At 46.0% G+C, this 288,358-nt stretch overlaps 1 protein-coding gene across 2 annotated transcripts; it reads right to left on the bottom strand.

The window, feature by feature from the left end:
* Positions 1-55,773: 55,773 nt before the first annotated feature.
* On the bottom strand, positions 55,774-210,047 carry PLPP6 (phospholipid phosphatase 6). Of its 2 annotated transcripts, none has more exons than XM_078641545.1 (3): positions 209,920-210,047; positions 77,399-77,864; positions 55,774-61,071 (listed from the first exon to the last, which is right to left on the bottom strand). In XM_078641545.1, exons 2-3 carry the CDS (start codon positions 77,841-77,843, stop codon positions 60,701-60,703), a joined length of 816 nt encoding a protein of 271 aa, XP_078497671.1. In that variant the 5' UTR covers positions 77,844-77,864; positions 209,920-210,047; the 3' UTR covers positions 55,774-60,700. The 2 variants fall into 2 exon arrangements, with proteins under 2 accessions (XP_078497671.1, XP_078497663.1); XM_078641537.1 differs by having other exon boundaries at positions 209,933-210,046.
* Positions 210,048-288,358: the final 78,311 nt, after the last annotated feature.

Below are 288,358 nucleotides of genomic sequence, written 5' to 3'. Positions count from 1 at the left end.
TCTCCATGGGCTCAGTAACTGGGGTACTAATCAATTGATTAGATACACCCACTACTTGGATTGCTTCTCCCGAGAGGGGTAGGTTTGGAACGTCTGCTGTTCTTACAGTAGAACGGGTAGCCCCAGTGTCCAACAGAAAGGTGACATCATTGCCTTTAACCTTTCCTTCAATGTATGGCCCTGACTGGTCTACCGGCAAGGAGGCGCCAAGTACGCACTCCTCGTCCTCCCCCCTCAGGCCCCGTCAGTATTGATCATCACAGAGGAAAGTATCATTCAACAGAAATTGCGAAGTTGCTGCATTTCTATCCTCCTTTCCTCCCCAAATTTCTATGTCTTCACCCTGCGGTGGCTTTCCTTTAAAATTCGGTCTAGGTGCACGAGGCAACTGACTCGATTTTACCTGTTGCTGGGTCTTTCTTGGTTTTTCATTCTGCGTCTGTGGATTTAAATCATGAGTTTGGGGGTTATTATTCTGTGCGTATGGACACTCGTCTCTCCAGTGCCCTATCTGTCCGCATCCGTGACAGGGAAACTTCTTTTTGGCTTCCTCTCGGCTCATTTTCACTTTGGGCTTCCCTCCACCCCCAGAACCTTGATTTTGGGAATTATTATTCATTTTACCCAATTGCTTTTCTTGTTGTTCAGCTAGTTTGACTTGTGCCCACATAACCTTTTCCTTTAAAGCCTTTCGCTTATCAGCCATCTCGTCTTCGCAATACTTTGCGTATCGCAAGACTTCACCTATTTTCTTAGACTGCCAACAGATTTTATTGTCTTTGATCCACTGGCAAATTTCAGGTCTTAAACCATTTACAAACCTGTAAATGAAGTGGGTCATATCCTTCATCTCGATGTTATCTATACCGCTGTATGTTTTAAACACCTGTAACAGTCTTTCATAAAAGGAATGCACAGTCTCATCTCTTTCCTGTGTAGTTCTATCTATTCTGGTCCAATCAGTTTCCTTTGCAGGCACCTTTCCCTTCAGGTGTAACATTACCTGATCGTATTTTTTCATTACCTCATCGGAAGGAGCTCCTGTAGTAGGGTTCCTCGGGTATTCCTCACTAGGCCAACCACTGGCAATTTTACATTCTGTCCACAAATATACGGGAACTACTATATCGAAAAACCCATCCAGATCTTTCCACAGGCATTTTTGTACTTTCACAAACCTTTCTACCTGTCTGTACCACTCCACGGGTTTTTCTCATAATTTCGGAAAGTCATTAGTAAAGGACACAATATCCTGTCTGGACCATGGAACGTGCACATACTTTCCACCTGGCACTTCTCGCATAGGATATAACTGTTCTGGCTTGTCAGCTTCCTTTAAAACAAACTCAGAAGTCGTCTGTTTGGATCTAACCTCATCCTTTTTCTTTGCCCACCTGGCTTTCCACTTTTCCAAGTCTCCCCATTTTTGCAACACGTTCAACAATTCCTTGATCTGTACCTTCTTTCCTGACACATTCATATTCTCTAGATCTTTGTCTGAGAATTCTGCTCTATAGGGTTTCTGTAATGGCTTTGATTTCCCAATATCTATTCCCATACTGGCGGCAGTGTCTGTTAATTTCTCACAGAACACTCTGGTATTACGGGTAAGACTTTTACAGATAAATAGAAGCTCTTCCTCGGAATAGGTATTTAATCTGTCTAACCCCACATTTCCGGCCATCAGTTCTTCCATTTCTATTCTCAGTTTGTAAATATCTAAAGGTTTTGACTGAGGAGTTTGCCTCTCTAATTCTCGACTCCATCTCTCAATCTCTTCAGGAGTCACTACTGCGACACTTTTAGCACCTGAAGTTGATTCCATTTGAATTTCTCCTGTATTAAAAGAATGATGTCTCCTTTGCGAATTCCTTCCTGGGTCCCTTATCGGTAAATCCATCAAAGAAACCTCAGATTCACATTCACTCGTCTGATCATCTACAATTAAGGGCTCTTTTCTTGGCTGCACTACAGTTGGGGTAATGATCGGAGTCTTTGGACTCCCCTGTCTATCCCCATACAAAGGAACAACTGGTCCAATAGTCACTGGGATTGTCAAGGCTTCAGGGCTAGTATTTAACTGGGAGATTTTCTGAACTATTTCGGTTCTTTGTTTGGCTAGAGCCTCTCGCTCCTTTTCCTGCAATATCCTTTCCAAGGAATTCTCATGCAATACCTGTTGAGTCAAAGTTGGAGCAGAACTCGGGGCAGTGGGATGCGTCATACTTGGTCCTTCACCATAATTAGGTCTTGAGAACGGATTTCCTGTGCTTAAGGGTCTTGCCTCACCCTCGTAAGGAGGTCTTGGACAGAAGTTTCTCTCACCTGAGTATCTTGACTCTTCACTAAACGGTGGTCTTAGACAGGTATCTCTGGCACCTATGGGTCCTAGGCCCTCGATATAGGAAGGTATTTGACAGCCGTCTCCTACATTTACAGATCTAGTCCCTTCCTGATAAGGGGGTCTTCGGGAAGCATCCCCTACACTAGAGGATCTAGGTCCTTCGTTATAAGGAGGTGGATTCTTCATGAACAAGTCCTCCAAATAATCGTCATCCGATTCCCCACTAGTTACCCAGTGTTTGGTCTTTTCGGCCTTTTTCTCTCCCACAGGATCACCCATTGCCATCATTGGGTACAGTCCTTCTACTATCATATTCTGTCTCCATTGTTTCATCTTTTTATCTCGGGTTTCTTGTTTCAGTTTCGGATACCATTTTGTTAAACCTTTGTCCATTCGGGGCTTGTCTCTCTCAAAAGCCTCTATCTCCCATTCCTCTAACGCTTCGTACTGCGTCAATCTAGGTCTGGGATGCAAATCATTCATTCGGGTTCTCAAATTAAATAAAATCCTGCCATTAAATGTACCTTCTAACGGAAAAGCCAAAATTCCGTCTTCTTTCGTGTATTCCGCCCAATTTTCCAACCATACACACGAGTGGTACCCTTTATCAAACATCATAAAAGATGCGGGAGTGTTAAGTGGCGGAATGACAACACCTTCTCTAGTTTTAATAGGTTTGTCTTTCTTGAAATAATTCTTTACTTTGTTTACAAGGGTCAATTTTCTCTTGTTTCCGTACATAATGCTGGTGTTATGACCTTTCCACTGATCGTTTTCAAACCCTAAATATCTTGGATCAGGTCTAGTCTCTGGCGTATACGTATGCCACATATAACTTCCTACAAGCGACTTTGTTTACAAAATCACTCCCAATCCAAATGCGTCTTATATTTTCATGCAACCAATCAAGTGCACGGTTTCAAATAATCTCGACCAATGGGTGCGCGGCCTTTTCGCGAGACAGGTTCTCACGCTTCGGCACTCACCCCTCCTTTACAATTCCAGCTCTGCTACACACCCGCTTTTTCAACCAATACCAGCGCGACACAGAGTGACGTCAGAGCAGCTCCGCAACTCTCTCCCTCCTTTACAAGGTAACGGAAACTTGATTTCTCTTTTAAAGTGCATGTGCTTTAGTTATTTAACAACGTAAACACATTCGCCACTGTACTCGAGTGTCTAGAAAGGAAAGATACGTTTTACTGCAAGTATACTTCTTCTGTCTACTTTTCATGCGCTACGGATAGATCTCTTCTGCCTACCCTTCACTCAAGCATTAGAGAACCTGCTACTTCTTTGACTCATCCACTTCTTTTCGGGATATTACTAAGTCTAAAGTTTCACTAGCGAACCCCTTTGCTATCACTCAAGCTCCGACGAACCTGCTATTCCTTCCGTGTGACCCTTACTAGGTTATATCACAATAGAAGTTTTGCCAGCGAACTCATTGCTATCAATTATTCAAGCATAGAGAAACCCTAATTAGTGCTTCTAGTTCTGCCTAACCATGCACTCATTTTCCTCGAGCCACTGACCTCAGAGCAAAGTGGATTCTCCTCACCACTCGCTATTCAATTCCCCGGGGATTCCAGACAAACATATAACAATCACTAACGAGTGGATTAGTACATTTATCAATATAACAGTAGAAAAAACAATTTAAAACATTTCATAATTTTAAAGCAAAAACATTTCACGTGATTTATCAATTTAGCAGCAATAAAATGTTCACAGTTTAGCAGCAAAATCTTTATAGCAGCATCCGACCTACTTACCTATCTTAACTAGTCCTACCTAACTTTAACTAGTCCCTAACCATCACCTCTGCTACCAGAAAAATACTGATAGAGCGCGCAGGTCACCGACCAACAATTTTACCATACACGTATCGGGCCCATATAATTTCAATTTACCATATTTATTAATCAGGTGATCGTACGCTCTACTACCAGTATCCCTTGTTCCTTCCTATTTATTCCTACTGTACCCGACTTACCAATCCACCGTTACGGGTACCTATGATCACAATGGATTAGGGAGCTAGCTGTAAAAGAAAGGCAGACACCAAAATATTTCTTATATTTGCACTCATAAAATAATCACAGACTCGGGAAGTTTTAAAACCTTTATCTAGTTTTCTTCAATCTCAGAAAGCATGAGGTTTACAACAATTAAACTATCAATAACTAAAATTATAAAGAGCACGTATCCATATAGAAAGTAAATCAAGCCAACCATTTACGAATCTAAAGGAAGGTAAGAACAGTAAACATGCTAAAATAGGTTTCAGAGTTTAGACCCAGTATGTTGTCTAAAGGACGGGAAAAATAAGGAACATACTAGAATTTCACAGTGAAATATTTCCCCATGAAGAGGAACCATAGGTAAAGTAAGAATAGACCATACTAATAAAACAGTGCAATTACTTGAATTTACTAAAGGATGGGTAAAGAAAAGGAACATCTATATATCACGAACTAAAAGGGAAAGTACTTAAAAATGGGTAAGACAATGGAATATAATAAAATAACAACGATAACATATGATCTGCTCATATAGTGGTGCAAAAAGCATGGAAAATCAAATATGCAAGAGTATGACTTTATAAAAGCAAAGAAAGGAAAATAGGAGATGCAGAATAGATTTCTCAGCTCTATATTTACCTAGTATGGTGTGAAGACCAACCCTGGCCATGGGTCAGTTAAGGACGGGAGGGACCCCAAGGAAGGACAGTCGTCAGTGGGACAGCAAGTGCAGAATGGACACCTCAGGACAGGACAGGAAACCCAGAATAGGATCAGGACAGGACCACCAAGGTAAGACCAGCACCCGCAGTTTGGAAGAAACGCCTGCGCTCCACCCTCTCTGCAGCTATCAGCCAGAACCCCGATTGGGTTATCGATTTCCCCAGCAAAGTGCTCTGCCAGCACTTTTAAGGTTTTCAGCAAACCCTCTTGAGTCTATAAGAAATTTCGGACAGAGTGCTCCGCAGCCCTCTGTATCAGTCACCTATTGAGTGCGTTGGGTCAGTGACAGGTCAGCTATTCGGACAAGTCTGACAATTTCTCTAGCTAAACCTAGGCTAGTTATACTGTTTTCGGGTCAGTGTACCACCCCCCAAATGTTGCAAGTGTCAGAATCCCCAATTTCGATTGGTCCCCAAGTAGAATAGGTCAACAAACCAATCACATTTCAATTCTACAAGCCTATATTAACATATTCTGGGACCGCCTATTGATTTTGGGGTTCCCATGACATACTTCACGGAATACAATGAATAAAATACAATTGTTACATTTGCAGGACAGTTCAGCTTCTTCTGCTAGGTGAGGGTGCATCTTCCCAGGCACATCTTGGCTGGGACCTCTGGTTGGCAGGGATTCAATGCCACCGGCAGAAGACTGTCATGCGCAGAAAGGCTGTTCAAAATGGATTCACGAGTGTCTCTCAGACCCTCAAGAACGCAGTACATGAAAAATAAGCGAAAACAAATTAAAACACAGAAATAAATGAATACACTGTATACCATGAATAGCTACTCTATACCCCTTACTTTATATAAACTATGGCATTAGGGTTTAGTGCAAATAAACGACAACACGAAAACATCAGCGCAAGCTTCACCATGTGAGGACACAAAGCGGCCATCTTAATGCTAATGCGCAAGCGCAAAGATTCCCACCAGAACTGTAAGTACGTCACGTGAGTGTGACTAACGCATGCGCAGAAGAAACCCCGCCAAGCAGCGGCCATTTTTAGTGACAAGCGTTATTAAGTTTTAGTAAACACATAGGCAAGCGTCTCTTGGGCATTCCCAGAGTCAAAATAAAGGGAAATTAATAAGACAAAACATGTTGGGTTACTCTGTTACATGTTATTCGAGGTTCATGAATGCAAGCAAGTCGCATAACGTGCGAATCCTTGCTCCATCACCACCACCTCCACCACCACCACATCCACCACCACCACCACCACATCCACCACCACATCCACCACCATCACCACCACATCCACCATCACCACCACCACCACATCCACCACCACCATATCCCCCAGATCCACCACTACCACATCTATATGTGTGTGTGTGTGTGTGTGTGTGTGTGTGTGTGTGTGTGTGTGGCTCTGTGTGTGTGTAGGTGCAAATGCAATGTTCTTGGATTTTCGTCACAATAAAATACACTGAACATAATCTTCACAAAAGTTGTTTACAAACGTTTAAGCTATTGCCATTATAAATTACAATACATTTTATTTAAGTAATAATTATTTACAAAATTAAAAGCCATTGTTATTTGTAATATCAATACATCTAAGTCACGTAAATACAACACACATTGCATTACAAATGCTATAGGTGTCACATTTGCGAAAGTTAAAACTATTGACATTGTAATTGACAAAGCTATTAATTTTGCTATTTTCAAAACCAACACATAAATAAAAAAAGTGTCATTTACAATACCAATCGCTCAAACTTTCCTAATGCGAGACCTATTGCATTTCCAATGCTTGTTATGATTTGCGTTACCATTGCCATCAATATTATCATCCATAGCTCCTTTCCCATATCCATTTCTAGCCCCTTTGGCCTCTTGTGTCTTCATTCCTCTGGTTTCTGGTCTTCTCGCGGAGCTATTGTTTTTTGATTGACAGCTCATCGTTTGTTTCAAACAGCTTGCACAATCCCTTAATGCTATTTCTTCTTAGCTGCCCTTTCTTTGTCTCTCTCTCTCTCCAATGACTATTTCAATCACTATGTTATTTTTGCGTACTATGCTTGATTGCTTGTGATACAATTGTTCTGTATTCTTATAAATATCATCCCAACAATGTTAAGCGCTCTGATACCCTTGGGTGGAGCCAGCGCTATATAAAACTTCAAATAAATAAACATGGGTAAGCGAGAGAGCACAATATGGACTGCAGAGGGAGGGTACCTGACAGGGGTGCCCATTATCCTCCCTACTATTGACCCTCTCAGTGGAACACTTAGGGTGCAAGGCTCACTGCTGGTTGCCATGTACTGGCATTCAGCTCCAAGGGATTTCCCACTATATCATACTGTATGCGAATGATATGGTACTCTACCTGCATGACCTACGCACTCAACCTGTGAAGGCGGTGCGATTCCTTGTGGATATCGGAGAGGCTTCTAGCCTGCTCATATACTAGCTCAAAACCAGCCTGTTTCTGGTCCGCCTCGACAGGGTTGAGCCTCCCACTCTGGGGGAGATGAGATAGGAACAACTGATGGCGCAGTATCTGGATATCCAAGTTTATTGCATGCTCCCCAAACATTTTGGAGGGTTCAATTGGGATGGCAGTGAGTGTGTTCCGGTCGAGAATGGGTTTCTGGAAGACCCTGCCCCTCCCTGTGGAAGGCAGCATGGTAATGGCCAAAATTGTGGTGTTGCCTCGCCTCCACTACTATTTTGTGGTTCGTCCACTAATGATACCACGAGCTACATTTAGGGAACTGGACTCGATCCTAATTGATTTAATTTGGAACAAGGGCCTGGCGACGGATCGCATAGGTTAAAATGCAATGAGCACCCTCGGATGGTGGACTGAATGGTCCTGATTTCAATTCTTATTACCTAGAAGCGCAGCTGCAATGGCATATGGGCTAGTTTACGGGGTATGGGATATCCAGGATGTTGAGGCTACCAGACTCCCCCCTCCCCCCCGAAGTGGCACAGTTGTGGTCGCTTTTACTTCGGGCTCAGAGGGCCCCCTGTGCAGGGTGTCATGCCCTCTCAGTGCTCAAAATTTGCTGGCAGAGGATGGTCAGATGGGCATGAATATGGGCCCTGTATTTTCAGGATATCCCACATCGGGCCCTTGTTGTGCAGTTAGAGGGAGTGGAGGAAGGATGCCAACTGGACTAGACACAATAGGCGTGCTGTATATGGACGGTATGTTTCGGCTGTTTGAGGATCAGCGTATCGACTTTGACCTTCCAGCTGGGCAGTTTCTACTCTGTGGTACCATGACTTTGGCGATATATAGGATCAAGGGGAGAAGAAGAGCCACAGATACTACTCCGCAGTCAGTTCCTTTGCACTGCCACGAGCCAACTTGTCTCGGGGCTATATGGTGCTCTGCGTGGGGACCTATGCTTTTCTCCTTTTGGTATTGCGCGATCACTGGGAAACTGACCTGGGCTTCCCCCTGAGAGATGGGGTCTGGGCTAAGATGTGGGAGGAGTGGATGGGTGGATTGCCCAGACACACCGGCCAGTCTATAGGTGGTTGAGGGTCAGGTCTGTTCCCCAAAATCACAAGCTCTGTGTTTTCCCTGTTCAGTTTTAAGCATCAGTTAGCCATCCACTTAGATACCTTTTCCAAACAGGGAGATAGTTGATGAGCTTTGTGCCTTATCCAGGAGCAAGGGAGATAACCAATGGTGTGTCGTCAGCATATGAGACTATTGAGAGCTCGAACTCCAGAGCAATATCTGTCTATGGGCGCATTTAGCGTTTTAAAAGTATGGGGCTGAGGGCCAAGCCATGTGGGACCCCGTACCTCAAGCAAAGGACATCAGAGAAGCATGAATTTTCGCAGATTTGGAATCATCTGTCCTTCAAGAAGGAGGTGAGCCAATTAAGAGTGATGTTCTTAATTCAGGCATCACCCAGTCTGTGCGTATGTGTCTCATGGTTAGCCATGTCGAATGCTGCAATTAGGTCCAGGAGGATAATAGAAGCTGTACCTTTCTGGCCTAGCATCATTCTTCACTCCTTCGTTACTGCAAGGAGGGTGGTTTCTGTGGTGTGTTCAAGAAATGCAGACAATGTTTGGTTGACATGTTTCTCCAGGACCTTGCCTATGGCTGGGAGCAGGGACATTGGCCTAAAGTTCCCTGGACAAGTCAGGTCAAGATTGATTTTTTTTCCAGTAAGGGTTTGACCACCACATGTTTCCACTTAGAGCACACTATTCCAGTGGAGAGAGACAGGTGAAAGGAGTTCCAATATAATGGAAAAGGTGGTTGGTGCTCCATGAAACAATATGTGTGGGATGCGGAGTCAAGCAGTCAACCTAATTTGACCTTGTTGAGTAGTGCGGGGAGTCTTTCCTCAGTGATGGGGAGAAGGAAGGCAGGATGATATGGGATCTTTTGGGTGTACACTTCTCTGATATGAAAGCATGTATTCTTTTGTAGTGGCAGATCGCTATCAGCTATTTTGTTCTCAAAGAATGCTGCCAAATCATTGCAGCGTGCTATTGTGCGGTTAGGGAGAGTGTTTCTGATTTTTGGAGTGGTAAGGGATGTCACCTTTTTAAAGAGTTCCCTTGGGGTGTTCAATGCCTGGTTTAGTTTGGATTGCAGTAGGACACTTGGGACTTATAATTTCTATATTGTAGTTCCTAATTGCAGCCTGATGGGCTGTTTTAAGGTGATCTTCATAGTGTTTCCTTTCTATTTTTTTCTAATCTTTTTTCAAGGAAACAAGATAAGAAGTAAACCAGAGTGTGGATTTTCTCCTTTTGACCACTTCTGATTTTGGTTATTTGGGTATTTGTATCCAGAGACTGTGATCCGTTCTTTAAATTTAGCGTTTGCAGAATTAGGGTTTTCTCCTAATATTGGTTTGGTCGAGTATAGGGACAAGGACCATTCCTCTGTATTAAGCTTAGACTATCTACAGTTAATTCTTGGAGTGCGTTGAGTCTCAGTTGTGGGCTCATTCTTGCCAAGTGTGTAACAGATTAAAAATGGTCTGTCCAGGGTATAGGGCGGGGACTTTCTGCATTGATTTTATGGTCATTGCCAAAACCAGGGTCAAGGAGGTGTCCTTTGTTGTGTTTAGGGCCTTCAACTCTTTGCATGAGTTGAATAGCGTCCAGGTCATGTGTCATCCCTACTGCGAGTGGGTTATTAGTCTCATCAAAGTGGGCATTGAAGTCTCCCAGAAGAGGAATATTAGTTTTTTCGATTGCCAGGCTAGCCATTAGGTCTGGGAGGGCCTAAGCAAACTTGGAGCAGGGTCAGGGGGCTCGGGGTCTATATCTAAAAAAAACAGAAAAAGTGCAAGTGGGTGACAGATTTATGGTGAATGCAAGATTCTAGAATCCGAGGATGGGTAGGGGGTTGGACATGCCTCTGTAAGATTATTTTAGATTGATTTAACTTTATTTACACTATCTTTTCTGCACATATAATTCCCAGTGGGAAGTGTTTGGTTAATATCAGGTGCGGCGTTCTCATGAAGACAGGTTTCTGTGAGGAAAGTGGCATCCGGCTGCTCGTCTTCTATCAGCATTGATCATTCTATTTTATGGTGAGGAAGGGACCTGCAGTTAATCAGGAACATATTCCAGCACCTGTTCTTTCATGGGAATTTCTGGTCTGACTTCCTTAGATGTAGCCAAGGAAAAGCTGCACATTGAGCGATGCAGTTCTCCGACATCTAAGTTTAGAGGATCGCAAAGGTGTATAAAAAGTGGTGGTCTAATTGTGTGTAGCTGCTGCGAGGAGTATCCTATGTTAATTTTGGAACATTGGGCAGGGTTCTTTGCCCCTGGTTCAGTTCGGGTACAGACGGGCTTGCCTTTGGCACACCAGTAGTGCACCCACGCCCCAGCCGTCATTTAAGGCAAAGGGCAAATCAACCACTAGAGTGCCAACCTGACACATGGCATCTCTCTGATAGGAGTATGCTAGTGCAAAGTGCTCACGTGCTCTATGGCAGATTTCCCTGCTTCCCCTTCATTGTCAGGGCAATTCAGAAAGTTAAAAAAAATAGCTTCCTTTTTAAAAACACACTTATAAAACCAATCCAACACAGTCCTTTGTCAAGGTTTTTAAGAGAAATTCCCCCTTACCGGTGCAGCGCTAGTATCAACTCTCCATTATAAAGAACATTGCTGTACAGCTAAAGTTTGCAAACCAAGACTATAATACTCTCAGGAAAGATGAGACCAATACATATAATCCTTTAGTTTCTTACAAGACTGATTGTTGCCCAGTACACACCATCTTTAAGTATGCCATGGAAGGTACACGGTCACAGTCTGCAAGACTCCCTGGCTCAAGTTTTTAAGTTAGTCCAAAGCTTGCCAGAATTATTTCAGGTATTTATAAAACTGGGCCATATTTGACGGGGAAGTCTAAAAAAAAAGCATTAAAGAGAGGTGCATTAACTAATACCCTGAAACAGCACCAAGCTTATGTGGCTTTGTAAGGATGAGTAAGTCTGAATTCCTCTTAGGTGATGCAAGATACTAAAATGTATAGTGAATACATGGTGCGGTTACTTTCATAAAAGGATCCCCCAGAATTCTTTAATGTTACTCACAATACAAACAAACCCAAAACTATATTAGCTGAGAACAATGATTCACAACACTTATGTGCATTTCCATGGTTTCTATTCATACAGAAAGTTTGCACGTTCTTTAATGTGAGCAGACATTTCAATAGTTCTTTTGTTGAATTCTGGAGTCCGATTTATTAGTTCTTTTTCCATTGACAGCATGGCCAATGCATTTATTGACACTTGGGTCATTGTGTTTCTTAACCGCATGCGTGCAGGCGGAATTCCGCCCGTACGCTGGGTTTTAGGGATTCGCACTTTACATGACGAGCTGGGCTCGTCATGAGCGTGCGAGGAGGCTACCTCATGACGAGCCCAGCTCGTCATGAGCGTCGAAGGGGTTAAAAATGTTTTTATCCTCTTCAGTGTGGAAAAAAATCTTTTAGCTTCTGATGTTGTCACAGGTGTTGTAATGACAATTCTCAATAACTTAAGAGTCTCTGAAAAAGATTTTTCAAAGTTGTTTTGACATAAAAATATATATAACAATATGGTACCACCTGCCACCTGGTGGAAGCCCGGTCTTCAATACAGGATTGAAAGTTCAGTGCACACTCTTGCCTTAGCACTGGATATGCTTCCACTGCTTCACTGAGTGCTGCAGTAGGAAAATATTTATCCTGACTTTGAAACAGGTCACTGTGCAGTAGTGTTGCACTGACGAGATGCAAAGTTCTCCCTGGCATGTATTATAGTAATGTCAAATACTACTTTCCCCTCCTGTATCAAGGTACTTGTCAGCAGTTTGTGGTTTGTAAATTAAGAATCATCTGGCAATTTAGAGTCCAAATTATGAATTGGTTCCTGTACCTTGTTGATGCTTATCACAAAGTCTGAAGTGGATTTTGTACAAATACAGTATCAACGTCTCACTTTTGAAACTGATTCTACAAAATATTTGCATGGGTCATTATGCTGTTGAACAAAAGTGATACATAAAATCAACTCCAGAGTTCTGGTAAAGCCCTTTGCTTCACATACAGAAATGTACTGTTTTCTGCAATAGATTTCATGCATTCTACAGGGTCATCTCTGTGTTCATGAATGGTAATGATTGCTCAAATGTTGAGGTTCCAGCAAGTTGCAGACACTTACAGTATTCTTCTTACCACTATCTGTTCAAGAACATCAGTCTGTTTTGGAAAACAAGTAAAAATAGAAAGCAGAAATGCCACCCAACTCTTTAAAGAAAATTCTGACTCTGGATATTATCAATGCAGCCTGATTTAGTTGGTGGGCATACCAGTGTACATAGTATGCATGTGGGTAGATATCTTTGATTGTTATTAACCCCACCAGAGGCACCATGCTTGACACTGGCACTTCACATCTCTTTATTTACCTCACTTCTCTGGAACAATAAGGTTAAGTTAATTAATTATAGCTACTGCAATTGTTTCTGCAGATGAATAGATATGAAAAGCAGTGTAATCTTTCCACTACCTTGGAATTGCCATCAATGTAGCTGAAAACTAGTACTGACTCTGTCTTTGTAGAGAAATTAGTTGTATCATCAGCATAGATAGCCAGACAAATCAGTGTTTCTTAATTGCTGTCCAATATGTTCTCGTTACATCTAGCATACAGTCAAGCGACTCATTCTGGATTGTCTTAGAAGTGCTTTTAAACACAGCTGCACTTTTCAAGTTTGCTTCTATTGCGCTGCATCAACTGGACACAAAATCAACCTAGCCCTCTGAAGACACCTGGATTTAGTGAGTCTTCCGTTTTATCATGGCGTACAATGCCAATTCAAAGGCTCCACAAATATTCACACAGTCAATCAATTTTGATAATATGTATCGGTTCTTATCAACCTCCCTGACGGTAAGCTTAATTTAACTGCAGCGCAATATTTGATTTTCAAAACAAATATAGCTTTAATAATTAATAGTAATGTGGAATTCACTGGAATCATGTCTCTTTATATTTTTGGTCAGATGTTTTAGGTTAGTAACTCTTGTTGGAGTCCAGCTAACTTCACACCAAAAGAACAAGCAAGGGAAACAGAACCAGGCATTTTTAGAAGTGCTGGCAGTCACTCAATTTTTTTAAACCATGTTCATGTAAACCAGTATGTGTAACCCTTACCACGGTCTTTTGCAGGCTGTTCAATGTGTATTTTAGTTGTATCCGGTCCTAGCACGTTCACCCAAGGTTTATCTTTGTATGTCATTTCCAAAAATGGTTTTGTGAGTAAAATGTCAACAGTGTTCATTTTGGCAAAAAGTAGAATGGAAAGGACAAAGAAAACCTAAACTCGATTATAGATTTTTACCAAATAGAAAACTCTAGCGAATATTACTAAAATAACCATAGAGATACTAACAAGAAATGTCGTCAAGTAAACGCAGGCAGCAGTAATTAGTTGTTATTTGTCTATCACTTGTGATACGTCTTTACAACTGTACTTTAAGCTCCTTTTAGTGATGTGTTAGACCGGTCATCCTTAGGGTGATCTCCCCCCAACATTTTGTCTTTTGCCTCCCACTTTTTGCTACATCTTTTGCTGGCTTTAGGACTCTAAGCCCTTTACGACTGCTAACTAGTGCTAAAGTTCATGTGCTTCTCCTCTAAACAAGTTGACATTGGTATGTACCTTATTGGCATATTTAATTTCCCAGTAAGTCCCCTAGTAAAGCGGTATACCATTTACTCAGGGTCTGTAATCTAAATGCCACTAGTGGGCCTGCAACACTCATTGTACCACCCACACAAATAGCCTTTCAAATCTGTCTCAGACCTGCCATTGTAGGACCTTTGTGCATGGTTAACTGCCACTTCGACTTGGCTTTTAAAACCCTTGCCAATGCTCAAACCCCCCTTTTTATTACACATAAGTTGCCCCTAAGGTAGGCAGTAAGTGACACTAAGGGCACGTACTATGTAAATAAAGGACAGGACATGTACTTTTAAGTTTTACATGTCCTGGTAGTGACAGCTAAATTCAGTTGTCACTGCTGTGAGGCCTACTCCTTCCATAGGCTAGCATTGGGGATTCCTTAAAATACCTTTTAGGCTGTAATTCCTGATTGGAAAGGAGTAGTGTACGAGGCTGGCTTAGTATATGGTGCTCACTTATGTAAGTAAGTGTAGCACCCTGCTCTAATCCAGACAACTCTTACAGTCATTTTAGTGGTTTTAGACAACCTTAGAAAGCTTTCTAAGTGGTATCTGTGGAGAGTTGCCTTTAGGCTTAGTTCAGAAGGATTGTAAAGAAGCTTATTTTACCAGTACTGATCCTATAGTGTAGGTTAAGTGAAAAAGAACCACACAGTGTAGTTATAAAAATATGTATTTATTATAAACACCCACTAACATATTGCAATATCTCGCAATACACACAATACTTTGATAATAGAACAAATAAGTAGCACAAATACACAGTGGTCTCCAGGGGGAGAATAAATCATATACTAAGAAAGTGGAATGTGAACCACGACCTAAGTCGAGACTGGACCCAGAAGATGTAGAAGAGCTGAGGATCCAAGGAACCATGCAAGGTAAGTACCCAGGAGCCCCACTGAGGCCATGTGCAGAGTAGGAAAACGACCACACGCTCCATACAAATCAATGGGTAAGTCGCGGTTGCAGTTTGTAAGAAGAAGGACCCTTCCCAGAGAACCCTACAGAATCCCCATAAAAGATGGAAGGTTGGAGAGTCACCCCACCTGTGGATACCCCGGGAACCAGGATACCTACACCAGGGAAGCCGGGTGCATAGGTGCAAAGTCAGACACCTCCGTAGACCACAATGGAGGACTTCAGTGAAGATGCCGCAGGCGAAGAAGGTGAAAGAGTCTGGTGAAACTCAAAGGTGGATTGAAGATGAGCGGTACATGCAAGCAGAGGGGACAGAGTCTATGCCACTCAGGAGTGATCAGGAGGCCCTGGAGACGAAAGCCCATCGATGTCGGGATGCAGGAGAGTTGACGGTGCCCTTGGAGCTGCAGCTGTACGGACCAGGTAATGCTGTGGAAGACCAGGAGCCATTTACAAGCTGTCCCATGTCGGATGTCAAGAGCCGGTGGGTTGGTGTCCGTCGGGAGCACCAACAAACATAGCATGCGAAAAAGGTGCAGCGTTGGGGCCAGCAAGGTCCAAGTGACTTACCACGAGCAGGTAAGTCAGAGCCGGCATCAGGCAAGCAGGGGAGCTCACTGGAGCCAAAGAAAACCATCCAGAGGACCCATAAGCCGAAGGCACAAGAGTCGCAAGAGGACCTCAAGGAGCTCACCAAATGATGAAGGCCCATGGTGCAGAGGATGCGGTACGGATGAAGATCTTAACTGCAAGAGATGCTTGAGGCTGGAGCTTCTTGGAGCCCGAAGATCTCTGGTGAAGAGTCAACCGGCCTTGGCAACGGCAAGTCGATGCGGTGCACAAGGATACTGCTCCAGCGTTTCCGACGAGGGATACTGGCTTCAAACTTGCTGTGAAGACAGTGCAGGCCTCAAGAGAGTTGCAGAACCACCACCTGTGTTGCTGAACCTTTCGGGGTCTGTCGGAGCTCATGAACACCAGACCCGACAGCTGCGTTGCGGTGCCTGCAGATGCAGGAAAGTGACTCCTTCACCTCAAGGGAGATTCCTTCGGGTGTCTTGGATGTCCACAGGCCTGTAGAAGAACCTGTATGGAGCACAGGCACAGAGGACGCAGAAGACTGGCAGGCCAACAAGACCAGGAGCAGCTGGAGTCTTCCCAGTTGCAGTCTTGGATCCCAAAACGAAGTCCAAAGTGGCCAGACAGTTGAAGATGAAGTGGTTTTGGATCAGAATCTTGTCCCACATTCGAATCTAAGAAACCACCCACGGTAAGCCCTTATGTACCCTAAGGAAATGGTTGGGACGATTCAGGGGTCTCTCCCACAGGAGGGGATGGACAGTGGGAAGGACACTCCCATGTCCTTTGCCCAGTTTCGGGCCAGAGCGAGAGCCAATGGCTCCCTGAACTGGTTTCAACTTGAGTATGCAAAGAGAGCACCACATGTGCCCTTCTAAGCAGTCTAGTGGCGCTAGTAGGCACCCCCACCCTGCCCCAATCCTTACAAGTGAAACTTGAGTGCTTCCTACATTAAGGATTCAGTAGTTTACCGAATCGGTATTTAAGAATGCGGTAATTTACCAATTCTTTGAAATTACCGATTCGGTAAATTACTGAATCCTTAAATTAGGCCCCTACGTCTCAAATGCCTAATACCGGTCGGTAACTGTCAAAATTCGGTAATTTCGGCCGTTACCGACCGGTATTAGGCTTCCTACATCTGGCCCCAAGTCCTGTCTGGGAGGTGGCCACACTACCCTGTGATGGGAAACCTTTTGTCCTGCCTTCCCCTGCTTGAGCTTGGCTCAGCAACAGGAGGGCAGAATCGTGTCTCTGGTCGGCAGGAACCATAGTTTGCTGTCCGGGTCTGGAAGACAGGTACCGGGAGCACTGAGGGCTTCCTGAAGGGGCCCTACGGTGCATGGAATCATACCTCCAACACCGTTCACGGTGTTGGGGTATGATTTCAACATACTTGATACCCAACACGACAGAGTTCGTTACAGCCAGTTTAGAGTTGGCCATTGCGTAATGACGCATGGCCACTCTATGTATCGAAATGGCTGATGCACTTACAACCCGGGAGAATGGACTTCATGATTGTGAGGGTGTCCTGCTCATGCAGGGGTACCCTCACACTTATAACGCATCCTGCCTTCAGGTTTGAAAGGCCTGCTTTAGGGGTAACTTAAAGTTTTTAAGTGCAGTGACCTCAGATATGAGGAAACTTATATCTTTTGTACGTGGTGCTAACACCAGCTTACACAGGCTGCAATGGAAGGCCTGTAGTCACAATTTGAGTGGTCTTCCCTGGGTGGCATAATACATGCTTCAGCCCATGGGGGGGGCCTGGTGAGCCTATGCCCTGGGTACCTTAGTACCATATACTAAGGACTTACAAGGGTACACCAGTAGCCAATCTGAGGTGTACCAAAGTACTTGACAAATCCAATTTAGGAACGAAACACAGAGACTAGGGTCTTGATTAGCAGAATCCCGGCCAGACTTGTCAGAAAAACATAATGACACCAGCAAAAAGTGGCTACCTCATGTTTAATATATTTTGAATTGTGGTGATATAGTAGGTTTGACATTACCATGTTAGAAATGTCACTTTTAGACAGTGGACATTTCTCTGCTCTTCACATTGCCCTGTGTGCCTGCAGCCTGCCTCCAATACACGTCTGGCTTGGTGACAGCTACACTTTACGCTTAATCTCTAGACAGCCACAACAGAGGAAGAGCTGGGTGTGACAGGGGATACATCTACGTTCATCTGCATACTGATTGTCTTCCTGGGCAGGGAGAGGGAGAGTTATATCACATTTACATTTGAATACGTTGTGTCCTGCCCATACAAAAGGACGATTTACCCCTTACTGGTAGTCTAGAGCAAGGGCTGGGCTGAAAGGGATCTTTGTGCACTTCAGAGGGTTCCTTTGAAATCACCCCTACATCAAAGGCACTTTTGAGTATAAGTACTAGGGCTCTGGTCCTACCAAAGGTGTTCGTTACTGGACCTGGAAAGGAACGCTGCTGGAAAAAGGCTGCTATGCTGAAGGATTGCCACTTTGCTGTGCCTTACTGTTTTGAGTAACTGCTTCCCTGCTTTGTTAAGCTGCCCTACTGACCTCTGCCCTGCTCAAGAACCAAAGACTAACCCCCAGAGTGACTCCAAGGGCTTGCTGGCTTGCCCCCTGTTCAGAAATCTCAGGGCCATCCAAGATTTCACTGGAGTAGTAGTCGTTATTGTATAATTACTTAAAATCGTTAAAAAACAGGGGCGGCATAGCAGCATTAAAAACCAAATAAAGGAATTTACATATTGCATTGTAAAACTGAACTTTAAAACCAAAAGGGTGTCAGCCTGGCCACATTTTCTGTTGATCAGCATGCAGGGGCACGCTACGTGCATGATTGGGCCATGCTAATTCTGAAAAGCTAATATGCTACATTTTAAGCCAAGCTGTAAAACCCCAAAGATTATCGCCCTAATCGCACATATTTAACAGAGCATGCAGTGTGTGCTAGAAGTGGAGTGAACTGATATGTAAAATAGGGCCATACCTTATCATGCTCTTGTTTAATGGGCATGCAGAATATCATAAAGCTACACCCCCAAGTGTGGGCTTTGCCAGTACTTAGGTGTCTCATGCTAGATCATAAAGTGCGCAAAATCATAAGTGCCAATTAAGTGCATTGTGTCCTATGGCTAAAATTTACAAAGTAAAACTCAGGTGCATCAGGTCGTAACTGTCATGAGCCTTCACATTAAGTTGCTGAGGGTGTGCGAGATGTTTAGGCCCTCAGTTGATGAGCGACATACAGAAGCCTTTCAGCTTCAGCAAATAACTTGCCATTCTGTGCAAGTTCCATTGGGACGGCAGTTGTGTAGATATGTGTCAGGGCCTCTTTGCAAGTTCTTGTCCCATTTTGCAGAGGTCGGTCTGAGATACACTCGCCCGGGGGGAGCAAAGCAGGACAACAGCAGACAATATGCACAGCTGATTTAGAGTGATATTGACACGGGCTGCACTCCTCATTATCTGCGGAGATATGTTTCCAATGTCCTCTATATTCCCAAATAGGGAGGGCTAAAAGCCTGTTCCACATTATGTTCAGTAGGGCCTGACTCCCCAGTGTTGCTTATAGGTATGATTGGCACGAGGTGTGTTCATGCGATTGGGCAAGACCTTCTGCACCCCGGGAATTTCTAATTTGTTCAATATCCAGCTCCCTTGATGTGTACTTGCTTGCACATTTACCAACCTTTTTAAACTGTCCATTGTTAGGGATGGATCTGTTATGCTAAGGGCAGACTTAATGATTCTCTGGCACTTCTCAGGTATCTTGCCCAGGTGTTCTTTGTGTTTCGGATTATCACCTTCAGTGTCAAAGTCAAAAAGTTTATTGTATAATTAATTAAAATCATTACAATCTTCACATGATAAAAATAACTATATGGAAACAATAATGTCAAGCAACATTAAAAAATTACCCATTCATTTTACAGCTCGGCATCCAAAAATGTTATAAATACAATAGTTAAAATTTGGATCAAGGCAGGCTCCTGCCATCTCTATGGGGTCTTAATCGTCTTTAGGTTCAGTTTGTATTTTCCACGAGAGTCCCAAAATAGGCTGGCCTTGGTGGCCTTCCTCCTCAATGTTCCCCCTGCTCAACTTGCCCTAAGCATTTTCTTACCTCTGCCAGGAATTTTATTCCCTGGCAGGCCAGAATTATGGCAGAGCCTCCCAGCCAACTTATTACAGCCTGTCTGCATGTTCGAATTTTCAGTTCATTGAAGATAGACTTCAAATACCGTCACCTCTGGACCATTACTGCTGGACATGCACAAAGAAAGTGGGATAAGGATTCCGTTTTATATCCGCAAAGACGGCATTGCTCCGTTTGATGGTTATGTTTGAAGGAGGGTAATAGATCTTTTGAAACATGCTGTCCCATCCGGTAGTCTATATAGGATCTTTTTAAGTGCCCGCTGAAGTGAGATGATAAATATGCGTGTGGTTTGAGTGATTTATAGGAGGTGATGATGGTCCACCCATGCCGACTTTTGGAGATTGTAATTTTATCCTCCAAGAAGGATTTCCTTTTGGCTGCCTCATTGGCTGATCTACTTAAACCGGCTTTGTCTGCCCTGGTTTTCCATACTGTTTCTAAATCGAGCTCTGTCAAACAGGTTTTAGTGCCTTCCCCAGGCGCTCGGAGTTTCACTGTCCACCTGTTGTTTAATTTCTTCCCAGCACAGACAATCCATGATCTCCGGGTCAGCGGAGCGAAATTTGTGGCAGAGCTTCACGAAGCCGCTCATGCTCCGGAATTTCTGGTTTTGCAGTCCAAATTCAAGCCGTACTTGCGAAGGGGAGGCAGATTTTGGCCGATTGAAGACGGCCTTGTAGATCTTTGTCTGCAGGTCGTTTAATAGATCAGCCTTCTTGCCACACCATGTTACTAGGCCGTAAGACAAGGTGGGCAAAATTTGGGCAGCCATAACCTTTAAAAGGTGATTGTAATTTGGACAATCCAGTTTTGCTTTTAATAATCGATATGCAAAAATTCGTGATTGCGCTTTAGCTTTTATTACTGCTTTATGCTCCTTGTGTTTTAATCTTTGCGCAATTGTAATTCCAAGGTATTTGTATGATCGTTGCTCTTCCACTTTCACCCCGTTCGCCGTCCATTTATACTTGATCTTTTTTGGTTCCACTAGGCGAACAACTTTTGTTTTTGCTTTGTTTAATTCCAACATTTTCCGTTTCAGATAGGATGCTAATTTATTTATTGCTCTTTGTAGTCCAATTGGTGTTTTGCTTAGCACTACTATGTTGTCCGCGTATTGTAGAAAATAAATTGGATTATTGGCCAGTATCGGTGGATGACATTCAGCAGCTTCCAAGACTTTGCTGTTATCTGAGAGATAAAGGTTAAAAAGGCTAGCGGCTAACACGCAGCCTTGTTTGATGCCTTGATGCGTTGTAATACTGCAGGTTGTGCTGCCTCCATTACCTAATTTCAGTCTTTCCCATGTGTTGTTGTACAGGGCAATTATTGCCTTCAATAGTTGGTTCGGCAGGCCCCAGGTGTTTAATTTTTCCCACAGGCGCTCGCTGCTCACCCGATCAAACGCTGACTTTATATCAATGAAACAGGCGTACAACCGGGATCCCTTGATTACTGCTTTTTCCATTAAGAGCGACAGACTGGCTAAGTTTGTTACAATTCCCATCCCTTGCCTGAACCCTGTTTGGAACTTAGGAATTATGTTCGTGTCTACTATCCAGTCTTTTAGCTGTGATAGGATACAAGAGGCGTAAAGTTTAGCCTCAACATCTATTAAGGATATCAACCTGTAGTTTGCGGGGTTGCGATGGTCTCCCTGTTTAAATATCAGATGAATAATGTTCCCTTTCCAGGAGGTGGGGACGTCTGCTTGTGTGTATATGTAGTTGAATAGGGGCATTAAGATCTCTGACCAGAAGTCAGGGTCGTTCTTCAAAAGCGCGTTGGGCAGCCCGTTCGGACCTGCTGCTCCTTCTGTCTTTAATTTTATTATTATGCCCCTCAATTGTTTTTTGGTGGTTAGAGGAACTATTTCAGTGGCCCCATTCTCTCCTTCCCAATCTTCATTTTCTTTATAGAGTTTGGCAATTTTCCCGTACACAGTAGTTTGTTCCAGATAGTTTCCTTATGTGTAATCTTGGCAACCCTCAGCGACTTCCTGTAAGCACTCCTTGCTTCCTTTAGTTTGCGTTTGTTTGGATTAATCCCCATTCTTTTTGCCTGTGCCAATAATCTGGCCTCTCTTGCGACCCTTCTCTTTTGTGCTCTTAAGTCCATGTTGAACCATGGCTCCTTCCTAGTGTTTATACTACTTGGATTCCCTGGCACTGCTGGAAATTTATGCAGAAGGTCCAGGATCAGCTGCTCCCAGTTAGTTACACATTCTTCCTCTAACTGGGGACTTAAATTGGACATATAATCTTTTGCTGTATCCTGGATATTTATCAACCCCCCCCGCCCCATTTAAACTTATTTAGGTTGAACTTTTCGGCGTGTTGTTAGGAGAGAGGTCATTCTTTGTGCCAAGGTAAGCTCGATATTCATTCTCGTTATTTGGGGGAAGTGATCGCTTTCTATTCGTTGGTCAATTTGAAATATTTCAATACTGGGGAGTAATTCAAAATTGTCAAACCCAGGTCTCCTAATATAGTTGTTATCTTTTGTCCGCCACAGGTCGCTGTCGTCTTCTCTTCCACCTGGTTTTTAGCTATAAGGTCACAGTTGAAGTCCCCTGAGATAAACATTGGGCATTGCGCATAAGATCTTTGCATCACTTTTATCAAGGATATTAAGTTTGCATATTTTTCTTTCTGGGTCTTCCTCTCAGGGTTGATATAAACGTTAATCACTAAAAGTTGCCACTTTTGAGTCCCAGGTGGGGGCCTATCAGTAATTCTGATTACTTGGGCCCAATTTAACCCTAGGTCCAGTTCTTCTGATACCCAGTTGTATTTTTGGGCTACGTACGTTGATAATCCGCCTCGGGTATGCCCAAAAGGTGAGACTCTTTCAGTAAATATGTGGTGTTCTTTAAACCCTGCGATTGAGATGAGCGTCAATTTCCATGTCTCCTGGATCAGGTTTAAGTCTTGTTGCTGGAAGAAGGCTAGCGTTTCATGGTCATGGGCCATTTCTTGAAAACCATGGACATTCCATGAGCAAAACGAGACGCTTTGCGGCCTTTTTTCCTTCTTGATTTGGTTCCGCTTCTCTACTGCCTTGACGAAATTAAGCTCTTTGTTAGGTATGTTTTTTGCTCAGTGCCATTGGTACCCATGACCAATCCATCCTGTCCTGCACTTGATGTCCAGTATTTTGTGTGCTTTCTAGTGTAGTGACCCTGTTCCTGGTAATTGTGGATGCTGGCGAGGACACGCGAGCGCCTCGCACGCAATGCTTTGACTTTCCCCGGCTCCCTTTTCCTTTTTTGGGTTTCGTAAGCTGTCTAGTAGGGAATAGGGATACCTTGGACGGTTGTGTGGCAGTAGGGTAATACCCCATGCTCCAAACTGTGGTCTTGCGGAATATATCTTGTCCACCAGGTCCTTTGTGGCCCAAGTTGTTACAGATTCCGTGGTATCCGAATTATGTCTGTTTAGTTGGAATTTGATGGCTATCAAGTCCTGGGAGGTTATCTCTTTAAGTTCTGCTATTTCCTTACACAGTTTTAACAGGTTGCCTCGATTAAGGATGTCCTGCCTTCCATTTGTTGAATACCCGGGCACGAATGTCAATATTAATTCAAAAGCCTCTGTATGATATGGCTGGTCTTTAGGCAATTGTGTAGAATCTGGTTTGAAAGCTAAAAGATTATGAGTTATAAGAGAGTCGCGCATTGCAAGAGATTCTTGTTGCTCTCGCTCTTCGTTCAACTCCTCGAATTTTCCTTTTATTATTTCCGATGGTCCTGTTTTGTTTGTCCTTATTGATTCAGGGATTGAGTCCCTGTGGAGTAACATGCATCTGCGATCCTTGCCAGTTATTTGACTCTCAAGGGGTTTAGCTCAGTTTCGTTTTCTGGTATTATTTTTTCCCCGTGTATTTTGTTTATTTTGGTTTCCTGTATTGTGGATGTGTGCTGTGCGTTACTGGCCTTTGTTCCCTGTGTGTGCTCCTCATCAATTACGCTTTCTTTGCACGTATTATCCGCCGGTGCGAGTGTTGTTATCATTTGGGAGAATCCTACTTGACCTGCGACCTTCATAGGCTTCATTTTGTCTTGTCGCAATTTTTGTCTTTTTTTTTAATCAGGTGCTTTTGCACTTCGCTGATCGTTATCTGCGGGGGAGGATTGGCTCATTTTGTTTTTTTGTGTAGGGGAGGGGGTAGTTACTCCGGAAACCGGACATCCTTCCCTTGGTGAAGTTGCTAGAATATGCTTATGTGGTGGTACATTAAATCCATCCTCTCCACCTGGCAGCATGATCAGTGGTTTGCTTTTGCTTTCCTGGGGAGTATTCATTTTGAATATAGGAAAGATATTTCCTTGAACTGTACCTTGTTGTTTTTTATACTTTAGCCTGGCCTTCCTTTCCCTTTTCCTTTGCCTCTTTGTTGGCTTAGCCTCGGTGGGGGGACTTATTGGTGGACTGAGTTGCTTCCATTACGTTAACTGTTCTTTCTAATTTTTATTCAACTGATACTTGTTCTTGGTCGTCTATTGCTTTGCTTCTTGGTTTTCCTGGTACATGATTGCTTTTTAAAATTGGCAGCATGTCCTGATTAAGTTGCGTTTCCTTGTTCTGTTTGCTAATGCGGGTTAGTTTTACCTCCCCTAGGATGTCCTTTAAGATGCCCGGAAGACTTGCTGACTTCTCGAATATGCTCCCGCAACCGCAATTGGACTGTTGTTTACCGTTGAGAGTATGGGGCTCCGATTTCCCCCTGTTGGTTAGAAGAGATGAAAGTAAGTCCAACTTAGCGTTTATGCCTGAGATGTGACCAGATTTATGAGGTCTATCTGGACCTCCATTCTGTCAGATTGATAATTCAGCACCCTTATTGCTTGATCTAAGGTGCCTAGCAAGGATTGAGTCCATGGAGTTCCATTGTTCTTTTTGGAATTTTCACGAATCCTCAGACTCTGAGTCCATCGTGCTCACAGAGGAAATTGTGATCGGTGCTGTATGGTTAGAGCGGTTTTGATTTATTGGCATGATTTCGCTATCGTCCATTACTAGCCGTTGTTCGTCTTTATTTGCCATGGGGCTGCGAGGAGTGGAAACCACCATGCCCGGGCTGATTTGATGAGCATTATTACCCGTTGCTGCGGGTGAGGCTCTCCCTTGGGAATCTTTATTCTTGGTTATTGTTTCGATGATTTCTGCAAGTTTGGAGTCGTTAGATAGAAAAAGGGATTTTAGCCATGGATCCACTTCTTGTGCGGGCGACGTGGAAGAATTGCTGTGCTTTATAATTTCCTCCTTGGCTTCCTTTGTGGAGTCCTTTGCTTTAGCAATATGCTCTAGTGCTGTCTCTGCGGCTGTTGTGCTTCTGCTCAAATTCATAACATTTGCATTTGACAGGAGATCCTCTATACTATCCTTTCTTACTATACTTCTCGTTGATTCCCTTGCAGTTGTAGGAGTTTTGAGATGATGCACTTGAGCTGTAACTAATACAGACTTTGCCTGAGATATACGTGTCGTTCGGTTCTGAGGAAGTTGGGCCCCTATTGGGGCATTCTTTGTTTTGGTTACGCCTTTGGCCCGGGGAGACAATGAGTTAAGTGGAACGATGGGGCTTGGCAATTTGCAGGCCTCGACTGTTGATGCGTAAATCGCCGCCATTGGGTCCTTTAAATAGAAAAATTTATAAAGACCGGTTTTCCGTCTTGTATTCAACGTTGTTGTCGGCGCCGAGACCAACCTCTCTCTAGAACTTGGCGGGTTTTCTTTTTGGATCGGCAAAATGACTTCCTCAGGAGATTTTTTGTTTTTTTTGTTGGTTTTATTTGCTTATCACCACTTGACGGATTTTCCCTGATCTCATTTCCGGTTTGATTCCTTAATGCTCCTTCCGTCCCACCTGTAATTCTGGCCATGACGTTATGATAGTCTTTTTTTTTTTTCTTCTCACTGCGTTTTTGGCGAGGGGAAACTGAGAAGTCAGGTCAACAATGGGGGTGGTGCTCTTCTACCCCAGATTTCTCTCATTTAGTCACGCCAGTTACAATGTGGCAAGGGAAGTCCCAATAGGTGGATAATTGGGGGCACGCTTCTGGTCAAGTTGCCCACTGAAGGTGAAGAGGTGAAGAGGTTACTCTCTGGGTCTTGGCACTCCGACTTGGGATGCCCAGTGCTGCTTCTAAAACCCCACGCTTTTTTTTGTGACTCCTGCGGCTCCTAACTGCTTCTGCCCCCCCCCCGCCACGGCAGAGCCTTCTACCCACTGGACTTGGCAGGGCTGAGCTGGGCTGGGGTCAGGCTGGGGTCGGGTTTAGGCAGGCTTGGGCTGGTGTTCCCGGGGTCCTGGGCTCCTAGACTCCTCTCGCCACTAATGTCCTCTCGGGTCCTCTCTGCCCCTGCCCCACCTCAGCTCAGCTGCTTGTTACTACTGGGTGCTTCTGCAGACGCCCCCTGTCCACCGCCGGGCTGCACGGCTGGGCGGGGCTGGTCTTGGTAGATCTTGGCCGAGCTGGCGAGGGCTGGGGAGGCTGGCAAGTGCTGGCTGGTTAGATTGGGTGCAGCCGCGGCTCCTAGTGCCTCGCGGCTCCCGACTGCCGCTGTCCCCTGCCGCCAAGCTCCTCTCCCGCAGTTCGCGCCTCTCCCGCCCAAGCACAGGCTGTGAGCGTGCGGGCGGGCGGCAGACAAGCAGGGTTGGCAGCGGCACTTGAATCTTGTAACCCCAGCTCGTGACCTCAACGCCCCCGTCCCCCAGCTGACACAGCTCGGGTCGGCTTGGTTTCCCGTAAAAAATGCAGACTCTAGCAACACGCTGCTGCCGGTCGGCTTCCTCACTCGAGAACGTTAGGCTCTGTGCAAAACGTGGACTGGAGCTCCTTCGTTCTCACTTGTCACGGATAATAGCGCTCAGCACATGTTGGTTTGGGGAAAAATCACCTTCAGTGCATCTCTCATTGATTCTGGTTACGCTCTGGACAGATGGTGATAGTATTTGATCAGATCTTTTTTACATTCAATGTCCATGGTCACAAGATTGAATTCTAGCCAGATCAACGTGTGCCTGGTTGTTTTTGTAACATTAAATATTTTTCTTAAAGCAGCTTTGATAGCCAGCAACTCTTTCTCCGTTATGGTATAATTTATTTCTGCTGAGGTCAACTTTCTAGACCTGTATGCACCTGGATGCAATTGGCCGGTCTCCTTATGTCTCTGGGATAACACTTCTCCAACAGCCAAATCTGAGGCATCTGTTTCTACATAAAAAGGTTCGCTAGGATCCGCATGAAGAAGGATGGGCGCCATAGTGATGTTTTCTTTTAAAGATTTAAAGGTCTTTTGTGCCTCATCTGTCTCTGTCCACTCAAAGCGCAGCCCCTTTCTGAACAGTCGCGTGAGGGGGAGGATTTTTCCTGAGAACTCGCTAATGAACCTCCGATAGAAATTGGCATATCCTATAAATCCTTGAACCTCTTTGACACTGGTTGGAGATTTCCAATCGATGACGGCTTGAATCTTTTGTTTTTCCATGTTTATTCCAGTAGGTGAGATTACAAAACCCAAGAACTCCACCTGTGAAACATTGAACGCACATTTCTCCAGTTTCACAAACAGTTTGTTTTCTCTGAGTTTTTGTAACACATTTTTCACTTGTTCTTGATGTTGGCTCTCATCATCGGAATAGATCAAGATATCTATGTACACGATTGCACATTGATCAATGAATTCACTTTGAACGTCGTTTATAAAATGCATAGTCCGTACGGCATGACTTAGTATTCAAATAGCCCAAACCTTGTCCTGAAAGCCGTCTTCCACTCATCACCCTCTCGCATTCTGATCAGGTGATAGGCTTCCCTCAAATCTAGTTTCGTATAGATTTTCGCTCCCTTGACCTGATCCAGCAAGACTGATATCAGAGGAAGGGGGTATCGATTCTTCTTTGTGATTTTGTTTATGGCGCGATAATCGATGCACGTTCACAATTCCCCCTTTTCCTTTTTAGGTACAAAAAACAGAGGCAAAGACACCGGTGATTGAGAAGGCCGAATAAAACCGTTTGCCAGATATTTGTCTATATACTCTGTCAAGTATTGATGTTCCTTTTCTGTCAGAGCATAGACTCGACTACATGGCATATTTGAACCGGGTTCAAAATGTATTCTACAATCATAAACACGGTGCGGGAGCAATTGCTCTGCTTCTTGTTCGTTGAACACATCTTCGTAATCCTGATACTCCGGAGGTATTTCCTGAGAGTTAATTATGCACACCGAAACTTCTGCCATGCATAAAGAATGTGCTGGGTTATCTTAGTTTTTGCTTCTCTCTGTTCCAAAACAATTTGTTTCACAGTATTTCGAATTCATTTTGATGGTTCTGGTACTCCAGTTGATGGCCGGACTGTGCTGTGAGCCAAGGAAGTCCTAATATGAGCTGAAACTGAGGGGTGTCAATTAGATTAAACTGGATCTCTTGTCTATGCCCATCTTCAGTAATTATTTCCATTAATTCCATGTGACTCACAATGGGCCCAGATGAAAGATTAGTTCCGTTAACTACTCTGACCGGTTCACTCTTGATCTTGGGGATGGCCTTCAATCTAACCTTAGCTGCAAATTTTAAATCACAAATATTTCCGGTTGCTCCAGAATCAACCATAACTGCTACCTCATTCAGGGTAACTTGTCTAAATTTTACAGTCATGGATAATGTTAGGTGGGGTGAGGATGACAAAGGTATTTGCCACTTGATGTTTTCTCGTAGTTGATTCTTGATTAACATCTACCTGTCCAACTCCTCCTACAGGTGGTGCTGCGAGTTTTCCTTCAGCTTAAAACAATTCTTGGGTTTCTTCGGACAATTTCTGACAAAGTGTTCACTTGAACCGCAATACATATAGATTTCCGACCCTTCTCTTGTCTTTTCCTTCCTTAGTGAGTGGGCCTCTTATCGTTCCAATTTGCATTGGTTCTGGATTAAATGAACCTTCACCCTGTTTTCCAGCCTCTGATCTCGGTCTGTCAAATCGTGGAACTATTGGTTTGAATTCTCATCTTCTTTCGCCCTTTCTTTCTCCTGGACGAAAATCTAGTTCTAAAACCACTGAGATTTCTGTGGGTCGATTCGGTATTCGCGCCAACATGACCTTTATTCATCTTTAAGGCCACAATAGAAAATGGCTGCTCTTTTGCTTTCTGGCCAGTCCGTTTCCATCACTAGCTTGTTGAACTGGGCCAAATAAGCCACAAGATCTCAATTTCCCTGTCACAGTTCGAGCAATTAGCTATCTACCGCCTGGGATACTCTCCGTCTATCAAAGATTCAAAGGAACTCTTGTTTGAATTCTTTGTAATTCTGTAGAAGTGTGTCATCTCCTGAAACCAAAGGCATCGACCATAACGCAGCATCTCCACTCAAGTATGACAAGACAAAGGCCACCTTGGTTTGTGCGTCAGGGAATATGGAAGGCCACACAAAGTGTAGAGAACATTGAGTGATGAAAACCTGTGCTTTCTGCGGGTCCCCACTAAACCTTTTGGGAGGGTCTAGTGGTATGACAGGGGACAGGGAATGTATTACTTGCGTAGTTAATTTATTTGACTCTCCAGTGGGTGAACTTGTACCTTCTCTTCCTACGCTAAATGGTTGTCTCACTCTTTGGGCCAGTTCTGCCGTTTCTTTTCTTGAATTTATTACTTCTTGTCTTAAATTTTGATTATCCTCCCTAACCGCTATCAACTCTTTTTGTATGGCATCTATAACCGCTCCTAAGGTTTGCGGATTCATTCCTTCAGCCATTCTGCTCTGGTGCAAGTTTTAAAATGTGGGCACTTCACTCTGTCAAGGTCCACTATTAATTGTCAAGAACTCTTACCAAATACTTGCACAGGAGCAGAAGATGAAAGTTCCCAACTCCCTCTCCAGGATTTCTCGGAGACCGATATTAATCATGTCTCCAATTAACCCCAAAGGGGGAAGGGGGAGTGGATAAAATAATAAACAACAGAAGAGACTGGTTCTGGACCTTCGGATTTCCAGTAGTTTCTTCTTTCACTCCAAGTAGTAGATGCTTTCTGAAGAAACCTGGAAGCTAACACACAAACAATTATTTAGCAACCTAATCTACTCTAGACTATCTATCTTGTGGTTTATTCTATATGTATATTCATTAGTAACATACCCCTAATCCTCTTGAACTAGCCTCTCTTCCTTATTTGGGTGTTATGACTGTTTAGGTTCTCTTGTGATGTATTCTTCTCTTCCTGTCTTTGTCTGCAAATACACACTGACAACAATTAATTCACCTTCCTAAGGTGACTTTGAGGGATTCTTTTTATCTACCAATTATTTTATATGATGTCTTCTTATAAACTCCTCTGAAATTTTTGTTTATTTACTATTTCAGAAAGCTACATTAGCTGAACAGACATTCTCAGTTAATTATTCTTCTCAAAAAGTTGTTTTAACTATCTTTCTTTTCCTTTAGTCTAGGTACTTCTGATGCCTTACTATCCATTCCGGTAATTGCTGCTGCTATTAGCAAGGTAAGTAACAATATTCATTATCGTCTCTATTCACAACTGTTTGTGTTATTTCTTAAAGAACGAGTGTTTTTTCACTTAGATGAATAATGTTTTCTTTCTCCTTGTTTCTTCTTTTCTTGTACTTCTAGGGTTAATGTCGTCGGAGCTCTGAGACAGGAGGAGTCACGAACTGGAGGCATTCCCACGACGACTCCGGCTCACCAGGAGGAATCAGGCGCCAGGACGAGACTACGCGCCGTGCAGAAATGACGCAGTGAGTGTTTAAGTAATTACGACAATAAACTTTTATTTATCCAAGATATTCACGGAGCTATGAGGAACTGAACTGAACACGAGAATCACCTCAGTGAAGTGCGCACTCGTTAGGGAGAGCGCGCTTCACCAAGATTCCAACCAGGTGTGTGTGAGGAACGACTAGACCACTACTCAGCGGCGGCCATCTTGGAAATCCTTTTCCGCCAACAGTAACTCCAAGTGTGGCCTTTCCTGGAGTTTTTTCTTGATTTCATCCAACAGTAGTTGAACAAAGCGCAGACTGAGCCTGCCAAGCTGGTAGAAGGATCAAGGGTTCGGACACCGTGCAGCACAGAAGTTTGCATACAGTATGTCTATAAATGTCACAGTGAAGGCTCTTAATTGACTTGGTTACCTCACTGTCACATTTTTTTTATAATGTTTACAAAAGTACCCTTTTTTGAATAAGATAAAATTGAATATTTTTCTACATACACCCACTCTTTGTTTTTATTTGTATTTGCTCTGTATATTTCTACATTGATGATTTGGATCATATTTAAAAAAAGTTTTTGACCTTGTGATTTGCTAACACTACTTAATTTAAGTATCAAACAGCTGGAATTAACCACCACCTAAGGTATTCATTCACTTGACCTTATAAACTTAGTGTTTATATTGTGGCAAGATGGTACATTGTGTGCAGGAGTGTCCCACCAAACCCAGGGGAAAAAAAGCACAGGAACGTTACCCGTATAGACCGTAAGTACCATGGTGGCCCTTACGGACTACTAGAGTGCTCAAAAGACATAGAAGGTGATCTTTTGAGGACTTGGAAATCCTTCTCTTGAGTCCTTGGGTTTGTGATCATGTTTCACACTTAACTTTAAAAATGGATTTACATCCTAAACCGGAGCTCTGCCACAACATTATAGTTTTGCTTGCCTCTGGAGCCACAGCAATTTTGTTTATTTCACTCTAACAAAGACCTTGAAATTACCTTGCAGAGGTAAGAAAAAAACGGGAGTGGTAAAAACTGTACATGGGGTCCCATAACCCTGCAAACCACTGAATTGACTTTGGAAATTCAAGTGGCCAATCAGCTCCATTCCAAAGCATTCTATTTCAACCTCATCACTGCTCCGCAATATGGTTTGATCGTGGGACTGCCTTGGCTCACTATCCATAACCCTAGCATAGACTGGTTAACACACTCTATTACTGAGTTATCACCATATTGTAAAGAATACTGCGTACAGTTAAAAGACACAGAAGAGAAACATACAGTCCTAACAGCCGCTGAGAAATGTGTAAACTCACCAGCTCAGTACTTACCATTCCAAAATATTTTTGATGAAAGACAAGCAGAGGAGCTACCATCTCACCGCTCTTGCCAAATCGACCTTGTTCCAGGAGTGGTCAACCCTAACTGCTGCATTTATGCATTGCCTTCAAGAGTATGTGGACAAGTATCTGGCAAATGGGTTTATCAGACCCTTCAAATGCCTGCAGCATCTACTCAGTTTTTTGTGCCCAAGGCTAATGGTGAACTCTGCCCTTGTATAGACTATGGAGCTCTGAATAAGGTGACAATTTATTTATTTATTGGATTTATAGAGCTCATGGCTGCCCAATGACTTCCCAGTGCTAAAAATAATTCCAACAGTGACAAGCTGAGCCAACGCCTAATTATTGTGGGAAAAGCCAGGTTTTCACATTTTTCCTGAAAGCTAATTTGTTTGGGACAGCTCCAATATCTAGTGGGAGGGCATTCCACAGCTTAGGTATCAGATGGGTGAAAGATCTGCCTCCCCATTTTAACCGTGGTAGTCTTAAGGAACTGTTGTTGGGTGGATCTGAGATGTCTGGAAGGGATATACCTGGATATCAGGTTCCTCAGTTTTTCGGGCCCAGAGTTGTTAATAGCTTACAAGCTATGCAAAGAGTTTTAAACTTAACTCTAGCCTCAATAGGTAGCCGGTGGAGCTGTTTAAGTGCTTCCCTAGCAGAGGTGCGGTTGGGGATCTTTAACAAAAGTCTAGCAGCCACATTCTGTACCACTTGCAGCCTCCCAGTGACATACTTAGGTGAACCCAGATAGAGGGAATTTCCATAGTCCAAACGTGAGATGAGAAGGAATTGTTTCACCATTTTCCTCAGGTGCTCAGGGATTACATCAATAATTTTCCTTAACATTTGAACAGGGAAAAACATATTCCTGAGAGTTTCCTGGATCTACAATCAAGTGTTAGGGAGTCCTCCAGCCAAATACCAAGGTTTTTTATAGCAGATTTGGCGATGGGAGGATCTCCCATACATTTGGGTCAGTGTATCAAAGGTGCCCGGATCTCTGAGCAACATGAGCTCCGTTTCCCCCCCGTTCAGTTTTGAACAGCTGTTGGACATCCAACTCACCAATCTCTCCAGACAGATAGGTAGTTGGTTATTGATAGATTCAAAGCCATTAGAAAAGGACACCATTAACTGGGTGTCATCTGCATATGACACCACTGATATTCCAAATTCCAGTACCACCTCAGCCAACTGACACACAAACATTAAACAAAGTCGGAATGAGAGACGAGCCCTGCGGGACGCCACATGTGGTAGGGGAGTGCTCTGAGACGCAGTCCCCTTCTATCACCTGGAAAGATCTATTATCCAGGAAGGAGGCGAGCCACTCCAAGGCTTTTCCCTGAATTCCCACTTCTCCCCAATCTCGCTTTTAGAATAGCATGATCTAGTGTCAAAGCGGCACTGAGATCTAGCAGGAGGATGGCAGCAGAGCGACCCTCATCAAGTGTAGATTTTAGCTCTTCAGTGACTGTCAGTAAGGCTTACTCAGTACTGTATGTGGCTCGAAAGCCCATCTGGGTAGGATGGAAAATATCATTGAACTCCAGGAAGTTAGACAGAGAGTGATTAAAATGTTTCTCCAGGAGTTTACCCAGGTATGGTAGAAGGGAAATAGGATGGAGATTATTCAGAATTGTAGGATCGAGGTTTGCGTTCTTTTGGAGTGGCTTGATGATAGCATGTTTCCAGGTTTTTGGAACTAGCGCCGAATCTAGGGAGAGATTGAGATATTCAGTCACCGAGGGCGCAATAATATCTAGCGCGTCCGATGGGAGACTAAAGAATCAAGAATAAATACCCCCTATCCCTCACCCCAGTGGTTCTAGATCAGCATACCACTTGGAGAAGATGCGCCAAGGGGATCAGTGGAGAGCCACCTTCAAAACCCGATGTGGACTCTGAGTATACAGTGATGCAGTTCAAACTTTGAAATGCGCTAGCACCCCCCCTATTTTTTCTTAACGATGTACTCAGAGAGTATCTAGACTGTTTTGTCATCGTTTACATCTATGACATTCTGATTAACTCTGCCACAGAACTAGTGCATGTGAGCCATGACACCATCATTCTATCTGTCTTGCAAAAACATAAACTGTACTGCAAACTGAGCAAATGTGACTTCCATGAGAAGGAAATAGAGTTCTTGGGAGTGATCTTGTCTCCAAGAGGGTTATAGATGGCTGAAAGAAAAATACAAGCAGACCTCCAGTGGCCAACACCGAAGAATGTTCGAGATTCTTAATGTTTCCTCAGATTAACCAACTTTTACAGACTGTTTATAGTTCACTTCTCCCTTGTGGTTGTACCAATAACCTGTTTTGCGAAAGAATACAGCTTTTGACTGGTATGATAAGGTCCAAGCTGCCTTTTAAGCAATTGAAAACTGCCTTTACCTCAGCACCTATCCTAGTACATCCAAACCCACTTCCCCTTTATTGTGGAAGCGGATGCTTCAGAAGTGGTGATTGGAGCTATCTTATCACAAAGGGATGTTTACACAGGGCAATTGCACCTAGTAGCATACATGTCCAAAAGATTGACCTCAGCAGACAATAACTATATCCTAGCCAAAAAAGAACTCCTGGCTATCCGTGAAGCATTTGAGGAGTGGAGACACTACGTACTGGGTGCAAGACATATGGTTACAGTGTTCATGGACCACCGTAATTTACAGTTTATGAAAAACGCAATAATACTTACTCCTTGTCAATTAAGGTGGATGCTCTTATCGGAATTTGCCTTTGTGGTTACGTACCGACCAGGTGCAGAAAATCGTAAAGCAGATGCAATGACTAGACAGGATACCGCCTTGCTGCCCTTACCCGACCCGCCACAGTATATTCTAGATCCAACCAAGGTTTCTAATCTAATTTCCACTGAAGACTTTCTAGCACAGTGAAAAAATATTTTAAGACACAAGACTGGCAAACATGCCTGCAGCAAGCAACAAAAAGACAAATTATCCAGGGATTACCACTCCAAGATCCCAAACTGTTCATACCCACCAAACACTTGCAAAAAGATGTTTTTCTGTGGAATCATGAGCACCCATGTGCAGGTCACCCAGGGGTACAGCGAACAAAAAAGGCCATCAGGTGGAACCTCTGGAGGACTACTATGAAGCAAGTTGTTACTAAATGGACTACAGAATGCAAAGTTTGTGCACAAGTTAAAAGCGGTCATGAGAAAACAAGGCAGTTGTTACTTCCCTTACCCACACCAGCAGTTCTGTAGGAACATTACTCTCTAAACTTCTTCACTGACCTGCCCTCTGATTAAGGGTATACCACCATTCTTGTGGTTTTTAGGTCTCGCCTCTCAATGCGCATGCGCATTGAGCGGAGCGAGACTATAGGGGCTTAACCAGCGTTTAACCAAGCACACGATTCCACTGGCGATTTGATGCAGTGCATGTGCGCTTTTAGCTCAATGCGCAAGCGCAATGAGTTAAAATGCGCGTGCACATCATCAAATCGCCAGTCTTCGCCATCTGTTCCCCAGCCCCCAGCCGCCAGCACCTCCCCTCTCTCTCCCCGCACACAGCCAGGCTCGCATTTCTCCTCCTCCTCCCCAGCCGCCAGCACCTTCCCTCTCTCGCCCTGCACACAGCCAGGCTCGCATTTCTCCTCCCCCTCCCCAGCCGCCAGCACCTCCCCTCTCTCTCCCTGCAGTTTCACGGACGTGTTGTTTCCCTTTCATTTCTTGTTTTTGCAGAAGTGCTTTTTTTTAAAACAAAATATAGTCCTCAGTTTTTTGATAACATGCAAAATATACGATGGCAAGAAAGGCTGTATGACGAGAGTTTGCGCGCCCCTCGTCTGTATTCCATCTCATGGAAATCAAAGCAGCATTGAAGCAAGCCTGTATCTGCATCTAAATAAATCAAAGTCAACTGTGTCCCAACTAAATTTCCTTCTCTTTGATGTCCAAGACAGCCGCTGGCTAATCCCTATGGATATGTGGCAAGCTCTGTCACCAAAGCCAACCTCGCAGCGAACGAAGAAGGCCGCCATTTGCATGACACTCGGAGGATTACCATGTTGGCTACACGGTCATCCAGTCACAGTGCAGCCACTTTCCTGGCTCAACAAGCGGGCGCTAGGGAAATCTGCGTGTTTACAAGGTGATTAGCCTATGTAACAGATTAGCATTTAAAAGGTATTGCGCTTCTATCATCAGACTGGCAAAGAGGGCAATCTAAGCAAAGATGCCCCCTCCCCCGAAGAAGTAAGGTGTTTATCTGATCTGCACGTTTAGCTTAAAGGCACACTTCCCTCATTTCAATTTCAGGTAACTCGAGACGTGTCGGGCTGTTGATCTGTTTACCTAACTTCATGCCACTTGGTGTTTGCTTATTGAGCCGTTTGCTCGGATATTTGTTTTCGGGCCACGGTGATTTAAAACAGCTTTTTTTTACTTTGAATCGCGAATGTAATGTAGCTTTCTGCCCGTCAGTCATCACATCATCAGCCTCCCTACCACAGGCAGCTATCTGTTTGTCCCCCCCCACCGCCGCTCCGTCCCCTGCTTCAGGCGTGGTTTTCTCACTCTTGATTGCACGGAGGTTAACTTTATTTTACTGACATTCCAATGCTCTACATCACGTGAAACTTTTCTACATTTTTGTTTCTCTCTTGCTATGAAATATGTTTCTACTTTATAATTTGTCCTAAGTGCTTTTTTGGCTACTTTTGTACATTTTTTCTGTATCCGAATATGTAAGTGCTTTGGGAAGCAGGATCACGTTTTTTGCTGTCAAATAGGCACAAGAGCATCCTCATAGCCTCTCCATGTGTATTTAGGGATAACTCCTAAGCCCTCGTTGGAAGAGCTTAGAGTTCTGCTACGAGGCACTGTTTCTCTCTCCTTCGTAGATAGAGAGAGCTGAAAATATGCCAGGCCCTCTCAGCGATGGTCACGGTTTTCAACATTATCCTCGGTTTAATGGGAGCCAATGTAAAGGCTTCAAGTTTTACATAGTATTGTCTTTTGGGGCATGCCAAAATAAGATAGGCCGCTGCATTTTGGACTAGTTGGAGTTTATTAAAAATTCCTCTTGGTAGTCCAACTCACACCCTCACCCACCCTCACCCTCACACCCTCACTCAAAATCAAATCAAATCAAAAAGACTTTATTCGGTTATATTCATAAATAACCATAAAAGTACATCAAATCACATCAAAATATTACATTAAGATATTTAAGAAACAGTATGCACAATATAAACATAGGCCAAAAGTTGAAATAGTAGAATTCATATAATCATTGTCTTACGTAGGTAAAAAATGCTTTTAAGAAAAGCCGCAACAGAAGCAACAGAGAAAATATCCTCCAGGAGTTGTATAGCTAAAAATGCTGGACGACACTGTCTCAAATTCAAATATTTTAAAATGGGCACACCCTCACTCATCCTCACCCCCTCATCTTCACACACCCTCACACACCCTCACTCACCCTCACAACCCTCTCACCCTCAGTCAGCCTCACACCCTCACCCTCACACACCCTCACCCCCCCTCACCCTTGCACCATCACCCCCCTCACCCTCACACACCCTTACCCTCATCCCCTCACCCTCACACACCCTCAGTCACCCTCACCCTCACACCCCCTAACCCTCACCCTCACCCCCTCACACACCCTCACTCACCCTCACCCTCACACACCGTCACACACCCTCACCCTCACACCCCCTCACTCACCCTCACACCCCCTCACCCTCACACCCTCACACCCCTCACCCTCACACCACTCAGTGCTACAACACATATTGTGTTACAATAGGTGTCACAATTGCGAAAGATAAAAATATTGGCATTGTAAATACCAAAGCTATTAATTTCGCTATTTTCAAAACAAGCACATAAATAAAAAATGTGTCCTTTACAATACCAATAGCTCAAACTTTCCTAATGCGAGACCTATTGCATTGCTGTGCTTCTCTCCCCTGCTGCTCTCTCCTGCTCTCTAGAGATGTGGCCTAAGGACCAGAGCTGCCATCTAAGTCACGTAAATACAAAATATGTTGCATTCCAAATGCTATAGGTGTCACATTCGCGAAAGTTATAACTATTGGCGTTGTAAATGACAAAGCTATCAATTTAGCCATTTTAAAAACCAACAAATAAATAAAATCTTTGTCATTTACAAGACCAATAGCTCCAACCATTCTAATGCGAGACCTATTGCATTTCCAATGCTTGTTGATTGTTTCACCAAGATAGGTAATTTATACCTTGCAAGCAAATACCTACATCAAGTTAGCCTGTGCAACTGATATTGCTCAATGTCGTAAAATTACATGGAGTCCCAAAAAAGATAATACCAGACCGGGGAACACAATTCACTGCTAAACTTTGGAAAAATTAGTGCAAATTAGCCCCAGCATTTTCAACAAGTCAGCAATCACAATCTGACGTGCAAAATAGAAAGACTAAATCAGACTTTAAAACAGTACCTGAAGTGCTACGTCACCACAGATGGCGATTCCTGGGTGGACATTTTCTGGTTAGCAGAAATAGCATAGCATTCAGCTCATCATACATCTATTCAATCTTCATCATTGTATTGCACGTACGATTTTCACCCTAGCTACTTGCCAGTGCAATGCCCAAGGGTATCAATACGGTCCCAGCTGTGATAGACAAAGTAGGCCGCATACTGAAAATCAATGCTCAAGTGGCCAAACACTTGGAGAAAGGTAAAACAGAATACAAGATCAGTGCAGACTAAGAGATGTTCTCGGCGACTGTATGCAATTGGGGATAAACTATGGCGGTCCACAAAAAATTTTGTTTTCCGCAGGAAAAAGGCCTTTCACTCCAAGTTCATTGGCCCACATACAATTGTCAGACTAGTGAACCCGGTCACGTTTAACTGAAACTGCCCCAGTAGTTTAAAATACACCCAGTGTTTCATATCTCTCTTTTAAAGCCTGCAACTCAGAATTGTAAACCAAAGCTTCCTCTGCTCTTGGTCCAGGCTCATGAGGTATTTAAGGTCCGTTGGATTCTGGATGCCAGGTGCATGGTACAAAGTTGTGATACCTCATCTCATAGAAAGGTTATGGCCATGAGAATGACTCCTAGGAGCCGGCTGAGAATGTTCATGCACCATGCCTGGTGGCTCCGTTCCAGGTCTTGTATCCCCATAAACCAGCCCCGTTAGAGGGGTGAGTACGGTCATGACCACAACAGGAGGCTGAAGGGATCTAGAGGACCCAGACCTCTTTCATTTGAACCTGTGCGGCAAATTCCATGGACAACGCAAGGGCTAAACCTTGGCTGCTTTGTAACCGCAGTCTGTATCTTCTCCGGAGCCAAGGTACACACTAGAAAACCAAGGCAACGCTTTACTGTAGCCAAGGGCTTCGGAACTGTAGCATAAGCACTCATTGCTTTTATTCTCCTTCTCTGGCACACTTAGTTTTAATTTTGCTTTTAATCTCAGGTTTTGGGCACCTTTGAGCCCTGGAAAACACACCTGTCTTGACGGGTCTATAGGGCCGATGATTCCGTGAACAGCGGCCATCTTGTTAGGGGACCTAGACCACGCACTTAGGGTGACCAATTGACATGGGTGCAAATTCAGGACGCTGAGTGTAAAAATTCAGGACAAAGGGTCAAAATTCAGGACAACAATTCAGGGCAGGAGGTCAAAATTCAGGACAAAGGGGGAGGAGCCAAGCTGGCGACCAAGATGGCCGCTTAGGCTCCCGGCTTCACAGACCTCCTCATCCTGTTACAAGATCCTGCCGGTTATCCTGTGCCTATGCAACTCTCCCCTGTAGATGAAACGAAATAACGCTACACCGAGTGACCCCGAAGGTTCCACCTGTTTCGATAACGGAGAAACGTCGCCTTGAAGTTTGCGGCCTATATCAGCATTGAAGCCGGGGCCTTGGGTGGGAGTGCAGCCGGCAACTAGTTGAACAACATTGGCCATAAGAGTTCGGGAGGAGCCGGTCCACCGGAATGGAAGCATATTTTGTCCGATTTTGACATCAAAGATCCGTATGGATTAGCGCCGAAATGGGGCAACTCAATGACACTGCGGATGCGAGCTGAATAATTGGTTGTCGAAGCCCGCAACATAAGCGGCTTGGTGCCGTCTGCATTGCAACCCGATGATTCCGGGCATATCCTGACGACAGCTCCGCAATATCCTTACATGCAGAGGGGTTGAAACGTGTGTCTTTGCCTCTAATTCCACTGGTCTATCCCGAGGGCCCAGGGGTGGACTGTGAATGAAACGCGGGAAATGGCGCTCAATATCGACCTTCGTGCGAATCGGAGCCGATCCTCCGAGAAGTCTGGGAAACTTCGAACGGATGACCTGGGACGATATATCCTATCTAAGGGATCTCCGAGACAGGACCAGAATTTCCCTATCGAGGGGGACCAACTAGCGCTGACCAGGGTTGAACCTTCGCTTGGGGCTATAATGATGGCGATCGAGGGTCTTCATCTCTCTCTGAACTGGAAAGCCCAAGCTTTGGAGCACACATTGGATGCCGTGGCTGGGACAGAGTGACATAGCTTTTGTTCAATTCAATGCCACTGCGGAAGTAACGACATCCTCACTACCCAGACTAATGGCGTCCACCATTCCCATAAAACGAGCGATGCGGGAGACCCTGATTACAAATTAGCTAAGGCCCGTGTATTGGAGGTCCCGGTTATGTCAGTACCCACGATATTGTTATCGACTGAGAGCAAATCGCACCAGGCAATGTATCGGATGACTCATGCGGCGATTCAGGAGTGGCTCGACAAGGTGGCCCTTTCTCTCTTTCCGAACTCTGTGCACCTGGACTTTAAACAACATCTGTGGTTCTTATCGACACTGATGGGACCCAGTGACAATGAGACTGAGAAGGCCCAGCTGTTATCGGCTTGCTACTGTTCTTTTGAACTTTTCAAGATGGCGGCTGTCCGGTTTAATAACATTTGTGTAACTGATCGAACGGGTCAGGGCTAAGAACAGACTATCGTTTCAAGACTTTTATTTAAAAGGTGGTAGTGCGGGACTCACTTTCTAATGTTGATACCGGGAGGCAGTGTAGGTGAGTAATGTATCCCCCGATTCTCGCCTGATAGTGAAATGATAATATATCTGTTATAGGGGAGGCTTAGAACTGGCGGGGGGGAGAGGCCGGGAGCCTGTACGAAGGCCCTCCTCCACATACCTCTTTTAGTATTTGTAGATTAGATGGGGCGACAGGCACACTGCTAGTTGGGGATTGGCGTAAGCTACATGCAGGGGTGCAGGGTGGGGAGTGGGGTGTTGCGCACGTTGCGTTTTTTATTTTATTTTCTTTCTTCATTTCTTGTATATCCTGACTTTGTTCTTAGTATTAAGGTGCCGATGCGAGCTCTATCATTTTGATTTGCCTGTTTTTGCATACAAATGTCCGTACTTTATCTTGTTTACGATCTTAGTATTGAGGGGCGCAATGATCTTTGATATCCTGATTTTGTGGGTGGAAGGGCCTGTGGGTTGCATGCATTGATATAGGGTAACTTCGCTAGTTATATAATCCTGAATCGTCAAACGGGTGTTAGAATCTCAGTGTCCTGCTTCAACGACTGCCGATATTGCGATCTTTCAATTGTTCGATTTCTTGTATGTGTTAGGCTGCATTGCACTTAATACGCTCTATTTGTTTTTTGTTTTTATAACAATAAAAAGATTTATAAAAAAAAATTCTGGACAAAAGGTAAGTTTTACAGAAATGTCAGACGAGGTCGTGCAATAGTAAAAAAGTAAGTAAATAGAAAAACTACTTAAGTACAAGTCAACATAGGTTTATATTAGGTTGAGACAATCGTGCACTTACACGTTTTTTCAGTATGCCCGCAGCTTGCTACCTCAGACGATTCAAAACTCGCATCTCGCTCAAGCAGGTATTAGTCACCAGACAATGGTGAACCACACCTGAATACAAGTGGGGCCACTATTATTGTGGATTGACAACTACTGGATATACAAGGAACTTTGCAGTGCCAGCCCCCAGTCACAAAACCGCCCCCCCCCAACCTTTCCAGCCTCGCAGGGAAACACCCGATGTCCAGTCCAGCCTTGCTACCTCTCCAATGGTGCCCCTCATCTTCACATAGACCGTCTCTCAAGTGTATTTAATTTCTTTTATAGTGCTACTCATCCCAAGTATGTAGGGCAGGGTGACGGAGTGTGTTACATCACACACATCATATAGAGACAATGACTCCTATAAACGTGAAAGCCAATGTATAGGAAATGTTACTTAAGATAATGGGTGTAATCATTCTTTTATCTATCATTCAGTCTTTCACCATTCATTCGGTCCTTCCATCTGTGTGCCAATCTATATCGAAACATATTCAACCATTTGAAAACCTATCCACCATGTATCCTTCCATCCATCATTTCACCCATCCATCCCTCCATCCACCCTTTCACTCATCCATCCACCTTTTCATCCCATCAATCCACTCTTCCAACCATCCATCTATTCACTCATCCTTCCACCCATTCACCCTTTCAGTCATTCATCCTCCCTTTGTCTCTCTCTCTCTCAATCCCCCTTTCACGTATCCATCCATCCTTCAACCCGCCCATCTACTCATCCATTCATGAATCCATCCATTGACCCTATTACTCATCCATCCTTTCCCTCATCCATCCGTTCTCATCCATCCACCCTTTCACTTCTTTACTCATCTATCCATTCTTGTGTCCATCTACCCCTTCACTCACTCATCAATACTTACATCTACCCTTTCATCCATCCATTCAATCGCCCTTTCACTTATCAATTCATCATCCCATCCATCCTTTCACTCATCCATCCAATTCACTCACCCATCATCTAGCCTTTCACTCATCGATCGAACCATCTGTTCACTCGCCCATCCACCCTTTTACCCATCCATCTACCCTTCCACCCATACATCCATCTATTTACCTTTTCTCTCATCCATCCTTCCACTTACTCACCCATCCTTTCTATCATTATCTATCCATTCACCCTTTCATTCATCCATTCGTCCTTTCACTAATCCATCCAGCCATTTACACATTCCTTCACTTATTTACTCACCCACCTTTTCACATTATGAGCTGAGCCTTTGTCTGCAGACGGAATAGGCCCATCAATAACTTCACCTCGCTGTAGTTCCTAAAGCAAGGGGTGGGGTGGGGGAGGGTTCACTATGCCCCTGCACATAGGCAATCTGAAAACTTAGAAGTCATGCATGATGCACAGTGCCAGGACGTGAGGTGACTGTGACATGGTGTTGTTTCCAGGGCCTTAAGTGGGGTAAAAAAAACTGGGGGGTTGCATCAAAGGGGGTGTCAATGTAATTAAGGGTGTGGCTTAAAACACCTGGACAAAAAATCTGTGCTTAGCATAGTGTTCCGTCCGACTGGTATAACGTTGTTTCTGTCCTTGCATCCAGATATATAATACAGCAAGTATCATTACACCAACAACAAACCAGGACTCTTGGCTTTGTCAATGGTTGTCAGTTGCTTCAAATAAAAAAGCAGCAACCATGGCTTTGTTGAATATAATATTGAAAAGGTGTCAGTTCTAAAATGATGAGACAGTGAAAGAACTATAACCCGCTCTTTTTTACTTGTTTCACAGGCTTCTTTATATAAACTGTATTCTCATGTTGCAGCATGGGCATTTTACCTTTTATCCATCTCACAGAATGCCCTGCTGTACACTGAGGTAGGAGGAGGCCACCACATGCTTGAACAGCCCAGACTGGCCCACTGTCATTCTGTATGTGGCAATGAGCCGCATACAGAATGACAATGGGGGGTGGGGCTGCTCTTGTGCTCCAAGGAAGAGTACGAGGCGGCCCCATCAAGGGTCCAAGGCTTCTAGCAGGGGAGCAGTGCTGATCCCTGTAATGGCCAGAATTATGGACAAAAGGCATCAGTAAAATGGATCCTCATGGACAATGGATGTGAGGTCACAATTACGGACAATCTGTGAAATGTATGGACGGTTGGTCACCCAACACGCACTTGCTGGTCCACTTTGCCATTCCAGCTGTAGCCGCAGTGGTTTCCTGTTGATCGGGCAGTCCCGATCGAGAATACTGCTGCTCCCCAGTTACTCTCCAGAGACTTCACAATTCACTGGGAGTTTTTGGACACAGGAACATGCGGAGTGAACTGTTATAGCCACATCCTTGGAACAGTGAGATCATGCGTATCAATGAAGTATTGTGCATGCTAATTTTTGGAAACCTGATTACTGAATCTGGGACTGACAAGTGCATTAGAGCGCTAGTGAACTGAATTGTGACAAGCGTTGAGCAAGGCTGGTCCAGCAGAGAAAATAGACACTCACCTGAGTTTTGGGCGGAATACTTAACACCTCTTTTCAATCAGATTTATAGTCAAAATAAAATGCCTAAATCCTGGAAAGGGAACATTATGCATCCGATTTTCAAGCAGGGCGATCATAACGAACCCGGAAATTATAGGCTGATATCGCTGATCGACGTGGAGGCGAACCTATATGGATCTTGTTTACTCATGCACCTCCAAGATTGGATGGAGGAAACAAACATAATTCCTATATTCCAAACAGGTTTCAGGCCAGGGACAGGTACATTAACAAACTTGACAACCTTGGCGCTCCTAAAGGAAAAAGCAGAAAAAAAGAAGACCAACCTGTTTGCATGCTTTATAGATCTGAAAGCAGCTTTCGACAGGAAGAATCGAAATCGATTATGGGAAAAATTAAGATCATGGGGGCTGCCGAGGAAAATACTGGAAGCAATAACAGGCTTGTACAGTGACACCTGGGCAAGGGTAAAACTGGGAGATGGTCGCAGTATCACTGCCGAAATCAGCACGCAACAGGGTTTAAAACAAGGCTGCGTCTTGGCCCCTAGCTTATTTAACCTATACATGGCAGATATTGTTAAACACATGCTGGTAGGGGAAGGTCATCCTCCGAACCTGGCAAATACTCCAATTCCGTTATTACAATATGCTGATGATATTGTGGTGCTGAGACAAACACCAATAGGGCTTCAAAGAATGATTAACAACCTCGTTATTTACCTAGCGCGCGAAGGCCTGGAATTGAACAAGGAGAAAACTAAGGTGGTACGCTTAGTAGACCACAAAAAATCTAACTTTAAATGGTATGCAAAAGGATCACCAATAAAAGAGGAAGTGTCTTATAAATATTTGGGTCTAAAGTTGGGGCGAGGACTGAGCCACAAAGAACATAAATTGGACCTAATGGCGAAAACACACTCCTTGATCTTTGCATTCAGGTTACTATACAAAAAATGTAATTGTCCAAACTACATGCATCTTTTAAAGGTGATGGCATCACAGACGTTACCCACTCTGTCATACGCTCCGGTCACCTGGTGTGGCAAAGAGGCGGGGTTGTTAAACAATCTCCAAACAAAGGTATACAAAGCAGTTTTTATCCTCCCAAAGTCAGCTTCGCCGGCTCAGGTTCGACTGGAATTTGAGTTGCGGAACCAGAAGTTTCGGGGTATGAGTAGTTTTGTGAAACTGTGCCACAAAATGCGCCTGTCAGCACAAGGTACACTAGACAGCCTGTGCTGGAAAGAAATTGAAAACCAGTCATTTCAACCCACTTCAAGTGGATGGGGAGATTATCTGATCAAATCCTTGAGGGACTTAGAAATTCAATCAACATGGGATACCATTCGAGACAGAGACAGCTTTGATAAAATAACAAATAATGCTGCCAAATGGAAATCCTTTTTGGAAGACAAATCGGCAATTTCAAAGCGTAGACATGGGTGGACAGTGATCAATTCATATTCCGTGACAAAACCACAGGCATACTTAGAAAGTCACTTTAATATGATACTAAAGAAAAGATATATAGAATATCTGTTGGGCCTACACCTTTCAAAAGATCTACAACCATCTTGGAAAGGCGTTTATACTGATCTTCATTGTCGCCTATGTACCAAAAAGAATCATTACCCCACCTGTTATGTGTATGCCCGGCTCTCATGGATCTAAGGAGATTGCTTTTAAAGGAAATTTTTAATAAATTGAACATTCGCACATGCAGGCAAGCTGTAATTCGATGGCTGGAGGGATCGTCACCCATTTTGGCTTGTAGGGGGGTTAAATATATGAGAAAAGTACAATCTCTCCTACGACAAGCTGAACTTGGGGAAACAAGTAAAGTAGGAAACAGTAACCTCATGCCTGACAGAAACCTTTATCAAGGATGGGAAACAGGTTAATAACGGGCTAGAACGAAGGACTTAATTAAGATGGCTATCTAACAACTTTTATGGACCATTGGCCTCTTAGCTAGCGTTATACAAAATAAGCCCACCAAACGAAATTAATGATTTTAAACACACAGTAATGGGCAATGTAATCTAGATGATAATTTTATGTAATATGAATTACAAATTGTTTGAAAATTTCAAGGATTATTTTTCTATTGTGTTTTTGTAATGATTTTAAATAATCAAAAACAATAAAGTTTTTTGACTTGACTTTACTAGTCATTTACTGTCCTTACTGTAAATAGACATTGCCTATCCAGGGGGGACGTGCACAAACTTATAGAGTGGTTACGTGAATGCAATCAAAAGTAACAGGTCTTACTCCCTTTATTACAGAACCACTTGCAGATAACAAGTACAGCATCGACAGAGTAGTGCATGGTAGGTGTAACAGCAGAAGCTGGCATCGTAATGTGTGTAGGGGCTAACCGTGATGTGTGTTCTTTCTTTAAGGCACTCATCATTCAAAACTCAGGGAACGACAGACCACTAACACAAATGATTCTAGAGTTTAGGCAAGAGAACTACTGGGAGAGGTGAGGGTAGTCCTAGCTCAGTAATTAATCTTTGTGTTGTTTTTACAGGTCCCCCTCCTAAGTGTCCCTTCCCCACACACCCTTCCCCTCACCTGGCCACACCAATAGTCTGTGTCACTAAGGCATTCTGACCTGGTGCTGCCTGGAGGTGTACTTCTGAAATTATCGAGCTAGGCCTGAGGAATTGCGAAGACGTCATTGCCATTTTTTAAACATGTTACCATTGTGATTAGTACATTACTAAACATACTCAATTGTGAACAGTATTCGGTTACAAAACAGCATGAAACAGACTGGTTGTATTATGCCCGGTGGTGGGGGAGAGAGCAGCACTGAGATGATCTGCACTCTGCTGGCTCTAAGTACCCTAAACAGCATAGGACAAAACTCTGCTACTGCATTCAGAGCGAGCCTGGTGACTCAGCCCAGGAAGTCCGGCTATTGCATTCACATGGCTGGTGAGCAGTGACACCCAAGCCTACACCCAGAAAAAATAAAAGCTCTTCCTTGTCGTTGGCTCTCTCCCTCCTTGACGCCAGTCAACAAATAAAGCTGAGCAACAGACAGAAATCAATCAGGTTTCTTGTAAAGCACAACTACTCACCCGTTAGGGTCTCAAGGTGCTGAAGGGGGTGGGTGGAGGGGAATCTGTGGTTCAGGTGAAGAGTCAGGTCTTGAGGTCCTTCCTGAATTGAGGCAGCGTCGGTGACTGCCTGAGATGTAGAGGCAAGGAGTTCCAGGTCTTCACAGCAAGGTAGAAGAAGGATCTTCCACCAGCCGTGGTCTTGCGGATCCGTGAGATGGTGACCAGAGTCAGTTGGGCAGAGTGGAGATGCCTGGTGGGTGTGTAGAAGGAGAGGCGGTGTTTGAGGTATGCAGGTCCGGCATTGTGAAGGGCTTTGTAGGCATGCGTGAGGAGCTTGAAGGGAATTCTTTTGTTGATGGGAGCTAGTGGAGGACTCGCAGGTGACCGGTGATGTGGCTGCAGCTGGGGATGTTCAGGATGAGTCTGGCAAAGGCGTTCTGGATGTTCTGCAGTTTCTTAAGGAGTTTTTGGATGGTGTCGGCTTAGAGTGTGTTGCTGTAGTCGAGGCTACTGCTGGCGAGCACATGGGTGACCATTTACCTGGACTCGATGGGGATCCACTTGAAAATCTTCTGAAGCAGGCGGAGTGTGTGGAAGCAGGAGGATGAAACGGCGTTTAAGTGGCGGTGTAGTGACAGCGAGGAGTCCAGGATGATGCCAAGGCTTTGTGCTTGGTCCGTGGGTGTAGGGGGCTTCGAGCTCTGTGGACCACCAGGAGTCGTCCCAGGCAGAGGGGGTGGAGCCCAGGAAGAGGATTTTGGTCTTACTCAAGTTGACAGCTGTCTCTCATCCAGGTGGCGACTGCCTTCGTCCCATTGTGGAAGTTGAACTTGCCGGCTGTGGGTTAATCTGTGAAATAGAGAATCAGCTGGGCGTCGGTGGCATAGGAGACGATTGTGAGTCCGTGGCTTCTGATGATGGCTGTGAGCCGGGCCATGTAGATGTTGAAGAGGGTGGGGCTCAAGGAGGATCCCTGAAGCACTCCACAGCTGATCTCTGTGGGGTCTGAGTAGAGCGCTGTAAGTCTGACTCTCTTTGTTCAGCGGGTGAGGAAGGAGTGGATCTATTCTAGGGCTTTGTTGCGGATGCCGGCATCATGGAGTCTTGCGCAGAGGTTGTGGTGGGAGACGGTGTCGAAGGTGGTCGAGATGTCAGGGAGAATGAAGGCTGCAGTTTCGCATCGGTCGAGGAGGGTGCGGATGTCGTCTGTGGCGGCAAAGAGAGTTGTCTAGGTGCTGTGGTTTCTTCTGAAGCCCGATAGGGAAAGGTCCAAGATGTGGGTTCAATGAACTCTGAGAGTTGGACGTTGACTTTGGCTGGGAAAGGGGAGCAGAAGAGTCTGTAGTTCTTGAGGTCCGTTGGGTCGGCAGAGGGTTTCTTCAGCAGGGGGTTGATCTCTGCGTGTTTACAGTCTTCAGTGAAGGTGGCGAACTCGATGGTGCAGTTAATTGTGCGGCAGAGTTTGGGGCGATGGAGGTGCTGGCTCTGTTGAAGATGTGTTGAGGGCACAGATTCGAGGGGGCTCAGGAGTGGATGCTCTTCATGACCCTGAGGGTGTCGTCAAAGGTGAGGGTGGTCCAGTTGGGCAGGGACTGCTGAGTGCTGGAGTCACTGGGTGCGGTGGTTGCAGGTGGGGTGGATGAGTCTTGGGGTGCAAAGCTGTCATAGATTTCCTTTATCTTGCGGTGGAAGGTAGCGAGGTTGTCGCAGAGGTCCTGAGAGGGGGGAAATGTCTGCTGTCTCTGTGCTGGGTTTGGTGAATTCTTTGGCCATGGTGAAGAGTTTGTTGCTGTTGTGTGCATTGGCATTGATGCGTTTCTGTATCTCTGATTTCTTTATTGTTCTGATGAGGTAGTGGTGTACGGTGATGGCGGTGTTGAAGGCAGCATAGTATGCCAAGATTCTGAACACCAAGACACTCTACTCACTGAGGACTACAGAATACAGACTCTAGCACCTAGGCGTGACTTACACAAACACAACGTCACCCTGGTGTAATAAAGTCTTCAGGTACCCCCAACAAATGCCACGTGCTACATGTCAGAGAGACCTGGGGAGACCTCAGGCAGTGTGACATGAAATAAAGCTTCAGGTGGGCACAATTGACAGCGTAAGAAATTGACCGAATATGTAACAAATCGACACTGCAGTGCAGACTCTCTACAAAATCCCCAAGTGTATGTCAGCAGCACCAGCATTGGCAGCCCTGCACTGGCTGTCAATCCAGAAGAGAATACAGTTTAAATCTATCTGAGAGGTCCATCAGGACATGAACAAAAAAGACCCCCCAGCTGATTAAACACCTGGTCACTCCTTATAAACCAAGAAGAACATTACGCTCTGAGGGTCGTAATCTACTTCTGGTCCAAGGGTTAAGAAACCAAGATGCGGAGGATGCTCCTTTGCTTATCTGGTGCCCAACTCTGGAATGCGCCCCCTACACACATCAGACTGGACAAATCAGAAATCAGCTTCAGAAATCAGCTTCAGAAAACAGCTGGAAACATACCTATTCTAATCTCTAGGCAGGCATGCAGTAACGTCAACAAAAGTGTATTACCAGTGCTGAGAGGCCCATTGGGTAGCCATGCGCTATATCAATTCTGATGAATAGAACAGAATAGAATGTTACCTTTGTTGGTGCAGTTTCTTTCCATGGTCCCTTTTAATGTTCTTTGCCATAGAAAATTGCTTTAAATTCCAAATGTATATTAAGAGAATAATGTTTAAATGTGTGACAATTTTTCTCCCATTGTTTTGGCTTTCCAACCAGCCGCATTTTTATTATATATTTATATAAACCTTGCCTAGCCCTTTTTAGTTCGAGCCTAGGCAGCGCATACACTGTCTCTCAATATGATGTATTCAATCAGGGAACTTACAGCCCGCCTCCAGCTTCTGATTGACTTTTGTCAGTGTCCTTTAAAAAACATTGCTTCTAATTGGATAATGGTGCCTGCTTGTCCCACCTTTTTTCCTTTTTAGGTTTCCCCTGTCGAAAGCTGCGCAAGCAGCGTTTCGCGCAGGCGAAATCTAATGAGAACAGTATGTGGCTTGGTCACCGCCTCTCTGTTCCATTGGCTAGCTCCATAAATGGAGGCTAGCCATTGGAACAGAGATCTGTCCGTCATAGCCGGAGCAGATTCGTGGGCGTTCCCGAGAATTTTAGGCTTTTGCCCACGTCATGTGGCTGGGGCGTTTTTTTTAAAAACTTTGTTTTCGCCATTCCGGAAGTGTCCTTTGTAGGGGTGGGTTGCGCGATGTCCCGCTGTCCGTTCCCGCCCCCCTCCCGCTGTCCGTCAGCCCGTTCCTGCCCCCCCTCCCGCTCTCCGTGTGCCCGTCCCCCCTCCCGCTGTCCGTGTGCCCGTCCCCCCTCCCGCTGTCCGTGTGCCCGTCCAAGTGCACGCATCCCAGGGTCCATCTCATCAGTCTAAGACCGTTTTCTTGTTTATTGTAGATTCCCGTGCGATTTTCTGGGGTGTTCCTTTGGAAAGGGGGTGGTGGCAGGGTTTATTCCATCCTTAGGTGAATGTCTTTCTGAAAAGAGAGCTGTCGTGCTCTCGCTCTATGTAATGTGGGGGTGCCTGAAGTACTGCCCACCGTGGCTGCCAAGTAGAGCTGCAGCTAATTCTTTGTGTGATTGGTGAATCTTAGAAGGGTGGGTTAAAAGTTAGATGTGGGGTACTAATAGCGGGGTCGGGGTGTTGAGAGAGTGTTTCAGGGGTGAAGAGGCATCTGTTTAAGGAGGCAGCATAGAATGTTGGAATCATTGAGCGCTCTGACACCTTCGGGTAAAGTCCGCCGCGCTATAAAAAAAAACACATACATAAATAAATAATTGTAGGGTGCTGATTGTAGGGTCATTCGCCAGCCAGAAGCAGACGGCTGTGGTAGGCAGCGGTCATCCCATGCGGGGCTGTGGTAACTGCTCTCGTACTGTGGTAACAAGTGCGATGTCATAGTACCGGTGCATTGGCAGCTCTAGGCGGGTCCCGCCAGTGCCAAAGGCCAGATCTGTAGTGATCAACAGCAAGTTCAGCAACGAACCCTCCACCTCATGCTTGAGTTCTGGGCTGACAACCCACTACCCCGCCTGCTCTAATACTGGGAGTAACGATCCTGCATTCCCAGCGATGCCTCGTGTCATCCCACCCCTTCGAATCCCAGTGCTTCGATGTTGCAACCCTAAAGCGCAGGACTGTAACAATCACAACTACGCCGAGGCCTGGAGTGCAAATGTAACAGCCCCCCGACTGTGAAGTGCGGGCTGGTTGTAATAAACCTCCGCCCTTGCGTATGGAATGCTCTGAGCCGCCCCCAACAAAACGGTTCCACCCCGGACTCTTCCCATCATGAAAAGCTGACACGAGTACCCCTCCCCCGCAGTCAAACTTGAAATACTTGCTACCCAGCCTTGACTCGACTCACCACAACAACAAACATTCGTAGAAGACCCTGTAGTATAGAGCGATGCGTGACGCTGCCGAGGGGCGCGTCACTACGCCCAGGACTCTAGCGGTGGCTGTGGGCTACTGACCTGGCAACTGTCCAGCCAAGCACCAGCGCCGGCGGGAGGGGAGGGACAGCTGGGCCTGTGGCGGAATCCACGAGAAGGAATGCCCACCTCGCGCTCCATTTTGTGTCTGTCCCTGCTTCTGACGTGTTCTTCCAGCACCCACAGACCGCCGGCGTTCACGCCATGGAGGAGGTTGGTCCCTGGAAACCTAGATCTCGGCGGAGGGCACTCGGTTGCATCCTGCCACGGACGGCTCTGACCTCCGTACGTGGCGACCTGCTCTTTAACGAGTTACTCTTTCCACACAACGAATGTCAGCATTACCCTTCAAATTGCGTTCTTGATTTCTAAATGTAAGACCGACTCATAGAGGACAGGTACTCTGGCTTCCAACGTGACCTGTTCTTCCTTGTATCATCCTCACAAAGATTAAATACGGAGTAAACCCCTCCGGATTTTAAATGTTTTGGGGTTGACTGTACACAGACATCTTCAGCGAATGCATTTGCTCACTTAGTTACTGGCGTACTCTCAAGAACTTGTCAATCACTACAAAAGCTTCGTTATTGTACCAGATGTACCGCTGCACGATACACAGAAGATGTTTTTCACTATTCCCTTGGCAGAAGAGGAGGGTATGCTGGGATGAGGCTTGCCGGGAGTGACGGCCTTGGGTGGCAGTAGGCTTTCTTGAGGCGCAGTTAGTCACCGGTGAGATTACACTGGTATGGCGAGATAGGGATGAAATCTGGAAACCTATTTCAATCAATACTGGAATATCAGATAAACACCACTTTTCCTGTCGCCTCCAGGACACGTGGTTCCAAACGGTTCCTCTAATTTCGGGGTCGGTAGCTGAGGTGGGGGGAGGGGGTGTGTGTGGCTCTGGGTGTGTGTGTGTGTGTGTGGCTCTGGGTGTGTGGGTGTGTGTGTGGCTCTGGGTGTGTGGGTGGCTCTGGGTGTGTGGGTGTGTGTGTTTGGCTCTGGGTGTGTGTGGCTCTGTGTGTGTGGCTCTGTGTGTGTGTGTGTGTGTGTGGCTCTGTGTGTGTGTGTGTGTGGCTCTGGGTGTGTGTGTGTGTGGCTCTGGGTGTGTGTGTGTGGTAGTAATCGCTGTCTGCTGAGCTCGTCCGTAGGGTACAATAGGTCTCACATTTGCAAGAGATTAAGCTAATGGGAATGTAAATGACAATACCATTTATTTATCTGTTTTCAAAACCAACACATAAATACAAAATTTGTCATTTACAATGCCAATAGCTCTAACTTTACCAAAGGCGAAACCATTGCATTGTAAATGCGTGTGTGTGGGTGTGTGTGTGTGGCTCTGGGTGTGTGGGTGTGTGTGTGTGGCTCTGGGTGTGTGTGGCTCTGGGTGTGGGTGTGTGGCTCTGAGTGTGTGTGTGGCTCTGAGTGTGTGTGTGGCTCTGGGTGTGTGGCTCTGGGTGTGCGGGTGTGTGTGGCTCTGGGTGTGGGTGGGTGTGGCTTTACGTGTGTGGGTTTGTGTGTGGCTCTGGGGGTGTGTGTGTGTGTGTGTGGCTCTGGGTGTGTGGGTGGCTCTGGGTGTGTGGGTGTGTGTGTTTGGCTCTGGGTGTGTGTGGCTGTGTGTGTGTGTGTGGCTCTGTCTGTGTGTGTGTGGCTCTGGGTGTGTGTGTGTGGTAGTAATCGCTGTCTGCTGAGCTCGTCCGTAGGGTACAATAGGTCTCACATTTGCGAGAGATTAAGCTAATGGCAATGTAAATGACAATGCCATTTATTTATCTGTTTTCAAAACCAACACATAAATACAAAATTTGTCATTTACAATGCCAATAGCTCTAACTTTACCAAAGGCGAAACCATTGCATTGTAAATGCTTGTTTGTTTTAATAGTGCGTCACTCAATTCACGGTCGCTGCGCTTCAGTGTATGCCAGATTGGCCGCATGTTTTTGCTTTTAAGTAAGCCGTTCTGTGCTCCAGATTGAAACTACACTCTACACTCTAATTGCGGCTGCAAAATCCCTACCGTCTGTTCCCAAGTGCCACCGCCCTCCCCTACCTGCTTCAGGAGCCAGGAGACCGCTACAGATCTCAGCGATGCCATCACGCCGGCCGCTGGGACGAGGGCTTCACCACTGCCTCCCACAAGGCTGAATAAAACATCATGACTGGTGATTGTGTGTCCCTGAAAAGAGTTTACAGCGAGGTGAACTATGAATTGTGCAAATACCAGAGTTTCAGCTGCCCTTTCCCTAGCTTTCGGATTTTTTTTAGGGAAGGGTTGGTGGTGGTGGGTGTTTAAAAACTCCAGTGCTCGTGCATGTGTTCAGCTTTTCCATTCTGGGGAGATTATAAATCCCGGCATAATAAGGAAGGTGCCATGGCAAAATCTCCTTGCCATTAAGAGAAGTATTTTATGTTTCATATATTTCACTCCATTTTCCATTTAACTCTCACCTTTTCTACACTCCACCTACTTTACTCCATATATATTAGCTCTTCAGGCTTTATTCCACTTTTCTTCAGTCTTATATTCTGCGTGATTACTTCAAAGACAAGAGAGACGACAAGGCTGCCGTTAAGCTTCTGCTGTACTCTCGCCAACGGAATGGTCATTTTAAATTGGTAACACATCAAGGCAGGTACATTGAATGTCAGCTTAAAAAGAAAAGATAAATGTGGGAATTTACTTAGTGTACTTTCTCGTTCATAGTTATTGGCATCGAAAAAATTGCATTGGGCAAATAATATACAACTAAGTGTGTCGGTCATATGTTTTGTTTCGGCACACTACTGTAAGTACCCCAGGGGTATTATTAAGAGTATAACAGACTGACGGTGAGCTCAGTCCCCAAATGTGCTCTTCACAGCCTTCATTCTGTTCAGTAGGGCTGAGAGAAGCAATGAAGCAATGGGAGGGGTAGGTGGGCAGCCGTAATTCCTAGCCCTAGAGGCACCAATGCAACTACGCCTTACATGCACATTCCAGGCCTCAACAGGTATCAGGTCTGCACTGGGAAAACACGCTCCTTGTTCACATTTTGCATCCTGCGTCCATCCACTTTCAATGCAAACATCTCCGCCCCCCCCCACCATGCTTTCCCTTCTCAGATCCAGTTGCCCCTCGTTGCTATCTTTAACAGCCTATACAACTTTCACTGCAGGCCTGTCATTATGGGGTAGACCCCCATATTTTCTACTGGCTACAAAACGTGTCCCAGGCTAATGTGTTTAGTAAATTACAATACCCTGGCTCACCCTTTGTCTGCAAGTGCCATTGACAACTCTGACCTTAGGTGAGGCACATTACCTTGGAATTAGCAATAGATGCTGTAGTGTCCATCACTACAATTGCAGCACCCGGCCTTGCTTTACCTGCTCATGCCCTTAAATTGCACTGTGTTCCATACAATGGCAAGATAACTATATCATTTCGATTCATCTTTTGAATAAAGGTTTTTGGATCTTTCTCCAAAAAGTGCGTGTGTCCGTGTTTAATCTAGGAGGTGTCATATCTCTGGTTAGCTTCAGTTATAGGTAACTGCATTTCTGTGTGAGTTACTATTCGTGTCAAAGCTTCTTAGTTGAAAATATACACTTTTTTTTAATTTTGAAGAAACTTTTAGCATATTTACATTAAAAAAAAGCACGGAAGCACATAATTGGGTTTGTGGCCGTTACCAATGGCAGTGAAGTAACAGTAGATGTTGTGACACGCAGGATAATATGCTGCATGGCTAAATACTTATAAAAGTCCCAAAGGCGAGAACATTACTTTCACAATGTTGATTTAGAGGCAGAGTCAGATGATGGTCATTGTTCATTTACTAATAAGTTGCATATTTACATCCACTGGGAATTAACAATGCAGGTCTAATAGAGATGGCATTGTGCCGTAATATAGATTTTCGCTTCTATCATCGCAACATAGATTTTCCCTTTTATCTCTGAAAAGTTGCCTTGAAACAGCGTTGATACATTAGAATTTCCTAGTTACAATCAATTGTCCAACAGACCAAATAAGCATGTTTTTGCTCTTCGTACAATATGGAAATCTGGCTTTTATTTTCAGTTTATCATAGCCTGGAATGGCTTGCCTTATGAAGAGTTTCGGAATGGAGTTCATCGCCTTCACAGGCTGGATTGGTCCTATTGCAAAGCACTGACATGGTCTTTGTAGAAAACTGCATCTGACTCATCGGAACACAGAACACAGTGGTGCTGGCATCTTCAGTATTGGCAAATTACTTATTGACAGACACAAATACAAAGGAACGAGGTGACACCGACATTCACATGAAGGAAAGAGAAGGGTTTTCACAGTAGTTCGAAGGTGCATACCTCAAACCGCAATCGGCTAAAGGTGTTTAGAGCAGTACTACCAGTAGTAGAGTGATCACCTGCTCTTGAGTAAACGTATAACAGCGGATTCTGATAAGGGTAGAATTCAGCAGTATGAGGGGAGCGGGGGGAGAGGGGGGGGGGTTATAGACCTCCTGAGGTTTAGATCTTAGAACCTTTAATTATGACGTTGGATATAGGAAACAACATATAATATTAACACAGGTGCCTTCATCAAAGTTCACTTGGAAGCAGGGAATCTGAATACTCAATATCATACTCAGTTTTTGGAGTGTAAAATGTGTGTCCGATACCAATGAGGTGGAACTACATAGGTCTGACCACACATGTTGAAACTGCTCATTGACGCAATATCCAGAGACAAAAAGAGCAATATCGCAGTTCTATGTACACTTATTTTCCAATAACAAGCAGTCTGCCATCATGGAGTAATCCCCCCCCCCCACCCCGCCCCAAATTCAGAACCATAAATGACTTCCCAAAAGTCCGATTGGGTTAGAGGTCAAAGATAACAGAAAGAACACAAATGATTGATGGAAATTATTGCATCAATTTAAACCAATCGGTAAGTTACTTTGAAGCATTTTATCTTTTTTAGATGGTCTGTCCCATTGCAGGGATAAATCGTATGTAAATTAGTCATGACTCCACCCCAAAAGGGAAAATCCAGACCAAACTAGAAGACAGAGTCAACTGTGACTAGCAACACAAGCAACCCCAGATACGTTTGGGCCTTTTTGGGTCTCGTCAGTGGGATCAACTTGAGTTTCTATGGCACAGAAAAATCGGGATCCACAGCTGGTGGGAGGATAACTCTAGTAGAACCAATTGCACCCACTGGGAGGTCCTGAAGACACATTCCATTCCTTTGTTTTTACTCACCTCTGCCATTACTGACACCAAACAACCATGTGTAAATCTGTAAGGGGATCAAAAAGTATTCTAAGCCTACGAATCTGAGGTCGATCATTTTCTGGAAAAACAATATTCGTGGTAGTAAATATTTTGTGACATATAGTTTTATCTTTAGTAGCAAATCATCTGTTCAGGAGCTGGGTAACTCAGATTAAATTATTGGTAGCAATGGCTCATGCTGTACACTTTTAAGTGATGCAGGCCCAAATGTGCTAATTTTCACATAATATTAAAGTTAAAACAAGATAAGCCCTACTTTGCATTTGATGATAGATCAGTGTTTCCCCAATGCAATAAACTGCTCGCCCTTATTGCAATATGCTCTTAATAGAGCTGTTAAAAAAAATACTGCCATTTGTCAGGCAAACCCATTACAACCCAAACATCCTACAAGATTTCTAAACATTTTGATCTCACATTTAAGGAAGAAATTCTATTTGCCCAACTAACCTGCCCACTAAAACACGTGAATGTGTATGATTTTCACAGTTACGAGGTGTTCAAAATACAAAACTAGGTTGAAAAAATATCACTAAAACTTTCTCTGCTGTCACAATGACACATTACTACATCAAAATCAAACACAGAGCACTTCGTGGCTCTCAAAGAGTGGGCCTCCCAGTCCTCCTTCTGCACACATCATATTTGACATTAGCTTTCAAAAATATTTGTAAAAACAGGGTTATTTTTCCCCTATGTAATGGTTTCCCAGTTCAGCTGCTTTAGAAAATGGACTTCCATTCAATGTGCAGTAGCCCTTCGGTGCCAAACTCAGGTCCAAGAGCTGTTGCTTCTGTAAAGACATTGGCACAGACCAGAAGATTCCCTGTTTTCCTAAGCCCACAGGCCGGGATTTGATCCTCCTTTCCGTGACTGACAGGTCTCTCAGTAAAATAACATGAAGAGAAAGAAGTCAGTTATTTTGCCTAATTGATGCGAGGACTGGCATTGACCCTGAGCAACATTTAGAGTACCTCTCATAGCAGCAGCAAAGATTCCCCTTGAAGTGTTGAGGACAAGGGTTTTGTGGGACATTTAACTTGTTGTGGGCTCTCCCCTTGCCACCTCTCTCATCATGAGGTTACAGTAAGAATGCACTTCACACAAGGGAACCTCCTAGTTGCAGCCCATCTTAAACACAATTGTGGCTACCCTTTTATCTTCAATTAAATTGTGTTACCTTGGGGCCTTATTTAAAGTACTTCTGAGCAAGGACCTTGTATTTCATTGCACAGATGTAACCACTTTTGCTCTGTCTGGGTTTACAATGTAATGACTACTGAGCACCACAGCATGTGGGTATCAACGTGCAGTGGGATTTCACTCTCAAATCAGGCCCTCCTTACCTTAAAAAAACATCAATTCCATTTAGAAAGGAGCTGGATAAGACCACCATAATACACGCTATGAAGAATTTCAACAAAATCACAAGCAAAAGCCCCCCCGAAAGAGTGAATGTTTCTGCAATGGTTCAACCCCATTTGAGAGACTGTTGCTGGCTTCAGGTTGTGGCTTTATAGTGGGATTTGACTTAAACCCATTCATGTTAATAAGTGGGTGTACTCCTGTAAAAGAATACATACTTGCATCTTCTGCCTAGAACAGGGTGAACGTGGGACTGGGACACAACCCTATATAAATTCTCTTCATTCTTCCTTCATTCTTGGAGCCCAGTGAGAGATCATTCAACAAAGATCTGCAGGGCTATGGTTGGTGTGTAAATGATTCGGTTGCGCTACACAACATTTTGGAAAACTGGTCATTTTCAAAGCTAGTGAAATCTTAGTTGGGGAGAGGTAGGGGATTGTCGGCCAGTGTAGCTAATAAATCTGCTGCCGCAAGTGAGCAGGTTTTCACTAGTGGATTTACCAGCTCACTAGTTACGCATTTTATATTTACAGTATCCAACACCAGGCACATTTGTTTAAATCCACTGAACTAGATCCAGTGGAAGCCATTAGCAGACGGAATTTCCACTATGATTACAGATTGCTTCATCAATGATTACGTTTTTTTTCTAATTTGAAATTGTTTTGGTACATTAAATACACAGGAATTACTCCCACGCCCATTAACTGCGACAGAAAGTCCTGCTTGATATCTCCCTTGCTGGAGAGCTTACGAGTTAATACCTAGCTCCCCAACAAAGGTGTTCGCCTACAAGCTGCATGAGAATCAGATGCAAACTAAAATCAATTGCTGCATCTGCATTTGTGACTTATTCAGGACACAATACTACAGCTCAGGCAGGGGGCATTGGAAGGTGGCTTTAACCTAGATCATTTGGTCACCTAGTAATATCAACCACATAAATTAACGGCAAATGTTTCTTCCTTTCTCACAAAATGTGTTTAGGTGCAAACTGCACTTAATCTCTTTCCTTGTGGATTCTAAGCGGCATTTAAAAAAGCACTATGTCTAATTTTGAGTTGTGTTTTCAAATAAAAAACACCTCTTTCTTTAAAACAGCCCTGAAGCCTACACCTACCTCCCCGGCTTCAGTTCATTTAGGCATCCTGGTATGATCTTGGCCCACTTGAGCCTTTTCCATAACATTTTCAAAGCATGAACTGTTCGTAAAAAACATTTTAGAAAAGTGCCATGGCAAGATTTTTTTTTAAATATATGCTTTTAACTACTAGTGCTAAGAGCGTTCAGAGTCGCGTCTGAAACAACGGAATTCTTCTTTCCACATCACTTAAGACTTTGCAAGGAATCCCAGCCTCAGCCACAGCCTGTTACAGTTTTGCACAGAAAAATCTTGCGGAGGTCTGATTCTACTAATTCTATTAGGAAATACAGGGCAGTGACTAAAGTATCGGTACAAGTTTGGTTTTAAATAAAGTATTATTATTTGTAAACAGTCCCCCCAAAAATTAAACATTAAACAATATTCTTTCTGCTAAATCTTACCCATCATTTAAAAATAAAAAACTCTATGGAAAGATAAGTAATTCAATTCAACCTAATAGTGGCTGCGGCACGCCGGTGTCTTACTAACGCTGGTGACACAAGAGTACCTAGAAATTCTGTTGTACAATAACTAGACCCTAGCGTGGAAAATTGGTGCAGGGAAGCCAGATCTGAACCAGAACACTGTGCCCAGAAGTCCTGCTCTCTGTCATCTCTGCACTCCAAAACACAGGCAATAGGTAAACAATGTGTGAAGGCAGAGATCCAGCAGGGCCTGCTTCATGGCAGTAGATACTGGAATTCACAGCCTACATGTGGATACAGTGTCTAACTGCCCTATCATGCTCTTTACCTATATGTAACCGGGTTCAACACTGGAAACCCAGGGGCATGAAAATGGTTGATTCTGCAAAATAGCTGCCACCTGAAAGGAGGAACAACCTTAAAAAAAAAAAAAAGCCCAACCCCACGCCAAAAAAGACATTCACAACAAAAACACAGAGACATAGACAGACATTGTAGAGTCCCCGTTATGGCAATCAAATCAATTGCTCCACAGTCTGAAAAGAGTGGGCGCTGAGCTAGGGGACAGCCAGAAGTACTCCACCAAGCTGTACTGCATGTGCCCCATGAAGTAGCCAAAAGCCACGTCTGTGACATTGTGGCGACCCAGCATGACCCGGGACAGGCTGACTATGGCTGCCCACAGCACAATCAGCACTCGCACAGGGATGGCCAGCACCAGATGGTTCAAGATAAAGCGTGACACCATGGCAGCTCGCGTGGCATGTCCTGATGGGAATGAGTACTTGTCCACAGAGAAAGTTGCGAACATGTCCATTCGGTTGTGGGTGGGCCGGCGGCGCCGGACTAGCCCTTTCACTGCTCCCACCAGGATGAGATCTAGAATCAGTGCTGAGGGTAGAAGAATGAGAGAGGACGAGAAAGAGAGAGACACCATTAATCATGATTATATAAAGGTGACCACAATTTCAATTTTTACACTTAAGATAGAAAGTGGTGAAGGAAGTCCTACCAAGGAGAATACAAAAAATGATTCTATTTTAATGGACCATGAAAGCATTTCTATGAACTGCTTATTCTAGTAACCAAACACTCACTCAAGATCAAGGCAACTGTAAGATGAACAAATATTAATTAATCAAACAGACAGTTGCTCATCTTATTTCAGGGGGCTACGAGCATTGTCTTGAAAAAACCCATAAAGGCGTGAACCTATTGTGAAAATTGGATAGCTAAAAACCACAAGTTTATTGAATTCACCAAAACATTCATAACACCGTGGTACAGTGCATAAACTTTCAAAGTCCTAAATACTCTTGGGTCAAGTGGCATCAGCGGGTTTCGCAGCCTACTGGGAAAGTATTGTTTTCGACAATGAAAGTGCCTCATGAAATCTAAATAGAACAAGCATGTGCAATGCAATAGGTCTCACATTTTTCATGTGTATATTGATTGGCATGTTATTGGCTGGTCGTGTACATAGTAATAAACAATGATTTATTTTTCCATGTATTTGTACGGCAGGTGTTTTCTGTAAATTCAACATCTGTCTGCGTGTGTTTTAAAAAAAATGGTAATAAGGTATCCAGAAAAGTAATTTATTACATATTAAACAAATGTTTTAGAACATTATTAAAACCTGGAAATGCAGTGTAATGCTTACATGAAAGCTTTACATAGATTCGATTTCTTAGTGCGATGATACACAAGTGTGATATAGTGGAAGAAGCCACATGTGAACGCACAGAATTAAAAGTTGAATTATGTAGCATTAAAACATTGAAACTATGCTGAGTGAAATTCATAGTATGCTTAAGCAAAGAAAGGAAGGATACAGGGCTTGCCGTTATGAGGAAGATACCGAGAAGGGAGGAAGGAATGAACAGGAGTGAGTGAGGAGGCAGGGAAAGGGCGAAATAAAAGGGCGAGATAAGGGAAAACAAGTGTGAATCCCAAAGATAAAGGCACAATTAAAATCACAAGCAGCGGCGTAGGAAGGATGGCAGCAATGACAGGAGGGAAAGGGGGTGCGAGCAAGGAGGCAACAGATGGCCAACCAAATAAAACAATTGGTGATGTCCGCCAGGAGGGAACCAAGCACACAAAGGCGGGACAGATGGGCAGAACTGACCAACCACAGTAAAGGAATTTAGAAAGGCAGGCCAACTAACCTACCAGAAGCGCTGGGCATTTTTAATGCCCATATCCGGAATGAAGCACGTCTCGAAGAGACAGCACAAGCAATGCATAGGCTAGACGTAAAAACAGCTGGACAAATAGACAGACAGAAGGACATGCGAACGCAGGCACACACACACACACGCGCTCTTTCTCAGCCAATATGGGGAAATTCCAGGGGCAACATTTTGAATGGAAGCTTAGCACACTATTTTCCATTCATACAACACAAGTTTACTGCACACACATCGCAGTTCATGAAAATTAAACTTTATTTTCTCATATATCCACCTACTGCCCGTTGGGGTAGGTATTAATCAATGACACACACATCCACAGTCAACTTGCGCAGTCAAAGACCTATTTAAATAATACATTTGTGAAAAAATGCAACGGAACAGGTATGCATTGTTTGAATACAAATATATCAATATTCACTTAGTAATGACTAAAAACAAGTTGGAGTAGTACAAACAAAAGCATTGAATACTCAGATACTCGAGGGCTCCCAATACCCAAACAATACAGGGGTAAATCACTTTCAACAACGCTTAACCTGCTTCTCTCAACCTACGCTGGACTCATACCTGGCCCTATCAGGAGCAATGAAGTGTTCATGAGCCAAAATTGATAAGTCTTGAAAATCCTCAGAGAAAGCTGCTCGACTAATAAACCACAATGTCTACAGGTTTGGCTCCATGATAGATTCAAAGAGCCTTTCTCACAAGCTACATAGATTCACAATGTTTTACAGCGGCAGGAAGCAATACCATGCGCAAAATTATAGACAGTAGTACAGGTCATAGTTTCCTATATAGTTATGTTATAATGTTAATGTTATGTTGATTTGTATAGAAAATTCGGAGCTGGAGGGCACACATTTTGTCGCTAAAGATGCAGGCACAGTATTCCTAAAAAATTTCCCCAAAACCTCTTTATTATTTCATCTCTGTTTTGAAGAGACGAACAAAGATTGAAATATTTGAGGACTATTGTGTCTGTATCTTTGGGAATGAACTGGAGGCCCTCCAGCTCAGACTCTTCCCTATCTTCTGCAATTGCACCAGAAGTATCCTTAATAGGTTGCTGTTTGGGGGAAGCAATACTGCAACAATGAAAGACTGACTGTGGTGTGCGGTCGTCATTAGCCACAGTTATTTTTGTAAATTATTTAGTGTTTTCGTAATAGCACCTCAATTTGCTTTAAAAATATGGCTTCTTCTCCTGGCTTAAAATCACAGCAATGGAGCTATTTATCAGTTATCTCTGTAGTTTTGTTTACATTCAGCAGAAACCAAATAGCACTCATGTTTGATGACTATAACTGCAAACTTTCGTTGTCAACACTGCTCGCCCACCTAACTGTTTATTCTATTTATAACCTCATTCAGGAGGAACATGGATTAGCAGATTGGGCAGGAGTGACCCTTTCATAGCAGACCTGTACTGATTTTCATATGGGTTTATTTATTTGTATTTATTTGCCGAGTTCTGTATAGCGCAATCTGAGCCCGAGGGTATCCGAGCGCTTTACAGAGTTAGCACAATAGCAAATTACATGAGGTGCATGTGGCGTACATAGAAATACAAAATACGTAGTAATAATATATAAAAAGTAGAATACAGGGGAAATGGCAAATACGATGACAGCAAAACAACGCATTGCCTTTGCAACACGGGCGTAATAACAAATGCGTCCAAACCACGAATTACGTTTAGAACGCAAGTCGTTACAACAACATGTGTTAGGTGAAGCGGCGTTGGACTTTTAAGTCCAAAGCTTTCCCTACTGTTACGGTGACTGGAGTTGGAATAGTAAATTATACTATTCCAAAGTCCAGCATCCCCCTAAGGCAAGTCTTTGTAACAACTTACGTTGTAAATAGAATGCGTGGTCCTGACGCATTTGTTGTTCCACCCGCCTTGTAAGGAATGCATGGAAAATGAATGAGTGGTGCTGCTGTCATACAACCAGAATACAGTACATAGTAGGATATGTGGACAACATAGTCCGGGGGTAGATATGGTAGCAAAGCAGCAATTGCATGAGGTGCATAAGGGGTAGGTAAAGAGAGATGCAAACATACGGAATGATATGGAGTGTGCACAGAGAAATTAGTCCGGTATATTTAAGCATCATCCGGCAACTTTAGGTGAGGATTAAGTAAAGAGATGGGTCATATACTTGTAGAGCCAGTCAAGCCCAAAACATTAGTTGGGTGGCCTGTGTTACTGTTCAGCGGGGACATGCCCTATTCATTCTGGCTAGCCTTTTTTTTTATTTTTTATTGAATTACACACAGCATTGAGCCGGACATCATACAGTGATATATGGACATATAAATGCATTACATAGTTCACAGATTGACAAGCAATGTAGGATACCACGTCACACCAGTATCGTACATCCATGATATTTCCTTCGTGGAATCATTTCATGGTCTAATGTCGTTAATGCGTCCCAAACTGCAAGGAAATTACGAAGAATTATCGACAGTTACCTCTACGCTAGGGATCTGGTCAAACGTGTCATGATCAAACAATTCTATCAATTTCTAATACGATTATAACATTCTAACAAAAACTCTCACCCACCCTCCCCCTCCCTCCCCGCATGCCCGGCCTTAAACACCCACCAGTAGTATCTGCACATTTCTCACATCCGCAGTTGTATGCGATTCTGCTCCGAAGGCTGATTCAGGTAGTCCGCGTAGTCCTGCCAATCCACACATTATATCCCACAAGGGTCGAGAAAAGCTCACGGGCCCCATTTTTGTGGAGTAAACCCCCATACAATAATCTGAGTCTGCCTCAACAGGACAAGAAGTCTATTGCAGCATATTCTTCTATCATTGGGTACCATCCCATCGAAATCGGTGTTTTCCTTAGGCCTCTATATTCCTCACGTTTCAGCTCAGCCCCTTCCGCCCAACCCCACCTCAGCATTTCCATTTGCCAGTCCTGCAGGGACGGGGATCTAGTAGCTTTCCATTTAGCAGTTATGGCTCTCTTGGCCAGCAGGACCTCAAGATTGGCAAAACGGCAGGCAGAGCCACCCTTCTTGTCACGGGCCCCAGTCCCAGTATGCAGTAGTCCAACGTGTCGTTCTGGCACACCGGGGCTATATTCTTCAGTATTTTACAGATCGTCGCCTAGTAGTGTCCCAGTCTAGGGCAATCCCACAGCATATGCACTAACTCCGCATCAGGGACGCAGCACCGCGGACAGGCTTCCGGAAACAAAGCGCTCAGTCTGTGTGGGGTTAGGTAAGCTCTAAGCAGCAACATCAATTGGATACATTTAAACTTAGGATTCCGAGAGACATTCTTGGGGTATCCCAGTATAGTGTCCCATTCCTTATCTGTAAAAGCACGGCCTACGTCTCCTTCCCACTTATCACGCAGCGGCTGTAAGGAGACCGTTTTCTCAGTGCAAATGCCATGGGATAGCCACCTCGTCAGCCGTGCCCCATTTCCCATTAGGAATTGCATGGTAAGTAATTTATTTGTGTCTGGTTCAATACCCTCGGGGTACCATGTGGTGCGTATGTATCTGGAGATATGTGTATGTAGGAGGAACTGCGTGTCAGGGGAGCCAGGTACATACACAAAAGTTTCATGTGGCATTAATACACCTCAGAAAAGAACTCTCCCACCGCGGTGATTCCCCTTTCAGCCCATGCTCGCAGCGTGCGGACAGTGGTCAGTCTCGAGTGTGGAGGGATACCCAGTAGTGGGATAGTAGAATAGATGTGAACTTGTAACTTGTAACGCGCGAATTGCTGCCCGGAGGCGTCCAAGCGCTTGGGTAACCAGAACCTACAAGAGAGCTGAGCTGAGGAGAAGAAAGCTGTGGTTAAAGAGGGGAATTAAAAAGAAAGGTCTTTAGTTGTTTGCGAAACACAGAAAGGTTGGGATTGGCTCCGAGATGCAGTGGGAGGCTGTTCCAAGTTCTGGACGCATTATAGGCGAACGTCCTGCCGCCTGATCTGGATCTTTTTATTCTCGGAGCCACTGCCAGAAAGGTCTGGCTGTGATAGTGGGGCCATATGGTGTCTTCTGACCAGTGTACCTCACTGCACTCCGACAGTAAGTGATAGCTGGTTTCAACAAGTGGGGCGTTGACGGCAATAGGGGGGTCTGCGGTAATAAGAGCCTGTGGATGACCCCCTTGTCCCATTCCCGTGACGTCCTATCCAACTCCTGCAAATTACGTCCTGACAACCAATATGCCAGCCATTGCAGCTGGCTAGCATAGCAATATGCAAGCAAATCCGGCACTCCCACCCCCTCTCGTGCCGTGGTGTGCTGGAGTTTCACTAGGCTAACACGCCTCCGCCCTGTGCCCCATATTAGGTCTGATACCAGAGAATTCAATATTTTAAAAATCCTCGCGGGGACAAGTATCAGTAAGTTGGTAAAATAGTAAAGGAGCCGCGGTAGCAGCACCATTTTTGTAATGGTCACCCTGCCCGCTACCGAGAGGGGCAATGAGACCCAGAACTGAATTTGAGAGAGGCGATCGCTCGCATAAGGTTGCCGTCCAGGAGGTCCTCGGCATTACGATAGATTTGTATGCCAAGATTATTAAATGTATCAGGTGCTATATGGAAGATCCAGGAGACAAACTTGAGAGGCCTGCTCCTTACAGCGCTATCAAAGAAATATGCATACGACTTGGTAGCATTAATAGCCAGGCCAGATAGACCCTGAAAAGACGCAAAAATAGAGGGCATTGGGTGAGAATCCGCATCCATGTCCTTGATATAAAGGATAAGATCATTTGCGTACGTCGAGACGGTGTGGGTCGTACTACCACATGTTATTCCCTTACAGGCGGCGAGAGCACGAAGGCTATGTAAAAGCGGCTCCAATGCCAGAATAAACAGTAGTGGTGACAAGGGGCAGCCCTGTCTGGTTCCCTGTGCCACCACGTATTGCCCTGAGATATGCTGACCCATGCACGCCCGCGCAGTGGGGTTCTTGTATAGTAAGCGCACCCACGCTATATATTCCTCAGGTATACCAAAGCGGCGAGCGCACCGAACATATAATCCCAGCGTAAGGAGTCGAACGCCTGCCTCAAGTCAAGGGATATACAACCTTCCCTAGTTCCCGTGTCTAGTGTGCCCAGCATGACCCGGTGCAGGTGCCTGATGTTGAGTGCAGTGTTCCTACCAGGTACAAACCCACATTGATCAGTGTGTATTAGTGTGGGAATAAACTGACCAAGGCGAGTGGCCAGCAACTTACTGAGAATTTTATAATCCGTGTTGAAGAGCCACAATGGTCTATAGCTTGATATGAGCAGCGCGTCTCTCCCAGATTTTAATAAAGAGACTACTAATGCTTGCAATGTAGTAGTAGGGAGGCCACCCTCTTCCAGCTAATCTCGGTATATGCATTGCAGATGTGGAGTTAATAATTCGGCATACACCGCATAAAATTCAATCGGCAATCCATCAGTCCCTGGGGTTTTATTGCAAGGTAAAGCCTTAATCGCCTGCCAGGTTTCCGTCCCATTTATTGATCTCATTAAGTCATCACGTTGCTGTTGTGAGAGTTGCGGGAGGGTTAAACCGTCACAAAAGTGGTCAAATTCAGTGTCAGGAAGTCCAGGCAGCTGACCGTATAGGTGCTCATATTAGTCCCTAAATGCGGAATTGATGTCCAGTTGCGTGGTCACCACAGTATCCTCGTTATTCCGAATTTCGAGTATGGGTGTGTGTAATGGGGCATTCCGAACCAACCGCGCCAGTGGCGGCCCGACCTATCAGCCTGTGTGTGCAATTTCTGTGTGTACAGCCGGTAATCGACAACCCGTAGTTCCTCAAGCAGTTCTGCGTATTGAATATTAGCCTCCTGCAACTGTGTCAATTGTTAATTCGTCCCCGCTGCCTCTCCCTCCAACGCTGCCAAGCTACCCTCTAGTCTAGAAAGTCGCTCTATGACAGCAAGTCGTACCCCTGCCTTGGTCCTAATAGCCACTCCCATAATGACCGTTTTAAAGGCATCCCATTCCATCTGGCGAGTGCTAGCAGACCCTGCGTTCTCTGAAAAAGAATGGGCAATCGCCTCTGAGAGAGCAGTGCAGAAGATCTGGTCCTCCAGCATCACAGGTTGTAATTTCCAAGATGGTATGGGGGTTGGAACCTTGCCCCACTGCATAGTCAATTCCACTGGATTATGGTCTGACAAGGTTTTACCCATGTGGAGCACTGAATTTATGGATCCCAACAGGGCACCGGAGCAGAGGAACCGATCTATTCTAGTGTGCAGTTTGTGTGAAGGTGAGTAAAAGGAGTACTCCCTATGCCCAGGGTGTTTTGCCCGCCATGCATCATGGAGTGCCCACCCCTCCGCCCATCTCGCAAGCGCCTCTGCTTGTTTCCTACTTTCAGTGGCATGTAATGGGGGTGTGATGTATCTAGTTTCAAAAAAGAGAGGGTACCCCACTTTCACCAGGGAACAGGGTAGGAAGACAGTTAGTCAAAGGGGAAATCCCTGGAGTCGAATAGTCTACTTATCACAAAAGGCCTTTCTTGTTGTACAAAGAGAGGTCACAGTATGCCATAGGTATTCGGACAAACATAGGAATGGGTTTCCACAAAGAAATAGTCTTGTTTACAATCTAGATTTATTCAAGTTGCATATAAAAAAACAATAAAGACAAGATAAAATCATACAATTCTTCCAAAACAATTAAAATCCAAGATTAAGTATCTTGGAGGGATAAAAATACTTATTCAACAGTGTTACATAAACATAATATTACGGTATACAATAAATGGAAAAGCAATCAAAATATATTCACAATAAACAACAGACTAAACATAGTCACAACAAACCCCTCACGTGTAAGTGGCCCACTTGATATCTCTGCCACTATATTTCACTAGATCCAATGGCCATAGACAATTTGGTTACTCTAAAGCTTTAGTGGAAAGATTTGATACCCATCTAAAGCTTTATCTGGCCCTAATTGGATTCTTTTGGACCAAACAGTGCGTCGACGCGTTTCGGTGCTTAACACTTGATATCGTGGCACCTTCCTCAGGACTTCTTGTTTCTGGGGTTTCAGGGAACGGATGGATGTACCGTATCCTCGGGACCGTGTAGGGAACGTTCCAGGCTGGGATCTACTTGAAGTTTCACTTATTGGTACTTCTGTTGATTAAAAGAAAACTCTCTCCTGTAAAAGGAGCTCCTTCTGATGGGGTTCCTTGGTTTTTTGTTTGTCAGGCAATTGCCCACTTGTCGTGTATCTCAAATATTTTTAAAACGTACTCAGAACGGGCATATATAGTCGTTGGTCTACTCCTGAACTGGATATGTTCGGTTTAGAGCTGTTTGTTGGCTTCTGCCTCGTTCCTGCACTCGATCGAAAAATATTTGAGATACACGACAAGTGGGCAATTGCCTGACAAACAAAAAACCAAGGAACCCCATCAGAAGGAGCTCCTTTTACAGGAGAGAGTTTTCTTTTAATCAACAGAAGTACCAATAAGTGAAACTTCAAGTAGATCCCAGCCTGGAACGTTCCCTACACGGTCCCGAGGATACGGTACATCCATCCGTTCCCTGAAACCCCAGAAACAAGAAGTCCTGAGGAAGGTGCCACGATATCAAGTGTTAAGCACCGAAACGCGTCGACGCACTGTTTGGTCCAAAAGAATCCAATTAGGGCCAGATAAAGCTTTAGATGGGTATCAAATCTTTCCACTAAAGCTTTAGAGTAACCAAATTGTCTATGGCCATTGGATCTAGTGAAATATAGTGGCAGAGATATCAAGTGGGCCACTTACACGTGAGGGGTTTGTTGTGACTATGTTTAGTCTGTTGTTTATTGTGAATATATTTTGATTGCTTTTCCATTTATTGTATACCGTAATATTATGTTTATGTAACACTGTTGAATAAGTATTTTTATCCCTCCAAGATACTTAATCTTGGATTTTAATTGTTTTGGAAGAATTGTATGATTTTATCTTGTCTTTATTGTTTTTTTATATGCAACTTGAATAAATCTAGATTGTAAACAAGACTATTTCTTTGTGGAAACCCATTCCTATGTTTGTCCGAATACCTATGGCATACTGTGACCTCTCTTTGTACAACAAGAAAGGCCTTTTGTGATAAGTAGACTATTCGACTCCAGGGATTTCCCCTTTGACTAACTGTGATGTATCTAGGACAATATCCAACACAGCATTGAAGTTGCTCCCTATCATCCAACGATATTCAGTCCAGTCTGTCAAGGCCGTGCCCAGTGTAGTTATGTATTTATCCTGATCAATGTTGGGTGCGTATACAGAGCCCAGAACCACATGAGCCCCATCCAACAAACCACGAAGTAGCACATATCTTCTGTTTGCGTCTATTCTCTGCTCTAGGATTTTAAAAGGGACATTATTCTGTATCCACACTGCTGCCCCCCTAGAGAAAGCGGAATATGTAGTAGCAAACAGTTGTCCCCTCCATTTTCTATGCAGTTTAACTGCCTCATTCGTAAGGTGAGCTTCTTGCAAATAGGCTATAGCGGCCCTTCTCCTGTTAAGTTGTGCCAGGACCCGGTGCCTTTTATGTACGGAACCCAAGCCCCTCACATTCCACGTGCAGTAGGTGTATGTATTATGTAATGCCATCGGGACATAATGAGCGTAGTTGCCATGTGTTCTGTGCGAGCCAAAATCCTGCAAACATAGACTGTCTATAGGCCGAGCATGCATCAACAGAAAAAATCCCCAATACTAGATTCCCCCATGTAACAGCAGAGGACCAAACTTTAAACAAAAGTCCAACATGGATTACAAACAATAAAGGCCTCATCGCAATCGCCTGGGGGGTAAAGGCCAAGACTGCGATAGTACGTAAGGACAACATATTACTCATTCAGATTACATTAGCACACATTTCCCTATAAAGCTTAGTTACTCTCTGGACCCACAAAGCAGCCACCTTCTGTAGTACATATTGCAAAGTCACTGGATACTTTACCACTCCCAGCCGTCTCGGAGCACAGCCCTAGAAGTCCCTGGCAACCTGAGGCGTAATTGAGGGGAACAGTGTTATGCTATTTTCAGAGTCAGAATGCACTGTTTCGCCGTCCGATGAGTGCTCCGAGGTCGCAGTTAGAGCTGCCGCTGTAAGGAGTGCATCTTGCTGACTAGTCGTGATCTGTTCCGACGTTGGTCCAGTGTCCACAGTGATCTTACGCCATTTCCCGAGCGGGGCAGTCCGGTCGACCGCATCGGGGAGGCACAACGTAGTTGTCCCGATGGGAGTGAAGTCTGGGAAGTCTCCGGTGTGAAAGTTATTTTGAGCCAGTCCAAAGCCTCCTCTGGATTGTCGAAAAAAAAATATTTTTGTCTGTGGACGACCTTCAGCCTAGCAGTGAACAATAGTGCATATTTCAGGCTGCGTTCACGTAGGTTTTTCTTGACTCCAAAAAAGTAGCTCTAGCTTTCTGGACAACTGGTGTAAAATGCGGATAGAGAGAGATTGTCTTGTTCTCAAAACGCACCGTGGCGTTCTCTCTGGCAGCCCGCAGGATAGTGTTGCGGTCTTTGTAGTGTAGGATGCGCGCTATCAGCGGGCAAGGCGGTGCACCTGGTTGAGGAGGTCTGGAAGGCACCCGGTGCGCCCTCTCCACGCTGTACAAGGATGTCAGGCCCTCTATCGCCACATGGACTCTCAGCCAGTCCTCAACAAACTGTGTAGGGTTGGATCCCTCGCTGCAGTCCGGCATTCCAAGGATGCGAACGTTGTTGCGGCGGGACCTCCCTTCCACATCATCCACCCTGTCCTATAATCCTTTCAATTGAATGTTCGAGTTGAGTGGAGGGCTGGGTCTGCTGGGGAATAAGATGGTCCAAAGCCAGTTTGTTCGATTTGACCTTGTCCGCAAGTTTTTTGTGATCCGCTTGTAGTAGGTTGAGATTAGTAGACATCGCTCCCATGCCCGTCTCCAGCGCCATTCGTGAGTCCCGTATTTCTTTCAATATCAGAATTAGTTTAGCATCGTGAGGATCCACACCAGTAGGGGTATCACATCACTGTCTGAAGCATTGGAGGGGTCACTGCCAAATGTATGTTGCGTTTCACTGCCCATGGCACCATCCGCTTGTTTCTTTTGATTGCGCCCCATCGCACCGCGGCGTTCGCCCGTCCGTCGTTGCTCCAGGGTGGGGACTGGGGGGGCCGCTGGGGAACTACATCACACAGTTTAGACTCACAGTTCAGCACAAGTCACTGGTGCACTCAAACCACCTCGGCGCAATCAGGAGGGGGGACGCATCAGTGGTCCCGGCTCCCCACTGCCCCCGGTTTTTCTGCAAGTGCGCCCACTCACGCTCTGGCTCCTCTTACCCAGGGCTTCAGTCGCGCTGGTCTCAGGCTCGGTCAGCCGCGTCCACCATTTTGCGCTCGACGGTCGTTGGTGAGACGCAGCAGTTCACCACAATTCTCATTTCAATCGCACCACAAAGCGACGCCGATCAGGGGTAACGTCCCCGGTGTCCATGCCAATTTTGCTCCGGAGCGCTGTTAATACAGTGGGGATCTTGATTTTCGTCCTGGCCGCCGCTCAGTTCATTCAGCTCCGCCCCTCACCTCGGCGTGGCTAAGGCCTTCCGGATTCAGCTGAAAATTAGGTCAATCCGTCCAAAATCAGGCGCTCAGGTTACAGCTGCCGTGTCCAGGGAAGGTCCGCAGCTTCAGGATGGGTGTCCCAGCCTCGTGGGTCCAGCGGAACACAGGATATCTAGCCGAGTGTCAGGGCTGGGGACGGAGCTCTTGCAGCTCACGCCCGCCATGCTCAGCAGTTGGCTACGCCCCCATTCATTCTGGCAAGTCAATCTGTTTTTGGGAAGATCTAAAATTGATTTGCATGTGGCTGGCCCTTTTCAGTCCTTTATTGCCACTGATTTGGGTTGAAACAATGGAATTGGATGCATTCGTTAATTAACAGTGCTTTAGACTGAATCAGGTATTTTTAACCATCCCTATCTTTCATTCTGAAGACCCTTTTCTAGTGAAATGTTGGGGAAACAAAGCCATGCTCGATCCAACCATCATACACAGCTGTAGAAAAATAGCTGGCCTCCCAGTGACAGTTCATATCCTGTGGAAATGTACCTTTTTAGCGGTACACTGGTGCAGGTTCACCCTTTTGTCCACGGGTTCAAAGAGCAACAAAATGGAGATCAACACTGGAGTTGGAAATAAATTACAAGTTTATTAATCACTCATGAGTGGGACCACATCCACACACCACTCTCAAGTGCTGCCTGAGGTAGTACACTGGCTTCACAAACCAGTGCCCTTTTTACACAGGTTTTGTGCAGTATAAGCACGTGAACAGAAATAGGAAGAACACGAATTAGGAATATTTATCAGCAAACAAGGGCAGATGAAAACTACTACATGGTAAGCAAAGTGGGAGGGGGAGCAGAATGCTTATGGCAGCAGTAAATGATTGACAGTTAACAGGTGTACTGGCAGCTACAAACTCTCAGCATGTACATTGCTCTTAGCCGAGTCAGGAAGTCAACTAAAATAGATAGCACAAGCAGAGAGAAAAGACGAAAAAATTACAAAGGAAACTTAAATGGACACCACAGCCCAAATGGCTGTCGCTTTTGCCAAGTAAAATATAACACGTTTTCCACAATCCTAGAAATAACATGGTGTCCCAACTCCAGCCTTGCTTTACTGAACTGCAGCTTATGCTGTCCGTAACCCTGTTTTGGATAACTGTGTTCCCTCATCACTAAGCACGTTATGCCAAGATTCTAAAGGGAAAAGAGGCAACTGGGCACACATTATCAACATTTCAAATATGACATAAATTTGTAAAACTACCTACAAGGGGCATGTATGTACGTTCTATTGCCCATTGGCCTGATGTTTTTCAACCAGTGGCAGCTGCCACGGAATAGGACAGGTGAGGCGGGGAGGTTGGAAAAAAATGGAACTTACCTGGCTGCCAGACACCGCCTCTCCTCCATCCTCTTCTGTTCCTCCCGGAAGCAGGAAGCACACAGGCTCAAGCCAATTACAACTCTGCTGTTATTTGCATGAGAGCAGCGTCGTGATGGGTCTGAGCACTCTGGTTTGGTGTTCAGACAGGAAGTGGGAGCCTGTGCATGTTCTCCACCCAGGTTGTGCAATACAGCCAGGTGGAGAATATGCCAAGTGCACATGACTGTTTGCCCAGCTGAAGAAGGCTGGCTAAACCGTCATACGCAATTACGTGCACCAACCACCCCTCCTTCCGCTGGCCGTGTCTAAAACTCAGCCCGCCCTCCCCTTAAAACTACCTGAGTACAGAAAAATAAAATGATAACACTGCATTATCATTTTACTTTTACTATTTCCACTGCTCAAAGAGCAGTGGGGTGGCGCTCCTCCGCCTTAGCGGGGGATCGGCTGCTGTTTTTAACTTTACATTTTGTATCATTCTTACCTCTCTCATGCTAGATACTCCTAGCTTACCTAAACATATTATTTTGGTTCACATATTTGCTTTTGAATGCCTCTGGATTGCTTATTAGTGGTTACTGTTTTGTGTATATTCAACACCTGTGTTCAGTGATGTTCATATGGAGTGTGAAGCAAAATCAACACTACATTTTGTGGAAACATGAGTGCGAAGTAAAATCAATGTCTGATGTTTAACAGAAGTGTGACATTTTGTAGAGTATAGAGAGGCAATGCACAATAGCAGTGTGGCATTTGTAGCAAACAAAAACTGAGGAACTGATGCATTCTAGGAATTTTAATCTATGTTCGAGTGCATTGAACCCACTGGAAGTATGCATCTGACAATAATGATTTGTAAAATAAAGTCCATGACTGGAAACGTGGTCCTTCTGTCAAGGACCAACATGGCATCTGTAATATTGCATTAGATTTTGAGGGGATCCTGTTCACTGTCTACTACATTGCCCAGTTTTCACGAGTTAAAGAACTAACAGGACAATTTAGACCAGGTAAGAACAATGTTAAATAGGATCATGTCCATTTGAACGTCAGCGATAATGATTACATTTATTATTGAAACTAAACAAGTGGTAAGCATGAGGAAAGAGTAGAAAGGGTAAATCTTAAGATCAAAGTTGTTAAAGATCTGTTTATGAAACTTCTGGAAAAGCAAGGCACTCATCAATCTCAAAATACCAGATGAGGTTAAATCAAACAAAGAACTATTTTTCCCTGCCAACGGATGGAGAGTCTTTTAAGAGTCAGAGAGGGAACAACTGCCCCTCCAAACCCAATCTTTTTCAAGGTGGCCAGACGTTTTGAGAACTGGAAGAGGATATATGGGGTGACCGAGAAAGAATGCTTCAGATATTATGAATTTAGACACTGGCTGATGAGTTACTCAGTTAGCAGAATGGCGGTGACACAGAAGATACCCTATGAAACATTGATCACTACTTTTACAGGAACGGAATAAATTGTCTTGGGGTTATGTAAATTGTTCACCATGCCTTTAATGAAAGTCATATTGAAATATATATTAAGGAGGGGGCTACACTGGGTAGAAAGATTCTGAGGCCCTGCCAGGAAAGAATATGGAGCAAAAACATTAAAATATGATAAAGGCACTCTGTACAGACAATCATCCTTTGAGATTTTGACAAGTTGGTATTGAACCAGCAGTAAAAAAGCAAAGCAGTACATAATGGAGGAGGGTGCACTCATTTGTATTTGGTGGTCTTGCCCTACGCTGAAGACGTCTTGGAAAGAGACATTAGCGGGTATTAGGGAAGTAGTGGGCAATAGGCCCTCACATTCCTGAAGCTCCCTCACACTTGTTCAAGGTTTCAGACTTGCGACTTGGGAGGAAAAGGATATCAAGGAGTGAAGGATGATATCATAGCTGTTAGTAGTGGCAAGATTGATAACTAAGGGCCAGATGTAGGTAACTTCCATTTAGCGAGTCCTTAATATCGATTTTTACCGAATCGCTATTAAGGACTCACTAAATGGAATGTAGGTAGGACTCGCTAAAATATTAGCAATTCCTTAACATTCCTTAATAACGAATCGGTAATTGAGATTCGTTATTAAGGAATACCTAGCCATTCATTCCTATGGGCTTAAAGGCCCTTAGGAATGAAAGGGAAGATGTTCACTATTAGCGATTCGGTATTACTGAATCGCTAATAGCGGGAGTTATTTCAAGGGTGCCAAGGTGTCCAAAGGACACCCTGTTGCACCCCTGAAATATGCATGTGTGCACAAGTGGCACACATACATGCCCTAAGGGCATGCTTGTGTACCACATGGCATATTTAGAAAAGAAAAAAAGTGTTTTTTTAATGGAAACTGCTACTTACCACCAACTTGAAGTTGGTGGTAATTAGCGATTCCTTAAGGCTGAAGTGCACTATTTTTAGTGCTACCTACATTGCATTTAAGGAATCAGTATTTACGATTCCTTAAATGCAAGAGCAAAATAAGGAATCGCTATTTAGCGATTCCTTATTTTGCAAGTAGGTTTCAACTAACCCACATTGCAAATGGCTAAATACTGGTCAGTAACGCAGTAATTTAACGAATTTCGGCGTTACCGACCGGTATTTAGCCACCCACATCTGGCCCTAAATGACAATGGAAACAAACAACTAGTCAAACCATTACCATTTAGTACTGGAAAGTCTGGAAGATGATAGTCAAGACGAACTAACTAGGCACTCAGTGAAAAGACTTCCTGTCAGTATGACTTGCTGTCCTACTGTATTGCTTAGGTGGGGAATTGTTTAAAAATAACACGCCCTCCTAGAATTTAGGCCCTACATCTCACTACACGAGGACATTAATGATGCATCTATGTCTGAAAAGAGAACTGCAATGTACTTTCGACGTATATTGCAGTGTGAACGATGGGATAGAGGGTTTCTTGTAAATACTTAAGTTGGTTTATTGCAGAATAATGTGGTGGCAGGGATCAAAACTCGTGCATAAATTTGTTAGCTGCAGACATGACCTCCTAATACCGCATAAAAAGCGGTGTCAAAAAGAAAAGAACTCACCAAAGAAGAGATTAAGGGTGACCTCCTGTCCTGCTGAGCTATTGCTCTTGTATAGGCAGTAGAGGGTTCCGGCGATCCATGGAATGCCATGTCCAGTGATCTCAATGAGTTTCATGAGGGGCCGGGCACTGCCCCAGGACGAGCCGTCACCAGCACAGACCCCAAGACGCTTGGACAACCACAGGTCGATGGCAAGGAGTGAGCGGAGGGCAATACCCAGGAAGGATGGATGTAGCTTCATGCAGTCCTCCTCAGGGAAGTCCTTCTGGGAGGAGGAGGAATCCTTGCGCCGCACAGGGCTTTCCGAGGAACGCAGGCGGGTAGTGGTGGGATCTGCCATTTGAGTCCGATTGTTCACCAAGGAGATAAACTCCAACCTTCCATTAGTGGGCCCGGCGCTGCTATTAGCTGTTCTGCTCTCACGTGTAATCCTCGGGCTGGGCATCTCGGTGTACTTTAGGAGAACCTAAAGAGATTATTAAAAAAATAATTTAAAATAATGAATTGTATGCTGCTAAAACTCACCCTTCAGGGCATGCAAGATTACTCTGACAGTGAATGGTCAATGCACTTTTAAGGTGTCTGTCTATAATATTTATGTGTTTCTGTGTACCTATAAGGCAGTATAATGTACCAACAAATTATAACAGTACAGCACATGCACTCATTAACACCAAAATATATCTGTTATGTCCATAAAGTCAGTGATCATAGCTTTAGGAAAGAACATTGACCCTTCCGTATTTGGAGTATAATAGGTTGTTCTTGGTGATGTCACAGGGCAACTAAATAGCTGAGAGGCACATTCATGTGGCAATGTTTTTAAACCAGCAGCTTTGTGTGTGTGCTACCTACAGCCATTGACTACTTTATGCTACGATCCTGGCCAACTCCAGGATTTCATACTGGCAACGATGAGGGCCTGATCGTTGTCTTACACCCCCGCATCCAGGATCTCTAGGGGAGAAGTAGCTCACACAGTGGAAGATGGTGCCATTTTCAAGCGTCCTCCTAGCACCGCTGAGTCCTCATAGTGTGTCTGTGTGTCTGCCAGTGGGCACGTGGCCATGTCTTGTTTGTCCTGCCTAGCCTGAACATCACTGAAAACAGAGCAAGAAATCGAGGGTTGTCAAGTCAACCCCAGCAGCATCCTGCAAAAAAGCATGGCACCCTGAAAGAAGGAGGAAAGACAAGTAATTAGGGGCACAAAGTGAAAAGTGTACGCCTATAATCCTAATACATGTAGGGACATCTGATGGGCAGCACACTCGCTGAAATCATCGCCAGATCCACTGGCTATGCATATGTGACCCAACTGCTCAAGTTAGCATTGCTCCTGCACACATGTGGTAAGTCAAGCCACCAAAATCAACGTTCATCATTGTTAGTACTCCAACAAGTGAGCATTGCATGAAGTCTACTATTCACCATGATTTTCCATAGGCCACATTCAGATACAAAGGAAAAAATAAGGCCAGTCCGCATAGAGATTAAAGTACTCAAACAACATAAAGAATAGACTGTCCTTCGATGTCATTCAATTGTTCACCAAGATGTAGCTGCAAAGCACCGCTGCAATTTTTCAATTTGATTTAAGCTCCCTGATAATCAGTAAGTCTGGGCAGTGAACTCCACGCGCGGAGTTACCAGAGTTTTACGCAATCCGCATCACATGGAGCTTGCGGATTTCAGGAAACCACTTCACATTGCGGAGCTGAGTTTTTTCCTCGCTCGCGTTTGTCAATGTCAAGTTGGCGAATGAGGGAAGGGCGGCATTATTCAAAATGATGGCACTGCCACGATTCCTGTACGCCCTGCAAAATACACCCAATGATATTCCAGATTAGTTTTTCAAAGCAATAGACGGGGAGATTTGAAGCCTATTGTGGGACGGGAAACCACACGCATTGCCACCCATAAATTAGTTTGGGGGTGGTACTATGGAGGTATTGCGCCTCCCAATATCCAGGTGTACTATTGGGCGGTGCAGTTGGTGGTCATTAATAGATGGGCACACTGTGGACAGACAGATCGAGCGTGCTATATGGACAAATGGCTCATGGGACTTTTGGGGTTTAGTGATGCACTATTCAACAACCTAAAGATGCAGCAGCTCATGGGGCCGACAGCACAGACGGTCAACGTCAAGTTGGGAATGAGGGAAGGGCGGCATTATTCAAAATGATGGCACTGCCACGATTCCTGTACGCCCTGCAAAATACACCCAATGAGATTCCAGATTTGTTTTTCAAAGCAATAGACGGGGAGATTTGAAGCCTATTGTGGGACGGGAAACCACACGCATTGCCACCCATAAATTAGTTTGGGGGTGGTACTATGGAGGTATTGCGCCTCCCAATATCCAGGTGTACTATTGGGCGGGGCAGTTGGTGGTCATTAATAGATGGGCACACTGTAGACAGACAGATCGAGCGTGCTATATGGACGAATGGCTCATGGGACTTTTGGGGTTTAGTGATGCACTATTCAACAACCCAAAGAAGCAGCAGCTCATGGGGCTGACAGCACAGACGGTCGCAATCTGGCACAGAGTTACGAAACAGTTGGGGTAGAGCGGCAGGGTGATGCTCGATACACCACTGTGGTGGGCAGAGAACCTGGGGAAACCTGGTAGGTGCCGAGGATTTTCTGAGTGGGATATCATCACTCTTTTAAAGGTTAAAGATCTGTGGGTAAGGGGGGCAGTCATCCCATTCATGGAACTCTAAAGAGAGTATGAGTTATGGTGAGGACTTGCCGGAGGCATCTCTTCCGGCAGACAGGCTCATCTCTGAATATATGCCGAGCAAGGCCATCTCATTGACTTACAAAAAAATCATTAATAACCTACCAGACCCGTTGCTTGGTCTCCAGGAAAAGTGGCAGGCAGATGTGGGGTAGCTGGAAGAAGATGGAGGGAAGCCCTTGCGTTGCCCGAGAGGTCGCAATATCATCGAGATTGCGACTTGTCCAATTAAAAATACTCCATAGGTCATATATCACATGTACTGCACTTGTTAAAATGGGCACACTTGAAGATGCAGAATGTAGAATAGCATGTGGAAGTACTGGCACCTTTTTCCACATCATCTGGAAGTGTTGACCCATCCAAAGATTCTGGAATACCATAATTACATGTATAAAATAAGCGTATGGGATACAGTTGCACTGACTCCTACGGTGTGCCTCTTGAATGTGTGGGAACCTACTGATCTTGACCGTGCTAGGCTATTGTGGACTACCATGGGATTAATGATTGCGAAACGCAATATTGCTCGGAGGTGGGGGGTGGCGGAGATACCAACCCTGGCTGAATGGAAGCGAGATATGGATTGGTGCATGACTGCCGAAGCGCAGGTTTACAAAAATAGAGTTTGCCCCCAGAAGTGGGACCGGGTCTGGGGAAAGTGGAATGCATTCAGGGGAAATATATGTAGCCCTCCACATGCCCATGGGCCCTCTGCTGGGAGAACGATGGATTGAAAGGAAGCTCTAACTCCTGTTTAAAGATGAGATGTAATGGGTAATTGCTGACTTGCCTATGGGGTGTAATGTAAACCTGTGCCAGAGAAGGCTAAACTGAGGTACTGCTGTGCAATTGTATTAATTAAATGTTTAATACCAAGAATAAAAAATAAAAAAAGTTGGCAAGCGAGGAAAATCCACCTCCCGGCGAGATTTTTCCGCGTTTGCGATCGTCAACATAAAGTTGGCAAGCGCGAACGTGGAAAATCAACCTCCGAGCGAGATTTCTCAACGTGGGCAGTCAGATTTCTCTTTTCGAGTGGTCGGTCGCGTATGCTTGCGACCGTTTGCGTATGCTTGCGACCACTCGTGTATGCTCACGACCACTCGTATTGAGAAACCGTTCATTCGCGATGAGAAAGCAGCCGCTCCAGTAAAAATGTACTTGAGCGGCAGAAAGGAAGCAGATCCCGCTTGCGCTGTGCATGGTGCCGTTTGTGATAATTGAACACCTGGCACTGAAAATCACTGCCATGGCATTTATCCAACGCACTCCGCTGCTCGTGGAGCTCCGTGTACTTCTCCACGAACTCCGCCCAGGCTTAATAATCTGTGGTTTCAACATAGTATGGGTCACAAATGCTGATAACTACAAAGCAGTGAATAAAGACACCAACTCTCCTAAAAAACTCTCCATACTGCAGCAGTCCTCCCTGAAACCAAGCTGTACCTGGCTGATGAGCCCATAACTAGGGGGAAAATGGTGCTGGGTTGCTTGTGTTCCGGTTCAGGGAGGGACCAAGCTGGACAGTTCAGGCTGGACTTTTCCGATTGAAGCAGGGTCAATCAAGACTGATTTGCACATAGCTGGGTCCAAACTGAGGTGACATGGTGGGCAAAATAATGATAGATTGGGATGCGGTCCTGAGTAATTACCAGTGGCTGAGATTTAGTCAAGCATTCATTCATCCCTTTTTTGTACACGTTAGGGTATTGATTCTATCAAGGCTCTGATTCTGCTACTTCTCCGCAAATCTACATTAACTGGAAGTAGGCGGGAAGCGGTAATTCTAGGTTGGAATCCCCTCAAAGTCCGGACACCCCCACAAACTAAAATGTTTAAGAGTATTCAATAACTTTCTGACAATCTCTTCCCACTCTGGAAAAGGTTTGAAATGTACTACTGACAAGGACAGGAGTCAAATATTTTCCAGAGTGGGAAAAAGGGAGGGTGTAGAGAATGTTAATTTGCAATTGATCAGCTGATTTTCACACAAGCAAACATACACGTATGTGTTTTCCCAAGCAAAAATGAAATTCCCAGAAAATTGATAGGAATGCAGTTTCAAGGACCATTTCTGCAAGCTCTTGTGACTTCTGGAAGTCTTAAATCTGCATCAATGAAAGGACATATACTTGGGTGCAATTTTATGGCGTTGTTTACGAATCAGACCCTAACCTATTTTGAAGTTGCCCAAAATTATTTTAGACTCATTCTCCTTTGGTAATCTTTTTTTTAAATATTGGCGTTTATCAAACATGTTGTATTAAATGAGGCCTCAGGGAACAGAAATTAAAATTGTGCAATACTTTAGTAAAATCTTTTTTTCAAGTTGCAAATTATTTTGTTTACATTTAATTTTGAAGTGTGCAATCACCGATCAACATAGTATGGGTCACACATGCTGATAACTACAAAGCAGTGAATAAAGACACCAACTCTCCTAAAAAGCTCTCCATACTGCAGCAGTCCTCCCTGAAACCAAGCTTTACCTGGCTGATGAGCCCATAACTAGGGGGAAAATGGTGCTGGGTTGCTTGTGTTCCGGTTCAGAGAGGACCTAGCTGGACAGTTCAGGCTGGACTTTTCCGATTGAAGCAGGGTCAATCAAGACTGATTTGACCATAGCTGGGTCCAAACTGAGGTGAAATGGTGGGCAAAATAATGATAGATTGGGATGCGGTCCTGAGTAATTACCAGTGGCTGAGATTTAGTCAAGCATTCATTCATCACTTTTTTGTACACGTTAGGGTATGGATTCTAGCAAGGCTCTGATTCTGCTACTTCTCCGCAAATCTACATTAGCTGGAAGTAGGCGGGAAGCGGTAATTCTAGGTTGGAATCCCCTCAAAGTCCGGACACCCCCACAAACTAAAATGTTTAAGAGTATTCAATAACTTTCTGACAATCTCTTCCCACTCCGGAAAAGGTTTGAAATGTACTACTGACAAGGACGGGAGTCAAATATTTTCCAGAGTGGGAAAAAGGGAGGGTGTAGAGAATGTTAATTTGCAATTGATCAGCTGATTTTCACACAAGCAAACATACACGTATGTGTTTTCCCAAGCAAAAAAGAAATTCCCAGAAAATTGATAGGAATGCAGTTTCAAGGCCCATTTCTGCAAGCTCTTGTGACTTCTGGAAGTCTTAAATCTGCATCAATGAAAGGACATATACTTGGGTGCAATTTTATGGCGTTGTTTACGAATCAGACCCTAACCTATTTTGAAGTTGCCCAAAATTATTTTAGACTCATTCTCCTTTGGTAATCTTTTTTTTAAATATTGGCGTTTATCAAACATGTTGTATTAAATGAGGCCTCAGGGAACAGAAATTAAAATTGTGCAATACTTTAGTAAAATCTTTTTTTCAAGTTGCAAATTATTTTGTTTACATTTAATTTTGAAGTGTGCAATCACCGATCAACATAGTATGGGTCACACATGCTGATAACTACAAAGCAGTGAATAAAGACACCAACTCTCCTAAAAAGCTCTCCATACTGCAGCAGTCCTCCCTGAAACCAAGCTTTACCTGGCTGATGAGCCCATAACTAGGGGGAAAATGGTGCTGGGTTGCTTGTGTTCCGGTTCAGAGAGGACCTAGCTGGACAGTTCAGGCTGGACTTTTCCGATTGAAGCAGGGTCAATCAAGACTGATTTGACCATAGCTGGGTCCAAACTGAGGTGAAATGGTGGGCAAAATAATGATAGATTGGGATGCGGTCCTGAGTAATTACCAGTGGCTGAGATTTAGTCAAGCATTCATTCATCACTTTTTTGTACATGTTAGGGTATGGATTCTAGCAAGGCTCTGATTCTGCTACTTCTCCGCAAATCTACATTAGCTGGAAGTAGGCGGGAAGCGGTAATTCTAGGTTGGAATCCCCTCAAAGTCCGGACACCCCCACAAACTAAAATGTTTAAGAGTATTCAATAACTTTCTGACAATCTCTTCCCACTCCGGAAAAGGTTTGAAATGTACTACTGACAAGGACGGGAGTCAAATATTTTCCAGAGTGGGAAAAAGGGAGGGTGTAGAGAATGTTAATTTGCAATTGATCAGCTGATTTTCACACAAGCAAACATACACGTATGTGTTTTCCCAAGCAAAAAAGAAATTCCCAGAAAATTGATAGGAATGCAGTTTCAAGGCCTATTTCTGCAAGCTCTTGTGACTTCTGGAAGTCATAAATCTGCATCAATGAAAGGACAAATACATGGGTGCAATTTTATGGCGTTGTTTACGAATCAGACCCTAACTTATTTTCAAGTTGCGTTTATCAAACATGTTTTATTAAATGAGGCCTCAGGGAACAGAAATTAAAATTGTGCAATACTGCATGTATCTGCATATCATCATTATTAACCACTTCAAGTGTTACATTTTGCAAACATTGTACATGCTTTTACAGTGGAACCACTTATGGTAATGTAAGCTAAGTTCACAACTCACATAATTTCCTTAGAGATCTCTATCTAATTGTAAAGGTTTGGTATTATTGAATTATATACACAAGTTGAATATAGATTCAAACACTGTCTTATTGGAAGACAATCCTCTTTCATGGATCCATACTGTGGTACAGCAATCTGGCAGCCAAATGGTGTGTGATGCATGGGTTTGGGCCACTTCGTCCAGTGGACACAAACACGAAAATGTGTTGTCCTTGGCCGTAAGCAAGAGGTCCTGGGTATTGGGCACCCCACACTTCTGACACACCATTGAGATATATAACCTCATGTGTGCCTTCAATGATGTAAAAGTCTGAATTTGGCATATGAAGTGCAGCTGACGTGTTTCAAAATTGCATTAAAGAAGTACTCTGGACTAATAAGGAACATCAACATAAGTGAAGACATTAAAGTACATGCCGCTGCTACCATCATCGAGCAACACCATACCTGACTTAAAGCAAAGCTCAAGAGAATCTCGGAGAGTGGCCAAACACCACTTCTCAGTAGCTCTAGAAATTACCTTTTTCAGCTATAGAGAAGGGCTTCCACATCAAAACAGTTTCACCTCCATGAGGCATCTCTTTGAGATGGTGACCTACAGTAACCGTGTTAGCCACAACAGTTCATCAATCCCATCCCTTTAAAACTCCTTGCCAGTAAAAGCTCATCTTACAATGGGACAGTGTAGACTGCTGGAACAATGAGCTGTGTCCTTCACATATGGTTCTGCATCATACACGGGCACAAGTATCAAAGCTGCTGAGAGTTGGGTTAGGTGGAGAAATTACTACGAAGGTTGTTGCAAGCTCATGCTTTCTTATGCTTTGGCTTCTGAGAAAAATGATACATTTTAACCTTAAGACCAACCAAGCTGTAGGTATGCTCCGTGGCAATCTTCTGAAACAGATTATTGCGATGGCCTATATCTTGGCTTCCAAGCTCATCTAATGGTCATTCTTCTACGGGTTTAGAACTTTACATTCACGACTGCCTACAACTTTTGGAAATTCAACGATGTCTCATAGGAACTACCTGACGATTGAACAAAGATTTTATTTTAAAGGTCTCTACTTCAGCCGTAAGGTGTTTAATGGACATGAAACTTCGGAAATTGTCAGCATCCCACAACCTTAAAGATCAGGGAGGACACTTTGCCCTGAAAATCAGGGTTTACTGTGTTTTCCATGCATTAAGGATGCTCCTTTCCATACCCTTTGGAACTACGTACCCTCCCAACACAACAATATTGAATGTCAATGGGCTTTTAGGAAGGCACTGTACACTTGCCTGTTTTGGTAGGGGTTTAATGGTGAGTTATGTTTCAAGTAGCAGGTAGTTCTCTTCCTGGTCTTCTAGGTGCCAGGAAGCATCTAGTTGTCAGTGTGCTTTACAAATAAAATAAGCACAGAAATAACATACAAGGGATATAGCCTTTAGCACGACGCCGGAATCACGTTGTGCATTTACAGCGCCAGCAACTGAACGAAAGTGTCATTACAACGAATTAGTTTAGCAAGCAAGTCATTACAATGACTTGCTTTAGGGGGGCGCATTGGTGCAGAGGTGTTTTTTTTAAATCTAACACCTTCCCTACTGTTGCGCAGACTAGAGTTGGATTAGTAAATACTAATCCAAAGTCCTGCGCCCCCCGTAGGGCAAGTTATTGTCACTACTTTTGTGTGCAGAAGAAACGCGTTGTTACGACGCGTTTGTACTAAAGACCGCGTTAAAAAGGCATGCATTCTGAGCGCATGCGTAATTCCGACATACAATCAATATACAGCTCTCCTAACCTTTGGTGACTGCCCCTCCACAGCTTTGTGGAAATGGCCTGGAAAGCTTGGCCAGCACGGATTGGTTAGGTTTTGTTTTTGAACAGGTCACAGCTTTACCTTGTCTCCAGCTTCCTACCAATGTCCTTAATCCTGTTCCCAGAACGAACTCCTTGGATTCAACTGAATCTCCTGCAAACCTCAGTAGACTCAGTTGGGAGAGCTTTCTATCCTCGAACAAGCATATGGATGTTGACATGTTCTCCACAAGACTGGCAAAAAGCTCTAGCTACTGGAAAAAGCTTTGCTGCAGTACGTCAAAAAATGTGCAGCTGTTCAGGTCCAGATATCTAGATTCAACGATGACTTGAGGAACTATGAATGTCCTAAAGCTATGACTCAATAGTCAGTTGGCCATAGCCAAATAATAGAAATCTGCTTCACCAGAGGGTTGAGAATGTGCTTGGACCATTGAAGGAGTGCTCCCATTGAAGGTGTGCTTCTGGTGTTGTGGAGTACGGTGCCTTCACCACAAGTAACTTTACAAGAGCCCTATCCTTTGATTTCCAACCCACAACAGTGCTTTTCCCAATGTACTGTGATGGTGTTCATTTGGCTATGCCTTATTTCTTACTTCCAGAACCATTTGAACCATTGTTCTCCGACATACAGTACTGGAGATGGCCGAGAGTGGCAGCACTCACACATTTCATTCCAGTGTTTCTAGTATGAGCAAGAAGAACGGGTGGTGCCATAGGCCAATTGAGTGTCCCCCACTCTAATTGGAATTATCTTACTGATCAGTTGTTTATGAAACACATCCATTCAGTTTGATTCTCCCATGGCCCTACCATTAAACGCTGGTACCACTAATAACAGTAACTTGTTCCCCTTCAACTGTGTTAAGCACCACCCGTTCAAATACTACCAGATACCCCGTGGCCATTAAAAAATGGCCAGTGGGTATGTTATTTTGATACCGCTTTCTATTGCGAAACAGGAATCTCTTTTTTGGTCTCCGAATCCCATCTCTTTGAGGTGGCAAGTTTTCAATTTTTTAAAGATTTTGGGCAGATTCTCAGCATCCATGGCTCAATCCTTCTGAGCTGTCCTTTCTTAATACATGGTGACCAAGAACAGAAACTACAAAAAACAAAGGCAGACATATTGTAGCACACCTTATTCATCTGCACCATTCTCTTTAGCACCTTCAGTTGCAAAGGCAAGGAGCTATAAACAAATCATATGGTAACCGATTTACACCGAGACTACTGGAAATGTCAAGCTAGTAAGCTTGTAGCCAGTGCTAAGTCAGGCCTTTTAAGGTCCCTTCAAAGCTTGACAGGTTATCTTTGCGCCGAGATATGACTGTTTTATTGGTGCACAGGTTAATTGTCAGGTTTCCAAAGAGTACAGAGTTGAGGCTCACATTCAGACCTGCCAACTCACATGGAACCACAGGGTGCCAAATGGTTTTGGTTCCCTTCACAGTCACACGGTGAGTAGCCAAAATCACAAGGTGCTAGAGAAAACTAGCTGAAACCCACTGTAAACAGTAGATCACTAGATCGCTTTCGGAGGCAGTAACCAGCAGATGTCTATTTAGAGGTGTGAAAACACTGCAGGACTTTGGCAACAGCCTCAATGACCCTTTGTTGTGTTTTGGGAGGGGGCGGGAGTTTGGTGAGGGGCAGGGGACCTCTTAGGTAGCTCTCGGCAAAAAGACCCTGCCCCCGCCTCTCCTCACATAGTCTCACATGACTGTCTTAGATTGCCTAACTCTTGGTGATAGGAAGAACTTTTTGCAGCGCCCCTGGTACGTCTCCGGGTTCTTTGTTAGAGTAGGCCATTCTGGTGTCTGCTTTCAGGCCGGTGCATGCATCTGCAATGTGGGATGCCATACACAGTTCCACTGTGGCGTTCGTTAACATTTTCCTTGCATTTCTGGAGATAATAGCTAGTAGGAAAATGTCGAACAAATTCTCTGCCACTGCACACTGAAGCTGGGGTACTGGATTAAGATTCTGCTTCTGGATTGCCTCCTTATAAAAAGCTAAGATTTATTTGACTAAACAATCTTTCTCTTAACCACTTGAGAAAACCAAACTAATTAAGTGATCAGAAATCTCCATTCCAACTAATAGGATGCGGAAAAGGTCCATGCAAGAATTATTTGCTACATCTATGCTGACGATACCCAAAACTGGAAAAGACTTCAAACCTGTTCATGCCAGGGCTCAGCCAATTCTTACAAACAGGAAACATTTGGGTGGTAAAGAACCACATCAAAGCCAACTCTTAAAAAACAAGCATTTACAATGCAATGGTTTCGCCTTTGTTAAAGTTTGAGTTTTTGGTATTGCTTTTGACAAATGGTCTTTTCTAACTTCTTTGAATTATGTGTAAAACGTTGATGTGTTTTACTTTACACAGAAATATGGAGTGCCTCTCTGGAAAACAACCTCTCTGCACACGCCCTCTTTACACATGCCTTATCTTCACTTGCCCTCTCTACACATGGCCCTGTGCAGAGAGATTATATGGAGAGCGGCATGTGCAGAGAGGCCATGTGTTGAGAGGCTGTGTGCAGTGATAGCGCATGTTGAGAAGGTATATGCAAAGAAGAGTGGGGAGGATACAGAGGTAGGGTAGGAAGGCGAAAATGCAAGGAGGAGTGGGAGGTCAGAAAATAGTGGGAGAGCAAGAGAGAGGACAGAAGGGAAAGGGAGGGCATGTAGGAGGGCAGGAGTAAGAAGGAAGAAGGAAGAGAGGTGAAAAGGAAGAGAGGGCAGGAGAGAGAGGGAAGGCAAGAAGGAAAAGAGGCAGAAGGGAGAGGGAGGGCAAGAAGGAGTGGGAGGACAGGAGGGAAGGTAGGAGTGTGTGAGAGAGGGCAGAAAGGAGAGGGTGGCAGTAGGAGAGGGAGGGCGGGAAGGAGAAGGAGGGCTAGAGGAGGAGAGGACAGGAAAGAGAGAGAACAAGAGAGAGATGGAGGACAAGAAGGTGAAAGAGAGCAGAAGAGAGAGGTGGAAGGGAGGGCAGGAGGGAGTAAGAAGGCGACTTTGACAGGGAGCAAAGGCCTGCCTGCTGTCAAGCCATGGCCCTATTGAAAGCAGTGAGCACCAATAAATGCCTTACCGTGCATAACTGAAGTCAAAAGTGCTTCGGCACTGCACACTGCCGACACCACGCTACCAGTGCTGGAGGCCTGACAGGGAGCAAGGGGTCCTTGTATCATAATAAAAGCCCAAATGAAGGACTTACCGTGCGTAGCAGGAATCAATGGTGCTTTGGCACTACACACCAAAGAAAGAGAGAGAATGCAAGAGTGCCTGTGTGTGTGCGTGAGAGAGGGGGGGGACAGAGAGATAGGGCGTGGGCGTGTGTATGTGTGAGAGAGGAAGAGCGTGGATGTGTGCGTGCATGTGTGTGAGAGCAAGAGCGCACATGTCTGTGCGTGGGTGTGTGAGAGAGAAAGAGAGTGAATCTGTCTGTGTGTGTGTGTGTGTGAGTGAGAGAATGTGTGTGTGAGAGAGAGAGAGAGCGTGCATGTGTGTGAGAGAGGGGGAGAGAGAAAGAGAGCAGAGAGCCTGCATGTGTGAGTATGCGTGTGCTTATAAAGGACATCAAAGTGCCGAAAGGGGAGAAAGAAGGGGTGAGTGCATGCCGAGGTGACAAGAAGGACTGGGCGAAAAGGGAGGGGGGAATGCCAGAAGGGAAAGTGATCACGGGGGGGAAGCACGCGAGTGTTGCACGCGCACCCGCTCACATGCACTGCAACTGTAGCCAGCACAGTGCATGCTGGACACTGAACAGTAAAGGAAGTAATATGCCAACGGAATGCTGATGTAAGGCATTAAAACGCAATATGTGCGATGTTGTCATGATCGGTTTTCTGGAAAAAATAGTTTTATAAAAGAAAGAAAAAAGTACAACATATTAAAACAAACCGGCTCCTTCCAGCCAAAGCAAACATCCGGTCTCCTAGAAGAAGCATTCGAGTTTTCACAAACCATGTACAGCAGGCCAATATTTGCAGAGTTTACTAGCACAGCCAGCAGAAACGCCATGTAATAAGCTGTTAAGTTTTTAGAACATTTGCACTCACACACTGTAAACACTGCTGTTTTTAGTAGGTGCTCGGTGGAGCAAGACGACACTGCAAACACACACACTTTCTATCAGAAGCGTTTTTCTGCTGTCTCCGGCTGCAGCCATTGTGGGGTTTGTATTGTGCTGCATGTAGGGAGGCACACACGGAGATTGTATGCTCTGTAATCTTAAAGTAGTGTGCTCAGTGTAGTCACTAAGACTGGCTTCGCGTAAACACTGAATTATTGTAAGCTTGTGCTTAGTGCAGCTACACACAGGGGCAGTGTAAATCCTCCACATTTGTGCCGTGCTACATGCGGCCAGGGTTAGGCTCTCATTTTGTTTGTTTCATATAGGCAGCCATGGGTTTTATATTGTTACATTAAACTAGTGTGCCCATTGTGTCGGATACTCAGCAGTGTTTGCAATATGTGCCTCCTGTAGCCAGACGGAGTCTGTAAACAGAGCGCTATCTGTAGCGCGCATAATGTAGGCAGGTGTGCAGATGGACTGTCAACATTTCACTTTTATTAGTATGTGTATAATGAGTAGGAAACAGCCGCAAATACGTAATTGCTATTGTATAATGCAGACTCACATTGTCAGTATTGCGCTCTTCGAATTATATACCTCAAGTAGGGAGACATCCATCTACATACATCACTGGTTCATCACCGCCCTCTCTTTCGGTCATTCTTTCCGCTCTCCCTTTTCCCTCCCTCATGACCGAGCCCTTTAAAAAGATGCATCGGAGGTCTCCCACACCATGGACCCTTCAGGACTACAGAAGGCCCTCGGCACACAGCGATGTGGCAGGGCTCCAGCCAATGGGTGCGTCTCAGCCGATGCCCACCCCCTCCCCGGACTCATCTCTCCCCGGACATCTCTTATGCCGAGTTCATTTCTTCCAGGAGGCGGGGCTGTCAGGCCATCGACCCGAGGCCCTCCTGGCGGTGTGGACAGAAGGGCAGCCGGGCTCCCATGGGGGGTATTTACCAACTGTTGGCAAGAGTCGATGAGCCCAGCAGGCCTCGCCCTCTCCTCTGCAGGCGGCCAGCCCGAGACCCCATCTCCACTAGAGTATCATTTCTGCCCCCTCCCCCCCGTCATCTGCTGAGACGCAGCAACACGGGAGCCCTCTGGGACGCAGCCCGCCCACCCCCGCCCCCACCACCATTAAGGCAAGTGATGCCTCCCGAGTGGGGGAGCAGGGCCATCCGGATTTACCTACCCTCCATTCGCAGCGTGGGTTATACCCCAGGGGCATTCCTCACTGCCGCTGGGCGCCTTGTAATCCTGCTTCCCTTTGGGCCTGCAGTAGTTTTCGAGCCACGTTGTTGCTTTCTCACCCTACTTGCTGCCCCAACTCCAAGAAGTGGGTGCATAGGTGTGGACCAGCCAGGATTAAGTGGGGACTGTGAGCAGCTCATCTGACATTCCAGCGCTGGTGCACAGAGCTATCCGCCGACGCAGCACGAGGCATGAACCCTCTTTCATTCCAGGTGTTGCTCTCGGCCCCACTGCTGGCACGCTCTCCTGCTGGACACGACCCTCTTGGGCCCTGATGAAAAAAAAAAGCACACAGACAGTGACGCCTCTAGGCAAACCCCAGTACAGAGTGACTGACACTCGCCGTCAGCTGAAATCGTGCATCTACCCCTGCAGAAACAATGAGAGGTGCCCACGAGAAAGGCACGGGCAGCAACTGAATGAAAGAGTTTGCAGCCCATGTTTAAACAAGGAAAGGGACGGACAGCGGGAGGAGGGGGGGCGGGAAAGACACGGCAGCGGGAGGGGCGGCGGGAACGGCAAGGCACTCACCTGGACTTCCTGGGGGGGGGGACATGGGGGGGGGGGGAACACGGACAGCGGGAGGGGGGGGAAGGAACGCACTCACCTGGACTTCTTCCGGCGGCCGCGGTCGGCATGAAATGAGGAAAACAAACAGCAAAAAAAAACAAGTCAGGTCCCGGGCCGCGCTGTGATTGGCTGACGTCACGGGGGTGTCCCGGGCCGGCAGCCAATCACAGCGCGGCCCGGGAATGACGTCACGGGGGTGTCCCGGGCCGGCAGCCAATCGCAGCGCGGCCCGGGACAAAGGGGCGGGGCTTAAAAAAACACAGCGAAACGCCCCCGAATCGCGTTTTCAAGAGAAAGCGCGATTGACAGCCTCTGTCTCCCAATGGCTAGCCTCCATTTATGGAGCTAGCCAATGATAGACAGAGGCGGGTCATCACCCGACATAGAACTCAAGAGGTTTTGCTAGCGCATGCGTACTTCGTACGCATTGCTAAGGCAAAACCTAAAAAAAAGATCCTCATCTTCGATGCATGGCAAGAATATGACTCCGCCAACATTAACCCTTAGGAAACTGGACCTGTGAAAAAACCACTGCAGTGGTAAACGATCTAGGTGTAATCATGGACTCTAACCTTTCATTCATCAAACCTTAGGTTAATCAAGTGACTAAAGTTGCTTTCTTCACCATGAAGAATCGCACTCTGGATTGTTCCTCATCTGGGTCTCCCCCTAGTATAGTTCTGACATGTCTTGACTGTGTCTAAGGACTCTATACTAGGTTCTCAAAGACTCCTATTCAACAAAGTACTACAAATATTGAATATCACAGCTAGACAAGTGCTAAACTGGAGTTGGTGGGACCACATCACCCCTGCCCTTAAGAAGGTCCTACTCTGGTTTCCTGTTGCTAGAATTATATTCAAAGTTCTCTGCATCACCGACCGGGTGATTCAGAAGACCGATCCCATTTTTCTATGAAGCAGGTTTAGGCTCTGTTGCCAAAGGAGGAGCCTCAGATCTGGAACGTCTCACTTGCTGTTCATCTTCCATTTTAACACTATCCATGCTCATGACGAGCTGAGCTTGTCATGAGGCACGGTTAAACTGTGCGGGCTGTTGGAACGTTCACACGCGGGGATAATTTCCCCACTGTGCTGAACGTTCCAAAACGGGTGTGGCCGTGACGAGCTCCGCTCGTCATGAGCACAGTTCCACTGTGCCTCATGACGAGCCGAGTTCGTCACAAGCACGGCGGCGCCGCGTGCGACCCCCTTGCCCCCCGCACAGCAGGTGAAAAAGCAGCGAAGGGGTTAAAAGAGCATGACCGTGGTAGCAGTCCATCCCAGTAGAGATATGCCATATTTAGAACATGCTCCGAAAGAAAATAAGCATGATAAGGAATCACCAACAACAACTGACAAGCAAGAAAGCCTTACAGTTTCCTAAAACTTAATTCCAACTGGTCACAACTTACCAGAACTACTGGGCTGTATATGTACACTGCAATCCTACCTCTCCCTCTTTCGTTCCATGCCTAATACAATATTTATCGCTTTACGACATAGCCAGTGCAACACGACTAGACCACACTTGGGATCCTCAATAACAATGTTAATACATGTCTCCTATAGGTAAAACCTCAGTCAACACTCTTTTACCCATGCACAACATATGCATAATACTTAACTCACCATCTTGAAACCTGCTTGGGGCTCTCCAGGGGTAGGGAAGTGCTAAATAAAAGCAAACACACTGTAATTTGTCGGAAAATCTCTACTTGAGTGGCATTTTTTGCCTAACTGTTGATTATAATCTGATCTGAGATCTAATCTTGTTTCAATCAATTGACACAATGTGTTAATTGATTGAAACAAAATAATTTTACCTTTTGGCATTGCATTTCTGTTACCCACTACCAGAGAAGAGGGGTAAAAATTAGTTAAATACTGGCATTAAGCAATATTTAACTAAATACACATTGTACATTGACTTCTGTAGTTGAGCATTAGTCTTCCAAATACTGAGGTGCTTTTTATATATCCTAAACATATGACTAGTTGATATAGAGAGTACAGCACATGAAGGGATGGTATCAAATGTAAGTGAAACTTTTAAAAACAAACCACAGAACATTTTAAAGGTTTCACAAAACGTATACATCTGGAGATCCAGTCCTGCATTTATCATTAACTAAATAAGGTAAGTGATAGCAACAGTGCTCGGGAGGGAGGAGGGATTTGGGGGGGTGTCAGTGAGGGAACTTCGAGGGTCCACCCAGTCTACAATCCACAGATTTAAATTATACCTACCAATTCGGAACAGCTGTCGTCTTCTGGTGGAACCCTTCCAGAGTCTACCTTCCAACTGCACACCTTATTCACTAAATGCAATCTAATTATGAGATACTTATGGCCGATCATTTTGAAACCTGCAGAATAGTCTAATAACACCTCCAGCTGTACCCTGTCAACTCTAAGACATCAACACTCAGCCTGATCACAGCTGTCTCTGTCTTATGATTAAGCCAAAAAACAGACTTTAATGTGCAGAGTTGGAGACATGCCTAGATATTTCTACACTAGCTAACACAGTCATATCTCAATAATTTTGCAGCTCACTGGTAGTTGCGATAAAGGCCTAATATTACCCGATACCACTAGGTCCAGATTGATTTTATCTAGAAGGGGAGTTACTGTGGTAATTTTTAGACTGCCAAGCATTACTGCATAGGCCAACACATATTGTTAATTCAGGTGATAAACCTTGCCATTTTTTCTGCAAAATTAAAAGCATTCATTCAATACTGATGCTGCACTTAGCCGGTGCTAAAATGTTTCTCTGTGAAAGCGTACACTGTGAAGAAGTGGTGTTTTTAACTAGCCTATGTTTCTCTCTGGTGTATCATAGAGTCTTCTGAGATTTCTTATCTTGTTTTGCACTTCTAGAAATGTTCGCTGAAGAGAATACAGTTAGGCAGGTAGACTGTAAATTTTCTAGTGAGACGTGAGATTGAGACGATCACTCAGGGGCACAATAAATTAATCTAAGTTTGGTTAAAAGAACTAAAAGAGGACTTAATCTTCTTGGATCAATGCTTTTGGCAACATCATTGGACCCTGAACTCCCCATCCATCTAGACACTACTTACTTATGTACTGCCTGTTATGCAGACAGGAATGTAGGAGAGCAATGAAGACCTCCACTTTTGTCTGTCTTGGCATCTTTCAGTATAGTGCCCCAGCTGTGGTTCAGGGTCTTCATTTCGGTTTCCACAATTCACCTCTAGGTTTCTTTTGGCCTTCATCTCTTTCAACTGCCTTCTGGGGTCCAGTGAGAATTGATCTTGTTCTCTTTTGATGGTGTGCCATCCAAAACATTAAGATAGCTGTAATCTCAACAAGACATTTTCGTTCAAGCACTAAACTAGTCAAACACTTTAATTTGCCAAAATACTTTTGTTCTACTTCCTAAGCATTAATCAGCATCTCTTAATCCCCAATAGCTGCTTAAAATGCACTACACCATATAGCCGAAACAATCAATAAAAAAAACAAATAACTGTTTTAATCACGGTCGCTTTGCTCAATAACCCTAATGACTACCTCTTGATTCAGGAATTAAATTAAAATTGATTTGCGTTAATTGTCTCCATCTGAACACACTTTTATAGCCTATTGATCATCTTGAGAGGCTCTTGGGAGCTTGAGGCAAACCCTCTGTGCACATTTAAACACCTAATAGCCATATTTTGGGTCTACAAGCTGACAAACAGACTCTGAAGCATCCACAGGAGTAGCAGCCGACTCTTTGTACTTTCCTAATCAGGATCTGAACATAACAGTTCATCTTGTTCATGTACCAGAAACAACAAGCATTTGCAATGCAATAGGGCTCGCATTAGGAAAGTTTGTGCTATTGGTATTGTAAATGACAAATTTTTTATGTATGTGTTGGTTTTGAAAATAGCGAAATTAATAGCTTTGCCATTTACAATGCCAATAGTTTTAACTTTCGCAAACGTGAAACCTATAGCATTTGTAATGCAATATGTGTTGTATTTACATGACTTAGATGTATTAATATTACAAATAACAATGGCTTTTATTTTTTTTAATAATTAATACTTAAATAAAAGTTATTGTAATTTAGAATGGCAATAGCTTAAACTTTTGTAAATAACTTTTGGGAAGATTATGTTCAGTATTTTATTATGATGAAAATCCAAGAACAGAAGTGAAATATTAACATCTTTTTGTGACATTTGTAATAAAGCTTGAAACATTGAGAGAACATATTAGAACCAGTTGTTGTTGAATGGTTGCACAGAGTGATGCTGTGGCGTTTAGTGGTGCTGAGTGATGCTGTGGCGTTTAGTGGTGCTGAGTGATGCTGTGGCGTTTAGTGGTGCTGAGTGATGCTGTGGCCTTCAGTGGTGCTGAGTGAAGCTGTGGCATTCAGTGGTGCCGAGTGATGCTGTGGCATTCAGTGGTGCCGAGTGATGCTGTGGCATTCAGTGGTGCCGAGTGATGCTGTGGCATTCAGTGGTGCTGAGTGATGCTGTGCCGTTGAGTGGTGCTGTGGTGCTGAGTGACACTGTGGCGTTGAGTGACGCTGTGGCGTTGAGTGACGCGGTGGCGTTGACTGACGCGGTGGCGTTGACTGACGCGGTGGCGTTGACTGACGCGGTGGCGTTGACTGACGCGGTGGCGTTGACTGACGCGGTGGCGTTGACTGACGCAGTGGCGTTGACTGACGCAGTGGCGTTGAGGGATGCTGTGCGCTGAGTGGTGATGTGGCGCTGAGGGGTGCTGATGGATGCTGTGGTGCTGACTGTGGCGCTGAGTGGTGCTGTGGCGCTGAGTGGTGCTGTGGCACTGAGTGGTGCTGTGGTGCTGTGGCGTTGAGTGGTGCTGTGGCATTGAGTAATGCTGTGGCGTTGAGTAATGCTGTGGCGTTGAGTAATGCTGTGGCATTGAGTAATGCTGTGGCGTTGAGTAATGCTGTGGCGTTGAGTAATGCTGTGGCGTTGAGTAATGCTGTGGCGTTGAGTAATGCTGTGGCGCTGAGTGGTGCTGTGGCGCTGAGTGGTGCTGTGGCGCTGAGTGGTGCTGTGGTGCTGAGTGGTGCTGTGGCGGTGAGTGGTGCTGTGGCGTTGAGTAATGCTGTGGCGTTGAGTAATGCTGTGGCCTTCAGTGGTGCTGAGTGATGCTGTGGCGTTGAGTGACGCCGTGGCGTTGAGTGACGCCGTGGCGTTGAGTGACGCCGTGGCGTTGAGTGACGCTGTGGCGTTGAGTGACGCCGTGGCATTGAGTGACGCCGTGGCATTGAGTGACGCCGTGGCGTTGAGTGACGCTGTGGCGTGGTGGCGTTGAGTGGTGCTGTGGCGTTAACTGATGCAGTTGTGTTGAGTGGTGCTGTGGCGTTGAGCGGTGATGTGGCGCTGAGTGATGCTGTGGCGCTGAGTGATGCTGTGGCACTGAGTGATGCTGTGGCGTTGAGTGGTGCGGAGTGATGCTGTGGCATTCAGTGGGGCTGAGTGATCTTGGGGCCCTCAGTGGTGCTGAGTGATGCTGTGGCATTCAGTGGTGCTGAGTGATGCTGTGGCATTCAGTGGTGCTGAGTGATGCTGTGGCATTCAGTGGTGCTGAGTGATGCTGTGGCATTCAGTGGTGCTGAGTGATGCTGTGGCGTTGAGTGGTGCTGAGTGACGCTGTTGCGTTGAGTGATGCTGTGGCGTTGAGTGACGCTGTGGCGTTGAGTGACGCTGTGGCGTTGAGTGACGCTGTGGCGTTGAGTGACGCTGTGGCGTTGAGTGAGGCGGTGGCGTTGAATGAGGCGGTGGCGTTGAGTGAGGCGGTGGCGTTGAGTGACGCGGTGGCGTTGAGTGACGCGGTGGCGTTGAGTGACGCGGTGGCGTTGAGTGACGCGGTGGCGTTGAGTGACGCGGTGGCGTTGACTGACGCGGTGGCGTTGAATGACGCGGTGGCGTTGAGTGATGCGGTGGCGTTGACTGACGCGGTGGCGTTGACTGACGCGGTGGCGTTGACTGACGCGGTGGCGTTGAATGACGCGGTGGCGTTGAGTGATGCGGTGGCGTTGAGGGATGCTGTGCGCTGAGTGATGCTGTGGCGTTGAGGGGTGCTGAGTGATGCTGTGGCGCTGAGTGGTGCTGTGGCGCCGAGTGGTGCTGTGGCGCCGAGTGGTGCTGTGGCGCCGAGTGGTGCTGTGGCGCCGAGTGGTGCTGTGGCGTCGAGTGGTGCTGTGGCGCCGAGTGGTGCTGTGGCGCCGAGTGGTGCTGTGGCGCCGAGTGGTGCTGTGGCGTTGAGTAATGCTGCGGCGTTGAGTAATGTTGTGGCGTTGAGTAATGCTGTGGCCTTCAGTGGTGCTGAGTGATGCTGTGGCCTTCAGTGGTGCTGAGTGATGCTGTGGCCTTCAGTGGTGCTGAGTAATGCTGTGGCATTCAGTGGTGCTGAGTGATGCTGTGGCATTCAGTGGTGCTGTGGCGTTGAGTGGTGCTGTGGCGTTGAGTGATGCTGTGGCGTTGAGTGATGCTGTGGCCTTCAGTGGTGCTGAGTGATGCTGTGGCATTCAGTGGTGCTGAGTGATGCTGTGGCGTTCAGTGGTGCTGTGGCGTTCAGTGGTGCTGTGGCGTTGAGTGGTGCTGTGGCGTTGAGTGATGCTGTGGCGTTGAGTGACGCTGTGGCGTTGAGTGACGCTGTGGCGTTGAGTGACGCCGTGGCGTTGAGTGACGCCGTGGCGTTGAGTGACGCCGTGGCGTTGAGTGACGCAGTGGCGTTGAGTGACGCAGTGGCGTTGAGCGACGCAGTGGCGTTGAGCGACGCAGTGGCGTTGAGCGACGCAGTGGCGTTGAGCGACGCAGTGGCGTTGAGCGACGCGGTGGCGTTGAGCGACGCGGTGGCGTTGAGCGACGCGGTGGCGTTGAGCGACGCGGTGGCGTTGAGCGACGCGGTGGCGTTGAGCGACGCGGTGGCGTTGAGCGACGCGGTGGCGTTGACTGACGCGGTGGCGTTGACTGACGCGTTGGCGTTGACTGACGCTGTGGCGTTGACTGACGCGGTGGCGTTGAGTGGTGCTGTGGCGTTGAGTAGTGCTGTGGCGTTGAGGGGTGCTGTGGCGTTGAGGGGTGCTGTGGCGTTGAGGGGTGCTGAGTGATGCTGTGGCGCTGAGTGATGCTGTGGCGCTGAGTGATGCTGTGGCGCTGAGTGATGCTGTGGCGCTGAGTGATGCTGTGGCGCTGAGTGATGCTGTGGCGCTGAGTGGTGCTGTGGCGCTGAGTGGTGCTGTGGCGCTGAGTGGTGCTGTGGCGTTGAGTGACGCGGTGGCGTTGAGTGACGCGGTGGCGTTGAGTGACGCGGTGGCGTTGAGTGACGCGGTGGCGTTAACTGATGCAGTTGTGTTGAGTGGTGCTGTGGCGTTGAGCGGTGCTGTGGCACTGAGTGATGCTGTGGCGCTGAGTGATGCTGTGGCGCTGAGTGATGCTGTGGCGTTGAGTGGTGCTGAGTGGTGCTGAGTGATGCTGTGGCATTCAGTGGGGCTGAGTGTTCTTGGGGCCCTCAGTGGTGCTGAGTGATGCTGTGGCATTCAGTGGTGCTGAGTGATGCTGTGGCATTCAGTGGTGCTGAGTGATGCTGTGGCATTCAGTGGTGCTGAGTGATGCTGTGGCATTCAGTGGTGCTGAGTGATGCTGTGGCGTTGAGTGGTGCTGAGTGATGCTGTTGCGTTGAGTGATGCTGTGGCGTTGAGTGACGCTGTGACGTTGAGTGACGCGGTGGCGTTGAGTGAGGCGGTGGCGTTGAGTGAGGCGGTGGCGTTGAGTGAGGCGGTGGCGTTGAGTGAGGCGGTGGCATTGAGTGAGGCGGTGGCGTTGAGTGAGGCGGTGGCGTTGAGTGACGCGGTGGCGTTGAGTGACGCGGTGGCGTTGAGTGACGCGGTAGCGTTGACTGACGCGGTGGCGTTGAATGACGCGGTGGCGTTGAATGACGCGGTGGCGTTGAGTGATGCGGTGGCGTTGACTGACGCGGTGGCGTTGACTGACGCGGTGGCGTTGACTGACGCGGTGGCGTTGAATGACGCGGTGGCGTTGAGTGATGCGGTGGCGTTGAGGGATGCTGTGCGCGGAGTGATGCTGTGGCGTTGAGGGGTGCTGAGTGATGCTGTGGCGCCGAGTGGTGCTGTGGCGCCGAGTGGTGCTGTGGCGCCGAGTGGTGCTGTGGCGCCGAGTGGTGCTGTGGCGCCGAGTGGTGCTGTGGCGCCGAGTGGTGCTGTGGCGCCGAGTGGTGTTGTGGCGTTGAGTAATGCTGTGGCCTTCAGTGGTGCTGAGTGATGCTGTGGCCTTCAGTGGTGCTGAGTGATGCTGTGGCCTTCAGTGGTGCTGAGTGATGCTGTGGCCTTCAGTGGTGCTGAGTGATGCTGTGGCATTCAGTGGTGCTGAGTGATGCTGTGGCATTCAGTGGTGCTGTGGCGTTGAGTGATGCTGTGGCGTTGAGTGATGCTGTGGCCTTCAGTGGTGCTGAGTTATGCTGTGGCATTCAGTGGTGCTGAGTGATGCTGTGGCATTCAGTGGTGCTGAGTGATGCTGTGGCATTCAGTGGTGCTGTGGCATTCAGTGGTGCTGTGGCATTCAGTGGTACTGTGGCGTTGAGTGATGCTGTGGCGTTGAGTGACGCTGTGGCGTTGAGTGACGCTGTGGCGTTGAGTGACGCTGTGGCGTTGAGTGACGCCGTGGCGTTGAGTGACGCCGTGGCGTTGAGTGACGCAGTGGCGTTGAGTGACGCAGTGGCGTTGAGTGACGCAGTGGCGTTGAGTGACGCAGTGGCGTTGAGTGACGCAGTGGCGTTGAGTGACGCAGTGGCGTTGAGCGACGCAGTGGCGTTGAGCGACGCAGTGGCGTTGAGCGACGCTGTGGCGTTGACTGACGCGTTGGCGTTGACTGACGCTGTGGCGTTGACTGACGCGGTGGCATTGAGTGGTGCTGTGGCGTTGAGGGGTGCTGTGGCGTTGAGGGGTGCTGTGGCGTTGAGGGGTGCTGTGGCGTTGAGGGGTGCTGTGGCGTTGAGGGGTGCTGTGGCGTTGAGGGGTGCTGAGTGATGCTGTGGCGCTGAGTGATGCTGTGGCGTTGAGTGGTGCTGTGGCATGGAGTGGTGCTGTGGCATTGAGTGGTGCTGTGGCATTGAGTGGTGCTGTGGCATTGAGTGGTGCTGTGGCATTGAGTGGTGCTGTGGCATTGAGTGGTGTTGTGGCATTGAGTGGTGCTGTGGCATTGAGGGTTGCTGTGGCATTCAGTTGTGCTGAGTGATGCGGTGGCGTTGAGTGATGCGGTGGCGTTGAGTGATGCGGTGGCGTTGAGTGATGCGGTGGCGTTGAGTAATGTTGTGGCGTTGAGTAATGTTGTGGCGTTGAGTAATGCTGTGGCCTTCAGTGGTGCTGAGTGATGCTGTGGCCTTCAGTGGTGCTGAGTGATGCTGTGGCCTTCAGTGGTGCTGAGTGATGCTGTGGCCTTCAGTGGTGCTGAGTGATGCTGTGGCATTCAGTGGTGCTGAGTGATGCTGTGGCATTCAGTGGTGCTGTGGCGTTGAGTGATGCTGTGGCGTTGAGTGATGCTGTGGCCTTCAGTGGTGCTGAGTGATGCTGTGGCATTCAGTGGTGCTGAGTGATGCTGTGGCATTCAGTGGTGCTGAGTGATGCTGTGGCATTCAGTGGTGCTGTGGCGTTGAGTGATGCTGTGGCGTTGAGTGATGCTGTGGCGTTGAGTGATGCTGTGGCGTTGAGTGATGCTGTGGCGTTGAGTGACGCTGTGGCGTTGAGTGACGCCGTGGCGTTGAGTGACGCCGTGGCGTTGAGTGACGCCGTGGCGTTGAGTGACGCCGTGGCGTTGAGTGACGCCGTGGCGTTGAGTGACGCAGTGGCGTTGAGTGACGCAGTGGCGTTGAGTGACGCAGTGGCGTTGAGTGACGCAGTGGCGTTGAGTGACGCAGTGGTGTTGGGCGACGCAGTGGCGTTGAGCGACGCAGTGGCGTTGAGCGACGCAGTGGCGTTGAGCGACGCTGTGGCGTTGAGCGACGCGGTGGCGTTGACTGACGCGGTGGCGTTGACTGACGCGGTGGCGTTGACTGACGCGGTGGCGTTGACTGACGCGGTGGCGTTGACTGACGCGGTGGCGTTGACTGACGCGGTGGCGTTGAATGACGCGGTGGCGTTGAGTGATGCGGTGGCGTTGAGGGATGCTGTGCGCTGAGTGATGCTGTGGCGTTGAGGGGTGCTGAGTGATGCTGTGGCGCTGAGTGGTGCTGTGGCGCCGAGTGGTGCTGTGGCGCCGAGTGGTGCTGTGGCGCCGAGTGGTGCTGTGGCGCCGAGTGGTGTTGTGGCGTTGAGTAATGCTGTGGCCTTCAGTGGTGCTGAGTGATGCTGTGGCCTTCAGTGGTGCTGAGTGATGCTGTGGCCTTCAGTGGTGCTGAGTGATGCTGTGGCATTCAGTGGTGCTGAGTGATGCTGTGGCATTCAGTGGTGCTGTGGCGTTGAGTGATGCTGTGGCGTTGAGTGATGCTGTGGCCTTCAGTGGTGCTGAGTGATGCTGTGGCATTCAGTGGTGCTGAGTGATGCTGTGGCATTTAGTGGTGCTGTGGCATTCAGTGGTGCTGTGGCATTCAGTGGTACTGTGGCGTTGAGTGACGCTGTGGCGTTGAGTGACGCTGTGGCGTTGAGTGACGCTGTGGCGTTGAGTGACGCTGTGGCGTTGAGTGACGCCGTGGCGTTGAGTGACGCCGTGGCGTTGAGTGACGCCGTGGCGTTGAGTGACGCCGTGGCGTTGAGTGACGCCGTGGCGTTGAGTGACGCAGTGGCGTTGAGTGACGCAGTGGCGTTGAGCGACGCAGTGGCGTTGAGCGACGCAGTGGCGTTGAGCGACGCTGTGGCGTTGAGCGACGCTGTGGCGTTGAGCGACGCTGTGGCGTTGAGCGACGCTGTGGCGTTGAGCGACGCTGTGGCGTTGAGTGACGCAGTGGCGTTGACTGACGCGGTGGCGTTGAGTGGTGCTGTGGCGTTGAGTAGTGCTGTGGCGTTGAGGGGTGCTGTGGCGTTGAGGGGTGCTGTGGCGTTGAGGGGTGCTGAGTGATGCTGTGGCATTCAGTGGTGCTGAGTGATGCTGTGGCATTCAGTGGTGCTGTGGCGTTGAGTGGTGCTGTGGCGTTGAGTGATGCTGTGGCGTTGAGTGATGCTGTGGCGTTGAGTGATGCTGTGGCGTTGAGTGACGCTGTGGCGTTGAGTGACGCCGTGGCGTTGAGTGACGCCGTGGCGTTGAGTGACGCCGTGGCGTTGAGTGACGCCGTGGCGTTGAGTGACGCAGTGGCGTTGAGTGACGCAGTGGCGTTGAGTGACGCAGTGGCGTTGGGCGACGCAGTGGCGTTGAGCGACGCAGTGGCGTTGAGCGACGCAGTGGCGTTGAGCGACGCTGTGGCGTTGAGCGACGCGGTGGCGTTGAGCGACGCGGTGGCGTTGACTGACGCGGTGGCGTTGACTGACGCGGTGGCGTTGACTGACGCGGTGGCGTTGACTGACGCGGTGGCGTTGAATGACGCGGTGGCGTTGAGTGATGCGGTGGCGTTGAGGGATGCTGTGCGCTGAGTGATGCTGTGGCGTTGAGGGGTGCTGAGTGATGCTGTGGCGCTGAGTGGTGCTGTGGCGCCGAGTGGTGCTGTGGCGCCGAGTGGTGCTGTGGCGCCGAGTGGTGCTGTGGCGCCGAGTGGTGCTGTGGCGCCGAGTGGTGCTGTGGCGCCGAGTGGTGTTGTGGCGTTGAGTAATGCTGTGGCCTTCAGTGGTGCTGAGTGATGCTGTGGCCTTCAGTGGTGCTGAGTGATGCTGTGGCCTTCAGTGGTGCTGAGTGATGCTGTGGCATTCAGTGGTGCTGAGTGATGCTGTGGCATTCAGTGGTGCTGTGGCGTTGAGTGATGCTGTGGCGTTGAGTGATGCTGTGGCCTTCAGTGGTGCTGAGTGATGCTGTGGCATTCAGTGGTGCTGAGTGATGCTGTGGCATTTAGTGGTGCTGTGGCATTCAGTGGTGCTGTGGCATTCAGTGGTACTGTGGCGTTGAGTGATGCTGTGGCGTTGAGTGACGCTGTGGCGTTGAGTGACGCTGTGGCGTTGAGTGACGCCGTGGCGTTGAGTGACGCAGTGGCGTTGAGTGACGCAGTGGCGTTGAGTGACGCAGTGGCGTTGAGTGACGCAGTGGCGTTGAGTGACGCAGTGGCGTTGAGTGACGCAGTGGCGTTGAGCGACGCAGTGGCGTTGAGCGACGCAGTGGCGTTGAGCGACGCAGTGGCGTTGAGCGACGCTGTGGCGTTGAGCGACGCTGTGGCGTTGAGCGACGCTGTGGCGTTGAGCGACGCTGTGGCGTTGAGCGACGCGGTGGCGTTGAGTGGTGCTGTGGCGTTGAGTGGTGCTGTGGCGTTGAGTAGTGCTGTGGCGTTGAGGGGTGCTGTGGCGTTGAGGGGTGCTGTGGCGTTGAGGGGTGCTGTGGCGTTGAGGGGTGCTGAGTGATGCTGTGGCGCTGAGTGATGCTGTGGCGCTGAGTGATGCTGTGGCGCTGAGTGATGCTGTGGCGCTGAGTGATGCTGTGGCGCTGAGTGATGCTGTGGCTCTGAGTGATGCTGTGGCTCTGAGTGATGCTGTGGCTCTGAGTGGTGCTGTGGCGCTGAGTGGTGCTGTGGCGCTGAGTGGTGCTGTGGCGCTGAGTGATGCTATGGCGTTGAGTGATGCTGTGGCGTTGAGTAATGCTGTGGCGTTGAGTAATGCTGTGGCGTTGAGTAATGCTGTGGCGTTGAGTAATGCTGTTGCGCTGAGTGATGCTGTGGCATTGAGGGATGTTGTGGCATTGAGGGATGCCGAGTGATTCTGTGGCGCTGAGTGATGCTGTGGCGCTGAGTGGTGTGTGGCGTTGAGTAATGCTGTGGCGTTGAGTAATGCTGTGGCGTTGAGTAATGCTGTGGCGTTGAGTAATGCTGTGGCATTGAGTAATGCTGTTGCGTTGAGTGATGTGGCGTTGAGTGGTGCTGTGGCGTTGAGTGGTGCTGTGGCGTTGAGTGGTGCTGTGGCGTTGAGTGGTGCTGTGGCGTTGAGTGGTGCTGTGGTGTTGAGTGGTGCTGTGGCATGGAGTGGTGCTGTGGCATTGAGTGGTGCTGTGGCATTGAGTGGTGCTGTGGCATTGAGTGGTGCTGTGGCATTGAGTGGTGTTGTGGCATTGAGTGGTGCTGTGGCATTGAGGGTTGCTGTGGCATTCAGTTGTGCTGAGTGATGCGGTGGCGTTGAGTGATGCGGTGGCGTTGAGTGGTGCTGTGGCATTGAGTGGTGCTGTGGCGTTGAGTGGTGCTGTGGCGTTGAGTGATGCTGTGGCGTTGAGTGATGCGGTGGCGTTGAGTAATGTTGTGGCGTTGAGTAATGTTGTGGCGTTGAGTAATGCTGTGGCCTTCAGTGGTGCTGAGTGATGCTGTGGCCTTCAGTGGTGCTGAGTGATGCTGTGGCCTTCAGTGGTGCTGAGTGATGCTGTGGCATTCAGTGGTGCTGAGTGATGCTGTGGCATTCAGTGGTGCTGTGGCGTTGAGTGATGCTGTGGCGTTGAGTGATGCTGTGGCCTTCAGTGGTGTTGAGTGATGCTGTGGCATTCAGTGGTGCTGAGTGATGCTGTGGCATTCAGTGGTGCTGTGGCGTTGAGTGGTGCTGTGGCGTTGAGTGGTGCTGTGGCGTTGAGTGATGCTGTGGCGTTGAGTGATGCTGTGGCGTTGAGTGATGCTGTGGCGTTGAGTGATGCTGTGGCGTTGAGTGACGCCGTGGCGTTGAGTGACGCCGTGGAGTTGAGTGACGCAGTGGCGTTGAGTGACGCAGTGGCGTTGAGTGACGCAGTGGCGTTGAGTGACGCAGTGGCGTTGAGTGACGCAGTGGCGTTGAGCGACGCAGTGGCGTTGAGCGACGCAGTGGCGTTGAGCGACGCTGTGGCGTTGAGCGACGCTGTGGCGTTGAGCGACGCTGTGGCGTTGAGCGACGCGGTGGCGTTGAGCGACGCGGTGGCGTTGACTGACGCGGTGGCGTTGACTGACGCGGTGGCGTTGACTGACGCGGTGGCGTTGACTGACGCGGTGGCGTTGAGTGGTGCTGTCGCGTTAAGTGGTGCTGTGGCGTTGAGGGGTGCTGTGGCGTTGAGGGGTGCTGTGGCGTTGAGGGGTGTTGAGTGATGCTGTGGCGCTGAGTGATGCTGTGGCGCTGAGTGATGCTGTGGCGCTGAGTGATGCTGTGGCGCTGAGTGATGCTGTGGCGCTGAGTGATGCTGTGGCGCTGAGTGATGCTGTGGCGCTGAGTGATGCTGTGGCGCAGAGTGGTGCTGTGGCGCTGAGTGGTGCTGTGGCGTTGAGTGATGCTATGGCGTTGAGTGATGCTGTGGCATTGAGGGATGTTGTGGCATTGAGGGATGCCGAGTGATTCTGTGGCGCTGAGTGGTGCTGTGGCGTTGAGTAATGCTGTGGCGTTGAGTAATGCTGTGGCGTTGAGTAATGCTGTGGCGTTGAGTAATGCTGTGGCGTTGAGTAATGCTGTGGCGTTGAGTAATGCTGTGGCGTTGAGTGATGTGGCGTTGAGTGGTGCTGTGGCATTGAGTGGTGCTGTGGCATTGAGTGGTGCTGTGGCATTGAGTGGTGCTGTGGCATTGAGTGGTGCTGTGGCATTGAGTGGTGCTGTGGCATTGAGTGGTGCTGTGGCATTGAGTGGTGTTGTGGCATTGAGTGGTGCTGTGGCATTGAGGGTTGCTGTGGCATTCAGTTGTGCTGAGTGATGCGGTGGCGTTGAGTGATGCGGTGGCGTTGAGTGATACTGTGGCGTTGAGTGATACTGTGGCGTTGAGTGATGCTGTGGCGTTGAGTGATGCTGTGGCGTTGAGTGATGCTGTGGCGTTGAGTGATGCTGTGGCGTTGAGTGATGCTGTGGTGTTGAGTGATGCTGTGGCGTTGAGTGGTGCTGTGATGTTGAGTGGTGCTGTGATGTTGAGTGGTGCTGAGGATGCTGTGGCGTTGAGTGATGCTGTGGCGTTGAGTGTTGCTGTGGCATTCAGTTGTGCTGAGTGATTCTGTGGCGCTGAGTGATGCTGTGGCGTTGAGTGATGCTGTGGCGTTGAGTGATGCTGTGGCGTTGAGTGATGCTGTGGCGTTGAGTGATGCTGTGGCGTTGAGTGGTGCTGTGACGTTGAGTGGTGCTGTGACGTTGAGTGGTGCTGTGACGTTGAGTGGTGCTGTGACGTTGAGTGGTGCTGTGACGTTGAGTGGTGCTGAGGATGCGGTGGTGTTGAGTGATGCTGTGGCGTTGAGTGATGCTGTGGCTTTGAGTGATGCTGTGGCTTTGAGTGATGCTGTGGCTTTGAGTGATGCTGTGGCTTTGAGTGATGCTGTGGCTTTGAGTGATGCTGTGGCTTTGAGTGATGCTGTGGCTTTGAGTGCTGCTGTGGCGCTGAGTGATGCTGTGGCGCTGAGGGATGCGGTGGCGCTGAGGGATGCGGTGGCGCTGAGGGATGCGGTGGCGTTGAGTGATGCGGTGGCGTTGAGTGATGCGGTGGCGTTGAGTGATGCGGTGGCGTTGAGTGATGCGGTGGCGTTGAGTGATGCGGTGGCGTTGAGTGATGCGGTGGCGTTGAGTGATGCAGTGGCATGGAGTGATGCGGTGGCATTGAGTGGTGCTGTGGCGTTGAGTGGTGCTGTGGCGTTGAGTGGTGCTGTGGCATTGAGTGGTGCTGTGGCGTTGAGGGGTGCTGTGGTGTTGAGGGGTGCTGTCGCGTTGAGGGGTGCTGTCGCGTTGAGGGGTGCTGAGTGATTCTGTGGCGCTGAGTGATTCTGTGGCGCTGAGTGGTGCTGTGGCGTTGAGGGATGCTGTGGCGTTGAGGGATGCTGTGGCGTTGAGGGATGCTGTGGCGTTGAGTGGTGCTGTGGCGTTGAGTAGTGTTGTGGCATTGAGTGGTGCTGTGGCGTTGAGGGTTGCTGTGGCATTCAGTTGTGCTGAGTGATTCTGTTGCGCTGAGTGATGCTGTGGTGTTGAGTGATGCTGTGGCGTTGAGTGATGCTGTGGCGTTGAGTGATGCTGTGGCGTTGAGTGATGCTGTGGCGTTGAGTGATGCTGTGGCGTTGAGTGATGCTGAGACGTTGAGCGGTGCTGCGACGTTGAGTGGTGCTCAGGATGCTGTGGCGTTGAGTGATGCTGTGGCGTTGAGTGGTGCTGTGGCGTTGAGTGGTGCTGTGGCGTTGAGCGGTGCTGCGACGTTGAGCGGTGCTGCGACGTTGAGCGGTGCTGCGACGTTGAGCGGTGCTGCGACGTTGAGCGGTGCTGCGACGTTGAGTGGTGCTGCGGCGTTGAGTGGTGCAGTGGCGTTGAGTGGTGCTGTGGCATTGAGTGGTGCTGTGGCGTTGAGTGGTGCTGTGGCGTTGAGTGGTGCTGTGGCGTTGAGTGGTGCTGTGGCATTGAGTGGTGCTGTGGCATTGAGTGGTGCTGTGGCGTTGAGTGGTGCTGTGGCGTTGAGTGGTGCTGTGGCATTGAGTGGTGCTGTGGCATTGAGTGGTGCTGTGGCATTGAGTGGTGCTGTGGCATTGAGTGGTGCTGTGGCATTGAGTGGTGCTGTGGCGTTGAGTGGTGCTGTGGCGTTGAGTAGTGTTGTGGCATTGAGTGGTGCTGTGGCGTTGAGGGTTGCTGTGGCATTCAGTTGTGCTGAGTGATTCTGTTGCGCTGAGTGATGCTGTGGCGTTGAGTGATGCTGTGGCGTTGAGTGATGCTGTGGCGTTGAGTGATGCTGTGGTGTTGAGTGATGCTGTGGTGTTGAGTGATGCTGTGGCGTTGAGTGATGCTGAGGTGTTGAGTGATGCTGTGGCTCTGAGTGATGCTGTGGCGCTGAGTGGTGCTGTGGCGCTGAGTGGTGCTGTGGCGCTGAGTGGTGCTGTGGCGTTGAGTGATGCTATGGCGTTGAGTGATGCTGTGGCGTTGAGTAATGCTGTGGCGTTGAGTAATGCTGTGGCGTTGAGTAATGCTGTGGCGTTGAGTAATGCTGTGGCGTTGAGTAATGCTGTTGCGCTGAGTGATGCTGTGGCATTGAGGGATGTTGTGGCATTGAGGGATGCCGAGTGATTCTGTGGCGCTGAGTGATGCTGTGGCGCTGAGTGGTGCTGTGGCGCTGAGTGGTGTGTGGCGTTGAGTAATGCTGTGGCGTTGAGTAATGCTGTGGCGTTGAGTAATGCTGTGGCGTTGAGTGATGTGGCGTTGAGTGGTGCTGTGGCGTTGAGTGGTGCTGTGGCATTGAGTGGTGCTGTGGCATGGAGTGGTGCTGTGGCATGGAGTGGTGCTGTGGCATTGAGTGGTGCTGTGGCATTGAGTGGTGCTGTGGCATTGAGTGGTGCTGTGGCATTGAGTGGTGCTGTGGCATTGAGTGGTGTTGTGGCATTGAGTGGTGCTGTGGCATTGAGGGTTGCTGTGGCATTCAGTTGTGCTGAGTGATGCGGTGGCGTTGAGTGATGCGGTGGCGTTGAGTGATGCGGTGGCGTTGAGTGATGCGGTGGCGTTGAGTGATGCGGTGGCGTTGAGTGATGCGGTGGCGTTGAGTAATGTTGTGGCGTTGAGTAATGCTGTGGCCTTCAGTGGTGCTGAGTGATGCTGTGGCCTTCAGTGGTGCTGAGTGATGCTGTGGCCTTCAGTGGTGCTGAGTGATGCTGTGGCATTCAGTGGTGCTGAGTGATGCTGTGGCATTCAGTGGTGCTGTGGCGTTGAGTGATGCTGTGGCGTTGAGTGATGCTGTGGCCTTCAGTGGTGCTGAGTGATGCTGTGGCATTCAGTGGTGCTGAGTGATGCTGTGGCATTCAGTGGTGCTGTGGCGTTGAGTGGTGCTGTGGCGTTGAGTGGTGCTGTGGCGTTGAGTGATGCTGTGGCGTTGAGTGATGCTGTGGCATTGAGTGATGCTGTGGCGTTGAGTGATGCTGTGGCGTTGAGTGACGCTGTGGCGTTGAGTGACGCCGTGGCGTTGAGTGACGCCGTGGCGTTGAGTGACGCCGTGGCATTGAGTGACGCCGTGGCGTTGAGTGACGCCGTGGCGTTGAGTGACGCAGTGGCGTTGAGTGACGCAGTGGCGTTGAGTGACGCAGTGGCGTTGAGTGACGCAGTGGCGTTGAGTGATGCAGTGGTGTTGGGCGACGCAGTGGCGTTGAGCGACGCTGTGGCGTTGAGCGACGCTGTGGCGTTGAGCGACGCTGTGGCGTTGAGCGACGCGGTGGCGTTGAGCGACGCGGTGGCGTTGAGCGACGCGGTGGCGTTGACTGACGCGGTGGCGTTGACTGACGCGGTGGCGTTGACTGACGCGGTGGCGTTGAGTGGTGCTGTGGCGTTGAGGGGTGCTGTGGCGTTGAGGGGTGCTGTGGCGTTGAGGGGTGCTGTGGCGTTGAGGGGTGCTGTGGCGTTGAGGGGTGCTGAGTGATGCTGTGGCGCTGAGTGATGCTGTGGCGCTGAGTGATGCTGTGGCGCTGAGTGATGCTGTGGCGCTGAGTGATGCTGTGGCGCTGAGTGATGCTGTGGCTCTGAGTGATGCTGTGGCGCTGAGTGATGCTGTGGCGCAGAGTGGTGCTGTGGGGCTGAGTGGTGCTGTGGCGTTGAGTGATGCTATGGCGTTGAGTGATGCTGTGGCGTTGAGTGATGCTGTGGCGTTGAGTGATGCTGTGGCGTTGAGTAATGCTGTGGCGTTGAGTAATGCTGTGGCGTTGAGTGATGCTGTGGCGCTGAGTGATGCTGTGGCATTGAGGGATGTTGTGGCATTGAGGGATGCCGAGTGATTCTGTGGCGCTGAGTGGTGCTGTGGCGTTGAGTAATGCTGTGGCGTTGAGTAATGCTGTGGCGTTGAGTAATGCTGTGGCGTTGAGTAATGCTGTGGCGTTGAGTAATGCTGTGGCGTTGAGTAATGCTGTGGCATTGAGTGGTGCTGTGGCATTGAGTGGTGCTGTGGCATTGAGTGGTGCTGTGGCATTGAGTGGTGCTGTGGCATTGAGTGGTGCTGTGGCATTGAGTGGTGCTGTGGCATTGAGTGGTGCTGTGGCATTGAGTGGTGCTGTGGCATTGAGTGGTGCTGTGGCATTGAGGGTTGCTGTGGCATTCAGTTGTGCTGAGTGATGCGGTGGCGTTGAGTGATGCGGTGGCGTTGAGTGATGCGGTGGCGTTGAGTGATGCGGTGGCGTTGAGTGATGCGGTGGCGTTGAGTGATGCGGTGGCGTTGAGTGATGCGGTGGCGCTGAGTGATGCGGTGGCGCTGAGTGATGCGGTGGCGTTGAGTGATGCGGTGGCGTTGAGTGATGCGGTGGCGTTGAGTGATGCGGTGGCGTTGAGTGATGCGGTGGCGTTGAGTGATGCGGTGGCGTTGAGTGATGCGGTGGCGTTGAGTGATGCGGTGGCGTTGAGTGATGCGGTGGCGTTGAGTGATGCGGTGGCGTTGAGTGATGCGGTGGCGTTGAGTGATGCGGTGGCGTTGAGTGATGCGGTGGCGTTGAGTGATGCGGTGGCGTTGAGTGATGCGGTGGCGTTGAGTGATGCGGTGGCGCTGAGTGGTGCTGTAGCGTTGAGTGGTGCTGTAGCGTTGAGTGGTGCTGTGGCGTTGAGTGGTGCTGTGGCATTGAGTGATGCTGTGGCATTGAGTGATACTGTGGCGTTGAGTGATGCTGTGGCGTTGAGTGATGCTGTGGCGTTGAGTGATGCTGTGGCGTTGAGTGATGCTGTGGCGTTGAGTGGTGCTGTGGCGTTGAGTGGTGCTGTGATGTTGAGTGGTGCTGTGATGTTGAGTGGTGCTGAGGATGCTGTGGCGTTGAGTGATGCTGTGGCGTTGAGTGTTGCTGTGGCATTCAGTTGTGCTGAGTGATTCTGTGGCGCTGAGTGATGCTGTGGCGTTGAGTGATGCTGTGGCGTTGAGTGATGCTGTGGCGTTGAGTGATGCTGTGGCGTTGAGTGATGCTGTGGCGTTGAGTGATGCTGTGGCGTTGAGTGGTGCTGTGACGTTGAGTGGTGCTGTGACGTTGAGTGGTGCTGTGACGTTGAGTGGTGCTGTGACGTTGAGTGGTGCTGAGGATGCGGTGGTGTTGAGTGATGCTGTGGCGTTGAGTGATGCTGTGGCGTTGAGTGATGCTGTGGCTTTGAGTGATGCTGTGGCTTTGAGTGATGCTGTGGCTTTGAGTGATGCTGTGGCTTTGAGTGATGCTGTGGCTTTGAGTGATGCTGTGGCTTTGAGTGCTGCTGTGGCGCTGAGTGCTGCTGTGGCGCTGAGTGCTGCTGTGGCGCTGAGTGCTGCTGTGGCGCTGAGTGATGCTGTGGCGCTGAGTGATGCTGTGGCGCTGAGGGATGCGGTGGCGCTGAGGGATGCGGTGGCGCTGAGGGATGCGGTGGCGTTGAGTGATGCGGTGGCGTTGAGTGATGCTGTGGCGTTGAGTGATGCGGTGGCGTTGAGTGATGCGGTGGCGTTGAGTGATGCAGTGGCATGGAGTGATGCGGTGGCATTGAGTGGTGCGGTGGCATTGAGTGGTGCTGTGGCGTTGAGTGGTGCTGTGGCGTTGAGTGGTGCTGTGGCGTTGAGTGGTGCTGTGGCGTTGAGGGGTGCTGTGGTGTTGAGGGGTGCTGTCGCGTTGAGGGGTGCTGTCGCGTTGAGGGGTGCTGAGTGATTCTGTGGCGCTGAGTGATTCTGTGGCGCTGAGTGATGCTGTTGCGCTGAGTGATGCTGTGGCGCTGAGTGGTGCTGTGGTGCTGAGCGGTACTGTGGCATTGAGGGATGCTGTGCGCTGAGTGGTGCTGTGGCGTTGAGTGGTGCAGTGGCATTGAGTGGTGCTGTGGCATTGAGTGGTGCTGTGGCATTGAGTGGTGCTGTGGCATTGAGTGGTGCTGTGGCATTGAGTGGTGCTGTGGCATTGAGTGATGCTGTGGCGTTGAGGGATGCTGTGGCGTTGAGTGGTGCTGTGGCGTTGAGTAGTGTTGTGGCATTGAGTGGTGCTGTGGCGTTGAGGGTTGCTGTGGCATTCAGTTGTGCTGAGTGATTCTGTTGCGCTGAGTGATGCTGTGGTGTTGAGTGATGCTGTGGCGTTGAGTGATGCTGTGGCGTTGAGTGATGCTGTGGCGTTGAGTGATGCTGTGGCGTTGAGTGATGCTGTGGCGTTGAGTGATGCTGTGGCGTTGAGTGATGCTGAGACGTTGAGCGGTGCTGCGACGTTGAGTGGTGCTCAGGATGCTGTGGCGTTGAGTGATGCTGTGGCGTTGAGTGGTGCTGTGGCGTTGAGTGGTGCTGTGGCGTTGAGCGGTGCTGCGACGTTGAGCGGTGCTGCGACGTTGAGCGGTGCTGCGACGTTGAGCGGTGCTGCGACGTTGAGCGGTGCTGCGACGTTGAGCGGTGCTGCGACGTTGAGCGGTGCTGCGACGTTGAGCGGTGCTGTGGCGTTGAGTGGTGCAGTGGCGTTGAGTGGTGCTGTGGCGTTGAGTGGTGCTGTGGCGTTGAGTGGTGCTGTGGCGTTGAGTGGTGCTGTGGCGTTGAGTGGTGCTGTGGCGTTGAGTGGTGCTGTGGCATTGAGTGGTGCTGTGGCATTGAGTGGTGCTGTGGCATTGAGTGGTGCTGTGGCATTGAGTGGTGCTGTGGCATTGAGTGGTGCTGTGGCATTGAGTGGTGCTGTGGCGTTGAGGGATGCTGTGGCGTTGAGGGTTGCTGTGGCATTCAGTTGTGCTGAGTGATTCTGTTGCGCTGAGTGATGCTGTGGCGTTGAGTGATGCTGTGGCGTTGAGTGATGCTGTGGCGTTGAGTGATGCTGTGGTGTTGAGTGATGCTGTGGCGTTGAGTGATGCTGAGGTGTTGAGTGGTGCTGTGGCATTGAGTGGTGCTGTGGCGTTGAGTGGTGCTGTGGCGTTGAGTGGTGCTGTGGCGTTGAGTGGTGCTGTGGCGTTGAGTGGTGCTGTGGCGTTGAGTGGTGCTGTGGCATTGAGTGGTGCTGTGGCGTTGAGTGGTGCTGAGTGATTCTGTGGCGCTGAGTAATGCTGTGGCGTTGAGTGATGCTGTGGCGCTGAGTGATGCTGTGGCGCTGAGTGATGCTGTGGCGCTGAGTGATGCTGTGGCGCTGAGTGATGCTGTGGCGCAGAGTGGTGCTGTGGGGCTGAGTGGTGCTGTGGCGTTGAGTGATGCTGTGGCGTTGAGTGATGCTGTGGCGTTGAGTGATGCTGTGGCGTTGAGTGATGCTGTGGCGTTGAGTGATGCTGTGGCGTTGAGTAATGCTGTGGCGTTGAGTAATGCTGTGGCGTTGAGTGATGCTGTGGCGCTGAGTGATGCTGTGGCATTGAGGGATGTTGTGGCATTGAGGGATGCCGAGTGATTCTGTGGCGCTGAGTGGTGCTGTGGCGTTGAGTAATGCTGTGGCGTTGAGTAATGCTGTGGCATTGAGTAATGCTGTGGCGTTGAGTAATGCTGTGGCGTTGAGTAATGCTGTGGCATTGAGTGGTGCTGTGGCATTGAGTGGTGCTGTGGCATTGAGTGGTGCTGTGGCATTGAGTGGTGCTGTGGCATTGAGTGGTGCTGTGGCATTGAGTGGTGCTGTGGCATTGAGTGGTGCTGTGGCATTGAGTGGTGCTGTGGCATTGAGTGGTGCTGTGGCATTGAGTGGTGTTGTGGCATTGAGTGGTGCTGTGGCATTGAGGGTTGCTGTGGCATTCAGTTGTGCTGAGTGATGCGGTGGCGTTGAGTGATGCGGTGGCGTTGAGTGATGCGGTGGCGTTGAGTGATGCGGTGGCGTTGAGTGATGCGGTGGCGTTGAGTGATGCGGTGGCGTTGAGTGATGCGGTGGCGTTGAGTGATGCGGTGGCGTTGAGTGATGCGGTGGCGTTGAGTGATGCGGTGGCGTTGAGTGATGCGGTGGCGTTGAGTGATGCGGTGGCGTTGAGTGATGCGGTGGCGTTGAGTGATGCGGTGGCGTTGAGTGATGCGGTGGCGTTGAGTGATGCGGTGGCGCTGAGTGGTGCTGTAGCGTTGAGTGGTGCTGTAGCGTTGAGTGGTGCTGTAGCGTTGAGTGGTGCTGTGGCGTTGAGTGATGCTGTGGCATTGAGTGATACTGTGGCGTTGAGTGATGCTGTGGCGTTGAGTGATGCTGTGGCGTTGAGTGATGCTGTGGCGTTGAGTGATGCTGTGGTGTTGAGTGATGCTGTGGCGTTGAGTGGTGCTGTGATGTTGAGTGGTGCTGTGATGTTGAGTGGTGCTGAGGATGCTGTGGCGTTGAGTGATGCTGTGGCGTTGAGTGTTGCTGTGGCATTCAGTTGTGCTGAGTGATTCTGTGGCGCTGAGTGATGCTGTGGCGTTGAGTGATGCTGTGGCGTTGAGTGATGCTGTGGCGTTGAGTGATGCTGTGGCGTTGAGTGATGCTGTGGCGTTGAGTGATGCTGTGGCGTTGAGTGATGCTGTGGCGTTGAGTGGTGCTGTGACGTTGAGTGGTGCTGTGACGTTGAGTGGTGCTGTGACGTTGAGTGGTGCTGTGACGTTGAGTGGTGCTGAGGATGCGGTGGTGTTGAGTGATGCTGTGGCGTTGAGTGATGCTGTGTCTTTGAGTGATGCTGTGGCTTTGAGTGATGCTGTGGCTTTGAGTGATGCTGTGGCTTTGAGTGATGCTGTGGCTTTGAGTGATACTGTGGCTTTGAGTGATGCTGTGGCTTTGAGTGCTGCTGTGGCGCTGAGTGATGCTGTGGCTTTGAGTGCTGCTGTGGCGCTGAGTGATGCTGTGGCGCTGAGTGATGCTGTGGCGCTGAGGGATGCGGTGGCGCTGAGGGATGCGGTGGCGTTGAGTGATGCGGTGGCGTTGAGTGATGCGGTGGCGTTGAGTGATGCTGTGGCGTTGAGTGATGCGGTGGCGTTGAGTGATGCGGTGGCGTTGAGTGATGCAGTGGCGTGGAGTGATGCGGTGGCGTTGAGTGGTGCGGTGGCATTGAGTGGTGCTGTGGCGTTGAGTGGTGCTGTGGCGTTGAGTGGTGCTGTGGCGTTGAGTGGTGCTGTGGCGTTGAGGGGTGCTGTGGTGTTGAGGGGTGCTGTCGCGTTGAGGGGTGCTGTCGCGTTGAGGGGTGCTGAGTGATTCTGTGGCGCTGAGTGATTCTGTGGCGCTGAGTGATGCTGTTGCGCTGAGTGATGCTGTGGCGCTGAGTGGTGCTGTGGTGCTGAGCGGTACTGTGGCATTGAGGGATGCTGTGCGCTGAGTGGTGCTGTGGCGTTGAGTGGTGCAGTGGCATTGAGTGGTGCTGTGGCATTGAGTGGTGCTGTGGCATTGAGTGGTGCTGTGGCATTGAGTGGTGCTGTGGCATTGAGTGATGCTGTGGCGTTGAGGGATGCTGTGGCGTTGAGTGGTGCTGTGGCGTTGAGTAGTGTTGTGGCATTGAGTGGTGCTGTGGCGTTGAGGGTTGCTGTGGCATTCAGTTGTGCTGAGTGATTCTGTTGCGCTGAGTGATGCTGTGGTGTTGAGTGATGCTGTGGCGTTGAGTGATGCTGTGGCGTTGAGTGATGCTGTGGCGTTGAGTGATGCTGTGGCGTTGAGTGATGCTGTGGCGTTGAGTGATGCTGTGGCGTTGAGTGATGCTGAGACGTTGAGCGGTGCTGCGACGTTGAGTGGTGCTCAGGATGCTGTGGCGTTGAGTGATGCTGTGGCGTTGAGTGGTGCTGTGGCGTTGAGCGGTGCTGTGGCGTTGAGCGGTGCTGCGACGTTGAGCGGTGCTGCGACGTTGAGCGGTGCTGCGACGTTGAGCGGTGCTGCGACGTTGAGCGGTGCTGCGACGTTGAGCGGTGCTGTGGCGTTGAGTGGTGCAGTGGCGTTGAGTGGTGCTGTGGCGTTGAGTGGTGCTGTGGCGTTGAGTGGTGCTGTGGCGTTGAGTGGTGCTGTGGCATTGAGTGGTGCTGTGGCATTGAGTGGTGCTGTGGCATTGAGTGGTGCTGTGGCATTGAGTGGTGCTGTGGCATTGAGTGGTGCTGTGGCGTTGAGGGATGCTGTGGCGTTGAGGGATGCTGTGGCGTTGAGTGGTGCTGTGGCGTTGAGTAGTGTTGTGGCATTGAGTGGTGCTGTGGCGTTGAGGGTTGCTGTGGCATTCAGTTGTGCTGAGTGATTCTGTTGCGCTGAGTGATGCTGTGGCGTTGAGTGATGCTGTGGCGTTGAGTGATGCTGTGGTGTTGAGTGATGCTGTGGCGTTGAGTGATGCTGAGGTGTTGAGTGGTGCTGTGGCGTTGAGTGGTGCTGTGGCGTTGAGTGGTGCTGTGGCGTTGAGTGGTGCTGTGGCGTTGAGTGGTGCTGTGGCGTTGAGTGGTGCTGTGGCGTTGAGTGGTGCTGTGGCGTTGAGTGGTGCTGTGGCATTGAGTGGTGCTGTGGCGTTGAGTGGTGCTGAGTGATTCTGTGGCGCTGAGTAATGCTGTGGCGTTGAGTGATGCTGTGGTTGAGTGATGCTGTGGTTGAGTGATGCTGTGGTTGAGTGGTGCGGTGGCGTTGAGTGGTGCTGTTGCGTTGAGTGGTGCTGTGGTGTTGAGTGGTGCTGTGGCGTTGAGTGGTGCTGTGGCGTTGAGTGGTGCTGTGGCGTTGAGTGGTGCTGTAGCGTTGAGTGGTGCTACGACATTGAGTAATGCTGTGGCATTGAGTAATGCTGTGGCATTGAGTAACGCTGTGGCGTTGAGTATTGCTGTGCATTGAGTAATGCTGTGGCGTTGAGTAATGCTGAGGTGCTGTGGCGTTGAGGGGTGCTGTTGCGTTGAGGGGTGCTGTTGCGTTGAGGGGTGCTGTTGCGTTGAGGGGTGCTGTGGCATTGAGTAATGCTGTGGCGTTGAGTAGTGCCGTGGCATTCAGTGGTGCTGAGTGATTCTGTGGCGCTGAGTGATGCTGTGGCATAGTAATCTATAAGAGTAAGAGTTGTCCGAACAAATGGACTAAAATATAGGGGAAATGGAACGCGTATCGGGGAGAGTTATGTGCACCTATGGCTGATACTGACAGTGATGCTCAGGGCCAAAGACATCTGGACTTTGTTACTAATTTGTGAATGGTTGGGGAGGGGGATGGGTGAGGGTGGCTTCAGGGGTCAGATGGAAATTTGCCAATGTATGCTTGTGTTTTAACATTGCACAGCAAGCTGCTGTCTCAACGTTTTTCTTTGTTTTCTGCGCAATAAAAAGATCTTTTAACAAATAAAACGGAGTACATTAGTATTTAAATCATTAAATAAATGTTGCCCAACAAAACGAGTAACAGACTGCAGTCTGTTTCCATCCACGTTACCTGCTGCATTGCATGCCTATTCACAAGAAGTTGCTATATACGCCATGCAATCTTAACTGAAGTGCAAGTAAAAACATAGATTTTTATTTAGGTCAATTACCAGCTACAAGTACTAGCTTCTGCCAAGGGGTCTTATTTTGTGTGAGACACAATAATCCAGCCTCAAATTTACAGTCAACAAAACACAGAATGTTGGCATTTGAAGTTCTATTTTCACGTTATAAACTGTGGACCTACATATGCTAGCATGCAAAATGCCACTGTAAAACAAGCCGGCAGAGGAAAGGCAGCGCTGGGAGGGGGGCTGGGCAACTATGCCAGCATCCCGATTCACAAGCAGATGGTCCTGTTTATGACCTGCGGAGCGCGTGAAGTGGATGGTGGCAAATGGACTCAAAGCGGCCGGTCGCTTTGATGTTCTTGGCTTGCTTTGTGGGATGGCGGGGGGCGGGGGAGCAGCTTGGGCGGCTCATCACGTCTGGCTGGATGGGTTTGAAGTCACTCACACAGACAGGAGGAATGCAGTCACTAACCTAAATGCATTTTTAGGTCTGGCTGGAGAGTGCACCTGTCACCTGAACTTTAACCCTACGCCAATATTATTCCATAGTTCCTTGGCACCGCACAAATACCTATCCATTCTCACACTATTTCCTTGTAATACTTCACATTACCATAAAACTTTCTTGAAAGTTAGAGCCATTGACAAAGTTAATGCCTCTGTTTTCTTTTCACTGCAAGCAGGCAGTCCAGTATTTAACAGTTTTCAAAAGACATCATCCCGTTTGAAAAAAAAACTTTCCAAAACAAACTCCATATGAATAAGTTACCTGTGTTGTTTGAGTGAATAAACTCATCCTAAGGCTCAAGCAAAAATCCAACCCACTCGGCGTAGCTATCATGGTTTATTTTTTACATCAGAGCCACTTCATGGCATGGTCAAGAATGCAGTGCAGATTATGAGATAGGGAACAGCGTTCTGAGTTTGCACACGCTCAATCGTGAGCGGGCTGCTGTTTCTGGGCCCATACTCATTTTAGATGACCCCAAATAGGGTTGTCATTTCTTGACCGATCTGCACGGAACCTGAAAAGAAGATTCTAGGGGCTTTGGACTTCTGAAAAATATGCCAATTTTTTAGTGTCAATATTTGACTTGATGCCAGATATATTATCACATCTAAAAAGTAATGTTCCTTGGAGGTCTCAACAGTCACTGCAGCTGACATTGTAGCTTGTCTTGTATTTGTTAACATTCATCTGGATGGGGTGGCTCCGAGGAGAGGGAATGCCTGGAGAGAGCCTGCTACGGCGTCTCAGCAGGGTTAACGCAGGCCTGAAGTGACAGAGAGTGGTGTGTGGGCGGGCGCGAGACACAGACGTGAGATACACACACATCTAATGTGCGGGAACAAGCCTGCTGGTGTGGGTGATGAAAATGACAATAAAGGAAACTGCGAGGAGAATGAAATGCTGTCTGTGGGATAGGAAAGGAGAGAATGAGTTATAATTTCTGTTCTGGTATGGGAGGAAAAGGATGGGGTTGAAGTAAGACATGGGCTTTGTGAGAGTGAGGCAGGGGAGGACACGTGTGCACTGGAGAAAGGTGATGTGTCTGCAACAGCACAGGAACGAAAGACACGGAGGGAAAGGCAGAGCTGATGTCTATGTGAAAATACACAATAGGTGGAGATTGGAGTGAAACCCAATGTTTTTGTATGTACATGGTTCCGAGCACACAACAACCATTGTGTGAAGCTTTTCTTGTTCTGTTCATTTTACAGCGAAAAAAACAAGTCGGATGGGGGCGGGCGCTTAGATAAGGGGCTTGACTGCAATGAATGGGGCCTGATGCGATGATGCGAGGCACAGACTGGGGGAGCGGGAGGCGGGGGTGCGGGAGAGCAAACGAGTGGGAGGGAAGGAGCATTGTGGTGCGCGAGGCAGATGGGGGTGGCGGGGCAGGGGAGCGAGCGAGTGGGAGGGAACGAGCATATGGGGAGTGAGTGAGGCCAAGCACGCGCTGGCGAAGCGTCACGCTTCAATACTTCACATGCATTGGGATGAATCCGCGCTTGTTCAAGAGTTTGTTTCACCTACTATATCATCGAGCTATTAATCCCTGCGGGATATAATAGCTTGACCTAATAATCCCTGCGGGATATAATAGCTCGACCTAAAAAATTATCTTTTTCCAAGTTAAGTGTTGGATAAACTGTTTTTCGAGTCCTTTCTGTAATGATCACCACTACCCACTCGGTTGCATTCGCCAATCATATTTTTGCCCTCTTCTAGACCCTACTTCAACCCCTCTCTACATATATACATCTTACCTACTTTCCCTTCTGTGGAGTATGTTTTGTCTGAGGATGAATGCTTTGCACCCCTTAATATTCTCCCTGTGGCACAGTTCTATACAAACATAAATCCTGAATTACTACCCTCTCCCACCCAGCCCTCACCCCGACCCTTTGTTACCCACTTCATCCCCAGAAGTGATATCACTGGTGTGAGCAACTCTCGAACATTGCTGAATTAATTTTCAGATGTCAGGTAAAAATCGGAACTGGTTCCAGTTAGGGACGATCTGAAGCAGGGTTGGACTGGCCTATAGATGAATTAGGCATGCCCGGAAGATTGCTTTGACAGAACAGTATAGGGCCCATTTATTTTTTGGGGCGGTTGGTGGGCCTGTTTTATGTACTGGTGAGCTGCTTTTAGGTCTCGCCTAGACGGTGCATGCACTGTCTCTTCGAGACCTGTTGTTTTCTATCAGTGGGATTGGAGTCCTCACACTACTTACCATTAGTTGGCTTCATTGCCACTCTCATTTATTTTCTACTTATAGGTCAGCTGGCATAACCTCCCATCCTCTTCTTGTGTTTGTGCCTTTCTTGGAGAATGGCTACTTTACATGTGACCTTCCACTGCTCATTTCTTTAGGCACTACTTTTTTCTTTGGGCTTAAACACCCAATCAAAGTGAACGTTTTCAGCAGACCACCTCGTGTACTTCTCTCCCCTCTGTACCCCTCCCTCGTGTTATTTGCTCTCACCCAATCACCCTCCATTGATTTACTCGCTGTATTTATGCCACCTTCAGTTGTGCGAGTTGCCCACATCCTTTCTTCCCTCCCTCCGTGTTGCCTACTGGGACTCCCTCCCTCTGTAATACATTTTTAAAAAGCAGTATAACTTGCATTCCCTTTTATTCTACTTGGGTTAGCAGTCCAATGACTTTGCAGGAGCACTTCATTATTCGTATATAGCTGGCCTTGATGCTTTTACAGCACTCTCTGGAGCTCATGAAGTCACAGGAGCTGTAAATCCAAGTTCAAACGGAGAGAGCAGAAGCAGGACTGCTGCTAACACAAACAGCCACCCCCAGCTCTGCACAGCAGCTCTAAAACTGCCTAATTTCTATCTATTTGCTGGTAAATTATGGTGCAAAATGAAATCTGGACTCAAGCACTGTACCAGAGTGTGACTTTTAAACAGAACCCTTCTTGTTCCTCTCTCTCCTATGTTGTTTTCCCCCGTCCGTCCGCCCTCCGCTGATGTGCTTGTTGCTGCTTACACCAGGCCCTCTCCACCACACTTTGCTGTCTATGCTGCCCCTAGGCCCTATTGCCCCCCCCCATCTTCTGTTGTCAGTTTTACTCCTTCTCTCACCCTTTCTCTCTCTGTGTTGCCGAATGATCAGCACTCCTTCCATTATAAAATTAAGTGCTATGACACAGCCACCGTGTCATAGCGCTTTTTTAGGTCGATCCTGGGCAGCGCATGTGCTGCTCTGCCAGGCATGCTGTATTCAGGTAGGGACTTGAAGCTCTGCCCACTCTCCACCCATATTTGTCATTGGCTTGTGACATTGTCCACTGTAAATTGTGGCACTGAAAATAGCGTTACTGCCTTGTCTCATTTTGTAACCTCTCATGTCGACAACCCCGATTACGAGTGTTGTTACTCGGTAGGCTTTAATTACAGCACTATTTTCTCAAATAGCTTTGTCCTGTCCTGCCTGCTACTGCAGGCAGGACAAGCTCTCGCCTAAAGCTTTTTTTTAAAAAACTTTTATAGCACGGGCGCTGGCATTTGCAATGCAATAGGTCTCGCATTTGCGGGAGTTTAAGCAATTGGCATTGTAAATGACAATGCCTTTTATTTATCTGTTTTAAAAACAACACATAAATAAAAGGCATTGTCGTTTACACTGCCAATAGCTCAAACTCTTTTAATGCAAGACCTATTGCATTGCAAATGCTTGTCCTAACTTCTATCTACTTGACTCCAATATCTCAGCACGTGAAGTGCTATTTGCTACTAAGCAAGAACTACCTGCGAGTTTAACACTGGACATGGTCGATTTAGTAGATATGAGTCGAACCGCTCCCCAGACCAACCAACTGTTTAAAGGATGAGAGTCATAAATGTGATGAAGTTTAAATTATTTTACTTTCAAGACAAATAAAACAACGATTACTGCAATTACGTACAATGTAAAACCTGACTTGGCATTTCCAGGCTTTGAGTTGAACCAAGAAGCGATTTGATTTCTCCGAAGCACATAAAAAACACACACACACGCACAAAAATGTCATAGCCAGATACATGACCAACGGTTGTCAAATGCTCCAGGCCAGAGCAATTTCTACAAGATCAAAGGGACGCAGTGATTGGCAAACTTATTTACTAGCCACTTGATTTGAATAAAGAGATCAAAGTACCAGGCCCATAAAAATATTTTGGACAATTAAAGCTTACACTCAACCGACTCGTTTGCCTTCAAGGATTAATAATGTTCATAGATTGCATGCAAACATATCCAGAGGCCAGCAAGAAAATATTTTCCATTCCTGCTAATCTTCAGTTTGCAATTCCAGCAGCTCTGTTGTCCTGCTGCCGCCCAAACACATTCCCTGCCTCCGTGTTGCATAGCCAGTAATAAAAAACAAGCATTTACAATGCAATGGTCTCGGCATCATTAAAGGTAGAGCTATTGGCATTGCTCATGACATTTCTTTTTTTTTCTTTAAATCATAAATAAATGGCATTGTCATTTACATTGTCAATACACACCACTCTGCACTCAACTGCACTCACCTGCACTGCACTGCACTCACCTGCACTGCACCCACCTGCACTGCACTGCACTCACCTGCACTGCACTCACCTGCACTGCACTCACCTGCACTGCACTGCACTCACCTGCACTGCACTCACCTGCACTGCACTCACCTGCACTGCACTGCACTCACCTGCACTGCACTGCACTCACCTGCACTGCACTGCACTCACCTGCACTCACCTGCACTGCACTCACCTGCACTGCACTCACCTGCACTGCACTGCACTCACCTGCACTGCACTCACCTGCACTCACCTGCACTGCACTCACCTGCACTGCACTGCACTGCACTCACCTGCACTGCACTGCACTCACCTGCACTCACCTGCACTCACCTGCACTGCACTAACCTGCACTGCACTGCACTCACCTGCACGCCACTGCACTCACCTGCACTGCACTCACCTGCATGCCACTGCACTGCACTCACCTGCACTGCACTCACCTGCACTGCACTGCACTGCACTCACCTGCACTGCACTCACCTGCACTGCACTGCATTCACCTGCACTGCACTGCACTCACCTGCACTGCACTGCACTCACCTGCAATGCACTCATCTGCACTGCACTCACCTGCACTGCACTCACCTGCACTGCACTGCACTCACCTGCACTGCACTCACATGCACTGCACTCACCTGCACTGCACTCACCTGCACTGCACTCACCTGCACTGCACTCACCTGCACTGCACTCACCTGCACTGCACTCACCTGCACTGCACTCACCTGCACTGCACGCACTGCACTCACCTGCACTGCACTCACCTGCACTGCACTGCACTCACCTGCACTGCACTGCACTCACCTGCACTGCACTGCACTCACCTGCACTGCACTCACCTGCACTGCACTGCACTCACCTGCACTGCACTCACCTGCACTGCACTGCACTCACCTGCACTGCACTCACCTGCCACTCACCTGCACTGCACTCACCTGCACTGCACTGCACTCACCTGCACTGCACGCACTGCACTCACCTGCACTGCACTCACCTGCACTGCACTGCACTCACCTGCACTGCACTGCACTCACCAGCACTGCACTGCACTCACCAGCACTGCACTCACCTGCACTCACCTGCACTGCACTGCACTCCACTGCACTCACCTGCACTGCACTGCACTCACCTGCACTGCACTCACCTGCACTGCACTCACCTGCACTGCACTCACCTGCACTGCACTGCACTCACGTGCACTGCACTCACCTGCACTGCACTGCACTCACCTGCACTGCACTCACCTGCACTGCACTCACCTGCACTGCACTCACCTGCACTGTACTGCACTCACCTGCACTGCACTCACCTGCACTGCACTCACCTGCACTGCACTGCACTCACCTGCACTGCACTCCACTCCACTGCACTCCACTGCACTCCACTGCACTGCACTCACCTGCACTGCACTCACCTGCACTGCACTGCACTCACCTGAACTGCACTGCACTCCACTGCACTGCACTCCACTGCACTGCACTGCACTCCACTGCACTGCACTGCACTCACCTGCACTGCACTGCACTCACCTGAACTGCACTGCACTCATCTGCACTGCACTGCACTCACCTGCACTGCACTGCACTCACCTGCACTGCACTGCACTGCACTGCACTCACCTGCACTGCACTCACCTGCACTGCACTCACCTGCACTGCACTGCACTCACCAGCACTGCACTCACCTGCACTCACCTGCACTCCACTGCACTCACCTACACTGCACTGCACTCACCTGCACTGCACTGCACTCACCTGCACTGCACTCCACTGCACTGCACTCACCTGCACTGCACTGCACTCACCTGCACTGCACTCACCTGCACTGCACTGCACTCACCTGCACTGCACTCACCTGCACTGCACTCACGTGCACTGCACTCACCTGCACTGCACTGCACTGCACTCACCTGCACTGCACTCACGTGCACTGCACTCACCTGCACTGCACTCACCTGCACTGCACTCACCTGCACTGCACTCACCTGCACTGCACTCACCTGCACTCCACTGCACTGCACTCACATGCACTGCACTCACCTGCACTGCACTGCACTCACCTGCACTGCACTGCACTCACCTGCACTGCACTGCACTGCACTCCACTGCACTCCACTGCACTCACCTGCACTGCACTCACCTGCACTGCACTCACCTGCACTGCACTCACCTGCACTGCACTCACCTGCACTGCACTCACCTGCACTGCACTGCACTCACCTGTACTGCACTCACCTGCACTGCACTCACCTGCACTGCACTCACCTGCACTGCACTGCACTCTGCACTCACTACTCTGCACTCACTACTCTGCACTCTGCACTCACTACTCTGCACTCACTACTCTGCACTCACTACTCTGCACTCTGCACTCACTACTCTGCACTCACTACTCACTACTCACTACTCTGCACTCACTACTCTGCACTCTGCACTCACTACTCTGCACTCACTACTCACTACTCTGCACTCACTACTCACTACTCTGCACTCACTACTCACTACTCTGCACTCACTACTCACTACTCTGCACTCACTACTCTGCACTCACTACTCACTACTCTGCACTCACTACTCTGCACTCACTACTCTGCACTCACTACTCTGCACTCACTACTCACTACTCTGCACTCTGCACTCACTACTCTGCACTCACTACTCTGCACTCTGCACTCACTACTCTGCACTCACTACTCTGCACTCACTACTCTGCACTCTGCACTCACTACTCTGCACTCTGCACTCACTACTCTGCACTCACTACTCACTACTCACTACTCTGCACTCACTACTCTGCACTCACTACTCACTACTCTGCACTCACTACTCTGCACTCACTACTCTGCACTCACTACTCTGCACTCACTACTCTGCACTCACTACTCACTACTCTGCACTCACTACTCACTACTCTGCACTCTGCACTCACTACTCTGCACTCACTACTCTGCACTCTGCACTCACTACTCTGCACTCACTACTCTGCACTCACTACTCTGCACTCTGCACTCACTACTCTGCACTCTGCACTCACTACTCTGCACTCACTACTCACTACTCACTACTCTGCACTCACTACTCTGCACTCTGCACTCACTACTCTGCACTCTGCACTCACTACTCTGCACTCACTACTCACTACTCTGCACTCACTACTCTGCACTCACTACTCTGCACTCACTACTCTGCACTCACTACTCTGCACTCACTACTCTGCACTCACTACTCACTACTCTGCACTCACTACTCACTACTCTGTACTCACTACTCACTACTCTGCACTCACTACTTACTACTCTGCACTCACTACTCTGCACTCACTACTCTGCACTCACTACTCTGCACTCACTACCTCACTACTCTGCACTCACTACTCTGCACTCACTACTCACTACTCTGCACTCACTCCTCTGCACTCACTCCTCTGCACACTCACTCTGCACTCACTACTCTGCACTCACTACTCTGCACTCACTACTCTGCACTCACTACTCTGCACTCACTCCTCTGCGCACTCACTCCTCTGCGCACTCACTCCTCTGCGCACTCACTCCTCTGCGCACTCACTCCTCTGCGCACTCACTACTCTGCACTCACTACTCTGCACTCACTACTCTGCACTCACTACTCTGCACTCACTCTCTCTGCACACTCACTCTCTCTGCACACTCACTCTCTCTGCACACTCACTCTCTCTGCACACTCACTCTGCACACTCACTCTGCACACTCACTCTGCACTCACTACTCTGCACTCACTACTCTGCACTCACTACTCTGCACACTCACTCTGCACTGTGCACGCTGCTGATATCATGGAATCTTCCACCACACTTTCTAAAACTCTATAGTCCGAAGCATAATAGGCACAGAACCAAAAGAAGGGTAGACATTGCTTAAAATAATCTTATTGTATTTATGAGAAGCAAAAGCGAGACTGTGAAATGTGCTGAATATCAGTTTGTTACGAATCAACAGAGTGGAGTTAGAGAACCAAGAAATAGTAATTTAGAATCCGGGTTAGAAGGAGTAGTAATCACAAGCTGAGGATCAACGGGCGCGAAACAGCGTGGTGGGCGCGCAGGAGACGCAGCGTGAGCGTGCACATCAGCTGAAGATCGCTGGAGAAGACACCGAGCCTGCTTGCTGCCGTGACTGACCCGCTGCAGAGGGAAAGAGCCCGGTGAGTGGGGGTAGAGGGGGGGGGGGCGGCAGAGAGGGAGTGGGCAGAGAGGGAGGGAGGGTGTGTGTGTGTGTGTGTGTGTGTGTGTGCGTGTGTGTGTGTGCGTGTGTCTGTCTGCGTGTGTCTGTCTGTGTCAGTCTGGTGTGTGCTTGCCTGCCTGCCTTTGTGTGTGCGCGTCCACAGACCCTGGTCGGCTCGTGCACTGCTCTGTACTCCCTTGGGAGCTTACATGGCGACAATAGTTCTCGTTGCCGAGACCTAAAAAGGGCAATTTATTAATGCTAGCAAGATGCTGCTGGCTAAAATACATGCTACCCAAGGGGTGGTCTACACCGTACACTCCCAATCTGCTGTTGGAGGTCCTTCCTGGAACCTACACCTACTATGGGCACCCAGAAATCGAAGCCTAGAGGGCAGCGGGACCGGACATATGGGGAGACCTGTTTGCAGATTTGCAATTACAGGACTTCACGGTTTGGTGGACGTTTATGGGATACCACCGGAGATATTCCTGCTCTACACCACCCTGTCAAAGCACTTCTTATACTTATGGGGTAACACTTGTAACAAACCTACCTCTTCCCAGCCTCTGCAAACCGTATTAACACATGGACAGGGTAGGTGTGCAATCACAGCGATTTACAACTCTTTTAGGCCTGATCCGACACCCCTGTTGGTCCCATTGTACGAGTATTGGGACACAGCACTGTCCACTAATATTACCGATAAACAATGGACACAATGCATAAATCATCCCAGAGTTGTATCACCAAATGCTAGGCTGAAGTATACACAGTTCAATTATCGCCACCATACATAATTAACACCATACAGGCTTGCACGCATTTATCCCACCTCGACATATGTCTGGCTCCAGAGGCACCATTTCCCCACATAGTGTGGACGTGTCCATGTCGCAGACCATTTTGGGATGAGGTGGCTGGGACACTAACAAAGGCAGCAGGCACCCCGATAACAACCCAGGGACCACATTTTCTGCTGGGAATAACGAACGCCAACGCACCGCGCAAGACTCTCAATAAATTCTTGGACCTAGCACTGGTGCAGGCAAAGCGCAGAATAGCTATGTCTTGGAAGTCGGAGCAGGCCCCAGCACCCAATTATGGCTCCAGGACCTCCGTAGAGTACTTGTCGCAGAACATGAGTCACACTCACTAGATGCATCTAGGCTACCCTCACAAATCAATCCCCGACAAGGGCAAGAATATTTGACTGCCATCGAAACTAAGCTGCACACAATTGTCTCAACTAACATAGAATGCTCCCTCGCCCTGTGCACCACCACAAGTAGAAGTGAAATCACCACACATACCGCATATCCTCACACTCTACAAACCCTTGTCTGGACATGGATGTGTAGGCGCTGTGTGGGCACACACACAGCCTATGGGGTTCTCTCTCCCCTCCACCGACACTCCCTGACCTCACACTTGCTCGCCCACACCTGACGGCACGTAAACAGTTCTTATTCCCGAATATAAGGCAGTCGATGAAGGAAAATATTCAGTTATCTGCAATTCTACCGATAGAAACAGTAAGCTTTGCGTCCAAGTTATAAATTGTCAATACTGGTTAAAAAATATTATTTTGAGTTACTGTGAGACACTTCACCACAGCCGCTTCTGTAACCTGTGCTGTAGTAACCTACAAATGTCAGTTAAAGCTCAATTGTATAACCTGCTGAAAATGAATAAACATCTATTTAAAAAAACAAACCTATATGATTATTCAAAATGTTTAATCTTTTTTCCCGCGTGTTAACCCAAGTGCCGACTTTTGTGCCAAATTTGGGAGCACGTCCCGGACGACGGTACCAAATGCACAGGTAGTGCATGTGGAAGACCCCCGCCATCAGTGCATGTTTAGTTTTGCCCTTGGTGACATCAGGGAATAATAAAAGGAAGTTGCGCAGCGGGAGTCAGAGTCAGTCCACGTCGCATCTAAAATAGCGTGTGCACTTAATTTCTTTCTAGGCCTGTCAGTACGCCTCATGTGACAGAGAGAGTTGTGGACGGGATGTCCCTGCACTCCATATTTATTTTTCTGTGGTCCACCTCCCCCTACAAACTACATCTCCTCATTCCCCGCACTCTGCGTAGCTCCCTTCCTGCTAAATCCCCTGTCCAGGCTTCGGTTTGCCTTAATGCACACTCGCCGTTTCTTTTTTGGTATTGAGACGTTCCAATGACTTTCATATTCCCTCGACAGTTCACACTTCTATTTTTTCAATAGAATTAATATTTACAAACATCTGCTTTAACACCTTCCATGCTAATGACGGAATGGTTCACTCATGAGCACAAGTGCAAGTGTGCTCATGACGGAACCATTCCGTCATGAGAACACTTAAAAACAAGCAACCAGTAAACGTGTCCGTCCTAGATAAACAAACGCATTTTAAAACAAGAGGTGCTAATGCTACCTGCTGTGCGTCTGAGATGCCACGGAGTGCTAGCGGAAGAAACGATCGCTATTGTAAACAAGCTGAGGATCAACGGGCGCGATACAGCGTGGTGGGCGCGCACGACGCAGCGTGGGCGTGCACATCAGCTGAAGATCGCCGGAGAAGACACGAGTCTGCCTTCTGCCGTGACTGACCCGATGCGGAGGGAAAGAGCCCGGTGAGTGGGGGGGGGGGCGGCAGAGAGAGAGAGAGAGTGTGAGAGTGTGTGTGTGTGTGTGTGTGTGTGTGTGAATGCATGCATGCGTGCGTGCGTGTGTCTGTCTGTCTGTGTGTGTGTGTGTCTGGCGCATGCCTGCCTGCCTGCCTGCCTTTGTGCGCGTCCACAGACCCTGGTCGGCTCGTCCACCTCTCTGTAGTCCCTTGCTAGCTTACTAGGCGACAATAGTTCTCGTTGCCGAGACCTAACGAGCATTGGCAAAGTTAATAGTCCTTACCTGTTCAAGAACTATTGGCTTTGTCAAGGTCTTTAACCATGTTGCGCAGCAGTACTGCTGCTGTGCAGCATGGCTGACAGAAAAAAAGCAGTATAACGCGGCCAGTGGTGTTGCATCATAGCGTTTTTTTCATACTGATATAATGCAGGACAGCGCTATTTGTTCATAACTTGCAGCCGTTATACAAAATGGCTAAAAGACGTTGACAAAGCCAAAAGCTCTTGCATAGGCGAGACTATTGGCTTTGACAATGCTAGTTTACTGTTGATTGCTCTGATATTACCATACGCATTGCTTGCAACAAGCACACATGAGTGCAATCTCCCACATCTTGAAAAACACCCACACTTTGTGGTCATTACAAGTTCAAAACTGCCCTGATTTGCAAATAAGATCAATTTTTTTAGCTTTCTGATCTAATCATGGGGGCCATATTTATTTTGGGTCCAAGGCCCATTTTTTGTCCCAGTCCGACGTAAACACGCATTCTTTTTGTCAAGAGCCCTAGGGCCAGATGTAGGTAGGGTTTTACCGGTCGGTAACGGCCGAATTCGGCTGTTACCGACCGGTAAAAGGATTTTGACATGTAGGGGGCAGAATCGGTAAATTTACCGTTCGGTAAATTTACCGAGCGGTAATTTTACAGAATCGGTAAAATTGATATGTAGGTGGGACTCTTATGAGTCCCACAAGGCCTAAGAAATCGGTATTTTACCATCAAATTCAATTTGATGGTGAAATACCGATTCAGGTGTGCATGCACATGTGTGCATGCACACCTGTGCCATATGACAGGCAGACCTGCCCTTAGGGCAGGTATGCCTGCCATATGGCCCCCAACCCTTTTTCGGGGGTGCTAGAGGGTGTCAAAGTGACACCCCCTGCACCCTTGTCAAAATCGGTATTTACCGATTCGGTAAATACCGACCGGTAATGCCCCATTCATTCCTATGGGCTTCAAAGCCCATAGGAATGAATGGAGCATTACCGGGAATGGAGCATTACCGGTCGGTATTTACCGATTCGGTAAATACCGATTTTTACCGAATCTGTAAAATACACATCTGGATGGACCTACATGTCCACTCTTCATATTTACCGATTCTTAATTACCGAATCGGTAAAATTCCGTAATTAAGAATCGGTAAATATTTTGTACCTACATCTGGGCCTTAATCTGGTGCCAGTGGAGGGTATGGTCGTGCGTGGATTTGAAGGCAGTTGCATTGCACCCCACACCCTTTACATGTATCACGTCTTTAGGCGCTGAGGTCTAGGACCTAGAAGAAGGACTAGCGCCAATACATTATTTTCCCCTGACGCACAGAGAGCATGGGGTTGCGCCACCAAACCAGTGATCCGAAATCACCCCAAGGCCCAAAGAAGTTACAGTTGCGAAGCTTACCCAAAGCGGCGAGGGGGCAGTCCGGCACGAGAATCTGTCCGATCAGGGAAAATTGTGTTAGTGCTGCAAAAAATAAACGAATGCAAGTATTGATGCGATGCCTAGAGAGACTTGTCATGCAGCTCTCGGCACAAACAGGACTTGGAGTGCAGCCCCGCCAGGATATTTATTTCCAGCCCGAACTGCAGCCTTTGATCGGACGATCGAAATCAGGCAGGTTTCTAGCCATACTTTTTAATGTGCTCTCGCTCTTAAAGGTACGGAGTCCACACCAGGTTTGAGAAATACTACTCATTCTGAGTTCCCGCTCTGGAAATGATGGCTAACAGGTGGATTCAATGTTTATCGCACCACAGTACACGTTTTGAATATTCACCTGCCATTTCTCCCCGATTTCACCAGATTTTGCCTGACAATGACAATATCTCAGTGGCCGCATGCCATTCACTCATTACAGCTAATCTGAGAATTCAGTTGACTGCGCAAACTCCAGAATTTACCCATGAACTCCGATTCCTGCCCCACAATTTAACTTAATGCAAAACAGATTTTAGGGTGATAGAATGCAAACAAATGTATTGTTTAACACCATACATTTATTTCTCTGCTATAAGCAAATGGAACTTTAACGCAAAGGCGATTGAGCATGTACCCAATGAAAGGCGGGGGATCACAGGTCATGCAGAGGCAAACTGACCTCAACCATGGTCGTGGAGGTCGTTTGCCACTGGTGTATCAAGGCCCATCCGACGATGGATCTATAAACGAGGCCAAGTACCACCCACCTCTGCACTTTGCTCTCAGAGTAGTGAGGGTGAACAGTCACAGGCTTCTCAGAAAGGTAGTGTACAGGTGTTCGAGATAAAATCAACCAATAGACACGATAAATTTAATGTCCAGGCCAATGCTGATCTTTGCCTAAAAGAGAGTACTTTAATCACACAGCTGGAGTGTTTAATTTCAGCCAGTGGTTTCCGGTGCTGCACACCAGCACTTAATTGTCAACACTGGCCCTTGTTTCAGTCCACCACATGGTGGCGCGGTTTGTATAGTTTCGAAATGAGCACAACAGTTTAATACTTGAATGTACATTAAAAAGGGGTAATACCTGCTACCCAAGCCATTCTTATAGTTTTGGGTGGCCTGGAATAGTCTGAATTGCCACACTTGCAGGAGTGTGATGGGTAGTAGTTGTGTTGGTACTGTCATTGGCAGCCCGGGCAGGGGCAATGGCTGGTGGAAGCTGTAATGGCCACCTGACGAGGGTCCTGGCACCTATTATTTTACAAATAAAGCACTGCACAGCTGTACTAAATACTACACACTTCCACATACATACACAAGTCTGTGACATCGGGGAGATATCTTATGTTGGCACTAAACAACCCCGCTCCACACTGTTCCCTTCCAGTTGATATACCCGCCTCCTGGGTTCCACCTCTAAGGGCAATCAGGAGTAGCATGAATCAGGCTCAGGGCCCATTTTGAATACCCACAGTCAAAAATGTGCTCAGTCTTTAGCTTACCCCCTTCTCAGTTAGCTGAGTTTTCACGAGTCCTTTCTACTGGTGCCACACTTAGAGTAGCTCTCCAGTGCAATGGAAAGGCCTGCAGAGAGCCATTGAGCCCTTGTCAGAGTTCGTTGGAGTCAGGCGGGGGCTGCGTTCGGCAGTGCGTCCTCCTAGCCTTTCCTTCAGGCGCCGGGTCCTGCGGGGATGATGTAGAGGATCCAGCCACAACAGTTTTGATGGTGCAGTTCTGCTGGAGCAGGTGCAGCACGTCTGTCTGGCTAACAGCAGTTCTGAAGGGTTGTGGTCCTGTTCAGACCAAAGGTATGTGAGGTCCCAGGAGATCTTTTATTAAATTGCGATTACAGCCCCTGACCAGGCCTACTGTGCTTGGCAGATGCAGCCCGACCGGGCCTTCGACAATCATGCAATCACAATGTTGCGGTTGCCGCCAGGACCTGGAGAAAGAGTCTGAGGTGATATGCCTACAAATCACTCTTGTGCAGTCTGCCTCTTCCTAGATTCCACACAGCCACTGAGGATGTGCTGGTCCTCGCTCTTTCCTGGACAGTTTCTCGTCCTGCAAGGCCAAGCTGGCTTCTTCCCTCTCTTAAAAGCAGGCAAGGTTCTAGGTGCTTGATGGCAGGTGCACAGCTCTTCCAGCAGGAAATAAAGACTTTAGATGATGTCCCTCTGCCTCTGGGAGACAGGCTGTCAGGGAAACTCCAGCCTTGGTTGCACATCAGTCCTCTGAGTGCTCTACAGGGCACCTTCTTAATTGGTCAGAAAGGACATGAAAGTGGAACAATGTGGGGTCATTTTGGTCCCACATTTACACTCTACTTCTAGACTCAGGAGTTGTGGATTCTCTGTCTCAAACATTGGAACCGATTTGGAGTGGTCATTCTTTAACATGTCCTTTCCAGGCTGTTCTTCAGACACAGCCTTTACATAGAGTGAAACTTTTCACAGCAGGCTGCCCTATGGCTATCTCCATCCTAGGGTACCCACAACACAGGGACAACAGAAGATTGAGGTTTAAGCACCTGGCTAACACCAGCCCAACTGAAGGAGTAATCAGGGAAAGAAAGACGTGCAAGCCTCACCTAGAGACTTCCTAACGTATCACATGCAACATCCTGGCACTGTGCAAACTGGTAATGGAGAGTGAGTGTGTGCCACACCCATCCCCAAGCCATGGTGGAGGCCCGCAGTTGTGGGGGAGTCTCCACACTCGGGGCAGAATCTCCACAATGAGAAATCTCATTGTGGAGATTCGGCCCAGTGTGGAGACTCTCCCATGACTGCCGGGCCTCCGCCACGAATGCATAGGCTCTTTGTGAATCAGATCCTTAATTTTAGCAATAGGAGTTGATTAGTAACAAATGCTTACGCAAGATGGAATTTACACCTCCAAAAATAGGAGAGCGCTTCCGAACCCTTAGGAAGCAACATTAGGATTCCAGCTTCTAAAAAACGAATTCAAGTGCTGTCGATTGGGGTACTGGGAAGCTGACAAATTAGTTTCAATCTAGACAATCTAGACTGAAGCAAGAAGATCATCCTCACTGAAAACAATTAACTACTGTCTATAATTGACAAACTATAGCCTGCAGTACTCCATATTTTCACTTTTCTGCAATGATTGACACTATAAAACAAAGTAGTCTCATCACAAGAGTGTTGGGCTTCACCCTTTCTGCAGGTTCATCCCCATACATTTTGCCTTCACTGATATCTTTTTTTTCCAAAACATATTTTATTGTGTCAACAACCATACATGGTCCGGTTCAGTAATACATATATGTTGTCGACATCCATTTTATCAATACGAAACAGGAAAGAAAAGAAATGAACTAAAACAGCATTAAAAAATACAACTTGTTGTGCTATGTCAACGTTACAGTCCCTTGTTCTGGTCCCCCCGCCACTGCGTCCTATATGTTATTGGATCACATTATTATACAATCCCCCATCACCCTATTGTTTCAGTACTCCTATATCTGTTGTTGTTGGAGTGAGGGGCTCTAAATATAGACATCGGTATTCTGCCCACCTTTTCCAAATTTTGGGGTTCTTCTGTAGGCATCCCCTGGCTTTAAATATGGGTAGCCCCATACCCATGCAGAAATCCAACCCCTTTTTCCAGACTCCCAATGAGGGAGGGGACGGGGCCTGCCAAACTCTGGCTATGTCCTGTTTCGCCTATGTGAGACCAAGGAATAGTAAATGGCGCTTGTAGCAATTGCCCCAATCCCCTCCGTGGTGTGTAGTAGGGCCAGTTTTGGTGACATAGGAATATCCCATCCCAGTACCTCGGAAACAAGGTTTTTTGGTAAAAGCGCACCCTGCTGTACTTTCAGTTTAATGGCGGCAGCGCCCCTTTGTTTAGACGAGGCTCACTGTAACTTGAATACAATGGAAGGGGCGTGGCTACTATTAAAGTGAATGGTACATTGATAGGTGGTCCCAGTGTGAAACCATCAGGAAAGAAGAAAGAAAACAAACAAATTGCAATAGAAAAAGCAATATTTCGCAAATTTAAAGATTCAATGTTAATTAATCACATAGAATCTTTAAACAATCCATAGATCATAATTTAATATATATATTCAAAAGTACCACAATTTTAGAGAAGACCAAAAAACAGTGCCCCGGGAAGGGGAGGGGTGGTGCTGGGAATAGTGTGGGTTTAGGGGAGCATAAGTGAAAAAACACTGGTCTGTTGGACCCAATTTACACACAAATTTCAATGCGTGTTGGCTTGAAAATTCAGCCACATTCAACACAGAAATGTTGACGAGACCGACTTCTATGCGGCCTTGATCTAGCGTCTGTTTTTGAACGCGTGCCCTGACCTTTTGCGGCGGCTATACTCTCGGAAAGATGCAACTTTCACGCTGACCTACTCTGGCGTATGCCAAGACCTCCTCAGGCGGCAACCCCTTCTTTCCAACTATCGTACTTCGGATACGAGTCATTGATTTACTGCTAACGTGTATTCCGACCCTCTGTGGCGACGTCTTTCTTTTTTCTTCTGTGCCAGAGTTAAGCTGATCTAATCTGACTTGTGCCACAACCTTCTTAGGCGGCAACCCCTTCCAACGATTGCACTTTTGGATGAGATCTATTTATTTATTTCTGTTGTTCTGGTTTTTACTCAACGCCGACCGTTTCCTGGCGGCCCTTCTTTGATGACTTTTGGGAGTGATGAACCCTATATCCAAAGCTGTGTTTTTCTTTCGCTTGGAGCCTGTGGCCCATAAGTGACCATGAAGTTTTAGAACCGTGTTGACAATTTCTGTCACGATTTTCTGCCCCTTTTTGCGTTTGTCCTGATGAAGACCCCAGCCAAAGGCGTTCATCGTTACCTAGATTTAGAGGGGTCGAAACGTCGACGATCTTCCACCTTGCCCACCAATAAACCATACTGTTATATTGTTTTAGATGGTTTCTCATTTGGAAGTTTTTTTCCTAATGGATGTAAAATAACATTTATGTGTTGAATGTGGCTGAATTTTCAAGCCAACACGCATTGAAATTTGTGTGTAAATTGGGTGGAACAGACCAGTGTTATTTCACTTATGCTCCCCTAAACCCACACTATTCCCAGCACCACCCCTCCCCGGGGCACTGTTTTTTTGTCCTCTATAAAACTGTGGAACTTTTGAACATCTATATTAAATTATGAACTATGGATTGTTTTCAGATTCTATGTGATTAATTAACATTGAATCTTTAAATTTGCGAAATATTGCTTTTTCTATTGCAATTTGTTTATGTTTTCTTTTTTCTTTCTTCTTTCCTCTGATGGTTTCACACTGGGACCACCTATCAATGTACCATTTACAACCCAGGTCCCAGTGACTATTTTGGGTATACCCCCCTTTCCCTGTACCTACTAATAAAGTGAAAGCATGGTATGGGTCCTTTCGCTCAAAATAATAAAAAGGCCTAGTTGCACGGCCACTAAAGTTAAAGCGGCCCACGCTGACAACTACAAAAAATAAAGAAGTGCAGCCGCTATCATTACAGCGGACCGCACTGCCAAAGTAAATAAAGAAGAGCAACAGCTATACTCAAAGCAGACCGCCATAACTAATTAAACTATAAAAGCTGGAGGCGTGCTGCGTTGTAGGAAAGCACGTCATGGGTGGAATAGGGGAAATCATTAAAGAAAATAGTACTCACAGACTAGATAAAGCAGACCATGTAACAACACAAGTAAAAAGTCCAGTTGTCATGGGAGGTTACAAATACAAACAAGGCGGTATCAAGGAGGGACGACTAAGCTTATTCATGAATCAAAAGCAACAATTTAGAATGGACAGTAACCGGAGCCAATTGAAAAGATGGGCAAGAAATGGGCGGAGCTTCAAGTCCCTACCTACCGCATACCTCGCAGAGCAGCGCATGCATTGCCTAGGCTTGACCTAAAAAGATAGGGAGAGAGGTCGCTGTGCTCAAAGCGAAACAAGTAAAATGGTGTGCACATGTGGAAGAACTGCTACAAGAATGGGTGATGAACACAACCATATTTTTTTCTGGCTTTTTAACAACAGAGTCAAAAACAACCGGTATGATCCCACCACCTGGCGTGAAACTAGGGATAAAATAGGATGCATTCTACGAACAAATAAGCAAGGCCACAAATTAAATAGGAGGCTGCACCCGCAGAGGTTGACCGGCGCTCTTCTCAATGCAGACAGGACACCACGAACCTGGTGTCTAAGAGCCTCAACTAACTGGATGGATCAAGTTTTATCCCTGTATTAGGGTACCACAAGGAATGGCAGGACTTCGTGCTCGCTCCCAAGGAGTGTGGTAGGTAGGAGCCTCAATGCCCACCACCACCATGTGTAGATAGCAATTGAACACTAGGTCCTGATAAAATGCAATGGATCTTTGGCCACGAAGCATGAAACATGTTGACCGCATGAAATGAGATGAGCTAAGCTCCACTGGACCATAGAGCCAGAGAGCAGCCACTCAGCTAGTTTTTAATGAGGTGGATTACCATTCGATTAAATCGTTTATGTGGACTATCCAACCTTTTTTAACGCCACTCACCTGCACCACATCTACACTGTTCTTTAGGGCCCTCACACCCATGCACCTAACGGCAGGAACAAAAGATCTCTGCTAAAGTGCTCCTTTTTGGGTGCCCGTCGGGTATTGCAGCGCCAACCCGACGAGGAGCAAGTCCATATGATGAAGCATGACACCTAGCTTGCTGTGTGTGTGAGGTCTCTAGTTCTGAAAAGGAGGACTCTCCTCCTCCTATCCCCTTATCTCATTATCTTACTGGAGAAGCAGCATATCTCTATTTGTTGGGCCTTAGCATGTGTGCCAGGACCCTCCCTGGTCTCTCCCCCTCTCCATAGCATGGAGCTGTGTGATATTTTCCTAGATACAATATCTCCCGGTCCGTGTTGTCTCTGTACTCAGACAGCAGAGTTAGTCTTGTTGCTGGGTCAGTTGAATTTGGGTTCACAGCGGATTCGGAGTCCAATGCAGCTATTTCGTGCTCAATGCGGGACATCGTGTTGCGGAGGTCTCTAAGCACTCCAGCATGTTTAGAGATGCAAACCCCTCTAATGACAACCTCAAAGCTCCTAGTCCTAATCAGACGCTGTGGGGGTAGGTGTTGACGGCTGAGACCGCGCGCCGTTTCGGGTGAGTTTGCAGCAATACCTCGAGCAGGCACCGAGATCGGGATCATCCAGGTAACGCTCCCGGTATCCTGCGCCCGTTCTTGTGGGTATCTCTTGCCTGCTTTCACATGGATTGATGTGGGGCTCGGTTTGTGGCTCACAGTCCCCGGTCGACGCTTATACCTCATCTGGTGTTTTCAACAATTGCGGGCACGGATCCGCTGCTCTGCCTCCCTTCACGGGGTTCTCCACCAGTTACTGGCGGGACGGTAGCGGACCCGGTTGCTTTAAGTGGAAGCTGGGTTTCCACACACGGGGGGGGGGTTTGCAGCCAGATCCGCTTCTGTGTGGCCCTTGACCATCATGCATACCATGATTAGCAGACACGGGGCTACACACGAGAGCGATCGCTCTGCCCCGAATATATACTTGGTGGGCCCTATGAACATTTGTACAGAGGCCTTCCTGTCTCCTCTAAGGGTTCTCCTTTACTTTGCGCCCTCTCTCCCTTAGGTACCTTACTCAAAGGTGCTGGTTCCACGGGAGCGGACTGCGGTGGCACCTTAGGGAAATCCTTAGGGTAAGCATCATACTGTATCACCCTCTCCGCATTGCTTGAAGAGCTTTATGTCTTCGTCCTCTATATAATTAGAGATTTTAAACTACCATTGTGGGTGTTCCTCTGAACGTCAACCCACAATTTTAATTCACAGTATTAGTGTGTTTTTTTAGCATAGAGGACAGAGTACCTAGACAGGAATGGAGCGTATCGTTGATTGCTCTTTTCTGTTGTTTACTTTCCTTTCTAGGTTGCATCATTAAGGGCAGGACCAATCGGCCTGCACAATTATTGACCTCAAGACATAAGGTTGTATTTCTTTATTCACTGTGTGTAGTACATTGCACCTAGGTCCTGACGAATTGCTTAGAATGCAAGAAACATGTTGACCTGATCAGAGGGTAGTAGATTTTCTACTGTGAACCTTACACCAGTACATATCTCCCCTCCCTCCTTTTAACCAAGGGAGTCAACCATACCAATAAAGTTCCCATTGGATTGACTAACCTTTTTTAACTCACATTCACTTCACGACTACACATTCACCCGCGATTACCCTTCCCCTTTTACACGCATGCAAAATATGGCAGGAACAAAAGATCTCCGGTAAAGAGCCCCTTCGCGGGTGCCCGTCAGACATTGCAGCGCCAGTCTGACGAGGAGCAGAACCCATATGATGAAGCATGACACCTAGCTTGCTGGGTGTGTGAGGGATTTAGTTGCAAAAATGGAATTTCCCCGCCCTTTTACCTGTTTCTCTTTCTACGCTAGACTCACACTCCTACTCACATTGGGGAACTTTGTACCCTTCTTGTGCTACTAGCCTCAAATCTCTCTCATAGTACTGCCCAAGAGTCCACCGAGCCGGTATTAATCTAAAAATATTCTTCGATAGCTTCTCGCACTTTGAAAAGGTAGTCCTGCAGTGCCCTACCCGGAAAGCGCCATTGCATTTGTACCCCTCTGGTATTGGAAGTTTCAGAAATAGCACTATAGGGGAGTGGTCAGAATATGTCCTAGAGAGCGTCGTGAGGGAATCAAACCAGTCCCTGAGTTCAGGGGAAAGCAACCAGTAGTCAATTCTGGTCCAAGTATTGTGCTGACCAGAGTAGTGAGTGTACTCTGTGTGTGTGGGATTGCGGCTACGCCAGATGTCTATTAGTGTATATTGGTCACAGAGGTCCTTCAGGGCCCGCCGCACCCGTGGTTTAGTGTCAGGGGCTCGGGAAGTGCTATCCACCCTAGGGTCTAATAACAAATTAAAGTCTCCTCCCAAAAACATCTTATGGGGCTCCAGCTTTGCAAGTTGGGCGGTTAGAGCTTGGAAAAACTCGGGATCATCCACGTTGGGGGCGTAGACATTAATCAGGGCGATCTAGTGGCCGCAGTGGGCACCTGCGACTATGACGTATCTGCCCTCCAAGTCATAAACAAAGTTGCTAAGACTGAAAGGGACTCTTTTGTGTATCAAAATGACGACACCCTGTAGCAGGGATTCTGCTCATACACAGAACTGTGCATAGAGTCTTGGAATAGCCACGTGGATAAGCCACGTTGCCGATTTGGTCTCAGCCACAGAAAATGGTAACGGTTCTAACTTTTCAATGTGTAACATAGAAAAAGTTGCATCTTTCATTGACATAAAACGTTGCTTATCAGTCAAATTAAACGGGGCAAATAATGATGACGTATTCATGTAGTGCGAAGGCACTTTTCCAGCTTTTGAGGTTTGCAAGGTCCATGCAAACTGCATAATAGAACACAATTGATTTTGACCATGGTACAAAACAGATCCCTCATCCTGCACAATATCAACAACAGATGTAAATGTAAATGTAAACAGGTATTTATAGAGCGCAAACTGTCGCTCCGGAAGGAGCATCCTGTCGCTAAAAAGAAAGTAGCTTCCATGGGATATCCGGAAAAGTGCTAAATGGCAGCAAACACATATGAGTCTGGCAGATTATATATCCAGGTTTTAAGTTTATTTCTGAAGGCCGCTTCGGTGGGTTGCAATCTGAGGTCATTTGGCATAGCATTCCAGGCTTTAGGGGCACGGACACCAAGTGATTTACCTCCTTTCATTTTAAGATGAAATTTAGGAACTTTAGCAAGATTGAGCCCCGCTGATCTCAAGACTCTAGTTGGATTATAGCGAGATAGTCTTTTCGACAGGTACTTAGGTCCAGTGTCGTTTAAGGCTCTGTAAGCAGATGCCATACTATTATCTAACGTATAAATGTGGGAAGAAAGCGTGTTAATGCTGTTGTCAAAACTGCTAGCACTTTTTCTAAATTTGCTTGATCTATAGCTCTAATGAGGGAAGCCGCCTCTATTTGGGACAGTTTCCAAACTTTGTTGTAAATAGCATATATCCATCTTCTAGATCTGCCAGAAGCTGGGTCTTTCACAAAATCATTCAGATCAACATCGTCAGTCAATTTGGATCAATGCATCTTAACTGACGCCAAAGTGGAATGTTTTAGCCAACTCTGACATAATTTGCCTACAGAATAGGTAGTCACAGAATGGCCACTTTCAAAACGGGGATCCACCCTGACCTGTGTGTAGCCTGGAGCTAAACCCAGAAAACGATGCTGGCAAGAATCAGCACTTCTGTGCCACAGCAACCAATCCTTAGGATCTAAACTGGATATGTTAAAGGAAGAATTAATTAACAGAGTCTGTAATTCTCTGATGGTAAACTTGGAATTAACATTCCAACCGGAATATTCCTCTAATTCAGGAAAAGAAGGTGCATTTAATTTTATTGTAGTAGCCAATCCAAGGCAAGTTGTTTATGAGATTGTAGAATTCAAAAACAACATCTGGTTCGGGATGAGGCATGCACGGTGCAAAGCCTCAGTGCCTTGCACTTGCCAACTTTTAGAACCCCAAACAGATTTAAGATCAATAGTATCTTTCCACAGCTCGTAGTCCCCAACAGCCAATTGGTCTAAAAAGGACTTTGAATACAATAATTTTGTGTGGTTAAGTCTAACTTTGGAAGTGGACTTTTCAGTCATTTTAAAATAAAATGCATTGGGATTTGACTGATTGAAATCAGTAAAAGAAGTGAATTGCTTTAAAAAAGAAGTGGAACTGCCTTGTACAGGAGCGGAACAATGTTCCCACTGTGTATAATTAACAGTATTCCTCCTGGTATTTGCTTTATGCAGGTAGTGATTGCCAAAATGTTGATAACAAAACAAATCACCATAATTTGTGGAATCTAAATACAAATCTTCAGCATCAAAGGCAGCATAATATTTCGAATCAGGAAACAAATCCTCTACGGCCTGAACATCCCAATCATCAGAACGTATATTTTGTTTAATTACATCCCCCATAGAAACTCTTATAACATTTGGGACATTTATAACCTCAGTGGGCCCATGGATTTGAAATCTAATAGCATCCCACACTATCCCATCTAAGACGGGCCAAGCAGTTATATTAACAAAAGCCAGGTCCCTGTTCAATCTGTGTGACGAGGAATGGGGAGCCAATGTTCTATTAATATTCGAATGCATGTTCTTTCTTCAACATAGTGTCCGTTGACAAGGCGGAAAAAATACGCCACCAACCAAATGTAGGTCCAAGGAGGAATCCAAAAATGTTTTTTAAACAGCGTTGCAAGAACCAAAATCTTGGAAGGGGCCTTCAATGTATGAGAGTCAGTGTCAAATGAAAATCTGGATTCCGTAGCCAAACAAGTTTGCAAATCAGGCATCGATAAGTCAGTGGGGTAAGTATATTCAGTCTCATAAAGGTGAGCACCAGGTAGTGAACTCAATAACGGACTTGAAACTGCAGGCATCTCGAGGGCAACATCAGGCTTGGATGTGGAGGGCAAGTGTTCCTTTGCAAGACTGTCTCTCGTCTTTTGTAGATCCTGTAAAACATTGCAATGTTCATCTACGTCAAAGGAGGCAGCAACTGCCGCCTTGTCTAGACCGTCACGGTCGGGGACAAACATCTTGATACCAAAGAGCATTTCGTATGGGGTCCGCCCACCCAGAGACCTTCTAGGGAGATTATTAAGGGCACGCTGCACGTTATTGAGGTGGGCCATCCAGTTCCTGCCAGTGCCTATAACCCTAGCTGTCAAAGACTGCTTTAAATCTCGGTTCATTCGTTCCACAACACTATTACCCTTAGGTCTGTATGGAGACGAAAACTTGACTTGGACCCCCAACACTGCTGTCAAAACTTTTTCCACAGTGGAAAAACGCATTTCAGCCGAAGTGTACAAGTGTGACTTGTAAGAGATAGGTACTGTGTCACCTTCGTTAAAAGTAAGGTAAGTGAAACTCACAGCCCCAGGGATGATTGTTATCACCAGGTTGGTGTGGTTATCACGTGTCAGTAAGAATTTAGATTCTAGAAGATCAGCCTGCAAAGATTGCAAAGTGGCTGAATGTTCGGGCAGCCAGCATGACTTGGTAAAAGTAGGTTGTATCAAAGCATACAAAGGCTTGATACGCTGGGCATATTCGGGAATATAGGTACGCCCGAAATTCAAAAATCCCAGCAAGGACTGTAATATTTTCAGTGTTGTAGGAACGCGCAGTTGTGTGCATTTCTCCAAGAAGTGAGGAGCCAAACCTCGACCCTCATTGTTGAGCTCGTGGCCCAGGAACAACACTGTGTACTCTGCAATGTGAGACTTTGCAAAGTTAAACTTGTAACTCAAGTCCTCAGAGTTACAAATTATGCGGTCAACTCGACACAGATGCGCCCAAATTTCGCCGTCTGTGAGATAGATGTCATCCACATGCGAACACGGATCGGGGTCAACTCTCTCCAAGAGAGAGACGATGCGAGCAGCAAACACACCAGGACTATTCTTATAGCCCATAGCCAGGCGTTTAAATTGGCATTGTTTGCCGCCACAGGTAAAACTGGTCCATTGGGAACTTAGACCATCCAAATTATGGGAAAAAAAACGTTGGATATGTCAATTGTGGTTTTAAACTGTTTTCGCACTAGACCATCCACTAGAGCAGAGCCGTGGGTATTCTGTACTGCACAAGTACGGCAATGTGAATTTAAATGCCGGTAATCCAATACCAAACAGTACAAACCGTCAGGCTTGGTCACAGTAAAAAGTGGGTTATTCATCTGAGACACACAAGTTTCAATTACTCCTTGATATTCCAATTGGTCAAGGATTTCCGCAACGGAAGCCTTAGCTTCACGTCGGATGGGATATTGAGGTTGAGGCTGTGGAATAGACCGTAAGGGCATCTCGTGGTGCGGGGAAAATGTATCCCAACCACAGTGAGTACGGTACAGAGCCGGAGCTAGGGCCTTATTTCACTCTTCTGCGAAATTCAGCGCATGCTCCTTGGACACTGTGTGTGCGAAACTCTCGGAGCCGTGAGCACAAAAGGTGGGGGCCAGTCAGCCTCCGCTAACAAAATGTCATAGGCAGTTGTAAGATTTTCCCAAAATACCCCTTTCATGGTACGTTGTATGCCACGTTCAATTAAAAGGACTATTTCATAAAGTCCATCAGGGGGAGCTACTCTGGTATCAGCTGTCTCAACAACAACATATCGGTCATTCGCTGTCACCTTCAGTAGTGGACGCAGGGCCTCTCGCACTATGGTAATCTCCGCTGCGCTGTCCAACAACGTCAGCGCCCATGTCTGATTCCGAAGCTGCGTTCTCACTATCTGTGGCATATCTCGCTGTTAAAGCGGCAACTTTCTTCTTTTGAAACTGGGGTCTTTTCTGTGAAGAATCGTCCTGCTTGCCTTTTACGTCTTTCGGGCGGGGCTGGTCGCGACCCTGCTGGCCACCCCGACCTCTGCCGCCGCCTCCACCACCGGACGATGAGGCCGATGTGTCCTGTAAAGAACGAGGAGAGCGTTGATCAGGAACCTGAAATTTATCAGGCGACTTAATTGTAGTGTGGTCGCGCAAATCATAAACGCGTTCAGTAGACGCAGGCACTGGTGAAGGGGGACGGGACTCCTCTTTCTGTTGTTGTTTCCCCTGTTTTTTATTTCTGTTCCAATTTTTCTTTAGAGCTGTGGGTTGAACGTCTGTTTCATACTTCGCACTCTGGGTTTGCCATTTATTTTTAGCAGTAAGGGCTTGACACCTAAACTATTGCAGCCAAAGGTTTTGTATGCAGCCGTAATAATTCTCGGTAACTCTCCGGGTTTGTCGGCATCGGGGACATCGTGTAAGGCATTAGCCACTTGAAAGTTCACCAGATCTCCCTTTACATTAGAAAGGACGAGATTGGCTACTACTTCAAATGTGCCAACGAGTCTCATTCCCAATTCAACCACAGCCTCAGGTCCGTCCTGAACACGCTTAATGACCGTCGGAAGGACAGCCATTGACGGAGTGCCGAAGCACCTCGTGTACACTGCCGCAAAAATCCTACCCCATGACTCACAGTCACCGGCTTCTGGTACCAAGTCCTTGGGTAAACTAATTGTAAGAATCCTGTGTTTTTTTACGGGACTCGAATTAGGAAAAACTGCCTCCAGCTGGTCAAATTTCTCGGCAAGCCAAAAAGGCATATCATCCTTATCTTGGGGACGCTTGCCCATTACTGCATTGACCATCACAGGACTAAGCTTCATTCCCCTCATTCCAGCTGGAAGGGCTGCAACACCAGGGGCCCCGCCCTGGAAATTGCAGGGAATATATTTAACTAGGGCCCGAATAACACTAATAGCAGAGTTATACAGGATCCGTAATTCAGCAACGGCAACTTGCCCCGAACGAGCATGCAGGGTGAATCCAGCCAAAACCGGCCAAGTAGCACCTGGAATGGACAAAGGACCCAATCTAGCCGCCGTTACAGTGTGGGGAAGGGCGCCATCAAACCAAACACGGTGCTGCCATGCAGAAATCGGAATCTCCTGTGTCCTATAAGGCACATATTCCGCCGGCACGGCTGAGTGAGTGTAAGTGTGAAAAACCTGCGTAGCCGCCTCCACTGCAGGAAACGTTACCCAAGAGTAGAATATCTCAAACGGGTAAGCAACCTCAGCACTTAAGACCAAAATCACTGCCATGCCCTCAAACCAACATTATATGCTTGCAAATGATTGCGAATCGCAATGCAACTATGTTGCGGTATAACAATGTCAGCCATAGTGACACAGAGAAGAACAAGCTACAATGTAAAACTTAGTAGCACAACTGGGTAGTAATCCAAAAGGAAACCGTTTGAAAAGATTCAAGCTTGAAAAGACCTATGTAACTATAGGTAGGTTTGTCCGACGCTACTATCATTCGGTAACAATAGCGAAGGGGTTAAGGACTGAATGAAGTACTACTCAAGCGTCATGAAATAAGACCACGAGCTTTGGGCGCCATGTAGCAGGGATTCTGCTCATACACAGAACTGTGCATAGAGACTTGGAACCTCAGTGAATTAGGGTGTACCAAAACTCACCTTAGTAGCTAAAATCCCCTACCAGACTAGCAATCAGTGTCTCATTGGTTCTTCCATACCCCTAATGACTAGACAACCCAGAACATGAACACTCTTTCGTTAAACTCTCATACTAGTCCAAAACTGGGAGTAAATTAAGACACATGCAAGTTTGAAATATGCATTTCTAATGCCGTGTTCTCAGGAGCAGTATCTTAGCTAATACATGCAGACATATTATAAGCAACAAGATTATCAGCATAGTTACTATTCCATAAAATACAAAAGGAGAAAGCATGTTAAAATGCTAAATGGAAATAAGCTAGATTACACCTAGATTTCACCCTCCCTTGCTACAAGGTTATTTTATATCTACAGAAGGTCTCTTGGGTTTACAAGGGCAGCCCCCATACCTCTGGTCCTAATAGAAATGGATCACATCATTTTCTACACCAGCTTTCTGCATGCGAATGTTCTCCAAGTGTGTTTGCATGCCTGTGCAGTGCATTATTAAACGCGCCAAAATCAGAGGTGGCCACAGCTGCATCTATGTTATGTCTAGAACTTGCGCTGATCAGAAAAAACAACAACCACTGTGTTGAAATAACCTTGAAGGCCTCGGCACTCACTGTTCAGACAAAGCTTACCAAGCAAAGCTGCTACTATAGGAAAACATATTATCCTCGTGTGAAGCAAAACAGTCTGCTAGACTCTAAACATTTATAATAATATGTGCTGTGTGCAAAGGCAGCAGAAAGGAAAAATGGCGTTTAAACTTCTAATAAGCTCATGCTAACTTAACACAGAGTAAATGCAAAGCTCATCCCCATGACAACCCCTAGCGTAATCGCTGTAATTTGCGAAATATCTATGTGTGCCCCAGCTGGCACTGAAACACGCTTCATCAGTGGGGGGAGGGGGGTGTCCCCTGCAAATATGCTATGTCTACCTTGTGTCGAATTACAGATTCGGTAATTTTACCGATTCGGTAAAATTACCGAATCTGTATTTTTTCATGCCCTACATCTCAGTTTCCAAATACCGGTCGGTAACGGCCGAAAATCGATATTTTTGGCGGTTACCGACCGGGATTTGGATACCTACATCTGGCCCCTGATGAAGTACACAAAAGATGATGATGTTTTAGCATTTCCAGAAAATTGTACTTTTAATGGTAGAGTTTTGTACAATTTAAGGACACGCATGAATGAATTAGATCCTAGACCTAGATTAACCCAGTACGAAGCATTGGAAGAATGGGAAACTGAGGCTTTTGAGCGAGATAGACCCAGAAGCGACAGAAACTGGAGTAAATTCTATCCTGGATTTCCTAAAGAGACAAGAGATAAGCAAATGAAACAATGGAGACAATCAATGTTAGTGGAAGGGCTATATCCTGTCCGAGCCTTAGAAGAACAAACAGGAAGTAAAAGTATTGAGAAAACTAAAAATCTAATGATTAGTGTTGAACCAGAAGATAATTACCTGGAGGATTTGTTAATGAAAAATCCGCCACCTTATAATGAGGAGCCAAGTACAGTTAATCCTAGTGCTCCGTTCTTAAAGCCACCTTTGGTTCCGCAAGTAATACATGAGACTTCATTAGAAAAGGTGTTACGGGAACGAGAAGCAATAAATAAAAAGAGAAATTAGTTAATTCAGAAGATTACACAGTTAAATACAAGTCCCGAAGCCCTAACGATTTCAGTGACCATAGGTCCTGTTGTTCCCTTATACGGAGATAAACAGACTAGTCCTAGACCTCTCGTTATGACTACACCTGTAGTGCAGCTAAGAAAAGAGACATTAATAGTGGATGATAAAGCAAGTGAATGTGAGTCAGAAATGTCTCTGATGTATTTACCTATAAGAGAACCGGTAAGTAGCTCAGTCAGGAAAACTACTCCTGCAAATTCTAGAGAGGTGCGAATGGAAACATCCTCAGGTACAAGAAGTACTACTGTAGTTACCCCGGAAGAAATTGAGAGATGGTCCCGAGAGAGAGAAAAGCCAAAATCACAGCCAAAAGCATTGGATATTTTTTTATTAAGAGTCGAATTGGAAGAATTACTTGCTGGAAATGTGGGGTTAGACAGATTAAATACATTGAATGAAGCTGAATTGTTGTTTATATGTCGAAGTATCACTCAAAATACAAAAACATTTCATGAATAATTAACGAGTTTGGCCTCTGAAATGGGAATTGATATTGGTAAATCTAAAGTGTTACAGAAACCTTGTTGAGCTGAATTTTCTGACAAAGATTTAGAAAACATGAATGTGTCAGGTCGTAAATTGCAAATTAAGGAGCTATTATCGCTATTGCAAAAGTGGGGTGATTTAAAAAGGTGGAAAGCTAGATGGATAAAGAAAAAGGAAGAAGCCCAACCGAAGAACACTGTATCAGAATATGTATTAAAAGAACCAGAAAGAATAGAAAAGTTGTGCCCGATGAGAGAAGTGTCAGGAGAAGGGTTTGTGCATGTCCCATGGTCCCGACAGGATATATTATCATTCACGAATGATTTCCCAAAACTTAGAGAGAAACCTGTAGAATGGTACCGACAGGTCGACAGATTTGTAAAAGTCTCAAAAGTGATGCTAAAAGATTTGGATGGGTTATTTGACATTGTTGTTCCTGTAGATTTATGGACAGAATGTAAAATTGCAGTCGATTGGCCTAATGATTAGTACCCTAGAGACCTGAAGACAGGAGCCCCATCAGATGAGGTTATGAAAACATATAATCAAGTAATACTGTACTTAAAAGGAAAGGTACCCCCAAAAGAAACAGACTGGACAAGAATAGACAGAACTACCCAGAATAAGGATGAATCAGTACATGCATATTACAAGCGCCTTTTACAGGTATTCAAGAAGAACAGTGGCTTGGAAAGTATGGATACAAAAGACATGACACATTTTATTGACCGGTTTGTGTCAGGATTAAAACCAGAAATTTCGCAAATGATTAAAGATCATGAAATCTGGTAGCAGGCCAAGCCGATAGATGAAATTTTGGAATATACGAAATACTGTGGAGATGAGATAGACAATAAACAAAAGAATTTGTAAGAAAAGGTAATGTGGGTACAAGTAAAATTAGCAGAGCATCAAGAACTTCAATTAAGCCAAATGAAAAATAGTCAGACCCAAGGAGATGGAATTGTGGGTAAACCAAGAGGAAAATTCAACAGAGATGAGGCTAAGAGAAAGTTTCCCTGTCACGGGTGCGGAAAATTGGGGCATTGGAAGAACGAGTGTAAGGCTGTACTGAATAATAATATTATGCAAACTAACAATTTGAATTCACAGACGCAGAATGAGGTGTCGAGAAAACAGAAACAACAGGTAATACAGAACCAGTTACCAATAACGCCTATGCCAAATTCTGGGAGTCAAGCCACATATAGTGTGGATAATACAAATTGGGGAGGAAGTGGTAAAAGGGATACAGTGACACCACAATTTCTTTTGAGTGACTCATACTTTGATGAGGACAGTTTCTGACGGTGCCTGAGAGGGGAGGACGAGGAGTGCATACTTGGCACATACTTGCCGGTAGATCAGTGAGGTCCATACATTGAAGGGAAAGTTGAAGGAAATGATGTTACCTTTTTATTGGACACTGGCGCTACCCGTTCTACTGTGAGACCAGCAGACGTTCCAAACCTACCCCTCTCGGGAGAGGCGATCTAAGTAGTGGGCGTTTCTAATAAACAAATTAGTACCCCAGTTACAGAACCAATGGAAGTCAGAATAGGCAATTTTAAAGAGATGCACAAATTTGTTGTGTGCGATTCCAGTCCAGTAAACCTGTTAGGTAAATACTTGCTGTGTGAAATGAATTGTACTCTCTTCTGCACACCAAGTGGTGTTGAAATTCAAACCCCAGATGAAGATGGAATTTATAAATTAACGTTAGCAAAACAGGAAACTGAAAATAAAAAGTTGACTCTAGAAGACTTGCCAAGAGGATTATAGCATACGGTAAATCCTACTGTGTGGGATTTCACAGGAAAGGATGTAGGATTAATGGCAAATGTCGATCCAATAAAAGTAACATTAAAAGAAGGTGCAGTTTATCCAAATATTTGACAGTATAAAATGAGCCCAGAAATAAAAGCAGGAGTTGCAATAGAAATAAAGCGTCTGGTTGAAGCAGGCATTTTGCAAGAAATAATGAGCAGTCCATGTAATTCACCCATAATTGGCATAAAGAAACCGAGCGGGAAGTACAGGGTCGAACAAGACCTCCGCAAAATTAATAAGATTGTTGTCCCATGTTGTCCAGTTGTGCCAAATTCTGCTGTAACTTTATATCAAATACCGTGGGCAACAACTTGGTTCACTGTAATTGATTTATGTCACGCATTTTTCTCCATTCCATTACATCCAGACAGCAAATATATTTTCTCGTTCAAATTCGACGACCATGTGTACGTTTGGAACCGTGTCCCTCAGGGGTACACAGAAAGCCCATCGTTTTTTAATCAGATCTTGCAAAGGTGCCTTGAATCTTTGGTACTGCCCGGACAGTCTGTCCTGGTGCAGTATATAGTCGACCTACTGGTGGCGTCTAAATCCTGAAATGACTGTGTTGTTGATACCATTGCTTTACTGAATCCTTTAGGTGAAGGAGGACACAAAGTATCACCTGAGAAACTGCAATTTTGCACCACATCAGTGAAATATCTGGGGCACCAGACAGAGAGGTGTTAGAAGGGTTACCTCAGAAAGAATCAGAATAATCAGAAACATGGATCTACCTCAAAAAACAGAAAGAAATCAGAATGTTTATTTGAGTTGTAGGTTACTGCAGGCAATGGATTGTGAGATTTACAGTCCTAGCAAAACCATTGATACAAATGACAAAGAAAAGAACAAAAGACCCAGTAGAATGGGATGATGAAAGCATGTCATCTTTTTTAAAACTACGAGATTGTCCGTATTCTGCTCCAGCATTAGGGATGCCTGACTACTCAAAAGATTTTGCATTGTTTTGTGATACACAAGACAATTGTGCATTATCAGTCCTGACTCAGACCCATGGTCTACCATTCTGTCTTTTGACTGCCCTCATCTCTAACAGTCTCTCGCATTTATCTCATGGCCTCTCTGGCCCCGTCACCTCCCGTGCCCCTCAGCACTTCTCATTAACCTCAAGTCTCTCCATTCAAATTTTTGTCTATTTGTATCTTACACCTATTCGGTCCCCCCATTCATCTTCGACACCTTTGTTCTTCCACACCTTCTTGAACCAATGTCCCTCTTCCCGGTTACCTCAGCACCAGGGCCTAATTTGAGAAGGTGGTTTCCGGTGCTCGGCACTGGCATCTAATTGTGCACACTGGCACTATGAGAGTCTGCCACATGGTGGCTCTGTCTAATCTGTGTAATTTAGAGATGAGCAGAAGAGCTATTTATTAATTCAATATACATTAAAAATGATAAACTCCTGACACCCATGCCATTCTTATAGCTTTGGAGGCTTGAAATAGTCTGAATAGTCATACTTGTACAAGTGTTATGGTTCGTAGTTGCATAGGTATTGTCATTGGTCGGGCAAGCAAGGCAATGGGTGGGTGGTTAATGTTGCAGTGGTCTACTGGTGAGGGCCCTGATGCATGTTTTATTACAAATTAATCACTGCTCAGCACCCACCCAGTACTCCCTCTCTTCCCCTATCACTGCTGTCCCGCACCCAGTACTATGATTAGGGTTGCCAGCTCATTATTTTAATGTCCCAGATGGTACAAAAATAAGCAGACACCTAGAGCTGTATTTTCTGCACTTATATGTGCATACTTAGAACAGCAAATATAAATAGAAAGCACTTTTAATTGTGTTCTAGTGCTGCCTCAATGATCCATGACTGATAAAGGGAAACAAAGACAGAAAAGTCACATAACAAATGAATACATATTTTTTTATTTATAACTCTATTTAGTGTCAAGAGGACGTCTTTGCAGGCTCTTTTAACAACACATGGCTGGCATTTTCTTTAGGCAACCCTACTTTATATGCCTTTTCATGAAATGCATTCTCTCACTACCCCAGTACATGTAAAATGCAAATGTAAGGAATTGGCAGAGTGGGGCCCAGGGTGTACTGGAACTAGAAAAAATACAAAGCCTCTGTAACCAGTTTACAAAAGGTATGTAAATATGCTAATGGTCTTTAATGACCTGTGAAAAACGTGGGTGTCCCGGAGATAAGACTTCAGACACTGCCCAGCCGAGCCACCAGCAGCCCGAGCTGCACTGCAACAGCTCGGGCTGAGACACACGAGGGGAAGGAGGGGGGGCTGAAGCTATGGGCCTGGGCAGAAGTGTGACTGGGAAGGCGCGATCCTCTATCACCCCACTGCCCCCCTGGGGGTCGCGCCCCACAGTTTGAATACCCCTGATCTACACTGACAGCCAATACGGCTATGGGGTTGTGCTTTGGTTGACTTTGGCCAACTTTGGCTGCAAAGGGAGATTCTGACTTCATCAGGTACTCCTATTAGAAATGGAAATTATGTGAAAGACATGCTAAAAGCAATCCAATTACCAGAAACAGTGGCTGTGGTCAAGTGTGCTGCTCACCAATCTGGCAACGTCAAAGTGGCAGCAGGTAACCGATATGCTGACCAATTAGCCCAACATTGTGCCACACATAAAATGGCAATAAACAAGAAAATTGATGCATGTGGAAACAGCTGCCAACTTATGTTGCTTGGAAGAGTGAAAACGTGGGAGGAAGTGAGAGACTTGCAAAATGATGCAGAACAAAAGGAAAAGAAAGAGTGGGAGAAGATAGATTGTCAGAGAAGGGCTGAAGATGATGTCAGTTTACCTTGATGGTAGGCCTGTGTTATCAGACAGTATGCTTGCTCCTATGGCTAGGATGTGCCTTGGAGATTCCCATCTAGGGTGGGATGCCATGATTGGGTTGTTCAGGCAAACTTGGTTCAATGCGAGGTTCAGGAACATAGCAGAGAGTCTTTGCCATAGGTGCTTAATATGCCAACAAATGAATTCTGGAAAGAAAACTGTAGTGTTACCAGGAAAGATTGGAAAGGCAGAAGGTCCATTCATTCGAATACAGATTGATTTTATTCAGTTACCCCCTTGCCGAGGACTGAAGTACGTCCTTGTCATTGTCTGCCTGTTTTCAAAATGGGTGGAAGCTTACCCTACTCGCAGAAAAAATAGCATCACTGTAGCTAAATTACTACTGAGGGAACTCATACCACGTTTCGGTTTTCCAGTAACAATTGAATCAGACCGAGGAAGACATTTTAATAATGAAATAATTTGTCTAATCTGTGAAGCATTTAAAATCGAGCAGAGGCTTCTGGAGTGGTAGAACTGAATGGCACAATCAAGTCAAGATTGGGAAAGATATATGAATCTACTCGATTAGAATGGCCTGATGCTTTACCTCTTGTTCTGATGGGACTCAGAAGCATCCCAGACAGAAACACAGGCTTGAGTCCCCATGAGATACTCATGGGAAGAGCAATGAGGCAGGCATGGGTGCCGCAATACAAGCTGATAAATATATCTGATGACTTAGTACTGGAGTACTGCAAAGAACTGGCTGACCAAGTGAGTTCTATCTCTCACCAGGTTGGAGAAGACGCTTTCGCCAGACAATCAACTCCAGCACATGATCTGATTCCAGGTGACTAGGTTGTGATAAAGGAACACACTCAAGAATCTTGCCTAGCTCCGAGGTGGGGAATGCCACATCAAGTGATATTGGTCACCACCACAGCTGTGAAGTGCAAGGGAATTCCGAATTGGATCCATGTGAGTCACACCAAAAGAGTGACTGAACCTGATGAAACAGAAGCTGAATGTTGTGCAGCTGAGGGGTCCCAAGAAGTTGATCCCGAAGTGGTTGATGATGAACAACCGAGCACCAGTCAGGATGAATGTATTCCAGTGATTGACATCCCTGCAGATTTTGTGACAACCAGAAGTCAAACCTATCCAGATAGGCAGAGTGATAGTGAGGATGAGTCAAGAATAGAAGAACGTACTCAGATTACCGAAATCAAAGCCAATAGTAATTCTGAGGAGGAACAGATAAGAAGAGATCAATATACTCAGACATTCCAGATACCTGTCACAGCTCCAGAGTCTGAGGAGGGACAGATAGGTACTAGGGCGAAGGCTCAGGAAAAATAAAAACAAGAGATCGAGATACCTGAGCTTGACCAGATAGGTGTAGAAAAACGTGTTCAGGAAGAAGAAGACGAACAAAGTCAAAGTCAAATTCAGTACACTCCTGAACAAGGTCAGATTAGTATCCAGGCAGAAGAAACAGAAACAAGACCTGGACAAAGTCAGATAGAGAGGGATACAGAAGAAGAAAATATACAAGCTGTGCCACAACTAAATGAAAATAAAAGAGCATTTGAAGAAAATCAAAGCACAGTGCCAGCTAAAAGACTCAGAAAGGGAGATAAGTGGCCTGGTTTTGTAAAAAGACTGAAATTTCGCCTTAAATCAATAAATGAAGAACCAGAGCAATTAAAGGAAATATCAAGTCAAGCTGGGCCTTCCACAGAGCAACCAAGAAGGAGGAGTCCATGACTGAAAAGACTGAATAACAAATTCAGAGGCCCTGAATGGACCTATATCATCGTTGAAGATTTCGAAAATTTAGAACTAAGTGATAAAAGTGATGACGAACTGATTGATGACCCAACTGATGAAGAAGTGAGACCAACTTGAGAAAAAGATTTGCAGGTTAAAATTCTGTGAAAAAGTCTCAAAGAGGGGTTAAGGCTCCTTAATCAGAAATGGCTGTTCATATCCTTAATGGAAGACCGAAAAGAAATTGCCTAAAGACATGCTGTAAAATATGCACATGTAGTATAGTGATAGTACTCATAGTATGGTTAGGACTAACGGTAGCTATTCCTTATCTAATGAGTAAAACGTGAAGAATAACACTAACATACATGAGAAGGTAGATAAACCTGAAAAGTTAAATACACAGGAAAGAATAGATAGTCTCAGACAGCAAAAGATAGATTTAGAAGCTTCAGATGAGGAAGGATTACACTATAAGATTTAGAAATAGAACACACTTGAACGTATTTGCTAACCTGTTAGTACATTATGTAGAAGCAATGGAAATAAGTGATTGCTATGTTTGTATGAAGTTACCTACGTCTGTAGCCGAGGGTGTTACGTACCATCATTTACCTCCGACATCTGGTATTTCATGTAGTATTTTAGATAGTTTATTTTATAAGAAAGGACCTTTATACTATTACTATTCTAACTCAGATGTGATTTTTTCTTAACTCCCTATACGTAGTAACCTGGATCCTGTACATACTAAAAGTGACGCGACTCATTATATGGGTGAATATTTTCTAACAATAGTTACAATAGATATAGCTGAAGCACACAAGAACAATTTAACATGCATTTTACATGAAAAGAAGAAAATATTTTAAAACTTAGTTGAGAAAAGGAGAGAGGATTTTCAGAGAAAAGCTACAGAACAGAAACGAAAGATTCCTAAATAGGCTGAAAGTAAAGAATACACTTTGAATGGCAAGACTCACGCTGCTATGTTACTGGATTTCGAAAAGATAGGAAACTCTGTCTCCACAGGGAGAGGACGAGTTATTATAATAATATATTCATTGGTTCCAGTGAATGTGAACACAATTATAAGGTAATTGAGGGTTGGGGTTTCTAAGATGGAACTGAACCAGTATTCCCTGGAATTTATTACATATGTGGGAACAAAGCATATTATAAACTGCCTGATCATTGGTATGGGAGTTGCTGTTTTGGAATAGTATTCCCAAAGGTATATCATGTAAATAAAATCACTGGAAGCAATGAAGAAACTAATGGACTAATACGTAGTAAAAGAGCTAGTTTTTCTGAAATTGTAGGTGATATATTTAGTGCATTGATACCTTCGGTGGGAGTGGTTCTGAATACTCAAAGAATCTGTAAATTGTCAACAGTGGTGGATCGTTTATCAACCGACACTGCTGGAGGATTTCTAATGATCAATACTGAATTGGTTGCAATAAGATGAATGGTTTTACAAAATCGACATTGTTGCACTTACATACCACACTAAAGTGTTGAAATTAAGGGGTAGGTAAAGAATATTACACATTTGGAAAAAGAACTCAAACCACTGAAGGTTGATAGTGCATGGAAGAGACTTACAGATAGTCTCTCCTCTAAGGGTAGTTGGTTCTCTAACGTAGGAAAAAGTTTTATAGGTAAAATACTGATGCCAATGGTGGGAGTAGCCCTACTGATTTTAGGGATCATAATTTGTTGCAAATTTTGTAAGCACAAAAAGACATATACAGTAAATAAGAAAGGAAAGAAGAGAAATATTGATGAAATTGAACTAGAAGAGTTGAATGGAAATTAGTACAAGAAAGTGAAAAACTTTCACATGAATAATGAATAGAAACAAAACAGAAAGTTTGAAGAAATTGAGTTGGGAGAAATGTGAAAGTTGGCATCTATTTCATTAATTGGTGATGATATAAAATATCATCAAAGAAGGGATTGATGTAACAAGGTTGCGCACGTAAAGCGACTTGCTTGGATTCAGCCCTCTCAGAATAACACTTTATATGCTAACCAATATGTTTTGTTTACTAATAATTGCACCACACGACATTTCTAGTATCTAGGGGAAGCTTGACAAGGTGCTTTTACTAACCGTAATCCAAATGCACTAAAATGGCCACCGCAACGCGTGAACTTTACTGCGCATGCGTCTGTCATACTCATGTGACATGACGCAGTCTCCCTGCTTGGTGGTAAACCTTTGCTTCTGCGCATTAGAACTAAGATGGCTTCTCTATGTTTTCACATGCTAAAGCTTGCATGGCCTCTTTTGCTAAATTGTTTGTTCTGCCTAAACCTTAACGCTGTAGTTAAAATAAAATAATGGGAATAGAGTTGAGATAATTGGCATACAGTGCATTCATTTATTTCTTGTTCTAAAACTGTTTCTCTTCTACTTTGCATGTATCGTACTTTGGGCCTGACATCTATTTCTGAACTCCATCTTTGGAGGAACTGCGCCTGTGCAGAGAATCTCAAACCACTGAATCATTGACATTGAAATACAGCTAAGTCTTGACTTGCTAGAAGATGCGCCTGGGAAACTCACCCTGTGACCCCGCAAGAGGAAGCTGAAATGAACTGATATATTACATTGTATTCGTTATTGATACATTCACTGCCGGGTGGAATAAAAGTGCATGGGAAAATAAAGTTATGGGAGGGAACATCAATTTGAATAATTTGGGCGAGGTAACCTCAAACTGGTATGGTGTGATGACCTCTCCTCGTCTTTTGACCAAATCAAATTATGGGAATACACAACTTGCAACATTGGGAGGTGGTACATTGCCCTGGAAAATGGTATATCTAAGATAGGCTTAGCTAGTTAGATTGTCCGACTTGTCTGAATAGCTGACCTGTCACTGACCCAACGCACTCAATAGGCGATCGAGAGCAGAGGTGTTGGCGGAGCACTCGATCAGAAGCTTTGATAACCCAATCGGGGTTCTGGAAAGGAGTTCAATAGCCCAATCAGGGTCCGACTGTTAGCTGAAGAGGGTTTGCGATGCAGGTGTTGCACTTTAGCTGTGGGTGCCGGTCCTGACCTGCAGTGATTCTGTCCTGATCCAATTTGGTCCGTACTTGTCCTGATTTCTGGTCTGCACCTGTTCTATCCTGTTGGCACCTGCACTATCGGGGGTCTCCTGTTTCTTTATCCCAGCCTGTGGCCAGGGTTGGTCTTCACACCATTCTAGGTAAATATGAAATAGGGTGAACAAAGCCATTGAACTGTTTTTTTCCTTTTCTTTCCCTTCCCACATTTCAATGCTTAAAGAGAGTCTTGTTAACTATTTTTCACATCAGTTTTGCTTTAAAGCCCTAACAAACTTTGATTGATTTAGTATGGACATTTGACACTTAAACTTACATAGATAAAATGTTTAAACCTTTTCCCGAGTTTGTGGTTATTTTATGAGTGCAAACGTTTATTTACTCCCTATTATGCTAACACCCTTGATCCCTTAGGACTCTAGGTACCAGTGACTAGGATTGGTAAGTCAAATGGTATAGGTCCTGAATGGTTAAACAACCTGACTAAGCGTAGGTTTACCTGTTCAAAGTGTGAAATGTTATTATGGGCCCAGGTGAGTATGGTAAAACGAGCAGGTGAGCCCGCGCTACATCATTGGTATTGCAGCACTGCACAGATAACAATTAAGAGGCCCGTGTACATGGGAACTATAGGGCTCTGTATAAGTCGTGTGTAGGGTGTATGCAGCCGCCTGCGGCGTTCGTGTCCATTAATAGTCCACTTCACTAATCTGCAGCGAGCCCAGTGGCAGACTTCCCCCACTGCCACGCTGTGCCCAGCCTCCGCATCGCGCCCCCACTGTCTGCCGCGTAAAGGCCCAGTCAGTCACACGCTGGATGGGCTCACGGGTGAGCTTCGCGGGGGCCGGGCCAGCATTCAAAACGGCCGCGGGTCTCAGATGTACGGGGGGCAGGATGTACCCTCGCCCCAGCGCAACTCACCGCTTCGCAGCTCAGCACTCTGCCACGATGGTGTTCGACGTCTGGGCCTCACTCGCCTCGCAGCCCGCCTCGGGCTCCGGGACGCCAGATTGTCTGCGCCACCCGGGTTTTGCATGGCGGACGATTTCTCTGTTGTTTGGGACAATCCTCGAGCGGCAAACGGGCTGTCAGATGCAGCGTCCCTTCTACGTTCTCGTGGTGCGGTTATCCAGCGGCATGGGGCGTGATGTGTTGGGGAAAACACTGATGGGCCGGTGAAGCAGCCGGAGCGTCTCTAGCTAGCCGCCATATTAGCCACTGGCTTGGCCACGTCCCCCTAGGCCCCTATATTTTTCACTGAAAACTAACTGCTAAAAAACAAGCTAAAACTACGAGATTAGTGCACAAGAAAAGATCGCTAAATAACTTTCTGTTCAATGAAGTTGTGCTCAAAACAGACACATATTCCCAACAAAAAAAAGAAGTTATCCGTTGTGGCATCTATAAACTGAAGACAAACTCATGTTTCTACATAAATGAAAACTACGAATCTGTCTATTCAATCAGATGTAACTCGCTGCCTCATCAACTCCTTGCATATTGCTAAGATCGTAGTGACTGGATGCCCATTCGGGATTTAGCTTTCTCTGCAAGCAAAATGCATGAACTGATTGTAATGAAGCTGGAAAAAGATTGCTCTGGGGCCCGAGTACCAGCAACATTATCAACTAGAGCTCAAAGGTGCAGCTCTGCCAATGGGGAGGATGGCAAGGAAACGCAGGTTACAAGGCAGTCTGTAGATAGGTTTTAAATGTTTCACTAATAGTCTACATGATAAGCACTATCCCTCCCCCTATTTGAAATGTCAGGATTGCAATATTGGCCTTGGACCATGAATTAATCTGTGATTCAACATAAGAGATTCCTAATAAAAATATTGTGTAAATAAAACATATAATTATTACCCTAAGGCACTCTAGATCTTACTCACAGAGGGCAGGAAAAGGTGAAGACACATGTGAAGACTTATTTTTGGAGCAACCATGTGTCTTTGAGGGGGGGGGGGGGGAGCTAACCGCGCTGGGAAATGGCCGCGCCGTATGCGGGCTCTCCAGATTAAGCCATTATCCTACAAAAATCCTGGGTTACTAAGTGCAGAAAGCCAATATACTCTGACCGCCCTGAGAGCCGACAACCTGCGCTAGCTGCCGATACCCTTCCCGTGAAAATTGGCTGGAATCGAGGGAAGTGCTCCGGCATACACCGGGAGTAGCGCGGAGCCCTCCCTGCTGTGGGTGGCCGCGTTCTCGCTAAGCAAGCCCGGGGCAGTATCGGCGGGGAGAAGGCCGCAGTGAGACCGGGGAGAACATCGCGGGCCCAGAACTGAAATCTGCTGGCAGCCAACCGGAGACCGAGCCCTCTTCCTCGGACTGCTCTCGCTGCACTGCGGGAGCGACTGGAGACCATTGAAGTAGGGGCGGAGGAGCGATACAGGGCTTGAAAAGATCGTCTACCCCCTGTGGTGCGGGTGGCGCGAGTGGCGTGGCCGCGCCGGGTGCCTACTTCCCGGTGCCCCCCTCTACCAATGAGACGCCTAGGGAGTCAGTGACAGCCAGGGATAGCCACATCTATTTACCTAAGCTGCAACCCAGCCTGAACACTGTACACTGATCGCGCCATCTTCACTTTCTGCTCGGCTTGCTGACTACCCCCATATCTAGTCAGGAAAGTACAGCTGCTCCCTTGACTACCAAACTCTCCTGATGGCTGCTGGGACGTGAGGTGGCTCTGCGAGGTTTGAGGTGACACTGCGATCTTAGACCCAGGTGCGCCCGATCTACTACTGAAGAGCCACTCGCCTGCTGAGACTCTGCCACGTGCTACCCTCAGGGGTTTCTCTCGCTGCTGCTTTGAGGCCTGGATATTGCAGTGCGCACTACGGAAGGCGGACACATTTTAAATTTGCCGTTTGCCTTGCTAGATATGAGCATGGGTAAGCCGGATAAAACGCAAACGAAAATCAATTTTTAAAACCAGCGGAAGACGCCTACTCCGCCCGGTGATCGCCCAGCACCACCTCGAGACACTGCGCCCTCCCCTACTGCGCAGGCACCGGTGGATGTCCAGGCGATGTTCACTACCATCCAATCCTCCCTAACCAACATTGATGGGAAGATTGATTCTCTAGCATATCGTGTGGACCGGATGTCTGAACGATTGGATAAGCAAACCGAACGCATAGATATGGCGGAACGCCGCATATCAGACGCGGAAGACGCTGCGCAGCAACTTGAATTAAAGCATAAAAAAGTGGATAAACTCATGCAGAGCCTGGCTGCCAAGACAGAGGTTTTAGAGGCAAGATCTAGGTGCTGCAACCTGCGCATTTTGGGAGTTGCGGAGACAACCCGCACAGGCAACATGGAAGCATATGTAGAAACTCTCCTGACCATCATCCTCGGCAAGGAAATTTTCTCCACGGTCTTCGTGGTGGAGCGAGCGCATCGAACACTGGCGCCGCAACCGGCAGTTGGAGCAAAACAGCGCCCTATTATCGCCAAACTTTTGAATTATAGGGACAGGGATGCTGCGCTCCGAAAAGCCCGAGAAATTGGGACCCTCACACATGAAGGCATGAACATCTCCATATACCCGGATTTTACTTCACAGGTACAAGAGGCGAGGAAGAAATTCTTGGACATTAAACGGAAACTGAGAGATAATGATATTCCCTATGCTATGCTATATCCATCTCGCTTAAAGTTAACTTTGGATGGGAAAAGCGTGATCTGTAACACTCCTCAGGAAGCAGTTAAGTACCTGCATGGCGAATCACCCCCACGTGTTGAGACGCAGATCGCCACGTGGTCAGCAGTTTGAACAAGAACCTCCTTCAGATGCGGAATAAGTGACTACCCCACTTGGTCTATAACCCTGTGTTAAAATTAATACTCTGCAGAGACTGCGAACAATCAGATGAATGTGTTCATGTATCCTTTCCAGAATATCATTATTCATTAAGATATCTGACCTTATTAGTGAGGATATGGTTTTGTATAACTTGTTCACATGATGTTTAGTGCGGCACGGAATCCTGGACTGAACACTCAGGCACATGCACTATAACACCCGATTACTACTTGCTCGCGCTGATGCGGGAGCGGCTTAATCCCCTGGCACCTATGTGCTGGGGTTAATGGCGGGCTACTACCAGCCCCCCCTTGTGTGTTCCACACTAATTGCCCTGTTTGAGGACCCATGTATAGACGGACTGTGTTGATGTGGGTACTCACCTATGTTCTTCTTCGTTTTGGGCAGAAGATTTGGGGAATAGGCTTTATCATGTTTGGGATGGTGAAGTGGGTGGTGGGCGGGGTACAGGTTTTTGTTGAGGTTAGAACAGTCATTACAAGTTATTGTCACATCACTACCTATAGATCCGGAAGCTTATGTACAAGACTGAAATACACAAAATGCCTACATGCCCCGTGGAGGTTCTTAGCGGATGTATGACGCTACAACGCATGCTTTTACCACGCATGCTGTTACAACGCGGTTTTTACAACGCATACCATTACAACGCATAGCACTTTGGGGTGCTGGATAGTGAATAGTTTAATTTACTATTCCAACTCCAGTCACCGTGGACACTAGGGAAGGTGTTGGATAGTAATTTAAATCTATTCCCTATCCTAGAGCGCCCCCCAGCGCAATGCGTTCTAATGGTTTTCGTTGTAAAACCTGCGTTGTAAAGGCACTGCGTGGTAAAAGTTGCGTTGTAAAGGATGTTTCCCGTTCTTAGCTGGTAATGGGTAAGCACTTGAGGTTAATGACGTGGAATGTCAGGGGCCTTAACAGTTCCAAGAAAATCCGTCAGGTCTTTGCATATTTAGATAGGCACGCCATAGACCTAGCACTTCTACAGGAAACACACCTACTCCCTAGTAAGGCTAAGACACTTGGGTATAGATGGGCTGAACATTCCATATCGGCCACATACTCCTCCTATGCCCGAGGGGTGTCGATCCTCATATGTAAAGGGATTCAGTTTCGGTTGGATCACACAGACATAGATCCGCAAGGCAGGTTTGTTATCATTATCGGCGCACTCCAAGGCACTAGAGTAGGTATTGTCAATATATAAGGGCCTAATGTGGATGACCCGGATTTTTACATGTCTTTGCTCACTAAACTACGGGACCAACCACCAGTAGACTGGATTTGGGGTGGGGACTTGAATATTGCCCTGAACTCCACACTAGACCGCTCCCATGACACTATTGAACACCACAAACGTGCGGCGGACACTCTTCTTAATGGCATTGACGAATTCCATCTGCATGATATCTGGAGAGACCGACATCCTACTCTGCAGGACAGCACACACTCTTCCATGGCGCATAATAGCTGGTCGAGGCTTGACTATTGGCTACTGTCCAACCGAGCTTCCACTTGGGCCACAGATGTAACACACCTCCCCAAAACGCACTCAGACCATAAACCAGTTGTGTTAACGTTAGCTATCCCCACATACGTACCGCCTCCCTTTACATGGCGCTTCAATGCCACGGCGCTCCTGGATCCACTATACAAAGAAACACTACATACAGCCATAGAAGATTTTTTTGCTGCTAACAGTAATTCTGTAGATAGCGCTGGCACGCTTTGGCAGGCCTTCAAGGCAACACTGCGGGGGTTTGTATCTGCACTACAGTAGGGATACTGAAAGACATAAGAACGCAATTATAGAACTGTGAAAATGACATTCGATTATTGGAGGCGGAATATGAATCCACACATGATGCAGTTAAATTGGGGGTCATACGGGAAGCAGTTACAAGATATAACGAACTAGCAGAGGACGAAATGCGATACACTTCCAAGCGACATAGAGCACGCAGGCTGGGTGAAGGAGGCCGTCCAGGTCGCATATTAGCACAGAAATTACGTACACACCATATGACACACATAGTTACACAGATAGAGGATGATGAAGGAAAAATGCATTTTGATACTCCCGGGATACTAGCTGCATTTGTTAAAACATATTGTTATTTTTACACCACGCAACACACGGCTACGGAACCTGAAATTTTGCAATATATTGAGGATATCGCGCTGGTGTGGCTCTCGGATGCCCATCGCGAATACCTTGCAATGCCAATAACGGAGGAGGAAACGCTCGCAGCTATTAAAACCCTACCAAACGGGAAAGCGACGGGGCCCGATGGATTCACAGGTGAATTCTACAAGGCCTATGCAGAAGACATTATACCCTACCTCCTTGAAATGTACGAAGAAGCCCACAATAGTGGCACTCTCCCACAAACGTTACGAGAGGCCCTCATAGTGGCCATTCTAAAACCTGATAAGGATGCAACTAGGGCAGAATCCTACCGGCCCTTGTCATAAATCAATACAGATGTTAAAATATTAGCAAAAATCATTGCCACAAGGCTGCAGCCACTTATGCCCACGAATATTTTGCCCGACCAGTCGGGCTTCATTCCCGACAGGTCCACAGCACATAACCTACGTACGATTTTTGCTCTAATGCACAAATTGAACCGGGATCTCAGTGCTGTGGCAGTACTGTTAGATGCGGCTAAGGCCTTCGATTCGGTGGAATGGCCGTACATGTTTACAATCTTAAAACAAATCGGTCTACCCCTACGGATGCTGACATGGATCAACCTCCTATACACCAACCCCACAGCCAGCGTTAAGTAAACGGCTACATATCGGACTCGATGCCCATTCAACGGGGCACCCGACAGGGAGGCCCACTATTCCCCCTACTCTTTTCAATAGCACTAGAACCCCTAGCCTGTAAAATACGCCAAAAATACGCTCACACCGCGCTTGGATTCCAACTGCGGCCCATCAGTATTTCGCTTTATGCTGATGATATGGTCCTATACATCCGAGACCCGTTAAATAATATATCCCCTGTACTCCGAGAATACACGAAATTTAGTAGGCAGTCAGGTCTTCATATAAACTTGAGTAAGTCTGCTGTGATCCCATTGACTGACGGCACCAGAGCTCCACAACTGGAGTTTCCTCTTGTGTGGCAAGACGGCCCATTTAAATACCTGGGGATATGGGTACATAGGGATTCAGAAGTGGTTATTAGACAAAATTATGGGACAGCAATTGATTGCATAGAAACACAGATACAGAAATGGATAGCACTCCCTCTGTCCCTGGCTGATCGAATTTCCTTGCTTAAAATGGTGATCCTTCCGAAACTGTTATACTTATTCCTCAACATACCGATTACCCCCCCCCCCCCGCAGTGTTCTTCGCCAGACTTCGTACAGAGTTTGTAAAGCTCATTTGGGCAGGGAAACAAGCAAAGATCAGTCTTCGTATGCTCACCCTCCCCTATAGCGCAGAAGGATTCACGGTCCCGGATGCCTATCTCTACTATTTATGCGTGCAATCACATTCCGCATATTACTGGCACCACCCGGTGTTATATCTGCCGCATCTAGCAGTTGAAGATGGAGACGCTAATCCGATACCACTCACTAGCATCCTGTCACACAATAGGCCGCACCTTGCACTGCATGAGAAACACTATACGCACCACGACTCACGCATGGGAGCGGCTCAGTAAGCTAGCGCACAAACACCCTATCTATGCGCCAAACCTCCCGCTGGCCTGGCACTCTAGACTGTCGGTCACGATGGAAAGGAACAATATGGCACTTCTGGAACAGTCAGGTATTACTAAGATGGGGGACCTGTATCCGAATGGCACATTTATTACCCATGATGACCTATCGTACAGAAGTAACCAAACATTACTCTTTCGGTTCCTATACCATCGATTACGAGCTGCTGCTCGAGAGCTATACCCCTCCTTTCCCGACAAACCCCCTACACTACACTCTCTACAATTACTGATCACTGCGCCTACCCACGCTCACATGGTATCTACGTTATACAGGCAGATACAAGAAGAGATAGGTGCTGACACAGTTCTGATGCGAGATAAGTGGTCCGCAATGTTGGATGCCCCCCTCACAGAGGAAGATTGGACAGCTAGCTGCACCCTGACTACACTTCTTAACCCGAATGGGAACCCGCGTCTCATTCATTATAAATATATACACCAAGTATATCACACCCCCCCTCAAACTGCATAAAATTAAACTATGAGAAGATGCAAGATGTACGAGATGCGGTGCAGATGGGGCGGACTTTGCACACCGGTCTTGGAGCTGCGAGAAAGTGCAGCAGTACTGGGTAAAAGTCATTGCCCATCTGGCAAAAATGTTGTCTTGTAGCATCCCATGTACCCCCAGAGTGTGTTTGCTTGGCCTTGATATACCACTGAGAGCAAAAGGGAAAAGACTCATGTCCATTTTACTACTGCTAGCGAAACCTAGACTTTCCATGCACTAGGATAGCAGACGCGCCCCAACGATCAGGGATTGGTTGGTTGACGCTACCTACTGTAGAGATAACTTTCTGATATATGTCGAGGAGCTGACGGCTGTTTCTAGACCCTCAGACATCTGGGAGCCGCTGTCTGAGTATTTACGTGAAAATCCGGATCTGACTAGCCAGGTCTCTGACGCCATGCTCTAAACCTAGATGTTCACATCTGCCATTATTGCCTGTTGAGATTTGATGTCTTTATACTGTATGTGCGATGCATATGTGGTACTGTACTATGTCCGTTATTTATATCTTGGATCTCACAATGTAACTTTACTAATAGTATGTTTTAGTGCTTCTGACTGATGTATGGCTTGTTCTTCTTGATTTTATGAGATATAATTGATAAATAAATTTTTTTTTTAAAAAACATGTGTCTTTGAGAGAAGGTAGAATGTGGAAGTGGAAGCATATATCAAACTGTGTGAATCTTTTTTTAGGTCTCGGCTAGACAGTGCACGTGCTGTGTCTTTGAGACATGTTTTCAATCAGTGGGCTTACAGCCTGCCCATAGCTTACCATTGGTAAGCTTCAACATCGCTCTCATTTGCTTCTATTCGTCATGGCATGCAGGCGTCATGTCCTTTTCTTGTGTTTGGCCCTCCCCTAGAGACCGGACCAAGTACTTGTTTCCTTCCACTCCTCCCGTTTTTGGAGCTTATTTTTATTTGTCTTCAAACACTCCACCATACGAGTTCCTGTGTTTTCAGGCTTTCTCCCCTATCCGTGTTGCTTACTTTCCCTTTCAACCATCTGCCCCGTCTTTTTCTTCTCTACCCTCCCTCCCCCCACCCCAACCTTCCATTGTGTTCGGCTTTTCTCCGTTCATCTGCTTTTTTGTTACACTTCTCACTGTGTGATTTTAAATAGATCAACCGAGGAGAACCAGCACTTCACTGTTAGGAATCTTGGGTATGCAAAACCATCTCACGGCTAGTACTTCGAAACTCTCCCAGTCTGATTCAGCAGAGTACTCTGTAAAGCAGGTGAAGCTGCCTTTATGGTACAGAAGGCAAATGAGGTCAAAATTCGCCTGTCTCAGTCAACACGCTTTCAGTAAAACTTAATTTCTGGTAAAGAGAAGACTGCACCGCCATCTGGTGGCAGCAGATAAATATGAACATTACAAATACATGAGTTCAGACGCACTCAACATAGGCACAGAGCACACATTTATAATACAGTAAAGCTGTCTGTACATCAGACAAACACTAGCACACACCCACTACAGTTTTCAGTTCATTAGTCTTTATTTCGAATATTTCATCATAAAAGACAACATTTAAGATAAATAATCACCATTCTCTAAAACACTTCATATTAGTTTAAAAAACATTTGAACGGTGCATTTTATACATACAATACAAGTTGCTTAGGCAAAAAGATCCAAAGATACTAAAATACAAAAGTGCAAAGAAGGTGCAGCTATCAGCTTAATACGCAGATTAGTTAAATATGGGTAAAAGCTTTCCTCGGATTCAGTTTTCTTTGGACAAGTCCGGTAAATACCAAATTCAACCCTTATCATCGCGGTTTGGCTCTAATAATCCACATCCAGCCCAGAAATGTTGCTACTGCAATTACCACGGGTTCCCTTGTATCTGTCCTCATAATCCTTAAGGCCTTTAGCCCCACCCGCGTACCCAGGTTTTTACACATAGGTTTGAGCCATTTAATTCGAGGGGCTAGATAGGCGGGACATACAAAGAAAATGTGGCCAATTGTCTCCCTCTGTTCAGCACACCAAGGACAGAACTCGTCCACTTGCCCATTCCATTTTTTTGTAAACGATCTTATTGGAAGGGAGCCAATCCTCAACTGGTGATATAGCTTCCTATCACTGCTCTTGGTGATGGTATCCCAGTATTCTTCTAGGGATGGATCTAGTTTATGTTACAAAAACTTGCCGGACAGAGAAGAGGTATTAACCTGGCATATATATTGCTGGCGGACTGTGAACCAATATATTTCCTTATAAGCTTTTTTAGATGGGAACGGAGTATTTGCCGGATCGGTCCAAAAATTGCTCAGACCCATGTTTTCTAATAATAATCTTACTCTTTTAAACCATGGAATGTTACCTGAGCCCACCACAGATCTAACATCCAGGATTTCTTTGGCAAAAAGTGCCAGTTCAGGGGTTGTCCAAATTCTCCTCCATAAAGCCACCGGCTTGAAGCGTGCCACGTCATCAATTGCGTGACACCCTAAATCCAATAAAAGGGGCTTTATGGGACTCGAGCTAGGGAGGCCTACTAGAGTCCTCAGAAATTTATTTTGAAGTCTAACTAACTTGGAAAGGTCTGCAAAACCCCATAAGTCCGCTCCATACAGAATCGCTGAACTTATTTTGGCGTTATAAATTTTTAAGGCAGGGCCTATCCTTTTAGTTAATGAGGACCTCTGTTCCACACCCACTACAGACAAGCAAACTAAAAGCAGTACAGACGTCCATGCAACACATTACACAGGGTGTCACACTGCAGACACATTAACATGTATTATAAAGAAAATTCACAACACACACAAGGGCAGCACAATGACACACAGTGAACACAAATTAGAAGTACACAGAAGGAACTTGAGAGCATACAGACATAGGCACATGAGCCCTCTATAGATACATACACAACAAAGGTGCACCTACACAAACCCATAAAGTGGATACAAAGAAAGGCAGTACACACAAAACAGAGGTACACAGACATTTTTTATGAGCTTACACAACAGATGTGCACACACACATATACACTATTAGATGCAAACTCTACAAACACAGCACTGGTGCACAAACAAGGACACATAAACAATGTCCAACATTATACACAGCGACTGGCATAAATCCGATGGTCGCCTGTCAGCTAGTGTCATCCTTTGCAGTCTGTAGTAATGAAGACGAAGATCCTGGTTACGAGTAACTTAAGATGGTATTTATTAAGGTAGATAGTTCCAGGTTACAGGTGATCCAGCGGGCTATAGAAAATATATCATAAACTACGCTACCCAATTTCATAACCTATAAACAAAATTCTAAACTATACATGGACCCATTTATGAACCTGATATATTTTTGGGCCTACTGAATCAGGTGGTCAAATAAATCTATATACACATTATTTACAAACTATAAACATTTTATACATTTGCAGAAAGAATATTGTCATTAGAATAAAACCCAATCATTTAAATGACCACTATAGGCGACGTGATCTAGCTAAAGGTAACCTATACTTCTAAATAACCAAGACCAGCTTGTTTGTCAAAAGTAAGATTTTATTTTCTAAATTATGGTATATAAGTTGTAAGTTTTATAAATGAATTTTATTAACAATAAAGCAAGCATGATGGTAAGAAATATGAGAAAAATACAATTTAAGCAATGGAATCAATTTTAAAGAAATTATATAAAGTTTAGCATTTCTAAAACCTATTTCCCTAACTGAGCTAAATAGACAGAAATTAAAGTAAAGTTCTTTGAGGATTCTTACGTGCTCCACGCAAAGTCCAGCAGCACATCACCCTCATCGGAAAGTCAGAAAGCAGCAGCCAGCCCAACCCTAAGGGCATGACTTTTTATACCTTTCTACGCTAACTAAACTAGCGAAGGAAAATTTTCAGAAATACTCGACGTCCCATTGGCTGAGAGTGACAAGTGACATGTCACCCGATTCTTAAAAAGTTCCACAAATTCATGTCTTACAAAGACCATTGTCTCTTCCACGTGAAGCCAGAGGCTTCCTGCGATTTGCAACTTTGTTTTAAGTCATCCTCGCAGCTTCCATAGTCTTACAGTGCAACTTCCGCGGATGCCAAGTTAAGGACTGACAAAAAGTTCACTTTCGACCTTGGCCATGTCCGACAGAATGATGTCAGCTCATCAGTTTTTGCTTTGTGAATGCAGCTTCAATAAACGTTTTAATTCAGAATGGGCGTCTCGTGACTTTCTGCAGAATTATAGATCAGCTTTTATTTTGCGGCTCAAATAGCTAGGCCTCAAAAGCAGGCAACTTATGATTTCTAGTATAAAACAAACACAAGAAAAGTATTAATGTAAGAAATAAAGTATATTCTGTATCCACCCCATGGTTTACTAAATAATTAGCCCACCCTATTAATCAAAATGTTACCTAGCCATTGCAAACAATTAAAGCAGCATTTATATTTACCAGTCTCCGTTTATCAATGAGACCCATATGCACCTAGAATAGTAGAAATGACATCACACAGACAAGGAAAAGCAAAACAAGCACATGCTTATTTAAGTTTGCAGCAGTTAGTAATGACAAAAACGAAAACAATAAATTATTTTATTATTTTGCACGAACAAAAAGATGCAACAAATATGCACGTTTATGAGCACACATGTTAGTCCCCCCACGTGTAAAGTTTAATCTAGGTTGTATTAGCACGACATATCACAAATCATTAATAATTTTATTCATGTTATGGAAATGTGACTTTGCGAGTTTAAACAAAATTTTGTTTTCTATCTCGCTCCATCAACTCCCTCATCTGGTGATCAACAAATCACCACACCAGCACTCAAAATTTTGGTAAATTTAATTTATAAGAAATCGATTCAAATTCATTGTATTAGTAAACCTAAAAGTCAGTTTCAGCATAATCCTTGCAATTAACATGACGCTCTCTATGTAACTCCTGCAACTCAATCTCCCTTTCCTCTTCTTTTCTGAGTTTATAAATTCTCTTCTTTTCTCTCAAATGCTTCTTTCTTTTATGCAACAAACAACCTACTTTAGTCAAAATAAATATGAATATAATTATAATCAAAGGTGCCAGAATCTTGCCAAGAATTGAACTTCCGATATTATGAAACCAGTTTTTAATTGCTTGAAACCTATTTGAAAGTTTCCCAGTAAAATCTTCTTCTTCTAAAGGAATTATTTCAGAATGCATTTGTGTAATATTCTTAATATACATTTCAATATTTTTACTTTCATCCGGTATATATGTACAGCAATGTTGGACATGTAAAATGCCACAGACTCCTCCCTCCTTTGCTAGGAGTATGTCTAAAGCAAGACGGTCTTGAATTACCATGGATCTAATTGCAATAACTTCAACATTCACTAATTGAAATCCATCAGCAGTGTCAGTTGATAATCTATCAACTATAGTGGACAATTTTCTGATTCTCCCTGCATTTAGGGTTATACCAACAAAAGGTATTACAGCTTGAAAAATATCTCCCAGAACTTCAGTAAAAGTTTCTCTTTTAGCTCTATTTACATAATTATGGATTTTAAATAATCCTTCTGAATCTCTGTCAACATGAAACACTTTAGGAAAAACAATTCCCACATAACAAGTTCCATACCAATGGTCTGGAAGGTTGTAGTAGGCTTTATCACCACAAACAAAATAAATTCCAGGAAAGATAGGATCTTTTCCACCTTTAAATCCCCAACCTCCCATAATCTGATAAGTATCTTCACAATTGCTTGCACCTACAAAATAATTATCAAAAAGTGTGTTATCTCTTCTAATGCAAAGCTTTCCACTAACAGGTTTGTCTATGTGAATTGCAATATTTTCAAGCATTTTGCCATTTAGTTTCTCATCCTCTTTTTGCCAGAATGATGACTTAGTCTGCTTGACTAATTCATTTCTCTTATAAATTGCTCTTCTCTCCTCAACCATATTCAAAAATTTCTTCCCTTCAGCACTTAATTTACATGTTAGATTATTCTTGTAAGCATACTCATAAGTGAGTTCGTTAGTAACAAGGAAATATTCTCTCATTTGTTTAGCTTTCTTATGCTTATTTAAAGCATTATCAATCTTGACATTAGCAAAAATCTCATCATAATTTGAATAGTAATATTCTAAACGACCAGTTTGATAAAATAAACTAGTTAATACACTACAGGTAACAGCATAAGTGAGAGGAAGCATATTATATGTTACTCCCTCAGAAACAGAAGCGGGTAACTTAACGCATACATAACAATCCTTTGCATCCATTACCTTTACATATTCACTCAAAAGCTTTGTGAAAGTATTGCTTGAAAAATCACCTATTGATTTATCTTGATGAATGTTAGGCTGATGATCAATTACTTTTGCAGATGCACTATGTTTAGTTTGGCTAACCAGAGCTTTGCTTGTTATGTTAACTTTGTGTAATTCTCTATTCATTTCTAAAGGTATAATCACAGCTAGTACCAACCAGAGCAGAACTAAAATGAGCAGACACACCAGAGTCATCTTACAGCATCTTTTAAAAACAGAGCATTTTGAAGTGCTCTCCTTAATGTAAGGCATTTTTAGGTTAGTTTTAGCCTCAAAAAATAAAATTAAAAATAAAAATAAATTTTAAAATTTATATACACCCCCCTTTTAAAATATTTTTCTTTTTATAACCCTAAACAAGATTTCTTCGACCTTATGTCATACATAAGTTTTCTTCTATTAGACAGTTTTCTTCGACCTTGTGTCAACTAACAGGATTTCTTCAGCCTTATGCCAATTTAATAAATTTGTACTTCAATCATTGTCACTAATTTCTTGGATTTCGTTTTCTTCTTCACTACTATCATATATGTCAATAACAGGTGGAATCACTAAGTAAGTCCACTCAGGAGACTTGTATTTCTGGTTTGGTCTAATTATTCTCTTCCCTTTTCTTGATATCACTTCTATTTTCCTTCCAACTCCAACCTCTTTTCCAGGACTCTTTTGACTACTTATTTCTTCAACTTGTTCTATTGGCTTTTTAATCAATCTGACTCTCAATCTTCCACCAGGCCAGTAGTCTGCTTTTCTCACGTACTTTTTCTTTGGTTCAGAATTATTTGATTCTGACTTCCAAGTCCTTTTCTTTCTGCTTTCACTTCCACCTTCCACGTCACTTTCTTCAGTTTCGTAGTCTGAAATTTCAATTGACTCAGGAACTTCTCTATTCGGCAATTTCACTCCTTCAGGAACTTCACTTTGTCTTCCATCACTGGTACTCGGTAATTCGATCTCCTCCTCTTCCTCGATTACCTCTAGCTTCCCAGATTTCGGATTTTTGTTCCTTACTTCAGAGCTTGTTCTCTGCCTTTCGATACTCTCCTGGTCTGAAACTTCTTTTGGTTCAGCTTCTTTGTCTTCAATATAGACAACCGAATCCTCAGTTATCTTTCCTTTTAGCAGATTCTCTTCTCCTTCAGAATCTATTTCAATTATTTCTAAGTCTTTTCTTGTCAGATTTCCATTCACTGGCACAGTTTCCAGATGTCGACTTTCTTGTCGATCTTCAGAATCTGGAATTACTTCACCTTCTGTTCTGTCTTCTGCTTCAGAATCAGAGTCATCTGTGGTATCACTTTCAACATCAGAATTCTCAGGAGTTGGTATTGGAATAGTATGACTTGGATGAATCCAACGCTTCAATCCTCTGCACTTTACAGCATTAGTAGTGATCAAGATTACCTGCCTAGGTTTCTGCCATCTAGGAGATAGACAATTCCTCCTCCGATGTACTTTCGTTCTGACCCAGTCTCCAGGTCTCAGATCATGTGTCAAAACTTTGTCATTTGATTGTGCTTCAGTTCCCACCTGATTAGACACAGAAGTTACCATATCAGATAACCTTTTACAGTAATCCAAAATTGCACTGTCATTTATGCTCAACAGTTTACCTACAGGTACAAAAGCTTGCCTCATAACTCTTCCCATCAAAATTTCATGAGGACTCAAACCTGTCTTTTTATCTGGTGTACTTCTTATTGACATCAAAACAAGTGGAAGAGCATCAGTCCACTTAACTCCAGTCTCTAGACACATTTTTCCAATTCTGTTTTTGATAGTTCCATTTATTTGTTCAACTACACCTGATGCCTCTGGTCTGTATGCACAGTGTATTTTCTGCTCAATACTCATAGCTTCGCAAATTAACTTCAACAGTTTGTTATCAAAATGACTTCCTCCATCACTCTCAATAGTGACTGGAAAACCGTACCTTGGGATGATTTCTCTGAGCATTAGTTTTGCTACTGTAATTGAATCACAATGTCGTGTAGGAAAAGCCTCTACCCACCTTGAGAACAAGCATACAATTACAAGTACATATTTCAAACAGTTGTGTAAGGGCATTTCAATGAAATCTATTTGTAACCTGGTGAAGGGACCACCCTCTCGACCAATTATTCCTGTCCCCACCACTGATTTTCTGTTTGGATTCATTTGTTGGCATGATAAACACCTTTGACAAAAAGATTCTGCAATGGTTCTAAATTTGGTATTGAACCATGTTTCTTTAAACAGTCTGACCATAGAATCTCTTCCTAAATGTGCAGGACCATGATATAATCTGGCCATGTCAGAAATCATGCAATCTGGTAAAACTACTCTGCCATCTTTGTAAACCCACACTCCATCTTCATCACGTTGTCTACAATCTGATCTTAACCACTGGTCTTTTTCTTCATCATCTGCTTCGTTTTGTAAATCTCTAATCTCATTCCATGTTTCTACAATAGTTGTTAGCATTAATGAATTTGAATCAGTTTCTGTACTTCTATTCCGATTGTAAGAATAATTTTTCCTTGCGCAGTACTTTGCTGTTTCATCTGCGAAGGCATTTCCTTTGGAAATATAATCAGTCCCTCTAGTGTGTGCTGCACACTTGACTATGGCAATTTCTTTTGGCAATTGTATTGCTTCAATTAATCTTCTAATGAAAACTGCATTTTTAATTGGTGATCCTGTTGATGTCATGTATCCTCTCTGTGACCAGAGTTGTCCATAATCATGCACAACTCCGTACCCATACTGACTATCAGTAATGATGGTAACTCTTATATCTTTTGATATTTCACATGCACGAATTAAAGCAATCAATTCAGCCACTTGAGCTGAACGAACTCCTTCAAGACATGATGCTTCTTTAATGTTTTCGACTGTACAAACTGAGTATGAAGCTTTCAAGACACCACCTTCGGATCTTAAGCATGAGCCATCTACAAAGTAGACAAAATCCGATTCAGGCAAAGGTCTGTCTTTGATGTCTTTTCTTGGTTTTGTGCAGAATTCCATGACATCTAAACATTCATGTTCTGTCTCAATGTCATTAACGATTTCTGAATCAGGCAGTAATGTAGAAGGATTCAGATTCAAACATCTTGAAATCGAAACATTATCTGCTCCTAGTATGATTTTCTCATACTTTGTTAATCTGCTACTTGTTAAATGTTGAGTCTTACCTCTTGTCAGTAATATTTCAACTGAATGAGGCACAAAAACTTTCACAGGAAATCCCATAATGATTCCTTCACTTTGTTCAAGACTGATACTTGTAGCTGCAACTGCTTTTAAACAACCTGGTAATGCTTTTGCAATTGGATCAAGAACTGCAGAGAAATATGCAATAGGTTTCCTTAAGTTCCCATGTCTCTGAATTAACACAGATAATGCACATCCTTCTCTCTCACTGCAATACAGTTCAAAATCTTTCTCATAATTTGGCATACCCAAAGCAGGAGCTTGGCATAAGCTCTTTTTCAAGTTTTCAAAAGATTCCATCTCAACATCATTGAGAATAATTGGATCTTTTACATCTGATTTGGTCAGTCTTTGTAGTGGTTTCGCAATTACTGAAAATCCACTTATCCATTGTCGACAGTAACCTACCATTCCCAGGAACATTCTGACCTGTCTTTGTGTTCTTGGCGGTAACATTGCTTGAATCATTTTTATTCTCTCTATTGTTACTTGTCTTTTTCCCTTTGCAATTCTGTGACCAAGATATTTCACTTCCTGTTTGCAAAACTGTAATTTTGCTGGGGACACTTTATGTCCTTCTTCTGCAAGGTGATTTAACAGAATTATTGTGTCTGTTACACAATTTTCTCTTGTCTTTGCAGCTATTAACAAATCATCAATATACTGCACCAACGTAGACCTACCTGGTAAGTCTAAATCTTCTAATGATCTTTTTAACAGTTCGTTAAAGATTGAAGGACTTTCTGTATAGCCCTGAGGGATTCTTGTCCATCCAAGGGTCTTACCTTGGAATCTGAAAGCAAAGATTTCATAACTGTCTGGGTGTAGAGGAACAGTAAAGAATGCATTGCAAAGGTCAATGACTGTGTACCATTCAGCATCATATGGAATCTGAAATAGAATCACTGCTGGATTTGGAACCACAGGACAACATGGAATAACAATTTGATTAACCTTTCTCAGATCTTGTACGATCCTAAATGTTCCGTTAGCCTTTTTAACTCCCATAATTGGTGAATTACAAGAGCTACTCTTCATTTCTTCCAATACACCTTGCTTGATTAATTTTTCAATTACAGGTGTAATACCTTCAATTGTCTCTGTTTTCATTTTATATTGTGGAGTGTTTGGAAATTCTATTCCCTGCTTCAATGCAATTTTAACAGGATCTACGTTTTTCATCAGACCCATCTCATTCCCAGTAAAATCCCATATCTCAGATTTCACTGTTTCTTTTAGCTCTTCAGGTAAATCTTTTTCTTCAAATGCAGGAAACAATTTTGTTTCTTCTGCTTCCATCATCATCATTGTCATTCTGTACAAACCATCTTCCTCCATTGTTTGTAATTCAACTCCTTCAGGAGAACAATATATTCTGCAATTCATTTTACATAGTATGTCTCTACCTAATAGATTTACTGGACTACTATTACAAACCACAAATCTGTGTTTGTCTCTGTAATTTCCAATTTCAACTGGTACTGGATCAGTTAAGTCTGTTTTAATTTGCTGATTACTTACTCCGACAACTTGGATGGTATCCCCAGAGAGAGGTAGGTTTTCAATTTCCACTGATCTAACAGTAGAACGGGTAGCACCAGTGTCCACTAGAAAAGTGATGTCTACATCATTAACTTTCCCGTTTACATAAGGACCAGACTGGTCAACCTCAAGAGTGGCTCCAACAACACACTCTTCCTCCTCTCTCGGGCACCGTCAGCAATAATCATCAGAATCACTGTCTTGGCTTTCTGTTAATAAAAATTGTTGTGAAGCATTTTGCATTTGAACCCTTTGCTGCTTTTGCTGTTTTTGTGGTTTTATTACCTGTTCACATCCCTGAAATCCCACGTTTGGATTATATTTTTGAACTCCCCCACAATTCGGAAAAGGTGGTTGTGGCAACTGGTCCTGACGATTATTCACCTGTTGTTGTTGCTGTTGTTGTAATTGTCGCTGAATATTAAATTCATTTAACCCCTGTTGCATCTGTAGCTGTTGCTGCACGTTAACACCATTCTGCATCTGTGGATTCAATAAGGGATTCTTTAAATTTCTAGGAGGATGAGGACACTCGTCCCTCCAATGTCCAATTTCGCCACAATTAAAACAAGGTAATCTTTGTTTCAGCTCTTCTATCTTTGGGCTAAATTTCTTTTGGAAATTATTACCTTTAAACTTTCCTTGTATCTGGTTCGTATTTCCAGTTTGAACAAAATTAGTGTTCTTATTTCCCATGCTGGCAATCTGTTGCTCAGCCACCTTTACCTGTGCCCACATGGCTTTCTCCTTCAGCTTCTTCTGTTTTACTTCTAATTCATCGCTACAATATTTTGCTTTTCTCAGAATATCATCTATAGATAGTGCTTGCCAACCGACAATACTAGTTCTGATCATTTCTCCAATTTCAGGTTTTAGTCCATAAACAAATCTATAGATAAAATGACTCATGTCTTTCTCATCTAATTTTTCATAACCACTGTATTGTTTAAAGATTAACAGTAGTCTTTCATAAAAAGAATGAACTGATTCTTTTGTTTCCTGCTCTGTTCTTTCTATTTTAACCCAATCAACTTCTTTGGGTGGAATTTTGTTTTTCATCCAAACAATTACTTTCTCGTAAAAATCCATTACAAGTGGATTTGGGGCACCTGTTTCTTTGATTCGCTCAGGTTCTGTTTTTGGCCAACTAATAGATATTTTACATTCTGTCCAAAGATCAGATGGAACAACAATGTCAAAAAATCCATCCAAATCAATCCACAGAACTTTTGACACTTTGATAAATCTATCGACTTGCCTGTACCACTCAACAGGTTTCTCTCTTAATTTAGGAAAGTCATTTGTGAATAACAGAATGTCCTGTCTCGACCATGGGACATGAACATATCCTCCACCTGCAACTTCTCTCATTGGAAATTGTTTTGACATTCTTTCTAATCTTTCATCTTCCTTCCTTTTAGTCCATTTCACTCTCCATTTGTTCAGTTCTCCTAGCTTTTTGATATAGACAATTAAATCTTTAATGTGAACTATTCTTCCCATTGAGTTCAAACTCTCAATGTCGCTTTCTGAGAAATCTAATCTGTAATGTTTTGCAAAATTCTTTTGTTTACTCACATCGATTTCAAGTTCTGCAGCTAGATCCTCTAATTGATCATATTTATTTTTCGTTTTCCACTGAATACTTTTGCAAATGAATAGTAGTTCATCATCCCGATAGTAATTTAAACTATCTGGGCCAATTGTTCCAATTATTAATTCTTCTATATTTGCTTTTAATTTGGCCACATCAAGCTTCGGTGTGGTTACCCTGACTTCAGGACTTCCTACATCTGACATAGCACCCATTGGTGTTTTTGGAGATAAATCCTCATTGAAAGTTAAATCAGGCATTCTCGATCTAGTAGTGTTTAATTCTGTCAAGTCTGAATAAAATTTTTCAGCAGGCTTTTGAATTTCTGTATTTAAAGGAATAGTTAATCCAGTTTTGTTTGTATTTCTTTGATCAAATACAGGCTGAACAGGACCTATTGTTACTGGAACAGTAACAGCTTCCATGCCTTTTGTCATTCTTTTAATTAATTCTTCTTTAGACCTTAAGTATTCATTATAATCAACCTCATCAACATTTCTTGTCTCTCTTGCATAATCTTTTGGAGGTTCCCTTGCTCTTGGAGTCATTGAAAAATGTCTACCCTCATTTCGAGCATTCTCAAATTCTGGTCTTCTAGGAGTTTCAGTGATTTCACAATTATTTGGATAAAGTTTAGGAGCTTCACTAATTGGAGGTGCACTCGGTGAAGTTTCAGTAGAAACCACCGGAGTAGACCATGATCTAGGAGGTCTCAAAGGCTGATTAGGCTGTTTCTTTCTAGCAGTTGTATATATTTCTTCCATAATTGCATCCTCAGATTCACTTTCCATAGATTTCCCTGTAGGAGAACCCATTACCATTTCATGAATTAAATACAATCCTTCACTCATGTTTCCCTGTCTCCACATTCGTAATCTATCTTCATGAGTTTCTCTTTTCCATGATGGATTTTTAGAAGGTCTTTTAATTCCACTAGCTTCTCTTTGTAATTGATACATCTCATCTTCCCACTCAACTAAAGCTTCAAATTGAGTTGGTCTCGGTTTTGGAACAAGAGCATTCATTTTCTCTCGTAAGTTTCTTAAAACTCTTACATTAAATGAACCATCATCAGGCCAAGCCAAAACACCATCGTTTTTAGTATAACGCTTCCAACTGTCGAACCATAAGACAGTATGATATCCGTATTCACCTTCCATGTACGCTGCAGGTGTTTTATACTTATGAAGTAGTTTACCACCTCGCGTTTCGATTTTCTTGTCAGGTGAAAATAAATTCTTAAATTTCTGAAATAATGTTGTCTTTTTCTCAACATGTTTAAAATGATAACTCATTTTCAAAAGTAAAATTTAATTCACAAAATCGTTCGTAAAATATTTCCGGGATGTTCCGCTAAACAACCTATCCGTGCGCGAAACACACCAACAAGCCAATGGCAGTTGAGCTGCGTCACTTTTCAGCTCGACCAATAATTTTGGAGATTTTCCTAAGGACCAATCAGCTCACAGGCCGTCAGAGACTCAGGAGCCAATCAGAATACAGCTTGTGACGTAGGTCACCCAATCCCAGCGCGGCTCTGTGACGTACACAGCAGCTGCGGTTTCTCACTTCTCACTCCTGGCGCTTACCCCTCCTTCACAAAATCTTTTCACAGCGCCATTTTAAGAACACTTTTCAGTGTAAATTAATTCTTAACAATGACTTATAAAGACAACATCTGTTCGTTTCACTAATTAGGATAGTTTACACACATTCAAGTATCCACACTTCGGAATAGACGGCGCTATTCACACTAAGGATAATATTCAATTGTCAGTAGAGTAACCTTACCCCACCCTTCTAACACGTATAATTATGAACTCGCTTTGCTCTGAACCCACCGCGAAGTGAAAGTTCTAAGAGTTCCACTTGAACATAAAATACAATTCAAACTCGCACTTTTACACGGAAAATTCCCTAAATTCAAACACACACGAAATCCGTACAGGACTCTCACCTGTTTATAGAAATCATGCACCGTTAGCAAAATAACGACGTTATCCGTACAGGGCTCTCACCTGTTTATAGATATGAAACATGTACCCGTACAGGACTCTAACCTGTTTATAGATAATCATGCACCGACGTTAAATTTTACCCTTCACTCAAGCTTGGATATAACTAATACTCTCATCACAGTGAGTTTTATGGAAGGCGCTTTGTCCCTATTCTCATGCTGCTTTGATTTCTTAGAAAATCCTCACTATACAAGATTCAGACCTAGCCCTAAAACTGTGCTGCTCGGCGACAACACTATGGTACACGGCGATACCTCTTGTGATACTCGGCGATATCACTACAAACGAACAGATGGCTTGCGTGACTAATTTCTCGCCACACAATCTATACCGGTATAGCTTACAGATAGGCACGAAAAACGAACTTAACGAGTGTTAAAACATTGATCCTATTTTCATACCATGACGCAATCCTTAGCAACCAACATGTTACCTTGGTTACCGCTTAGCAACCATCAATTTCTGCTACCAGATAATTGATCCAGCGGGCTATAGAAAATATATCATAAACTACGCTACCCAATTTCATAACCTATAAACAAAATTCTAAACTATACATGGACCCATTTATGAACCTGATATATTTTTGGGCCTACTGAATCAGGTGGTCAAATAAATCTATATACACATTATTTACAAACTATAAACATTTTATACATTTGCAGAAAGAATATTGTCATTAGAATAAAACCCAATCATTTAAATGACCACTATAGGCGACGTGATCTAGCTAAAGGTAACCTATACTTCTAAATAACCAAGACCAGCTTGTTTGTCAAAAGTAAGATTTTATTTTCTAAATTATGGTATATAAGTTGTAAGTTTTATAAATGAATTTTATTAACAATAAAGCAAGCATGATGGTAAGAAATATGAGAAAAATACAATTTAAGCAATGGAATCAATTTTAAAGAAATTATATAAAGTTTAGCATTTCTAAAACCTATTTCCCTAACTGAGCTAAATAGACAGAAATTAAAGTAAAGTTCTTTGAGGATTCTTACGTGCTCCACGCAAAGTCCAGCAGCACATCACCCTCATCGGAAAGTCAGAAAGCAGCAGCCAGCCCAACCCTAAGGGCATGACTTTTTATACCTTTCTACGCTAACTAAACTAGCGAAGGAAAATTTTCAGAAATACTCGACGTCCCATTGGCTGAGAGTGACAAGTGACATGTCACCCGATTCTTAAAAAGTTCCACAAATTCATGTCTTACAAAGACCATTGTCTCTTCCACGTGAAGCCAGAGGCTTCCTGCGATTTGCAACTTTGTTTTAAGTCATCCTCGCAGCTTCCATAGTCTTACAGTGCAACTTCCGCGGATGCCAAGTTAAGGACTGACAAAAAGTTCACTTTCGACCTTGGCCATGTCCGACAGAATGATGTCAGCTCATCAGTTTTTGCTTTGTGAATGCAGCTTCAATAAACGTTTTAATTCAGAATGGGCGTCTCGTGACTTTCTGCAGAATTATAGATCAGCTTTTATTTTGCGGCTCAAATAGCTAGGCCTCAAAAGCAGGCAACTTATGATTTCTAGTATAAAACAAACACAAGAAAAGTATTAATGTAAGAAATAAAGTATATTCTGTATCCACCCCATGGTTTACTAAATAATTAGCCCACCCTATTAATCAAAATGTTACCTAGCCATTGCAAACAATTAAAGCAGCATTTATATTTACCAGTCTCCGTTTATCAATGAGACCCATATGCACCTAGAATAGTAGAAATGACATCACACAGACAAGGAAAAGCAAAACAAGCACATGCTTATTTAAGTTTGCAGCAGTTAGTAATGACAAAAACGAAAACAATAAATTATTTTATTGTTTTGCACGAACAAAAAGATGCAACAAATATGCACGTTTATGAGCACACATGTTAGTCCCCCCACGTGTAAAGTTTAATCTAGGTTGTATTAGCACGACATATCACAAATCATTAATAATTTTATTCATGTTATGGAAATGTGACTTTGCGAGTTTAAACAAAATTTTGTTTTCTATCTCGCTCCATCACAGGAACAGAGAGCCCCACCAGGAGCAGTCTCCTGCTGCTCAGCCCATTCTCCCAACTGACAAACTCACTTTCCCAACACTCCACAGCATCATCCACACCAACATTCCAAACCACACTCACACTGGCTGAGCAGCAGGTAAAACAGTTCTACCTTCCTCATATTAAACAAAAATACAATGCAATAATACCAGAGAAGAGCACATAAAAGAGATAATAACATGCACATAAAATCTGTAAATGTACCATTGCATAGACCGGAGGATGGTTGAGGGCAAACTAGAAAGGATGAAAAGTGAGAAAACACAGAACTATGGGCTTGCAAGTTAACATCCAAAAATGCAGGAAAGCACAGGAGAAAAATGGCAATACGCATGAATGTCAACAAAAGGGCAAAGCAATAGATAAAAATGAAGATGCCCACCCAAGTACATACAAAGATGAATGTAGATGCAGAAAGACAAACTCCTTCACACATCCACTTCCTTTCTATACAACCATACAAATCAGCTGACTGCACCACGCAAAATCCAACCAAACCCCTAAGGACACAAACATTCCTGCTGCCAGGCCGAAATGACGTGAACACAAAGAGGACCCAACCACAACGGTGCAGAGCAAACACACCACAGCAAACATATGTCCAAGGAAAGAAGGAACTCCAATCTGACATGTGAATAAAGAAAGGGTTACAAGCATACAACAGACCTCAAAAACAACGCCAAAGCTAGAGATGACGGAAAAGTACACCTACCAATCACACAAAGGTGGTAGACACGAGTGTCTAAAACAAGTCATCTCCAACACCATGCCCACGAAGGTGACAAAATATATCAACCCACAACCACAAAAGAAGTGGTAGGCAAGAGAAGCTCAAAGTCAAAGAGCCTTCTAACAAACACACCCCTAACAGAGAGAAGTACCTAGACTCCCACGATAACGGCAAGGGGTTCACTCAAAATGTGCTGTCCACAAAGGTGATGTTTGGGTGTCACCCACAACCACCAAATTGAGTGGTAGGCATGAGAAGCACAATACTAATGCGCCTTCTAAGACACACTACCCCAACGGTGAGTATATAGTGGACTCCCACGACAACAGCAAGGGGTCCCACCAACACTGCCCACAAAGGTGACAATACCATGTCAACCCACAACCACGAAACATGTGGTAGGCTGGAGAAGCTCACACCAAAGAGCCCTTATACACACACCCCAACAATGAGTAGAAAGCTGACTCCCACGACAACAGCAAGTGGTGCACACCAAAACACTGGCCACAAAGGTGACAATACCATGTCAACCCACAACCACGAAAACATGTGGTAGGCTAGAGAGGCTCAAGGCAAAGAGCCCACACACACAGACCCCCAACAGAGAGACAAAACTCTCAACAATTACAAAAGGGGTGCCCCAGAGTGACTTCACACATACAAGTCAACACGCCACTAACACACAATACAGATTAATGTGAAACTTAAAGACTATAGACTTAGCAAACACACTTCTCACTGGGAAACCACGAATAGTGTAGAGTCTTGTTGTTATCAAATTTTAACAAAATTACATTTTCCGAGCTCCAAAGTCATTTTTTTTACAACGTCTTCCAAAAACGAAAGACATCAGGACCGAGAGTGTCTAAAGTCTAGAATGTCATGACAACAGGAAATACCTCACCAGCTTTTGCACAGGATAGCCCTCAGAAACTTTTCCATTATAATCACTTGAGGCCTCCCTTGATGGGTAGGTAATACTTCTTACTCTCCCTGGTTTTATTTCTTTTAGCCACCTTGGTGTCATGCCTTTCCTCACTAACACTTCTCTGGAGATGGAGCAAACTTCACGAAGACACCAACGAGTAATCCTTTATTTTCTTTGTTCAGGAGCAGTGTCGCCGAATAACCACTAGATGGCACTGTTGAATTAAACTTTACTCTGAGCCAGCAAACCACCTTAATTTGAAACTGACATGGACACTTGGGGGCAAAATATAAGAGGCACACCCAAATCAAAATTACAAGTCCACACACAATTAAAACGTCATGTAAAAGCACTACAGGCTCCATTTAAAGCACCTCCTAGTGACACATCTTCACCCTGGCTGTCTGGACACCACTTCCCAGCGGTATTTCTCTTTCCTCAAAACGCTTCACAATGTGCACGGACAAAGGGGGTTCTCAGTCCGTGGGAGAAGGAAAGTGAAATCTTCCTTTTCAGATGGTTTGCAAAACCGCACGGGTCACTTAAAGCTAGACTCTCATCTTGACTGGCACACCTCAACACGTGGCACATCCCCAAAGGCAGAGGGATGACAATTCCAATCTGATTTCTCCTCCCGTAAACTCCACTTGACAGCACCTCATTAGAACTCCTCTCTGTGAAGACACAATCCCAAAGAAATCCGACACAGACAGCTCCTCTAACTTTCTAAGTACTTCTTCTAGTTAACATTCTTCTTTTACCTGTTCTTAAGCTTGAAAATACCTTTTCTCCCAAGTTGCACGCAGGTTCTTTTCATCCGACCCTGGTGTCGCCCAAAAATTTAGTAATGAAGACGAAGATCCTGGTTACGGGTAACTTAAGATGGTATTTATTAAGGTAGAAAGGTCCAGGTTACAGGTACAGAGAGCCCCACCAGGAGCAGTCTCCTGCTGCTCAGCCCATTCTCCCAACTGAACAACTCACTCACCCAACATTCCACAGCATCATCCACACCAACATTCCGAACCACACTCACACAGGCTGAGCAGCAGGTACAACACAGTCCAAGAGGAAGCAGCTGTCATGTGCTTAAAATAGGACCTCCTATTTAGGTTCTTTTCGAGTAAAAAAAACAGCCATTTTAGTCCCCTGGTTTGCTCCAATTGCTTGAGCTACCTTTGTTTCACCCCAGACTGGTTTGTGACTGAACAGTTTATGCACAGGTAGTTCTATACTTCACAGCTACTCTCAAATTATATAGTAGCGTTATAAAAGAGTAGCACTATAACACGTATAGCGCTGGCTGTATCACGGCTGCTGAGGTAGCAGTTCTATTTAACAGAGGTAAAAGACAATTACATCAATGGTTTCGGAATGAGAAGACCTACTGGCTATGTCAATGCTTGTTTAAAGTAGTCGTTGGTGCATCCCTTGATGACATACCAATGGCAGAGTTGTATAGGGATATGCAGCGGCCATATAACAGCATATAAACATGACTAACACAAAAACAAATTAATGGTTCATTCAGTAATTTCAAGATAAGAAAAGTAGGTCTGCATTGGTAAAATATAAATTGTTTAAGAACAGGAACTATAAATCTGTTACTAGGTTTCTAAAATGTACATAACACATACAATGCATGAATGTTTGTACTGAGATTGAGCCACACTGACATGCAATCATGTCCTAGGTAACAACCCAACGTTTTGTAAAAGACGAAAGGTGATAAATTAAACCAAGTCTGAGGCGAGTCAACAGAAAAATGTTTCCTGGGGTTTATCATCCGGGAAACATAGGGTTCCATGCAACTATTTTAAGTAAATATTGGCTCTTGACCGCTGACTTGTTTCACCCCAGACTGGTTTGTGACTGAACAGTTTATGCACAGGTAGTTCTATACTTCACAGCTACTCTCAAATTATATAGTAGCGTTATAAAAGAGTAGCACTATAACACGTATAGCGCTGGCTGTATCACGGCTGCTGAGGTAGCAGTTCTATTTAACAGAGGTAAAAGACAATTACATCAATGGTTTCGGAATGAGAAGACCTACTGGCTATGTCAATGCTTGTTTAAAGTAGTCGTTGGTGCATCCCTTGATGACATACCAATGGCAGAGTTGTATAGGGATATGCAGCGGCCATATAACAGCATATAAACATGACTAACACAAAAACAAATTAATGGTTCATTCAGTAATTTCAAGATAAGAAAAGTAGGTCTGCATTGGTAAAATATAAATTGTTTAAGAACAGGAACTATAAATCTGTTACTAGGTTTCTAAAATGTACATAACACATACAATGCATGAATGTTTGTACTGAGATTGAGCCACACTGACATGCAATCATGTCCTAGGTAACAACCCAACGTTTTGTAAAAGACGAAAGGTGATAAATTAAACCAAGTCTGAGGCGAGTCAACAGAAAAATGTTTCCTGGGGTTTATCATCCGGGAAACATAGGGTTCCATGCAACTATTTTAAGTAAATATTGGCTCTTGACCGCTGACTTGTTTCACCCCAGACTGGTTTGTGACTGAACAGTTTATGCACAGGTAGTTCTATACTTCACAGCTACTCTCAAATTATATAGTAGCGTTATAAAAGAGTAGCACTATAACACGTATAGCGCTGGCTGTATCACGGCTGCTGAGGTAGCAGTTCTATTTAACAGAGGTAAAAGACAATTACATCAATGGTTTCGGAATGAGAAGACCTACTGGCTATGTCAATGCTTGTTTAAAGTAGTCGTTGGTGCATCCCTTGATGACATACCAATGGCAGAGTTGTATAGGGATATGCAGCGGCCATATAACAGCATATAAACATGACTAACACAAAAACAAATTAATGGTTCATTCAGTAATTTCAAGATAAGAAAAGTAGGTCTGCATTGGTAAAATATAAATTGTTTAAGAACAGGAACTATAAATCTGTTACTAGGTTTCTAAAATGTACATAACACATACAATGCATGAATGTTTGTACTGAGATTGAGCCACACTGACATGCAATCATGTCCTAGGTAACAACCCAACGTTTTGTAAAAGACAAAAGGTGATAAATTAAACCAAGTCTGAGGCGAGTCAACAGAAAAATGTTTCCTGGGGTTTATCATCCGGGAAACATAGGGTTCCATGCAACTATTTTAAGTAAATATTGGCTCTTGACCGCTGACTTGGTTAACTCCATCAATTCATGTTATAAGTTAGGCATATCATAAAAAAGTGTCCAAGCCCACATCCTGCCCTTTTTAGGTCTGGCCAGTGAGACTTATTGTCAGCGTGATGCCTCCCAAGGGAGACAGCCCGGGGCATGCGCAGATTCTGGTGTGTGAACGCGCTTCCCATGAACAGCTTGTGCGCGTTAATTAGATTTGAGTGCTCCTCTCCGGAAGACGTGCTGCGCGTGAATTACAGTTAAGTGGTCCTCTCCGGGAGACTTCCTATCATTTAGCGGCATGGGGCGCCTGTCGACATGCTTGTTTAAAAAGTCCCCCAGTCCCTACACCCATGGACCCTCTTATGCAGCCTTCCTGCGAAGCACCATGCTCACCACACCCCGACCTGGCCAACCAAACACACAGGAGCGTGCTATCACAGCCAGGGATAGGAGCAAAACCTTCCAGCCAGGCACACGGGGGGCCTTGTCCCTCACTCCCCATCTGCACAGACATCGTGCCTCTCACCATGCTCAAGGCTCCTCTGCTTTTAGCGGTGCACGAACCAAGCAGCGGCAAACTGTTTCTCACAGCGTGAGCCACTTAAGACGACCTGGTGTCCACAGAGCCCGCCCCCCCACAGGGGCAGGCTAGGACCAATCACAGACAGGGCGCGCGATCCCAAGTGCGTGCTTAAACGGGAGTGTGTGGGCAGAGCGCCGCGAGCCTTGTGGAAGCCAGGTGCCAGGAGCTACCTAGAAATAGAAAATAAGGTCGGACTACACTTTTTTGCAGTTTTATATAGCGTTTACTTGACTCGAAGGTATCAAAGCGTTTTACGTGAGCACCAGTTGCATTACAAACGGACATTCATTTTTAGGCACAGGGAAATTGAGTGGTTTTCCCAGAATCACAGGATGTTTGAGCCTCTCGCCAGACTCGAACTTTGCAGAGAAGGCTCGGTGTTCCTGGCAGTTCAGGACGGGCGTGGTGGGCAGAGAAGGAGACAAGGGCAGTGTCCACTTCTGCTCTGCCGCTGCCCTCTCTTTCTTCCGCTTAATCCCTCTCTTTATGACGAGCACTTCCTCACTTACTCACTGAAAACTGTGACTTCAAGGAATAGTTCTCGCTCTCTCTTTCCCCCTTTCCTTTATTTTTTGTTCCCCTGTGAAATGGATCCAAAATTTAACAAGCATTTGCAATGAACTAGGTCTCGCATTTACGCGAGTTTGAGCTATTGGTATTATAAATGACAGTGCCTTTTATGTATGTGTTAAAAAACGAAAACAAAAAAAAGGCATTTTCATTTACAATGTCAATATCTCAAACTAGCGTAAACGCGAGACCTATTGCATTGCAAATGCTTGTTAATTCTGGCTTGCTAAAAAGGTGGCGTCTACCCGGTTAAACACAGAGACATCACATATTTCAACCAGGTCGACCTTGTTGAGAGGACTGAGTTCAGACACCCCATGACTATCTGTTTATTAAAATTAGTTACATGATAATTGATATAGCTATCCATAGCTGCAGAGGGCACAACTTAATTGTCTCTTTCAAATACGGTAAATCAAGCCCTTTCTGATGCAAAACGCTAGGACAACTCAAAGGAACCACCAACCGGCGTTGACAAAATATATTCTCTTCAACCAGGAGGGAACTGGAGGAAGCAGAGCCCCATGCGCCCTTGCACTGTAGCATACACAAGAAATACATTTGTTATTGTAAAGAGAAATAATGCATGAAAGCAACCTTTCCCCCAAATTCCGAGGTGGAATTAATCACACATGCCTGAGATTGAATAAAAAGAAGGTAGGGCGTTCATACTATCGTCCTGTGTTGTCAAAGACCACCCCTAAATAAGACAATGACAAAGTTTTACAAACGATGTGGTTATTGATTGAAAAATCTAGATTTTGGGAAACGTAGCCCAAGGTCAATACGAACGATTTGGACACATTAGTTCTGAAGTCCCTATCATTAATGAATGGTACAAAGACGTCAATAGGTTTCTGAAAACCATTTTCAGTGCGGGCCATCCATACAGCATTGTCAGCACAGAGAAGAGCTAGAACATAGCTGGTTCCCACACGAGGCCTGTCCTGCACCAACCCAACAAAAAAGGTTCTAAACCATTACTATAGATTATAAACAGGATGGGAGAGAAAACATATCCCTCCATAACTCTTCTAGCCAATTTAAATGCTTTCCAACACTCACCATTGCAACAAATCGAACCTTGGCTTAGAGACCTAAATGAAGGAAGATGGTAAAGAAATTTCAGGATGCCTGCATCACCCATGATACTTGTCAGTAAAAACCATAGTCTCGGACTAATAATTAGCGCAATCAAAGATAGAGCTATGGTCCATAAAACCTATTTTCATAGAACCTTGTGAATTACTCTATATTTTTCAATAACTAGATGAAAGTCGAGGCACTGTTCAATCGTACCGAGCCCTGGCCTAAGACCGTACTCCAAATCAAAAACGTAATCTTTTTTAATCAGCCCATTTTATGATCCTTTCCATTATCACCCTTCCGCCAGTCTTTACTATGATGTCAATTAACTAAATTAGACAATGCCATTTAGGGTCATGCCTATTGCCCTTCTTAAAAACGACGAAAATGAATTCAGACTATGAAAGAGGTAAATCAGAGCAACAAGTGGCATTTAACACTCGAGTGACGACTGGCGCCAAGAGACCAAGATCTTCCTTATAAAGATGCACAGAGATTCCATGTTGTGCTGGGACTTTGGCTGCTGAGCTTCTTACAATCACGAGTCTTACCTCATCAAGGGAGAACATTACATTCCTTAACTGTCCCTTCTGGAAATTAAAAAAAGAAGGTCCTGATTCAAATCGAGGTGAAGAGCTATAAATACTGCAAAAAATGGTTAACCAGAAAATTTGAGGCAACAGTAACTTCTAATCTAGAACCCGACTCAATATCAAAAATTATAATAACTATAACAATCTTCCAAAAGCTTTAGTACCAAAAGACTTTTGATAGAGCCACAATTAGTAGAAACGTAATCACGAATAACCGAATGTGAAAGGCAGAAATACTCTAAACATTTAGGTACTTCACAGTAATGAATATGCAAAAGGCTCTTTAAAACATCAGGCGGGTTAATGCCTGCCTACTTTCACCTAGGGCCAGCGTGTTTGAGGATCTCTTCCTAGGGATCCTCATAAGGAAGGGCTTGTGCAGGATGGGATGAAAAAATAATAAGAACTAGGGGGGCCCAGCCTCCAATTGGCTCCAATGGGCAGAGACTGGCACAGACTTGGTCCGGGCAAGTCCTGCACAGTGGAAGCCCAACACCCTCTTTACAGTGGCAGTAAAAAGAGATGTGCCTCTCCTCCTCCCTCCTCCACGCACAGCCTTCTGGTAGTTGAAGTCACAAACAGTCCCCTTCAGCGAGTTATGCTCAGCGGTAGCCTAACACGCTCTTCATAGAGGCAGCGAAAAGGAAGAGGTGCCTCCTTCCCTCTCCCCATGCACCGTTTTGCGGTTATTAGAACCACAAACAAAAAGTCGCCATAAGTGCATCCTCATGAGCCGCATCTGAAAGTAATGCCCAGCAGACGCGCAAAAGGGAGGCCATTGACAGATGAGTGAAATAATGGTCTTACTGGCACTGGTTGTGAAGGGGCAAAGAGCAAAATATTGGTATAGAGGGTGGTCTGTTCCAGCAACATCAACAACAGGACAACTAAGTGTGGGCTGGAATTCAGTGCTACCAGCACTGTAACAAGTGGGATTTGGTAACGGCTGGCAGGTGGTAACAAAGATGAGATTGGGCTCCTTGTTTGCCAATGTGCATGGAGTCATCACTGCCCTGCTCAATAATTCTTTCCTCTCTGGCACGGTAAATAAGACTCGACAACAAAGGGAGAGATAGGGAAAAGGAAACACTCTCTCAGTCCCCAACCAATTGTACATAAACAAGAAAAGAGAGGTCAATCTATGAGAGATCTCTAAAGACCACAAGTAATGGAGTCAAAACAAGGTTAACACACCCGATTTGGGTGGTAAAGAAAGCCCTCACACACCGACCTAGTCAGTGTCATGCTTCATCATCGGGCCCCACCAAAGAGGCCGAGTGCCTCTTTGGTGTGCTACGACGCCAGAAAGACTGCGGAGCTGGTTGTGTGGGGAGGGCGTGCTCTAGATTACAGTGAAGTATTTAAAAGTGCCTAAAAAAAGGGTATCAAAAACAAATTTTAATGAGTGATCCCTAAGGCACAGAACAAAGAGTATTAAGTGTCTGGATTTAGTTGCCAAGGTTCAGGGTTGGTTAAATACAGAATATACTCAGATCAATCTTAGTCAACATGTTTCAGCCATAAGGGTGGTTATTATTTACCAAGGCATTCGTCAGGACTAAACCCCGGCGGTATGGGCTCTCTAATCACCCACCCTAACCTGGGGACGTGAAAGTGAAAATTATAAAAGTGAAAAAAGTGCTTAAAAATGGGGGAAGAGTGAATTACTCATTCCAAAAATACTCCTTAAATTATGGAGTGTTACAGCACCTGTAAAATGAAGACAAACAGAAGACAAACATAAACACTATTAATATAAGCCTTTCTGAATTATCATAGTGCTCCATGATGTGGCTTTAAGTGGTGTTCCCAAAGTAAACATTGATTTTTAAGCACCATCCAGATAGCCCCTAGAGGATGATAGCGGATAACTCTGGGAAGTGACGTGCTAAAGGTGTACTATTTACAAGAAACGTTCTAGAATGGGGGGGGATTTAAAAACACAAATGCGTGTACTCCTTATGAAGGGATCAATGGACCTAAAAGGTCTGTGCCCCTCAAGGTGGTATATCAAGGTAGAACTCTCACTTTAAAAAGGGGCGCTATTAGCACCATGGGTCTCGGGAGGGGATCGGAGCGAACCTGGCACATCCTAGAAGAAAGAGAAGTACAGTTGCAATAGCGTGTGCCCAAGTGGATACTTAGCTCTATTTGCAGAAAGCTCAGCGACCTCGATAGCAGCGTTTACTCACGCCCTCAGTGCTCTCGACCCGCCGTAAACCTGGTTGTGGCCTCAATGCCGGACCCCGAAGATGGAAAGTCGGGGCCGGTAACCTGGTTCTTAAAGAAATCAGTCGCGTGTGCGTCCTGTTTCCGGGTGGGCGTGTCCCGCCGAAAACGAGGCTAGGGACGCACCCGCCCACCCCAGAGGGCTCGGTCTGAAATGGAAACAAGGCTTGGTTGCCGTCATTCTCTTTAAGAAGGGGCCCATTAATATTGTGATAATGCAAGGGCGGTGTTGAAAAATAGATTAAATAGCCGCGCTTGTGCCAAATATAGAAGATATAACAAGCGCTGATTTATTCAATGAAATATAATCGAAAATTAATCGGGATTAAAGTTGGAAAATTTCCGCTACATTAATCATTGGGCAAATAAACCTATCGTATCAGGAAGGTGACGAACAGACACAGAGTGTCGAAATGGCACTTTTTAGGTATAGATAATTGCTGGGTGAGAGGAACAGAGTCTCAGTTAGGCAATCGCAGGTTCATTACAGGTGAACAATGAACCAGAACTACTTGGGGGAGTTACTCAGAAAAAGTTATATCACTCTGGACAGTATTCTCAAGATAGTATTGAGCTCCATGGGATGTCATCGTTCAACCCATTTACATTGGTGCCCAAACGATACACCCAACGTTGCTCCTTTTCAAATTGTCTGCTGGTTATGTTGCTTGAGCCACTCACCACTTCGATTACCGTCCACCTCATATCATTTGGAGTGTGGTTTCTGTCCAAAAAATGGCGGCTCAGTTTCGTGGTTAGTTTTTTACATCTGACATTGCTCCGATGCTCGCAGATCCGTTGTTTTATCTTGCGCGTTGTCATGCCAACATATCGTTGCTGGCAGGGACACGTAATCAGGTACACTACGTTCATGGTGTTACAATTTGTATGCTCTCATTGGGTCCAGATTTTTCCTGCTTCAAGCGATAGAGTTTTGGTAGCTTCGGTCAGGTGGCAGACACTACAGTTAGAGCACGGGTAATGCCCTACAACTCTGGGCATACCCCAGGCGCCAGTGACTGTAGGTGTAGATTCGGGGTGTTTTCCCTTGGGACGAGTGTGCACCAGGGCATCTCTTAGGCTCCGTCCTTTTTTGAAAGAGAATAGGGGTTTCTCCCAATTCTCTTTGTAGGAAGTCAGTATGTTCCAATGCTTGTTGATGGATTTTTTCATCAGGTTCGAGAGACTGCTGTACGTGGTAACACACGTGAGGGGTATTGTTTCAGGGTTGGTGACTTTGTCCTCTAGCAGAGCCTCTCTTGGTTGATTCCTCGCCCTTTTGAAGCCTTTAGTCAGGATAGGTGCTGGATAGCCTCTGTCTTTCAATTTACCAGTAAGGCTTAGGGACTGTTCTTTGAAATCCGAAAGGGAGGTGCAGTTGCGCCTCAGTCTGAGATATTGCCCATAGGGGAGGTTCTCCTTCAGCGGGCGGGGGTGGAAGCTGCTGAACTCCAGGAGGTTGTTTTTTGCAGTGGGCTTATGATGGGTCTTAGTTCTAAGGCCAGCTCCATGTACAGAAATTACAACATCGAGGAAGACTATCTCCGATCTGCTCTTGTTTGGGCACCAATGTAAATGGGTTGAACGATGACATCCCATGGAGCTCAATACTATCTTGAGAATACTGTCCAGAGTGATATAACTTTTTCTGAGTAACTCCCCCAAGTAGTTCTGGTTCATTGTTCACCTGTAATGAACCTGCGATTGCCTAACTGAGACTCTGTTCCTCTCACCCAGCAATTATCTATACCTAAAAAGTGCCATTTCGACACTCTGTGTCTGTTCGTCACCTTCCTGATACGATAGGTTTATTTGCCCAATGATTAATGTAGCGGAAATTTTCCAACTCTAATCCCGAATAATTTTCGATTATATTTCATTGAATAAATCAGCGCTTGTTATATCTTCTATATTTGGCACAAGCGCGGCTATTTAATCTATTTTTCAACACCGCCCTTGCATTATCACAATATTAATGGGCCCCTTCTTAAAGAGAATGACGGCAACCAAGCCTCGTTTCCATTTCAGACCGAGCCCTCTGGGGTGGGCGGGTGCGTCCCTAGCCTCGTTTTCGGCGGGACACGCCCACCCGGAAACAGGACGCACACGCGACTGATTTCTTTAAGAACCAGGTTACCGGCCCCGACTTTCCATCTTCGGGGTCCGGCATTGAGGCCACAACCAGGTTTACGGCGGGTCGAGAGCACTGAGGGCGTGAGTAAACGCTGCTATCGAGGTCGCTGAGCTTTCTGCAAACAGAGCTAAGTATCCACTTGGGCACACGCTATTGCAACTGTACTTCTCTTTCTTCTAGGATGTGCCAGGTTCGCTCCGATCCCCTCCCGAGACCCATGGTGCTAATAGCGCCCCTTTTTAAAGTGAGAGTTCTACCTTGATATACCACCTTGAGGGGCACAGACCTTTTAGGTCCATTGATCCCTTCATAAGGAGTACACGCATTTGTGTTTTTAAATCCCCCCCAATTCTAGAACGTTTCTTGTAAATAGTACACCTTTAGCACGTCACTTCCCAGAGTTATCCGCTATCATCCTCTAGGGGCTATCTGGATGGTGCTTAAAAATCAATGTTTACTTTGGGAACACCACTTAAAGCCACATCATGGAGCACTATGATAATTCAGAAAGGCTTATATTAATAGTGTTTATGTTTGTCTTCTGTTTGTCTTCATTTTACAGGTGCTGTAACACTCCATAATTTAAGGAGTATTTTTGGAATGAGTAATTCACTCTTCCCCCATTTTTAAGCACTTTTTTCACTTTTATAATTTTCACTTTCACGTCCCCAGGTTAGGGTGGGTGATTAGAGAGCCCATACCGCCGGGGTTTAGTCCTGACGAATGCCTTGGTAAATAATAACCACCCTTATGGCTGAAACATGTTGACTAAGATTGATCTGAGTATATTCTGTATTTAACCAACCCTGAACCTTGGCAACTAAATCCAGACACTTAATACTCTTTGTTCTGTGCCTTAGGGATCACTCATTAAAATTTGTTTTTGATACCCTTTTTTTAGGCACTTTTAAATACTTCACTGTAATCTAGAGCACGCCCTCCCCACACAACCAGCTCCGCAGTCTTTCTGGCATCGTAGCACACCAAAGAGGCACTCGGCCTCTTTGGTGGGGCCCGATGATGAAGCATGACACTGACTAGGTCGGTGTGTGAGGGCTTTCTTTACCACCCAAATCGGGTGTGTTAACCTTGTTTTGACTCCATTACTTGTGGTCTTTAGAGATCTCTCATAGATTGACCTCTCTTTTCTTGTTTATGTACGGTAAATAAGACACCAAAGGCATGATGAATCAAGTGGGTTCTGCATCACCCTTTCAGTAGGTTAGCTTGCTAAGTAGCAGCCAGCTACATGAGAAGTGAAGGGGCTTCAACTGCAGTAAGTCTATCTACATCTATTTGTATGTCTGAAACAACTTAAATGGTATTTGTACTGATAATAGACCAATACTTCATGCAAGTAACAATAACTTGTGAATTTAAAAAGAGGGAAAAAGCAACACGGGAACTTTGAAGTATTCACAAAAAGATGTTTATATAAATCCAATAAATTCAATTGAAAGGGTATATATATCAATCATGTAGATTAAACAGTGCTTTTAACAAATGAATAAGGACAATTCGACTTATGCCTATATCTCGTTTGTACCTACCCAAACCCAATACATATAAAAGACAAATGACACTTATTTATCCTAAATAAAGATCACTTGTGTGATAACCAGTAATGAGGAAATGGGTATGTTTGTTGACGTTTCGGTCTTGTATGATAATATTCGGTCAGACCATCTTCAGGACAGTAAAATTCTTTTAGCGCTGTGACCCCTTCGTAAGGCTCTGCAGTGTAATTCAATCCTTTAAAGTGTCGGAATTGCTGTGAATTATCCTGTCACGTTGATCTGAATCGACCAATTCATAATTCACTCCGTTTTGTCCTTATTCTGATGAGTAGTCTTTTCGGACGAGTGAATTGAATGACCTTCCTTAGTCTGGCCACTTTTGGATTATGACGAAAATGCCTTGAAGCATGTAAGTCTTTTCGGCAAGTACGCTCCAAAACGGCTACGTCACACACAGCGTCATTTGTCTTTTATATGTATTGGGTTTGGGTAGGTACAAATGAGATATAGGCATAAGTCGAATTGTCCTTATTCATTTGTTAAAAGCACTGTTTAATCTACATGATTGATATATGTACGCTTTCAATTGAATTTATTGGATTTATATAAAAATCTTTTTGTGAATACTTCAAAGTTACAGTGTTACTTTTTCTCTCTTTTTAATTTCACAAGTTAGTGTTACTTGCATGAAGTATTGGTCTATTATCGGTACAAATACCATTTAAGTTGTTTCAGACATTCAAATAGATGTCGATAGTCTGTTATTTGAGATTCATTCTTTTGAATAAAATCAATTGCAGGCACTTTTTATAAATAATAATACTTGCCCAAGCCCGCAAGGGTATATTGGGTTCACCACCCTTTTTCTTATATCAACTGCAGTAAGGCAAGAAAGAGGACTCAGCAAGTTGGGAGTTAGGAGTCCAAGATTTTCCCCTGCACCTTTGCATATATAAAAATCCTGCCTCATCACCTTGGCTTTTGCTTAATAAGCATCCTTAATCTGAATCTGTTACTGAGAGTCAACAGCATATAGAGATATGCACATATGAATGGGGGCACACTGTTCCACTTGGAGGGAGCATCACAAATGTTGTCCTGAAACGTGATGAGGATCTGTTCCCTCAGCATTGAGCGTGACTGGCAAATGCAGGATTCTTAGCAGAGCTTTTGTAAAAGTCAACTCCAGATGACTGGTCAGATAGTTCCACATCAAGTGGATAAGCCTACATCAACTGTGGATCAAATTCCACCATTAGGGAAGCACTCACATGCAAATGCACAGCACTACCGCCCCCTCCCCCACTCACACAAGATCACAGTGCCATGAGAGTTATTGCTAAAGCTTACTGCAGGACTGGACAAAAGAATGGGAATGAGATATTTTGCGCATCCCACGAGATTCACCTGTCAGGAATTTAAAAATCGCGAAAAGCCTGGACTAGGTTCTGTACACATCATATGATTCTGTGTATAAGGATGCAGAGTTTCTGCAAGTCCTGCCATGGGCTTGATTTCAACCCCCAGTAAAGAGTGGCAAGAGACCTGCTCAGCATTTCCTAGTATTAACTGCTCAGTTTGTCTTTGACTGGGGAACCTATTTCTTTGGACACCCATGCACTACCTCAAGGCAAATCATATCTTCTGCATAAGAACCACACACAAACACATGGGCTTTGGGAGAGTTTTAATCCACCCAGTAGAGCATGCCGTCGACTCTGAATACTCCCAAGAAAATGCAATAGGGAAATGCATACTGTGAAACCATCCTTTCGAAAGATTATTTAAAAACTAACCATTAAAAACTCACCATTTCAAATTATACTTCACGGACTAACATCCTAATTATCTTTTTTGTATATTAGCCTACGCTCGCTGTATATTTGTCCTTTCCCATTTTACTTGCAAAGTGCTAATATTTCTAGATTAGCTTTGTTACGTCGAATATAAAGCCTTCCGTTTCCCTGTGACTTAGGTCACGCTAAACAGATACTGTACTGTGATCTAGTGCACTGGAACCCTTGTATTCCTTGCCGGACTCCTTACAAGGTTGCGTAATCGGTTGGGTGGTATCTGGATGTGGTCAATAAAGTTTATGATGTAGTGCGTTCAATTAACGGTTGCATGCCAAAGAATAAAGATGAGAATTATATTTGAGTGCTCCACAGCTGTGGTGGACGTGACAACTGGCAAAGAGGATGGGATTTGTGCCCAGAAGAAGCAAGACTGCCGTCCCTGAGAGTTTGTCGAGGTCCAGCAAACTGCTCATGCATTCCACGTGCACCTCAACAAGCAGTCTGCGGTTGGTGTATGTGGAGTCAAAGCGCAGCTCTAGTTCTTACAAGGCCCTCGAAGAAGGTGAAGGCCTTACAGAGGAGCACAGTCTGAAAGCTCTCCATAAGTCTACGGGTGAAGCCGAAAGAAAGAGATGCTGTGCCATAGTGTAACACAGAGCCATCGTCCATAAAAAGCAGAAATGCTAAAGGTAGCGGCAACCAGGTACGAAGAAGCACTAAAGGCAGAGACAGCCAGGTGTAAGAAAGTACTAGAATAGAGACGACCAGGCACAAAGAAACACTAAAGGTCACGACAACTAGGTTCAATATACAATGTTGAGAGTGGTGATGAACGTGTGCAAGACCGTTGCTCATTGTCAAGAAAGAAGAAGGCGCTGAACGATATCAGCCTGGGCGCAACGAACCAGGTGTAAGCACATAGCTGATGCTTACAGAAGGTTCAGGTCCAAATGAGAAGCGACCATGTCAGGACAGCATATACTTTCAACATCCGTAAGTCCCAACACAAGTTATGATGCTGCTGTGTTCCTGAAACCACCACCGCCAAAAAGCAGAATATTGGCGCAAGCTGGACTACATGGATCTAAACATTTGATGACTTCATAGATGCTTTAGAAGAAGTAGATGACAAAAAGATCATTAAGTAGTTAAAGAACCTTGCAGGTGATGCAGTGAAAAAAGTGATAAAGAAATATCAGAAGCTGAAGAAATATCGTAACGTCAAATCAAGGAAACGTTGGAAGCCAAGTTTAATCCAATGGCGAATGTCAACTATGAAAGGTACATTTTCAACCAGGCAAAACAGCAAGCTGGTGAAACGATGGATGGGTTTGTCAAAAGACTTTAAACACTCATCAAGCACAGCAATTTCAATTAATTCAATGACAAAGAAGCCATGCGTCTCAGAGTCATCGATGGTTGTCTCTCCGATTCATTCAGAGGACGTATGCTGAGTTAGACACCCAGTCTAGCAAAGGTACTCCTGGCAGCAAGAACAGAAGAACGTGTAGATCCATAGGCTGCTGATATGGAAGCTGGAACAACACAGAATGAATCAGGGTTGATCATGAAAAGTAAGCAGAAACACAAAGAGGGCGACCAGAAGATGGTCTCAGAAGCAAAATAAATTGTGTTTCCGATGTGGATTCTCATTTCCACATGACCGTAAATGTCTCGACATTGGACAGATATGCATAGGCTGTGGGAGAAAAAAAATTCCATAACTGTCTGCAAAGCGAGAGAGAAACTAAGTACGTCACAATGAGAAGAGAAAATGGACACCAGACAGTTCTACAAGCATTCTAACCACGCCTACAAGGCCAATCAGCAACATCAATAGAGGCAAGTAGAGACTAAACAAAGTTGATCATCATCAAATTCATCTACCAAAGACTCATCAGTGTCTTCATCGAGCGACAGTGAAGAAAATGGATATGCAATGGTGATGTTGACCGCAGAAAGACAGGCACATGCAGATTTGGCTGCTGGAAAGGAGAACATAAGTCAAAGAGAGTTCACCACATGAAGCAACCAAACTCATTTGGCTGGTTCTCCAAGATCACGCTAAAGGTGAATGGCTGACCTACAACTTTCATAATAGACAGTGGTGCACTGATCAATATCATGCCAGTAGAAAAATACAATGAATTGTCTCTGGTACCACGGCTAACACAGTTGAAAACAAAGGGGTACACATGGGCTGCTTCTATGCCATTGCAAAGTCAAAGTTCATTTGTAGTGACCATGAAGCATAAGAAAACGACAGTACAAGCACCAATTCATGTTCTCCAGGGTACTTCGTCAAGTGCATGTCTACTCAGTTTCACCACTGCTGCGGACATAGGACTGATATCCATCAACTACAACCTCAATGCACATTCTGAGATAGTGAGTCAATTACTGTTGTGTTTCATGGACTAGGGAAACTCTAGACAATCAAGATGTAACTTTACATTAATGAGGCTATTCGTTCTGATGCTCAGCGACACCGTTAGACTGCTTTTTATTCACAGGAGGCCAGTGAGAAAAAACTAGAAACATTAATAAAGCATGAGATCATCAAGCACTCTACTAATCCAATGCCATGGGTTTCGCCCATAGTGGTAGTGCCAAAAAAGGATTGTGGAGTTGCAGTGTGCTTTTGTGTTGATATGCGCCATGTCAACAAAGCAATCGAGAGAAAGACATCCATGTCCAAACAAAGCAGACATGATTACAGAGCTGAATGGTGCCAGTCTTCTCTCGTCTTGATTTGAACAAAGGATACCATCACCTTCAGCTGGAAAAGAACTGTAGGTACATTACTACCTTTCAACTCATGTCTGTTTGTTTAGATACAAAAGACTCAGCTTTGGTGTGTCGTCGACCACATGATTTTTTCAGGATGTAATTCGTGGAATAATTCAACCTATCACACATGCTTTTAACTACAGTGATGATATACTAGTGTTTGGGGCTACATGAAAGGAGCATGGCAAAAGACGTACACAAGTATGCCATCTGCTCGCTGATGCAAGTATCACTTTAAATGCAGAAAAGTTTGAGTTTTACAAAACCAAACTCAAACTCTTTGAGCATGTATTCTCTGAAGGGCAAATGACACCTGACCCTGAAAAGGTACAAGCATTGTCATCCACATGCCCCCGCCAGATGCAACCATGATGCGATCTTTCTTACGCATGACCAGCTATTGCTCCAGAGACATTTGTGATGTTGCCATGGTAAGTGTCCAGTTAATAAACTCGACAAAGAAGAATATTCCCTTCCAGTGGTCCTCTGAATGTGACTGAAGTTTCAAGAAAATCAAACATGTAATTGAAAATGCAACTGAAATGTCTTACTTTGATCCCAAGTTCCATACTAAGATTGTAGTAGACGCAAGCCCGATGGGGTTTGGCGTGATCCTTGCTCAACACAATGGACAGCCAAATGCTCAGAGGCACATTGTGGCCTGTGCCAGCAGAAGTTTATCTCAGACTGAACATGCCTATTCTCAGCCAGAAAAAGATAGCCTGGCTGTAGAATGGGCTTGTGAATATTTTCATGTGTTTCTGTACAGAAAGCATTTCACCCTTGTCACTGACCACCAAGCGTTGCTCACCATTTTCGAAAACCCAAAAGCTAAGATGCCCCCTCGCATCAAGAGGTGGGGATTGCGATTGCAAGAGTAGGATTACAATAATGTGCATAAGTCAGGGAAGGATCAAAACCCGGGAGATTACTTCTCACGAGTGCAGTTACAGCCTCACAGTACAACATCTAAAGCTGCTGTGCTGAAGCATACATCAATTTCATAGTAAAGTCCAGTACTCCTGCAGCTCTATCAATTAAGCAGATCATTGCTGCTACAAACGCAGAGAGATATGCTGACACTCAAGAATATATTTGCAATGCTTTCAAGGAGAAAGCATACGCCAGCTCTCACAGATGACTGTGAATATCAAACATTCTAAAATGTGCAGGAAGAACTTTCTGTCACTCAAGAAAGTATCATACTATAATGTTTGAGAATTGTCATATTTGAGAGCTTGAGACAACAAGTTGTTGACCTGGCACACAAAGGACATTATGGCCCTGTAGCCACCAAGAGAGCCCTTGGAGACAGTATAGTTTCCTCGCCTTGACAAATGAGTCGAGAAGGAACTGAAGCATGTCACCCGTGTAACTGCTTATCTCCCAAGACAACACAGCATCCACTAAACATGTCTGACCTTCCTAAACAAGCGTGGGAGGAAACTGCAGTTGATTTATTTAGACCTTTAAACAATGGCCATCATCTCATGATCCTTGCTCAACACAATGGACAGCCAAATGCTCAGAGGCACATTGTGGCCTGTGCCAGCAGAAGTTTATCTCAGACTGAACATGCCTATTCTCAGCCAGAAAAAGATAGCCTGGCTGTAGAATGGGCTTGTGAATATTTTTCATGTGTTTCTGTACAGAAAGCATTTCACCCTTGTCACTGACCACCAAGCGTTGCTCACCATTTTCGAAAACCCAAAAGCTAAGATGCCCCCTCGCATCAAGAGGTGGGGATTGCGAGTGCAAGAGTATGATTACAATAATGTGCATAAGTCAGGGAAGAATGAATGAATGAATGAATGAAAGAAAATTTATAACCGCGCAACTAAAACCCGAAGGCATCAAGGCGCCTATAAAATAAATCTTAAAAGGCAGAGGCAAAACTACAGGTATGCTTTGGCAAATAGTCGTGACTGCAAAGCTTTCCTAAAGGACTGAAAAGTGGGAAGGGCCTTAATTTCAATGGGAAGGGCATTCCACATTTTAGGTGCCACTGTGGAAAAAGCTCTGCCACCCCATTTGGCTCTGCGAGTGCGTGGTACAGATAACAAGGATTTGTTAGCAGAGCGCAAATTCCTCGAGGGGCAGTAGGGGGTCAAAAGAGCCCCAATCCCCACAGACCTATTTCTCGCTAGGGTGCCAAAGGTAAGGCACAGGATTTTAAAAGAGATCCTGTCCTCAACAGGTAGCCAATGCAAAGCCTTCCTAGCGGAGGTGGCCGATGCACGTTTGGGTAGATCCAACACAAACTTAGCTGCCGCATTTTGGACCAGTTGAAGGCGCTGCAGCAGCCCCTTACTGAGACCTGCATACAGCGCATTGCAATAGTCAAGTCAGGAGCCAATAAGAGCAACCACGACTTGCTTTCTGGCCTGCTGGGATAAGTAGTGTTTGATTCTCCTCAAAATATGGATTATGCCCCAACAGGTAGAGACTGTTCTGTTCACCTGCTGACGCATATTGAGGGTGGGCTCAATCAGGACTCCTAGGTTTTTTGCCAGAGCGGTAGGTACCGGACACGCTCCCAAAGAGGCAGGCCACCAATCAGCCGACCAGATGTCCTCTTTTCCCCCAAACACCAGAATCTCCGTCTTCTCCCCGTTCAATTTTAATGAATTGTAAGTCATCCATTTTGCGACTGCCTCTAAACAGGATCTAAAATTGGAGGCAGCCTCGTTAACGGGCTGAGAGAGGGAGACCAGGATCTGGGTGTCATCGGCGTAGGAAACTACCTCCATCCCAAAAGATCTTATCAGCCTGGCAAGTGGGGTCACATAGATGTTAAAAAGGGTCGGACTTAATGCCGACCCTTGGGGGACCCCACATTGCACAGACAGGGATGGAGATAGAAACTCCCCCAGCATCACTCTCTGTTCCCTCTGGTTTAGGAAGGAGGCCAGCAAATCCAGAGCGGGCCCCTCCACGCCAATCTCCCTCAGGCGAGATGTTAACACCGAGGGAGAGAGGGTATCAAACGCAGCAGTGAGGTCTAGCAGGATTAGGAGAGTGGTCTGGCCCCTATCAGCTCTAGTGCGGATATTATCCATCAGGATGGTGAGGGCCGACTCGGTGCTATGCTCCCTCCTAAATCCGTGCTGCGAGTGATCTAACAAGCCAGAGTTCTCCAGAAAGGCCGCAAGGTGCTTATTAAGACGTGTTTCAAGCACCTTTGCGGCAGCAGGGAGCAGCGAGATGGGGCGAAAGTTTTTAAAAACCAAAGGATCAAGCGTTGCCTTTTTGAGTAATGGTTTCACCACAGCCCTTTTCCATTGCTGAGGGAAGGTACCAAACCTCATTGCCCCAGTCATGATCTCCAGGAGGGGAGGTAAAAGGCTCTCCTTACACTGCCTGAGAAGCGTGAGAGGACAGGGATCTAAGGGGGAGCCGGATCTAGTCTTAGAAAGTAGGTCCTCTAGTTCCTGAGATACAAGGGGAGGAAAGGATGCCAAGCGTCCCAAAGGAGCAGCCTCCACCGTGGATAGAGCAAAGGATCAAAACCCGGGAGATTACTTCTCACGAGTGCAGTTACAGCCTCACAGTTTCCTCGCCTTGACAAATGAGTCGAAAAGGAACTGAAGCATGTCACCCGTGTAACTGCTTATCTCCCAAGACAACACAGCATCCACTAAACATGTCTGACATTCCTAAACAAGCGTGGGAGGAAACTGCAGTTGATTTCTTTGGACCTTTAAATAATGGCCATCATCTCATGGTAGTTATTGATAAGTACTCATGTTTTCCAGTCAAGACAAAGTCATTAAGAGGCTGCTGGGTGATATTTTTGCAGCGTGGGATGTTACCTACATTCTCAAATTTGACAACAGTCCACCCTTCAATTGCAGAGAGTTTAAAGACTTTCTTGGTTGCTTGAATGTTAAGCATCAGAAAACCACAGCTCTCTGGCCACAGGCAAATCGTATTGTTGAACGATAAATGGGCACCCCTCGAAGGAATCAATCTCAAGTCAACCTTATGTGCAGGCCTTTGTGCCTATCAGTCATCTCCCCATTCCACAACAGGTGAAAGCCCTGCCACCTTGCTGTTCGGTAGTGCCACTGGGATAAAGCTACCACATTGGACCATGAGCAGAGTAATAGACACTGTTTAGGTTTGTGTCTAGGACACTTCTTGCAAAAGCAAGATGAAGGCATAGGCAAATAAGCATAAATGAACTAGGGGCACTGTTTTCTAAGAAGGAGACCGGGTCCTCGTCAAACAAAAATGGAAATGCAAAACTGACGCTCCGTTTGATGCTGAACCATTGAGAGCTGTGACAACTAAAGGACATAAAGTGACCGCTCAACATCCCAGCAAGCCCATTACGAGAGACTCATCACATTTTAAGCATCAGCCTCGATGTTTGGCTACTCCAGACATCACGAGTGATACAAGTCCAACTGAGTTCCCAAGTCAAACATTTGAGTCTACATCTACGATGCCAGTGCAACTCCTTCAACACCTATGACTCGATCTGGAAGATTAGTGCGAGCACCTTGATGACTCATTGAGGAACTCTAATGTATATATGTTGTCCATACTTTTATTTAACAAAGGGGGAGATGTATTGTTGTGTTATCATGCACAATAGGACCCTTGTGGTCCTTGTGGTCCTTGCGGGGCTTACAAAGTTATGTAATCGGTTAGGAGGTGTCTAGGGGTGGTCAATACATTTATGACATATTGCTTTCAGTTACTGGTTGCATGCCAAAGAATAAAGACTTGTACTACAGAGCTCTATGTGTGGTTATTTGAATGCTCCAGAGCTGGGGTAGACGCAGCAGATACCTCAAATAAATCATGGCTGACAAGAAGGGTGCTACAGAGCAGGACAACTGAGGAAATTAATTTAGGTAAAAGCTTTATGGTAAAGGGGTTGGCCCCTCATTTTAAAATATCAATCATCTAACAATGCATTCTCGAGTTACCAATACTGTATCCGTTTAGTAGTCCAAAGTTATTTGCTCATGGTACAAGATATTAAGGATGAAATAGCTGCTTTAACTTCACCCCAAAAAGGCCCTCTTAATGGTTGAGACACTACCCGGTAACAATGATAGTCTCATGTATTTTGGGAACTGTGGTCAGACTTTGCTTCAATTTTCTTAATTAGATTGACACCTATGAGCAACGATTTGTAAGTAAAAAGTTCAGTAATGGAAATATTGAAATTGTGATACATAGAGTGAGTTGTCCAGCTTAAACCCAGCCCTTCTAGCTAATGTTGGAGCAGGTCCAGTCCTTCAGTGATTCAAAGAAGGGAAAACTGCCTTTTGTGTACGAAACTGTTGTGACATTATAAGATACATAACTCTCCCAAAAGGGAAGCAAACTTTATAAAACCGTTTTTAGTCTCCCAACTCAGTAAATCAAGAACAGATTAAATGAGAATTGATCACTCACTTGCAATAGGATAGTGGTACAAACTAAATAAAAGCAGATAAGAACTCATTCAAGGGCCTTCTCGGGCAGGAATCCGATTGCGCAGACAGCACTTTGTGACATACGGCCACAAATACCACACTATTAGAACTCAAAACGAAAACTCTCTGTCACTATAATCTCTCCTACGGAAGCCTTAAGCAGCTATTGAAAAAGGCAATAATTAGTCAATCGAAACAAAAATATCTGGCATAATTCGAAATTAAGGCACACAGCAAGCTAGTCATAACGAAGCTATGAATTAACAAAGCACCATCTACATTTTAGTGTTGTTTTTTTAGGAAGATAAAATACTCAGTTTATATACCTGCGCTTCTGACTATTTGACATAGGGGAGGTAACACATCCCGGGAGATTCATGAGCCAAAGTTCGTCCTGCCATTTTTTATTTTACAAAAAAGTGACACTTGCCTATGTTGTATGCTGCTGCCTGACCTATGCAATTGGCCAGAAAAAGTTTTAAATTCAAACATTTCGGAAAGCGTATCTAAGAAGCTGCATAGATGCACTTTGTGTGTTTTAACAGCACTGAATGCCCTTTATTAAGTGAATTTGTCAAGTTCATGAACGTGGTTTTTAATACAGTGGATAAAGTTTAAGCTACTGATTAAAATGATTGTAAATACTGATGGAGCAAGGACTCATGAAAAAGAGACTTGCTTGAATGCAATCCTCTCCATTAACCGCAAACCCTGTATTAAAATTTATATTGTGGAACTAACATGCATTCACACGACATCCGAGTAATAGACCGAAGCTTGTCTAGGTGTTTTCCTAACAAATAACCCGAGAGTGAAGCTAAGATGGCTGCTAACTGGAATTCTTTAGTGCGCATGCGTCAACTGCATCTATGTAGTATGACGTTACTATGCTTGGTTGAAAACTTTTTGCAGTTGCGCTTAGCTAATAAAATGGCTGCTTTAACCACTTCGCTGCTCAGCATATTCCCCTCCTGTGCTGAGAATTTGTAAATCCCATTATTCATGACGAGCTGGGCTCGTCATGAGCGTGCGAGGAGGCTACTTCATGACGAGCCCAGCTCGTCATGAGTGTGGAAGGGGTTAAACTCACATGCTTGCTAGTTGCTTGCTGGAAAACTAAAACACAGCTAATATGCTAATGCGGGAAGAATAAAAATAAGTAAATGGGATTAGAGTAGAGATAGGTGGTATACAGTGAAATCATTAATTTTTTATTTTAACACTTGTCTTTTTGACTCTTTTAATAGTGCTTTTTATGGGCCTTATGCCTCAAACTACAATCTGTTCCCTCTCGTTTTGCTGAGCATGCCCAATGAACCCAAAGTGAAAAACGCGATGTCAACTTGAACTCCGTTCAAGGCTGCACGTTCCAACTTTTGTGGGAACCGGAACGACAGTCTACAGAAAACATGAGAACTACTTTTATTTTCTTCTAATATGTGACAATTACATTGTGAATATGGGTGGGAATAAAGACTGATGTATAAACCTTAAGGGGGGGGATTTCAAACAAAGGATTTAAAGAAAATATTAGGAAAGAAGCATGGTGTGATAATCACCTCCCCTTGCCTGTCCCATCAGATTGTAAATACTGTTACATTTTAACTTGTTCCGTGCGTCAAACGGCCCCTGGCCGTCCGACGTCACACTGGGCGTGTGCGGAGTACGGCCGGGGGCCATCCGAAACACACCCACTCATTCATTTCCCAGCAACGCGGCGAAATTTGCGTCGCAGTCAAGGGGTTAATTATCAATAAATTGCTTTCATTATCAATAAAATGCTTTCCTTCATTCTCCCAGATGGGGAGACCTCAGAAAAAACACGGTGTTGCAACACGGTCTTAAAACAAAGTAAGATTAGTCAAGCTGGAGAGGGTGTCATATACCCCCATGCTTTCTCCATCCGTGACAAACAGGTGACAATAAAAGTCTGCCCATTCCCTAAATCTCTGTTGTGTAGTATGTAAATACATACAGCATCCACCAGGTGGTTCTCAAGTGCATAGGCGGAAACCGTGTTTAACTTACAAAGAAAACAAAGTAAAAAGAAATCCTTATTATTGAATCAGCGTACCATCATCCTCAAAAAACGTTGAAAATGAAAATACACTCGTACATGTATTCTTTGCGCTGCAGTAATTCAAAACAAAAAAGTAGGATTTACTCTGAATCTTAAACAGGGGCCTTGAATGTCATACAAGAAAAGATTAATGGAAATAATATTTCAAATTAAAAGGCAGCATTCTTGAGCTCAAATCGAATTGGTGTTTGAATACGACCAAACATTCAAACATTATATATTATTATTTAAAAAGCAGAGCAATTCTGCACAATAAGTGTCTTTAATTTTTTTCTTTTTCAGGAAGTCTCACTGGAAAGAAAAGCCTATTCCATTTCCTATAGACCAGGACGCAGAAGCAGGTGTGTCGGCAGCAGTCAGCGGACACTGAAGGACGGAAACACATTTCAGAGAGCCATGGATAGACACTTATATCTAAAGGAGGGGGTGATAAAGACTGAATGTTTAGGGAAGAGGGTTATTAAGCTTGCAGTGGAGTGTGCCACTTATTGCGCCTACCTGCTGCTGCACCAGGAGGTGGTAGGATGGGAGGAAGAGCTCCCCGCCAGCCCTCTGCCCACAGGTAGCCTGAGATTTAGCACCCTGCCGCAAGGGATTCTACGTGCTGCACCTTTCTCTGACAGCTCTCCCAAGCAGGGTAATGCGCGATTGCACGTATGCTCACGACGAACAGGGTGGCCATGTCGGAACTGTCAAATGTTGTATTTGTGGAACCGATATGTATGGATATATCTTTAATTTACGTATCTCATAACGTACACTTTGAGACATTCACAGCGCTATCTTGTTCAAAACGATGTTGAGTGTTCACGATACGAGTCTACGTTCCTGCACAAAAAAATAGAGTAGCATGACGTGTTTTAACAGTTCCATTAACGTGAAACAATGCTGTATTCAACAAATTATTTCAAAATATAGGAATGTCGCTTCGATTCTAAACGGAACTGAATTCCTCGGAAGCCACCTTTCTGTTAACACGGTTGGACAAACTAAAAGATGGCAGCTCTACCTAGCTAAAAGACGTCGTTGCAATGACAGGTCTTCCGTACAGCACAACAGGCACCTTCACAGTAGACACGACCACCTAGCATTTGGGCGAAGAGAAGCCCATCTATGAGCCAAGAATTTTTTTTCATTTTTTAAATCAATGAGCATAATTCCATAATTGTTCTACATATTTTGTACAAATCATATTTTTAGTACACGTCTTATATGTATATGGTAACCAATATCACATTTTGATAAAAAAAGCAAAAAATACATGTGAAACTTTTACAAATTAAAACATGTTTAGATTGTGGCACCATACCTATGCACTACTTGGGTGAAATAGAAGTTTCTTCCATTCAAATATGGCCGCTTTGTTTCCGCAAGGCTCATCTGCCAATCTAATCTGCTGTGTTAGGGGCTTTCTTCTTTTCCCCCTCAAATGCCGACCGGCATTGGATTCTTCTGCTGCTTGCTGCTGGCTGCCGGCTGCCGGCTGCCTTGACATGTTGATGAGAGAAAAGCCCGTTCTTTGCTGCTTGCCTTTGACTCGTTCTTGTTGTTTATGCTACCCACTATTGTTAAAAGTAAATTATAGTTTCGTTCGGTGTCTCCATCTTTGCGCTGCAATGGGTTTAATGAGCGTCTCACTGAGCTCCAATTCCGCTGGTCTGTTCATTACTAGGGTGACCAACTGACATGGGTGCAAATTCAGGACAGTGAGTGTAAAAATTCAGGACAAAGAGTAAAAATTCAGGCCAAAAATTCAGGACAGGAGATCAAAATTCAGGACAAAAGGTGCGTTTTACAGACACATCAGAGAAGGTTGCTCAATAGTATATAAGTAAGTAAATAGACAACTACTAAAGTACAAGTGAAAATAAGTTTATATTAGGTTGAGACAATTGTGCACTTCATGGTTTGTCAGTATGTGCGCAGCTTTAAGCAAATGTGCAGGTCTTTTTGTGGTAACAAAACCGCTCCCACCTTTCCAGCTCCCAGAGAAAATGCCTGATGCCCGAGCCGGCCAGTCCAACTGCGCCCCTCATCTAAATTTCTTCTCTAGTGCTACTCATCCCAAGTACTTGGGGTAGGCAGAATGTCAGAGTGCGTTACAACACACACATATTATATAGAGACAATCACTCATATAAATGTGAAAGTCAATGTCTAGGAAATGTTGCTTAAAATAATGGGGATTACAATGTGTAATTATACTTTCATCTATCATTCAGTCTTTCACCATTCATTCTGTCCTTCCATCTGTGTCAGTGGTAGAAGTGGGCGGGAACGGAAGGGCGCGGCGTGCCCCTACTTCTAAAAATTATTTCATTCCGTTCCCCTACTTCTTACTTTCAAAAAAGCATCCCGGGACGGCAAGAATAGTCCGACTTAAAAACGATAGCTTTTTTCATTAGATTTCAGGGGCTGCTCGCACTTCTCTGTGAACTCCACAGGCTGCAGCAGCCCCCGCACCCCCCTGAGCTCGCACAGACCGAGGGCAGGCCCATTGTCATTCCGATTGAGGCTGATTATCCCCTTTCGAATGACCATGCGCCCACCTCTGCCTTTAGCATATCAAGTGCCAGTGAGATCGGAGTTGGTGATTACAGAGGAGCTTTCCCCAGACGGAGTACTTGGGGAACTTGACACCATGTGTAATTTGTTAATGTTGTACACAGAGTTAATTGGGCAGGAGCAGTGAGCAGACAGAAGAGGCGACAGGAGCGACAGGAAAGGAGAGGTACTAGGGCAGGAGAGGTGACCGGGCAGGAGAAGTAACGGATATGAGAAGTGACGGGGCAGGAGAGTTGACGTGTCAGGAGCAGTGACGGGACAGGAGAGGTGACAGGAAAGGAGAGGTAACTGGGGCAGGAGAAGTGAAGGGGCAGGAGCGGTGATTAGGCATAGGCAGGAGCGGTAACCGGCAGGAGCAGTGAACGGATAGGGGCAGTGAACAGATAAGAGCAGTGAACGGGGCAGGAGAAGTGATGGGACAGGAGCGTTGATCGGGCAGGAGTGCTGACCGGGCAGGAGCAGTGAACGGGCAGGAGCAGTGACGGGGCAGGAAAAGTGATGGGGTAGGAAATGTGACGAGGCAGGAAAAGTGATGGGTCAGGAGCAGTGACGGGGCAGGAGAGACCACAGGAAAGGAGAGGTGACTGGGCAGGAGAGGTAACTGGACAGGAGAGGTGACCGGGCAGGAGAAGTGATGGGCAGGAGAGGTGACGGGGCAGGAGAGATGACGGGGCAGGAGAGATGACAGGGAAGGAGAAATGACGGGGCAGGAGAGGTGACAGGGCTGGAGAGGTGATGGGGCAGGGGAGGTGACAGGCAGGAGAGGTGATTGGGCAGGAGAGGTGACGGGGCAGGAGAAGTGACGAAGCAGTAGAAGTAATGGGGCGGGAGCGGTGATTAGGCATGAGCAGGAGTGGTAACCGGGCAGGAGCAGTGAACGGGGCAGAAGTGACGGGACAGGAGAAGTGACGGGACAGGAGAAGGAGAAGTGACAGGACAGGAGAAGTGACGGGACAGGAGAAGTGACTGGGACAGGAGAAGTGACTGTGACAGGAGAAGTGACGGGAAAGGAGAGGCAACAGTGCAGGAGAAGTGACCGGGCAGGAGAAGTGACCTGGCAGGAGAAGTGATCGGGCAGAAGAAGTGCCGGGCAGGTGACGTGACTGGCAGGTGACATGACGTGACTGGGCAGGAGAGAAGAGGTGACCGGGCTGGAGAAGTGACGGGCAGGTGACGTGACGGGGCAGGAAAGGTGACTGGGCAGGAGTGGTGACTGGGCAGGAGTGGTGATGGGGCAGGAGTGGTGATGGGGCAGGAGTGGTGATGGGGCAGGAGAGGTGACGGGGCAGGAGAGGTGACGGGGCAGAAGCAGTGATTAGGCACGAGCAGGAGCAGTGACCGGGCAGGAGCGGTGAACGGACAGGAGCGGTGAATGGACAGGAGTGGTGAACGGGGCAGGAGCGGTAAACAGGGCAGGAGCGGTGAACAGGGCAGGAGCGGTGAACAGGACAGGAGCGGTGAACAGGGCAGGAGCGGTGACCAGGGCAGGAGCGGTGACCAGGGCAGGAGCGGTGAACAGGGCAGGAGCGGTGAACAGGGCAGGAGCGGTGAACAGGACAGGAGCGGTGAACAGGGCAGGAGCAGTGAACAGGGCAGGAGCAGTGAACAGGGCAGGAGAACTGACGGGCAGGAGAAGTGACGGGCCAGGAGAAGGTAGGAGGCAGGGGAATTGATGAAGCAGGAGTGTTGATCGAGCATGAGCAGGAGTACAGACTGGACAGGAGCAGTGAAAGGGCAGGAGCAGGCATTTCCCAGGGCGACTTCAAGGGTAGGGGCCAGTTTAGTTTGGGGGTACCGGTTTTGTAGAAGTGCAGGAGTTTTAAAAACACTGCAAAGTTCTTTGTATATTCAGCAGGTTTCTGTCAACAAAACAAGTGCCAAGATAACTTTGGTGATTAATGTACCTGCTGGAGAGAGATGGGAGCATGTTTTGTCTAGTGGCTGTTTTACTCATCTAAGGTAGTGCAGAGGGGTAATATGCCTGCTGCAAAGAACATGTACCATGAATATCAAAGAGCAATATTTTATGTGCATAGTTCAGTGGGTACTGCTTTGTGTTCACTTCCCGAATGAAAGGACACTTGAATACATATGGCCTGGCAGTTTGGGCTGGACTGTTCCCATTGGGCGCAGAATCTAGACTGATTTGCATATGGCTGGGTCCAAACTGGAATGGCATGGTGAGCAAAAAACGATGGATTTAAGCCCAGATCTCTGAACTGGGGTGCATGTATGACATTGTTCTGCATTCTGTCCATCAATTGTTCTTTTTTGCATTTGTCATCCGAGTGGGACAGGTATGCTCAGACATGAGTCCCGTGCTCTCCATGCCACTGGAATCAAGCTATCCTGGCTGATGAGGGCTGAAAGCCCGAAACCGGTCCTAGGATGCTTGTTTCTAGTCCAGGGAGGCCTGGCAGGCAGTTGGGGTTGGACTGTTCCCATTGGGTGCAGGATCAAGACTGGTTTGAATATGGCTGGGCCCAAACTGGAATGGCATGGTGAGCAAAGAAACAATGGATTTAGGTCCAGATCTCTGTACTGGGGTGAATTTATGATATTGATCTGCATTCTGTCCACCAGTTTTACTTTTTTTCTATATTATGATTGAGCAGCTAGCTGGCTGACATGAATATGAAGGAGCCTTTGTGGGTTTCCGTGAGTCTAGATTCTCCTGAAGAGTACCTTTCTCTTCTTAGCCCGGCTTAACACATGTGTACAGGAGGAGCCCTGTATTCATGACCTCAATGATTGAGACAAAAAATAATCATGGATTTCTGAACAATGAGAGTAAAAGCATTAAGGTAACATGTTGTTCCTGCTTATATTTCACACGCTTTACATAAACCTGTATTCCCTATGAGTTTTTGCTTTTTCCTGAATTAAACCTCTAATAAACATGTTTATCCATTGTTTTAATTTAATAACGTAATAAGCTATAACTGGTCAGTGAAATGCTAAACGTACAAAAAGTTGGTATGTTTTGCTATTTCTAGCCACACTCCTGACTCCGCCCACTGATTCAATCTTCGGTTATTCCCGCCCCCTGATTCTCCACCCACAGTTCCCCTACTTTTTTTTCCCCACTTCGACCACTGATCTGTGTGCCCATCCATGTCCATATTCATCCATTTACAAACCTATCCATCACGTATCCTTCCATCCATCATTTCACTCATCCATCCCTCAATCCACCCTTTTACTCATCCTCCATCCATCCACTCTTTCACCCTATCCATCCGTACACTTATCCATCCACTCTTCCACCCATCCATCCATTCACTCATCCATCCAGCCACTTACCTATCCAGCCATCCTTTCACTTACTCATTCATCATCCTTCCACCCATTCGGTCATCCATTTACCCATCCCCTTTCTCTTTTAATTCCCCTTTCACTTAGCTATCCATCCTTCCATCCACCCACCCATCCTTCTACTCATCCACTCATGAATCCATCCATTGAACCTATCATTCATCCATCCTTTCACTCATCCATCCATCCTTTCTCTCATCCATCCTCTCTTTCACTCCTTCACTCATCTATCCATCCTTTTGTCCATCTACCCGCCCTTTCACTTACTCATCCAGTATTACATCCACCCTTTCACTCATCGTCCATCCATTCACCCTTTCACTTATCAATTCATCAATCCACCCTTTCACCCTTTCACTTATCAATTCATCAATCCATCCATCATTTCACTCATCCATCCACCCATTCTCTCGCCCATCATCCACCCTTTCACTCATCCGTCCATCCATCCAACATTTCACTCATCTATCCAGCCATCCACCCACTCATCCCTTCACTTACTTACTCACTCACTGTTTCATATTAATTATGAGACCCATCAAGAACTTCACCCTTGCTGTAGTTCCTAAAGCAAGGGGTGGGGTGAGGCAGGGTTCACAATGCCCCCGCACATATGCAATCTGAAAAAGTGGAAAGCTTGAGTCATGCATGATGCACAGTGCCTGGACGTGGGGCAACTGTGACATGGTGTTGTTTCCAGAGCTTTAAGTGAGTTGTAAAAACTAGGGGGGTCTCTCCAAAAGGGTGTTTAATGTAATAAAATGTGTGACTTAAAACACATAAGCTAAAAATCTGTGCTTTATATAATGTGCCGCCCAACTGGTATTTTTGTTGCTTCTGTCATTGCATCCAGATATATAATACAAGAAGTAACGTTACACTTGGAATACGTAACGTTACACCTGGAATACGTAACGTTACACCTACAAGCCAGAACTATTGGCTTTGTCAATGGTTGTTAGTTGCATAAAATAAAAAAAAGCAGCAACCATGGCTGCTATACTATAACTATAATCCTTTCCTTTGAACTTCTTTCACCGCCTTCCTTTGGTTAACTGCATTTTCACCTAGCAGCAGCATGGGCGTTTTTGCACTTCCATGCTACCGAATGCCCTGCCTTTGACCGAGGCTGGAGGAGGCCACCACATGCTGTGCCAGCCCAAACGGACCCATTGTCATTCTGTATGTGGCAATCACCCCTACACAGATTGACAATCGTCAGGGTGGGGCTGCTCTTGTGCTCAGAGGAGTGCAAGACAGCCCCCATCAGGGAGCTGAGGCCTTTTGCAGGGGAACAGCTATGTTCCCTGCAATGCCTAAAATTACAAACAAAAGGTGTCTGTAAAAAGGATCCTCGCGGACAACGGACGTGAGGTCCGATTTACGGACTGTCCGTGAAATTTACAGACGGTTGGTCACCCTATTCATTACATGTGTGTGCCTGGTACAGGTTCGGGAGCCTGGATGCTTAGCACACTGGGCCCTGCTTTCCGTTGTCATGCGCGATCACACTTAGGGCGTGATTAAGAGTTTCTCTTAGTTTTACGACCCATATGTAAACTCCTGTTTACGCATCCAGTAATAATCAATGCGTTAAAAAATATCACAGGGAAAAACAGATATATACCGTATGATGGGAATTTTGGTCCGTAAATAGGGCACGAGTCGAGGGTACACACGGGTAGACGGCGTCCGCCCACTAATTTCACAGGGTGTATGCCTTCCACCCTGCCAAGAAGTTGGGCCCCACTGAAACATTTGCTGAATTCGTCCAGGTGTAATTTGCAAACCCCAGGCAGTAGTGGAAGTGGGCGGGATCGGCAGGGCACGCCGTGCCTGTACTTCTTTTATTTTAAGGATTCCGTTCCTAAAGCTCGGCGTTCCTGGCGTTCGTAAGGGGCGGGGCAGCAGAGAAGTAACAGGACTCTGTCTTTTTCCTTCTTGCCCAGAGAAGAAAAAGACAGTGTCCACTTCTTATCCGCGGCTTCAGTGACTCCCCCACCACTCTTTCCTTCTTCCCTCTCTTTCTGTTTAGCAGTTCTCCTCTTACTGAAAACCGTGACTTCAAGAAGCGTCTCTCACTCGTTTTCCTCTCCTTGCGATTATTTGCTCCCCTGTGAAATGGATCCAAAAAAGAAAAACACTTTTTGCCGGAAATGTCGTATTTTTCTGACATTTTAATTCCAAAGTGCAGCATCGGGAATAAAAGGTTAAAATATGAAAAATAACTAAATAAAGTAAGAGAGAGTGGCAGCAACTGCCCAGATTGATTTTATTCACACACAATTCACACACAAACACATTAACGCCACTTTTACAGAGTTTGCCAGTGAAGCGCTATTTTTGTTTTCTTGTCATAGTTTTCCCCGGGCTTGCAACAAGTGCACTAATCCTGGAGGTACTGCAATATGAGGATTGGAAAACAAAATGTCTACTGCGGCTCTGTGTTCAGGGATGTGGTCTTTTTACCATACTCCTTACGTTTTGTAAGGATACAAGCAGTGGACATTGAAAGGGGTCCATTCAGGCCGTGTAGTCATGCCCTTAACTTTTCAGTCACAAGCACTCACTGATTTCTGAATAGTGAGTGTAAAATCGTTAAGGTAACCATGTTTTTCCTGCTTACATTTCACATGGTTTGCTAAATTTTGCATTCCCTATGAGTGTTTGCTTTTTCCAGGAAGTTGTTACTTTTTTTTGTAGGCTGCATATTGCTCTTGTCTAGTGCATAATTTAAATTGAGCCGCATGCAGGTGTTTATAGCTGGCAACAATTGGGTTGTAGCTGAAGGCAGTGTGAGTTTTTCTCAGTGGGGCAGAATGGTGTTCAGTGGAGGAGAGGATGTGGCACTATGGCCAGATCTGCTGGATTTGGAACTAGGCAACCAGGTTCAGCCTTAATAACCAGTCCACCTGACCACTCTTCTGAGAGAGCACGATCCCATGCTAGACCTTAGAAGGCTGCGCAAGACCTTAGAAGCCCTGGTGTCTTAGCACCAGCAGGTGGACCCTAGCATGACAAGTGTAGGTTAACCATCAAGGCATGTCCACCACAATCCATACTGAAGTTCACCTCCAGTCTTGGGGGCAGGCCTATGAAGCAGCACACCTTAGAACAACAGTGACTCTGTCAATGAGGTCACCGGACCCTTGAGAAGGGCCAACTCTAGGGCGGTGCAACCGGTGTGACAGCACTGGGTGCTGACTTTGGGTGGAGGAATTATGTTTGCAAGTATATTATGGTTTTAAAAGCGCTTGCTGCCTCCTTCCTGGCTTCCAGCAACAATAAAAATGTCATGATGACTGGTGATTAATGTTCTTCCTATAGAGAGATCGGAATTGTGTCTAGTGGAAGTTTTGACTCATGGAAAGGTAGCTCAGAGGGTAAATGTGCCTGCTGCAAAGAACATGTACCATGCAGATCACAAATTGCACATACTGTAAATAGGTCAGTGGGCTACTGCTTTTGTCAGAGAGATCCTTTTGTTACTTGCAGTTTATAAGTTCACATCCTAACATAGAACAGTGAGCTATTAACTGTCATCTAAGAGATGTATACAAACTGCGAGGTATAAATTAGAGCGTTATGTTTTACCCCGAGTCTTTGTTTATCCTAATGTTGCGAAAAGTGTTCTTTTGGAAGAAATCAATTCTGATTATTAAAGAGAACCATATATAAACAAAAGAAGAGAGGTTGAGTGTGTCTCAGAAGCGACAGAGATGGAGCGATGCAAGGAAGGAATTACACACCCAATTCGGGTAGATAAGAAAGCCCTCACACACCGACCTAGTCAGTGTAATGCTTCATCAGAGGGCCCCACCAAAGAGGCCGGGTGCCTCTTTGGTGTGCTACGACGCCAGAAGACTGCGGAGCTGGTTGTGTGAGTGGGCGTGCAGTGAGGTATTGTTGGACCCGGTCCTTTGGGCAGGTTCATCCCGTGACTTTTTGCTTTTTCCTATCCTGTTTTTGGAACCTGGGTTGGTGATTTTAGGCCTCTGCGCACTTTTTCACTGTGGTACAGTGTAAAGTGCGTGTGCTCTCTGTGTATGTGTGGTGAGGGACCTGCCCTCCCATAGGAATGAATGGGGAATATGTATGCCCATGGTAGATTCCTGATGCGTGGGGAGTGCAGGGTCGAGTTTGACATGTGTGAACCCGTGAGAATGAATGCTGCAGAATGGTATATGCGGCATGGCTGTGTCTAGTCTAGAAGCGCCACTTTTAGAAGTTGGCATAATTGTGTAGTGAGTCTGCTGGCACGTGATTGGCTGATGAGCCTGGCCCAGGAGTGCCTGGGCCTGCTGGTGGATGGACTGTCTGTTTTGAGTAGGACGGGGTCTGCAGGGCCCCGGAGGAGGGGGTCTGAGTCAGCCGTAGATGAAAGGCCCCCATCTGCTGTCAGGGATGGGAGGAAAGAGCGTCTGGTGGAACCAGGCTGTGCCTGTCGGCCCACCCCTGCTGGCTCTCCCTCCTGATGGCCCACTGTCACCTCTGACCTGAGGCTGACAGGAGAAGGAAACCAGATACACCCAGGGCTTAGGGGCTCGCTTACACAAAGACTTCAAAAGACTTCAAAGCCTTTTCTGTGTATAAGAAGGGGCTGTGTTCCCTTCCAATTTGTTCTTGTTTCTGACTTGAATCTGCCAAGGGCGTGCTGCTGCTTGGGTTCAGGGGAATACCTGAGTCCTGCCCAGCCCCTAGACTCCTGATGGACTTAGCTTTGCCCCCCTGGGAAGCTCTGGGGCTTTGGCAGCATGGAGGAGCTGCATTTTCCTGTGGATAGCGCTGAAACCGTATTTCTAGCGCCTGGAGGCGCTGAGCTTCCTCCTGAGCGCCTGGGAGCGCTCTGCCTGCTGCTCTAGCGCTAGGAGCGCTGTGGATTGTGCTCTAGCGCTAAAGAGCGCTGTATTTCCCCCGAGCGCTTGAGAGCGCTTTCTCTGGACTTTTCTAGCGCTTAGGAGCGCTTTATGGCCGCTGATAGCGCTGGACGCGCTGAGGTTTCCTGCCCGTATGTACTTTAGTAATTACGAGTGCCCACCTTGATTTTCCCGCGGAAGAAAAGCAACCACGAAGGGGCTGCGACCGGATTGGTCGAGACCCGAAGAGAGCCGTGCTCGGATTGGTCCTTCGAGGGGGGCCTGGTCCAGGAGCCGCGCTGTGGTTGGCTGGCTCCTGGAAGCTGGAGAAGGTCGTGTAGAAGACCCCCGGGAGATGGCGGCCGTTCGCGGGGCTCCTCTCGGCTGAGGGAGCCCCGAGGAGAAGAGGCGGCGAGGAAGGAACGTGGCTGCCGGGTGACAGGGCTCCCGTGTGCCGAGGGAGCCCTGCCGAGAGAGAGAAGTCCGGCGCGGGAGCTGCGAGGCTCCCATGTGACCGGGAGAGCCCCGCCTTCGCCCCCGCGAGGGGAGACTGACTCCGGGAGCCTTGCTGGCTCCACCCTGGGTCCCGGTCTCGAGACGGGGGACCGGGCAACGCGAGGAGAGTCTGCGAGGAGCTGGAGCTCCTCAGACGACGCCGAGCCCGCCGCACAGAAGCCCCGGTGAGTGAAGGGCTGAGGGGGGGGAAGCTCCGTGCGGTGCCGGCCGTGGCACTGAGAAAGGGCGGCCCCGAATGGCAGTGGGTCGCCCCACCCTGGGTGCAGAGCCTGTGTGGCTACATGTGGGGCATGGGATGCCGAGAGCCTGTGTGGCTCCAACGTTTGGCTCCTTTTTAGTTGGGGGGCGCCGGGGCATGTTGTCGGTGTCCGTCCCCTCCAGCCTGCAAGTGTATGTGTAGGGCCCAGAGAGGCTCAAAGGCCCCTGTAGTGTAGTTCCTATTTTCCCAATAGGCTCTGCGCATTGGAATAATATCTTCAATAGTATAGACGTAGGACTGTGGTTAACTAGGTCTTCTACTGACGATATTAGACTTAAAGTTTATGTGTGTGCCAGCTAGTTCAGTTCACTAGAAACTTTCTCGAATAGGCAAGGAGGAGTTTAACCTCCCTGGATAGACAAGAAGGGATTTAGTTTCTGACAACCATAGAACATGACAACTTTGCTCTCCCCTAATCAAGAGTATATCTCTAGAGTCGTGTGCAAACAAAAGACAACTTATTTTACTCAGTCAGTACGTGCATTCTTAGTTTCACCAGATTGTAGAGAAAAGGAAGAGACGGGCGTGTTCAATAAAAAGGTGTTATTTATTGATCAGTCTCTTTTCTCATACAAGAGAAATGAATCGCTATTATTGCAATACTTATGGTTAAGTACAGTGCATACAGTAAAAGCAGAATTATAAAATAATACTGTAAAAGCATTGATATGGTTTCTTAGCCATATGATACTTTAAAATGGATAAAATAGATACATACATATATACATTGACTAATCGTACTCAACTGGTGCTTCTAACCACGCCTACCCCAGTGTACCTGACCTAAGCCTAAGACGTGGGTGGGAGTAGATAAGTAGCAGTTTAAGTTAAGTTTGCTTTGCCAAGGGTCTGACTCAAGAATTCTCTGTAAGGGGTTATTCAGTTCAGTACCTGGGATTTAGAAGGCTGGAGGGCTGGTATCTCAATCTCAGGACTTGATATCCCAGCTGCCTGCGAGGGCGGCTGGAAACGCCGGAGCTGGATTTCTCGGCAGGAGAAAAGGCAGCGTCTCTCTCTCTCTCAGCGCGTCAAAAGGGAGGGGCAGCGTCCGTGGGCTTTTTCTATCAGCTGGGCTCCTCGGCAAGTCGCGCTGCTCCAATCTCGTCACCACCACCGTGTGTTTGCTTAGGGCAATGTCGGTAATATTTATACCTGAAAGGTGCCGAGATTGACGTAAGGATGGACATGAATACGTCAATAAGGATGTCATAAGAACTGGTCGTTCTTACATTCTTTACTGGAGTTCTTGGCTAAATCAAAACAATAGCTGCGGGGGATTTCCCAGGTTGCTGGAGGTTTGATTTGTTTTGAGAACTCGGTATGCTTTCTATGGGGGCTGGAGGAATAGTGCGTGCTTAATGTGGTAGCATGCGCTATGACCTAATCAGAAAGCGGGTTTCTGTGCCGTTGTATGGCCACTATTGATTTATTAACCGGGCAAGGGTCAGAAACAGGAATATTGATACAGTTCCCATAGGAAATACATCACACCCACTCCACGGAATTTATGTCCATATTTACTAACCTAAGCATAGTAAACATAACATAACTAATAATGAATGTGTATTCAAACCGCCCCAAAATACATTAATTGGATTTAGCGTAACACATGAAAATATGAATATAGTTACTGTATGCATTCAAGCAGTGTAATCATTCAAAGAGGATGCACTTTTTATATCAGCACGAATGATTTGCGAAAATAACACATGAAATGGCTCTTAATACAGAAGAAAAAGTGCGAGACCATTTCATCACATAGAAATATAATTCTACTTGCAAACAACCTAGAGGTCGAAGTAATGTCTACTAGAGTTACCTAAAAATAGAAGTTTCTGTTCTCCAAGAATAGTTTACTTTAAGCAGAAGATAAGTGCCTGAAAGGTAAATATTATGGATGTTGGAGGAAAAGTTCCTGTTTGCAGGAGCAGACTCGAAAAAATTCTCAGTGGCTTTGTTTTTTAAAATTGAAGGCCAAATTCAGAGTTCAGGGAACGCTGTGTGCATGTTTGCTCAAAGTCATTCTTTCTGTTCTGGTGAAAACATCATATCATTTAGATGTTCGAAAAAACAGTCACCAGCTTCTGGTGATAGTTCGACTAGGTTGGAAAATGACGCTACCATGCAGTCATGAGCATGATGGCTTTCAGTGATGGTTTGATCAGCATTGCTGACAGATGGTCGTACCTGATCGATGCTGCTTTCATCTTGTACTTCACTACCCTTCAATCGTAGTGGTGAAGTCTCCACGAATGCCGTCATCAGGATTGGTAGCCGCTGGGGACAGCACAATGCATGAGCCTTAACTGGACTCAACAAAGTCTCTGCATCCAATGGCACTTCTGATTGTATTGTGAGACAGGTGTCCAACACGCATTCCTCGCCGCATAGCAAGCATCTTAAAACAGGCATAACACAAGACTGCCACAAGGGTCTGAATGAAAGAAACCAAGTCATATTTAAATCTCGTAGCCGTGCTAGTCCAAGGACTTTAGTTATGCGGTCCCGGTAGCGGATAGCTAGGATTGTTTCTTCCATTGTTGCTGGAGTCATGTCTGTGACATGGTTTGCCATAGCGAAGCAAAAGTAGCAAAAATAGGACGCCTGCTACTAGTCCCAACAGGAGAGGAAGTCCGCCAAAGATGGAATGGACGAAGTTAGGAAAAATACCCAGGATGGCTTTGAATGGGGTCAAAGCTCCCAAAAAAACTGTCTTAAATACACTTGCGATACCATTTGTATCAGAAATATTTAAGATTTTGTTTAGTATTTCTGCGAAGTGTAGGGGGCTATTTGTTGATAACAGCGAATGAATCTCTGCCATTGTCCTTGCAACTTGGAGATCATACGTTTCTTTGGATGACGTCAACTGGGTCGGCGTCTGTAGGAGCACAGTCTTCATTCTGCTTAAAGTATCAATTCGAATAGAAGAGAAATTAAAACTGGGCCATAACCTTGCCTCCCTGTCTGGAGTATCGTTCGGGAACAATACTCTTTCACAGCACATGACCCTGGTAGTCACGCTTACGAGATAAGGTTTTCCGGGCATTAAGCCACAACACTTGTGATCTACAATTAGAATGTAACTCCAGTTCGAGAGTCTCATAAAGAATGGTTCTATTTGTGTTGCAGGTGCGCCTAGCTGGTGACATGAAAGGTTATTTGAAGTCCCTTCACAGGCCCCATGCAAATTTATACCCTGACACAGAAGTAAACCGCTTAGTGATTTTGCACAATTATTGCCACTAAGAAATACACTCTGTCCTTTATTACTGACATATGTGTGTGTATAGGGCAAGTTCCATGTTGACTTAATGTATCCTTTACCCAACCTTTCATACTGGCCTGCCTGTATATATTTTTGGCAGTATTGAAACTGGAAAGTCGTTATCGGAATATTTATTATCCCATGTATTATCCATTCAATGACAGGTCGTTCTGACATTGTCAATGGTAATCTCTCAAGTTTTTCAATGCTCAGAATTGTATAGTCAGCACCCTTCTGTGCCAAACTGATTTGTTTATCAGTAAGGTTAAAGATATTAAATAGTGACGTTGTGTTGATTAAACGCCAAGGCACATAGCCTGAACGCAGATTTTGTAACGTCCAGCCAAGCTGTACAATAGAACGTAATTGAGACTGACCGTGTTGTAACATCAGTAAGTCTTGCTCTATTATATCGATTGCTGAAGACACAATACTGTCCAGTGAATATATTCTGGAAGACAGAGTCATTAACCCATTGTCCACAACAGAAAGTGATTTTTCCAAATTAACACGGTCAATTTCCCGTATTTGTTCTGCTGTCTCAATTTGAGTTTCTTTCCAAGCTTCGTTATAAGCTGCATATATAGAGGCCGCTATGAAACGTTTTTGACGCTGTTTGCGTGGTCCCATAATGAAATCGCGCAAGTCAGCACCTTCTTTAAGTAAAGTTAGGTGTTGCTTAATTTCTGCCAGTGTGGATGTATGTAGCCATTGAAGGCAGAGTTTTCCAACACTGTAAGTAGTTACAATCCCTGGATGTTGTCTTTGGGAGTATCTAGGGTCTGGCCTGGTCAATTTGAACCCCTGTATTTTGTTCAGGAATCTGTCTTGACAGTTATTCGTGTCTGTGGGCCAGATCAACCATTGTTTCCAATCAGGATGTGTTCTGTTTTGGTTTAAAATATGGGTTACGTCTATCTCAACATCCGTAGTACTATTACTGTCCGTTGTTGGCTTTGGAATAGACGGTTTGTTTAAGTCTTTGATTTTGGCTAGGCCAAGACAGGTAGTCTGTTGAATTGTGTCATTCAACAATATAATTTGTTCTGGGATCATGCAGGCTCTAAACAATGATTCTATACCCTGCACTTGCCAATCTTTTGTGCCCCAGATTGTTTTCGTTTCAATGTTATTGTTCCAGAAATCAAAACCAAATGTATTCATTTTTTCAAAAAATGAGTCTGAATATATCAATTTTGTGTTTGTAAGCATGGTTTTCACTCCTGTCTTATTTAACAATTTGAAATAGAATGTTTCTGCATTACTTGTGTTAAACCCTGAAAAGTATGAATATTTATCATAAAATGTTTTTGAACTGCCTTTTGGTGGAGTTGCACAATGTTCCCATTGGTTATAATTTAAATCATTTCTAGGCTGGGTAGATTTATGCAGATAATGGTTACCATAGTGGTTGTAGCAAAACATTTGATCGTAATTAGAAGAACCTTGCAAATAATCATGTTCTGTAAATTTAGCAGACATCACAAGATCAGACATCATATCATTAATACTTTCAAAGTCCCAATCATCAGCAAATGTGCTGGGTTTTACAAAGTCACTCAATGAAATCTTAAATTGGTGTGGATACTTCAGGAGTTCAACCGGGCCATATATTTCGTATTCAGTATTGTCCCATGCTACCCCGCCGGGTATAGGATTGGCTGTGAAGTTTACTGAAGAAAGTTCTCTTTTCTCGACGTGTGAAGACGTGTGAGGTTTAAGAACCAAGTTGATTTTCTGGCTTGCTGTGTCCATTGTAGCATATTTTCCCTCAATGAAATGTCCCAAGCATAGTACCATGATGGGCCAAAGTATGAGGACAAATGCACCTAGTGCCACCCAAATTTCAATCCATGGAGAAATCAGATAGGTTTCTTTGAGTTGATGAAAAAGTTCCTTTGCTTTGTCTTTAAAAGTTTTTGTTGTTGGCTGTACTTCTGGTTCACTCAGATCTTCAGAAAAATCATCGAAGTTGATGAAGTAGCCTGATGCCGTTCTGTCAATTGTTCTAATTGCTTCTGGATTACTTTTTGCTTTTGGAATTTGTTTTGTTTCATCAGCATAGTCATTTGTTACTTCATTGTAGGTTGGTGTTTCTTGATGAAAAGTTTTGATTTGGGTTTTAAGAGGTTCAAGTTCTATTGCTTTGTTGCATAGTCCTTGTTGATTCATTGTAGATTTTTCAAATGTGATTAGTCTTTCAGTTTGAACCTCTGTGGATGTAGCAAACTTTGGTGTTCTGCTACATTTTGGGAGTCCACTTGGCCTACTACGTGTTATCGGCCACATGATTGTGGTTTAACCAGGTCGATGGATACAACTCGGTTCTCCTTTTTACCAGCAAGGGGAGGTAGTACTACTGATCTTGTCCCGTTGACAGACAAGACAGGAACTGCTTTTCTGTAAGAAGGCCCAAATTCCTTCTTTACCGCGATCTTCTCTCTGACCAGATCCCCGATTTTTGGAATCCAGACAGGCCTTGCTGGGACAGGTGGTTTCTCTTCAGTGGTTGTTGGCTGTTGTTTCAACTTTATGTTGCTCAGGTCCTTTCTTGTTTCATTTAAGTCCTGTAAAATAGCCAAGCGATCTTTGATATCAAAGCATTTTTCTTTAACCACTGAAGTCTGACTATCTAAATCCTGTACTAACATTCTAGTCCCAAACAATAGTTCGTACGGACTGAGACCTCTCAGACAATTTCTTGGCAGATTATTAAGACTACGTTGGACACTTATTAGATGTTTGACCCACCCAGCTCCTGAACCTAATACCTTTGCCGTTATAGATTGCTCTATGCCTCTGTTTTTTTCTTTACACCATCCCGTTTACCTCAGGAAGGAAGTGAGAAGAGTCCCGCAATGCAATGCTCATTCTGGCCATGCCCTCCCCATAAGCTCGAGAGCTAAAGAAAAGATATTGGTCAGAACGTAGCATGCTTCTAGCGTATATGCCATTATAGACTCGCAAATCTTTGTATAACAGTTCAGACGTCAGCCGAGAGTTGGTGGTCTACATTATAAGTGAAAATAGCCTTTACATGTTAATTTGATGCATTATTCATACTGGGTTTTATTTTTTATTGTTGATCCAATCTGGAGCGAAACGCCATGGTAATATACCGTCTCGGTCGCCACTGCGATCTCTGTTGCAGTCTGGGCAGTTTTTTACAAAAATGTGATGATGCAGGCTCATGCCTGGCCACCAGTACACTGATTGTAATTCTTCCAGAGAATCTTTAAGCTTGAGGTGTCTAAGACCCTCACCCATATGTGCGTCTGCTATTAACAAGCTTCTCCTGTCCGTGTTTGGAATTACTCTATCCCCCACTCCAGGGATTCGAGCAAAAGGAACGGAGTTTGCATCGATTATGTATGTATAATTGAGTGGAAAGTTGATCGGTAGCGCTGAGCAGTCGCCTTTTGATGACGTTTTTACCGCCAGCACAGTTTCACCGTCAATGTATTTTACTGAACGCTTTTTTCTAGCTACGGAAGCCGATTTAGTTGGTTCCGCTGTGGCTATCTTAGCCAATGAATTCCCTTCAACGTGAACGCCATCACGCTGATGACTCAGTGAATGTATCACGTGAGTTTTTGGTAGTTCTTTCTGTAAAAGAACTACCTGTTCCCAAAGCGCTTTCTGCTTTATTGTGGCACCTGTGTCATCTTTGTAACCGTTTTGAATCCATTTCTGTAAATCGTTAGTGTATGATTTGACGCAGTAATACGAATCGCACACTATAAGTGTCGGGAATTCGCGATCGGCATTATCTAGCGCCATTTTTAACGCTATAATTTCAGTTTGTTGTTCTGAATTATTTTCCACTGAGTGTGTTTTCGTAAATAGAGGTCTCAGTTTACCTCCGCGCCACACGTCTTTTACAATCTCGCATGTGGCGTTGTATGCTTGCTCTCCCCATACTGAGGGTTGAGCATGTCCGTCTGTATAGATTACACAGGCGTACTGTCGTAAAGGCAGAATGTCGATTGGCAGAGGATATTCTCTTTCATATTCTAGATATTTTAAGTCCTTTAATTCCGGATCAAAATAGTATTTTACTTTGTCTGTAGCAATAGAATTTACCCATTGTATCCATTCTGGATTCAATGCCGGTGTCGGTAAATTACATGGGGTTGTTAATGCCTCAAAAGCTGATTCTGCTGTTCTGACTGTAATACGTCTACCGTCAGCTTGGTCTTTTTCTCTTGCTACAGCCGTTTGAACCGCATGAACAATGTTTTCCTTAATGCTGAACTTTTTTTCAGCTTCTGTGTACAAGTGTGATTTGTATGCCATTGGTACCTTTTCTCCCTCATTAGAGGTCAGGTATGTGAATCCGCATCTTCCTGGGATGACTCGAATCACAAGATTGCGTGTGCTGTCGCGTGTTTGTAGTTTTGTTTTAACTAACATGTCTATTTGTAAAGATCTCAAAATTTCTGTGTGTTTTTGAGTCCAGTTGATTCTTTTAAAATCAGGTTTTATTAGATCATAGAGGGGTTTGACCCTCTCTGCATAATTTATAATGTAAGTTCTTCCGAAATTTAGGAAACCTAGAATTGATTGTAAGTTTTTTAGTGTTCTGGGTGCTTGGATTACAGCACATTTCTCTAGGAAATTGTCAGCCAGGCTTTTGCCTTCACTTGATAATTCATATCCTAAAAACAGGACAGTTAGATGGGCAATTCTTGACTTTTTAAAGTTGAATTTGTAACCCTCTGCTGCGAACCCAAGTATTATGGTGTTCACTCTTTTCAAGTGAGTATCCAAGTCATCATCTGTTAGATAGATGTCATCGACATAAGATAATGCCTCATCATCATATATTTGTAGTAGCTCTGTTACTCTCGCTGAGAATAATCCTGGGCTGTTCTTGAACCCCTGTGGTAAACGACAGAATTTTTTTTGCGCGCCATTTATTGAAAACGCGGTCAAATATCTGCTTTCTGGTGCTATATTTTGACAAAAGAATCCATTAGAGATGTCTAATGTTGTTTTTTTTTTTGCGCACTATGTTATTCATTAGTGCTGCACTGTGTGAGTTTTGCACTGCAAAATTTTGCAACATGAGTTCAAGTGTCTGTAGTCCAAAACAAGACGATATGAATCATCTGGTTTGGAGACAGGAAACAAAGGATTGTTCATTTGTGAGGTGCAAGTTTCAATCACCCCCTGGTATTCAAGTTGATCTAGGATCTCTTTTACCTGTTTTTTAGCTTCTTGCTTAATTGGGTACTGCCTCTGTGCAGTAGGTTGTGATTTTAACTGGATTTTGTGAGGAGGAGAGTCCTCATCCCATCCCACATGGTTTTTATATAATGCAGGAGCTTGGGCTACTGCCCACTTTCTTGCAAGTGTATATTTTTTATGTATTGGAATATGATTTGAGAAGGCAGGCATAATTATTTCTTCGCCATGAGGGCACTCCCTGACAAACTCTGGTGGCCAGTCTTTTTCAGCTAGAAGGATGTCATAGCCCTTGGAGAGATTATCCCAAAATAGACCCCTTATTTTCCTAGTCTTATCCCCCTCTATACTTAATGTTATTTCATATATTTTATGAGGTTTGCTAACTCTGGTATCTGCAGTTTCCACCTGAATGTATTCATTTGTGTCCACTGTCTCCAGATGATTCATCAGGATCTTGCGAGCTATGCTCACTTCTGCTGCGCTGTCTAGCATTGTCTGAGCCCATTCTCCATTTTTCAGCTATGTCCTCAGTATCCTCGGCATGTTTGATTACTTTGATACTGGCTACCTTCTTCTTAGGAAATTGTAACTTTTTATTTTGATGAGCAGGTTCCTTGTCTTTGGACTTGACGTGCTCTTCCCTGTGTTCTGATCGTCCTCTTCTTTCCGATTTCTGCGAGGAAGTCTGAAAAGATTGAGAGGGACGTGTATCAATATCTTGATATCTATCAGGTTTTTTTATATTATCCCTATTTCTAAGGTTGTATTTTTTCACAGAGGGCTCCCTTTGGGGAGACTTGCGTCCTTGGTCCGGAGATCTTTCTCTACGCCGAGGAGACCTTCCTCTGGTTTGGAATCTTTTTTCCTTTGGAGTGGATTGTTTATTTCCATCCCAGCTCTTTTTTTGAGTGTTTAGATTATTTTTAATAAATACCTTTTCAGGATTTTCAATTAGTTGGGGTTTCACTGGTTTCCCACCCAAACTATCTCTTCCTAGTTCTTCATAGGATTTTTCTATGATTCTGGCAATTTCAAATGGTTGGTCTGCTATATTTGTCTCTTTCAACCTCTGGCGGATCGCCACATTTGCTGCTTCTCCCTTTATATTGGCTAGTAATATTGCCGAGACCTGTTTGAAGTCTTTTAGTAATTTCATACCAAGAGTTAAAGCAGGTTCTGGACCATATTCATCTTGAATTTGTTTTAGCACATCTGGTATTACTGACATGGATGGAACACCATGTGTTTTTGTGTAAATGGAAGCAAAGTCTGTACCCCAAGTGTCACAGTCCTCCACATGTGGTGCGATTCCCATTGGAAGACAGATAGTCAGAATTCTGTGTTTCTCAACAGGGGTGGTATCTGGAAATACCGCCTCTATTTGAGTGATTTTTTGTGCTAACCAGAATGGAATTTGTTCCCGTTTTGCGGGTACTTTACCTAGACAGGACTGTATGTTCTGTGGTGTAATTTTATTTGTGTTTCCCTGATGAGAGGTCAGCTGTGGAATTTTAAAAGCTGGTTGGACTGTTGAAGTCCGCATTACATATTGGACTAATTGTCTATGTATTTTAATTAGTTGTGTTAGCTGTGCTAAAAGATCTGGTGCAGTCATTTCTTCAATGTCTGGATGTGGTGTGTATCCGGCTAGGACCGGCCACGTTGCTCCTGGTCTACCTAGTGGACCGAGCCTGGTGATGTGATTATTATGTTTTAGGGCGCCATTAAACAAGAGCAGGTGCTCTTGGTATTTGAGTGGTATTTCCACCTCCTCGAAAGGAGTATACTCATTCGGAGGTTCCTCTATTTTGTAATAGTGGAAGTCCTTTGTTACAGCGTTTGCTGCTGGAAAGTTTATCCATGAATAGAATACCTCTGTCTGCCGATATTCGTGTGCCTCAATTACGAATATTACTGTACCACCTCTCGGTGTCAGCCCATTTTCTATAAGTTTTAAAGTTATATTTTCCTTATGTTGACCGGGATGAGTATTGCCCCCGGGTCTTGCTGTAGGAGACTAATGTCATCTGCTAGGAGTTGAGCTGCTACTCTAGCTGTCTCCCTTTCTACTTCACTGTCTGACATTTTACTGACAGGAAGGTTATTTTGTTTATTTGCAGATCAGGTTTCTATGGAAACAAAGATTAGATGCACAATATTTTGGAACAGTGTATCCTTCAACGTTGAATAAACCAAGACCATACATAGGAGTCTCCTCCTACTAAGTTTGGCGGATTTAACCTTTCACCCACTCCAGACGTCTTTGGAGTATTATGGGAAAAAAGGGTCTGAGTGAAAAAGCACGACTGAGTTACTCTAATGTCTTACGTTAGATTTATCGCCTATCCAAACCGTTGGGCGCCATGTAGTGTAGTTCCTATTTTCCCAATAGGCTCTGCGCATTGGAATAATATCTTCAATAGTATAGACGTAGGACTGTGGTTAACTAGGTCTTCTACTGACGATATTAGACTTACAGTTTATGTGTGTGCCAGCTAGCTCAGAGTTCACTAGAAACTTTCTCGAATAGGCAAGGAGGAGTTTAACCTCCCTGGATAGACAAGAAGGGATTTAGTTTCTGACAACCATAGAACATGACAACTTTGCTCTCCCCTAATCAAGAGTATATCTCTAGAGTCGTGTGAAAACAAAAGACAACTTATTTTACTCAGTCAGTACGTGCATTCTTAGTTTCACCAGATTGTAGAGAAAAGGAAGAGACGGGCGTGTTCAATAAAAAGGTGTTATTTATTGATCAGTCTCTTTTCTCGTACAAGAGAAATGAATCGCTATTATTGCAATACTTATGGTTAAGTACAGTGCATACAGTAAAAGCAGAATTATAAAATAATACTGTAAAAGCATTGATATGGTTTCTTAGCCATATGATACTTTAAAATGGATAAAATAGATACATACATATATACATTGACTAATCGTACTCAACTGGTGCTTCTAACTACGCCCACCCCAGTGTACCTGACCTAAGCCTAATACGTGGGCGGGAGTAGATAAGTAGCAGTTTAAGTTAAGTTTGCTTTGCCAAGGGTCTGACTCAAGAATTCTCTGTAAGGGGTTATTCAGTTCAGTACCTGGGATTTAGAAGGCTGGAGGGCTGGTATCTCAATCTCAGGACTTGATATCCCAGCTGCCTGCGAGGGCGGCTGGAAACGCCGGAGCTGGATTTCTCGGCAGGAGAAAAGGCAGCGTCTCTCCCTCAGCGCGTCAAAAGGGAGGGGCAGCGTCCGTGGGCTTTTTCTATCAGCTGGGCTCCTCGGCAAGTCACGCTGCTCCAATCTCGTCACCACCACCGTGTGTTTGCTTAGGGCAATGTCGGTAATATTTATACCTGAAAGGTGCCGAGATTGGCGTAAGGATGGACATGAATACGTCAATAAGGATGTCATAAGAACTGGTCGTTCTTACATTCTTTACTGGAGTTCTTGGCTAAATCAAAACAATAGCTGCGGGGGATTTCCCAGGTTGCTGGAGGTTTGATTTGTTTTGAGAACTCGGTATGCTTTCTATGGGGGCTGGAGGAATAGTGCTTGCTTAATGTGGTAGCATGCGCTATGACCTAATCAGAAAGCGGGTTTCTGTGCCGTTGTATGGCCACTATTGATTTATTAACCGGGCAAGGGTCAGAAGCAGGAATATTGATACAGTTCCCATAGGAAATACATCACACCCCTAGAGAGAGGACTTGATGCCGAAGCCTGTGTGGCTCCCCCCCGCTGTGGCGCAATTCACCAGAGGGGCTACTGAAGGCCCTGCCACAACGTGTCAGTTTTTCTCCAACGTGGGCGCAGTTCGCGCCTAAGGGTCAGTGAGGGCCCTGGCGCAGTTTCGAGAGTCTCCAGCTGCCCAGCAATTAGTGGGCAGCTGCACCGTGTAGGCGCAAGATGGAGAAGGAGCCCCTGAGAGGGATAGAGATGGCACAGAGGTGCCCGGCCAGTCACAGCTGCGCAGCACTTAGTGCCAGCTGCAGCGTTTAGGCCCTTGTGAGTGTTCCCAGGGGCCCAGCAAGTAGTGGGCCCCTGCATCGTTTAGGCCCTTGACATTGAGACTCAGGGCGTTCTAGCCCCAACAAGGTCAGTTGGCCTAGGGACTGCCACAGGTGGTGGCTTATGTAGGTTTTGCGCAATTGTATGGTTAGTGCACCTCTGAATGTATTCGCTTGCATCATGTTTTATTCCTGCACCTCTGAATGTTTTAGACATCATGTGACTTTTGCGCTACTGTAGTATTCTGGTACCTCTGAATGTATTTGTATTGCATCATGTGCTTTATTCTTAACACCGCTGAATGTGTAGGTTTACGCATTATGTGTTTTTCTTTATTACTCCTCTGAATGTGTTTTATACATCATGGGTAATGTGTTCTTTCTTAGACCCCTAAATGCTGTGTGATACTTAGGTGGTTGTTCTTTTTAGTACAGGGGGTCCTAGTGAGGTCCTGGTCTCCTGCGTGACAGTCTCCTAAGGGGTTAGGGTTGCGTAGGTGGTACTTACCTGTTCCCAGTAGTTACTAGACGTGATCTATAACTGTTACTTTGTGTTACAGTGAAGTTTATATACTTTTATGCTAATTTCTGACAAGTATTTCTATATCTGCAAAGTGCTGATTATGACAGTGGCCCATGTGGCCCTGTCCTGTGTAAATAATCCCTTGTGAATATTGCCGTGCCCGTTGGCACAATGTACATGTGTGATTTCTATCTGATATGTTTTGACAATACAAAAGTTATTTTAATATAACCTTGTGTGGAGTCTCTTTCGTGGTGTACCTAATATGTTGTTGCTGTGGTGCGCTGACGCAAATGCTTTACGCATCGCCTCCGAGTTTAGCCTAGACTGCTCGTGCCAAGCTACCTAGAGGGTGAGCAGGGGTTATCTTGGCGTGTGACTTCCTTGCCCTGACTAGAATGGTGGTTTCTGCCTGGCTTTGGCATCAGCCTTAGCCTACCAGAAATAGCCGGTTCTAACAGGTATAAAGATAAAAGTGCCTAAAGAGTATCTTAAAACAAAAAAAATGTATTAGTAGATCACTAAGACACGATTAAACTTTTTTTTCTATGTGTCTGAATTTAAAGCCAAATGTAATGGTTTGGTTTAATTCAGAGATTACATTAAGTCAGTCAACATGTTTCAGCCTTTTACAGTGGTGTTAATTTACCTAGGCATTCATCAGGACTAGTGTGAACCCCGGCGGTATGGACTCTCTAATCGTCCAACCTAACCTCGGGACGTGAAAGTGAAAAAGTAAAAAGTGTGTAAAGTGCAAAAAAAATGGAAGAGCTAATAGCCCATTCCTAAAAAACTCCTGATTTAGGAGTGTTTCTGCACTTTAAGTTATGGCGCTAGCTACACCATGGGTCTCGGGAGGGGGGTAGGAGCGTACCTGGCACATCGCCCTCAACGCTCGCCACCCGCTAAGCACCTAGCTTAACCTCTGAACCGGACCCCGCGTAGCTATTCTTTGATCTAGTGGCAGCTCTCCCCTACTTAGACTGTCCTGGAACATTGCTTGAAGATATGGAACAGTTACATCAGAGACACGTTTATAAAGTTCAATAGGGATCCCGTTGGGTCCCATGGCCTTACCCGATTTCAGTGAGTGGACTGCCGCTCAAACCTCGTCCTTTGTAAAGTCAGATTCCAGGAGCAGGGCTTCCTCATCCGACAAAGAGGGCATTCGTATGTCTTTAATGTAGGTCTGGGCTCCTCCGTTTTTATTTGTGAGGTAGATGTATAGACCTGTTCGTAATAGTCAGCTAAAGTGTCTGTGATATCTGACGGAGACGTGACTATTTCATCTGTCGGGGTACGAAGTTGCGCAATCGTCCTTTGTGCCCTTTCTTTTTTATCGAGCCATGCTAGAAGTCTGCCCGTCTTTTCACCCTGTTTGTAAATAGTATGCCTAGTGGCTTGAAGTCGCAGCTTGACTTGCATCTTTTGGAATTCAGTAAGCTTGCATTGTTTGAGACGTAAATTATGGGCTTTCTCTACAGTGGGGTCGGTCTCATGTAGCTTCTGAAGCGCTATCAATTCAGCCTCAAGCGCCTCTAGGCCGCTCCTCATCGCCCGCCTGTGCCCCGTGATGGAGGAAATTGCCTGCCCCCGCAGCACCGTTTTGAAGGCCTCCCACAGGACGCCAGGGGACTGCACTGAACCCAAATTATCCTGAAAATATTGCTTTGTGACTGTAACAATATCCTTCCTAATCGCAGGGATCTGTAAATAGCCAGGGGAAATGGGAAACATTTGTTTACGCACTTTGATGTGGGAGGTGTAGGTTAAACTGAACGGCGAGTTATCTGAGATACCCCTCGGCCGTATCTCTGTGTCAATCAAATAAGGGAGACTGTCCACGGAGACAAAGAAATCGTCAATACGTGAGAGACTTTTATGTGCCCCTGACTGAAACGTATATCCACGTTCCCCGGGTTGTTTGTATCTCCATCCATCTATCAGCCCCAATGCATCCAAGAACCTGTTCATACGTGAGTTACCCGCCCCTGTCGTTCTACTAAGGTGGCGGTCCAATTCTCCATTCACTACTGCATTGAAGTCCCCCCACAATAAGTTCACCCTCTGGTAAATCTAATAAGAATGCGCTAAGAGCTGGAAGGGTCACCAAGTGGAGGGCAGGGGGAGCATACACCGAGAAAATATTGAACCGCTTTCCCTCCCACTGGCACGTTATGGCAGCAAATCTCCCAAGGGTCTTTTCCCATACCTGATGCACAATTAAGGGAAATCGTTTCCGTGCTAGGATGCCAACCCCTCTGGAGCCCGCGGAAAATTCTGAATGCGCTACCATTTTATATCCCCAACGGTCCAGGGCCTTGCAAGTCGATCCCACCAAGTGTGTCTCCTGAAGTAATGCTATAGCCGTTGCTGTGCGCCTTATATATTGTAATACCAATCCCCGCTTAATCTTATCTCCCAGCCCATGTACATTCCAAGTAACAACGGTCATAGGGGGCACAGGGGTCAGGGAGGGGGCACTAGCAGAAACATCAGTGCACATCAATTCCGGGTCTTCCATTACCATTACCGCAGTTTTCCAAACCATTCTCATCATCACACATCCCGCCAATCATAGCAAGTGGTCGTAGCCCAAAACTTAAACTTTGAACAAAACTCAAACCCCCCCCCACATTACCACCCCACAAAACTCGAACATACTGAATACCCATCCCGCAAACCCCGAAGAACTCCCCTCCCTCTCCCACTCACCCCCCTCCCTGCTCCCCTGCCTGTGGATGTAAAACAACCCACCCCCAAACTGGCAGCGTGCCTCTACCCCTCCCAACCATGCTTAAACGCAAAGGGGGGAACTGAGCCCCCCGTCCACTGGTGATCTATACTGTCGACAATAAATCACAGCCAAAAAATCACAGAGAGATGCCCCCAATAAACATCATAACATGTCTAGGCAATCAATAAATCAAACACATTACACCCCATTAGTACTGCAGAGCTAAACCCTACTTAGGGATCCCGTATGAGCAAGTTCTTCCACTGTCCCCCCCTCCCACTCTACTTGCATGTTGCCAAGCTATCATGTCCTGAAGTCCATCAGGAAACTGTTTCACTCTTGTTCGTCCAGACCACTTGGCTCCGCTGCAGCTCCCGCCGTCATGTCGGGACCATCACCGTTCCGTCGTCCCGCTCTGTCTCCACGATTACCCCTTCGGCCTTCAACGGTGGTCCAGCCCTCCAACCATTCCCAGGCCGCGTCCGGTGAGTCAAAGAACCAGGGTTTGCCATCCCATTCCACTCTCAACCTGGCCGGGAAGAGCATCGCATACTTCATGTCTTTGCTACTTAGCTCCCGCTTGACTGCTTGGAAACTCCTCCTCTGCGCCTGGACTCTGGCCGTAAAGTCGGGGAAAAATGACACCTCATAGTTATCAATTTTTAGTGGAGGGCCGGATCTAGAACATTACAGAATACTGTCCCTGTCTCTGAAATTAAAGACCCTGGCAATGATTGGCCGCGGTGGGGCCCCAGGCTTGGGCCGGATGCCTGGCACCCTGTGTGCCCGCTCTATGGCAAAGTAACTGGATAGCGCCTTGGGCTTTAGGTGTTTAGTGATTAGGTCCTCCACATAGAGATCAGCCGCGGGCTCCTCCGTTTTTTCCGGAACACCCAAGATCCGGACGTTGTTTCGGCGGGCCCTCCCTTCATAATCGTCCAGCTGTTGCGCCATTCTGACCTGCCGTTTCTCCCTATCCGCCATTTGACGTTGAAGCTCCGAGGTGTCATCTCGCAGGGCCGTCGTCGCTATCTTAAGCTCCTGTACTCTCTCGTTCATCTGTTTGAAGTCTGCTCTGAGCAGGGAAACTTCCACTGTGACTGAGTCCATGGAGGTACGCATTCCACCGATAGCTGCCAAAACATCGCAAAGTGTCGGTTCCTGTTCGGCTGGTTGGGTTTCCTCCGGCGCACCCTTGTCCGATCTCGGCGAGTCGCCTTTATCTCCTCCCTTGGACCACGCAAATTTAGACAGCTGCCTCTGGGCATTGTTTCTGGAGGCCCTGCCCCCGTCGCCATTCTCGGGGCCGTCCGGTGCCAACTCACTTCCCTGTAAGGATAGGTACAATTAACAGTCTCGGCTCTCCAATACCCTGAAGCAACACAAGGAATCTTCGTGAGGGGGGGGCACCACTAGGTCCGCACAGAGTTGCGCATGGCCCCCAAACAGGTCCCACAGGTAATTCAGCTTAAGCGGCCGCCCACAATATGTTCCTGGCCCCTCCTTCAGTGCCACCAAGCCAGGTAAAGCTGCTGAGGTCTCAGGCTGGTAGGGGGGGCCAACACGGCGCGCCCCGCAACTGACTGCCACGCGAGAGGGGGTACAGAGCAAACGGGAGGGCCCTCCTATAGGCCCACGGGGGCCCTGCACAGGGACCCTAAACCCTCAAGGGCGTTGGCTCAATCCAGCTCCTCCGAAGCCAAGTTGTGAAAAATATGTGGCCAATCCTAGCCCCCGCAACACCACTCTGAGAAAGCCCCCAAGCCACAAGGGCTGCCCGTCCCCAGAGCTCACCCCAACACGATTATGGAGACGCTCAGGGGGCCTGGGTCACAGCGCCACCATCATTGGAGCCTCCTTTCTTCCCCAGGCAGCAAGATCATCGGGCCGGCTTGCACATTGTCAACAGGGGGGGCCCCTCCTCACCGTCCTCAGCAGCAGCGGGGGTCCCGATGAAGCTGTGGCACTCCCGCCGCACTCTCTCTGCTCCCGGTGGCCGCACATAGTCAGTAGGCCCAGAAGCCGGGGCCTGGATTTCAGAGGCGCCCCGGTCCGGGGCCTCCGCACTCAGCCGCACTCCGATTGGGGGGAAGGGCCGCCCCCGCCGGTCACAGCGCTCCACCGGCTTCCGCCGCTCCTCACCAGTCGCCGGCATCACCACCACACAGGCGCCGCCGAGCTGAAAGCGCCACAGCGGTCCTGCTCTCCCCCACGGCCCGCACCTCAGGCCGACGCCGCCATTTTCATAATGCGTCCCCGGGAACGGCCGTCGCAGAACTCCACCGCCTCGGGAGCAGAGTCATCCGCTGTTAGGTCGTGGCCAGGTAGGGGGTATCAGGGCAGCCTCCCTCCCAATATTGCGTGCTTTCAGCAAGGATATGTAGGCTGTGGCATAGCTTTTACGCCGTGGGCAGGGGAGAGCTCGGCTAAGCAGCAGCCATTACTCTCGGCTGCTAGCCACGTCCCCTCTATTTTTTATTAACTTTTGATACGTTTGAGCTACAAACAATTTATTAGTGTAAATGGTTAGATCATGCAGCAGATCTTGCATTATGAGGCAAATATGGCTGAGCCATAATTATATAGAAAACGTTTGAAAACTAGGATATTTTGCTATTCATGTTTGAACTGCTGTTGTGGAAAAATTGAGAATTGCTGATGACAGAAACTCTATGGCTCAGAGACAAATGGCTTATGCTTTCACATTTTATCATATTTGGGACATTCTGTGATTAGCAGCATATCCTACTTTGTGAACGTATCTTAACGTCAATAACTCATTATAACCTTAAATAATAATGTGTATCTATTGGTTGATTAAAATGGGCTGTGAAATGCCAAATACTAAAAATTGGGATGTTTGCGCATTCTGGCCACACCTCTGGCTCCTCCCACTGATCCAATCCTCAGGTTAGTCCTGCCCTCTGATTCTCTGCCCACAGTCCCCCTACTTCCCCCCCCCCACTTCGACCACTGACCCCAGGACACATTCAGCAGCGCCTGCACGTTGTTGTCTGCTTTCAATGGCAATAACATGCAGGCAGGGAGGGGGCTTTCTCAGTTCAGACTCCTGCTGGGCCCAAAACAAAGGCCCAATTTGAGGGGTCTTCAGGCCTCCTTTTGTTCGAGTCTCCTGTCTGGAAGCAGTCAAGAGCCTCACACATAGATGCAAATGAAGTGGTCCCGACAATTAACATATCCAGTTGTATTGGTATTATGGCAAATAATGACTTAGGTCATAGTCATGGCCTTAATCGCTTGCCCGCAGGTTCTCATTAATTTTACATGTCCTAGCAGCAGTTCCCTATCTGTGTTTGCAAGCTTTTCGCATAGTCTTGGTTGCTTTAGTAATCCAGTCAGATCCACTTAGGAATCAGAGGTTAAAGTATTTATTTCTCTCACGAAGACCTGACAAACGGGGGATAACGGTTAACAGTAAAATCTTGCCTCATCAGCATTCTAAGGTTGTACCATTAACCACATCGCTGCGGCGGCTATTCCGCCGCAGTGCTAAGGGGGCGGGGCGGCCGCCTGCTGGTGACGGAACTGCTCCGTCATCAGCCGCGGTTGGGCTGTGCTCATGACGGAGCGGTTCCGTCATGGCCCCGCCCGCTCAATAGAACGCCCAGCGCAGGCGCGGAATCCGCGCCACGCAGGCGCGGCGGCCAGGCCATGATGGAACCGCTCCGTCATCAGCACAGCGCCACCGCAGCTGTTGACGGAGCGGTTCCATCATCAGCATCGAACGAGTTAATGTGCGGGGAAGGGGAAAGAAAGGGAAGGAAAGGAAATAAAAGGGATAGGGCAAGAAGAAAATATGATAAATACATAATGTATCTATATTATTACGGTAAGCAATTCATTCATGGAAGCGTCCTGTAAAAGGTAGATATTACACATCCTTGGTCAAGACAATAAAGGAAAAGAAGACCAAGAACAGGAAACAAATAATATTAATAGTCCTGAACAACTTTCCATAAAGGTATCCTTACGCTGGGTGAGTATTTGACTTATTTGGCAACAGATCATGAATCAATATTCTTAATGCATGGTTCAGGGGAACTGGTAATACCATTGCCAGGAACTACAGTACTGTCAGATCTCAGAGTTACTGAACTTCCTGCAACTGCGGAAGATCTTTCATCTTCCAAAGTAACTTGTGCAACTTTCAGATTCCAGTTTTTATTATTTGCTTTGTACCTCCTTGCAAATGTCTTTGGGTCATATTTACTATCGCCACAGCAGCGTAATTTTTTTGACACAGCAGTTTTTTTTTTAAGCAGCATTGTAATTGCATTTATATAGCGCTTACTACCTCTGACGAAGTGTCAAAGCACTTTTTTGGTGAGTAGCACACTACTTTAGAACCCAAAAAGGATTATTGATGAATTAGTATAGGGAAATATTAAATTAATTTGAGCGATGGACATGTTAGTCTGTTATTTGGATTGAAAAGGATAGTTTTGTCTCTGGGCCAACCCTAATGAACAGGTTTTTAGGGGTATTCAGAAGCCTGTTTTTATCTTTAGGTTGCCCACTTTCTTTCCCTTGGAGGGGATTAGTAACCCCTTTCTTTTGGTTATTCCCTTCATGAGACTTCTTGGACACCCTAGTCTTAACCCAGTGGTCAACCTTCTTTCCCAATTCTTGGGAAGAAACAAGACCTAGGTCTACCAAGTACTAATGCAATTTTTCAGAAACTCAGTTACTTAACAGATGCTCTTTCATAAAAAGATTATAAAGCTCATCATAGTCTTGCACTTTCTTACCTCTGAACAAGCCACCTAGTGTCTTTAGTGAGAAGTCAACAAAATCTACCCAGGTAGGACTTGAGGTTTTGTGAGTCTCTCTGAACTTAATTCTGTACTCCGGTGGTGAGTTCAAAGCCCTCAACAATGTATCTTTCATGAGGTCAAAGGACTTAGCACCTGCCTCATTCAGTGTCAGCACTTTCCTTAAAACAGCTCCCAGAGTTGAGAGCCCCACTACTGGCTGAGTCTCCTCGTCTTACAGGCCCTCTCAAAAGCTGTAAACTACGTGGTCATATCATCACCCTCTACATATTTGGGGACTATTCCTTGGGGAGCTTAGGGTCAAAAGTTTCATCTTTCGCCTAATTAAAAAAAATTGCTGCCAAGGGAGATGGGTCCTAGGCCCATCTTAGCTCTCCCTTTGCCTATGGCTAATATTTTAGCTTCCAAAGCTATTCTTCTAGCTAGCTTTTGAAGATTTGCATCACCTTGTCTACTTCATCTGGGGTACTACCAGAGTTACTCCCAGTAGAGGTGCTGTCAGTGGAGGATTTGAGGACTCCTCATCCTCACTGACATCTCAACCCCCTGTATCATTAAAGCTTTCTTCCATTGCCATGGCTCATGCTCAGCAAGCAGGGTAAACTTTTAGAAGAGCCAACCGTCTAGGATACTTTTTTTAAAACTCTAAAACAATTGCACTGGGGGTCTTAGCCAAGCCCCTAACATTTCAATTATAGAAATTTGGAAACATTGCCAAAAGTATTTTTTTAACTAATGTCAATTGCTGATTTACTTTGTGGAATCACCTACTGAATAAGTGGTATCAGCAATTGCAAAGTCTTGTATCTCACAGCTGAACCACCAATATAGAAAGCTAGTTCTTTATATAGTGGACCAAAAACAAGGTCCAGACAACCCTTCTTGGTTAACACTTAAATGCTCTCTTTTGTGGTAGCATATTTACAAAGTGATACTAGAAGGATTTAGCGTCACTTTTTCACCTCCAGCGCCTATATTTTTTTAGCACCGGATCCTTTGCGGCAGTTATCACTTATGATATGCAAGGTAGGCTTTCCCCCTAAAAAAGCCTCTCAAAACTGCCGCAGCCGTATTCACAACAATTTTGGGAAACAGTGCTACTTTGGAAAAACAGATGCAGAGTTCCAATAGCGGCAAATGTTTACTACTACGGAAAAGCAGGTGTAAACATGACGCATGCCTACTGGTATAAAAGCAGAACATATCTAAATCACTGTGGCAAGTTCTATGGCAATATGGACCTACACCTACTGCAGTTTGGAGCACCAAAAAGACCACCGCCACCACTTTCACCACCTCCACCATCACCACGGAGGCAGCGCCGGAGAAGGAAGCAGACATACTGCTAGAGGATCACCCTCATTGACCTCAGGGAGGAGGAGGTCATTGCTTATTCCAGGCTCAGGGGGGAGTCCATTGTCTGCCTTTTGCACCAGATTGCACCAAGGCTGCAGACAACACTGCAGCACTACACCAACATCCCTCTGCAGGCCAAGCTACTGGCTGTCCGATATATGCTGTTGTCTGGAACTTTACAACCCACCACAGCCAGAGTGGCAGGAGTATTCCATCCATCCTCCCCAGCATTCCTCCCCTCCATCCTGGATGCCATCATAAGCATCACATCACAGTACCTCTTCTTCCCCAACATAATGCAAGAAAAACAGGAAACAATCAAGGCTATTATGCCATTGCAGGATTGCCAATTGTGTTGGTGGTAATGGACTGCAACCATGCACAACTTGTATCTCCAGCGGCCACATCACCCCTGTAGCACAATTGTCATCTGGACCTCTTCATCAGTGTCCTCGCAAAGTACCAAGGCAGTTCTCATGATTCTTTCATCTTCTGGTATTCCACCATCAATAAGCGCTTCCAGAATGGGGCTTATGGGAACGGCCTACTGGTTGGTAAGTACTTCTCAAGCACATAACGGACCACATGATAGTCATTGATGTTGGAATACGTTGACATAGTACTCTTGGGCTGAATGAGGCAGTGCATACATAGATGGTGTGGGCCTAAATGCATGCACCATACCACATGGCACATGTGCAAACACACATGTCCATACCCCCTACGCCACTGTGGGCCACATGTACAAGTGAACTGCGTTAATGGAGCATCTCTCGTCATGATGCTCTCATGAAGCAGTCTACAACTCATATCAATGAGGCAATCCAAACTCCAACTGCATGCCATTGCATGGCCTCATAGACATGCAGTAAGGCACTCCACAGCTAAGTGCAGCATTCATTCACCCAATGTGAAGAATGTGTACCATGGGCCTTGTAGTGGCCTTTCCTATGCAACAATTAATGTCTAACACATTTCTACACATTCAATGTTCAGTGTCCTGGGACTGTGTATTAATAGTGAGCCTCCCAAGGGGAGGTGAAATCATATCCACATGTCTCTTTGTTATGTCCAATCACTATGTTTCCTGCATTCCGCAGGACACATAGAAGGAGGATATTGTATAGATTTTTTGCTTTTAATGCAGGAATAGGTCCCTTATAGCATTACGTTATTTGAGGACACAATACTGAAACACGTTCACCATGGTGTAAGGGGAGGGGGTGTTGGCACTAGTCATTGCCATGCGATGGTGCGTATGTGGACAAATCATGGATGTGCTGCATTTTACGAATATGGAAGATTCAACCCCTTCGCTTTGGATGCTGGTCAGCGCCGCCAGGGGACATCCAGTACTGTCCAGTGGCAACAATTGCCAAATGAGGCTCTGTATGTGCCTTATCAAAGAGCCTCACTATTGCAACACTATGTGAAATACTCTGTCCATACACCCTGTTGAAGGAAGGGACTCCTTGTCTCTAGTCAGTGTGTAGACATGTAAATTTCACAGTCATGAGGCATGTGATGTATACCAGACCTGTTAAACTGATAAGTCATATATATTAACCTTACTAGATCATATCTACCATGCTACATTATATCACTCATCCTATACACACATCACATCCTATCTGCACACTGTTTAGAAGAGCACAAACCACTCTCATCAGTCCTTCAAGGCTCCAGACTCTGCAGCAAGGTGCAGACTCAAACACAAACTACATCTCCCATGACAGCCAACAACATAGTCTCCTTGGCAATAATGTGCCTGTCATGGAGCAATGCTGCACTGTGTCTGCAAGTGCAGGCACAAAAACCTAGACACAGAAACATGTGTAAAATATGGTCTACACTGTTCACAAGCAGTGTGGCACTATGGTGTAGTTAGTCTACCAGTTGCACTGTACAACTTAAGTTATAACATATATCTCAAACTCCTTGGTTACTGTCAACATAGTGGACACTGTGCACTGTTATCTGTACACCATGTGCGACATTGATATCCACTTACTATCCTTCCCATGGCAGTACACAATGAACAATATTGACTCCAACTCTCATTTCCAAATATGTGTGATTGAAGTACGCCACATCACCTGCTCCAGCTACAGATTTTAAAATCAGACATGTATCAGATCAGGAATGGCAATAGTAGCTAATAACAGACACAAAAGATGAATGTGAGAAATGTGTCCACTCAATTGCTATTTGACTCTCCTTACTGGTGACAAATCATCAACAACATGGCCTTGGCACGTACAAGTATAAAAATTAGTAAGTGAATCACAGAGGACAGCATGCCTGTATGTGTAACACGGTCAGTCATTTCCAATTCCTACTTGCATGCATGCCACACAATGTCATTGCACGTCTCTTACAGTAGGCAAGGTGTATGAGTCATTTAGGGCACATAACATAATTTACATGAATATGGTGCCATCCCTTGTCATGACCCATAAAAAATGATACCCCTTCTGTCTTTGCAGCTGACCAAGGATATGCCCTGCAAATGACTCCTCTTCAAAACCCCTAGATAGAACCACAACGAAGGTACAATCATGCCCTAAGCTGGACCCGGTCCATAGTAGAACAGACATTCGACGTTCTGAATTCACGCTTGAGGAGTCTGGATGTGTCTAGGGACCGATTGCTCTACTCGGCAAATAATACCCATTTGCTGCATATTATGCACAGTGAACAAATGTACCATGGGCTGATGTCAATGAGGAGCAGGAACAGCCGAATGATGAGGATGAAGAAGATGAGGAGCCACATCAAACTGTTCCAACAGTAGCAGGAACATGGCAGAGGGACCATATCATTCACAATTTGTTCACTGATGCATTAGTGACTTTCATCATGTCACAAAGTGATGACTACATGAAACTGTGTTCATGTATATGTACATAAACCTGAGTACTACCATTGTGTATGCATTTTGATTTCATAGTCACAGTAAATATCAAAATATTCACATCACACCTGCTACTAATTACCACACAGAAAATGTATGTAGCTTTGTGTAACAAACAGCATTCAACAACATCTGGTAGAAACAAAATAGTGTGTATGCCAATTGCCTGTCGCATATAGTCCTCCGTTGCCAACCAGAATTAACATGGTGTGTTAAAGTATATTGTGTGCTGTGACTGTGTGTGTCTATTACAGCTTGCCATTCGTACCGCCTCATACTTATGGATGATAGTGGAGCCTCCTCATCGTATGATGACTGTGAATTCATCCAATTAGTATATGCATAGGAACACAGTCCCAAACCTTCAGTCTACATGTGCTAAATCAATTTATGTATCCACAAAAGAAATCCATTATGTGATCTCATATCACACATACAAATGCTACATACTCTACTTTGCGAGTGCAGCATGTGAACATCCACTGCTATGCACAAGCAACACCGCCTTGATGTATAGTCTAGTTACGGTGTGATTTCCGCAGCCTTACTGTCAGCAATATGTAGGAGGTCACGCTAAGGTATGCATGGTGATCTAGGATAGCACCACCAGCATGAGTAAGAATCATGTTGACCACCAATGATGACACTGTCACTGTTGTGTGGGTCATGACCCTGGAATGTGAATGGCCTATACTCAATCATATGGCCGCATCCATACCTCCCCTTCCATGTGGGTGCAGAACAGCAGTGGCTGGTATTAACGGGCGAAGGGGGCGTTGCCCTCCCAGCGTCAGGGAGAAAATTAACCACCATGGACCAGCTTTAAGTGCTCACTGCTTGATGCTCCGCTTCTCCCCAGAGAAACAATTTATTATTGTTTTTTTGTGAGGTCGGACAAGAGTCCTACGCATGTGCTGAGTTGGGCGAGGAATTCCTCGCCCTCAAGGCACAAGCGAGTAGAGTGACATCATCCTGATGGGAGTGGCTGCACAAAGCGGCAGTGAATAGGCTTCAGATGGGGCGCTTCTAACGTGGCACAAGGTGAGGCCAGCAGACCGTTATTCACATTAAGGGGCAGGGGTGGGGCTGACCGACAGCAACACAGTGCGGTGGGTGACAGCGATTGCAGCACTCCTTTCGCCTCTGTACTGTTAGGCTTTTTAATTGGATAATGTAAGCTGGGGGTGTGGGTTATGAATGATTGAGTTCGGCTGCTCTTATTTCCGGGATTATCAGCACACAGTAGGTGTGCTGTAGTGTACATGTTGGCTCTTTATGGCGCACGATGGACACCAACAAGCTGCTCTCGACTTAAAGTGACACTACAGACACCAGTTGGAAAAAGAAAGGCGCCTGCAGCCACGGTAAAAAACGAGCGCACAGCAGGTTTGTTTTTTCAAGTTACCAAGAGCTGAATTGAGGGTGGGACTTCAAATAAATATAACAAACGTGCTGAGACGTCCTGCCTGCCATATCTATAGGGACACAGTCTGTCTCTGAAGAAGAGCTAAAGAAGACACATTGGGAATTGCCTTTAAAACCGACATTATTTAATGTTTTCACCAATTCTTTTGTACAAAATGGAGATAACACTAGCACTAGCTAATGAATTAGGATGGGTCATATGAATCCAGCCTACTTCGTTCACAGAGAGTGCACTTTCCACCTGTGGAAAATAGCTCCCACAGCTGCTAGTGTCAAGTCAATCTCTCATTACATCAATATTCACTCAGTGAACACGCACACAAATGTTTAAGTAAACACGCTCTTGCAAACTCACGCTGTGATCCACTTGCTAAAATATACGCATTAGTTCACACAGTCACAGATGCTTACATTTGTGCAACAGTACTGAGCACACACTTATGTGAACACACTTACATACACACACTAGGATGCACACAAACGTCTGTTCATATGTACATGCACTTTGTGCACATAGGCTGGCAAACACAGGGTATTCCTCCACACATATATAAACACAACACCCCCCACTTTCTTGCAAACAATGGTACAGCCACTCTCGACAAAGCATACATAGTCAAACATGTATAGTGCTGAATATTGCACCCATATAAACCATTTTAAAAAGTGTTCTCGGGAACTTCCCCCAAATCTCCCTCAGAACAATCAGGCTCGCTCACTTCGATTGCCTGCATGCCAAAAAATTATTTATTGGTGGGTGGGGGTTCAGAGCAGAGGCTGAGCTCGGAAAACGCCGTGGAAACGTCGTCGCAGCTGTCATCCGTTGTTCAGGTTGTTCAAGTTCAGGGGCTGGGGGCCATTGAGACTCGCAGCTCGCAGAAAAGTGATTGGTCCCCCCATTCCATTCCTTTACTCAGCCCTCCTTCACCTGAGGACTACTTGAGGACTACCAACGTATGGTTCAGCCCGGCGGTGATAGGAGCCCGCCTGCCTGCCTGCTGCCTGCCTGCCTGCCTGCCGGTCTGCCTGCGAGCACCACGATGAATTAACTGGAAAAAAATAAATAAACATTTACCAGGAAAAAAGCGGCAGAGGGCAGAGTGCATATCTGTACTAAAACCAGGAAGACAACAAGACAAAAAGACAAGAGTGTAAAAGAGCAAGAGCTACCCTCAAAAGCATCACTGTAGCAGATATCTGAGGAGCTGAGGTAGCACTGAGGTAGCGCGGGATCACCCACGGACCGCAGAGCATTCGAGCCAGCACTGGAGCCAGCACTGGAGTCAGCACTGGAGTCAGCATTGGAGACCGGCACGCGTCAAGGCGGAAAACTGGAGGCAAGAGGTAACAAGCATTTACAATGCAATGTTTTCGCCTTTGGAAAAGTTAGAGCTATTGGCATTAATGACAAATTTTGTATTTATGTGTTGGTTTTGAAAACAGATAAATTAGTGGCATTGTCATTTACATTGCCATTAGCTTAATCTCTCGCAAATGTGAGACCTATTGTACCCTACGGACGAGCTCAGCAGACAGCAATTACTACCACACACACACACACACCCAGAGCCACACACACACACACACACACACAGAGCCACACATACCCAGGGCCACACACACACACCCAGAGCCACACACACACACCCAGAGCCACACACACACACCCAGAGCCACACACACACACCCAGAGCCAGCCACACACACCCAGAGCCAGCCACACACACCCAGAGCCACACACACACACCCAGAGCCACACCCAGAGCCACACACACACACACCCAGAGCCACACACACACACACCCAGAGCCACACCCACACACCCAGAGCCACACCCACACACCCAGAGCCACAAACAGACCCAGAGCCACACCCACACACCCAGAGCCACACACACACCCACACACCCAGAGCCACACACCCAGAGCCACACCCACACACCCAGAGCCACACACACACACCCAGAGCCACACACACACACCCACACACCCAGAGCCACGCACACACACCCACACACACAGAGCCACACCCACACACCCAGAGCCACACCCAGAGCCACACACACACACACCCAGAGCCACACACACACACACCCAGAGCCACACCCACACACCCAGAGCCAGCCACACACATCCAGAGCCAGCCACACACACCCAGAGCCACACACACACACCCAAAGCCACACCCAGAGCCACACACACACCCAGAGCCACACACACACACACCCACACACCCAGAGCCACAAACAGACCCAGAGCCACACCCACACACCCAGAGCCACACCCACACCCACACACCCAGAGCCACACACCCAGAGCCACACCCACACACCCAGAGCCACACACACACACACCCAGAGCTACACACACACACCCCGAGCCACACACACACACCCACACACCCAGAGCCACGCACACACACCCACACACCCAGAGCCACACCCACACACCCAGAGCCACACCCACACACCCAGAGCCACACCCAGAGCCACACACACCCAGAGCCACACACACACACACACCCAGAGCCACACACACAGACACACCCAGAGCCACACACACACACACACCCAGAGCCACACACACACACCCAGAGCCCAACACACACACACACACAGAGCCACACACACACACACACACCCAGAGCCACACACACACCCAGAGCCACACACACACACACACCCAGAGCCACACACACACACAGAGCCACACACACACACCCAGAGCCACACACACACACACCCAGAGCCACACACACACACCCAGAGCCACACACACACACACCCAGAGCCACACACACACACTCAGAGCCACACACACACACACCCAGAGCCACACACACACACACCCAGAGCCACACACACATACAGAGCCACGCACACACACAGAGCCACGCACACACACAGAGCCACACACACACACACACACACACACACACAGAGCCACACACACACACAGAGCCACACACACACACAGAGCCACACACACACACAGAGCCACACACACACACAGAGCCACACACACACACAGAGCCACACACACACACAGAGCCATACAGTGGCCAAGTTCCTGAAACACATACAATGGTGGGAGAGCTGTTAAAAGAATACACTGTCCTCCGAAGTACTCTTCCTGCAATTTAAAAATTAAATAAATAATCAGAGAAAGGAATGAGTGGCCACGGTTTGAATGGACAGAGAGAAGAAAGGCAAGACATTTTAGAAGTGGTGATTATCAGAAGGGAAAAAAATCAGGAAGGAGGGACAGAAATGAATAGTCAGATGAGAAAGAATGCCTTAGAAAGGAGAACTAAGAAGGGGTAACACTAGGTGACATCACAAGAATCAAACTGCCCTCTACTTGCTAAATTAATGGAGGCAAAATAAATTAGGGAGCAGCAGTTCAACAATATAGACTTTGTGTACACATTTGAAACCTCCGTTTAGTGCAGTGGTAATGATAGCACCATTCAAAAACAAAAGATTTAATTGGTGGCACAAGTCTCCAGCACTTTAAGGCAGTGTGGCCAGGTAGACCACCTTCTTATGCATTTCCCCCAAAACATCACCTGTAGAAATCATGATTACAACACAACTTTTTTGGACATACATTGGGATGGTTGCGCAAATCACGAGCACATGAAATGTTTTTGTCCAGGCAATCAACTGAGCAGGTGGACTCTGTTGGTCAAACTTCAAGAGATCTAGTGATCACGGCATGACTTTCCATGTGCTAGTCAGACAGCCTAAGTGTTGTGTGCTGTCCCAGCAGGGCCTGATGACAACATAAATGCAGTGTGTATGTGCTCGCTGATCACTGCATAAGTGAGTCAAAGAATGTGTTGAGGGTTTCACTTAATCAACTCATTCAGCTGTAGTGCTTTAGGGACGAATTCTACTTGACAGAGGTTGGATAACGTTCTTTAGACCTTCAAAATAAACTTTTTGCTTCATTTGTGGGACCAATAAACGCTATTGCTACCTACACAATATAGATTTTGCACAAAAAAGACAAAGCTGCTAGTTTTCAGTTCGTAAGAAAATGTGCAGTTTAAGTTTTGCTGGGCAGGAGTGTGCTTGTGCCCTCAGTCGTGCTGTGTGACTCTAAAAGGGGACGGAAGTGGTACTCACGGTGGTTGTCGGTGTTCTTCTGGACTATTTCCGCCAGCACAAAGGCCCCTTCCTCCACGGTGTAGAGCAGCATGGTGGCGGCCTGCAGCTGGTCGTCAGATCCCTCCATGCGCCCACGGCCTGCAGCTGGCTCAACGGAACAGGGGGCATCAAGCACAACGGAACAGGGTGCAGGAAAGCAAGCACAAGGGAACAGGGGGCAGGAAAGCAAGCACAACGGAACAGGGGGCAGCAAGCACAACGAGGGAACAAGGGGCAGGAAAGCAAGCACATCTAAGGAACAGGCACAAACAGGGGGCAGGGTCTCTTCCAAAATACAATTATGAGACCATGCTTGACATGTACAGTAAAGCCAACTTCTATGCTGTGGTCACAGTTGCATCCCTGAAATTGAAACCACATTGTCCAATACCCTCCAAACTACTATTTTTCCCTAATCTAAACATGAGAGGACAATAATGTCTCAAAAAAGTGAACAGAGACTCTACAAATCCCATACTCTGCATGAAACTACAGGGTATGAAAAATATTTTCAAGCCGAACATCTCAGCTGCAAAATATAGTTCTACTGTCCCTATTTCAGCAGTCTGCTAACCCAGCCGGATCACTATTCCAGTCCATTCATGCCAGCATCTCCCCTGCTCCCAAAGGAATCTAAAATCTCTCACCCAATAAATGCAAAATATTGCTGGACTACTTCATCAGCAAAATCCTTTCCATTCATGTGTCTACTCCCAAGAATAGTCTTATATAGGTGACGCCCAAGACGACAAATGCATGGTATCTCTTCAAACTAGTCTACCAGGCAGACCTCATCATTGCTACAAAAAAAAAACAGCTGCCTTCTTCGGAGACGTTATACCAACCAAGATCATCAATTAAAATTGTTCCTACTTTGCTAATATAATGCAAAATCGTCAACCCATCCCTAAGCCAGAGAACATCTCCAGACTTCCTAAGGCACACCCAAATCGCTCCTATCCTAAAAAAAAAATCTAACCTCAACCCGAAGTTGTCAACAATCTAATGCCCTTTATGCAGCCTCTCTTGGCTAAGCAAGGCTCCAGAAAAATCTGTCCCCTTAAAACTGACAGATTACATCAATGCTGGAAATTTCTATTTTAGACTGGTTTCATAATGGGTTATGACATCAAAACAGCCTCATTACAGCTGGCATAACGGAACAGGGGGCATCAAGCACAACGGAACAGGGGGCAGGAAAGCCAGCACAATGGAACAGGGAGCAGCAAGCACAACGAGGGGGCAGGAAAGCAAGCACATCGAGGGAACAGGCACAAACAGGGGGCAGAGGCAAGAAAAAGCTAGCACAAACAGGGGGAAGAGGTAGTCTCTACTGGCACCCCACCACAAAGCAGGGTGCAGGAATGCAAGCACAATGGAACAGGGGGCAGGAATGCAAGCACAATGGAACAGGGGGCAGGAATGCAAGCACAACAGGGGGGGCAGGAAAGCAAGCACAACAGAACAGGGGGCAGCAAGCACAACGAGGGAACAGGGGGCATTACATGCGGGAAATGACAGCTAAAGATGTCCCTTACCTCATTTATGCGCACTTTGTGCAGGAGCGTTACAGCCGATCAGAGCCCAGCCAGGGGATGAGGAGGGAGGAAAGCATCCTTAGCATAGCATTAGCACGTTCCCTCTCCCGCTTATAGTCAGGAAACCATCCACTTGAGGGTCCTCTGCATATACATTCTAATATGCTCGATGTCACCATTTCACTGGCACAATTGATCCCCCCCCAAAAGCTGACAATGCTGGTCTCAACTAAGCAGTCGCCAAGCAAGCTGGGACTTACAGGGCACAAAGGGTGTATGTCAGCAGGGAGGTGGCATGGAACATTCGGGGCAGCACATGAGCAGGTGAGACATGCTGGAGTTGGGCCTCAAGGTGGTGGAGATTCGAAAGTGAAAGTTGGGTGTGCATAAGAGAGGCAGGGTGCTGGAATTGTGGAAAAGTAAATTTTGCCATGTTCTGTGTCCCTACGTGTCATCCGTCATATGTTATGTGTGCATGATTAAATATGCATATGTACTCCCCATGTCTGATTAATGACGCAATTACAGTTGTGTCCACCTCTAGTATGCCAGTTTCCAGTCCTCGTGAATACTACGAATATCAGGCCTATGTAAAGTTATGTTGCCACGTTTCTCAGTGTGCACGTTATTCTATTATAAAGTCCCCGTTTCTAGGCCTCAAAAGGGCCCGGACACCAGATTCAGCTCCAGTCTCCTGAAACCTCGCTGAGGAGCGATACAGCCCCCACCTGTATTCTCGACCCTTCACTTACTTCCTGCCTCGCAGTGCCCGGCCCAGCCTGGCTCAGTCTCTGAGTCTGCCAAGAATATGTTATGAGTCCAGTTATCAGTTCAGTCCTCCTTCTCTGCATTCCTAAGCTACTGAACTGCATCAATAGTTTCCGTCATTGTCTAGCCTTCACGTCTCCACGTTAGAGAAATACTGTATTTAATGGTCATTTCATCACGCACTACATGTAGAATAATGCATGGTCCAGTCTTAGAATCAAGTTAGCCTCTCCCCTCTTGACTTCTAGTTTATATCAACATGTTCCCTAAACATCAGATACTAGATAGGGTTTAGGTACATGTCGCTCCGACCCTCCAGACTTCAGTCTCTGCTCCTAGCACAGAGTTCATAGCCCCCAGCTTCTCCTAGTAATACGTCATTGCCAGTTTGCGCGCACCATCAGGTTAGAGGTCCCGGCTCCTCAGGTAGCCCCCTCCATGGTTTCCGCCCCATTCATGACATATCCTGTTACGTTTACATCACATGTCTATGTATACGCCCAGTTACACCTACTTTTACCCTTATCTTTCGCGACTGCTACGCGTCACACCTACTGCTCCACCCACTGCTACGCCTACTGCAATGTAATGCTATGTGTTTGCGTTATGTATATATGCTCATGTATTGTTATTAAAAGCGAGCGCGCTCATCCCAGACCCGAGCCCCAGCAGCTGCTGGGCCCTGTCACCCTGTCATCCTATTCCTATGCAGGTTGTCCTGTTCCTGTCCTTATGCTGTATTAAACCTGCAAAACTCCTACTACCTCGAATCTTGACTCTTATTTATTGAGCTATCTGTTATGATATATGTCTAGTAAAAAATAGGGTATTATTTATTTATTTACCACATAATGGCGCCCGAATAGGGACTTGCCCTTTCCCCACGCGTCGGTGAAGCCACGCCAACCCCCTGACCCTCTGCAGTCGTGACGGAACTCTTCTGCGCAGTGGCAGATATTTCTGCTCAAGTATCCCTCAGGCCCACGGAGAAGACGGAGGAGGCGGTCCAGCATCCAAACGAGACGGTGGAGGAACGCGGCGAGTCCCGACCAGAGCCCAAGCCAAGAGTCCAAGGTCCGAGGTATCCGGAGGTCCACCCGTAACTGAAGTCCGAAGTTCGAAGTTCGTCGTCCGTCGTCGTAGCAGTCCAGTCCAGTCTGAGGCTTTCCGTTCTTGCTGCCCGGTGAGTACCGTTACTGGGGTGGTATCTAGACAGGGTCAATTTAAATTGACTCTGGTCTGTGGGTTGGTGGTACACAGTCCCACAAACGAAGTGTCCACTTCGGTGGATGCGGGTCCTGACGTGTCTCTTTAAGAGACCGGTAAGTTTCGTACTGTTTCAGCAGTGCATCTAGTTTCTGTTCTAGTCAGTTCTGTTCTCGAGAAATTTCAAGTGTTCTGTTCGCAGTATTTCCAGGTAGTATTCTGTTCGAACTGTTATTTTAAATGTTTTTCATGTATTTCAATGTCGTGGTATGAATGGGGTATAAGTATCGTGTTCATTGTGTATTGTATTGTGTCTAGATTACAGTTCAGTCATGCCCATATTTTCCAAGTTACGTCAGTTAAAGACTAGAAAGGGTCTGCTGGAAGCAGCAGTTCCCGTCCCGCCGAGGGACAGTCCAGGTCACTTTATGTATCAGAAACATGGCATAAGTGCCATATTGTATCTAGATTTATGGGTAGAGTATACCAAACAGTTAGAAGAAAAGTATAGATGGCCCGTATCGGGTACATGGGATGCCGAATGCATCATGCGAGTAGAAGAAGCATTATGGAAAAAGAAAGCCAGACAGTCACAGAAAGATGCCATCGAGTTATGGCGCAAAGAAGCTCATAAAAGAACCGAAAAAGAAATCAGAAAGTCAGAACTAAGTAGAGAATCCCAAGAGCGAGCCCAAGAAAAAGAATTAATCGAGATAGGTGAACAAGTCAAAGCCGAACAGTCAGACAGACAGAGGCATGCCCTCATTAAGGGTATGTATCCTCTTCTTGCCGAGGGCTTGCCAAAAGCGACCCCGGAGGCATCTAGTAATTTCCCGCCACCGTTAGTTCCGACCAAGCTACGTCACAAACCGACCGCAGCTGATATTTTCATCTCGTCCTATTTGGACGACACAATCCCTGAATATGTAAATCCTGTCCGCGCTCCGCCAGTCCCTGTAAATCAGGTAATTCCTGCTCCCCCAGACACCGGGGTGCCCTTAACAGCCCCCCCCGGGTCAGCCCGCCATACAAGTCCAGCCCACGTTACAATTACCCACCCTGCCAGGACGAAAAGCATCAGTTGATGATTCTAGTTTAGGGGCTGCAGGAGGAGGTCTTCCTCAAACCCCGCCGCCATACAAGCGTTTATCAGCACTCGAATTACATGCTCAAGCATCACAGCGTACTCCTAAGAGTAATAAGTCTGTTGCAGAGATCAGGCAAACCCTTGGCGAATGTGTCTATGACCCAGTTCCAGGCGAGTTTAATATGGTTTTATATTCCGTACGCGTAAGGAGAGTGACCGAGTATCTAGTCACCCTACCGAATATGAAAGAAGATCTAGACAGGATATATCGTTTCATCCGTACAGGGGATGACCCACAAAGTATTAGTGATGCCATGTCTCAAAGGAAAGCTGAGATCCAGCGTATGATATTAAAGTTCTTAATTAACTGTCTAATAAGAGAACAAGATTACCCGTCTAAAGATCCGGCCGAAATGAAAACCCTGACAAAGTGGAGTGATAATATAGCCGAGGGTAAGCACAATACCATTAGTGCCATGGAGAGTATGTACAAGAAAATCCGTAGAGAAATAATAAAGATACACGAACAGCGTAAAGCAGCACAAGTAAGCGAGAAAGAAAGTAACTCTGATACTGAAGAGGTAGAGGACGAGAATACCGCCAGAATAGCGTATGTAGGAAAATCTAGATTTCCAGATCGCCATTTACGCCTAGAACACAAGTCAATTTTCCATCATTTAGCACCAGAACAAGGTTCCCTAGAACAAGTATTCCAAGCTACCGATCACATTCTGAAATCACGAATCGGTTACAGTGAGTTAAGTACTATGCATGAACAAGAACTAGCCCGATCAGCAGTCCGATGGATTACTGATTCTACCACTTTTCCAGACGAAATAGTGGCACAAATGTTTCTGAAATTGCCCCCAGCCGAGCAACGACTGGTGGGTATGTATATGATCCAGCACCTCATTACTCTGTATGAGGGTCAGCACTCTGATCCAGGTCCGTTACATGATATCCTGAACGAGTTACTCCAGTATAGATGGAGAGGTCTAGGTACCGATTTAATTAGTGTCATTCTAGAACAGCGCCACAAATATAGAACGTTTCTGAACCCGCATTTTGTTCATGTCTCACCCCCAGAAAGTAAACCCTTTTACATAGAAAGACAGAACCCGTTACGAGAAGTGCATCCAGTTAAGACAGAGGACGGTGAAATGCAACGAGTGTTTGTATACACCCCGATTACAAAGATGGAACTCCTCGAAATGAAGAAATTGATTCCCTGTCATGACAAAGACCCAGCAGGGTTCCATAGAGAATTAAAAGACATGCTCCGTATGGGAGAATACACTTACCCAGATATCATTAAAATGTTAAAGGTCCTGTTGCCCGCAGGGGTGTATGAAAAGCTAAAGGAAAAAGAATGGGAGGTGGGAGAGAAAAAGATCGATTGGGCAGTTCTAGAAGCTGAAGACAAGGCACGAGTACCAGGTACCGGTCTAGGAGAGAAATGTAAAGAATTACCAGAATTATTGATTCAAGTTCTACCCAGATTATTGACAACTAGAAAAGAAGACTGGGATGCAATCTCAGCCTGTAAACAGAAGCAAGATGAGGATATTAGTGATTTTTATTCTAGATTTGAAAAATGTTTTAGTATCAACAGTGGCCTCAAGACAAGTAGCGAGTCATACCCTCACCTTTTTGTTACTAAATTAGTCGAGAATTCAAGTCCACAAATTAAAAATCGAGTTTTGAAAGTCGAAAGCACCTGGCAAGCTAATACTCCGTCCCAGATGCTCCAGATGCTCCAGTACCACCAGAATAGAATCAGGGAAGAGCAAGAACACGAGAGAAAACGTATGAAAGACACGAAAATGAAAGTATTAGTTGCACAATCTGTTCCTCAAGACAGTCAGAAGAGGGGTCCGAATCAAGCCAGTCATCCTGCAGCTCCCGTTAAAGGGAACTGCAATTATTGTAAACAGCCAGGTCATTTCATAAACGAGTGTACAGTTCTGAAACATAACATAGCTACTGGTAAGACTAAAGAAAGACCACGTCCGCCTAGACAAGAGCAAGTTTCACAGACTCCTCAGCCACAGAATGCACAACATACAGTTACAGCACCGCAGCCTATCGCTGCAACACAGCATGTTACATCACAGATGTACCAGTATGCACAGTCTGAGTATCCAGAGTACCAGCAGTATTCATGAAACAGCCTAGAGAGGGAGGTAGGCTTGCCTCTCATCGAGATACCTGTAGATCAAGAAGGTCCCTATGTTCACAGTCAAGTATTGGGGAAAGACAGAAAGTTTTTGATTGATACAGGGGCAAGTAGGACCACAATTAGTCACGCCGAAGTTCCAGGGGCTCCGCTCTCAGGCTCTAGAAATGTTTCCCTTGGATTTTCAGGAAAGCCTATCGTAAATGAGATTTCAAAGCCAGTCACTCTAGAAGTAGGTCCATTGTCCCGCACTACTGATCTGTTACTTACTAAGTCATGTCCAGAAAACCTATTAGGCATTAAGACATTGAAAGAGTTAGGTGCAGTTATATGTTGTTCCCCAGAGGGAATACGATTGTTCCTACGTGACTTTAAGGGTCACTATGTATTACGAGATTTTGATTCGAGACTGTCTAATGTTCCACAGCATTTATGGGCGCAAGGTCCAACTGATGTAGGTTACATGCAAATCACACCCCATCGTGTGACTCTCAAACCAGGTGTAGTGTTACCACGAATCAGGCAGTATAGATTGCCACCTGAGGCTGTAGCAGCCTTATCCAAAATTATAGACGAGCTCATGGCTCAAGGAGTAGTTGTAGAAACTGACTCCAATGTATGTAATTCTCCGATCATTCCAGTCATGAAACGTACTGATCCAAATGCACCCCCAGTATATCGATTAGTGATTGATTTACGAGAACTTAACAAATGTATTATTCCTCAGTACCCAGTTGTCCCAGATATCTCTTCCCTATTGACAGCCATTGATTCCGAAGCCACGTTCTTTACTGTCATTGACCTCAAGAACGCATTTTTTAGTGTTCCAATTCATCCAGACAGCCAGTTCCTTTTCGGATTTTGTTTAAATGGAAGGAGCTATATGTTCACACGCGCTCCTCAAGGTTTCACAGAAAGTCCTAGTATTTACAGTCAAGCACTTAAGAGACAACTAGACAACATTCACATGCCAACTGACACTGCCCTGCTCCAGTATGTCGATGATCTATTGATCACAGCCCGTTCCGAACGTGCTTGCGAGCGAGCATCCCTTACAGTCTTGTATTTCCTAGCCGAGATGGGGCACAAGGTGTCCCCTTCGAAGCTTCAATTCTGTGTCCAGCAAGTGGTTTACTTAGGACACTTACTGTCCAAGAGGGGTAGGCAGTTGACACCCGATCGCATCCAGTTGATAGCGAGTCTTCCTCAGCCCAGGACCCAGAAGGAGGTACGTGCCTTTATCGGCCTTACTTCTTATTGTAGACAATGGATTCCTCAGTATGCATTTCTAGCCAAGCCACTGATACAGTTAACGACACAGGAGGCAGCCGCACCGACTGTCCTCCCTTGGACATCTGAACATACACTTACTTTCAACGAGTTAAAGAAAGCTTTATGTCAAGCTCCAGTTCTAGCTACACCGAACTACAGTAAGCCTTTTACACTTTTCGTCACAGAACGTGAAGGTACAGCATTATCTGTTCTCACACAAGATCAAGCAGGACAGTACAAGCCATGTGCTTATTTTTCTAGCACATTAGATCCAGTCGCCCAGGCTTTGCCTGTGTGCCTCAAGTCAGTTGCAGCCACAGCACTAGCTATCAGACAAAGTGATTCCATAGTTTTAGGACATTCCTTGACAGTACAAGTTCCACATTCCGTGGAAGTTCTTTTGAACCGAACACAAACTCAGCACTTGACAATTGCACGTTTAACAGGTTATGAATTGACACTGTTCCAGCCACACATAGATATCAGACGCTGCAACGTCCTGAACCCTGCTACACTGTTACCATCAGTTACTTCAAATCCTGACCCACATGACTGTGTGGAAGTAGTTAACATTACGACAAAGCCAAGACAAGATCTGACAGATATTCCGTTACCAGACCCCGACCTGACACTTTATGTGGATGGGTCATGTATGAGAACTAGTACAGGAGATTTAGTTGCCGCGTATGCAGTGACTACTGACACTGAAGTTATTGAGACACACCGCATTGACACTCTGTCCGCTCAAGCAGCAGAGCTAGTTGCTCTGACACAAGCCTGCATACACGCCAAGAACCTGAAAGTTAATGTTTACACAGATTCACGCTACGCATTCGGAGTTGTACACGACTTCGGAGTGCTCTGGCAGGAGAGAGGTTTCATGACTTCTCATGGAACCAAAATTCAGCATGGTTTCCTTATCCAAGCTCTGTTAGATGCAATACATTTACCGACATCCATTGCTATTATGAAATGCAAAGCACATACGAAAGTTACTGACATTATTTCCCAAGGTAATGATCTAGCAGATCGCACAGCCAAGCTTACAGCCCAGACTCCAGACATTCCAGTTAACATGACACATACTCCAGATCCGACTACATGCATGACAGTTAAGGACCCTACACAAGATGTCATAGATATCCAGTTACATGCTACTCCCGAAGAAATCAAGAAATGGTCTGAACAAGGAGGGGTCCAGACAGATCAAGGATGGTTAACAAAGGGTAGAGCCACATGGTTTCTCCCCGACTCTATGGTTCAAGTCATCATTAATACCGCACATAGTCCAGCACATTTAGGAGAAAAAGCAATGTTAGACAGTATCCAGAACATTTGGTTCAACAAGCATTTACGAGCTGCAGCCAAGCAGAAAGTCCGTACCTGTATGATATGTTGTCAGTTCAATCCAGGTAAAAGTGTCCCGGTGGAACAAGGTGGCTTCCAGCCCCCTGACCACCCTTTTGAAGTCCTCCAGATGGATTATATTCAGATGGAGCGATGTCGAGGTTTCAAGTATGTCCTTGTAGTTGTATGCGCTTTGTCCAGATGGACAGAAGCATATCCAGTCCCAGATTACACAGCCGCGACCACTGCCAAGCAGTTGGTTCGTGAGTTTTTCCCTCGATATGGACTCCCTAGAGTCGTATATTCTGATAACGGCCAGCCATTCTCCTCAGAGTTAATGAAGCACGTTTCCCTTTTGCTAGGGTACCAGTGGAAGTTCCATTGTGTACGCCATCCTGAAGCAGCCGGTCTCGTTGAGAGACATAATCAAACCCTGAAAATCCGCATCGCCAAAGTCTGTCAAGAAAAAGGTGTGGACTGGCTAGTAGCTCTGCCAGTTGCTCTATTTTATATGCGCATGGTTGCACATTCCAGATCAGGTCTGTCCCCGTATGAGGTCGTTTTCGGCCGCCCCCCTAACATGTGGGGTACTCCTAGACCCCGAAGTATTACCGATGTTTCAAGTAATATGCTGACAGATTACCTAGCTTCCTTGATGTCTGCCCTCAACTCATGTCGTTCACAGGTTGCTGCCGCATTTCCAGACAATACCGAGGTGGCACCGCATGAAATCGTTCCGGGATCCATGGTGATGGTCCGCAACTTTGACAGATCAAGTCCGCTGGAGCCTCGTTGGAAAGAGCCCCGACAGGTCCTCCTCACCACCCGTACAGCCGTGAAGTTGGAAGGACGCAAGGGCTGGGTGCACCTTTCTCATGTTAAACTTTTTAAAGGACTGAAACCCGTCTTTAAGAACATTTCCCAGGATTCGAAGGATTGCCAGAATATTGCTCTCAAGGACTGTCCCGCAAAAGACATTGCTACAACCCCTCCCCTGTTAGAGAAAACTCCGCAGCAGGAGTATAAACAGAAACTACGGTCTAGTAAATTAAGTCAGCCAGTTTGATTGTCCAAGTCCTCCCCTAGGTGAAACGGTTAGACTGTTTCTGACATGTATAAAATAGACCCCCATAGTGAGAGAGTTAGTCAAAACTCAATCCGATGTATCGTTTTTCTAAGTTTCATATTATTTCTCAGCCTTTTGACTTCCTGCACTAGTTACGCATTTTATCTGTGTTTTCCAGTTCCTCATGTAAATAAGCATTCTAATGTTACAGTAGAGCACACGTTTAGTGATCTGCCTCCTCATGAATATTCATACCGCCTCGCTATGCGTAACAATACTTTTATCCGCATGTTGCATTATTCACACCAGACCAGCAATGCCACTAATTGTTGGGTGTGTGGTCGACTCCCCCCTTTCCAGACGTCAAAGGGAGTTCTGCCACTCTTTCCTTATCCTTTTTCCCATAATGGTTCGTGTGGAGCATGGTCCACGTTAACGTCATCCTCAACAGATATGTCTTTTCTTAACAGCACATGTTTCCCAGACAAGCATGGTCCCCCCCACAGAACAGGTTTAGATCTAGAAAATGAAGTGTACAATTTAGGTAACTATTCGTCGAATTTCATGGTCCTGAATGTTCAGTCTGATACTACTCCAGACTCACCTGCTATTTTAGTATTACCAGTCAAAGGCGAATTATGTGTCCGAAATAATGGTTCTGTACATGTAGGACATAGTGATTGTACTACTATTGTCAAGTATAGTGACAGTGGGAAATCTATTTTCAAAGCTTCACGTCATTCTTATTTTGTTTGTGGTCAAACTGCATATGTTCGTCTGCCCCTCGATTGGGAGGGAACCTGTTACATTGCCTTCCTATTGCCACCTGTTTTCCTAGCCCCACCTGATTATCATAGAAATACACATCTAGTACATACTAAACACAAGAGAAATCTCCCGATTGTCGACTATACTGAAACTGCTGCAGAACAATTCATTGATATTGATAAAGGTGTTTTCCCTTATTTAGGTACAGTTGTAAATAGTAAGCTAATCCGTAGGTTAACAAGAACCCTTGAAGCTGTAGTAGATGAGACTGCCTCTGCTCTAGGTAACCTAACCGAAGAGCAATCTGCTATGAGATTTGTCGTTTTGCAAAATCGTCTCGTCCTTGACGTCATACTGGCCGATAGGGGCGGGGCCTGTAGAGTCATCGGATCTAGTTGCTGCATTTTCATTCCAAATAACGCGCCGTCTGTTTATTCAGCTATAACCAGACTCCATAAAATTGCCCATCTGTTACACCAAGATCCAGGCACCTGGACATGGTCCGGTTGGTTCTGGAATATAATTTCCGCATGGGGATGGAAAGTCTTGTCCTTCCTAGGTATTGCAGTAGCGATCATATTCAGCTGCTGCCTCTGTATACAATGTGGCCCTGCGATTTGCGGCATTTGTGCTACCTCTTGTATTCCTAGTCCCAAGTCTCGTTCTAAATCCCGTTCCAGGATAATTCGAGACGAGCAAATGATACTGTATGAAATGATAGATGGTATCATGAATATTGATGTTTCCTGATGGAAACGTAGTGACAAGGAGGGAATGTGGAAAAGTAAATTTTGCCATGTTCTGTGTCCCTACGTGTCATCCGTCATATGTTATGTGTGCATGATTAAATATGCATATGTACTCCCCATGTCTGATTAATGACGCAATTACAGTTGTGTCCACCTCTAGTATGCCAGTTTCCAGTCCTCGTGAATACTACGAATATCAGGCCTATGTAAAGTTATGTTGCCACGTTTCTCAGTGTGCACATTATTCTATTATAAAGTCCCCGTTTCTAGGCCTCAAAAGGGCCCGGACACCAGATTCAGCTCCAGTCTCCTGAAACCTCGCTGAGGAGCGATACAGCCCCCACCTGTATTCTCGACCCTTCACTTACTTCCTGCCTCGCAGTGCCCGGCCCAGCCTGGCTCAGTCTCTGAGTCTGCCAAGAATATGTTATGAGTCCAGTTATCAGTTCAGTCCTCCTTCTCTGCATTCCTAAGCTACTGAACTGCATCAATAGTTTCCGTCATTGTCTAGCCTTCACGTCTCCACGTTAGAGAAATACTGTATTTAATGGTCATTTCATCACGCACTACATGTAGAATAATGCATGGTCCAGTCTTAGAATCAAGTTAGCCTCTCCCCTCTTGACTTCTAGTTTATATCAACATGTTCCCTAAACATCAGATACTAGATAGGGTTTAGGTACATGTCGCTCCGACCCTCCAGACTTCAGTCTCTGCTCCTAGCACAGAGTTCATAGCCCCCAGCTTCTCCTAGTAATATGTCATTGCCAGTTTGCGCGCACCATCAGGTTAGAGGTCCCGGCTCCTCAGGTAGCCCCCTCCATGGTTTCCGCCCCATTCATGACATATCCTGTTACGTTTACATCACATGTCTATGTATACGCCCAGTTACACCTACTTTTACCCTTATCTTTCGCGACTGCTACGCGTCACACCTACTGCTCCACCCACTGCTACGCCTACTGCAATGTAATGCTATGTGTTTGCGTTATGTATATATGCTCATGTATTGTTATTAAAAGCGAGCGCGCTCATCCCAGACCCGAGCCCCAGCAGCTGCTGGGCCCTGTCACCCTGTCATCCTATTCCTATGCAGGTTGTCCTGTTCCTGTCCTTATGCTGTATTAAACCTGCAAAACTCCTACTACCTCGAATCTTGACTCTTATTTATTGAGCTATCTGTTATGATATATGTCTAGTCAAAAATAGGGTATTATTTATTTATTTACCACAGAATAGAGAATGCCTGGCTATGAGTCCAGAAACATGGTGCGTATATCGAGACCTGGGGGCATGGCCCCAACCCCGACCCCCCACGATGCCCCTGCACGTCTCCAAGGGGCATCTCAATGGCTTGTGTCTGTCGTTGGTTGTTGAATGAGAGTTTAGATTGTTTGATATCGCCTTTCCCCATTCTCTCAGGTAGGTCGAACAGGGTGCGGAGGAGATCGACCAGACACTGGAGTACAGTTCAGCACGCACAGTACTAGAGTCGGTGGCGAGGCCCGGGATTGCTGCAGTGCAGTGGTTAGTAATGTAGAGCGATCAGAATTCACCTTGTGGCTCCCACTGGGGTTCGGGCGGCCGCCTAACCGTTTCCCTCGTACAGCAGCAAGTCCGGTAATTCCAAGGCTGTCTTCGGCCCCTGCCACTCCCTGGGCTACCACAGAGGGCAGGAGCAGGCCGGCGAATAACTCAAGTGAAGCAATGGAGAGCAATCCCGTCCTCATTTGGAGTGGTGTCTTGATGGAGATGGTCGTGTGGACCACAATCCCACGGCCGCCGAGGGCTCGCAACGCCCTGCCAGTCCAGCCCCCCCATACCCCACCACCAGGGGGCATGAGCAGGTCCTCAATATCGTAAACAGGCAGGTAATGAGAGTGCACGCAATACGGCGATTAGCGTGCACTAAGCAGTCATAGGGTACGGAGGGGAGCTTGAGGCTGAGGTCCAGAATCGCAACTCTGCACGACAATCGCCGCTCCTCTCATGTTCTAGGAGGTGTATGCCCCTCCAAAGGTCAGACTCATCCCTCAGGGTCCAGCATGTCTGGCAGCCACAGCCTGGGATGGGAGCTACACACCACCAATGTGCACCACAAGCTCATCACTCGGGCACTGCACAAGTCCTTTATGGCTGCAAATCCTCCCAGACCAGGAGCAGCGTCTACCTCTTTGAAGACCGCAGAGGCCTCACCGACCCCTTATACACTCACCGTTGGTACAGTGCAGATCCATCGCTCCGAGAGGTATGGCAGGTAAGACTGGTGGGCCGCTGCCAAATACAATGTCAGAGCAGTGGTCCGCGACCCCACATGGCCTCTTAAGATCACGGCTGGTCCTCAAATTCCTCACCAGAGCTCTGCCGTGAGCCGGGTGACTGTGCCTGCAGCAGCCCGGGTTAGGAGAGCCAGTGTGAGGAGAGGGAGGCGGGGTGGAGGGAGCAGGGCAGGCCGAGCAGCTCCATTGTCTGCCGTGAGCCGGGTGACTAATCTTCCGTCGTGGGACCCAAAAAAAATGGCGGCCGGCAACTCCTTGAATTTCTTAGATTCGGGGGCGTGTTTACAGCAGGAGGGGGGGCGGGAACGGCGCACGGACAGCGGGAGGGGGCGGACAAAATACGTATAAACAAAATGCTCCTTAATAAATAAAGCACCACGAGCACAGGGAGGGAGGGGGGCGGGAACGGGCACAGGAGGGGGGGGGGCGGGCGGGAACGGCGTACGGACTGCGGGGCCATTCATGCCTAAATAAAAAACAAGCACCTACGAGGACACAGGGGGCGGGAGAGGACACGGACGGCGGGAGGGGGCGGGAGAGGACACGGACGGCGGGAGGGGGCGGGAGAGGACACGGACGGCGGGAGGGGGCGGGAGAGGACACGGACGGCGGGAAACGTGCACAGGACAGCGAGGGGGGGGCGGAAAGGCACACGGAGGGGGCGGGAATGGACAGACTTTCAGTGAAAGGGGAGGGAACGGGAAAAAACGTAACTCCGCCCTGGGAAAAAATCTCGGGAACGCCCCCGAATCTGGTCCGGCCTTGACGGACAGATCCGGCACTCAATGGCTAGCCTCCATTTATGGAGCTAGCCAATGAGAGCCGGGGGACGTTCCCGAAGTCCTTATTGTCAACAAAGGATTTCACCTGCGCCGAAAAGCTGCGCAGAGCGCAGCCTTCGGCAGGCGAAACCCAAAAAGGGCGGGGGAGTGCGATAGCTTAAAGCTAACCGAGCACGCTGGAACAGCTGCCCTCCTGGCAGCCCACATTGCCTCCCGCCCTTGCTCTCCCAAACCATCCCAGCTGCCACACGGCTCACTGTTGCCTGCCTCCTAGCGCCCCCCTTTTGCCTTCTAGTGCCTCCCAGAGCCTCCCAGTACCCCCGGACTGAGATTGAGGCTGAGACTGTGTTTCTGCCACGCCAGACTGGGGTGGCCAGTCATAATTCCCCCATCCTCAGTCTGTTAGCTTCTCCATCTCACTGACCTCTCCAAGAGGGTTGATCAGGACGAGATCAAGACCTTAATGAACTCTAAATGAAGCACTGAGTAAAGCACTGAGGCTCCAACAGCAATTATATTGCCAACATCAGCGGGGTGCCGCTCGGAGATTTGACTGTGTCCTGTGCTTTGCTGAGGGGTTCCCTGCTAATTGCCGGTTTTGAAGTCGGGAACGGAATCCTGCCGAGCCCGTGTGCTCTCACCTGCACTCTAGTGCGTGGAAACGGAATCCTGCCGAGCCCGTGTGCTCCAACTCGGGTTTTGCCATCCAGCTAAGGGAGTCGAGGTAGACAGTGGGAGCGGGACTGCGAGGCCCAGAGGTGCTTGCGCCTGGTCACCGCGCGCACCTGGTGCCTCTTCCCGCCCCCTCCTCCCTGTTAGCATATAACGTCTCGCGGCCCCCGCTCCGCGGGAGCCGCTCGGAGATTTGACTGTGTCCTGTGCTTTGCTGAGGGGTTCCCTGCTAATTGCCGGTTTTGAAGTCGGGAACGGAATCCTGCCGAGCCCGTGTGCTCTCACCTGCACTCTAGTGCGTGGAAACGGAATCCTGCCGAGCCCGTGTGCTCCAACTCTGGGTTTTGCCATCCAGCTAAGGGAGTCGAGGTAGACAGTGGGAGCGGGACTGCGAGGCCCAGAGGTGCTTGCGCCTGGTCACCGCGCGCACCTGGTGCCTCTTCCCGCCCCCCTCCTCCTCCTATTTAGCCCAGCCTCCAAACGCGTACGCGGGACGCGCGCGGGCGGAGGCGCGGGCGAACCCCGGGCAAAGGGCGGGCCCTCTAAGGCCCTCGTAGACCAGAGTAGGCCGGGCTGGGCCTACCCTTTAACACCTGTAGTTCAGTGGCCCATGCCCTGCCACACGTGGATATGTCGACAGAAGAAGAAACCCCTGGGAAAAAAGCAAGATTACGCAATGGGTCATTGGATAACTATTTCCCCAAGAAGAGTGAGGGTGACAAGGATTCTATCCTAGCAGAGCGTAGGGCAGAGCGGCGTCGCTCTGTTGAGAGCATGAAACTTAGATCCCTCACCGACAGTTCCCTGCATGATTTGACCCGGGAGGGAGGTTCAGTAGACTTGAGTGAGGATAATGCTAGTCAAGACGGCGTTCCCCTATTGTTTCGTGATTTTGTATCCACACCCTGTTTGCCCTTGGATAACATTATAACTGTTTCTCCTACCCCTAGCCCAAGTCGCATCATTGTCACATCCAAGCCTAGGAAACAGATACCAAAGAATTTAGTTGCTGCCCAGATCCACCGCCCACCACCTAGTAAAAAAAGGAGGAAACTAAGGGTGGCACCAGGTAAAGCTAAAACCCCGCATACGGAATTTGGTAAAGGGGTAAAAACCCTCATTTCAACTGAGATTACCCCAGCAGAGGAGCAGGATCTTACACCAGCAGTAGTACCACCATTGGTTTATAGTTCATCTGAAGCAGCTGTACAGGCTGTGGCCCCTGACAGCAATGCTGGAGCTACAGCAGCTGTTACTTCACCAACCCCCACATTGATAGGGAACTTGGAGTTTTTGCTGAGATCTCTCCTTTTACCTATTAATGAGTCTATTAAAAAGGTGGAAATTAGACTGACCATACTGGAAACTGCCATAACTAGCATGGTCACTCTGACTAAAACCCAGGGGAGTGGGGTGGCGTACTCTACACCTTTGGTAAGGCCCCCTTCTACTACTGTTCCAAAAAACCCATCCGCCCCAGCTCAGCCGACCAAACAAACTTCACAGCCCCAGGGTAGAGTTGACGTTCCCTCCCAAAACCCACCGCCTTCCAAACAATTAAAGACACCAGTAATTGAATCGGGCGATGCCCCAAATAAACCAATCTCAAAGGCCCCGACAAGTAACAACCAGAACGACCAAGGGGAAGGTAGATATAATAGAATACCACGTAAAAAGGTGCCACAAGTGGGGATTCCTCCAGAAGCAGTGCCCTTTGTGGTGGTCTTGACCGGGGTCCCCCAGTTAGCTGAAAATAAGAAGGAGGGATACGTTGACCTCAAAAATAAAATTATCCATCGGCTGAGGACGTATAGGCCGATGGCGCCCAATATAGATGGGGATATAGTGCATGTCAGACGGATCAACTGGCTGGGGAGCAGAAACAAAGATATAGAGGGGGACCTAGTGGTGGTCAATTTTAGAGACCCCCGGGCTGTTGATTACATCTTAAATTGGCCACCTGGAAATGGGGAAACTCGCATCATCCCTCGGGCCCTAACACACTTCTATCCCAGGTCAGAGGCTATTCTTCCTAAATATCCAAATAAGTTTCAACCCTATAGGCCACCCCTCACTTTGCCCTATAACAACAATTATCCCCAGTATGGGCAACACCTTGCCTTGGTGCCTGACCAGCACTCTGCCTGGTCTACGGTCCCTTATAGACATACGATGAACCATGGCACCAGGATGGATTATCTAAGACCTTTCACCCCTTTGGACACTTACAATCGGTTTTCGCAGCTCTCCGGGCTGGAAGATTGCGATTGAAGTTCAGCGCCAGGGGGGGAGATATGGGAACTCCCTGGGGAGGAGGCCCCACGACGACTCTCTGGCAGTATAGACGCAGGGCAAGTTAGTCCATTTCCAGCTCAAATTGTCGTTACTAACAACATTACTGAGGCTTCTATGTTAGCCGGGCCTATGGCCAGCATGGCTGGTTGTCCTGCAAACCCTATTCCCTTGGCCCAGGATGGGGGGAGCTGCATGACCATGGCGGATATTGAGGGTGTGAATAAGGAGGGACACACTATAGTGCCCAAAGGACGGCGGGTAATAAACCTCCTATCTTGGAACGTTGCGGGGTTAAAAAGGAAGTTAGAAATCCCAGAGTGGCACACGTTCATTGAGAGGTTTGATGTTTGCCTGTTTCAGGAAACTTGGAGCCTATTACCCTTACACAAATCGGGGTATACCACCCACTTTTTGCCAGCAATAAGTAAGGGAAAGGGTAGACCAGCGGGTGGCCTCATGGTCTGGATTAAAATAGAGCTGGACTGGGTGGTCACACGCCACAACTTGGAGTGTAATGAAATACTCCACCTCTCTTCTAGAGGAAACGTGGAGGGTTGTAGGCTTGACCTTTTCAATGTTTACGCTAGAGGGGCACCTGGGGACTCTGCCTCTTTAATTTTAACAGCTCTGGACTCCGCCTTAGCTAATTGCCCTTCATCAGCAAAAATCATCGTGGGGGGTGATTTTAACTGCACGTTTGAACCCCTCCTCGGAGATGACCCCTTGGGTATTGAAGATGAAGATTCAAAATGGTCCATCCCAGCCCTATCCCTGCCCCCCATTAGGAAATGGTCAGCTAGGGCAATCCAAATCAATGCACTAACTAGGGACCACAAGTTAAGAGCCCTCAATGGCAGGACTATATCCGACCAGGCAGGGGCACTGACCTTCAATAGACTTACTGGGCCGTCCCGAATTGACTACATCCTAATGGATGTTGGTTTTTGGGCAGACCTTATTGACATGGAGGTGCTCCCAAGTCAGGATAGCGACCATAACCCCCTGTGTTGTAAGTTTAATTGGGGTACCCTTAAAGACGGTAGGGTGAATGTCACCTTAAAAACATCTAAAGAGATCATCCCATATAACAACAATCGCAGACTGAAATGGGATAAGGCAAATCTTAAGGAGGACGACCTAGGGGCCATTAAATCTCTGGTAGAGGGCCTGTCCTCTGATTTGGAGGTCTGGGTCAGTGAAAATCAGATTAGCAGGTTTCCGCACTCCTCCCTTGACTCAGCTTATAAAGCTACAATAGATCATGTTGGTCAATTTTTACCTCGAAAGGGAAAAGCCACAGGGATACTATTACACCTCCCACTTCTAATAAACCCTGGTATACAGATCAGTGTAAGGGCAAAAGGAAAAACCTGACAAAAGCCCTGCTTTCTGGGGATCCTTTGCTGGTTAGAGCGGCCAGGAAGGACTACCTAAATGCACTATCACTGGCTAAACGCGAGTGGGAGGAACAGCATTGGCTGGACCTATCCAATGCTGTGAGTAGAAGGAACCCGAACCTTTTTTGGGATTTGATTAATAGAACTAGGCAGAGGAAATTGCAACCATTGGCTGCTCACATAACCAGTCAGCAATGGTTTGATCATTTCTCATCCCTATATGGAGGTATTGATGAAACAACCAGCCCCGGGGCAGCTAGTTTTGGTGCTGGGGATACCCCAGGGGAGGACGACCGCTCATTCACGACCACACAAGTAGTGATGGCGATTAGACACCTAACCCCAAAGAAAGCAGCCGGGCAGGATGGGATCCCTGGGGACCTGTTCATTGCGGAGCCGCAGGCTTGGGCCAAATTAATCGCCACAATAATGAACTTGATTACTAGGGGTCACCAGGTGCCAGATTCTTGGAAGGGGGCGGAGGTAGTAACTGTGTTCAAGAAGGGGGCAAGAGATGATCCTGCGAACTACAGACCTATTAGTCTGATAGATATAATTCAGAAAGTGGTCGGCAGGGTCATCATTTCAAGAGTAGGAGATTGGATGGAGGAGGCCAATACTCTATCCAACCTCCAAGCGGGTTTTAGAAGAAAGGTAGGCACGATGGACCAGGTCTTTCGCTTTTTTGTTATCTATTGGAAGGCAGTTACCATCAAGAAAGGCAGTTTATACATGGCCTTCATAGATCTCAAGACGGCTTTCGACCTGGTCCCCCGGGCAAAATTATGGGAGATCCTAGGAGAGATGGGATTTCCCAGTGGTCTCCTGAATCTAATCGTAAAGCTCCACGAGGGGAATTATGCGAGGGTCAGATGGGGATCCCAGGGACAGTTAACAGATAGGATCCCTGTGAGGAGAGGAGTACGCCAGGGCTGTGTCATGGCCCGACCCTTTTCTCCCTATTCGTGAATGGAGTGGTGGACCACTTGAAAGGGGAAGAGTCGGATGCCCCATCCCTGGCGGGGGAAAGAATCCCCACTTTACTCTTCGCCGACGACACCTTATTGATCTCCAAATCCCCAGTGGGTCTGCAAAAGCTCTTGAACCGGTTTAGTTCCTTTTGTACCATCAGAGGCTTAACCATCAATACTTCGAAAACCAAACTGATGGCACTCTCCCCCTCTAAAAGGTTTAAAAATAACTTCTTGCTCAATGGTGTTCCTCTGGAGTTGGTCGATTCATTTGACTATCTTGGTGTCCGGATAAATAGTCGAATGACCTGGAAGGACCACTTGGCCAAAATGTTACTCAGCCACCAAAGAGTATCTGGGGTGACTATGAGGGAGCTCCGCGAGTCAAGTAGTAAACCTGTCTCCCCGGCCATGGCGATTTATGAGGGTCAGATTCTTCCGGCGGCATTATATGGCTCCGAACTTTGGGGGTTCGAAAATGTTTCAGATCTATCGACAGTGGAAAACAGTTTTCTAAGGAAGGTGGTGGCTCTTCCTGCTTCCACCCCACTGATCCCCCTGAGACTAGATCTGGGCAGAAGAGCACTAAAGGACCTGGTAAGGCTACGCCCGTTGCTCTTCTGGACTCGTTTAAGAAGAACTGAGGAGCTCGCAAAATATGCTGAAGGGTTGGACGACCTTCTTCTACTGGACACGGGTAAAAAAATAGGATGGCTGAATAAATTGAGAGACCTGGTTCTTAACTTGGGTCTAAGGGATGCTTGGGAGTCACAATCGCCGCCACCCAAGGAAGTGATCAAAAAGTTATATTGGGACTGGGTACAGAGTAATGCACTGAGGGTTATGGATGGAGGCTCACTCACGGACCAATTTCTGTTATTTAAATGTGTGAGAAAACTGGAACCCTTCCTCGACCTGATAACCAAACCTCTAGATCGAGCGCTATATCTAAAACTGCGATATGGGACGCTTCCGGTGCATGACTTCACGGCGAGGTGGTCGAACTCTGGTGCCCCCCTGCTTACATGCCCTGGCTGTGCTGCACCAAAGGAATCGGTTGCCCATCTATTTTTTGCCTGCCCAGCTTACAAAGGGGAGCGGAAATTCTGGCTGAAACCTGTTTGTAGGGAACTGGGGTTCAGGTGCCATAGCCAGGCTCTACGTGTACTTTCTACGGACTCTTCATCATCCATCATGATTTGCGGGGTGGCAAAATTCTTGGGCAGTGCGTGGATGACGCGCTCCCGTTTATTGAAATTGCATTCGGGGGGTCCTACGGTCTGATGCCGTATCCGCTTGTAGCAAAATAGTGGCCGTGGTGCACTTCTCCTCTTTTATCCGTATTTTTAATAATTTTAACCGGAGAATTGGAAATGTATATTGTATATGTATTCTTTTATGGTGATCAATTTGCCGAATAAAGATATATTAACTATTTATTGGTGTTGCACCTCACCACTTTTAAAATCCACCAGCCACCACTGGTGCCGCCAATTCCTACACTTACCTGCAAGTGAAAATGTAACTTTCCCAATTTTCCTCACAGCCTGATGCCTTCACTGGAGAAGTGTGGCTCAATGGTTAGAGCGGCAGACCCTGATGCTGAGGTCTAGCCCGGGACCAGGGTTCAATTCCCGCCTCTGCGGGTCTTGGGCTCAAATTCCTCGGACTTGATAATTCTCACCTCGGTGCCTATTCTAATCATGGGTCCCACTCGGCAACTCTGGGCAATAGCTTGCTTAATCTCCACAACGGCCCCAACAACGCTAGGATACCTGGCTTCACCTTGGGGGTGCCCAGGAGTGGGCACTTCACAGGGAAAGGCCAGGAAGGGTTCCTCAGCGGTATTCGTACAAGCGCCGAGATGCCTCATGGGTGATTCGTGCGCTATACAAGTACCACTACTGTGGGATATAGCGCTGTTTGGCAGTAGGCTGTGCTGTGGTACATATGGGTGCACTGACCCGATGGCAGTGCTAGTTTGTCACATCCCTGGGTGAAGCTAATGCAATGTAAATTGGTGCTAAGACTAACTTAGCACATGGAGTCCCTCTTGTAATGTGCGCCCTTGTGCTACCATAGTGTTTGAACACTGTGCATAGTGTGATCCCTGAAAAGCATTAACACACACATATGTACTCTGTTGACACACATAGTAAACACATGGAAAGTAAGTAGGTAAACTCCGCTAATCACACCCAACACTGCATCCCTGTACATTATTACATGCATTGCACATCCCAATACACACATTTGCATATTGCATTAAAAAAACAGACGCATGAGCCTAAAGTGTGATTTTTGCACACCGTTTCAGCAGAAAATGATGCTTTCCAGCCAAAGTGTCAAAATAACCAAATTGTGCCCTGTCAACCCTTGTGTGATTCGATGTATTGACTGGTAACGTAAGAAAAACGCATCGGCTGAAAACGTGATGCATATGCCCAGGAAGTCATGTTATGGATAAAGGGAATTGATGTAATGGATCCTGCATGCTGCGTACCAGGTACTGTGAAGTTACTTTAATTTTCACTTTAAGCCACAGTTTTATTGTCTGAGCTTTGGAGTAGTTGTGTTTTGGTGTGTTTAGAGCTGGTTTGTCGTGTCTCTCTGTCGTGTCCCTCAAGTCCTTTTTGTGCATTATTGTTGTATATTGTGTATTTTTCTGTGTGATGTCTGGTGTTTGTCTTTTGGGGTATATTTAATATAGGGATAGTAGTGGGGTTTGGAGGGGTTTCAGTTGTGTGTGGGTGTTATTATTTGGGTGGGATCATGCCTGGGAAGATTCGGTCTCACCCAATTAGTGAGCAGGAGTTTGGGAGCTTCCTATGGCTGGCACACTTTTCCTGCCTGCCATGGTAGCCAGTGGGGGACATGTCATCCAGGGCTACCCTGTGAAGGTCGTCAAACAGTGGAAGAGTGGATGCCTCCTGATGCTGAGGCTGTTTGGAGTGGACTGCAACGCCCATCACCTAAAGCATCGCTAGGCCAATGTGATTGGCAGGGAGTCTGACTTACTGAATTATGTTGACATCAACGGAGGAGCAATTGGTAAGTACAAATTATTTATGTGCTTTTCTGTTTGTCTCGTACCCATTGATGATATGTGGTAATATTAGGTGTGGCTCACAAGACTTTTGGCTCAAAATAGCCATGCCTCCATGCAAAAGAGGGAAATGCCGTGGCAATAGCGCTGGCACAATCTGTGCACCAGTGCTATCTGTGACACTGAGCAGCCACACGTGTTAGTGTCCCTGTAGGTGATACAAATGAGTCCCAGGGAAGCATTGAGCTGATGCACATGCCCATAACCCATACAGGCAACGCATATGATGATAGGCCAGGTAGTGCAGAGCAGCTCCATAGGTGTTTCTTTCACAACAAGTATCTGTAGGGTACAGTTCTCTTGTACTGCTGGGATTTCACTTCTTATATTATCAAAAGGGATGCACAAGGGCCTTGTAAATAAGCCCCATAGTGATGTGCTGATGATCCACCTTGGTATACCTCCCTAGGGTAGTCACCCATTAAAGAGGCCTGCTATGGCTTACACCACTTAACTAACCTGTGAATGTGGCAAAACATATATCGCTGGTCTTAGAAAGCATTTCCTATTTAAAAGGTATGGCTCCTTCATATCCACTATGGCTACACCATGCTTTGCACTGGCTTGCCTGACTCCATACCTCTGAATGTATATAAAATCCCGCATGCTGCCTTTGCATGGCCTCATGAAGGTGTTTTTGAGGCAAAAGCCCCCGGAGCTGCCTTACATATGAGACTCCCATTGGGCATGGCTCTTGTATTAGATGCCTAATGTATGTCAGAGGGGAGCCCACTCGCATGGTACTGTTTGCAAAGGTATGGCAGCCTGAATATAACAGATCTCAACTTATCCCATACGTGATATTCTTCAATCTTGCTATAACAAATTAGGGATGCAGGGACCCTGTCAAAACAATATCTTATACTATGTAGAACTTTCAGGTTCAGAATTCACCTAACTTAAGGCACAAGAATGCATGATGTGTGATGTATATAGTGTACTCATTTCCTGGTGTCCAAATGTATGATGGCCTTGGTATTGCCATGTCTTGCTGAGTATGGTATGTGAGTTTTCTAGGTGCAGAGAATCATCAAAGTCAGCGAAATATAGTAGTGATGAGGTTAATTAACTGGTTCTGCAATTTTGCCAACTGGTGCGAGTTTTGGCACATCTTGTATATGTCCACTTCAACCTGTCTTACCAATGAGTATCATCCAGGAATGTCAACTGTGCTATTTGATTACTTACAGCCTGTGCTTCTGTTGCATATCAAATACGTGTTCGAAGTTTACTGATGTGTTTTACTTGTTTCGCTGCATAGCTAGACCCCCAGCATACACACATGGTGAGGTGGATAACTTCAAGGACCCCAACTTCACCAGTGAGTGCCTTCATCAATGCTAAATGTGTATTGCAAGGATTGGATGTGATGTCAGATGCTGTGTGACATGCCAGATTCTACGTGAATCCCTATCACAGATACACTTTTGAATGATGATTAATAGGTCAGGAAAGTGGATGTTAAGTGTTGCATGTGTATCAGCCTCTGACTACTGTCAAGGAGAATACATTGCTAATCTGGGATGGGCCACATGATAGTAGCTTGACAGGAGAGCCATGGTCATAATGGTAGACTATGTGAAAAAATGTGGTAGTGGATACACCTCTGAACATGGCCGTGGTTGTGAAGAATTCGGAATGCATGTCGGTTGCACATGCTATGATTTGGGAGCATGTAATGAGCGGTGGCATGGTCCACCATTGACTTACAACAGTTCAGATATGAGAGGTTTCATATGCCTCAGTGTGATGTGAGTTACTTATCCAGTGTAATGTGTTACATATCATACCTGCCAAGTATTTAGTAAAGTTAGCAATGTGTCCTCATATGGGTATTTGCCATAACAGTTATTCTACGTTGTGAGACAATACATGTACTGTGCAGACATTGCACATCTTAATGGCCAGGCGGCGACACACATTACCTGGTGGGGAGACCTCGCTCTCCTCTCCTCTTCTCGCGACTTGGGCCTCCGATGGGACTTTGTGGATTGCGGGCTGTTGGCGATAATGAAGATCTCAGGCTGCAACAGGGCACACGCACACAGAGTGACTTCGGGTGTGCACGATCACAGGGCAATCCTCACAAAGGTCTCAGCTTGCAAGAAACACACGCACACAAAGTTGCTGAGACTCACTTGAGTTCCGGGTGCTCACAATCACAGGGCAATCCTCACAAAGGTCTCAGGCTGCAAGATGCAAACGCACACAGCGTCTTTAAGACTCACTTGAGTTCCGGGTGCACACAATCACAGGGCAATCCTCAAGAAGGTCTCAGGCTGCAAGAAGCACACGCACACAGTGTCACCGAAACTCACTTGAGTTCTGCGTACACACAATCAGAGGGCAATCCTTACAAAGGTCTCATGCTGCAAGAAGCACACGCACACAGCGTTGCTGAGACTCACTTGAGTTCCGGGTGCACGATAACAGGGCAATCCTCAAGAAGGTCTCAGGCTGCACAAAGTACATGCACACAGCATCGCTGAGACTCACTTGAGTTCCAGGTGCAAGATAACAGGGCAATCCTCACAAAGATCTCAGGCTGCAAGAAGCACACGCACACAGCTTCGCTAAGACTCACTTGGACTCCGAGTGCAAACGATCACAGGACAATCCTCGCGAAGGGCTCAGCCTGCAAAAAGTGCACACACTCAGCATCGCTGAGACTCACTTGGACTCCAGGTGCCCATGATCACAGGACAATTCTCGCATAGGGCTCAGGCTGCAAAAAGCACACCCACTCAGTGTCGCTGAGACTTGCTTGGACTCCAGGTGCCCATGATTATAGGGCAATTCTTACGAGGGTCTCAGGCTGCAAAAAGCACATGCACACAGCGTCGCTGAGACTCTCCTGGAAACTTTTGTGTTCCTGAGTTTCCCAACAGGGAGCCAGCTCTCGGACCCTTGGTCTTCAGTTACTTCAGGACACAGCACATAGCAACGTCCTTTCAAGCAGGGGCACATAGCACACAGCAAAGTCCCTTTAGCCTCTCCTTAGTTTAATCAGCAAACTGCAGCCCAGCATCAGTACACACAGCAAGGGTTAGTCCTTTCCTTCAGTTTCTTCAGCTGGTTCTTCCTTGGCAGAGGTTCCTCTTGACCACAAAGTAGTGTCAATCCTTTTCAGTCTTGAGCAATCCAATGTTTAGGGGTTTCAGCTCTCATAGTTATGCCCCTAAAAGTCTTTGAAGTCTTTGTGTTCAGGGGGGCACTGACCCCTGTCCAAACCAGTTCTGGGTGTCTCCCTGCCAGTGACACCTTCTTCCTTTGATAGCGGGGGTCTGGATCCTTAATCACTCAGCAGGAGATGGAGCCATTGTTATATGGTGGCAGCCCAGGCCTCTTCCCCTCTAGGGGCTACTCCTCCCCCAACTCCCAAGATGTAGGTCAACCTGTTGCTGTCTCACCTCCTCCCCTGGGTCAAGACATTGCCCAGATCCTATTACTTTCGGATCCAGACAGTCAATCCACAACCAGGAAAAGACACACAGAAATGTTAGAGCACAAAAACCCAGCCACTTCTAAAAGAGTGGCTTTCAAACACACAATGCAAAAACCACCTTCACAAAAAGATGTGTTATTGAATTGTGTGTTCAGGCATACTAAACTTCACCGCTCCATCTTAAGCCTTTGGGAAGATAGGCTGGAAACATATTACACAGCCTCCCCATTCTATCCTATGGGCAAGATGGCCTTTTAACAGTGAAGAATGAAATGGAGATTATTTCATTGTCAGGACATGGTTCACACCTCAGTACATGTCCTACCTTTCACGTGTACTGCATCCTGTCCAGGGGGGTACCTTGGATCTACCATAGGGGTGTCTGATGTGCATAGAAAGGTAAGAGTAAGACCTGGCAAGTGGGTGCACTTGTCCGGACAACATGGCAGTTTTACAAACTGCACGCAGGCACTGCAGTGGCAGGCAGAGTTCTCTATTTTAAGGCTACTGGTGTGGGTGGCACAATTAGTGCTCCAGGCCCACTAGTAGCATTTGCATTACCAGCCCTGGCACACATAGTGTACTTTACTAGGAACTTTACTAGTAAGGCAAACATACCAATCATGGACAACCAATTACCATAACACTTTACACAGGGAGCACTTGCATTTTGACACTGATCAGCAGTGGCAAAGTGCCCAAAGCATCTAAGTTGGCAACACCATGTCAGAAAAAGGTCTAGGGGGAAAGCAAAAAGTTTAGGGAACTTTTGCCAAAAAAGGGCCAAGTCCAACACCAAGCATACTAAGCACTGACATGGTTATGCCTAGATGTGCGAAGGTGTTACAGTTGCATTGTGCAACAATTGACCCACCTTAGTAAATCTGATGTGATAGATAATAGGCATGTGTATGTACACTCTAAGCTGCAAGATGCATTTAGGCTGTAGGGGCTGCTACCTTAGATGTTGTGAAATTAATATTGTTTCATGATCTTTGTACCTGTTCCCAGTCACCCTTTGACTGACAGTTATCCTTATTGTTTAAACAGACAACATTACTCCAGAGCAGCTGAGAAAGCATACCCTATGAAAGGAGTGCTACTTCAACCTCAGGAGAGTCGCTAAGGCACACAGGGCCATGAGGAAGCATTATGAGGAAGACAAGCTTTCTGCTCGGACCATCAACACTTGACAAGGGGAGCTCTGGCAGAAATGGACATTTCAGCAAAGATGCCTCCAAGGTACCAGTATGTAGCACCTCCACCAGCGGACAATCCCAATCCCCTGGCCCCACACCTCAGGCCACAGGAGAGCCTAGCTCTTTTGAACTGAACATCAAGAAGGGCCTTTCCAATTTGCAGTTTCGGGTGGCTGTTTTAGAGAATAAAATGGACCAGGCTTTGACACTCTTCAATGAACTCAAGCTGGCAGTGGGAAGACCCAAGTGATAATAGCCACAGGAAGCCTTTCTGTTCTTCTCCCCGTATATAGTTTTAATGTTGTACATAATGTTTTATAGCTGAGATCAGGTTAGTTAGTGTAGGGATAATATAGGGAGTGTGGCTTTAGGGATTTTATAGGGGTGGGTTAGCATTTGAGTGGGTAGGGATACTTTGTGTCTTTTTTATGGGGTGAGGAGTTTGTTTTATATGTGTATAAAACATGACCACAAATACAGATTTTTTTAATAATACAAAAAAAGTTTGATTGTTTAGGATTCTGTGTGTAGTTAGTTGATGTGTAGGCGTATTTTCTGTTGTCCTTGTGTGAAGACGTGTCTTAAGGGGTTGGGGGGTTGAAGTTTATCATTTGCTGACTGTATAGAGTAAGATAGGTTAAGTTAAGGTAGTTTTAGAAAATATAGTATGTAGGATAAGATAATGCTGGTTAGGTAAGATTAGTTAGTTTAAGGTAGGTCGTTTTTTAGTTAATAAGATTTATATTGACATTAAGGGCCTTATTACGATGCTGGTTAGACCTACTGTCCTACCGGCATCTTCGTGAGCCCTTTACAACCGCCGAGTCCGGGAAGCTTCCCTCTGCCTTATTGCGATGCGACCACTGCTACCACAGCAGTCACAGCTAAAGCGGAGCACACATCCCTGAATATGTTGCTGCAAATGCATTGAATTGTACACACATGCATGACAAATGTGGGGATAGGCATTGGAATCCATGTACTCCTTTGTTGGAGTGTGGCGGAATGTGAACAGTCCAGTCAATGGCGATACATACCACAGAAGGACTTCCAGCACCCATAGGATCGTGGCAATTGGGGTTCAGCTGCCCAGGTGTAGGGGGTGATTAGAGGAAAGGATCCACAGCAGATACTGTTGGACAGAAGCAGATTGGGTGAGTGTGCACCCCAAACCCTTAATTTCTGATGTCCCGAGGCAGCTGGTCAGACCGCCACGGTCAGTTCGTCAGAAAGCCTCATCATAATCTGGGTGGCATTCGGAGATCTCACTATTGCCCTATGGATGCTGTTTTTCTCCTACCACCATCTTGGTGGTCGGAGATTGGCTTTCGGAGTTGGCGGTCTTTCAGTGGTCTGTTGGAGTACAGGATGCTTGCATCATAATCCGGCGTTGTGACCAACTGCTTCTGATGAGACCTCAATGGCCCGACCGCCTCCCAACAGGACCACAAAAGCCATTCTGGCCAGCATTGTAATTAGGCCTTACATAATATTGTTTGCTACATACAGGTCTTCATCATGAGTTACTGTTTGGGAGTTTGCATTTCTGCTCAGGTAATGTTATGTACATAAATTTGTCTTAGCTAGAAGTGTTGGGAAACATGTGTGTAGGTGTCCTACCTATGGACAATGATCTGTAAGTTTGGCCATGGCTGCAAATTGTCTATCTATTATATTTGTTGAGCAGTTCACGTGGCAATCATGATGGAAATGGTATACAGTGCAGCACATGTTCACATTTGATTTCTCTGTGTGGATACATCATGCAACATGCTTTTGATGGATGTTGTGGTCAATACATTTGGCCAAATTATAGGTTTTTGGACTCACACACTCATGGCTGCCCCATACCCACTAACACTTTCAGCATTTACTTGTCATCCCAATGTTCCTTACTTGATAGTATCCATGGATAGACCTGGCACTTGTGGTGTGACTTCATTCACCATTATCATTGACTGCATGACACCAGTTGAACTTCATGCTTACAACCTTGAGTAGCCACTTGCCAGTCAACACACACGTAGAGGTGATCAAATATGTTTAACTCTCACTGCCTAGCATTGTCCCTGACTTCAAACACCACATGTCCATTTGGCAAGTAGTGGGTGTCTTTGTCTCACAGAATAAACAATGGCCAACTTGGTCCTTATTCTAACAGACAGACAACACACAGGTAGAACTAAGTGCATTTATTTACATGTGCAAATGATGAAGTGGCTCACAGGTAAAGTTCATTGGACAACAACCCCAAAAGATGTTTTGATCCAGTGGATGTCCAGACAGAGTCCATGGGAGGAACATGTAATGGGACATGTGGAGGAGAGGAGTGCTTCAGTGAGGAGGATGACCACAATATCATTAGGGAGGATAGTCCACATTGGCAGTCCACAAATGGTCAAGGTGAACAGAATGAAATCAAAATGAGGTCAGTGGCAGCTGATTTTCCCTGGCATGTTCATAAGCACAGGGCAAAGGAGAAACTGGGTATGTGACACAAATGCCTGCAACCGGACACTATTTTGTTGGAAAGAGGTGCCATCCATATCTTCCTCCACTGATGTGTGTGGTGGCTCTTGTGAGGGTGGTGTTGCAGGTGTGGCAGCCAAGGGAGGCACACACACATCAGGGGCGGAAGATGTAGATCCTGTGCCTGAAGCAGCATTTATCTGTGCCAACACATGAGACAGCACAGCAGCGACCTGCTGGTTTTGCAACACAGCAGCAACGTTGCGGTGGTAGGCAGCCATGGCAGCAAAGTGGGAATCCTGCTTCCGCTCCATGGACTCCAAAATGGTTCTTATTGCCCCCAGCTGGTTGGCCACCTCACTGGTGCCACTTTGGCAGAGCATTTGTTCATGCCTCTGCCTCATGAGACCAGCAATGTCAGCCAGGGACTGCAGGACGCCCCACCTTCTCCCTCTAGGGTGTGTTACGATCACTAATTCCTGCGACCAAGCATGTACCATATGTTCAACAACCCATCACTTTATATATCATGTAGTTGCTCCTCAATCTCACACACCTTAGGTTAAGAATGTGGTATCACTGTTGCCTATACCAAACCTTTAGGTTATCTTCATGTTTGCAATGTTCCATGTGCTTATACTTATCCCTATGTTTGACTAAAAGCCTCATGTTTTCGTTCCACATATTTTTACAAGCCTCGCTTCTCTGATGACCTTTTATCAGTTGCTTGATAATTATCCATGTGCCTGCAGTCAGGGACTTTCCAGTCAGACATTGTCCTGATTCACCTGACACCAATACAGGGACTTTCCTGTCAGGTACATTCCAGAGTTATTCACGTGCCACCAATTATATATGTGTTGGTAATTATACATGTGCCTACAATCAGGAACTTTCCAGAACCATTGAACAATAAATAAACATGTGCCCTTCTAGAAAGAACTGCCCACCTATAAATACTCAACCAAACCCCAGTTGGGAGCTTGGCTTTATTTCCTGAAAAGATAATCTTTTTCCTCCCTGACACTCTCCTGTATCATCACACCCTTTTCTCCCTGAACCAACCCGATCCAAGCTTCTTCACCTGGCCCCATGACATCTGCACTCTGGCAGACATCCCTGAGAGGCTAATCGGACTTCTCTGATCCTCACATTCCAGAAAAGACCTACAATTGAGCAATGGTGGAGAATCCTCTCTGCGGCTGTAGCTTTTCAGGAGCCAACCCATTGGTCATCCTGGCATTGTGATGGCATAACCTGCAATTAAAGTAAGGACAAAGCAAAAGAAGAGAAAACATTGTTAGTGCACTACTCTTTGTTTCTTTTCAAAAACTCGCCCGCTACAATTCTACAAAATAAATACACCAAGACTTGTAAATAACCTCGACGTAAGAACCCAACACTATCTCCTGGAAGTTCAAGACACAGTTTGCGAACTTTAAAAAAAAAAGAAATGGAGAATTAAGAAGGATAGTCACATAACAAAAGCATATGACTTAATATGCTGCTGGGTCAACTGTGAACTGTTATTTGAAGCTCACAAAAGTAGTGGGTAATACAATTCCACAAGAACTAAAATAATACACATTTTCTGTGTTGTTATAAACATCTCTGAGTGTAAGTACTTCCATTACTCAAATGTTATTTGACCTAACGATGTCAATGTCTATCAATGCTAATATAGTATGTGTGTTCCTTTTCCTTAGTTACTCTCCTCTGCACCCTTAGAAGAGGCACCCCGAAAGAGGAAAACACATGGGATGTTCCCGAAGAGGATACCAAGCTAGACACCACTAGGAGGGCGCAAGTCTTTGTCTCTTTTATTATTTTGTCCCGTCCCCCTTCCCTCCTAGGACAGCGCCTTATAAGGTTAGCATTCCTTGGTTGGGTGTTGTGCTGGGAGTGAGTAGGGTCCAGCATCATCTCTGCAGACAAGTTCTCCAGGTCAGTGGCCTGACATGGTGGCTTTCACAGTCTCCATACCGGCCCCGCCTGCTCTATCAACTCCAGCTGGACTCCTAACGCAGTATTTTAGAAGGTAAATCTGTGGGTCCTTAGAGTCCGTGGGTTTGGATGGGGTGGCATGTGATGCCTGTTCATTGTTAGGCGGGGGATGTGGAGACCTTACAATGCTGTTTATCCTCCCTGTGTCTGGAGATGGTGTCCCGATGGAGTCCAGGAGTTCTTGGAGGGTGTTCTGGTCAATGGTTTGCAGGTTGTCATTGTCCCCATCATCACAGAAGTCCAGGTCAGGGTGATGGCCAGGAGGTGAGAGTTCATCATCTGCAATGAGATGGAGAAATGCTAATGCTGATCTCTCTTAGATGTTGACATGAGTAATCCAGATGACAAACAAGATGCTATACATTTCACTTTAAGTTCTTCATTGATTCATAAGACACCTGTTGTGTAAGGGTATGGATTGCAAAATACACTGTATTTCCCTTTCAGATGACTGGATCTCACTTTCACTGTGTGTCTACTCTGAGTGGATGGGGCCTGCCTTACCAGTCAGATTACGATCACTGAGGTTTACCCCATTTCATCAGGACCAGAGTTGGTCATGTGCAGGCTGTTACACATCGTTTTGATCTGACCCATGCACTTCTTCGTGTACATACCACCTCTGGCTGTTCTCAGTTTGGTACTGGCAGCCGACGCACTGCCACACAGTGATGGTACCCTTATCAGGCATTAGCTTTCATGTGCCTACGACAACTACATTATGCATGACTGTGACGGGGTCCCGGCGTCCCCCCCCCCAGGTTTCTTTCCCCCTGAGCCACTACCTCACTCCGGGGTGGTCCGCACAAACACTTGCCTCCAAACCCCTCGGGTCCGCAACATTTCCGGATCGGTAACTATGATCCACAGTCCCCCGCCTCTCTCTCTATTCCAGGAACCAATCACAGACCAGCAACAACAGGAAGCACTTCGCCTCGACCCCGGAAGACCCGCCCTGGAGGAAGCGACAGAACAAGTGAAAAGCGGAAGGAACATCGAAGGCGTGGTCGGAGAATTGTGGCAGGATACTCAGACTGGCCTTGGACACGGAGAAGAGGAGCAACCCGAAGCAGACGAGTGGTCGGAGGATTGGTGGAGCCCTTAAGGAGGAAGCTGAAGAGCGGCCGTAGCTCACTGGAGAGCTACGGCGGACCGCATGAGTAACGTAAACCTCCCCGTGAGCTCGCTAGGTGCTCATTGTACATGTTGTATATAGTCCGCTCTCTTGTAGGCACCTATCACGTAATAGAAGCACTGTGAATTCTGTAAAGCACTATCACCGTACACAGCCCATCTTCCCGTCACGTCCCGAACACCCTTGCCGAATCACGTTCTCTATCCTTCTTGCTCGCCCCTCTTCCCCGTACCTCCTTCCCTCACGACTCGTTCTACTCTGCACCCTCACTTCCCGGTGTTGGTTGTAGCATACGTGCTGAGTCCCGGTTCGGACTAACGGTCCCTTCTCTCTCTTATTGCCCTCCGAGGTATCTCCCCAACGAAGAAGACAGAGCACCCGCCGAGGACCAATCCGAGTGGAGTCTCGCCGACCCAGACGACGGATCCGAACCATCTGGAGCCCGCTGTACTCGTCCCTTGCGTGTCTCTTGTACTGCTAATAAAAACCCTTAACAATAGCACATTACCTACGGCCTCCTTGCCTGATTTACCGGCCCGCTGAAACCCCACGACCACATCTGGTGTCAGAAGTGGGATTTGCCGGTGGCATGGAGGCCGTCATGAAGAGAATGGCCGAATCCCAGGAGCAGCTGGGGAAACTCATGGAACAATTCCTAAAAACAGCTGAAGACGACCGAGGCCAAGTGCATGATGTATTAAAAGGCCAAGGAACCGTGCAGGAACAAGCGTTGGGTAAACTAACCGACGTCCTTGGACAACCACGACCCATGACCTCTCTCCCTTCCGTGGTGTTGCAAAAATACGTCCCAGGGGAAGACCCCGACTACTTCTTTACGAATTTTGAGAGGTTGTCCCAAGCCGCGAACTGACCTGTAGAACGATGGGGTCAATACCTGGGACCCCTTCTTACTGGGGACTTGCAGGCCGCTTATCAACAGGCCAACATTCAAGGCAACACCCCGTACCCAGACATAAAGAAATGCATCCTTGAGCGTCTGGGGGTGGATGACGACACTTATAGGATGAAACTCAGACAGACCAAGGAAGGGCCCCAAGAAAACCCTCGGGCTCTATCCTTTCGAATCAAGGATCTCGTCAACCGGTGGCTTAAACCGGAGGCCTCCACAAAAGAGGACATTGTAGAAAAAAATCTGTCTCGAACAGTTCCTGAACTCCCTTCATCCCGCCACACAGAGATGGGTACGTCAACATACCAGACTCAACCTTGAGACGGCCGTGGAAATTGCTTGCGCGTATGGCAGGGCTCAAGACCTGCAACGTGGTAAGGACGAAGCCACCCACAGAACTCACAACCCCAACACCAACCGTTTCACCAGGCCTCCACAACCTCGAAGACAGGAACCCGCTCCTCTCTTGCCCTCCCCGATCCTATACCGTCCCCCCAACCCTGGACCCCAATGCTACCATTGTGGGAACTTCGGACACAGAGCCCGCATGTGCCCCCAAAAGGAGGTACCGATGGAAATCGGACTGGTAAGAAACTACGTCTGCCACACGCTGTTCCCCCTCCGTTTCATTGTCCCATGGCCATAGACGGACAAGAGGTTCTGGCCCTCGCGGACACTGGGTGTCGACAAAGCGTCCTCCGTCCTCAGGACTTGACTCTCCACCAGAGGACCCCAACGGGAGCAGTGGCCATCCAGTGCGTACATGGGGACACGAAACGGTACCCCACCACTCGGGTTTGGGTGCAACATCCCGGCGTCCGGGAACCAACCTCACGGTCGGACTCATCCCAGCTTTGCCCGAACAAGCCATCCTGGGAAGCGATTACCCCGGCCTCCCTACGCTTCTCCAGGATACAACGGACTCCCTGGCCCAGTGGTGGAAAGAGGCCCCCTACCCTCAGGACCCGACCTCAACCCCTAGAGATCCGAAACCCCACAAAAGCAAGAGACAGAAAAGACAGGAGAAGATGATACACACCTCTGCCTATCCCGTTGCTGTGGATGAACATCCCTGGCAGACTGACCAGGAGTTCCGAGGCGCTCAACTGGAGGACCCGCTCCTACAAGAAGCCTGGGGAAGGGCCCTAGAGAACGAAGACCCCACACAAGTAGGTCCCTACTTCTTCAAGAAAAGGGGTTTATTATACAGAAAGGGAGGCCCGCAACAAAACCCACAATTACTGATTCCTGGCCCCTTCCGGGACAAAGTCCTTTTCTTAGCCCACAGTCACCTGTTAGGGGGTCATTTCGGGGACGAAAAGACGAGTCAAACGGTCCTTGACAGATTCTATTGGCCTGGGATCTATCAGCACATTAAAACCTACTGCCGTGAATGTGCTGTTTGCCAAAAAAACAGTCGGTACAGACCCCCTAGGGTGCCGCTGCATCCCCTTCCCCTCATCGACATACCATTCAGTAGGGTGGGGATGGACATAATAGGGCCCCTGTTACCCTCCCGAAGCGGATGTCGATACGCACTTGTCATCGTGGACTATGCCACGCGCTTCCCTGAAGCCTTTCCGCTGCGCCAGCCCACAGCACAGAACATAGCCAAAGCTCTTATCACGCTGTTTTCCCGAGTAGGCTTTCCCCGTGAGATTCTCACTGACCAGGGCACACCATTCGTCTCTGCCCTGATGAAGCAAGTCTGCTCAAGACTAGGGATAAAACAGATCAGGACCTCAGCATACCATCCGCAAACGAATGGTTTAGTCGAACGCTACAACGCCACCTTAAAGCAGACCCTAAAGAAACTGTTAGGACTGGAACCCAAACGGTGGGAGGAACTCCTCCCGCTAGCCCTTTTTGCCATCCGGTGTAAACCCCAGAGTAGTACAGATTACTCCCCATATGAGTTGCTGTATGGAAGACCCCCTCGTACCCTGCTGGATATGGCACAGGAAGCATGGGAAGCTGAACCGGACCCCACACGCCCTTTACCCGAGTACGTAAACAACTTGAAGACCCATCTGGCACAGATCTGAGACATAGTCAAACAAAACATGGAAAAGGCCCAAGACACCCAGAAAAGACAATATGATAAGGGCACCAAGAATAGGATTTTTGTCGTAGGAGACCTTGTCCTCCTAATGATGACCTCTTCCGACCATAAACTCCTGGGTCAGTGGCAAGGGCCCTACGCCGTCCTACGACAGGTGACCCCGGTCACTTATGAGATCGAACTCGACCCCACAAAAGGCACGGCCCAGATCTATCACGTGAACCACCTGAAGAAATGGGAAGGACCCCGTCCTGTCCTGTCGGGGCACAGCCTCCCGGTTCCCTTTCCCTTTGATCCCTGTTTAGATCCCGCTTTGACCCAGGGACAAATCCATGCACTCCAAGTTGCCCT

The sequence above is a fragment of the Lissotriton helveticus genome, chromosome 1_1 (assembly GCF_964261635.1).
Source record: "Lissotriton helveticus chromosome 1_1, aLisHel1.1, whole genome shotgun sequence".
Taxonomy (NCBI): Eukaryota; Metazoa; Chordata; class Amphibia; order Caudata; family Salamandridae; genus Lissotriton; species Lissotriton helveticus.
Note: the sequence above shows the minus strand (reverse complement) of the source record. Positions and strands in the feature narration are given on the sequence as shown.

What these genes read in the sequence shown, in the direction of transcription:
- PLPP6 (XM_078641545.1), bottom strand. Translation starts at nt 77,843, where the DNA reads ATGCCCAGCCCGAGGATTACACGTGAGAGCAGAACAGCTAATAGCAGC. An exon ending in CACCCTTAATCTCTTCTTTG is followed by an intron (nt 61,072 to 77,398) that starts GTGAGTTCTTTT and finishes TTCTACCCTCAG; the next exon opens with CACTGATTCTAGATCTCATC.